The sequence below is a fragment of the Taudactylus pleione genome, unplaced genomic scaffold, assembly GCF_031769625.1.
Source record: "Taudactylus pleione unplaced genomic scaffold, aTauple2 ptg000170l, whole genome shotgun sequence".
NCBI lineage: Eukaryota > Metazoa > Chordata > Amphibia > Anura > Myobatrachidae > Taudactylus > Taudactylus pleione.
Window position 1 is genome coordinate 4,116,854 of NW_028284572.1, and position 288,358 is coordinate 4,405,211.

The window sequence follows — 288,358 nt, forward strand, 5'->3', positions numbered from 1 at the left end:
ATTTCTCGCGTTTTTCAACTATTTAATATGTCTTTCATAAATTTGTAAATACAATACCACTTATTTTCAGTGCAAACTAACATTCTAGCAAAACATGGGAATATTTATAAATCTGTACCTACAAACATAATATTAATATTATTCTTTATTATATTATGTAGGTACCAGCAGATGTCTATGCATAAAAATACAGCGAGACATCTATAGCAAAAATCGTATATTGGAAGGCTTAAAATAGCCGCAATTTTGATATATAATGGAGTACCAAGATGGCCCCCGTCTAAAATCAAATGAAGGTGTAGCAATATGGCCGCTAGCAACATGGTAACACCCTTTATGTATGGGCGGAAGTGACGCGAGAAGCTACCCACAGCCGGGCGGAAATTACAAAACGGACATCAGGTGACGATCTAACACAGAAGAGCGGTGAAGCATGAGTGCATGGGCGGAAGTGACGCGAGAGGCTACATCAAGCAGGACGGAAGTGATGACGTGAACATCATGTGACGACCCAGGTAACTCCGTATACACACCCGAAAAACTAGTTCTGGTATCGAAAATTATACACTGTGAAAGCGATGCACTTATCTAAAGGAACATTACCTTGGATATATATCAGCCACAACTTTTTAATAACTTTTCTATTAGCAAAAACCGGAAGTGGTCATAATCAATTCTAAACACCTCCCATTATCCTTACTTAAGGGGTATATATATCAGGTCCCTGACAGGAGTGTTGCATCCCTTGAAGAAGTCCACCACATGGACGAAACGCGTTTACGACTCCTCGTTCCAGCCTCAGATGAATTTACCTATTCCTGATCCAGATAAGCCCTTCGTCCCTTATCCCCACTTTTTTTTTTATTTTTATTTGCATTTTCTTTTTTAAACTAAGTTCTTTGTTGTACTACCCTATATGTTAGTGTCAGCTGTTACTTATAATAAATTACTCTTTTTAATGTTTATTTATACTTGTCATTTCTATAGTATCATATGCACTTTATAACACTTTGAAATTATATTTATATATGTATTTGCGTTTATTGCACATATTATCACAGTCTTGCATATTTGCACATTTATTTATTTATTTATTCAAATGGTTCATTCAGCACTGTATCATAGTATGTATTAGCACATTGGTCGCTTTTTACCAGCTTCACTTTCTCCATTTTAATTTTAACAAATCACCATTGTTATCATATTGCTGTAGGGCTGACACCTATATTATTAGGGAGTGTTTTTATCTGTGGTGCGTTGTATTTATCTCCCTGTGATTTTATATGAATTTTCAATATTGATTTTAGATATATATTTTTAGAAAGTAAAGTTGTCTTTTAGTTCATTTTACTTGACGCTGTAGTCTCTCATATATATATAGATATATATATATATATATTAGGGGTGTGCACCAGCTACTTTTCGTGTTTTGTGTTTTGGTTTTGGATCTGGATCTTTCTTCGTGTTTTGGATCTGGATTGGTTTTGCCAAAACCACCCTTCGGTGTTTTGGGTTCTGGGTTTTGTGTTTTGGATCTGTATTTTTTTTTTAAAAAGCATAAAAACAGCTAAAATCACAGAATGTGTTGATTTTTCTACTCCTATGCTATTATTAACCTAAAAAACCTTAATTTCCACTCATTTCCAGTTTATTCTGAACACCTCACAATAGTGTTATGTCCAAAAGGTTGCACCGAGGTAGATGGATGACTATGCTAAGCGACACGAGTGGGCGGCACAAACACATGGCCCATCTAGAAGTGACACTGCAGTGGCAGACAGGATCGCAGTTTGAAAGACTAGGCCCCAAACAGTACATACTGCAAAGAAAAAAAAGAGGTGCAAGATGGAATTGTCCTTGGGCCCTCCCACCCACCCTTATGTTGTATAAACAGGACATGCACACTTTAACAAACCAATCATTTCAGCGCCAGGGTCTGCCACACGACTGTGGCTGAAATGATTGGTTCGTTTGGGCCCCCACAAAACAAGCTGGCAATTAATCTGTCCCTGCACAAACTGGCTCTACGGAGGCAAGATGTCGTCCTCATCCTCCTCATTCACCGATTCCTCACCCTCTTCAGTGTTGTGTACATCCTCATCCTCACAGAGTATTAATTCGTCCCCGCTGGAATCCACCACCACAGGTCCCTCTGTACGTTCTGGAGGCTGGTCTCCCTGGAAAAGTTGATAATTCATTTTTATGAACATCATCTTCTCCACATTTTGTGGAAGCAACCTCCTACACCTTTTGCTGACAAGCTTCCCGGCTGCACTAAACACTCTTTCGGAATGCACACTGGAGGGGGGGCAACTCAGGTAAAATAGAGCCAGTTTGTACAGGGGCCTCCAAATTGCCTCTTTTTCCTGCCAGTACATGTACGGACTGTCTGACATGCCTACTTGGATGCTGTCACCGATGTAATCCTTTAACAGACAGACGCACGCTTGTCGCTGCTGCTTTGAGGATGCAGGTGCGGCTACAGCCCACACAATTCACAAAGACAGGGAAAAAAAGACACATTTTTTATTGTTTGTGGAACGCACTTTGAGGGTTACACCACCCTTTAACAGACAGACGCACGCTTGTCGCTGCTGCTTTAAGGATGCAGGTGCGGCTACAGCCCACACATTTCACAAAGACAGAAAAAAAAAGAATTTTTTTATTGTTTGTGGAGCACACTTTGAGGGTGTCACCACCCTTTAACAGACAGACGTACACTTGTCGCTGCTGCTTTAAGGATGCAGGTGCAGCTACAGCCCACACATTTCACAAAGACAGAAAAAAAAAGAATTTTTTTATTGTTTGTGGAGCGCACTTTGAGGGTTACACCACCCTTTAACAGACAGACGCACGCTTGTCGCTGCTGCTTTGAGGACAGTATCATATGCAGTGACAGTAGACTTGTCAGAAATTGTTGGCACGTCCTTCAGTCTGGACCAGATGTCCAAACCGGCCCTTGACTTATGACACAGGCGCACGCTTGGCGCTGCTACTGTGTTGATGCACGTGCGGCTACATCGCACACAAGTCACAAACACATAAAAAACATATTTTTTTATTTTTTGGAGCACTTTGAGGGTTACACCACCCTTTAACAGACAGACGCACACTTGTCGCTGCTGCTTTGAGGATGCAAGTGCGGCTACAGCCCACACAATTCACAAAGACAGAAAAACAAGAAGAATTTTTTTATTGCTTGTGGAGCGCACTTTGAGGGTTACACCACCCTTTAACAGACAGACGCACGCTTGTCGCTGCTGCTTTGAGGATGCAGGTGGAATCTAGACGGGATTTGGAACCGGGGACACACTACCTCCATCAATTGTCTAAATCCCACTGCACTAATGGCGGATACCGGACGCATGTCTAACACCAACATAGCAGTCAAGGCCTCAGTTATACGTTTTGCTTCAGGATGACTGCTGTCGTACTTCATCCTCATTGCTAGGGACTGTTGAAGGGTCAATTGTTTAGTAAAAGTAGTGGTGTTCCTACTTCCTCTCTGGGATGATGAACTCCCAGCAGCAGCAACAGCACTAGGAGGAAGTGGTTCTTGATCTTTCCCTATTTTATTTTTATCGGAGAAAGTTTGGTCCTCCATTTATGTTATATTGATATATACGTGCGGCTAAGGCGCACACAAACACAGAAAATATTTTTTTATTTTTGCTGGAGACTAGTGCACTTTGTGGATTACACCACCCTTTAAGAAATGAGCCAGCCGGCTCTTTACTTATGGGACACAGGCGCACGCTTGGCGCTGCTCCTTTGTTGATGCACGTGCAGCCACAGTGCACACAATTCACAAACACAGAAAATATTTTTTTATTTGGTTTGGAGTGCACTTTGGGGGTTACAGCACCCTTTAACGGTCAAGCCAGCCGGCCCTTTACTTATGACACAGGCGCACGCTTGGCACTACTTTGTTGTTTTCGTGCGGCTACTGCGCACACAATTCACAAACACAGAAAATATTTTTTTATTTGGTTTGGAGTGTACTTTGGGGGTTACAGCACCCTTTAACGGTCAAGCCAGCCGGCCCTTTACTTATGGGACACAGGCGCACACGCTTGGCACTACTTTGTTGATGCATGTGCGGCTACTGCGCACACAATTCACAAACACAGAAAATATTTTTTTATTTGGTTTGGAGTGTACTTTGGGGGTTACAGCACCCTTTAACGGTCAAGCCAGACGGCCCTTTACTTATGACACAGGCGCACGCTTGGCACTACTTTGTTGATGCACGTGCGGCTACTGCGCACACAATTCACAAACACAGAAAAAATATATATTTTTTTAGCTCTTGGGGGGAGCACCCCTGACGGACAGAGCACCCCCTGGACAACACTACAGCACCCCTTTAGGACTGGGACACTGCACAGGACTTTGGAGTGGACACTATGGACAACTGACTGCACAACACAGTCCAGCCAGCCCCTATGGACTTTGAAGTAGTGGACACAGCCCCTATGGATAACAGCAGCACAGCACAACACAGCCAGCCCCTATGGACTTTGAAGTAGTGGACAACAGCAGCACAGCACAGCACAACACTACTCTGCACTGCACTACACTACACAGCCCAGCCAGCCCTAACTCCCACCCTCCCTCTTCACTGTCCACAGCCGAGTGAGAAAATGGCGCCGATGCGGGTACCTTATATAGGATCCAAAGCCCGCGAGACCCGGAAGGCGGGATGCTGACGTTTTGCGTCGATTTCAGATCCGAGTCAGGCGGGAAAAGTAGAGCCTGACTCGGATCGGCCTCGGATCGGGGGGCTCGGGGGGGTTCGGATTTCAGAAATCCGAACCCGCTCACCCCTAATATATATATATATATATATATATATATAGACACACATATAATAACCACCGTAGTCTGGCAGTCAGTTATATGGACAACTTATTCCAGTGCCCTTCCTGAATCTGTTATGCAAGCGGCAAGCTGGACGGCACTCGGGAATCTTTCAACAAATAAATTACAATGACAGCACAGGCCTATATATTGATGTTTAGGAGAACCTACTTCTTTATCAAGACCGATAACAGGTCTTGAAATGGAGTAGGTTCTCCAAAACGTCGATATATAGAGCTGCACTGTCAGCGTAATTTATTTGTTGAAAGATTTCCGAGTGCCGTCCAGCTTGCCGCTTATATACACTATATATATATATATATATATATATATATATATGAGGGATGTGCAGGCTCGGTTCTACTCGGTTCCGTTCGGTTTTTTTTACCGAATCTTATTGGCTATCCAAAACTCGTGACAGCTGAAACCCAATAAGATTCGGGAAAAAAAACCGAACGGAACCGAGCCTGCACATCCCTAATATATATATATATATATATATATATATATATATATATATATCGATAGATATATAAATAAATGTCTACGATCTGGCACTCACTGGTATTTCTGATAACTGTGGCGGGTGCCTTCCACAATGCAGTCTGCTATAAGAAGGTGCACTGTCACATAATCCAACACTTGGCGGCACTCCGTGCAAATAAACACTAGGGCCCTGATTCAGAGCCGGACGCTCTGACCAGAGTGCTCGCTCTGAATCAGGGCCCACCTCCATTAAAATGGAGCGTCCTCCTGGACGCTCGTATAGCTGTGGGTCACCACCCACAGCATATACGAGCGTCCAACAAGATGGTCGCGATGGTCTTAACCATCGCGACCATCGGACTTGCGAGTGAAACCCTGTGGTCGGGTTTCTCAACCGCAAGCCCTGGAGTGATTTTGGCTCTATCAGAGCCAAAATCACTCCCACTGACATCACTAGTGATGTCAGTGGGGCCGGCTTCAGACGGTAGGCGTTCCCATAGGAACGCCTCCGTCTGACAGGCACGCCCCCGGCACGCCCACCAAAGGGGGTGTGCTGTCAATCAACATCGACAGCACGCCCCCTTTGGTGCGAGACCCGGAGCAATGGAAAGTCCTTCGCTCGCCGGGTCTCGCGCATGCGCACGACGGAGCTCCCTCCATTGTGCGCATGCGCAGTGGGGAACATCGACCCACTTGCGAGCGTACTGCTGCTCGCGAGTGGGTCTGAATGATCCCCTAGGTACACATAGCTATCATAGCGACATTTCAGCGCCTTTAATCAGCGCTTTTATCAAGCTTAAAATGTCTCTTAAGCTTGATAGAAGCGCCGATTAAAGGCGCTGAAATGTCGCTATGATAGCTATGTGTACCTAGTGTTTATTTGCATGGAGTGCAGCCAAGTGTTGGATTATATATATATATATATATATATACACACATATACTGATATATATATATATATATACACACACATACATATACACACACACATATACTGGCGATAAGCAGTGTCCTCTTTGCACAATGTACCCTGTATTTCTTCCTGTTGAGCTTCCTTGCTGTGGTGCCCCTGTACAGGAATAGTGTTGATTTCCATGGGAGGTACACCGAGGGCATGTGGCTGAGCGGGAACATCACACTGGAAAGGAAGCACTTCATGGTGAAGTGGTGGCCGGAGTCTGAGTGCAGGTTCAGCGTAGGTATGGACATTGGAATCTGATGGTTACTTACAGTTTTTACCATTTCATGGTGGCAGTCCGATGTTTGCCACCATCGAATGGAAATCATTCAATGGTGTTCCTATGGTTTTTATTTTTTAATTCCTGATAGCTATGCCTCACCTGGCTCCTTCCTGGCTACTGTGTCTGCACCAGAGCATTTTCATCGGTTCATTGGAGGCTGTCTCTCACTTTCTGTATATCTTAGTTCCTGACCCCTTCTCTTCTCTAGGCTGCTGTTAAGCAACTGGGCAGATTGCCATCTCTTTTAAGAGCCAGTCAAAGCACAACCCATGGCCCTGTAGCAGTCAGTCACTCACACAGCACAACAGTGTTTTCTGTGACTTGCTTCATTCCAAGCCTCAGTTTCAGATGCTGCCTTGCTGTTTGAGCACACTGGCTAGCTCCTATGCAGCAGCTTGGTGCAAGATTTATTTTCTGTCACTTCTTCACTAAAATCATCACTGCTTTGCTCCCTTTCATCACAGATGAATGGTTCAAATACCTAAACCTTCCTCGAACAATGCTGTATAGAATAGTGAAAACCCCATTAAAACCCATCCAATATATATATATATATATATATATATATATATATATATATAGGCGCTCACCTAGGACCAGCGTGACCCAGGAGGTGACGTTGTTCATTTTGAGAATCACTGCTCTAACCTATATGAATTGTAATTTTACTAGAAAGGGTGCATGACATCCAAAATATTGTAAACAGCTAAAGAGAGACACATGTGAGGGTTGTTGTTAAAATGTTTTAATGCGGAATGGGATTGAAATGCCAGCGGCTGTTAAACCCGACACCGGCTGGCCGAAGGGAGGAAATCCCGACAGCGGCACGCCAGTAACCTAACCCTCCCCTCTCCCCCCCTAACTCTAACCCTCCCTTGGGGGTGCCTAACCCTAACCTCCCCCCAGTGGTGCCTAACCCTAACCCCCCTTCCCCTAGCCTAACCCTAACTCTTCCAGGGGGGGTTCCGAACCCTAAGTCCCCCCGGGGTGCCCTAAACCTAACCCTCCCTCCCCGCGGCTAAGAGGACGGGTGCCCCAGACTTGCCTCACTCGGGCCCGCGTTGTCCTGGATTCCGGCGTCGAGATTATGATAGGCGTCAGTATCTCGACGCCTATCATGAATCCCTAGCCGGCATTCTGCCGGCGGGATTGTGACTGGCGACTGCAACTACATACCTTTAATACATACTCATACTCAGCTTAATTACAGCCTTTCAGAAACTAGATATCACAAAACACAACTTACTACATAGTGCTGCAACCATATTAAATCATATTACCCATTATAATACAACAGAGTGATTGCTATTATCTTGACACTTATAGAAATGAACAAACATATTTATCCAAACAGGTCTATGCATTAGACCCAAAAAGGACTAGAGCCCTCGAAATTTGTCTCAAAAAACAAATATGTATATGTTTTCCCTTATTCTATTATGGGGGACACCTTAAGAAAAGTATAAAAACTTTCTTAGTTTCTTTCAAGGGCAATAATGACTTAGCAGGATCTAGGGAGCAACATAAACTGACTGTATTGCAGTTAAAGTCCTTATAGCACCCGCATATCCATTAGCACCTATAGTTGTGCTATGGGAGTCCTACAGTCAAAGGGTTAAATCAAGCCTTGGGTAGAGATATAGTGGAGACGTTGCCCAAAGCAACCAATCACCTTTTAACAGTCATTTATTTAGCACAGTTTTTGAAATTACAATTAGAAGCTGATTGGTTGCTGTAGGCAACTACTCCACTTTATCCCTCCCCAAAGCTTTATACATTTCCCCCAAAATAATTTGTTTTGCCAGTTAGGTTGAGTAAGCCTCAATGGTGAACTTGTTGCGTTAAGGGGGGTATCCATTAGGTGATTTTAACAAGCGATTGCACGATAACGATGTCGTTATCGTGCAATCGCTTGTAAATCGCGCATGCATCGTGGATGTATTGGTCGGAAGCGACCAGCGATGCGCGTGCCCGCTGGTCGCTTCCGACACCCGACATCGCCCGTACATGCTGGTCAACCTGACGAACTCGTCAGGTTCAGCATGTGCGGGGATGTAGGGATGTGCCTGGACTGAACAAGTGAACGTTCAGTCTATGCACATCACTAGATATACAAACGAGAGCATGACTGGAATGTCGTAATCGTGCTCTTGTTTGTATATCTATTAGTGGATACCCGCCTTTATGGTTTTTCACATCAATCTTTCTAGCAGGTTTGAAATATTACACTTTATACACAGACTAGATATTCAGCACGGAATGGCTTAGTTATAAAACGTTTACCTTGAATATTTTGAATGGCGCTATCAGGGCCAGATTAAGGTTTGTGGGAGCACTAGTGCAACTAGCTTGTGGGGGCCCCTACAAATAAAATGATCAATAAGGTATGCTGTCAATATTGTTAAACAGTATAGGGTCTGATGCAGAGGTGCACGCAAGTGTCGATTCCGCGCGCTAGCAGCCAATGTATTCAGTATTTGCATGTGTTCGAGTTGTACTTCTTACTGCCAGGAGCTGGAGAACGAATTTGGATGCAAAGAGAGGCAGTTTCTGGCATTTCCCAGTGGTAATGGGGGGGGTGGGGGTGGCTAGCCAAACATCGGCGTGTATTGGCCAGAGACTGCGTCTTAAGATGCAATTGCACTGAATCATATTCAGTTGGAGATACTGCACCCGAGATAGGGTGGTGCAATCTCCATTGGTGTATCTGATGGTGCAAATGATACGACTGATGGTGCGTCTTAATGCGCACAGCAGATTAGGGTGCCACAGATGGGTGAGACTGTGTGAATCCCATTGGATGTGGCATTAGCTAAAAAAGAAGCAGTCATTCTGTGGCAAGAGATGCAGTCATGGCTTCAATAGCTAGCACTTTGAATCAAGCCCATAATGTGTATATACTCCCAGCACCAAATATGTGTTAAACACACTGTAGTGCCCCCAATTCACATTATGCAACACAGAATCCCCAGTTCACATTATCCCATAGTGCTCCCATTGCTGGTGATGTAGCTACTGTATATCTGGGGCCCTTTTGTGTGTAGAGGTCCCTAGGCGACCACCCCAACCACCCTGTAGTTAATCCGACATTGGGCGCTATTAAAGTTGTATACCTATACCTTCATATATAAGGTCACAAGCATCTGTAAGGAAATATATGGAACCTATGCCAGATGTACCACAGATAACTACCAATAAAGGAAAAGCCTTTTTTGAGATACTTTCAAACAAGGGGCTCCCACATGTGTGTGGCTACTCAGTTATTTCAATCTTTATCATTGTACCATGCTTTGGGATATGAAAGCGCCAGAAAGTTATTGCCAAATATTTAGTCTACCGTGGCTAGCGGAAAAGACTGAAGAGACTACAGCAAGGGGTGCTGTAATTGCATGAGAAAAAAAGAGGCATAGGAGATGTTGGCTTGGAAGTTAGGGAACTTACATAAATGTGGGCTAACTGTGGATGAAAATATCTACTTTCCAACCATTATATCTCTGCATTGGTCCAACATGTAATGCAAGTACATAAATTGCACTGAATACATTGACTGTAAATATCAGTCTTGGATATTAGCAGGCATTGTCATTAACTACAGTCTCTCAAAATGATCAGTGGAGAGATATAATGGAGAGCCAAATCCATAGTACGATACGGGTTGGGTATGGGAGACTGGCAGTCGGGATGCCGGCTGTCAAAAGACCGACAGCGGCATCCCGATGGTCAGAATCCCAACATGGGCTAGGTAAGTATCATAACCCTAACCCTTCCTTCCTGCATCCTAACCCTCCCTACCCTACACCCTAACTCTAACCCTGCTGGTTAGTGCCTAAATCTAATCCTCACCCCTTAGTGCCTAAACCTCACCCTCTCCCCTTAGTGCCTAACCCTAACCACCCCCCGGTGGTGCCTAACCCCCCCTGTCTGTAGCCTAACCCTAACCTCCCACCTCCCGCAGCCTAACCCTAACCCCCCTGTGGTGCCTAAACCTAACCCTCCTCCCCCGTGGCTAATAGCTAACCGGGCCCGCTATACTTACAATTGGGATGCCAGCTGTCGGGATTCCGGTTTTGGCACCTCAACTAATGTCGGGATTCTGTCTCCAGTGTTCTGCCCGCGGGTTCGGGATTCCGGCGCCGGGATTATGACCGCCGGCATCCCAATCATAGGTAAACTGACTACATTCTGCAAGATGCAATGGGTCAAATGTAATAGGCTGAAAGTTTAGAAAATGTGGCAATTTACTAGTAAACTCTCACAGTATTACATTGGTCGAGTTTTATCTTCAAAATGGGAAAACATTTGGATGAGAATTTAAATCATGACAGTTTTTTGAGTCTGAAAAATATCCCAGTTTGCATGTTCTCAGATTCTATTAGATTGGCCAAGTTTAAAAAGTACGAGAAAACTCACGTTTCTAAACTCTTACCGTTGCATTTGGCCCAATATTACTGTGGACCTGATTCAGAGCAGCTCGCTCTCAGCATATGCAAATCCAGCGCACGCCCAGCAAGGTAGGCGATTGCTCAGCAAGGCATTAGCATGCCCACTATGTCTTGGTGAGCGATCACTTTGCGTAGGTAGATGCCCACCAGCCATTCATAAGACGCCCACTTGCGCATGTCATCTAAAGGAAGTGCATGAAAACATTGGTACATCGAGCACCACCGGATGTGCTTGCAGCACTTGAAGTTGACTATACCTGCCCGCAAGCACTGCGATCCCTTCAGTGTATAATTCAACCAGGTGACGTGTACTATGACGCTGCCTGTTAATTATGCACGCCTCTGAAACTGTATTTAAACAGTCAGGCACGTCCGCAACTCCACTCCCCTGTTACTGCTGCCCTGCCCGTTACCACCCACAAACGGCCTCTCCTGTCACGCATTCCACTGGGCTGTATTTGCAGGGCGAGCGAGCACATTCCGATCGCTCGTACTAGTTTGTGCATGTGCACTGCGAACTATATGCATGCGCACATTTGCAAACATCACCAGCAACGAGCGATCGCTTGCTAGTGAGCAGGTCTGAATCAGGCCCAGTGTCCCTTCATTGATATTATTGCTACCGATATGGGTATATTTAAAACTGAACTCATCATATTGTTCAGGGCCTGCCGATAAAGATTTTTTTAAAGGGCTCGCTGTAGAGTAAAAATTTAAATGTAACCTACATATTTTGTATCATAAATAAACAATTTATAGTATGATATGTCCATTTAATGGTTATACTATCAGCAGACAATACACTCACTTGTTCCCTGTTTCCAGCTATCAAAAATGATCACCGTATCTAAAACCAAGAAAACCAACAAACCTTAAATCAATGCGAAGGTCAATTTTTTTACTGTCTATTTATTCCATAATATATGGAAGAATCTATAGTCCTATACTTTAATTGAAAAACAATGCATGACTGCACACATATATTCATATGTCATGAGTCACTTAGACACAGAAAAGGCAAGAATATCTGGTCTCTAGCTTGTGCTTTTATAGATGGCTTTAAAAAAAATTAATTAAACTGGTAATTTCAGAATTATAGCACATGCCATGACATTATTATAAGGTAACACATGCAATCTAAATGGTAAGTTTGGAATTATTAGTTTTTATTGGAAATCAAATTGCTAACTTGAAATGCCCTAAAGCCATTTGTTATTACCCAAACTAATTGTTACCCAGATATTTTGTACATATTAGTTTTAAATTGCAAACAGTTGCTAAGATCTTAATCTTTTCATTTAGTCCAATAGTACCCCTGCTTCCTGTAATGTGTATTTATGATGCCACAATGCCTTGCTTTGCACTTTATCTATCTGATTCAGTCAGCAATACTTTTCAGCATATTATAATATTGTTTTATGTTGTGATTAAAACATGTGTTAAAAAAACCAACATATTCATAAATCGTGTTTCACAATGAGATTTGGAAAACAAATAAACCCTCTAAAACAGTTGTGTCTTGGTTGTGTAATCTTCTGAAGTCGTTTAATGCAGAGGAACTGCAACATGTGTCACTGGAATGACAAAGATAATATGCAGATTTTAGTTAATGATCATAGAATTTTACATAGAGACACATTAAGTAAAATATATAAAATATTAAATAACAAATGTACAATACTCAATTATTCTGTGCCCAAAAGAACATCAGTAATGAATATATTTTAATTCTAGGAAGCTATGGTATACTGGTGGTTTCATGACAAGGAGGTAATTTACTAAGAAGCGGCTTCCCTGAGTGTTTAAGCCTGAAATGAAAACCTCAATGATACTAAATGCGTGGAGAAATGGCGGCTTGCAAAAGATACTGCTTAGGAAATTTGCCCGAAGAAGTGATTCACAAGTGGGAGCTCATGCCATAATTAATAACCATTACCGCACTGTGTGTTATGCCTTAAGAATTTATTTGACTATGTAGTGCTACTTAATACTCCATTGCAGCCATTTTCTCAGAGATTAGATATTGAATACCTTTTATGAAATGGAAAACTATGAAGATGTTCATAAATTTTAATTGCACATGAAGATGTTTATTTATACTCCCAACGTATCTATTTTAGTCTCTGTATCCTTCAGTTGGAGGGGTTTTCTGTGCAATTACTTGTTTTCGCATTGTCCCTGAAACAAAACTGTTAAAGCAAACTAAGCCTCACAGGTGTATTCATCTTTTCCATAAATCATAGCAATATAAATATTATAGATAATTTAACTGCAGACAAATGTATCTTGGTCACATTATAAGCAGTCTGTACACAGGAAGGACATATGACAATTAAAATAGTTACCTTTTTCAGGAGTCATACACCTCTGTCCACAGCACTTGAGATTTTCAGAACAATCTCGATCAGTAGTACAGTTAAGATTAGAATTTGTGTCATTGACAATGGGGCATCTTCCTGGTTTTTCTGAATGATTAAAAAGAAAACAAATCTGGTAGATTAGTAGTGTATCCAATAAAAATGAGCTTCTGACAGCAGTATCTAAGAGAGCAGAAGGACATTTCAGGGATGTAGCCAGGGGAATGTGAATTGGTAGAAAATATTCAACCTGGATGGTTAAATAGAGTGGGTGCCTCTGATTTTATATTTACGCACTAATGAAACCCAACAAGAATAGGGAAACAGAGGGCCAACGTCTTCCCACTATAACAGGCAGTGATTCATTGAATAGCTCTTTCATTGCATTTTACTAAGGAATTTTAGGGCCCTTTTTTGCATGATCGCATTTGCAATGTGATCTGGTCATGACATTACCGCCCATGATCGCATTGCAAAATGCAATCATAGTGTCAGGATGTATCATCCCGCACATGCTGGAACAGGGACACTGAAAGGAGCCCATCCTTGCGATGTGCCGAGAGTGCTGCCGGGGCTTCTGAAGATGTGCAGTCTCGCTGACTGCACATGCGCGGCCGCCATTGCTGCGGGAGGGTTCCTATGGCTACAATGGGATAATGCCATCTTCAGATGGCGTTAGCTGTGGTTGCCAATATCTGGAATGCATCGCATTGCAGATGTTGGTAAATCTGGCAGCATCACATCCCCCATAGAAACCTATGGGGGATGCGGCTGCCTGCGAGAATGAAGGGATAGGTATAGGAGATATCTGCTGCAGTCCCTCCTTCATACATGGGGGTGATACTAAATATTTGTGGTTTTCGGGGAATAAGCCAAAATATTTAACGATAAATGTGCCCCTTAGGAGTCTATGTATCAAGGTTTCTGCAAAAGTTTATGAATTATAGTGAAATGCACTAATAGCACAATGCAGGAGATGTCACAGAAATCTCTGACACACTGGTAATTAGCACTACAGATCGCAGTCCCTATTTTTATCAATGGGGATTATGATCTCTGCCCTCAAGTGTTTTGGTTCTGTATCAGTTTAGGTTTTGGATTTCTTTAAAAATTAATAAAAACAGCTAAAATCATGTAACTTGGACCTGTTTTTGTTTCTATAGTATTATTAACATCAATAACATTAATTTCCAGTCATTTACAGTCAATTTTGACCACCTCACTACACCTGAAATAATGAGGGAGGGACTCGAACTTGGCAAGATGACCCAAGGACTCGATTTACTCTGAACCTCGAAGTGATCCGAGCTGGGACTCAGTTTAACTCGAAACCCCAAAGTTCAGGTGTGTTCGGTTTTCAACAAGAACGAACCGCTCATCTCTACTATTTATGTGACTGATTTCTAAATTATCTGTATAACCTTACAGTAGAGTTCTTTAAGCTGTCCTCCAAACAGGTACAAAGGTTCTCATTCCTATAAGACTAATCTGGCTACATAATAATTTGTGCATTAATAGTAGCATTTTTCTTCATAGATAATAATAATTTGTAGATGGAATTAGACACTAGAGTCCTAAATGGCAAAATTAAATATTGTAAATAAAAATCCTGCCATGTTTGTGAAGCATAAGTGTATACGAAAAGTTTACAGAAAATATCTAGCAGGAATAATCATGCAAGATGTATATATGTTTTATTAATAAGTATTTTCTTCCAGTCTACTGTGGAAGCATGTACACGAGTCTAGAAGATGATACTCACCCTTTGATGCAGGGAGGCAGTCTAGTGAGGATCCTCGCTCACAGCACTTAGTATTTCTCCTACAACCAAAGTCACTCTTGCACTTTGGCTTTTGTACTTCACCATCTGTCACTGGGAGGTCATTGTATGGGCAGAATCCTGCCCGTTCTAATAGAAAGATCCATAATAAAGGAAAACTATAGTTAATTGAAACTGTTTAATATTAAAATAACTCAAGAACTACAGTACTTGCAATATTGTTGAACCCAGGACTGACAAAATTTGTAATATACCCCTCGCTCCTTGGTGTTGTTTCTGCTTTTGAGCCTTGTGAGCCAGTAGTTACCTTGCTCAAATTATATAAGTGAAATTACATGGTAGGAGCACGTAGAGCTCTGGTCTGTGGCTTTTCGGGTTCCTCTGGAATCCCCTAAACACATAGTAATATCTAGAGAGGGACCACTAATACCATGGGGTGTGGGCAATGCATTTTAAATGTGACACAGCAATCTTTAGGAGAGGGGACCAAACATATTGCTGAAAAAGTGTATTAGTTCCTGGGAATACAGAACCAGATTCATTCAGGGAATGTTAATTTCAAAATATTGCAATAATTTGTTAAGATGACCAACCATGTCACGGTCTCTCCTTCTGGTCAGTCCCTACACTGACACTCAAAAATATGAGCATTGCTCTGCCTCATTTGGCTCCAGGTAAGTCATACAGATTTTAAATAAAATTATGCTTCTTCCATGGGTTCAGGTACTGACTTAAAGAGACAGAACCACACCCAAGCATATCAGTTAATTAGCTCCTGGGGAATAAGGTGGGAAATTGGAGTGCCATAAAAAGTGTGACCACAAAAAATATATATAAACAATTGGTTTCAATCCACGGCACTCAACCATCTGTGGTGCCTTTAGTATGTGACCACACTATTTAAATTAAAAAAATCATATCAATGTTTATAGCTGCATATTACAGTTTGTCAGCTCTGTAGCTGGGGGTTTGAGTCTAATTAAAGGTATAAAATGGCCTGGTCTGTAGCAGTTGGGGAGTCAGGGGGTGCTATAGGGGAGTTATGGTGAAGTACTTTTATAAATGTTTATTATTTAACCTCATGATGGTGAGTGTGCCTAACCTGCTGAAGACGGTAGTCTGATGATTCTGTTTTAGGCAATAACAGCCATTAAACATTGGAGCAAGGGATTGTCCAAGCCTGGTTTAAAATGAGAGGCCTGTAAGGAATTCTGACATTAGCTTTAAAATTCCTCTAAAAGTACAGGCCCCCATACATCAGCAATCGATTGTGGCAATTCTGCAATTTGCAATCGATCGTGTATAAAAATCTGCAATGTATGGGTTTCACAGATCGGAGATTGCAACCAAAAAGTGATTGGAATTGTTAAATCAGATTGTCCAACATGTTGGATTTCACAGATGGATTGGGGCTGTAGATTGCTAGTGTATGGACATGATCAGCAGATTTGCAGACCATTACTAGTAAAATGATGGCCCTTTCAAGATTGGCAGATCTGTGTTTGCTGCAATCGATCTGCAAATCACTGAAAAAGATCTGTAATGTATGGGTGCAGATTGCTAGATTGGGAAATCCTAAAAGCGGGAACTAAATCTTCAAATTGTTCAATTGTGGTTTTCAGATTGCTGATGTATGGGGCCTTAACATGTTGTGCCTTTAGTTTGTGTAATATATACATGGCTTTTATGGCTATTATTTTGGTTGGGAGTGAGGGGACCATCTTAAACCCATTAGTCATTTAATTAGTACCTGCATATACACAGAGATGGCCACATCCTGTATCACAGCATTTCATGTATTTGGAGCAGTCACTGTCATTTACACATTTGTTATCACAGGGAGCTGTAGTACTCAGTAATACTCCTGGCTTTGGACATAAGCCTTGTTTGGCTACAAATGAAAAAAAATCACAGATTAAATTAGGATTCGAGATATGCAGAAGCGGCAAGCCTACCTGTCACTGGTGTATAATGGGTGCAGGGTGTGCTGCAGGGGGCCCCACACCGCACACCCTATACCCATGTCTTCAATATTACCTCTCCGGAGTCCAGCGTCAGCAGTGCTGCACAAATCACATGGAAAATGGCGTGTCGGACAATTTCTCTGTGTTTAGCACGTGTGCAGTAGGAATATTGCCAGGAAAATGGCTACCTCACCATTTCCTTTGCAATCTGCGCATGCGCAGTAGACTCTGTCAAAGTGCCAAAGTGGTCAGAGTCTACTGCACTGCCGGGTAGAGAGGAGGGGGCCCCGGACAGAGACTGTACACAGGCCCCCTCCTCTCTTAATACGCCACTTCTACCTGTTGTACATAGATTGTTAATAATGTCTACATGTGAATGAATACAGGACAAATTAATAGTCATAAATGAACAGTATTACTTTTAGCATGCTAGGTATATAAGGGGCATAACTACAGAGGGTGCAGGGAGCACTGTTGATAAGGGGCCAGGTGACCTTCCAGGGTCCACATCCCCTGCCCCCAGCTCACGCAATCAAACGCAGCTGGGAGAAACCATGACCCTCCTACCAACATTCCCTGAGGTCACGTCTGCTCCAATCAGTGTGGATGTACAGTAGATGGGCAAAGGAGCCACTTCCCTCTATCACTGGCTGTCAGTGAGGGGAGTGGCAAACAGGATATAATCTGAGGAAGTACTGAGTATCAATCCCTATTTCTTTTTCATAGAAAAAAAGCACTGTAAAAAGAACAATATTGCCCAATGCCCAGTACAATTCACTCTTCTAGGCTTTCACTGGCACGGCACATCTCATTCTTTTAGTACAAGAAGTGGTTACCCAGCAGTGGTGTAGTCACTTTCTGTTTTCACTTTACAGTACATTTTGCCTAGTAGCAAGGAAGGACAGGATAATGAAATATTGCACTGGGAGTCATGCTTCACCATTTAGCAATAGAAGATGTAAGAAAGAGGACATGGGAGCTCTTTTTATACTGCCTGTCAGTAACTTCCTGCCTTACGCTAAACTACCGGGGAGAATTCCAGACACCTTGATTTGCCTTTAAAAATAAAGGGCCTGATTTAAAGATCTACGTTCATCCGAGGATGAATGCACATCTCCGATGGTGAGGGGTCACTGCACTCATTCTGCACATGTGCAGTATCGCTCCTGCGATCTCGTTCGCAGACCCCCCAAGCTGCAGCATGATTTACATGCTGTGGTATTTGGGGGTCGGAGTGGGTGCATGCCTGGTTGCTGTTACCAGAAATGTTGCACCATTTTCTGGGAGGGACGAGGCCAGGGTCTGCGTCAGTGAACACAGATTCCTGACCTCTAACGTGACCAGGCACCGACCAGGCTGTGAGAAGCTTCAGCTCCCGAAGCCCGACGTGATCGTGATGGTTGCGATGGTGATCCCAGCCTGCGACGTCAGTGCTGGGATCGCAAATGCAGCAAGGAGGTGTCTGATACCTCATTGCTGGTGGTCGCAGATTCTTCGATAATCGACCATCTGAGTCACCCTATTGTCATGCAGAATGACTGTGGGAACTGAGACACTATTGGCAAGTTTTATGCGTACCGGATCTCAATAGTATGCTAAGACAACACTGAATTTTTGTTGCCACTCCCTGCAACCGCTTAAAACGGTCCCTGAATGTCAATCAGTTTGCAAAAGAATTCTCAATGTGAGCTGCATCACTAAGGCAGCTTGGCACATGCACAGTGACCGCAACGTATGCGCAGTTGGCCCATAATCACTCAACTGTGTAAATATCGGCTTTGCATCCACATCTGCATCAGACCCACAATACAAACATCAATAAAGGAGGATTAAAAATGTATAAAGGGAATAATTGCCTGTTACTAAATAATTAAAATTAGTGTTAAGAAAAGTTTTCTGTGCAATAAAAAAATGAAATCATAGAGGCCCCATGACAGAAATTATATTTCGACCATTAGTCCTAAATTAATTAAAAGAATTCACTAAGGAATACTAAAAATGTATAGCTATCTATTGGATACATAGAGGTATCTAGCACACAGAGATAGAGATAATGTGGAAAATAATTTATACATTACATTAGTGTTGCCAATAAAGTGAACTATACGTTTGTATGTTTTAGAGCAGTTACGTCAAGCTTTTCTTAATACAATGCAATAATTCTTCTAAATTATATGTTTTCTCATGAAAATATCAAATAAAGATACCCATAAATAGCCATCAACTGTATAAATCTGTGCACATATGTGCATTCCCTGTAAAGATAGTGATTCAGTACATAGCATGGGGTTGAACCTGAATTAATAAAAGTAAAAATATATTTTGAATTTAATATACATTTTAGTTTCTGTTGAATGATCAAACCCCCATAGAGTGCACATAGGAGAAATCTTTTTATTTTCTTTGTATACAACTAATTATTTCTCAGTGGCACCATGAGCCTAAAATAAATGTTACAATATAATGACACATTCAGTATTAGAAAAACCTATTATCAGCAAGGTATAGGGCTTTTTGCTGTATAATATTGTTTCTGTCCCTGTGTAGATTGTGCATGCTTTTGTCACAATGGTTTATTATTGTAATTTACTTGTAATATCAAAATAATTTTTATACTGATAGTCAAAGGTAGTAGAGTATGGTTCATGATGAGGCATGGTCGGAAGCTAAGTGTCATCAATATTATCACAGCTTCATGCACATACAAATAGATTTCCTACATCTAAAGCCCTGGCTATCACAGACTAATTGGAACCCATGCCTAGAGACAGCCACTGTCCTCCTCACGTTGTGGCAGTGCGGTGTCCATGTCTCTCACAAAGCCAGACAGCATGAACTGCAGTGTTTGCCTGATCTTAGAATATGCAGACATAGGTGGTATGCTAGTTCATGTAGTTCCATTAGGAGGACCTAGGGGTGACTCCAAGGTGAGCTGGCTCTCATTTTAGATATGTTTTGTATGTGCCATTATCATGTGGCCTTATATTGGCCAATTATATGCCCCAGATTTTATGTTATTATTCTTAGGGATGAGTTTGTGGCACGGTGCTCCCTGGGCTGGTATGGCTGGACTGCTTTGGGGTAGCACACTAGAACACTATAGCACTTTATTAACACTTCTACAAATACTACTTTATTTAGCATTTTAATTACAGTCTTCACCTGTGTATCACCCTTTAACACATAGTAATAATATTAATAAATAAAAAGCTAACACTTACTAACACCTTAGTCTTTCACTGGTGTGCTGCCCTGGGGTGGCTGGCCTTTGCTGGCTTTTTGGGGTTCCGCACCCAGGACTTTGACTTAGAAGTAGGAACCTCCAGTATCAGAGATGCCGTGACGTGGCCTGGAGGCTTACACATATTTTTGCAAACATATGCAACTGAGATCTCTGAATTATTTACCACCATGTAGTTTTTCAAGTCTTATTACTGATATCATTCTGAGTGCTGGGGATAACCAGTGCTATTTCTTGTATAGACTAACCCCTCCCTTTCATGCACCTGAGTGAAATTACTAAGGTGATTGAGCAGCTACCAATATGCATTATAGGTGTCATTTTGACAAGAAAATATTAGTGGCCAGGACACCCATAAGTTATTTGGGCCCCCACAAATTATAATATGGCCCAGAGGCTCCTGCACTCAGGCATCCTTTAAGCCTGTTAGATACCCCTTTGCCACTGATACCCCAAAAAATAATATAAGTGAATGACCCTATAGTTAATACACACAATTTCTGGTACATTTCCAAACAGCACAGATATAAAAGATGCTTTAACATTATGATGCACTTTACAGATACAAACATATCCTTGATGACGGACTGAGGGTCTCATTCAGACCCGCTCGCGAGTGCAGGACGCTCGCAAGCGGGTCGATGGTACCCAAATGCGCATGCGCACGACGGAGGGAGCTCCGATGTGCGCATGCACGAGACCCGGATAGCGACAGCCAAGCTGTCGCTCCGGGTCTCGCACCAAAGGGGGGCGTGCTGTCGATGGTGAGTGACAGCACGCCCCCTTTGGTGGGCGTGCCGGGGGCGTGGCTGCCAGACGGAGGCGTTCCCATGGGAACGCCTACCGTCTGGGCCCGGCCCCACTGACATCACTAGTGATGTCGGTGGGAGTGATTTTGGCTCTGATAGAGCCAAAATCACTCCAGGGCTTGCGGCAGCGAGACCCTACCGCAGGGTCTCGTCGCAAGCCCGATGGTCGCGATGGTCATGACCATCGCGACCATCATCATGGATGCTCGCATAAGCTGTGGGTGGTAACCCACAGCTATGCGAGCGTCCAAAAGGCCGCTCAAAATTTAAATAGGATGGCCCTGATTCAGAGCGAGCGCTCTGGTCAGAGCGTCCGGCTCTGAATCAGGGCCTGAGGCCCAAAACATCAGATTAAATCACTTACATTTTGCATTGAAAATGTAGAGTGCTGCCATTAATTTCCTTCACTATAATAGGATTTTACCATCCCTGGAGGGCACCAGTGCATTTAAAAAAGTGACGGATATATATATATATATATATATATATTAGGGGTGAGCGGGTTCGGATTTCTGAAATCCGAACCCCCCCGATCCGAGTCCGATCCGAATCAGGCTCGACTTTTCCCGCCTGACTCGGATCTGAAATCGAGGCAAAACGTCATCATCCCGCCTTCCGAGTCTCGCGGGTTTTGGATCCTATATAAGGTACCCACGTCGGCGCCATTTTCTCACTCGGCTGTGGACAGTGAAGAGGGAGGGTGGGAGTTAGGGCTGTGTAGTGTAGTGTAGTGCTGCTGTTGTCCACTACTTCAAAGTCCATAGGGGCTGGCTGTGTTGTGCTGTGCTGCTGTTGTTAATAGGGGCTGTGTCCACTACTTCAAAGTCCATAGGGGCTGGCTGGACTGTGTTGTGCAGTCAGTTCTCCATAGGGGCTGTGTCCACTCCAAAGTCCTGTGCAGTGTCCCAGTCCTAAAGAGGTGCTGTAGTGTTGTCCAGGGGGTGCTCTGTCCATCAGGGGTGCTCCCCCCAAGTGCTAAAAAAATAATATATTTTCTGTGTTTGTGAATTGTGTGCGCAGTAGCCGCACGTGCATCAACAAAGTAGTGCCCAGCGTGCGCCTGTGTCATAAGTAAAGGGCCGGCTGGCTTGACCGTTAAAGGGTGCTGTAACCCCCGAAAGTACACTCCAGTCCAAACCAAAAAAAAATTATTTTCTGTGTTTGTGAATTGTGTGCGCAGTAGCCGCACGTGCATCAACAAAGTAGTGCCAAGCGTGCGCCTGTGTCATAAGTAAAGGGCCGGCTGGCTTGACCGTTAAGGGTGCTGTAACCCCCGAAAGTACACTCCAGTCCAAACCAAAAAAAAAATTATTTTCTGTGTTTGTGAATTGTGTGCGCAGTAGCCGCACGTGCATCAACAAAGTAGTGCCAAGCGTGCACCTGTGTCATAAGTAAAGGGCCGGCTGGCTTGACCGTTAAAGGGTGCTGTAACCCCCGAAAGTACACTCCAGTCCAAACCAAAAAAAAAATTATTTTCTGTGTTTGTGAATTGTGTGCGCAGTAGCCGCACGTGCATCAACAAAGTAGTGCCAAGCGTGCGCCTGTGTCATAAGTAAAGGGCCGGCTGGCTTGACCGTTAAAGGGTGCTGTAACCCCCAAAGTACACTCCAGTCCAAACCGAAAAAAAATTATTTTCTGTGTTTGTGAATTGTGTGCGCAGTAGCCGCACGTGCATCAACAAAGTAGTGCCAAGCGTGCGCCTGTGTCATAAGTAAAGGGCCGGCTGGCTTGACCGTTAAAGGGTGCTGTAAGCCCCAAAGTACACTCCAGTCCAAACCGAAAAAAAATTATTTTCTGTGTTTGTGAATTGTGTGCGCAGTAGCCGCACGTGCATCAACAAAGTAGTGCCAAGTGTGCGCCTGTGTCATAAGTAAAGGGCCGGCTGGCTTGACCGTTAAAGGGTGCTGTAACCCCCGAAAGTACACTCCAGTCCAAACCAAAAAAAAAATTATTTTCTGTGTTTGTGAATTGTGTGCGCAGTAGCCGCACGTGCATCAACAAAGTAGTGCCAAGCGTGCGCCTGTGTCATAAGTAAAGGGCCGGCTGGCTTGACCGTTAAAGGGTTCTGTAACCCCCAAAGTACACTCCAAACCAAAAAAATATATATTTTCTGTGTTTGTGACTTGTGTGCACTGTGGCTGCACGTGCATCAACAAAGGAGCAGCGCCAAGCGTGCGCCTGTGTCCCATAAGTAAAGAGCCGGCTGGCTCATTTCTTAAAGGGTGGTGTAACCCACAAAGTGCACTACTCTCCAGCAAAAATAAAAAAATATTTTCTGTGTTTGTGTGCGCTTTAGCCGCACGTATACATATCAATATAACATAAATGGAGGACCAAACTTTCTCTGATAAAAATAAAATAGGGAAAGATCAAGAACCACTTCCTACTAGTGCTGTTGCTGCTGCTGGGAGTTGTTCATCATCCCAGAGAGGAAGTAGGAACATCACTACTTTTACTAAACAATTGACCCTCCAACAGTCCCTAGCGATGAGGATGAAGTACGACAGCAGTCATCCTGAAGCAAAACGTATAACTGAGGCCTTGACTGCTATGTTGGTGTTAGACGTGCGTCCGGTATCCGACATTAGTGCAGTGGGATTTAGACAATTGATGGAGGTAGTGTGTCCTCGGTTCCAAATCCCGTCTAGATTCCACCTGCATCCTCAAAGCAGCAGCGACAAGCGTGCGTCTGTCTGTTAAAGGGTGGTGACACCCTCAAAGTGTGCTACACAAACAATTAAAATATTGTTCTTTTTTTTTCTGTCTTTGTGAAATGTGTGGGCTGTAGCCGCACCTGCATCCTTAAAGCAGCAGCGACAAGCGTGCGTCTGTCTGTTAAAGGGTGGTGACACCCTCAAAGTGTGCTACACAAACAATAAAAATATTCTTCTTTTTTTTCGGTCTTTGTGAAATGTGTGGGCTGTAGCCGCACCTGCATCCTTAAAGCAGCAGCGACAAGCGTGCGTCTGTCTGTTAAAGGGTGGTGTAACTCTCAAAGTGCTCCAAAAAATAAAAAACTATTTTTTTAATGTGTTTGTGACTTGTGTGCGATGTAGCCACACTTGCATCCTCAAAGCAGCAGCGACAAGCGTGCGTCTGTCTGTTAAAGGGTGGTGACACCCTCAAAGTGTGCTCCACAAACAATAAAAATATTCTTCTTCTTTTTTCTGTCTTTGTGAATTGTGTGGGCTGTAGCCGCACCTGCATCCTTAAAGCAGCAGCGACAAGCGTGCGTCTGTCTGTTAAAGGGTGGTGTAACTCACGAAGTGCTCCAAAAAATAAAAAACTATTTTTTTAATGTGTTTGTGACTTGTGTGCGATGTAGCCGCACTTGCATCCTCAAAGCAGCAGCGACAAGCGTGCGTCTGTCTGTTAAAGGGTGGTGACACCCTCAAAGTGTGCTACACAAACAATAAAAATATTCTTCTTTTTTCTGTCTTTGTGAATTGTGTGGGCTGTAGCCGCACCTGCATCCTTAAAGCAGCAGCGACAAGCGTGCGTCTGTCTGTTAAAGGGTGGTGACACCCTCAAAGTGTGCTACACAAACAATTAAAATATTGTTCTTTTTTCTGTCTTTGTGAATTGTGTGGGCTGTAGCCGCACCTGCATCCTTAAAGCAGCTGCGACAAGCGTGCGTCTGTCTGTTAAAGGGTGGTGACACCCTCAAAGTGTGCTACACAAACAATTAAAATATTGTTCTTTTTTTTTCGGTCTTTGTGAAATGTGTGGGCTGTAGCCGCACCTGCATCCTTAAAGCAGCAGCGACAAGCGTGCGTCTGTCTGTTAAAGGGTGGTGACACCCTCAAAGTGTGCTACACAAACAATAAAAATATTCTTCTTCTTTTATCTGTCTATGTGAATTGTGTGGGCTGTAGCCGCACCTGCATCCTTAAAGCAGCAGCGACAAGCGTGCGTCTGTCTGTTAAAGGGTGGTGACACCCTCAAAGTGTTCTACACAAACAATTAAAATATTGTTCTTTTTTTTCGGTCTTTGTGAAATGTGTGGGCTGTAGCCGCACCTGCATCCTTAAAGCAGCAGCGACAAGCGTGCGTCTGTCTGTTAAAGGGTGGTGTAACTCTCAAAGTGCTCCAAAAAATAAAAAACTATTTTTTTAATGTGTTTGTGACTTGTGTGCGATGTAGCCGCACTTGCATCCTCAAAGCAGCAGCGACAAGCGTGCGTCTGTCTGTTAAAGGGTGGTGACACCCTCAAAGTGTGCTACACAAACAATAAAAATATTCTTCTTTTTTCTGTCTTTGTGAATTGTGTGGGCTGTAGCCGCACCTGCATCCTTAAAGCAGCAGCGACAAGCGTGCGTCTGTCTGTTAAAGGGTGGTGACACCCTCAAAGTGTGCTACACAAACAATTAAAATATTGTTCTTTTTTTTCGGTCTTTGTGAAATGTGTGGGCTGTAGCCGCACCTGCATCCTTAAAGCAGCAGCGACAAGCGTGCGTCTGTCTGTTAAAGGGTGGTGACACCCTCAAAGTGTGCTACACAAAGAATAAAAATATTCTTCTTCTTTTTTCTGTCTTTGTGAATTGTGTGGGCTGTAGCCGCACTTGCATCCTCAAAGCAGCAGCGACAAGCGTGCGTCTGTCTGTTAGAGGGTGGTGTAACCCTCAAAGTGTGCTCCACAAACAATAAAAATATTCTTTTTTTTTTTCTGTCTTTGTGAATTGTGTGGGCTGTAGCCGCACTTGAATCCTCAAAGCAGCAGCGACAAGCGTGCGTCTGTCTGTTAAAGGATTACATCGGTGACAGCATCCAAGTAGGCATGTCAGACAGTCCGTACCTGTACTGGCAGGAAAAAGAAGCAATTTGGAGGTCCCTGTACAAACTGGCTCTATTTTACCTGAGTTGCCCCCCCTCCAGTGTGTACTCCGAAAGAGTGTTTAGTGCAGCCGGGAACCTTGTTAGCGAAAGGCGTAGGAGGTTGCTTCCACAAAATGTGGAGAAGATGATGTTCATAAAATGAATGATCAACTCTTCCAGGGAGACCAGCCTCCAGAACGTACAGAGGGACCTGTGGTTCCAGCAGGGACGAATTAATACTCTGTGAGGATGAGGATGTACATAACACTGAAGAGGGTGAGGAATCTGTGGATGAGGAGGATGAGGACGACTTCTTGCCTCCGTAGAGCCAGTTTGTGCAGGGACAGATTAATTGCCAGCTTGTTTTGTGGGGGCCCAAACGAACCAATCATTTCAGCCACAGTTGTGTGGCAGACCCTGGCGCTGAAATGATTGGTTTGTTAAAGTGTGCATGTCCTGTTTATACAACATAAGGGTGGGTGGGAGGGCCCAAGGACAATTCCATCTTGCACCTCTTTTTTTTCTTTGCATTATGTACAGTTTGGGGCCTAGTTTTTCAATGCCATCCTGTCTGCCACTGCAGTTTCACGCCTAGATGGGTCACGTGTTTGTGCCGCCCACTCGTGTCGCTTAGCATAGTCATCCAGCTACCTCGGTGCAACCTTTTGGACATAAAAACACTATTGTGAGGTGTGAGGTATTCAGAATAGACTGGAAATGAGTGGAAATTAAGGTTATTGAGGTTAATAATAGCATAGGAGCAGAAAAACCTACAAATTCTGTGATTTTAGCTGTTTTTATGCTTTTTTTCAAAAAAATACAGATCCAAAACACAAAACCCAGAACCCAAAACACGGAAGGGTGGTTTTGGCAAAACCAATCCAGATCCAAAACACGAAGAAAGATCCAGATCCAAAACCAAAACACAAAACACGAAAAGTGGCCGGTGCACACCCCTAATATATATATATATATATATATATATATATATATATATATACACACACACACACACACACACACATATATAAAGTTTATTGTGTCTTTTTTTGTGTCTTTATTGTGTATTTTTTTTTTACTAGATGTGGAGGTTAATAATATAAACATACTCATTACATGTCTATCTTATTTATATGTAGTAGGAGTGTCAAGTATGACTAGTCTTCAAGATGATAATTTATGACCCATCTTTCATGGCTCTCTGTATAATATATGGTTGCATAATACCTGCCTGATCAGTATATTTACAGAAGCTGTTCTGACGTTAAGGTAATTCACAGTCGCCTGCAGTGTTCATGATTCACAATACACAGTGAATGAGTACTATGGGACTGCTCATTAAGTACATACTACACACTATTGCAGGGAAGCTTTGAGAACACGCTTTGAATGATCTCTTAAAGGTACTGTAGGGCAAGTTCCAAGGTTTTGACTTGGATTTCAAGAGGTGTTGCTTTGCAGTGCATGCAGGGTCCACTCGCGCACGCAGGGGGGGTTTCCGAGTACCCAGAAACCCCCCCCGACCAATCAAATTATTTTTTCAGAGGCCATAACCAGGGTGGCCACACTGAGCGGAGAATGCTCTTGGGCGGACACGGCCTCTGGAGCAATTTCTATTTGCCGGGTGCCTGCTGCTATGTATATCAGCGGCGCACCCGGCTGTCCTGGCTGCTGTGAGGGTTTTGTATAGATCCCCTTCTGTTGATACATCTACGGAAGGGGATCTATCCTTGACCCTGCTTTGAGCCTTTGAGCTCCGCCTCCCCCGGCTCCCGCATGGTGCGCTGGCTCTATGGAGAGACGACATGTCTTCTCTCCAGTGACAACTGCCACAGCGCATACAAGGGAGGGATCGAGGAGCTGGTCGGCGCAGTGCGACGAGGGAGGGCGGCACGGCACTGAGAGGCTAACTGCAGAATCATGTCAGGTCAGTTTCTTTGTTTTTAGTGTTGGCTGGGTAGGTGGTGTGTGTGTGATGTACAGTATGTGTGATATATGTATGTGTTGCTCTGCGTGTGATGTGTGTGTGAGTGTGATGTGTGTGACATTGATGTCCCAGGGAAGAAGGGGGGTGGGGGGAGGGTGTTTGTGATGTGTGTGTAAGACATAGGAGTCCCAGGGAAGGTGGGGGGGGGGGCTGTTTGGTGCCAACAAGCTATATCTACACAGACATTGCTGGTGCCAGTGTGGTCCAATTGACCAGGTGGGTGCTGTGCATCTAAAGTCCCAGGAGGGGAGGAGGAGGGGAATATAGTAGCATGAAATACTAACAGCTATGGAGTCTTTTTTTTTTCCTTTGTAAATAAACTGTATAACTATTCCATTTTCCTTTTTATTTGTTCAATGTGAATATTTAATTGGTATAAATGACAAGGGAACATGTATGTATGCTGTGTGTGTGTTTGTAAGTATGTTGTGTGTGTATGTATACTGTGTGTATGTCTCACACACACACACACACACACACACACACACAACAATCTCTCTATATAAAATAATCTCTCTCTAAAATATGGAAACCCCCCCTTAAAAATCCTGCGTTTGCCCCTGGGGTCAGATTAAGGACCACAAGGGCCTGTGGCTGAAAAAGTTCAAGGGTTTATTCAGAGAAGGGGTGGAGCTGTGACCAGTGCTGTGTGGGTGTGGCTGGAGTCACATTGATGTATACACCCCCATACACTAACAGCACCACTGTCTCCCTAAATACATAAAAATAGAACAATTGCATACTTTTGTAGTAAATGTAGAAAAGCTGTTTAAATACTTAAGATTTATAGCCGACTGTGTGGCCAGCTAGGTAGCTGGTAATCATCATGCTGTCATGACGATGGGCCTATTTTTATGTGGAGGCCAGGAGCTATAGCTCTATCTGCCCCATTGTTAATCTGGCCCTTATTGTCTGTCCCTAAGATAACCAGGCTGTCATCTTCTTGCAGTGATAACCTACAGTAACTACTTCTGAAATTTAGAACACATACTCAACTACATCAAATTCTCCAGCCCCATCAAATACTCCAGCCCCATCAAATACTCCAGCCCCAGCAGAGTGCACACACTGAACAATCTAAACTTGAATTATATTACTATTCCAGTACTATTTGATTTAAAATGTAAATTCTATAATTTTCTTTCCAAATAAACACAATAACAGGTCTGAGGTTTGTAGTAGATGATTTAATTATCTATATTTACATTATCTCTTATTTCTCAAGATGCAAACCGTAAATACTGGTATGACATCCCTAACAATTCAGTCATTATTACATCTCTTTATGGTTTCAAAGATATTGTATTTACAGATGCCACATATATCTCTGTCATGAAAATCAAATATGTAACAAATGCAATTCTACAATAATATCTACAAGACGATATAATGAGTGGGGCATATTTACTCTTGCATATACTAAAGCTTTATCAAATAGCCTTTACATTTATTCTAGTGTAAAAACCTACAAGATTTATAATGGTTTTATAATGGCTCTACATACATACATACATACATACAGATCGCATACAGACAGATATCCAGAGGCACCGTCGAAGTAGATGGCCCAATTAATATCTAGAGTTCTATATGCAGTAGAATACAAAACAAAATCCAATAAACACGTAGGCATCAATATCTAGAATTATAATATGAAATACTGGTTTGCAATATTACTTACTGTTTCCAGTTTTGCTGGGCACACAGCCGATTTCCACCCAAGTGAATAGGAAAGTGACTAGAGTAAGTATGGTATAAGCCCTCATCTTGCTTACAGAATACCAGCTCTGTGTTACAGATGGTGCTAGACAGATATAATATAGTCACGCATTTGGGAAAGCAGGTAATCAGTAATAAAGACACCTCCTATGTTTATAGCATTATATTATACACCAGCCCGAGTGAGGCATCACGCCCACTAACATCATCAGTTATTGCATGCCTTTATAATAATTACATCTAGGTGTCTTATTAAGGGAACAGGAAATATTAGATTTAGTAAGCTACTTGTAAAAACCACTTCTCATAACCATTAATGTAGCTATAATATATCTCCAAGCAAGTTCTTCTTGTAATCTAGTTAAGCAGGGAAAATAGCTAGAACCTGTCATAACATATTGTCTGCAATTATTTTGTCATCTGCTTGATTGTTCTGACCTTCCTGTTACAAAATATAAGGTAAATATTCTGTATGTTTACAGTCCATGTGCTTACTGGCAAATTGCTCAGCCTCCACAACTAATCTGAGACAGTTTAGGATTGCTGACACTTATACTTCTAGATAAGGAGCAGGGAGTTTTTAGTCATATTCTGCCATCAATATGATACAAATATAGATCAGTCTTCCCAGCCTGCATCTGCCCACCAAAACTGTATCACTGCCCTATACAGCACATTGGAATTAGGATCTTACCCTACTAGGCCCAGGCCCGGCGACAGGGGGATACAAGGGGTATCCGAGGTTCTGAGGGGCCCCAAGGGCTCAGGGCACAAAGAGCATCTGCCGCTGCGAATAGTAAATAATAAATTCCCACCCACGACGCCGCCTGCCTGGCAACAAAAAAACGTATTATCTCCGGCTCCCCCAAGGACGGTATCCCCGGCAGCCCCATCACCTGTACTGTGTATGGCCGCGGCGCAGGCACATATTGCGTTGTGACATCACTGTGCAGGGCCGTCTCTGTGTCCTTGGTCTGCTGCTACGACATTGGAAAGGTATAGACGTCCATCCACCGAGGAGCAGGGAATCCAGGACATGGAACCGACCACCACGCTGAGCACACAGACAGCCCAGCACACTAGTTCAAGCTGTGCCTGCAGCTCTGCATCTCCACTGTCTGCCCCAGTGGATGTTTGTGGGGGTAAGTGACATCCATGGCAGAGTGGTTCTATTATATTTAAGATTGATATTGACAAAGTGCCCCTTTTCTTAATTTTACATATAGCTCCAGTTTTGTATGTATATATATATATATATATATATATATATATATATATACATATATAAATATATATGTATAGATATAGTATATAGGTACATGTAGCCCGCATCGATCTCTCTCTCTCTCTCTCTCTCTCTCTCTCTCTCTCTCTATCTCTCTCTCTCTCTCTCTATATATATATATATACATATATATATATATATATATATATATATATACATACACACACAGATGTGAAGGAAGCCGGTAGCACTCTGAGGCTTATGGTGAAATTTATATTGTTCCAACTATACCAATGTTGGGGGAGGGGGCCCCAGAGATATCTGTGTAACGGGCCCCAGGATTTATGTTGCCGGCCCTGACTAGGCCACACATCATTCTGAGAGCACTGAAAACCATGTATATCATGTTATGGAAATCATCAAAATTAGATACAAACTCTGTATTCATGCATATAGCTTTTTTTTTTTTTTACTAAATCTGATTCATGTATCATGCCACTGTAGCCTTTAAGATATTCAGGGCATGATTCAGAGAAGTAGCTATGCAATATTGTCTATCTAAAATGCTAATGCCGCAGGAGGTGTCGATAGGTAACAGATACCTCCTTGCTGCATCCAAGGTCGCAGCCTGGGATCACCATCACAACTGATGGTTACGATTGTTGCTCCTTAGGCCAGGCTGCCGTTGCGGAAGATTACCGCAGCCTGGCCGGGTCCCAGCAGCTGCGAGGCCAGGAAATCTGCATCCACTGGCACCATCTGGCCTTGTCCCTCCAGGAAAATGTGGGCAACGCCCCCCAAACGCTGCAGCATGCACAGACCCCAAAACATTAGAGATGTGTGCTAACCATCACGTTAGCGTACATCTCTGAATCAGTCCTTCAGTACACTGTGGGCATGATTCATTACGGTATGCAATATAGCATATGCACGCAGTTCAGTGCGATAGTATGCTAATCCATAGCGATCGCAATGCCGCCACAGCACTACTTAAGGATGCTCACTTTACTTTACACGCACATCTGTAATGGTTAGAAAGACTGCAAAAATATCGATACAAACGAGTACCATCGGACCCATACGCATAGTTAAGGCAGGTCAGACCTTACTCAGGAATTGCTTACTTCAGCGCATGCTATGAGGCCTCAGGCTGCGTATGTTATCGCAGTGGATAATTTATGCATGCCCATGCAACGGCGTTCAAACACAATGGCACGCCTGCGTTCACCCGACCACCCCCCATCACCACCCACAAACGACACTTTCTGTCAATCACTCTGCGATGGGTCAGCGTAATCACTGCGATCGCAGTCCCGATCGCAATGACTGGTTCGTGCATGCGCAGAATGCAACAATCGGCCGATTGCGTGCGTATGAGCTACTGCGTTCCTTGCTGATTCAGGCCCTGTATTCGCTGACTACATTGCATGCTGCAGAACATCCGCATCCTTATTTGTATGCATATATGGGCCACAATACAACAAACTGGCTATATTTATTATGCAGCGGATTTTCAAAACCCTACATTTTTGAAGATTTTGCCTGCCAGATTTAAAAGGGCAATAATCATACTTGTCAACTCGGCTGGGAGTCTCCCAAAATTAGGTGGCGCTCCCAGCCGCCCGCAAGAGAGGGCAAGTCTCCTAGTCCACTGCCACCCTTGGGTGCTCTGGGGGAAGCGATGACACGATTGGCTCTGAATTGCGTCATTATGGCCCTTACTCATGCTTTATAATGCCCGTAATCTCTGCATTGTATAGCGTGGGGCAGGGCCATTATAACACAATCGCACAACCACCCAGGCCCCCGCACTGCCCACCATTGCTGCCGCCACGCCCCCTGCAACCAGAAATTTAACGAGTAGGGCAATAATACTTTATACAGAACAAACCTGATTTTGCATATAATTTACTCATAAAAGCCAGGAAACTAGGAACCGACAATCGCAATTTGTAAGATTTACTAATACATAATCCTTTTTTTTTTCTTAAAATGGGAATACCTTTTGAAGTTCATTTTGTTGTGAATTACTATTCCTGTGATATGTTCAATGCTCTGTAATCTCTACTTTGCAGATCCTGAAGATCCTCTAGTTTACAGATCCTGCACTCGGGGGTCATAGCTGATTGGCATGTCCTAAGAGTGACTCATAGGGGTAAATTTACTAAAGTGAGAGTTTTTAGAAGTGAGTTTTAAAAGTGATGTTGTCCATAGCAACCAGATTCTAGCTATTATCTTCTAGAAAGTGCTAGTTAAAATTTTAAGTAGAATCAGATTGGTTGCTATGGGCAACATCACTTTTAAAACTCACTTCTAAAAACTCTCGCTTTAGTAAATTTACGCCATAGTCTTTAGCTACATTTTGAGCTCTATTTCTTTAAAAAATTTCCATGCACCACTACTGATAATCGAGCTGCGTCCAGTCATATAGAAACAAATGTTGAGTGAAATGTTAAGAATCAGGTGTAGCTTTACATAGAAATTGGTCATTCAATTTTTTTTCCATATAAAAGTTTACTTAACTTAAAGATCATGCTCCACTGAAACATGACCCTTCAAATATATATATATTTTGTTAAATATGAAAAATAATATATAGCTATAAAATATCAGTCACACTAAGAAAAAGTGAATGTTCAATTAATGACTTCGTTTGAGAAGACGCCAGTACAGTGCCAGGAGAAACAGAGCCACATTATAAAAGAAGAATGTGACAAAGTGTCAGGAACACACACAGTGGTATCCAGGACACACAACAGAAGAAAACATTATGCTTGTTTATTTTCTCAGGGATAATGTGAAAAATACATTGTGATGTTTCATGAATTAATTAAATCAAAATGTATTCAAAGGCATGTAGTTATCAATAATCTAGGATATCACAAGCACTGAAAGAGCCTAATTTGCATTTGCAAACCCTTAACCAACACCCTCTCAGTAGGAAGCCGAAAGGTGATAGATTTATATACGAATGAACAAAACAGCTACTGCTGCTGTCAGACAGATACATTATAGAACTGAGACATTTAAAAATGACAAATATTTTTTTTAAGTTTATTTTGTTTCTTTAGAAAAAAATATTTTCATATTTGAAAAATATTCTTGTATGTTTCATTTGTTTGAAAATTCAACTTTTAAAAACTGTCAAAATCACATCTTGCCCACATATTTAGCAGCCACAAAAGAGTACCCTAAAATATATCCAGAACATGAATGTAATTGATGTGTTTATGTCATATGTAAACCATTGTCACTTCATGTTAATATTGCTTTACTGATGAGTAGCACAAGGTCAAACCTAATGCTTAATAATGTGCAATTTGTGTTCCTCATTTAAAATAGGACATAAAGATGTACCTTGAATGTACACTCAAAAACTCTCACGATTTTAACTCTCATCCAGATGTTTTCCCATTTTGAACATAAAACTCGACCAATGTAATAGTGTGAGAGTTTACTGCTAAACTCTCACATATTCTAAACTCTCACCCTATTACATTTGGCCCATAATATCCAGATTCTACTTAGAAAATGTTGGATCTATCCTAGAAATTGTCAGATATAAGCAATACACAGAAATATACATTGAAGAGAATCCATTTTGTTTCACTAAGCCATGAAAATATTTCTCTCAGTGTAACTGTTGTTTTGGCAACAAATGAATATTCATTAATTCTGTTCATAGTTTGGAGATTGAAATTACAAATAAAGTAATTTCTTGGAATGCATGATGTGCGGAAGACAGAATATATGTTATTATTATTATTAGCTTTTATTGAAGGCGCCACAAATTTCTGTAGCACCGTACAAGTATACAAAACCGGGTAACAAGGATAAGAAACATGCATACAGTAGTAACAATGTGAGCATATTACTGAAACATAATGAATACAAATTTATACAAATACAATCACATAGTTATATATGTGGGAATAATACTGACATATAACAAATGTGCAGGGGACAATGAATGCAGGTGCACACTCTTAATACTAAGGGGGTCATTCAGACCCGCTCGCGAGCGCAGGACGATCACAAGCGGGTCGATGTTCCCCCACTGCGCATGCGCACGACGGAGGGAGCTCCATCGTGCGCATGCGCGAGACCCAGCGAGCGACGGGCTCTCCATCGCTCCAGGTCTCGCACCAAAGGGGGCGTGCTGTCGATGTTGATTGACAGCACGCCCCCTGGGTGGGCGTACCGGGGCCGTGCCTGCCAGACGGAGGCGTTCCCATGGGAACGCCTACCGTCTGAAGCCAGCCCCACTGACATCACTAGTGATGTCAGTGGGAGTGATTTTGGCTCTGATAGAGCCAAAATCACTCCAGGGCTTGCGGCAGCGAGTCCCTACCGCAGCGTCTCCGTCGCAAGCCCGATGGTCGCGATGGTCAAGACCATCGCGACCATCATCATGGACGCTCGCATATGCTGTGGGTGGTCACCCACAGCTATGCGAGCGGCCAGGAGGCCGCTCCATTTTCAGGTAGGAGGGCCCTGATTCATAGCGCGCGCTCTGGTCAGAGCGTTCGGCTCTGAATCAGGCCCTAAGATCAATGATAGTCAACATAATTCTGATAAACTCTTGTCATAATGTGTTAGTATTAGGGATGTTAGGGACCCCATCTTACGGGGTTCACCTTGACGTGGTGGATGGACAAACATTTTTGGCCAAACATGTACTAACTTATACTCCATGTTAATTGTAGACTTTATCAGGATTATTTTGACTATCATTGTTCTTAGTACTAACAGTGTGCACCTGCATTCTTTGTCCCCTGCATTGTACTACAAGTCTCAACAAGGTAGCACATCTTATTATGTTTAAAATCAGGGTGTGCAGTCCAAGCCCCCTTTCCACATTACCAATGTGGGAAGCATATTGACACCTAATAAATATGAGATAGATAGATAGATAGATAGATAGATAGATTGACTGTACCTAGCTTAACTGTCATTTTTCAAACACATCCTGTAAACTTACAGGAGCTGATTGGTTGGTACTTTATCTCTCTCCACTTTATCTCTCTCTTTTTTTTAGAATTAGACAGCAGGTAGCTCTGTTACCTAATGTGTTGGTGTGTAGTCAGTCTGTATACAGTTATGTACTTCAACGCTGTTACATGGATGTTCCAGAAGTTGAAAGATGCTGAAGTACTGCTGTTGTTCTTGTGTATACCTGTCATGCCTGTATGCTATTAAACCAAACCAGTTTATTTTAGAAATCATTTTACCACAAAGAGTTTACCAGTGTATGCCTACTGGCTGCCTCTGAAAGAGAAGTAGTTTGATGCAGTAACTAACAACCTCTGCTAACAGGTTATTGGCCCAGGCACTTCCAGACCCAGTCTCAAGCATAAGGAAACCAGACAAAAATTACCTCAGAACTCGGGGGGAGATGTATGACCTGGCGATCTTGGGAAGGGGTGGTATCAGTACACTTTATATGCACTGATACCGTTTCTTTATTTCTGAATTATTTTGTATGCTGGTTGGTGAATGACAAGGGTGCTATGCGCCCCTGTCATTATCGGCACTGCTATCTACAAGGTGTGCTACCCAATGTAGCTGCAGCTGTTATTTCCCTATCACCTCAGCAGGGACAGCACTGTCCCTGGCTACGGCGGCTGCCAGGTCAGGGCTCCACACAAGTTCTCGCAATGCTTGCGAGATCTCGTGCATGCCCAGTGGAGCCAGCCGGGAAGGGAGACACAGCGCATCAGCACTAGGCTGATGTGCTGTGGGCTCTGGCAGGGTTTGCCTGAGGGAGTTTTCATTTTCCCACTCCCACAGATGAGATGTTAATACATCTCATCGGTGCTATTCCTCCTTTGCCTTGATAAAGAGGCGAAGCAGGAAGAGTTATAGCAGCACAACGCATACTGCTATAATATCCTCCCAGTTACAAGGACCCAGGTCAAAGAAATATTTCTGAGAGAAAAATTTCCACAGCAGCAGTGAGTGACCCAGTGTTATACCTCAGGGCATAGAGACATACATACAGGGAAGGAAATGGCAAGCAGCACAGATCTTAGGCTAGCGATGACCAAGCTGCCTAATGATAAGTATCAACTATGGAAATTTAAATTTGTAATGCTGTTGTGTAAAGATGATTTGTGGGAAGTTATTATTACAGACAGGCCAGAGTTTAATAATCAGAAATGGGACAAGAAGAACAGACAGGCACATGCAACCATAAGCTTGTTAGTTGAAGATAATCAGCTAATTCATAAAAGACATGAGAATACAGCTAAAGGGTATGTGGGAGGGGATGTAGTTGTAAGACCAGCGGCCGCAAGGCCACCGGTCTCAATCTCGACAGCAGAATTCCAGCAAGGGAGTTAACATAAGTGTCGAAATACCGACGCCTATATTAATCCCGATGCCGGAACGCCGAGGACACCTGCCCGAACTAAGGTAAGTTCGGGGCACCCTTAGCATTAGCCGCGGGGGGGAGGGTTAGGATTAGGGCCCTTAGTGGGGTTAGGTTTGAGGGGGGAGATTAGGGTTAGACACCCCTAGGAGGGAGGGTTAGGGTTAGGCACCACCAGGGGGAGATTATGGTTCGGCACCGGGGAGGGAGGGTTAGGGGGGAACAGGGGAGGTTAGGGTACTTACCTGCCCGTCAGGATCTTGATCCCGTCAGGCACCTGCTGGATTTGAACCGGCTACACAGCCGCCGGCATTTCCATCCCATCCCATGTGGGAGGCACTGCATAGACTACATGAATTAACCTGTTTAAGCAGCAAATTATTATAATACTCACAGACATATGCACAAACAAGTGAAGTAGAACTTCTAAAGCGGCAGTAACCAGTATGTGGTATATAGATTCATGAGCAACAAATCACATGACACGTGACAGAGATTTCTTCACCGAGCTTGACATGAATCTATCTCGCAGATGGTACCAATATCACTTCGGAAGGTATAGGACACGGTCTGCTCATATGCTCCAATGCAAATAGCAGTAATTTACCAGTACCAGTAACAGATGTACTATATGTTCCCAGGTTGGAAGGAGGACTATTGTCTGTAAGGTGTTTGACGGCTAAAGGACTTACTGTCAAATTCCAAGATAACATATGCATTAGTCAAAATGGAAGAAAAGTGTTCGCCACAGCCAAAGCAGAATACCTCTTGCATCGTCTTGACACTGCAACACAACAGGTGAGATTAAGCACACACAGACACACTGACTGTATTCATGTGTGTCACAGACGACTAGGACACAGACACCTAGACAACATTAAAGAACTGCAAAAGAGAGACCTAACAAAAATCTCACAATATCAGACTGTTCATCAACCATGAGGTGTGAATACTGTTTACAAGCAAAAGCCACAAGAATAACAATCCCAAAACAAAGTGAGAGCAGGGGATTGTGCAGGCTTGGAAATACTGTATTTATAGAAATTCTGAGCAAGGATATTAAATTGGCTCTGTAGATGAGAGAATGATTTAAAAGACCTATTCTCAAAAAGGTCCTAGCAGGTAACTGTACCATTGTTATGCCAACTAACCATTGACAAGTTTGGGATCAATTTGGAAATATCGAAAGTCTGGATGCGCAACTTCTACGACACCACAAGACTTATCCATTCTATACCATGCTGCAAGGGAGTCTACAATGCTTCTAGGCATATCATTCAGTACTGGCATATGCTTGGAGTCAACCATCTTTTTTGGATTGGATATACAGTATGCATGCATAATAGATACATGCCGTCTATTTGGATACATTTTGTTTGAGTGCCTCCAGGGTAGGTCTAATTTTTCCTTAAGCCTTTATTTTAAGAAAAAATAATTGGGACTTGGATCTGGAAACCTGTGGCATATCCCCCCACTCCATGACTAGTTAAGCTATTGGAAGTCTCCAATTAGCTTAATTAGCCCAATAAATACTCACCTTCTAGAAGCACTGTCTTTCTTCTCTGATTCTCTGGCATGCTGAAGCCTTCCTTCTGCCGTCTGCAGTGTGTGTGTCTGAGTGATTTCTGTGTGTTTGTGAGACCCCGGTCCATGGCCCAATGTCAGTTAGGTTTGACTCCCCTGTCATGTAAGTGACCCTCCCCACGTCAAGTGTTTTACCCCCTTGTCATGTGTGTGACCCTGTCCAGTGTGTGTTGAGCGTGTGTGACCTCAGTGTGCTGTGCAGTCACTTACCTCCATGTAGCAGCAGTCGCAGCCAATCCGAAGACTGTGGATAAGCCGCAGCTGGGCAAAACATGTAAGTTTTATTTGGCTACCGCGGGTATAGGGAGCTCCAATGCCTGCAGTAATCCAAAATTGGTCCTGGGGTCTGCGTAATTTTTTGCAGACAAAACCTTGTCGCCAATTAGATACGCCCCATAAAGAGAGAGGCAGACAGACACAATGAGAGAGGCAGAGAAGGAGGGTGAGAGAGTTTGTGTGGGTGTCGGCTTAGATGGAATAGAACAGTAATTACAGAAATACAAGCGAGAAACTGTGAGCTCTGAAGACAAGTGGCAATGGCGGGCACAGCTTGTAGTACAGAACAATTAATGTAATACATTTGACACTTTTGTTAAACAACTGAAACACAAAAATGACAATGAGCAGTACAATGAGATGATAAATGGATTTCTAGCCTATAGATAGGAGACACAAATTATATGTTAAGTTACAGCTCCACAGAAGAGGATTTCCAGTCCATTATACAGATCTTACACTTGGAATATGATATGTATGTAATAAACAACTAATTATACTTACCTGTCAGCAAGTGAAAACATGTATGAAAGGATGTAAAGACTATGACAGCTATTATTTTGCTGTAATAAAAACACCCTATGTTTGACATTAACTTGTAATTAAAGCAGGGATGTGCTGTTACAGTCTGCTTTGTGAGAGCTAAATAACGAGAGAATCCCTAATATTGTAATATTGTACAGAGCGTGACCTACATTAATCATTCTGACCATGGAGCAGTGCTTGTACTGTAGATCCCTGAATTTATCTTTTCTTTGTTTGAATATTAGTACTAAGGTGCACATTATGTCAATGCCACACATAATCAGCTAATGTTTTCAGTCTGCTCATGCATCCCGATGGTAACATGCAGATCGATAGATGTAATTTCAGTGGGCATTTCAGGGAGGTAACAAGGGTGTGGCTAGCCAGACATGGGTGTGTTGCGGTAAGCAATTTCGTACAAAGTCGAAGTTGAACTGACACTGGCAGCCATGTTCAGGCAGCAAAATGGAACCAGCCACAGAGTAGGTGCAATCTTTAAAGTTGTGACTGAAGGTGCTACGAAGGTGAGACTTAGTACAGATGCTGATTAATTTGATATGTGACACTTGTATATCTGTGTGCAACTGAGACTGTAAATGGAATGGGTGTAGTAGGTATTACCGCCGGCCGCATGGAAGCCCGGCAGGGGTGAAGATCCCAATTGCTAATTAAGGCAAGTACCACTAACCTAATTCCCTAACCTAACCCTCCTATAGGGGTGCCTAACCCTAACCTCCCCCCTAGTGCCTAACCCTAACACCCCTCTAAGTGCCTAAACCTAACCCCCCCTTCCACGCAGCCTAAACCTAAGTCTCCCGGGGGGGGAGTGCCTAACCCTAAGTCCCCCCGAGGGTGCCTAACCCTAACACCCCCTTCCCCTAGCCTAAACCTAACCCTCTTGGAAGTGCCTAACCCTAAGTCCCCCCATGGAGCCCTAAAACCTAACCTTTCCCCCATAGTTTGGTATGCCGGGCTTCGGGTTCCCGGCGTAGGTCTAATGACAGGCATCGGGACTTCGACGCCTGTCATTAGTACCTTGCCGGGATTTGACAGTCGGGAAGCCGGTGGTCGGCATTTAGACCGTTTGCTTCCTGACTACATCCCAATGGAACTTGGTGTGGAAGAAAGCTGCATCGTAGCACTGTTATGTTCTGGGTTGCTTGTGGACCCAGGGTGGTAGCAGGAGTGATCACAGAAGCAAAATTTGAAAATAAAACTAGGATTTTTAATAAGTGCTTGAGTAGACATATAATGTGGCAGTAAATAAAAGTAAAGGAAAATATAAATGTGCACAAGAGTTCTGTGGTTGAAGCAAAAGGGTTAATGTCCAGGTAGAAACAATTAGAGCTGTCCAGGTGTGCAGGTAGTGAAACTGAAAATAATCAAGCCAGGTTTGCAGGTAGTGAACTGAAAATAATCAAGCCAGGTTTGCAGGTAGTGAACTGAAGCGCAGGATGTCAGCAGGCTCAGGCACTCAGGTATGGGCAAGGGTGATGGAGGTAGCGGGGTAGTCCAGTGGGAACTAGGAGCTGACAGGCAGACAGCGAATTCACAGGAACAGGAAAGCACAGAGAACTCCCTCTCAGCTAGGCTGAGATACACGTTGCACTGGCAATGAAGGAAGGCACTGACCCTTCCTAAATACCCCATGCCGTGCTGTTACTGGCCGGAGGGAACATGTGACTCACCAGGATTGGCCAGCCGAATCACATGGCCAGAAGGCAAGATGGCGGCGCCCATGCCAAACGGAACGGAGACGCCGCCAGGCCTCACCAGCGCAGAGTGACAACAGGGCCGCACAACAACGCGCGCAGCCAAAGCCCCCCGCCAGACACCAGCTCCGTCACCAGACAGCCCGCGCCACAACGACCTCACAGGTAACACCCGCCTAGCGCCATGCTGAAATACCCTGGTCGTGACAGTACCCCCCCATTTGGGGTGGCCTCAGGACACTCACCAGGCTTCTCCGGATGGGCAGAATGGAATCTCCTGATGAGTGTGGGAGCGTGGACATCATGAGCATCGGTCCAGCAACGTTCCTCTGGACCGTAACCTTTCCAGTCCAACAAATACTGAAGATGACCTCTGCGCAGACGAGAGTCCAAGATCTGGGCGACTTCAAACTCAACTCCTCTCTCCGTCTGGACTCGAGGAGAAGTAGGTAGAGCATTATGGTACTTAGTCAGGACTAGGGGCTTTAATAAGGAAACATGGAAGGAATTGGGAATTTTTAGGTATGGGGGTAACTGTAAACGGTAGGCCACTGGATTAATGACTTCTGTTATGGTGAAGGGACCGATGAAGCGGGGTGCGAATTTCATAGACGGAACTCTTAGACGAAGGTTTCGAGTAGACAACCAGACCTGGTTTCCTACTTGCATGCGTGGAACTATTCTACGCTTCTTATCAGCCTGGGTCTTATAGCGAGAGGATGCCTTCAACAAATCAGACCGTACTTGAGTCCAGATGGCAGCAAAATTTCGCACCGTGTCCTCCACGGCCGGAACATCGAAAACGGGCAGGCTTCGGAATTCGGGAACACGAGGATGAAGGCCATATACAACCTGAAATGGCGTTTGGTTAGTTGACGAGTGGTAGGAAGCATTATGTGCAAACTCAGCCCACGGCAGCAAGGCAGCCCAATTGTCCTGGGAAGATGACATAAAAATTCTTAAGAAAGTCTCTAGATCTTGATTAAGTCTCTCGGTGGAGCCGTTGCTTTGCGGATGGTAGGCCGTGGAAAAGTTTAACTTCACTTGAAGAACAGAACACAAAGCCCTCCAGAATTTTGCAGTAAACTGCACACCACGGTCAGAGACAATTTCAGCAGGAAGGCCATGTAGACGAAATATGTGTTGGACAAACAACTGTGCCAGGTCAGGGGCAGAAGGTAACTTCTTCAACGGTATATAGTGGACCATCTTAGAAAATCGGTCTATTACAACCCAGATAGTGTTGAAACCTTGAGAGACTGGCAGGTCTGTGACGAAATCCATGGAGAGATGCGTCCATGGACGTGATGGAGTAGATAATGGAAGCAATTCCCCAGCTGGAGCTTGTCGTGATGATTTATGCTGGGCACAGGAGGAGCAGGAAGAGATAAACTCCATTATATCTGCCTTCATAGAAGGCCACCAATAGTGTCTTTTCAGGAACTCCAAGGTCTTCCGAGTGCCTGAGTGCCCTGCGAAGCGAGAGGAATGTGCCCAAGTGAGAAGCTGCTTCCTTAATTCCGGGGCCACAAATGATTTTCCCGTAGGAGGCTGAAGTTGTAATGCGGCGAAAACTCTTGATTCCAAGACAGGGGTATTGCTTTGATTTTCAGATTGATCATCACAGAGGAGAGATCTCGGTAGGGCATCAGCCTTCTGATTAAGTGCTCCAGACCGGAAGGTCAGGGTGAACTGAAACCTGGCAAAGAATATTGCCCAGCGGGCCAAACGAGGACTCACACATTGGAGGTTTTTGAGAAATAGGAGATTTCTATGGTCCGTAAATACAGTAAATGGAAACTTGGCGCCTTCTAGCAAATATCTCCATTCCTTCAACGCCAACTTTACAGCTAGTAGTTCTTGCTCACCTATGGCGTAGTTCCTTTCGGCAGGAGACACGGATGGACTCGGTTGTCCTCATAACGTTGAGACAAGACTGCTCCCACAGCTTCAGATGATGCGTCTACTTCCAACAAAAAAGGCCTGTCCAGATCGGGTTGTCGAAGAACTGGTGCTGAGATAAAGGTCTGTTTTACAAGATGAAAGGCAGACTCTGCCTCAGGTGACCATTGGGCAGGATTAGCACCTTTGCGGGTCAAGGCTGTAATGGGAGCCAGCAGTGTAGAAAATCCCTTAATGAAGCATCTATAATAATTTGCGAAGCCCAACAATCTCTGGATGGCCTTCAGTGTCTGAGGTCGGGTCCAATCCAGAATTGCCTGTACCTTCTTGGGGTCCATTTCTAAACTGGAGCCAGATATTACATAGCCAAGAAAAGGTACACTGGGCACTCCAAAGACGCACTTCTCCAGTTTGCAGTAAAGGTGGTTTTCTCTCAAACGGGTCAAAGCTTCTTTAACATGTTCTTGATGTTTAGCCACAGAGGGTGAAAAAATCAGTATGTCATCCAGATAGACAACAACCGAAACATATAACAGATCCCGGAAAATCTCATTAACGAAACTTTGAAAGACAGCAGGGGCATTACACAATCCAAAAGGCATTACTAAATACTCGAAATGTCCATCTCTGGTATTAAAAGCGGTCTTCCATTCATCGCCAGCTCGGATACGAATGAGGTTGTAAGCCCCTCTTAGATCTAATTTCGAAAAAATGACAGAGCCCTTGACCCTATCAAACAACTCAGTAATCAGAGGAAGAGGGCATTGATTCTTTACAGTAATGTCATTAAGGCCTCGATCATCGATACATGGTCTTAGACCACCGTCCTTCTTGCCAATGAAGAAAAACCAGGCAGGTGAAGTAGAGGGGCGACTGAACCCCTTTGCCAGGTTGTCCCGGATGTATTCGGTCATGGCTTGAGTCTCAGGCAAGGACAGCGGATAGGTACGACCACGAGGTGGTATCTTATCAGGTATCAATTCAATTGGACAGTCCCATTCCCTATGAGGGGGTAAGATATTTGCTTGTTGTTCAGAGAATGGCAGAAGAAACTAATGGAACTGTCTTTCTCACAGGTCGAATTTTTGGAAGACAGGATTTCTGACAGTCCATACCCCATGACAGAATCTGCATAGAACTCCAATCAATCCTGGGATTATGTTGACGTAACCAGGGTAGACCAAGAACAATTTCTTGTGAGGCCTCTGATATCACCAGGAATTTTAAGGACTCAGAATGAAGTGCCCCAATTCGGACCAATACTGGTTGAGTCTCTTTGGTGACTATCCCGTTAGTTAGAGGGCGTCCGTCTATAGAGGTCAGAGAGATGGCATGGTTGAGAGACAAACAAGGAATCTGAAATTTATCTATGAAACTAGACGTTATGAAATTTCCGGCTGCTCCCGAGTCGAGTAGAGCAGTAGCAAAGACAGGTTTGGGTTTAAGATCCAAGGCTAGGGTAATCGTGAAATCTTTAATTTTTGGAGACGGGTTCATAACTCCTAACTTGATGTCTCCAGGGTCAGTTAGGATTTGGCATTTCCCGTTTTACTGGGGCTGGAGATCAGCAGTTGACCGGACTCTCCGCAGTATTGACAGAGGTTCTTTTGCATTCTTCTCTGACGTTCTTCTTTAGAGAGGTGTGTATGATTCACCTGCATAGGCTCCTCTTCAGTAGGGGAAGGAATGGGACGGGTAGAAATGGAGGGGGTAAATGACCTTTGCCGGTCAGTTCTGTTTTTTTCAGCCTGACGTTCCCTGAAGCGTAGGTCAACTTTGATACACAACGAAATCATGTCGTTCAGATTAGTAGGAAGCTCTCGAGTGACTAGATCATCCTTTAGTCGGTCTGACAACCCATGCCAGAAGGTCGAGGTGAGGGCTTCCTCATTCCATTTGAGCTCTGATGCTAAAATTTGAAATTGCACGGCATATTGACTGACAGGACGGACCCCTTGTCTCAGTGTCATGATGTTTGATGATGCTGATACAGTACGCCCAGGTTCATCGAAAATCCTCCTGAAGGATGACACAAAGCCTGCGTAATTATCCAGCAGCGGATCTGAGCGCTTCCAGAGTGGGGAAGCCCATTCCAAGGCCTGGCCGGATAACAGAGAGACTATATAAGCCACTTTAGTTCTTGCAGTTAGAAAGTTGTCAGGCTGCAGGGTAAAATGTATGTCACACTGATTTAGGAATCCTCGGCAGAGTTTAGGATTGCCGTCAAATTTATTTGGTAAAGGAAGACGTAAGCGGGGAGATGATCTGCCTCCTGTATTCCCAGCCGCTGATGCGGATGTAGATGCTGGTACTTCAGGGGTAGAAAAGGAAGTTTGCAAACTATCCTGTCACTTGGACATCTCTTGCAGAAATTTAGCCATCTGATGCTGCATGTTTTCCAGATTTTCTAAACGACCAGAAATGCACCTGAACAAATCCACTCCTGACTCCTGATCCGTGGCCAGCTCCATGGGGCCAGTGCAAACTGTTATGTTCTGGGTTGCTTGTGGACCCGGGGTGGTAGCAGGAGCGATCACAGAAGCAAATTTTAAAATAAAACTAGGATTTTTAATAAGTGCTTGAGTAGACATATAATGTGGCAGTAAATAAAAGTCCAGGAAATTATAAATGTGCACAAGAGTTCTGTGGTTGAAGCAAAAGGGTTAATGTCCAGGTAGAAACAATTAGAGCTGTCCAGGTGTGCAGGTAGTGAAACTGAAAATAATCAAGCCAGGTTTGCAGGTAGTGAACTGAAAATAATCAAGCCAGGTTTGCAGGTAGTGAACTGAAGCGCAGGATGTCAGCAGACTCAGGCACTCAGGTATGGGCCAGGGTAATGGAGGTAGCGGGGTAGTCCAGTTGGAACTAGGAGCTGACAGGCAGACTGGCAGACAGCGAATTCACAGGAACAGGAAAGCACAGAGAACTCCCTCTCAGCTAGGCTGAGATACACGTTGCACTGGCAAAGAAGGAAGGCACTGACCCTTCCTAAATACCCCATGCCGTGCTGTTACTGGCCGGAGGGAACATGTGACTCACCAGGATTGGCCAGCCGCATCACATGGCCAGAAGGCAAGATGGCGGCGCCCATGCCAAACGGAACAGAGACGCCGCCAGGCCTCACCAGCGCAGAGTGACAACAGGGCCGCACAACAACGCGCGCAGCCAAAGCCCGCGCCACAACGACCTCACAGGTAACACCCGCCTAGCGCCATGCTGAAATACCCTGGCCGTGACAAGCACTTTGCATGCCGATTGAGAGCTTCAGTCATACACAGATATACAAATGTCACATATCAAATTAATCAGCACAGTCTCCTGGTGCATCCTATTTGCATAACATTGAGACTTAGAGGTTTTTACAGAAAAAAAGACGCAAAAGAGATGCCTAGCACTAGCAGAGTCTCACAGGGCCAAGCATGCCAAGAGGAGCTGTTTGGCGCGACTGCAGCAAAGACGAGTGAGCACACATCTGTGTAAGGGCGATGGAATACCGCCACTACCAGTAGGTGTCTCAGTAGGCGAAGTATCGATAATGGCATTTGCATAAAGACACAGGCGTGATTGCATCAAAAATAGTGGCCAGCATGTTCTTCGAACTCGGGCCCTAAGTATATATAAACAGTATCAATATATAACCCAAGGAAGAGGGGGATGATGCCAAACTGTTGTCTGGGTTTAATTGTGGCCACTTTACTGTATGGCCTCTTGCCTATTATAAACTGTTTATACTGATGTGTAATACAATTCAGCAAAAATTAAAAGTGAAGTCATGCAGCAAACATACAGTAATTTACGTGTGTCCAAATTTCCATGGCTGACATAGTAGGCCATGTAAAGTAGTAAGTGGTAAGACAGTCACAGTTGTACGGAAGATTTCTCACATAATTTGCTTTAAAATGTACAGCACTGTGGGGGTGATACAGAGGTGGATGCAGTTACAATAACTACTGAACCTTTATGCTAATGCCACGAGCGATGGGCATCCTATTGAGACACCCTCTGGCTGTGGCCTGTATCCGCCGATGTACATACAAAGATGCATTACCGGCGCACTTTCGGACAATTCACCTACCTATAACAGGTGCAAAATGTTCACGGGACCATGGCCGCTAATGTCAGTACAATTGTGTCTAAGGACCAGTCAATAACACCGACACGCCCGCGACTGTTACCCACCAGAAACACCCATCAAAATTGTATGAATCTCCATGCGATTTCAATCTGCGTCTCCCGGCAGTAAACATCATTACACATGAGCAGGGCGTCTCAAATGCATGTGCAGAGGTAAAAAGCCTGATGCTTTACCTGCGTCAACCTCTAAATCACCCCATGTATGTGATGTTATTGCAGAAGGATCCCGACAGTGAAAATGTTGGAGAATTTTGGTAAGTATTTTCAGGTTATCCTTTACCCTAATTCTAACCCTAAACCACCTTTCCAGCACCCTAACTCTAACCCTCCCCCCCACAGCCTAACCCTAACTCTCCCCCCACAGCCTAACCCTCCCCTCCTGCAGCCTAAACCTAACCCCCCATCCCGCAACCTAACCCTCCTACTTACCTTTACAGTACTTTGAAAAAGAACAACTGTCCATATTTTCATGGAAAACAAATTGGTCACTCCTACAACGTGTGGAAATTTCACTCCCTCAGTACTAGTGAAGTAATATACATTTATTAAATTCTTATGACCATGAGATGTAAGCTATATACTGTACAACCTGCTAATTCCCAGCTTCAAGCATGTCTTGTAGGTGAAGCAAGGTGATATTATGCAGAGCTTTGAAATATGAGTTAAGCAATTATTCATGAATTATTTGAGATGCCCTACGGAAACATTGCTCCATTTGTGTGTAAATTAGGTTTATGTTTTCTTTGTGAAGGGGCAGGAATCTGCTGATAAATAAAGGTGATATAGAATAAAAGCAATGTTTCAGGCGCTCCTTTCTCTGGGATATATATAGAATGAATACAGTCCACAATGTTATAGAAAAGAGTCTCATATAATTCTTTCTTTTCTGACAAATACATACTTTTTAAACACAGAGTATTAGCAGCTCCTGTAGTCTCAATCTACAGTAGATTGGGCCTGATTCAGAGATGTACGCTAATTAGGGATGTGCGCCGGACCATTTCTGCTGGATTTGGATTTGGCTCTGATTCGTCGTCCGGCTTTGGATTTGGATTTGCCAAACCTGCCGTGACTGACTTTGGATTTGGATTTTTTTACAAAAATTGCAAAAAAAAGCTAAAATCACATATTTGGTTTTTTTTGTTCCAAGGGTATTATTAACCTCAATAACATTAATTTCCAGTAATTTACAGTTAGTTTAGACCACCTCCCAGCTCACAATATTGTTTTCACCATTATTGGCCAAAGGTTGCAGTGAGCTGGCTGGTTACTTAGCGACAGAGCAGTGGCACAGACACCGCAGTTTAAAGCACATCTATAAAACATTGCCACACACTAGTCACAGCCACAGTATGGACAAGGAGTCATGGTGCTTTTATTTTATACACAGAGGGCTAGGGCCCACGGAGCTTGTGGGGTACAGAACCTGAAAAAAAACATTTTTTTTTCTTTTTAAACTTTCTTTTTTTTTTACTTTTTTTTTTTTTTTACACACAGCCAGTCCCGACACTTTAATCAGTATAGCGGAGCATATATCAGCATGCAGTCAGTGTGCCCCCTTACACAGTCACTTGTCACAATCAGCCAGCCAGTGACAGCGTGCCCCCTATACAGCCACTTGTCCCACTCCGCCAGCCAGTGATCAGCGTGCCCCCTATACAGCCACTTGTCCCACTCAGCCAGCCTGTGATCAGCGTGCCCCCTATACAGCCACTTGTCACACTCAGCCAACCAGTGATCAGCGTGTCCCCCCTATACAGCCACTTGTCACACTCAGCCAGCCAGTGATCAGCGTGCCCCTATACAGCCACTTGTCCCACTCAGCCAGCCAGTGATCAGTGTGCCCCCTATACAGCCACTTGTCCCACTCAGCCAGCCAGTGATCAGCGTGCCCCCTATACAGCCACTTGTTCCACTCAGCCAGCCAGTGATCAGCGTGCCCCCTATACAACCACTTGTCACACTCAGCCAACCAGTGATCAGCGGGTCCCCTATACAGCCACTTGTCACACTCAGCCAGCCAGTGATCAGCGTGCCCCCTATACAGCCACTTGTCCCACTCAGCCAGCCAGTGATCAGCGTGCCCCCTATACAGCCACTTGTCCCACTCAGCCAGCCAGTGATCAGCGTGCCCCCTATACAGCCACTTGTTCCACTCAGCCAGCCAGTGATCAGCGTGCCCCCTATACAGCCACTTGTCCCACTCAGCCAGCCAGTGATCAGCGTGCCCCCTATACAGCCACTTGTCCCACTCAGCCAGCCAGTGATCAGCGTGCCCCCTATACAGCCACTTGTCGCACTCAGCCAGCCAGTGATCAGCGTGCCCCCTATACAACCACTTGTTCCACTCAGCCAGCCAGTGATCAGCATGCCCCCTATACAACCACTTGTCACACTCAGCCAACCAGTGATCAGCGTGTCCCCTATACAGCCACTTGTCCCACTCAGCCAGCCAGTGATCAGCGTGCCCCCTATACAGCCACTTGTCCCACTCAGCCAGCCAGTGATCAGTGTGCCCCCTATACAGCCACTTGTCCCACTCAGCCAGCCAGTGATCAGCGTGCCCCCTATACAGCCACTTGTTCCACTCAGCCAGCCAGTGATCAGCGTGCCCCCTATACAGCCACTTGTCCCACTCAGCCAGCCAGTGATCAGCGTGCCCCCTATACAGCCACTTGTCCCACTCAGCCAGCCAGTGATCAGCGTGCCCCCTATACAGCCACTTGTCCCACTCAGCCAGCCAGTGATCAGCGTGCCCCCTATACAGCCACTTGTCACACTCAGCCAGCCAGTGAACAGCGTGCCCCCTATACAGCCACTTGTCACACTCAACCAGCCAGTGATCAGCGTGCCCCCTATACAGCCACTTGTCCCACTCAGCCAGCCAGTGATCAGCGTGCCCCCTATACAGCCACTTGTCCTACTCAGCCAGCCAGTGATCAGCGTGCCCCCTATACAGCCACTTGTCCCACTCAGCCAGCCAGTGATCAGCGTGCCCCCTATACAGCCACTTGTCTCACTCAACCCGCCAGCCCAGTAGCAGACAAGTGCGCAGTCCGGAGCATGCAAGAGAAATGTCCCGAGTCCCGCGACTCGGCGCCTTATTTAGAGGCAAACTCTTGCGTGGATCCGACATCAGGATGCTGACGTTCGGCTCGCAGTGGGGATCTGAGACGGCGGGAACACCCAAGCCGAGGACTCGGATCCCCATGTGTGGAATCCGAACCGCTCATCTCTAACGCTAATGCCAATGCTGTTGCAAATTTCTACACAGCAGATGTGCAAAAATATGCGAATGTTGCAGCTGCCGGGATATATATTGGGAAGTCGACTGGCAGCTTTGCAAATCCAAGCAGCTGAGTATAAAGACCCAGCATCGGTAGCAAATTAGTGTTATGAATAAGCCTGTGGGTCCACAGATGTTACACATGCATCAACATACCATGAGGGAAATAGCACTGGTAGCACTAACTATATCAGTAGGTGTAAATCTAAACAAGTTTTATTATGACATTGTTCAATTTATATTGCAACACTTTAGCACCAAGGAAAACTATATACAAGAACAATATATATTTGTCTTAAAGATATCTGGAATATATATATCCTTTGCTATGTTTTATGTATATATCAAACTCTAGTGGTAAATAGCAGCATAAATAGTATCATAACAGTCTCTTAGAAATTGATACTGTGTTGCAGATATATACCACCAATAAAGGCTTAGGGGTATATTTAGGTTGATTTTAAATTATTTTAAATACTGTAAAATAAATCAATGTAAATCAATGTTGTGTTTCTAGGGCTAAATCACATTTACTAACAGCCAATTTTTGATTCGGATTTTTAAGTGTTAGACCCCCTAAATTACACATTTGCTATGTATTAATAATCACGTTACTGCCGTGATTATTAACAGTCCAATTCACCGGTGAAATTTTCATTTTTAATAAAAATATCCCAGCTATGTACTACCGGGAACTCGCTGGGACAGAAGTTGTGGTAACTGTTGTCCCCATGAGTTATATCCCCGGCATTTAGGAGAATTCATTCACTGAAGTGAAAGACTTCCCCGGGGGAAGCTGACACTGTGCATGGACACAGCGTCAGTTTCCAGGGCTGGCCCCTGGAGCCATAGACAAACAGTAGTTACACCATCTGAAGATGGTGTAAACTACCGTGGCTAAACTCCGAAAAGCTTTGCTTTTTGGAGTTTAGTACATAGGGGTCAGATCGTAGTCCCCATTAATAATAATAATGTGGTCTGCGATCTGCAGTGCTAATTAGCAATTTGCTGGAGATTTCTGTGAAATCTCGTGCATTGTGCTATTAGTACATATGATCAATACATAAAATTATGCAGAAACTGCAATTATGTAAAAATCAGCTTGATACATATGCCCCTAAATTCCAGAAACACAACATTGATTTAGATTAATTGAAAATCCATCAAAATCGACTTTTAGTAAATATACCACCTAATATTTCAATGTTTTGATAGAACAATCTTTTAATAAAAGACTCCTAATATCCTGTATCAGAAAGTTATTATAATTAGAATGCTTATTTTTATTTGAAAACTGAAAAATACAGGGGATAAATGCCCGTTATAACTTATCAGTCCAGAATGTGAATATAAAAATGTGCTCGCTAGTATGTTATATAAAAAGTGAATAGCCCCAGGTTCATTGGTCTATGTCACCGGTGGTAATAATCAACTGAATGTATGGGGCTTCCAGGGGAGCAATGGCAGTAAGCTCCTAATTCTCCTATACATGTATACCTGGCGATTGCTGATAACTACTTTCAATATGGTATGTACAGGAACCAGAAGCCTCTGAACAGATATCGCAGACAACAGTCTCAGGGGTCTAATTACTAAGCCTTGGATGGAGGTAAAGTGGACAGAGATAAGGTACCAGCCCACCAGCTCCTAACTGTCATTATCTCCGTTCACTTTATCTTCATCCATGGCTTAGTAAATAGACTTTTTAAAGGGCGCAATAATGGTAAACTCCCTGCCCTTCTGATTAGGGAATTAACCATCAGCTGTCAGAGCAAGCGTCTTGCCGAAACCGGTCAATAGGGAACTGCCACAGGCACTGATGGCTGCCGGACCGAGTCCAGGACAGCACAGCCCCAGGTAAAGAGACAGCAATTGCCTCACAGCCCTTAAATGCAGAGCAGTACGTCCAGCAGATGGCAAATATTGCAGCTGCTGTCCCTGGCTCGCAGCTGGTAATAGTAGACTTAGAAATCCACAAAACATGTGAAACTGCACTAATTCATATATAGATACCTATATAATAAATTCTGATGTGGCAGAATAACACAGGTCCTCTGACACGTTTTGCCTCTGAAGATGCTTTTTCACAGGGGTGAAATGCATCAGAAACCTGTGTCACGCTGCCAATTTGGAATTTGAAGCAGCTTGTTGTGTCCCAAAGGATTTTCCTTTGTGCGTGTCTGGAACTCATTGTACATTGGCCCCCTCTGCACCATTCATCCATTTGGGATAAAAGTGCTGCTGCAGTGAGCGGCATTAAAGATCAGCGCCACCAGATGGCCACCTCACTGCATGCCGGACCTGGGAGCTATTTCCATCAGCCAGAGCATCTGGTAATACTATCAACATCCCCATACACTGTCCATGATTACCTATGCACTTTGGGACTTGTAATTCCACAGATATATACAGATGTGTCCACATACACCTTTGTGAAAATTGAGCCATGGCCTGCCATTCATGGCATCAGATAACCAGCCCCGCCAAGATATACATGTCGGGACATGTGTAAGGAGGCTGAAATATAGTGTAATACCACTTTTCAGACAGCAGGTGGCATTTTTAGAAAAGTATACTGCGGCTGCCTAAGTAGAAAGCTGGAGAGGAAGATCCTATACAGTAAGCTGCCTCCCATTGCAGTGACAGACAGGCTTACAAAATTCCCTGCATACTTTGGCTACATATACAGTAAAAGGTCCTACAGGATAGAAAATAGCAAATGGAAATAAAGCACCATATTTCATATGCTGAAAAAAAAACTGTTGCTATATTTCTAGCTGGATCTAGAACAGAAGCTGTCAGTTTCAGTTCATTTTCACTATGTAAGAGATAAAAGACTTCAGTATTTCCCTGTAGGTGTTATATCATAGTGGTAAGGTGACTGCACATCACACCAGGAAATTAGGGTTTGAATCTCAGTGTAAACCTATTTTTTTCTCCAAAAATAAATTTTTATGATTCAATATATATACAGTATAATTCAAAAACTGACCATCAGTAATTTACTATATGTTTATGTCCTTCTCCAGGTAAACCCTTTGCTTTTCTCAACACAGAGGGGAGGGGGGAGGAATTCATTTTGTAAAGGCTGCACATTTTCCACAGACAGACAACAAATCACATTTTCATTAGCCCTCCCCCTGTCTTTTGTTACTACTCAATAATATTGCCCTCTGTGTATTGAGACTTTTGTACATTGACACAGAAGCACGGATGGGATCAGTGAGTCCCTTCTGTGCTGCTATGTATTTCAAGGAGATCCATGCTACATGCATCTGGGTCATTGACACAGAGCATAGATGGGATCAGAGAGACCCTTCTGTGTTGCTGAGGTAAAAAAAAAACCTGTGAAAACAAATAAAAATTGTCATGCCTCCCCCTCCACAAAAGAGCCCTGGGCTTTTAGTGACCCAGTGCTGGTTTTGATTAAATACAGGGGACAAATGACATAGGGGTCCCCTGTACTTAAGCACAACAAGCACTGGGCTAGTCAGAACCGGACCTGGTTGTAATAATACGGGGGACAAATGACATAGGGGCAGTGTGCAACTAGCACTGGGCACTGGTCTGGTTCTGGAAATACAGGGGGAAAAAATTAGTAGGGTCCCCCTGTATTATTTAGAACCAGCATCAGACTTTTTCTAGTGAGGGGGCTAATGCCACAGCCAGGGGAGCCCTTTCACTGGGCCCCCCAGAGCATTAACTCTGATCGCCAATCAGCCCAGGCCGGGGATCCCTGGGGAGCTAAGGACCCCCTAATCAGGGCCAACTCTTGGGGTGTTCAACCAGTGCGGATGACCAGGGGCGCCGACCCATAGAGAGTGCACCCCTACCAATATCCCGCTTTCAGCGGACAGCACTTTCCTGCTGTTCTACCCATGGGTCGAAGTGTCCCGTGGGTGGTCTGGTCAGGAGGTTGGGCAACGCCACTGCTGCAGCTGTGTGGCAGTCCCAGATCCCAAAGTAGGTAAATGGTAGCTGCGTGCATGCAGGCAGCATCCATTCAGTGCCAGGAGAGGGCTGGGGGAAGCCCAGCTAGTGATGAAGTGCTGGGCTCACCCCCAGCCTGACATTACACAGGTGCATTTTACCTATCCAGCACAGGGCACGGCCACCCCTGGAGCCGATCCTGCCCCAATAAAGGGGTCTCCCTATCCAGGGGTAGGTCAATAGTGTAGCGCATTTCAAATAGTTATAAATATTTTCTTTTGCTATGAAACTGCAGGTCCCAGCAAACCTCCCCCGCATGCTGGTACATTACGGGCTTGCTGGTACCCATAGTTCCACAGCAAAAGCAATATTAAAAAACCAGAGAACACACACACTGTAAGACAGTAACATTTTATTAAACATACATGCACTCACACAAATACACTGGATCTGACTTCTGTTTCTGAATGTGTCAGGAGGGCTGATTGTAGTATGCTGCCTAAGAAGTACCAGGTCTTTACAGATCTAATAAAGGAGTTTTGCAACTTTTAAGTCCTCTGAGTGCTGCTGTTTTTTTGAACTGCTGGACTGTATCTACTGCAAGCCTCTATAAAATTAACATTAAATAAGTATGATTTCAGAAGTCTATTAGTGTATTATGGCCCTCATTCAGAGCCGTACGCTCTGAGCAGAGCGCACGCTCTGCATGAGGGCCGGGCTCCATTTTCATGGAGCGTCCTCCTGGACGCTCGTATAGCTGTGGGTCACCACCCACAGGCTATACGAGCGTGCATTTTGACGACCATCGCGACCATCGAAATTGCGAGCCGGAGCCTGCGGTTGAGGTTTTCAACCGCAAGCTCCGGAGTGATTTTGGCTCTATCAGAGCCAAAATCACTCCCACTGACATCACTAGTGATGTCAGTGGGCCGGCTTCTGACGGGAGGCGTTCCCGTGGGAACGCCCCAGTCAGGGAGGCACGCCCCCGGCACGCCCACCAAAGGGGGCGTGCTGTCAATCAACATTGACAGCACGCCCCCTTTGATCGGACACAACGAGCGAAGGAAAGTCCTTTGCTCGTCGTGTCTGGCGCATGCGCACGACGGAGCTCCCTCCGTCGTGCGCATGCTCAGTGCAGACCATCGACCCACTTGCGAGCGGACAGCCGCTCGCGAGTGGGTCTGAATCAGGCCCTATATGTTTAAGTACCTACAGGTACAGTAGTTTACTTTAAAAAATAGAAACATCGGTTAACATTGATGTTCCAGAACCAATGTTTAGGTCTAAACAATCTTTCTAGTCAATGTTAAAAACATTGGTACTTCAGTTCCAATGTTTTCTTTTGATATCCTATGTCTTGTGCACACACTCCAAGCAGCTATACTCCCCAATCCCCATAATTGGCTCTGTGTGCTCCCCTTCCCCACCCACAGCAATGTGATAGCAGCAGCTCTCCTCCCTCCCCCTCTCTGATCATAGCTCCAGTGGCTCTGTGTGCCTCCTCCCCTACCCAAAACACAGCAACAGCCTTTCTACACTCCACTTCCCTGAACCCCGCCACCAACCCTTGGTCGTACCTTGCTCACAAGTATATAATTTTCCTGCTTGCTGAACATCTAGTTCCAGCTAGAAATATAGCAACAGTATTTTTTCAGCATATGAAATATAGAGCCATATTTCCAAGCGCTATTTTCTGTGTCATTTATCTAAAATGTGAATTTTATGGCTCCAGTAATTTGGATCTGTGTCTGGTTTTGGAATTTTTTCCTTGGTGTTTTTGTTTTTCGGTTATGGATCTGGATTTTTTTTCTTAAAATATCATAACAACAGCTAAAATCACAAAAAATGGGCCTGTTTTTGTTCCTACAGTATTATTAACCTCAATAACATTTATTTACCGTCATTTTCAATCAATTTTGACCACCTCACAATATTATTTTTTTTATCTAGTAAAGGCCAAAAGGTTGCATCCAGCTAGCTGGCTGACTAAGCTAAGTGACACAGTGGGCGGCACTAACATGTGGCTGTTCAGCTTCCAATTTCCAACTTGGATACAGTGTATTATATAGTGTGGGTTGGATACACCAATTGTGCACTTAGTGTCGGCAGAGCGGGGTTGCTGACAGTGTCCTTAGTACATGGGATTGCAGTGCTGGCAGTGTCCTCAGTGAAGGGTACCGGCGGTGTTGGCAGTGCGGGGGTGCCAGCGGTGTCTTCAGTGCAGGTTTGCTGGCTGTGTCAGCAGTGCAGGGGTTGCTGATGGTGTTCTCAGTAGATGGAATGGCAGTTCTGCGGTGCTGACATTGTCCTCAGTGAAGGGTACCGGCGATGTCGGCAGCACCAGTGGCGTCTTCAGTGCAGGTTTGCTGGCTGTGTCGGCAGTGTGGGGGTTGCTGATGGTGTCCTCAGTACATGGAATGGCAGTTCTGCGGTGCTGAAGGTATCCTCAGTGAAGGGTACCGGCAGTGCGGGGGTGCCAGTGGTGTCTTTAGTGCAGATTTGCTGGCTGTGTCGGAAGTGCAGGGGTTGCTAACTGTGTCCTCATCATTTTATCGCCATCATCGGTGTCCCAATCATTTTAAAATACTACACTATGGGCCTCATTTATTAACGCGTTTTATCACCAAAACGAGTGATACATTTCACTGTGTATGAAAAATGGTGCTCCAGCCAATCAGCTCCCAACTGTCAACTGTCAAAAAAGTGACAGTTGAGAGCTGATTGGCTTGAGCAACATTTTTCATACACAGTGACATTTATCACTCGTTTTGGTGATAAAACTCGTTAATAAATGGGAGCCTTTATTGTTTCATTTTGTTCTCATCATTTTGACGTAAATAAAGGACACAAAGGGCCTGGATGGAATTACAGAACCGCACATAATCGCACACAAGCGACTGTGCAATTCTGTCCATTTAAAATGCAAATGCAGAAGGAGGAGTCGCACACCTCCTGGCTGCATTTGCGTGATCTCAGCTCTGCGGCCAAGCCTGGTGTCACCATCAGAACAATTGCGACTGATGGTTGCCGATGTTCCTTAGGCCAGGCTATGGGAGCTAAAGCTTCCCACAGCCTGGACGGATCCTGGCAGCTTGCGAGGCCAGAAAGTCTGCATGCACCCATATAGACTCTGGCCTCATCCCTCCTGGAAAACGGGGGCAATACGCCCCTGTTTCCGGGAACGCTGCCAGGGAACACCCCTGCTCCACCTCCAAAACACCGCAACCTATCAATCAGGCTGTGGCCGGGAGAAACTGCAAACGGACTCGCAGTCAGAGGGCTGCACATGCTCAGTACACCTCCTGTGCATGCGCAGTCCTCCCACCATCGAGATGTGCGCTAACCATCGGGTTAGTGTACATCTCTGGATCAGGCCCAAAGAGCGCCATTCCGAGGGAGTGATATATGTGGGACTATACATACTGTAAGCCAACATAAAATAAGTATGATTTCAGAAGTTTATTCGTGTATTTAAGTACCTACAGCTACAGTAGTTTACTTTAGAAAATAGAAACATTGGGTAACATCAGTTAACATCGATGTTTCAGATTCAACGTTTAGATCTAAACAATGTTTTGTAATTAATGTTAAAAACATTGGTACAGTACTTTCAATGTTGTCTTTTTATGTCCTATTCTTAGTGCACACACTCCAAGCAGTTCTCCCCCTCCCCCCATCCCTGATAACAGCATCACTGGCTCTGTGTGCCCCCTGTCCCACCCACAGCAGTGTAACAGCAGCAGTTCACCTCCTCCTCCTCCTTTCCCCTCTATGAACACAGCAGTGGTGGCTCTGTGTGCCCCCTCACCCAGGGCAAAATTAAGGTATGTGGGGGCCCCTGGGCAACAAACATGTGGGGGGCCCTATCAATAAAATTTATAAATATATATGAGTTATAAGCGGGAGGGAGAACCAAACCCACCTGAATTTCGGAGATCTGGGGCGATCCGAGCCAAGCTCGGGACATAATGCCTGCCTGCCCCAGATCCCTAACCCAAGGCAAAACCTCGCGATCCCACTCTCAGGTCGCGAGGTTGTGGGGTCACGAGGTTTGGTATTGAGCGGGCTTAATGCTGATTGGCTGAGAGAGCCATCTGTCACGGCTCTCAGCCAATCAGCGTTAAGCCCATTTAATATGCACACAGGAAGCAAAAGAAGATGGCGCCCACCATCCCCCGCTGCCCTACACCGCCGGCACCCCACTGGCAGCATCCCCCGCTGCTGACACCACTGCTGCCAACACTCCTGCACTGCTGCCCCACGTATTGAGTACACCGTCAGCGACCCCCACAATGTCGACACTGCCAGCACTCCCACACTGAGGACACCACCAGCACCCGTGCACTGCCAACACTGTCAGCACACATGCACTGAGGACACTGCTGGAAACCTGCATTGAGAACACCCCTGCACTGCCGACACAGTCAGCAAACCTGCACTGAGGACACAGCTGGCACCCCAGCTCTGCTCACATTGCCGGCACCCTGCATTGAGAACACCCCTACACTGCCAACACAGTCAGCAAACCTGCACTGAGGACACTGCTGGCACCCCCGCACTGCCGACATCGCCAGTACCCTTCACTGAGGACACTGTCAGCATTACAGCACTGCCATTCCATGTACTGAGGACACGGCCAGCAACCCCTGCAATGCTGATGCAGCCAGCAAACTTGCACTAAAGACACCACTGGCACTGCCGACATCACCAGTACCCTTCACTGAGGACATTGCCAGCACCAATTCACTGCCATTCCATGTACTGAGGACACTGTCAGCAACCCTGCTATGCCAACACTGCTGTCACAGTAAGTGCACTATTGGTGTATCCAACCCACACTGTATAACACACTGTATCCATGTTGGAAATTGGAAGATTAACTGCCACATGTTAGTGTCGCCCACTGTGTCACTTAGCTTAGTCAGCCAGCTAGCTGGATGCAACCTTTTGGCCTTAACTAGATGAAAAAAATAATATTGTGAGGTGGTCAAAATTGATTGGAAATATCTCTCTCTCTCTCTCTCATAATAACAAAGTGGAAAACAAAACATTGTGCTTCCAGCTACATTACATTACTGGTCAATGAATGTACAATATAACCATGGAAAATGAGTACTGTTTTGGGAGGAAGGGGGGGGACCAAATGTACAAAAGTGTCTCTAGACACAAAGGGCAACATTAATGAGTAGCAATAAAACACAGGGGGAGGGCTAATGAAAACTTGATTTGTTGTCTCTGTAATATGTGCAGCCTTTACAAATTAATTCCTCCTCCCTCCCCCTCTGTGTTGAGGCAAACAATGGGCAGGGTTAATCTGAAAAAAGACATGAACAAACTGTAAATTACTGTTGGCCAGTTCTAGAACCAGTACTGTATATGAAATATGGAGCCATATTTACAAGTATTATTTTCTATGTTTATCTATAATGTGATTTTATGGCTCAGTATATGAAATATGGAGCCATAATTTCAAGGGGAAATTTCTACACTAAGAAATCACTACACACATGCCGTGTTCACACCCTCTAAATTAAATATGATATTATTCTAAAAAGTTTTAATGTTATTACAATAAATATTATTATTATTATTATTATTATTATTATTATTATTATATTATTGAATTATATAAATTTATTTTTGGAGCAAAAAAAAAATGTTTACACTGGGATTCAAACCCTAACTGCCAAGTGTGATGTGCAGTGACCTTACCACTACGCCACAATACCGGTGGATGGGAAGTAAAGAATCTGTCTTTTCAAGAACTGATGACAGTTTCCTAGTGAGTTTTTTTTGGTGCTAGTATAGTGTTTCAGCGGCTAGTACAGTGATTTAGCCGCAAATGCATATTGCACCTTAACATAAACACTCGTCAACACTCCTCGTTTGCCCTCTATTAAAATTAAAAGGAGACCACTACTCTATCTTTGCTACATAGGTGGAACACTATTAAGTGCTACATTACATGATACACTGGCCACCCACTGGTGAAAGTATGAATTGCACATTTGCTGCACTGCAGACAGCACGGCACAACAACATATAAGAATTGATGTCATGCCAAATTGAGAGACATGGCACAATTTTCAGAAAGGTGTATGTAGACACATCTGTAACAAGCCATTGGAGGTTCCTATTTCTCCACCATATTTATTTAAATCAGCAGGACTATATATACAAAACAGCTTACTATTATGTCAGTATTGCAATATTGCCAGCGTAAATTACTCTTTTTAAGGACACATATCTTACTTAGTCGTTTACTTTACTAAGTGACCGTCATATAATGCAGGGAACATCCCAGTGACTGCCATAAAATGCAGAGAAAATCATAGTGACCATCATATAATACGGAAAGCATCTGTGACAACTATACAACACAGACAGTAATTTTGGTTTCCTTACAAGATCATTCCATCATAAATAATTAACCCTTCCTCAAATAGTATTAACTACTTCAGTATCTTCGTAATGTCATTCAATGTAATTAAATTAACCCCTTTACAATAATTACTTACATAATCCCTATTAGATCCTACATCGTCAAATGATTTAATTTAATTTAACCCCCTAATTACCTCCTTAGTGTCATTAAAAAACTTTGGTGCTTATGTTATAGCCTGCTCAATGCAGGCTCTGGCGAGATTCTGGTATGTCTTCCTGTATTTTTAAAGTGGTAGCCATTTAAAAGGCTAAACCAACCTGGTTTTGTATTTTAAATAATTGCCGCTTTAAAAATATGGGCAGACTCAATGGAATCATGCAGGTTATACATAAGTCCAGTTTTCTTAATTAACCCTTTACCTCCCTATTCCTTTGAAGATCTCTTATATTATTCTCCTATTAAAGCCATAAAGTCTTCAGGAAGCATCATCAAGTAACAGCCTGACAGGCAGGTCCAGCTTAGGCTGTTGCTGTTAGTAAGAGGGGCCATACAGAGACAGATAGAGGAGACAGGAACCGTGCAGCCTATTACTACAGAGCATGGCTGCTGGGAGTGGATAACTATATTATGCTGCATTCCTGCCCTACTCACCATGCTCGCCATTACAGCAGCTGCAACTCTGTCTCCCCCATGTATGCCCCCTTCCCTCTGTCACCACGGTCACATGCCCTTCCTGCTCCCTACAACTTGCACCCCTGCTGACAGGACTGGTCATAAGGTTGTGGAAGACTACAAAATATGTCTCGGGGTTAGCTTCCAGTGGATTCCCCTCAAACACCAAGGCAAATCTTCAAACGGGCTCTTAAGATCCACTACTTCATCATGGCCTTCCAGTTCTTATACTAACCCATTGCTCCATGCTCCTTCCTCACTGTCTATTCCATCTGTGTCACCCGTCTGTCTGCCCCTCCCCTTTAGAACGTAAGCTCTTACGAGCAGAGCCCTCTTCCCTCATGTTCTTCTCCTTCCCTTACTTATACTGTAATCTACTCCTAACTCCCAACATGTACACCATACACGTGATTGCTTATGCTCTGCTGCTTGTTGAGTGTTATGATTGCTAATTCAGCAATGTTTATAAACTATGTCCTTGTCCTGCATTGTTTCGCACTGTAACTCACTGTTTTCTTGTTTCATTTGTTCATGAATTTTGTAAGGCACTGCGGAATAACAATAAATATAGAATGGAGAAGACCAGTGGTCAAGAATATCTATGGTGCAAACATGATGGTAATGCAACAAGTTGGAAATCAAGGTGTAAATTTACTAAGAATCGTGTCTGGTATGAGATTGCCCAAGTTTAAACATGCACAGCATCACTGTAACATGGGAGACTTTTGCCAGCTGAAACACTCAAATTTTCCAAGAATTGTGTTTTGTCCCCCGTGTTGCCCATAGCTAAACACTCCCAAACATGCAACCTGCAAATATCAGTGAGATACATGCAGGCTGCATGTGTGTATTGTGTACAAAAAAAAAAAAAAAAAAAGTGTAAAAAACTGAGAAAGAAATGGCGTGGGATCCCCCCTCAAAAGTATAACCAGCTCCAGGCTCTGTGAGTCAGTCCTGGCTTTAAAAATACAGGCAAAAAATGATGTGGGGTTCCCCGTTATTTTTAAAACCAGCACCGGGCTCCACTAGCCGCGGTGTAATGCCGCAGCCAGGGGACCCTTTCACCAGGTTCCCCTGGCCAAAGCATTAAAACCCCAAACTAGTCAACCCAGGCCTTGAATCCCAGGGGAGGTGGGGATCCCCCCCAATAAAGGGGTCTCTTCCCTGCACCCCTGGGTGGTGGGTGCTGGGTGTCAGACCCAGAGACAATTGGCCTTCAGGATTGTCTTCTGGGGCTAGGGTGAATAGATGGCAGGAAACAAGGTGGCTGTATATAGGACTTCCTCATAAGCTATTCCCAGATGTTTACGAGACCTAGTCAAGGGCGCAATCTAATCCACTCATTGGTGTTCACCAGTGACCCCTCCAAGCGGGATATGGGTTTTTGCGGCACAGAGAGAAGAGGTTGTGGCCCCTAGAGTAGGTATCTGAGAATAGCAAGAAAACCAGAGCAGTGCAACTAGACTGGTAAGTCTGACTTATAAAGTGGTAACACTGGAAATAGAAATCAGTCCCTAATTAGCAGTGATTCTGCTCAGAGGTGTTTGAGCATGACGGGGACAACCTCAGATGCAGGAATGCGGGGTCAGCCGGCAGCGAGTCCTAGACACAGAACAGAGGAAATATGACTGATCAGTATTCAGACGCTGATTGGAGGGGTTATTCCAGGAGGATACTCAGAGGCTGAACAGAGGTGTTATTGCTGGAAAGGATTCAGACGCTGGATAGAGATGTTAACACTGGTGAATGCCCAGACGCTGATTAGAGGTGTTGTTCTCAGGAATGCAACTCAGAAGTAGACACTCAGAAAAGTGTGGAGCCTAGGGACGCAGTCTCAGTGAGTAATCACAAGAGAAGCGAAGTTGCACAGACAACTTCCTGTTCCAAGAGTTGGATTAAAATACCCTTAGTAGCTGATCATTGGTCGAATGAGGCAGTTGAAAGACCACAGACTACCATTGGAGAATACCCGTCAGATGATATGAACCAACATGGCGGCTTCCATGTCCATGTCCATGCTAATGGTATCTAGGATGCGCACGTGAGGATTCTAGCAGACCCCGGGGAGAATACTCAGTGACAATGGGATCCTAGGCCTGGCATCGCCACGCCTCAGAGCATGGAGACGATGGCATAGGGGTAAGTAACAGCTGATCCAGGCCGCATCCTGACACTGGGGTAATAGTAATAATAATCATAGTGTAATATTGTTTTTTACAGTGGGACTACAGGTCCCAGCATAACTGCCCTTGGCACTTGTAGAACTACAAGTGCAAGCAGGCGGCCGGCACTGTTACCCAACTGTAAAAAAAAATATTAAAATAAAGATAGTGCAAACACCATAGAAAGTAAAAGTTTATTACATACTTACACTCACACTGTGCTCACTTTGTCCTCAGTGTCCAGTCCTCTTCTCCAGTAGCATCCTGATGTTTGGATAAATAAATACTCACCTACTCCTTGGAGCAGGTTGGTCCTCTTCTCCAGTAGAGTCCCTGGCCATTAAAAAAAATGCAATGTCCTGAGCCAGACTGGACAGAAGAGCAGTATGTGTATACAAGTGACAGGACCCATAGGGGTCAGAGGACGTTCATGCATGATACACGGGCTAGGATATATTACAAGGGACTCATGTGATGTATTCTTCAGCTGAAAGTACTAAAACCCCCATTTTTCTTCCAGATACTGGACACGTCAGGCATTAGATCACATATATGATACCCATGACACATAAAGTAAGTGTGTGTGTGTTTTCCCCACTATGAAGTTATTATTTGGAGGGGGATGTAAGATTGGGGGTCTAAGTGTTATTGTAAGAAAATCATTTTTTATGATAATTTACTATTCTTTTTACCAATATAAAAAGTCACTATCTTGCTGATACTATTGGCAAATATGAAGCAGATTGCTAGTATTTAAGGTTTACATAAAATGTATATTTTTATGTGACGTTCATCATATTTCATTTATTTTAGACATAAAGGGGGACTTCATTAACTGCATGTATTAATCGTAAGTTTTATTATTTGTCTTGCTTTGTGACCAGTGGCAGCGCTCACCTTTGTATATTTGTGATAGGAGATAGTTCCTCCCTCTGGGCGTGATGCGGAGTTGGACAGAATTTGGGCGCATGTGCCTCTAACTTGCAAATGCCTGTATGCAGAGTGGTGGTATACTTTACATCCCGCCTTCTACCTCTATAACCCCTTTTACACTGACATTAAAATCCTGTTTTTTTGCACGTGAACGCACATCAACCTGGGATTTTTGCACTGACTCGATGATCCAACACAGCTAGTTTGCAGGGTTGGGCATGGGTCGATCCTGTGTCACCCTGGAGTGTAAATGAAGTGACCTGGGTCACGATGACCTGGGTCATGCGGCATGCAAGCTGATTGGCCGGCTTCAGTGGCGCTTGGAGATTACATCATTCTCCAAGCCTCCACTGCATCGACGGAAGACCTAGGTCACTGCAGACTAGGGGTGTGCACTGGCCACTTTTCGTATTTTGTGTTTTGGTTTTGGATCTGGATCTTTCTTCGTGTTTTGGATCTGGATTGGTTTTGCCAAAACCACCCTTCCGTGTTTTGGGTTCTGGGTTTTGTGTTTTGGATCTGTATTTTTTTGAAAAAAAGCATAAAAACAGCATAAATCACAGAATTTGTGGGTTTTTCTGCTCCTATGCAATTATTAACCTCAATAACCTTCATTTCCACTCATTTCCAGTCTATTCTGAACACCTCACACCTCACAATATTGTTTTTATGGCCAAAAGATTGCACCAAGTTAGCTGGATGACTATGCTAGGAGTGACACTGCAGTGGCAGACAGGATGGCAGTTTGAAAAACTAGGCCCCAAACAGTACATACTGCAAAGAAAAAAAAGAGTTGCAAGATGGAATTGTCCTTGGGCCCTCCCACCCACCCTTATGTTGTATAAATAGGACATGCACACTTTAACAAACCAATCATTTCAGCGCCAGGGTCTGCCACATGACTGTGGCTGAAATTATTGGTTCGTTTGGGCCCCCACAAAACAAGCTGGCAATTAATGTGTCCCTGCACAAACTGGCTCTACGGAGGCAAGATGTCGTCCTCATCCTCCTCATCCACCGATTCCTTGGATAAAACAGAAAAAGGGATTTAGGTGTACCTGGACTGCTTACAGTCTTAGCCAAAGTTTCTGAACTTGACAGTAACTTTTTATGAACGCGCTGCAGGTGCCGTATAAGGGAGGATGTTCCTAGGTGGTTAACGTCCCTACCCCTACTTATTTCACCTTTACATATGGTACATATGGCAAGACAGCTGTTGTCCGGATTTGGATAGAAATATTGCCAGGCCAAAGAGGTGGAATGTTTGGTCTTCTGCCCAGGCATGACCGTGATGGGCTTTTTCATCCCACGGACAACAACTGTCTCCCCCGGAGCCTGATTTAAACAAACCACATCACCATCAGAATCCTCCTTGCCAACTTCCTCCTCAGTGCCAGCTACACCAGTATCCTCATCCTGTTGTACTTCAACAGTGACATCTTCAATTTGCATATCAGCAAGTGGACTGTGGGTGCTCCTTTCAGCACTTGCAGGGGGCGTGCAAATGGTGGAAAGAGCCACCTCTTCCCATCCAGTGCTGGGAAGGTCAGGCATCGCAACCGCCACCACACTTGGACTCTCCTTGGGGATTTGTGATATCTTCTTAGAACGCACAGTTCTTCGCTGTGCTTTTGCCAGCTTAACTCATTTGATTTTTTTAGCGGGAGGAGGGCTTCCATTGTCATGTGAAGCTGAACCACTAGTCATGAACATAGGGAAAGACCTTAGCCGTGTCGTAAATGGCATATTGGCAAGTTTACGTTTCTCTTCAGATGATTTAAATGTTTTTTTCAAGGTCATTTTCCTGAACTTTGTCATTTGGGATTGTATGTGCCCTCTACTATGACATTGGGCATCGGCCTTGGCAGACGACGTTGATGGCATGTTATCGTCTATGTCAGGACTAGTGGCAGCAGCTTCAGCACTAGGAGGAAGTGGTTCTTGATCTTTCCCTATTTTATTTTTATCGGAGAAAGTTTGGTCCTCCATTTATGTTATATTGATATATACGTGCGGCTAAGGCGCACACAAACACAGAAAATATTTTTTTATTTTTGCTGGAGAGTAGTGCACTTTGTGGGTTACACCACCCTTTAAGAAATGAGCCAGCCGGCTCTTTACTTATGGGACACAGGCACATGCTTGGCGCTGCTCCTTTGTTGATGCACGCGCAGCCACAGTGCACACAATTCACAAACACAGAAAATATTTTTTTATTTGGTTTGGAGTGTGCTTTGGGGGTTACAGCACCTTTTAACGGTCAAGCCAGCCGGTCCTTTACTTATGACACAGGCGCACGCTTGGCACTACTTTGTTGATGCACGTGCGGCTACTGCGCACACAATTCACAAAAACAGAAAATATTTTTTTATTAGGTTTGGAGTGTACTTTGGGGGTTACAGCACCCTTTAACGGTCAAGGCAGCCGGCCCTTTACTTATGACACAGGCGCACGTTTGGCACTACTTTGTTGATGCACGTACGGCTACTGCGCACACAATTCACAAACACAGAAAATATTTTTTTATTTGGTTTGGAGTGTACTTTGGGGGTTACAGCACCCTTTAACGGTCAAGCCAGCCGGCCCTTTACTTATGACACAAGCGCACGCTTGGCACTACTTTGTTGATGTACGTGCGGCTACTGCGCACACAATTCACGAACACAGAAAATATTTTTTTATTTGGTTTGGAGTGTACTTTGGGGGTTACAGCACCCTTTAACGGTCAAGCCAGCCGGCCCTTTACTTATGACACAGGCACACGCTTGGCACTACTTTGTTGATGCACGTGCGGCTACTGCGCACACAATTCACAAACACAGAAAAAATATATATGTTTTTAGCACTTGGGGGGAGCACCCCTGAAGGACAGAGCACCCCCTGGACAACACTACAGCACCCCTTTAGGACTGGTACACTGCACAGGACTTTGGAGTGGACACAGCCCCTATGGACTTTGAAGTAGTGGACACAGCCCCTATGGACAACAGCAGCACAACACAGCCAGCAGCTATGGACTTTGAAGTAGTGGACACAGCCCCTATGGACAACAGCAGCACAGCGCAGCACAGCACTACTCTGCACTACACTACACTACACTACACAGCCCAGCCAGCCCTAACTCCCACCCTCCCTCTTCACTGTCCACAGCCGAGTGAGAAAATGGCGCCGACGCGGGTACCTTATATAGGATCCAAAACCCGCGAGACCCGGAAGGCGGGATGATGACGTTTTGCCTCGATTTCAGATCCGAGTCAGGCGGGAAAAGTCGAGCCTGACTCGGATCGGGGGGGCTCGGGGGGGTTCGGATTTCAGAAATCCGAACCCGCTCACCCCTACTGCAGACCCGGGTCGGCACTGTTCACCAAGGTTGGCGCCGCAGTGGGAAAGGAGTCTGTCCCGGATTTGATCCGGGTTGGAACCAGGTCATATCCGGGACTTTGGTGTAAAAATGTGTATAAGTTTGGTTTGCTACTAATCATCAAGGTGCATCAGCCTACATTTCTTGCAAAAGATAGGCATATTTACGCTTGCAACCATCTCTGTGGCCCACAGTTATCTCAACCCACCCTCACTGAACTTTGCCTATGTGAGAATGCCCCGGTATGAGCCCAGATATGCCTCCTCAGCAATATGTGATGCACTTGAAACACACATGGTTCTGCATAATTTGTATTCCTATACACTTGCACACAGGGGCATCTTAAGAGAGGAGAGGGCCACTTGTGCATTCCCCAACTGGGGCCCCCTCCTCTCTCCCCAGCGGTCGGCAGCTGACTGATGCGGCTGGCCGGACACCATAGCATCAGCAAACTCTGGGCACTAGAGTGTGCCCGGAGTCTGCAAGATAACTATAAATATAGAAGTGCGTTGTAATGAGTTGTTACCCCAAGCAGCTGCTAGGTAGAGATAGTCTCTATACAGAATAATAGAAATGAAAAAATGCAGTGCTTGAGAATCGTATATGAATAACAATTTATTTAGCTTTACACAAATGTCAGAACTTCATAGAATAAAATTAAAAGGACAAATGATCCAGTTTAAACCAACATATATAAAATATTAAAGAGGCATGAATATAGATGGACCCTGATACACCAATATTTTTGAAGATAAAGTCCAAGCACTGGTAGTCAGTGGGCAATTGGTAAGTGTCCCGCATGGGGATGACAGTGGAATTACCGGGTGAAGTAAAGTCTCAAGATTGTCCTGGATTAGCGATGGTCCCACACTGAGGTATACTCCAACGCAGAGACGGAAGCAATCCTTTGCTGTGCAAAACGCCAAAAAAATGGCCACGGCACCCTTTTTCCGGCGTTTTGAGCAGCGCTGAGACACACGACGCAATATCTCAGAGAGGTAAGTTTTAGATAATATGTGTGCGGTGTGGGCCCTCCGGGGGCCCGTGTGCACCAATTATAGATATGCCCCTGCTTTCACAGTGCAAAACCACATAAAATAAGCTCTGACAACAGGCTAATGTTCAGCTCAGCATCAGGCCCTTTATAAGCAATGATACAGGTGTATCAGATGGTAAAACAGGTGTATCAGATGGTTTTACCTTATAGCCTCATATTCCACCAGTTAGTGCCTGTGGACATATTCTGTTTCCTAGAGTAGTGACTGTATTGTATATAAGTAATTAGACTGGTTCCTGCCCTGTATATGTCACTAGAATGCTATCGCTATTGCATGTTGGTTACTGGAGTTTTACCTGTACTGTATAGATGTAGCTAGACGGCTCTGTGTATTATATACTGTAGATGTTATTAGAATTGTCCCTGCTTTGTCAGAATGGGCTGGTAGGTCTATTTGATGATACAGTATATCTCTGTGACATAATAATAGTAAACCATGTCATGTTCATTTCTCTGTTGATGTGTACTGGTAGAAAAATCAGGGCCATGGTCTTCATTTGCCCCCCAGGCTAAAAGTTGCCAGCCCGCCCCTGCCCTAGTACTTAAGTAGCCTGTCCGGTTCTGACCCATTCCTGTATGACCATGTTCCAGTTCTCCCCAAGACGACTGCCCTCCACCTGACCTCAGTTCCGTCACACAACAGCCCGTACATTGGAACAGAGGGCTGCAAGCTGCATATGAAATGCAGCAAAGTCCAAATCCCCTTATGGGGTCTCTGGTGAAAGCCACCAGGGAGCCCCATACATTAGACTATGCACCTCAGTTCTGGGTCTCCAGCAACTTCATACAGTCAGCTTCCACGCAATCCATCCAAAAGTTGTGACAGTGTACTCTGGGCCTGATTCAGAGGCGCTTGCAAAAAGCGAGCACTCACTCTGAATCAGGGCAGACGCTTTTTTTTTGTGTCCCGACCTCCTGGCCGCTCGCTAAGCTGTGTGAGACCACCCACAGCTTTTGCGAGCGGCCAGGTGATGGTTGCGACCATGGGGCTTGTGATGAGACCCTTGTGGTAGGGTCTCGTTCCCGCAAGCCCCAGTGAGCCTCCTGCTCTAATAGAGCAGAAAGCTCACTACTGACATCACGAATAATGTCAGTAGGGCCGCCCTCAAACGGCAGGCGTTCCTTTGGGAACGCCTCCGATTGGCCAGCCACCCCCCCTCCCCGCCTACAAAACGGGACGAGCTGTCGATCAACATCGACAGTCGCCCTGATTTGTTGCAAGTGATTTCTCTTTCGCTCCAGGGCTCGCGCGTGCGCACTGCCCGGCCATCGACCCGCTTGCGAGCGGGTCTGAATCAGGCCCTCTGGCCCTAAATGGATGCCACTGGAAATCCTTTGTCAAAAGAACTCCTGCAGCACCTGCATACCAGAGTGGAGAAACAAGCGTATGACCAGAACCAAACCATGTAGTATCTTCAGATACTTGTGCAACGGGTTAGTTATTTAGCCTCTACTGGTGCTGGAGCTCTGGATTCCATTTGAGCCTCTGTGACCCATTTGAGTAAACCCCAAATTTTGTCCAGGGAACCTTGCTGCCATTAGGGATGTCTACAAGGAAATCATTCCTCCACATAGGGACATTCAAAGTGCTACCATTCCTCAAGATGACCTTCTGCCAGTTTCTTATCAGTCCTCCTGTGATGTATTAAGCTAAAAAGCTGCAGAGACCCTGCCCCTCCATCAGGAATGGGATTTTCCTATCGATCTGTTACCTGGGAAAATACCTAGAGGAAGAGTCTTTCCCCTGTCACTTCCCGAAAATCTGTCAGTGTCTGAGTGTATACGGGAGAACCTTGAAAGAGAATTCATCAAGGAGTCAAAGTCACAAGCGGGACCTGGCCACTTTTTCATTAAATAGAAGGATGGGGTCTGAGACCCTGCATTGGCTACTGGGACCTAAATGCCATCACCATTAAAGATTAATATCCCTTTCCCCTGATCTCTGAACTATTTGTCCATGTTAAAGTGGCTAAGGTTTTTAGCAAATTAGACTTACGTGGGGCCTACAACTTAACCAGAATCAAGTCAGAAGATGAACGGAACACAGCTTTTAACACTCAGATGGACACTACGAGTGTTTTCTCATGCCATTCGGGTTAAATAATGTACCTGTCGCTTTTCAAAAATACATGAATAGAAACTTCCAAGATCGCCTATATAAATATGTTGTGGTTTATTTGGACAGCATTTATTTTCTAAGATATAGCGTCCCACCACAAACGTGTGCAAAATTCTTACCCAACTTCGAGCAAACCAGCTATTTTTTAAATTGGAGAAGTGTATTTTTAAGCAGTGGGAGATCATATTCTTGATCTCCCTTAGTAGATCCCACTTAATAAATTGTTATAAGTGTGGAAAAAACCTTAGGGACTGGCTTGTTAGAAATTAGGTCACTGATAAAGCCATGCAGACACCACATTTTCTATCCAGGACCACTGGTTGTTATAGATGTACTGGCTGTGTGACCTGTCGTCATTTGGAAGTAGGTGTTTATATTACGCATCCTCATTCTGGATTCAAAATCCCGATTAGACATATAATGAACTTGCTAGTACAAGTAAGCACATATGTCCATGTGGACTTGCATACACTGGTGGCCTAAATTGCAGACACATTTTGAAATTTGAATGTTTTTCAACTTTGAATGCTTATAAAAACTTTTTCACTTCACGCAGTGCAATGATTCATATATCAAAAGGAAAGGAAATTTAATGCTGAATTCAACACAATAAACAGTGGTCAAATATTTGCATTACAAGTTATGCTACTTTCAGTCAGACAAAGAAGCACAGATGCGTGAGATTCAAGAAGCGGATTGTAGTAACAGCTACTACCAGCCAATCTGAATTGTCATTTAGAGGACCAATCAGCTGTCATTTATGAGCAGGTGCAAGGTTATGTTCAAAGGTGGGAAAGGTCAGTTTGGCTGTTTCATTTTGCAGAATAAAGTTGGTTACTGAAGTGCAATTACAGTTGGATGTTTGTGTGTATTGTTTAGTGCTACTGACAGTGTAAAAAATAAATACAACAATGTCATCCAGGCAAAGTGGTGACTGGTCACCCAGGAAGAGATCTAGGATTGTGGTGTTACGTGAAAATGGTCTTTCGTGTGCAGTAATTGCGAGAGAAGTTGGTAGGAATGTGACAACATCAGGAGTACAAAAGTTTTGTTTACGCCATCAGGAAAAACAATCTATACAAAACAAAGAAGGAAAAGGATGGATAACATGTACACCAGCTGTTGATGATAGGAGAATAAAACGATTTTGCGTCAGGGACAGGTAGATGTTCCGTAGATGTCATCTGCGGCCATTAACAGTGAACTGAGTGCAACTGACGTTTTTTGTCAGTGCAAGAACGGTACTTAATGGTATTTAAATGTTTAGTCCTTATTCTGTGTATGTTTCTAATAAATTGTTTATAAACCAGACCGCAATTTTTGATCATTAACACCCTCAAGTATAGCGCAATAATTTGTATATTTGGTTCCCCCCCCCTTTTTTTTGGAGGTTGCAGATACCTCTTTTATTGCTGCAATCTGTGGGTGATTTTGATCGAATTATATGTGATACATTGGAATTTTTTAGCGCCATCAGATTTATAGGTATTCTTGTTTGTAATAATTATTTCTGTGTTTGAATCTGGGCTGCTCTAATTTTACTTTAGTACACATATATATTTTTTATATATATCTATTTCTCTGACTATTAGAGCTAATTATGGCTGAATTATTATGTTATTCAGAGAGACTTATTAGAAGAGAAAAACTTATCTCTAATTTCAGTCTAATTAATGAATCTGTGTGTGATAGGATTGAGGATAATGACATGAATCCGACCACTTTATTTTATAAATTAGAAGACGCTTTGAGAACTGAGACCAGACATTGGTGGGATATGATTACGCTACAAAAGTATGTGGATAGCCAAAAAATGCCACATGGCCTCAGAATTTCTAAGACTCTGTCATTTGACAATGATGAATTAAGAACGTCATGGGAGAGTATTTTGGACAAATGTTCTTTTTCTCTAATGGAGCTTTTGATCCAATATAGAAAAAAGAAAGTTGAAGAAACTGTGATACAAATAGATGAGATAAAGAAGGAACTTATGGATTATATAGAACATCCCACCTACAAAGAGAAAGATCAGGCTCTTAATCAAAAAATGGAAAGGTTTGAGAAGGAACTTATAGAAGGGAAAGATAGGAAATTTTTAAGGGATACCATAGATTATAAGGAGAGTCAAATTAGAACATACAACAAAAAGAAAAAATTAGGTTCAGAATTGGGTTCCCAACAATTGCATGGTTCCCAGCAACCCATCAATTCCTCGTGGAGAAAACCATTTAGATCCATTTCCAGAGGATCGCATCATTCAGATAAATCCCACTCCATCATTAAAGTAAAAGAGAATAGGTTTCCTCCAACTAAACATTTTAACCAACTTCCTGTTAATTCAGAGTCTACAAACTTCCTAGATGTTCCCACTCAACCTACAGTGAGACCCAAACAATATTCTCATAGCCCCAGAACAAGTCAACACTCTTTTTTTAGAGAGAGGGAGATTACAACAGAACATACATTGGCCATTGATAAGAAGATCCCAACACCCCTCACAAAGAACCCCAAAAAGAGGAAGGGATTTAAGTTTAGAGGAACAAGAGGAGGATGAGGAACTTGGAAAAAGAAAAAGCGGAGCCCAAAGATACTAAATAATCGTACTAAAAGGGGATATACAATTTATCATCCAAGCGATTGACCGAACATCAACTATCACTTTTAGAGAGAGGTCTGAAATTTTGTCCCAATAAAAGTCCAGACTTTTTTGATTTATTTGTTGAGCTAAATAGGTATACCAGAACTTTATGTCGGAAGAGGTACTTTCCCTCTAAAACATTGAAAAAGAAGGACCTATCAGCGGTTCCGATTATTTTAGATGAAACAGATACATCCAGCCTTCAGATTTTGAATGAACTATTGGAGGAAAATATTGTGGAGGAGGAGAATACCATTCCGATTTATAGTTCTGATAAGATGTATGACACCAAAACTAAAAGATTTCCTAAGGCTTCACAGTTTTATCCAGTTCAGTTTAAAAGTACTCAAATTGATACTTTTTATAAGATGACTATGTCAGACTTTAATAGATTATGCCAAAAAGAAAAGCGAAATATAAAGACAATCTCATGGTACATGAGAGGAAAGCACTTAAAGAGTTGGCTGGTGACCCCTCGTTGACAATTAAATCTGCCGATAAAGGCGGAGGGATCATTATCCAAGACCCATGTTATTATATCAAGGAGGCCAATCGTCAACTTATGGATAGGGACACATATGTGGTCATTAAGAACAATCCAACTGAAGCATTTCAATTGGAACTTAGGCTTTTATTAGATGAACCCATGGAAAATGGCATTATTACTAAGGATGAATTCAATTATTTGTTTCCTAAATATCCCATTATTCCTACCTATTATCACCTCCCGAAAATTCACAAATCACTTATCACTCCTCCTGGTCGCCCTATAATTTCTGGTGTAGGGTCCCTCACTAGTAACTTATCACATTTTGTGGATTATTATTTACAACCGTACGCTTCCTCCTTGAGGTCACACATTAGAGACACCTCTCATTTTTTGGAATGTATTAAGAGCATTAAGTGGAGAGATACATATTATTTTCTAACATGTGATGTTAAGGCACTTTATTCTAATATTCCACACAATGAGGGTGTGAAAGTGGTTGAGAATGTGTTAAAATTAGATCCTAATGTCTCGGGGAGGCAGCATACTTTTCTTATAGATTCTATTTTATTTATTCTTTCTCACAATTATTTTATGTTTAATAACACGTTTTTTCTTCAGATTCTTGGGACGGCCATGGGGACAAGATTCGCGCCGAGCTTCGCTAACCTCTCTATGGAGGCCTTTGAACACCAACATGTGTGGGGCGGGGAGCTCGGTGCGAAGATCGTCTACTATGGCCGTTTCATAGATGATCTATTTTTTATTTGGGATGGTGACGAGCACTCTATAACACATTTTGTTACACTTCTTAATCAAAATAATTTTAATTTGGAATTTACTAACTGTGTGGGTAAAACAGACATTACCTTTTTGGACATACATCTGACTATTGAGGACGATATGATTGTAACTAAGACCTTTAGAAAAGAAGTGGATACCTTCAATTATTTACACTATGACAGTTGCCATTACAAACCCTGGGTGAATAATATACAAAGAGGGCAATTAAGACGCATTAGGAGGAATTGTTCGAAGGACTCTGATTTTGAGAACCAATCAAAAGAGCTTCTTGAGGCATTTAGAGATACAAATTATCCGGATTCCTTATTATCTAAAGCTCTGAGTCAAGTTAATAGTTTAAAACAAAAAGATCTGATTCTACCTAAAAACACAGGAGTCAACTTAATGAAAACAATGGAGGACAATGAGTCCCTTAACGGTGTGAGCTCAGTTCCAAAATTTATATCTAAATTTAATCAAGCAGCTCCTAAGATTAGGGCGATCATTAATAAGAACTTTCCAGTTCTCTTAACTGATCGCCTGTTAAAAGAGTGTATTCCAGTTAAACCAACCGTGATATTTAAGAAAACTGAGAGTCTTAAAAATATTTTAGCTCCGAGTCACTTTTCAGAGGAAAAGGGTAATGAGACCTCTAGAGATAACTGTGGGTTAGTTAAAACAATTCAAGGTTGCTACAAATGTGGTGCAGCCAGATGTTTAACTTGTGCATTTATAAATAATAAAACTAAAACAGTTCAATCGACAGTTACAGGAGAGGAGTTTTTGATTAAATCATTCAGCAATTGCAATACTGTTTATGTCATTTACTTATTAGAATGTGGGTGCCATAGACAGTATGTTGGCAGAACCACCAGGAAGGTTAAGAATAGATTTTTGGAACATAGGAATATTATTAAGGGGTTTAATCAACATAGTTTATCTCGACATTATGCAGAAAAACATAACAGAAACCCAGCTTGCCTTAAATTAACAACCATTGAACATATTAAACCCACTGCTAGAGGTGGTAATAGATATAGCAAACTGTGTCTTCGAGAGAACTTTTGGATACACAAATTGAGGACCCTCTGTTTGAGGGGCTCAATGAGTGTATTGAAATTGAGGTTGACTAGTATGGCCAAAATTATTTGTGTTAGGTTTATTATTAATACAAGCTTACAGTTATTTGGGCATTCTTTATTCTCAACTTCTATTATTTGCTGTTTTAATCTGCAATTAGAAGTATTGGGAAGCTTGTCCATTCATAATAGTAGTAATATATTAGTATATCAGTTTATTTGGATGGGTGTTTCGATGTGTGATGTGTACATTTCAAGTCATTTAATTAAATTTAGTATAATTTAGTTAATTTTGCAACAGATGCCTTTTTAATACCTTAGGGTTTGGTCTCATGCTTATTTAGTGAGTTAATTATAGTGGACTGTAGCATTATGAAAGGATTAGAGCCATTGGGATATGTTTAGATAGTTATGAGTTCTTATATATTGTTTGTTATTATTTGGTCATAAGCCTGATTTTATATTATTATTATTTTTTTCTTTTTCTTTAAGATTATTTGTATATATTGATTATTAAATTATCTATATACAGTTTATTTATTTTTATATACAATTATTTTATGATTTGATTTGCTTTAATAGATAAAGCTGTTTGTATGTTTTAAATATATATTAATTCTTCTTTATTGGTCTTAATACTTTTTAATATTTTTGATAATTAAAGTTATTTGGAAAATTACCATTATATTAATTTATATAGTTTTGTAGATATATATATATATATATATATATAAAAAAAAAAATTTCTCTTTGGTTATGCTATCTGAGTTTTTTTTATATATAAACATGTATTCGGAAATCCTATTGAGGTCTGGTTTATATAACAAAATAAATGTTTTGTATCCTAATATGAGTTAGGGTTAATTGTTGAAATCCTATATATGTGGTCTAAACTTTTTAAACATGTGAAGTAAGGGTTAACTATTTTTTTGTGACCAAAGCACGCTCTCAGTAATTGATTGATTGACTGATTGAAGACACTATTTAAATCTAACTGTGGAAGAATTCCCATGATCCTCTGATGAACCTTCATGAATGAAAGGAAACGCGTTAGACCTGGGCTCTACCTATCTACCTGCTCTGCATGACTGTTGACAATCATCAGCCACATATCTGCCGCATATTCCAGCACTGACGGCTATTACCACCGGTAATTACTAGCCGCATATTCCGGCACTGACGGGACTTATGGAGACGTGATTGGACACGCCAGCCCTTGTTCCCTCACGGCACACTGACTGTCAGGTCAGACATACTACAGGCACTGACACATCTAAATGCCTATTCAAAGGGGTTCCGCTGAGGCAAAGTAAAGTATCCCCGCTGTAGGGAATATTATTCTCCGTCACACTATCAGGCTGGAACAAACGGCATGTCCGGTTAGGACGCAGTAAGTTTATTATTCACTGTGGATTGCTAGACTTTATCTGCTTTTCAGTGATCTGGCACTGTTGGACTGAGGGTTGAGATTTGCCCCCCGATTAGTAACCACCTTATCTAATCAATGCAGCTTATTCTGGTGGTTATTAATTGACTGTATTGTGATGATCACTGTGCTTGTGCACAGCCAGTGATAAACGCTACAATTAATTATCGGGGATGCAAGATTGATTAATTATCCCCGTCTTTTGTAACATTTCAACAACATAATAAGCTTTTTTTTAATTCTTCAGCTGCTGATGTGATTGTAAAAATGTATCAACTTAGCTGTTATTTGGTAGAGTGGACACGATTCACAAGCTCTGTGCAACAATTGATATAAACAGAACAGGTGTGTTTTTCTAATACTCATTGAAGCTAAATATCTTTGCTGAGTATATTGTATTATTTTATGCATTTAAATTTTAATTATATTCTTTATGTGTATTTAAATGTTTAGTACTTATTCTGTGTATGTTTCTAATAAATTGTTTATAAACCAGACCGCAATTTTTGATTATTAACACCCTCAAGTATAGCGCAATAATTTGTATATTTGGTTTCTCCCCCCTTTTTTTTGGAGGTTGCAGATACCTCTTTTATTGCTGCAATCTGTGGGTGATATTGATCGAATTATATGTGATACATTGGAATTTTTTAGCGCCATCAGATTTATAGGTATTCTTGTTTGTATTCATGTTATTGTCCCATATATTGCTAATACCGGGATATTGCTGCATGTATTTAAACACTGTGTTCTTGGTGCTGTTTTGTACTGTAATATTTTGTCACGTTCATGTGACTATTTGTTGTTCTCGTGTTTCCATGGTGATGGGGTTTCACTCAGTGGTGCTTGTGGAGAGCTTCCCTTGACGTGTGTGCGTGAGTGCATGTGGGTGCGCGTGACATCATCAAGAGTGGCCCTGCATGATGACATCGCGCCTGGGACCCGGCGACGCTCTGCAGTCTGTCTTGGTGGTTGTTCTATACACTGGGTGCCTATATAAAGGTAAGAAACTATGGGGTCTATTTACTAAGCAGTGTTAGGAGACAGAGTGAAAAGTGATAAGAAAATGATAAGGTGCTAGCCAATCAGCTCCCAACTGTCATCTCACAGGCTGTGTTTGAAAAATGACAGTTGGGAGCCGATTGGCTGGCACCCTATGTATTTTATTTAAGCCTTGATGAAAGATGCAGTAAAGCATCTGAAACACTGCAACACATGTTGAAGTCGCTGTCTTTCTTTGTAGAGTGCTGACCATACCATCGGTGTGTGTGTGTGTGTGTGTGTGTGTGTATATATATATATATATAGATAGATAGAGATAGATAGAGATAGATAGAGAGAGAGATGGATGGATGGACTGACACTCCAAATAACTAAATATGGCTTCAGCCGGTGCCTTCACAGTAAGACAATGACAGCAGACAAAAGGTGCGGCACTCGTGGCTTTAAAGATGACAAACAGCGGTGTTCGTATATCAACGTTTCAGTTTCATTCAGGAAACTTTTTTCAAGACAATACAAAATACAAAAAAACATACCTTTTATACACCACGAGTGAAGCCTTTCCCCCGGAGCTGGGACTGCACACCCGCCCGGCGGCGCTGAGGGATGACGTCATCACGCTACCTGCGTGGACAAGGACGTTCAATCCAGTGAGTACCATCACCATAGCAACCAACAACAACTCCTAAAGTTAAAACAATAATGCTATAACAAATGCATACTGAAGTGTTAAGCTGTATACATTACATCACAACCCTATTAGGGAATGAAAGTGTGGGCAAAAGTTTTACTGCCTGCACTAATGCAACATAATCGATCTCTTTACAGATATATTTTTGTATATACACCCAAAGCTTAGAACCATATGTCAGAATATTAATGAACCCGAGAAAAGAACCTCCTATAGATCTTACTTACATTTTTTTTTTTTTTATTAACCCTCGCAAAGAGAGTGGGATATGATCAATCATGCATTAGCCAGCATACGCTACCGCATGATTGATCATATCCCGCTCTCTTTGCGAGGAGGTGACAGAGGATTAAAACTGTTACAATGTGAGGCTCGCTGGATTTCTAGATTAAATGTGATTCATCCAAAAGGTCTTAATGAAAGCATTTCATATAGCAGCTTCATTTAAAAAAAAAATAAAAAAATGTAAGTAAGATCTATAGGAGGTTCTTTTCTCGGGTTCATTAATATTCTGACATATGGTTCTAAGCTTTGGGTGTATATACAAAAATATATCTGTAAAGAGATCGATTATGTTGCATTAGTGCAGGCAGTAAAACTTTTGCCCACACTTTCATTCCCTAATAGGGTTGTGATGTAATGTATACAGCTTAACACTTCAGTATGCATTTGTTATAGCATTATTGTTTTAACTTTAGGAGTTGTTGTTGGTTGCTATGGTGATGGTACTCACTGGATTGAACGTCCTTGTCCACGCGGGTAGCGTGAGGACGTCATCCCTCAGCACCGCCGGGCGGGTGTGCAGTCCCAGCTCCGGGGGAAAGGCTTCACTCGTGGTGTATAAAAGGTATGTTTTTTTGTATTGTCTTGAAAAAAGTTTCCTGAATGAAACTGAAACGATGATATACGAACACCGCTGTTTGTCGTCTTTAAAGCCACGAGTGCCGCACCTTTTGTCTGCTATATTATATATATATATATATATATATATATATATATATATATATATATATATATATAGTACAAAAGAAGCTGGCACTCCCGTGCTAAATACAAATAATTGCGCCCGGTGCCCTTCGTATGAATCACCGTGAACCGGTGAACACAAATAATAACTGGCAAATGGCGGCACTCGCGGCGACTAACAAACTGCACAAATTCATTGACATTATCAACGGGATTTTGTGCAGTTTGCTAGTCGCCGCCATTTGCCAGTTGTTATAGTTTGTGTGTATATATATATATATATATATATATACACATACACATACCTATACATACATATACATACACACACATATATATATATAGAATATATTAGGATGATCTTTAAATTATATATATATATTCTAGAGGTAAGCAAGTGGAAAGGAGAGCGCACTCGTGATTATGTGAAAAATAGCAATTTTACTTATAACATTTGTCACGTACACCTCCGGATCCTGGTGTAATCGACAGGCCACGCTGCAGACAGCAATTCAGCAGACAACCAGCGGCTCTGGGAATACCGGATGTTGTCACTGGTCTACGTCAGTAAGCCATGCCCAACAGGTTTAGTCACTTGAAGACTTCGTCTAACCTCAAAACTGTGAAACTATACCCATCTCCTCCACTTAATTGAAAGATTGGATTATTCCATTTCACAATATTAAAGTAAAACATAGTAGATATATCTAAAATAATATATATGCATCAATTTAAATTACATCATATCCATAACAAATATAAAATCTATAAGACCATTGGTATTATGTTTACCAAAATCTACAAAACAGCCATAAAAAAACATCAGAAAGACACAAAATAGGCAATTAATCAAGTAGATGCTGTTACTCCTATAAAGTGCCATGTGCAAAAAAAAAAAATATATATATATATATATACACACTACAAAGTGCCATGTGCAAAAAATAAATTTTTTTATATATACATACATACATACACACACGTACAGTAACTGGTTATTTCACGCAGTTTTCAAACATTTAATATCTCAATATAAGATATAAAATATATATAAATCCTATTTCTTAAACCCAAAATTCAGATACAGATAGTATTTTTAAAAATTATATATAGGAATCTTTAAAGACAATGCTTATCAGATTCTGTGATAAAACAATTCAGAGTTAATCAGGCAAGAGAAGGCAGATACCCAATGCATTTCATCCTTCTGGAACTTAAAAGTCCACACTTAATGTATCTTTCATATATCTGTACTTATACACTTTTTTCTCACTTAAAGGTCTGTTTTTATGCAACACACCAGGCGCTTGAATTAACTATACGTACACATGTTCTACTGAGGGCATTTAACCCAATGTCCCATACCAGCTGTTTTAGCTGACACCCGTTATTTTAAGGGAGTGTGGTTGCCATATATATCTATTTGTAAAATATGTTTTACTGTATTTTATATATATTATGACGCATGTATATAATATGATGTGTGCATCTTGCTCCAGCGACACCTACTGTAATATATGTGCAGGATTGTTTGAGCAAGGGGGACCCCTAACTGGTATCTTGCCTAGGGCCCCATGAGGTCTAAATCTGGGTCTGAAATCAGCCCATGTGGCTCCAGTACCATTAAGAACACAGTAATATTAGAATTATGTAAAGCTCTAATTCTCTCAAACCATGGCATCATTTTTTCTCTCTCCATTCAGCATCTGTGTTAGACAGAAACTCAGCTAAACTGTCACCGCTGACTTCTCCTGGTTGTTAGTGAGGAAAGAAGTAGTACTGAAGCGCTGGCAGGGGTGAGAGTTCTCAGTGGGAGCCTCTGGAAATGGATGGAGGATGTTAGCTAAAATAGATTTAAGTGGAATTGACCTTTTAACAAAATCTGTATGGGCAGGTGGTGGTATTAGTTTTTCTTGAGAAAACAAGTGTATTACAGTACTTTCAATGACCGCTGTATACTCCAGATTGGCTCAGCACTTCTGCCAGCTCCCCAGTAGCATCAGTCCTAGCATTCCCCAGCTTAGGTTTAATTAACCATTTGTAAGGTCTCCTTACTGCAATTTATTATATCGGTATGCAATCTAATTAAACAGGGAACTTTCTTTTCTGGAATATTTCTGAAAATCTTTTTATAAAAGGAATTAAAAAAAATGTATTTATCAGAAAATAAGTAAAATTTATCTAAACTAACACAAGAGTTTATACTTCAGTACACTTGTGCATCTATCCATTTCCTCCCATTATTTTACAGACAGCTGCTTAGCAGACAGATTTATACATTGGAAAAAAGGGGCTAGGTGCGCACTATAAGCACCAAGAAATCTAATCATCAAAATATTTATAATGAACTCCAACAATTAACATGGTTTTTTAAGTAAGGTTTCTTAGTATTGTACATGTTTGGCCAAAGATGTTTGCCCACCTACCACGTCACGGTGAACCTTATAAAGGTGGGTTCCTAACAACCCTAATACTGACACATTAAATACAGTTATCTAGGATTTACCTATAATAGAGTCCATTTAAATGTGTGTACTGCAATGTGCGTTAGTATTAGAGATGTTAGGGACCCAAGTTTATAAGTTTCACCGTGACGTGGTAGGTGAGCAAACATCTTTGGCCAAACATGCACTAAGAAATCTTACTTAAAAACCTATTAATTATTGGAGTTTATTATAAATATTTTGATCATTAGAATTCTTAGTGCTTATAGTGTGCACCTGCTTCACCCCCCCTTTTTTTCTGATGTAGAACTACAGGTCTCAGCATGGAAGCACCTCTGTTTAAGAGTAGGATGTGCAGTCCAGTCCCCCTTTTTTCCCTAGATTTACACATTGCTAAATGCCTTTATGGCAGTGCTAAAGGCTGAGTCTGAGTGATCAGTGACACATTCCTAGGTAACAAAAATGCACAACAGATTGTTGGGGTCACACACTGGGGTACAGCCAGTGATGGCACAGACACCAGTGTAATACCTGTTACATACGTAATCATTACACTCGTAACAAAGCTGCAGTGTAAAAGTCAGAATAAGACAAAGGAATGCATCTTGCAAATAACTTTCCATAAACTCAAGTAACAGTGTTTTAAACATTGCAATGGATGATTTGGATGGCAACTGCTCATTTCGTGTATCCAACAATATTACATATTTGTGTTTTTTTTATTTGATGCCAATACAGAGCATTAGATGTTTATGCCTCTTGGTAATCATATTAAAATTCAAATCATTCCATATTTTCAACATTGTAAACCATTCATCTATTATTAATAATAAAAAATTAAAAATGTATTCACTAATTCCGGTGACAGCACACCACAAATGGCCGCATTTTATAGAGCTCCTCTCAGCTGCTTCTAAAAATCATTGTTTCCTTCAACACTATACCCAGCATCTTCTGAAGGTTACCGCTTATAGGGTCTGAAGGGAGCTTCTGTAACTCGGGGAATGGCTCCTGAACATCTTCATGACTGCGAGGTGCGAAGGATCACCCATTTGGAGTGATTAGGGATCATGAATCTCACAGATTCTTTTCTACTTTCTCCAGAACAGCTTGTTGTGGTTTGAACCTCTCTGGATCTCATTTGTGGGGCTTTGTCAGCCTCTCTGATCCATGGCTCCTTCAAGGTAGATAGACACAGAGTTGGGGTGCCAACAAACATCTTACAGCACTTAATTTTTTAAATCAACAACCATTACATGTACAATGAGTTCCCCCAATAAAGTCTTTTTTTTTCTCCCTAACATTAGTCTGTTTTTCTAACTTTGGGGATCACCGACAACTTCTCATAATAACTGTCCACTATTGGAAATGACTTAAAAAAATGGTTTTAGACGCATTTTCTACCTTCCCTATACTATTTCTCAGTACTGGGAAGAATAACTATAACCTGTCCAAACTCTATCCTTTGTATTTCTTTTAGTCAACTATGTTCCAAAGCATTGTTAACACAACCGTGCCTGGTCTTACACACAAGAGTGTGGCTTCAAATGTACGCTTCCTTCAAGAATGGTGAAATGCGTTGAAGTATCAAGTGGTTTTTCCTCCTTTAAAGCCTTCTGACATAAGTTGCCGAAATTCAACCTGCTCGAGCTACTGAAATCTTCAACTCCCATTAACCACACACGGAGATGCCCCCCGCTGCCGCCTGCTTCTATCTGCCACAAATCCGAACATGGACCTTCAGCACAGGTGAGCTAGGTACCGGCCGCCGCTGCACAATTCACCAGCATGGATCTTTGTTACCAACACTGTATCCAGTGGGACTGTACATTGGAAGCCACACTCTTGTGTGAGAGACCAGGCACCCCCTGTTCCATTGCTAATGCTGGCTATACTCACAGATATTATTGATTTCAGACCACCTACAGTGGAGCTGCTTTATAGCATCGGAGAATGTGAGTAAACTACTGTTATGGAGGATTTTCCTATCGCCCACCACATTTATTTATGGATATTCAGGACAGCTCATTAAGTTTTTTTTTGCTAACGGAGGCTTATGTCTTATAAAGGTGGACTGTTTAAATTATTGTGTGGCTATTTTAGACAGCAGCACTGTTTTTCCCAGGGGTTCTTTGTCCCCTTACTTCCTACACAGAATATATTCATCCATCTTTTCTGTGTTTTGGGACTAATCTGTTTATATGCAATTAACTCCCCTTTGTGTCCATTATATATTTTTTTTATATTCTGTATTATATGTATGTTTGCCCATATAGGTTGATACTATGTGTATATTTTAGATTGTGATGCTTTTATCATATTGTCTGCTAGCTATCATTCATTAAATACTAAATGCTAGCTTCTATTTACGAATATGATTTATTAAATATCTAAAACATTATACTTTTTGTGTTGTTGTTTATGCTCTAAGCGCCTTACAAAGTTTTCTTTTCCACTTATCTGGTTGTACCTATTCTCTTCCCTGTAGTATCATACACGGTACACTCACATACAGGAGTTCCCAATTGGAAGATTGCTCCCCCTCACCACCTCTCCTTCCTGTATCACCAGTGGTGGAGGTCATGTACTGAGTGTCTGATGCTAAAGCATTCGCTACTCTGTTGGTGATGTAAACACTGAAGATCCTGATACCCTATATAGAAGACAGCTCTAACAGCTTGTTAGACCCTGTCCGGGTCCCTCTGGATGACCATGCCACCTGTCCGGATAATCCAACTGAGCAAATCTGAGATTAGTGTTCCAACACCTATTCATATCAAATCTGATTCTTTTGCCTCTATGCCCATGCATCTTCCTGATGCTGCCGTCTCCAATTTTGTCCTGGCACCTTACCACTGTTTTGCATTTATCAGTCTTGAAGGGAGCCCTGATTCTCATCCCTTTGAAAATCAACAACTACTTGTAAAGCAGATACAAGCCCTAATTATTCGTCTCTGCTTTCTAATCTTTTACCCGATTGGTTGCTGCATTTGTTTATCAGACAGAAAGGTCTATTTGTTGCAGAGCACAAATTATTTCGCTTTAGAAAATATGCAAATGTCACAGACACCTGGATATGTATTGAGACGCCCACCGGGGCCATCACAAACCCAAGCATCTGCGTACACATAAGTAGTCAAAGTTGCAGATCATTCGATAATCTGCCATCTGAGTAGCCCTATGGTTGCGCAGCATGGCCGCCAGAACTGAGACATCAGGACAACTTTGTCTGCGTAACGAATCGCAGTTGCAGGCTGAGACATGTCCCAAAAAAACTCCAGCGTTTTTCCCATCACTCGCTGTAACAGCCACTAAACGGTCCCGGAATGTCAATCACTTTGCAAAGAAATCCTCACACGAGCAGCACCGTTAAGGTACCTTGGTGTGTGCGCGGTGTGATCATGACGTATGAGCAGTTGGCCAATAATCTCTCAACTGCGTATATATCGGTCTTGCTTACATATCTGAATCAGGCCCTCTATTCCTTGTATTTTAGAATAAAAAAATAATTAAAAAAAAATAATTATTCACTTATATGCAGTGTTACATGTTCTTAAACCAGCTCATAGCTGGCAATGTCCAAGTTGACACCCAGATAAAAAGATGTAGTGTGGGTGTGTGCTAATTGTAGTCCTGCCCAATCACATTCTGCCAAACTCTAATTCCTTTTCAACATTTTTACAATGAGCTTTAGGGGCCTATTAACTAAGCTGTGTTAGGAGATAAAGTGAACGGTGATAAGGTACCAGCCAATCAGCTCCTAATTGCCATGTCACAGACTGCATTTGAGAAATGTCAATTAGAAGCTGATTGGCTGGTACCTTATCACCGTTCACTTTATCTCCTAACACAGCTTAGTAAATAGAGAAACACTAATTGAGTCACAATTCAAAAAATTATTTGGTTTTCAGGTACCCAGGCATTTTGGAAATTTTTAAAACACTTATTTCTACAGTACTGCAGATGGATTAGGATAAAATGAAACATCTTATAGTAGCTCTCCAATAGATATCCATAAATTAACACTAATATTTTATACACAGCGTTGACATGTCTGATTTCTATTTCGCACCTTCTGCATATTTGTTGCCTCTAATGGAAGTGTGAAAACAGAATAAGGATTGAATACAACAACAGGGTTTTTAAGAGGGATATAACAAATTGTCTACTAAATATTAAATCTAGACAGAGATGTATACTCATAAACCTAGTGTCTATACGCCATGCAGCACGAGACGCTCAGCGCGACGGAGCATACAAGCGGCGTGGCATACCAACTTTTTCTTTAAAATTTGCAGACGCAGTGAAACACCAATCACAGTGTACTAGAGACGCTGAGCTGCGACTTTAACTGTACAGGAATTAGTTTTAACCATGTACAAAGAAGCAAAACGGAAGTTGGTGGGAGAAAGAGTCGTGGCTGCTGCATCGTAGCACTTTGTATACAGATCCATACTCATTCATACACAGATATACAAATGACACACATCAAATTGATCAGTGTGATCTAATAAAGTTGTTTTATCGCTTCCAGTTGTTTTATTTATGCAAATAAGATGCACATTTTGAGCTAAATAGACGCTCAGTGCGGCCGTACTTGGCGCACCGAGAGGGGTTGTTTGGTGTGACTGAAGCCACAGTACACTTCTGTATATGTACACTTATTTAATAAAAAAAAAAGTAAAATTTGTTCCCTTTATGTTTCCAGAGCATAACTGCAACATCAAAATGCAGTAATATTGAAAAAATCGTAAAACAAAAACACTGGCTTCCATTTCTTCATATAAAAAAAAGACAGGGAGTTTGTCCTGCATCAGTTTGTATTTGTCAGCAACAGAAACCGTTTAGGTAAAAATAAATCTCTAACATCTCCTGTGGATATTCCATAAAATTGTTCCTCATGTTTTAGAAAAAGCTGTTAAGAGAGAACCTGATAGTACAATACAAAATGCCAGCACCAAGAGCAGGTAGTTCCTCAGGCCCTGTAGAAGGAGAACACAAAACACAAATTATACACTGGAGACCAGTAAACTACAGTAAATTCAGATTCCTGAACAGCTAATACTGAAAATATGGTCAGACACAGCCATCTGGTGGTTAGGCTGAGAAACCAGTTCACAAGCCAATCGTCTGGCATTGTGTTTGATTTCTGACCACAGACTATAAATCAGGCCAATTTGCTAATATCATGAATTATATCACTGCAATTTCCCCATACATTTGAATAGGAAAGTGCAGAAAGACCAATGAAATGCAGTACCAACAGAAGTGAATGGGAAAGCTCATCCAATCACAAGCAGTGCTTACATGTTAGCAGATTGTGTGTAGCCGAGTAGTTACTGACCTCAAGACCTATTGAAAATAAAGCAGTATAATACTATTGTGGAATTATGCATGCTGGCATTTGTAGTTCCACAAGTCCTAGCAAGCTATGGCAGACTGTTTTCTGAAACTTGTAGTTCCATAATAGTATTTCATAAAAAAATAATTTCCATTCAATTGACAATTAGTTCTAGAGACATTTGTGCCCACTGAAATGCACTTATCATTTTCAGATAACCTTGAGTGCTTGAACCCATAAAGATTATTGTGGTGATTTTACAAATCGCTCTTTGCTAGGCTCCCCCTGCTCCCCTGCTCTGCACTTCACAATAAAGAAAATAAGGTTTTGTTGTTTTTTTTTTTAAGATATATTTTATACATTTGAAAAATTGGAGATTTACATGTAACTAGAATGGCAAATGTGGACCTAAACTAAAACAGCTCCTGCAAAGAACTCAGATAGATTAAACTTACCCTTATTTCTTTAAAAACTAGAACTCCCCACATAGCAGCGACCAATCCGGGACCCTGTGATAACAATACTGAATGAATACACAGCTACACAGACATGTATAACAGTTTAACGGAAATACAGACAAGACATTATTAAAAATTAATAATATTTAAAAACAGAATAAAGTCCTGTGTAATTCTGAAAATGAATGCTACATTGTACTGTTTGGTTAAAATCCCTCTGTTTAGATTTTAATGTAATGTAAAAGTATTGGGAAACAAATGCAAAAATTATTATATTTCAGATAAATATCTTATAATGCAATCAAGTCTTACTGCCTGCACTAGTACTAAAAATACAGCAGAGACACTTGGTGCCTACAATAGCAGAAAACGTGTACTTAAGCTGTCCATGCACATTAGATCCAAACCTTCTAAAGAGGACAGGTGGACAAGTCGCCCATAGCAACCAATTAGATGATACCGGTCATTATATAGACTGTACTAGATAAATGATATCTATAAACTCACTGGTTGCTATGGCCAAATTTTCCAGTTGTTCTCTTTAGAAGATTTGATATATCTCTCCCTGCATGTTATCTGGCTGTGCCTTATTCACAGTTGTACGCTTTTAGCATTGCTGCTGCATCTTTATGTAAATAGATACCTCCTGCCGGCTTCTGTGATCCACTGCGGAGTCCCAGGACACATCGGTCATCTGAGAAACCTTTATGTTACTCAGGATGGTCGGTGTTTTTACACAGCTGAAACCATTGATGCTGTGTACATAGACGCAGCCACTGGCTCCAGCATGCCCAGAAAACAGGGCCGACAAATGCAACATTTTCTGGGACGCTGTCTGACACCGCCCCCGCTCCACCCCCAAAACGCCCGCAGACTGACAATTAGGCTGCAACATCAGAAAGTGATCTCGTAGAAGGATATCTGCACATGCGCAATCTTCAAACATTGGAGTTGTACACAAACTATTCGGTTTGCCTACAACACTGAATTGGCCAATATGTGTCTAGTTCAGTGATAATCAGTTATAAACCTGCACAGATCTGACCATTCTACAGCCAAGATCACACACACATTCTGACTGTGATCATCAATCAGCAGCTTAAATAACTGCTGCAGGCGAGCAGTAAGATGAGAGAGTGTGCTACACCTTTACACATACAGGGGGAAGGTGAGAGAGTGTGCTACACCTTTACACATACAGGGGGAAGGTGAGAGAGTGTGCTATACCTTTACACATACAGGGGAAGGTGAGAGAGTGTGCTACCCCTTTACACATACAGGGGGAAGGTGAGAGAGTGTGCTACACCTTTACACATACAGGGGAAGGTGAGAGAATGTGCTACACCTTTACACATACAGGGGAAGGTGAGAGAGTGTGCTACCCCTTTACACATACAGGGGGAAGGTGAGAGAGTGCGCTATACCTTTACACATACAGGGGAAGGTGAGAGAGTGTGCTACCCCTTTACACATACAGGGGGAAGGTGAGAGAGTGTGCTATACATTTACACATACAGGGGGAAGGTGAGAGAGTGTGCTATACCTTTACACATACAGGGGAAGGTGAGAGAGTGTGCTACACCTTTACACATACAGGGGGAAGGTGAGAGAGTGTGCTACACCTTTACACATACAGGGGAAGGTGAGAGAGTGTGCTACACCTTTACACATACAGGGGAAGGTGAGAGAGTGTGCTACCCCTTTACACATACAGGGGGAAGGTGAGAGAGTGTGCTACACCTTTACACATACAGGGGGAAGGTGAGAGAGTGTGCTACACCTTTACACATACAGGGGAAGGTGAGAGAGTGTGCTATACCTTTACACATACAGGGGGAAGGTGAGAGAGTGTGCTACACCTTTACACATACAGGGGGAAGGTGAGAGAGTGTGCTACACCTTTACACATACAGGGGAAGGTGAGAGAGTGTGCTACACCTTTACACATACAGGGGAAGATGAGAGAGTGTGCTACACCTTTACACATACAGGGGGAAGGTGAGAGAGTGTGCTACACCTTTACACATACAGGGGGAAGGTGAGAGAGTGTGCTACACCTTTACACATACAGGGGGAAGGTGAGAGAGTGTGCTATACCTTTACACATACAGGGGGAAGGTGAGAGAGTGTGCTACACCTTTACACATACAGGGGGAAGGTGAGAGAGTGTGCTACACCTTTACACATACAGGGGAAGGTGAGAGAGTGTGCTATACCTTTACACATACAGGGGGAAGGTGAGAGAGTGTGCTACACCTTTACACATACAGGGGGAAGGTGAGAGAGTGTGCTACACCTTTACACATACAGGGGAAGGTGAGAGAGTGTGCTATACCTTTACACATACAGGGGGAAGGTGAGAGAGTGTGCTACACCTTTACACATACAGGGGGAAGGTGAGAGAGTGTCTACACCTTTACACATAAAGGGGAAGGTGAGAGAGTGCGCTACACCTTTACACATACAGGGCAAGATAAGAGTGTGCTACACCTTTACACATATAGGGGAACCCACCTAATTGTGGCTTTTTTATTTTAATATATCTTACATAATGAACAGTTTTTTGGGGTTTTTTTTGGGGGGGGGGGGGGGGGAATTAGCTTATAAATCAGTGTTTCCTTAAAGCACGCAAATGATTCAGGTATTAAGGATATCCATGCTTGAGCATGTTAAATTGAAATGAATGATGTACTAATTAGCTCGCCTATCCCTAAAATCTTGACAGTTAGGGTGCCTTGAGAACAGAGTTCGGGAAACACTGCTATATGCTTTAATTTACCAGATGTACACAGTATGCTATAAATCCATGAACAAACTTATACTTTCATGCCATTCTTACTCTAAAGCTGAGCAAGTGACTTATCCATAGAGCTACATTGTGACTCAACTATGATATTGGCTAAATGCGCTTAAAAGGTCAGTTCATGCTGTGGAATTAGAATTGACATTCAGTAGATACATAATTGTCTAACATGGTTTATCCCACATCTTTGTATTTAACATCCCAATATCTACTGACCGCTGTGATAATTGGGAAGCTGACCACAGCACTGAGGTAGTTATTCGCCAGGAACCAGCAGCAATTGGCGATTGCCCAGAGAAATCCAGAGATAAATCCTTTGAAATACAGAGGAAATTACACATTATCACAAAGTATACAAATGCTGAAACAAGAAGCATGCCAGAAATATAGTGACATGTGCTGCATATGTACATTGCGTGCATACAATGAGCAGGGAACATGTATAAATGGTAGAACATGTAGTTCAAACATCTCACAAAAATAAACATTTAAAAGGTTTTAAGATTTTAAGGATATCCATGCTTGAGAACAGATGACTTAATTAGTACCTCAGTCATTTTGATTTATCCATCTGGGCTCATGCATGGGATATACTTAAAGCCTGGTCTGTTAGGGTATCTTGAGGACCAAGTTTCAGAAGCACTGACCTAGAAAACACCCCTCTGTAAAATCATGATTGGCAGCTACTATTCTAGTAATGCAAACTGATTTAGTTCCACTATTGTCAATACTTTGTGCTTGACTCCTTTAAAAATGTAATCATTAAATGAAAAAGATTAGTTGGTATAATCACTTACACATGGGCACTCCCCAAAGCAAATACCAACAAAGTGACTAGGTAAAATAAGAGTTATGGTAGACTTACCATTGATAATTCTTTCTTTGAGGTCCATAGGTTCCACAGGGATTCCATGTGGATAATGTGGTTGGAGTGATCCAGGCACCAAACAGTTAAAGGTTTCAGCTCCCAGGATGCCTCTGGTCCTCCACATATACCCTGCTGCAGGCCACAGGCATTCAGTTTTGTAAACAAGTCCAAGGCAGGAGTAGGATAGAGGAGAAGGAAGAACAATCGTACACAAGAAGCACTCTCATACAAGATGAGGGAATCTGTGACCAAAAGAAAAATTTCCCAATTCAGCCAGGTGTGTCGGGGTAGGTGCCCTGTGGACCTATGGACCCTATGGACCTCGAAGAAAAAGAATTATCAACGGTAATTCTACCGTAACTCTTATTTTCTTCTTCAGGTTCCATAGGGATCCACAGGGATACCATGGGGATGTAATAAAGCAGTTCCCCTAAGGGTGGGGATGCTCCCGCGCAGAAAGGAGAACTCGTCGCCCAAAGGAAGCATCCTGAGAGGCAAAAGTATCAAAGGCACAGAACCTGAGAAAAGTGTGAACTGAAGACCAGGTGGCTGCCTTGCATAATTGCTCAACAGACCGAGCAGAATGTGCTGTCACAGTGTTTGGAAAAGGGAGATCAGCCTGTGTGTATACATGAGAGATAGTCATACGTAACTATCTAGCCAGAGTCTGTTTGTTAGCTGGTCATCCTCGTTTGTGAAAACCATATAACAGAAAAAGAGTATCTGATTATCTAAAAGAGTTTGTACGCTCTACATAGATACGGAGAGCACAAACTACATCCAGGGAGACTTCACCTACAGGAAGATCTGAAGACTGAAAAGCTGGAACCACAATCTCTTCATGCACATGAAAACGGGACACTACCTTAGGAAGGTTACCCTAGCTTGTGTGGAGAACAGCTCTATCCTGGCGAAAAATCAAAAATGGGGAGCGCTGCCAAAACAGAGACTCTGCGTGTCGAAGAGATAGCGAGGAGAAAAAGTGTCTTTGCTGTCAACCATTTCAAATCTACAGAGTCCAGAGGTTCAAATGGGGGAGCCTGTAGCCCCTAAGACAAATCCCACGGCGCTACCGGTGGAACAAAAGGAGGCTTAACTCGGAGAACCCCCTGTAAACAATTATAACATCTGGTAAAAAAGCAATCTTTCTCTGGAACCAGACTGACAGTGCAGAAACACTCTCAAAAGGTATGTAGTCAGGAAGCCGGTGGTCGAAATGCCGACCGCCGGCTTCCCAACTGTGAAATCCCGGCATGGGACTAATGATAGGCGTCTAAATACCAATGCCTATAATCAGCCCCACACCACAATCCCGACGTCCGGCATACCGAAAGTAGGTAAGCCGGGCATCGGGACCTGTTAGCCGCAAGGGGGGAAATGTTTAGGGACCCCCGAGGGGATTTAGGGTTAGGCACTTAGGCACTCCCCCTGGGGGGGGGGGATTAGGATTAGGCTAGAGAAAGGGGTGGTTAGGGTGAGGCACCCCCTGGGAGGGTTGGGTTTAGGGAGAAGGAAGGGGGGGTTAGGGTTATGCACCCCTAAGGGAGGGTTGGGATACTTACCAGGCGCCATCGGGATCTTCATCTGCCGGACTTCTGGCGTCTGCATTTCATCTGCCGGGCTTAGGTCCGGCGGTATGTCATACCGATTCCCTCTCAAAGTAGCCAGGCGGAGTCCAAAGGTCCAATCCAGCCTGGAGAAAAGCCAGTATCTGGGTAACTCTAAACACCTTAGGGTCATATTTTCTGTGGGAACACCACTGACCAAAAGAATGCCAAACTCTGCGGGCAGAGAAAGGCTTTCGTGCCCTAAGCATCGTTTTAATCACAGAGCTGGAGAAACCCTCAGCTCTTAAGATGGAAAACTCAAGAACCACGCCGTCAAAGACAGGCGAGGCAAGTCTGGATGCAGGCAGGGACCCTGCGCTAACAGATCCGACCATAGAGGAAGAGGATACAGACTGTCTATGGATAAATTCCGTATATCGGTGAACCAATGACGTCTGGGCCAAGCAGGAGCCACTAGTATTACTGTTCCGCCTTCTTGCTTGAATTTCCTGAGAACCCTTGGGAGGAGGAAAATCGGAGGAAAGAGATATGCCAGCTTGAAGTCCCATCTTACTGCTAGTGCGCCCACGGAGGGTGTTGAGGGATCTCTGGTCCTGGACCCGTACCAGGAGACCTTGTGGTTGTGACTTGATACCATGAGGTCTATGTCTGGTAAGCCCCATTTGTTCAACATGAGTTGAAAGACCCCCGGGTAGAGAGACCAATTGAGGACTCCCGGGATGAATATTGCAGAGATAGCCGGACGTTCTGCCCTAGTCAGAATGTTTGTAATTTCCCTCATGGCTGCATGACTTCGCGTGCTTCCCTGATGATTGAGATAGGCTACTGTGGTCGCGTTTCGGACTGGATCCTTCTAAATTGGTTAATTATCTTCCATATTGGTCTATTTAGAGTTACTACATATTATTTTAATGAGATTTAGGGTTTTTATAAGTTATTTGAGGGGAATGAGAATATACCTCTCAGTTAAGAGCTGCTTCTTATGAGCTATTTGAGTTCATGTACATCATAACGATTATCTATGGTGTTTATATACTATTCATACGTGCATTGCGCCTGAATTAGTTATTACTATTTTTCATTGGATCTGGGCCGGCCTTCCCTGGAGCAGGTCCTGTGCCACGATGAGTGCTTTTTATACTGCTCGAAGCTCCAGAATGTTTATGGGCTGATGACTTTCCGGATTTGTCCATCTTCCCTGAAAGGTGTGATGACCTGTCTCTGTCCCCCATCCACGAAGACTGGCATCCGTGGTGAGAAGCACCCAATTTGGAATCCAGTATGGGCGATCTTTGTCCAGCTGATCCTATTGTAGCCACCACAAGAGAGACGAACCTCTGGAGTGAGAAGAATCCTCTGGGACCTTGTTAGATGATACTGTCCGTTCCACCTGGAGTGAATACATTTTTGCAGAGGCCTGGAATGGAACAAAGGATATCCCACAACGTCGAAAGTGGATACCATCGACCCCAGGACCTGCATCACTGATAGAATGGATACCCTTCGCTTGTGTATTCGCAATGATAGGGCCACAATCTTGTCCTCTGGCAGAAATCCCCTTTGTGCCCGAGAATCCAGAAGTACCCCCAGATGTACCATCTGCTGTGTTGGAGAAAGAGGATTTCTTTCAATTGATGATCCAGCCGTGCTTCTGTAGGCAGGCAATGGTCAGTTGGAGATGGTGTTCTAAAACAGCTGGAGACTGTGCAATTATCAGAAGGTGATACAGATATAGTAGTACTCCGATTCCCTGACACCTGAGGTAGGCCGTCATAACCGCCATTATTTTGCTAAAGACCAGAGGGGCCGTTGATAGACCAAAGGGTAATTCCTGAAATTGGTAATGTTGTTGCAGGACAGCAAACCATAGAAATTGTTGGTGGGATGGCGTAATAGGCACATGCAGATACGCACCCAGAATGTCCAGGGAAACCATAAAATCCCCAGGCTCCATTGCCAAAATAATTGACCGACGAGTTTCCATACGGAACTTGAGTACAAGGATAAACCTGTTGAGGGCTTCTAGATTTAGAATAGGGCGGTAAGACCCATTCTGTTTCTGTACCAAAAATAGATTGGAATAATAACTCCTTCCTTGCTGAAACACAGGAACCGGGATTATTACCCCTGCCTGCAGCAGGAAGTAAATGGCCTCCTGAAGAGCCAAGGTCTTTGATCGCATCTGATGGGGGATTTGTACAAAAAAACAAAAAAACTTCTGGGGAGGATGCCTCCGGAAAGTTACAGCATACCCCTGAGAGACCACTTCTTGGACCCAGGCATCTATTGTTGTTTGATGCCAATAATCCGCAAATTGAAGAAGTCGGCCTCCCACCCTGGGATCGCCCAGGAGGAGGCCCGCCCCATCAGGCCGAAGGTATGTCGTCCGGTTTAGAAGTTGGACGTCTGGCCTGCCCAGACCTCTTAGTTTGTTGCCTGGTTGTCCTGTGAAAACTAGACTGCCTGGAAGAAGACTGTTCCTTTGCTCGTCCCTGGGCAAGAAAGGATCAAGAGGAGAACTGCCTAATGTAGCTGTAGATAGCAGACAAGTAGATTTTGAAGCTGTCAGAGTAGCTATTATCTGATCTAACTATGCCCCAAAAAGTATATTGCCATAGAAAGGTAAGGATTCCAGGGCCATCTTTGACCCTGTATCAGCTTACCAGGACCTTAACCAAAGTACACTACGAGCCAACACTGAGGCTGCTAGTGCTTTAGAACACAGGCTCTCAAACTCAGGGCCTGATTCAGAGTCGGACGCTCTGACCAGAGCGCTCGCTCTGAATCGGGGCCCTCCTACATGAAAATGGAGCGGCAATGCATGCATCTAGCATACAGATCACCTCACCACCGGAGAGGCAAAATTAGGCAGGAAGGGCTCATCTTACATAGGCAGAGTGCAGTAAGGACGTCTTTATACAAATGTGAACACATGCTGACCAGCTAAAAGCCCCATGACGACAGGGAGAAAGCTGTACCATATGACGTTGGTCAGGGCAGGTGCAAGTAACAGATGAGGATGGGTGTTCACCAGAACTGATTAAGGTTGGCTGTTGGTGAATGTTCCCTGACACTAGTTGATGCTTTCTGCATTGTCGTTAGCATTTTGTCCCATACACAAGACATGGAGTTGTATCTACTATATTAGGGAGGTTGTTGTAGTTTAATTGACACCTAATAATGGGTAAAGTAAATGGGTTACAACATGGGTGTAAATGGCATGTAAGTTTCTGTAAGGTGTGCCTTATGTAAAGCAGATGCATATGCTATTATTGCTAGCGGGAATGCATCCTGAGATCTGCAGATGAGCGGAATACGCTATTTTTGCATGTGCTTTTCTTTTTTTTTTTTTAAGAGTAACGTTATTACGATAATTTTGCTACCAACTCCTATGTCATAGGAGCAAGACAACATGAAACACTACAGAAATGGTCTAAAAAGACAGTGAGAGAGGCTTATGGACACCAGTGACTTTCTTTTTGATTTTAGGAAGGATAATAAAAGGAATGATGTTTTCTGTAGGCACCCATTGAGAAATGACTCCAGTTTTACAATGTTCTCATGGACTTGCCCCTTATAGTGTAATCTAGATTTTGCTGCATTTTGTTCTAATTATAGACCTTAGACCAATTCATTCATGTATGCTTTTTCTATGAATGGATTGCAATTTGTTACTAGAATTTCTCCTGCTTGTAATATGACAAGCTCAGTGTGACGTTTATAGGTTTGATTCCTTTAACATGTCAATAAGAAAAAACAAAAACTATGCATTCATGTATATACATATACAAAATCCGTTTACAATACCAACGTTGTGTACATAGGGCCATTATATTTAGTCCCATTCTATTACATCATCTGAGCTGGAAGCCATGGCAACACTTACCAGGCAGTATGGCTTCTGGATAAACTTTGGGGCGATTTTTCATTACTGCACAGTAAATGAGAAAGTATATGGTGCTAGTGATAAAAATACCACTGTAGTGTGCAAACACGTAATCCAGATCTGAAAAAGATAGTCACTATTCAATACCACAGCAAAACACCCGTTGACATAATAATGCTGTCTGCAAACAAATTTTATACAGTAATAACTTGTATGACAAAAATAGCAAGCGTGAAAGTGTCATCTAGTAAAAGAAAGCCTTATTTACGAAACTCACTTTTGCACTTGGGTATGCCTTTATATCATGTGTTAAATTTGTACTTTTGAATGTACTTTTAGAATGGTAGATTGTTTGTCTGAGCTACAATACTTCCAAGAAAACCAAGGGGAAGTCTATAGAACTCTTACACAAGGCTGCTAAACACTGTTACTGACCGGGAGGGACCTGACTCAAGCACACCAATCAATCCGACACTATCAACAGTTAGATGATGGTAAGATGCCCCGGATAATTACCTGTTGGATGGGGAGACTCTGGGTCCTATAAAGGTCCAGAGTGTTGGGGAGTTTAGATGTCACCAGGTTACAAACTGCAAATAAAATTGGAGGTATATTTTGTGGGTTTAGTTAATTGTGCAAAAGTTTTGACCTATAAAATAGGCATATTTATAATGGGTGCAGGGTGTGTAATGCACATGGGCCCCTGGGTCCAAGGGGGCCCACATTGCACACCCTGCATCCAGATTATACTTATCTTGTACCATCAAGCTGGTTCCTCCTCCTCCGCTGCACCATGTTCCCAGTGACTTCTTCAGAAAGATGGCGACACACAGTGAAAGTAAAGATTTTGTCACTGTGTCAGAGCCTTTGCTCTCTTGTTAACATGTGGCATCTTACCGAATATTACTGGGAAGATAGCGCCGCGAAAGAGAAGGGACCCACTTGCCACCCAATGCACAAGGTTAGATGTGTGATCGAGGAGGCGCTTTAAATATGTTTAAAGGAGTAAAACAATAAATATTTACTCGACTACGGTACCAAAGGAAATTCCTATTTGCTTCAGTTGTTTGTATGAACCCCTAAAGTTATTTTTATCACCAGTGATGTAGAGCTAAATACCCAAAACTCCTCAGTAAGCACAAATTAAAACTTGGTTATGAGTTGCTGCATTCAGCAAGCACCACCCGTCCAGCCCACCCACTACTACCGTATTCAGAAGAACAGAAACTAGCCTCATGTTTATGTATAACTGTGTATAACAGCAAGTTACACAATGCTACAATAATGAAGATGCGCTTCTGGCTGTGTTTCCACAGACCGTTCATATGCCATTTTGTCTTTGTAAATATAATTTCTGACCCAAATACAGCAATTGGGATTTATACTTCTCTTACCAAACTGACTGGCTCCGGCATATATGCTTTCATTGTTCTTGCTGTGGTCTTTGATGTAGAGAACTGGAATAAAGCAGGAACCATAAAGAACTCCTGCTACAATAGCCATCGCTGAGCCTCTATTACAAATACACAATGCAAAGGAAAAACATAATGAAAATATTTTTATACTTATGCATTCCTGTTATAAGCAATAATGTAGTTTTCATTATTCATATATATTACAGCTTCTAATGATAAACTGGAACTTTAACTTTTCTTCCTGTATCAGGGTGGTGCACAGCAGCAGTAACTGCACGGCTGCCATGATCGGCCTAGGGCAGGCCATTAGGGACATTGGTATCCAACTAACTACATGTTTCTCCCATAAAACGGACAGTACCTTCACACAACTACTAGGCCATCATCAGAAATTGTGGGGCCAGTACAGATGGAGCAGACAGGGCCACCCTCAACCTCCTCCCTGCCTCCGACCCGTTGGATGCAGAGGTCCAACGAGCCCTGGCACCCAGAGCAATCACATGCTATGATGCCACTTCACAAAATTATATTTATATACACACACATACATTTACCATACACCTACACAGACTTTTAGAAACAAATCCTCTTATACCATATTCATGCACTTAACTTGAGAGCTATTTGTGAGAACCTTGTCATTCGGTTACATCCTCCTTTAATTTTAAATCACAGGTTTCTCAGCAGTCATACCTGGGACTTGAACCCAGGACTCTCACATTGCAACCAGACACTTTACACATGGAGGACAGATCTGTATATGGGGAATGCTCCTAGGTAATCACAAATGAGTAGTATGCACATCTGCCTGCAAGCGATACAGTCACAAGACAGGTCTATAAATGGCATCATTTCATCGGCTTTTGCAAAATGAACTTTGGCCTCCTACATGACAATTTAGCTATTATTTGCAGTTTGCTTACATTATCCGCCTTTGTAAAGGTGATAATTTGTCTACCCACGAAGCGTCTGTAACAGTGTGTTCCTGGGCGTTAATCTGTTAGAAAAACACAAAAGCAGGTTGTTCAGGTCTAGTGTGTAAGTTACAGGAAACCAATTGCCAACATGATCATATGACTTCTTGGCAAAAAAAAAAATCATCTTAATCATGATCTTCAGAATACTTACTGTACTTTTACAAAAATAATCTTTTATGTATCCTAGTTTATTGCAGTCTAGTTCCATCAGGGGCGGATTGGGATCGAAAACCAGCCTGGGAGATTTTTTAAAGCAGCCCTGATGGGGGCGGGCTCTATTGAGAGGGCGGGGTCCTACTGAGGGAATGAGATACAACCTCCATATAGAGCCTGATTCTAAGTTGTACGCAGTCGCGGCTACTACTAACCCCTGCCAAGGTGCACACCCCTGTGCAGTGCCCCCAGTACTAGTCCTCCCCTGTGCATTGCCCCCAGTAGTAGCCCCCCACCAGTGCCCCCAGTAGTAGCCTCCCCCCAGCAATGCCCCCAGTAGTAATAGAGCCCCAAATAATAGCCTCCCCCCAGCAGTGCCCCCAGTAGTAACCTCCCCCCAGCAGTAGTCGTGCCCTCAGTAGTAGCCTCCCCCCAGCAATGTCCCCATAGTATTCGTGCCCCCAGTAGTAGCCTTCCCCCAGCAATGTCCCCATAGTATTCGTGCCCCCAGTAGTAGCCTTCCCCCAGCAGTGCCCCCAGTAGTGATCTCCCCCCAAGCATTGCCCCCAGTAGTAGCCTCACCCCAGCAGTGATCTCCTCCCCAGCAGTGCCCCCAGTAGTAGCCTGCCCCCAGTAGTGATCTCCCCCCAGCAGTGATCTCCCCCCCTCAGCAGTGCCCCAAGTAGTGATCTCCCCCCCAGCAGTGCCCCCAGTAGTGATCTCCCCCCCAGCAGTGATCTCCCCCCCTCAGCAGTGCCCCCAGTAGTGCCCCCAGTAGTGATCTCCCCCCCCAGCAGTGCCCCCAGTAGTGATCCCCCCCCAGCAGTGCCCCCAGTAGTGATCTCCCCCCCCAGCAGTGCCCCCAGTAGTGATCTCCCCCCCCCAGCAATGCCCCCAGTAGTGATCTCCCCCCCCCAGTAGTGCCCCCCCCAGTAGTGATCCCCCCCCCCAGCAGTGCCCCCAGTAGTGATCTCCCCCCCCAGCAGTGCCCCCAGTAGTGATCCCCACCCTTAGCAGTGCCCCCAGTAGTGATCACCCCCCTTAGCAGTGTCCCCAGTAGTAGTCGTGCGGTTCCCCCAGTGGTAGCCTCCCCCCAGCAGTGATCGCCTCCCCTGCAGAAGTCCCAGCCAATCATGTAAAAAAAATTTTTAAAAATCCACTTACCTTAATCCCCGCTCCGGCGTCCGCTCCTCTGTCCCCCGGGCGTGCTCTGCATGATGGGAGTGACGTCATGACGTCTCTCCATTCACCCACTGTGGGAGCCGGAAAATGGAGCCCAGCTCCAGCAGTGGGCGCAGCAGCCGATGAGAGTCTGTCTAACTCTCATCGGCTGCTAAAACAAACACACAGCTGCCGGCGCCGGTGTCTGTGTGTTTGTTCCTAGTAGATAGTGCAGACGGCACTTATGTGCCGACCACACTACCGCCCTGCAGTGTCCGTCCCCCCCGACGGCCGTGGTCCAGGAGGCGCCGAGGCGGGCCGCAGGCAGCCTGTAGGTGGAGCCGTCAGTTATGACTGACAGCTCCGCAATGGCTTATGGGGGATCTCCCCTGTCGGCCATTTTTATTATGGTCAAAACACTGCCTGATCGGAGCTGAGCTCCGATCGCGGCAGAGTGCTGGGTAAGCTGGGGAGCGGTTGCCGGCAATGTCCAGAAGCTGCAGCTGGGCCGGCAGTGGGGTCAGTGAGGGAAGGGTGGCCGTCGGCCCCTAAAGGGCATAAAAAGGGGCCGGCCCAGTGGGAACCGGCCCGGGGTCCCAATCCGCCCCTGAGTTCCATAAAAGGAAGACATAGGCAGAGTACTGATTTTTTTTTTGTACATTGAACTTAGCAACCTACCATTCTACAGAATGCTGCAGGTAGTTTCCTTAAACATTTTAACGCATATTCATGATTAAGTCTTGATAAACATTTGAAAAAAAAAAAAAAATCACTTTATGATAGTTACTAATCAATAGTGTATACAACCCGAGACTGTCCAGCCTCTGCAGAACTCTCATTTTCCTATGTCGGGCACTAGCTGATTGGGAATGTAAACAAAAAACAGAAATGTTACTTTATAATACGTACACTATTCCTTAGAAGTGGGGTTGTTTCTGATTCTGATGTGACTCTTTTAACTTCGCTTTTTACAAACAGAAAAATAATGGCACTAAAAAAGAAAAATACAAATACTGCATATGAATCAGCCTGGAAAATTATTGTATTACATTTGCAGAAGCAACCTCGAAATTTGAAAATGTTAGTAATTTACAAAGAAAAGCTATTGGCAAATGAAGCAGTGTTTATTTCAGCCAAGCGGTGCAATCCAGAGCTTGTCTCATTGAAAAAATGTGAATAACTGCTCTATAGTAGCCCTGCATAGCAGGTTTGGCTGTGCATTGCCTCCGTGTGTGTCTTATGGCCTACTTCCCCACAGGGACAGAGCAACCCATTTCCACCTGTATGCACAAATAGGCATATTTTATGGTCAACCGCATTCTCTTACTCAGAAAATTCATATACATATATGCGATGTGTGCGTTCACTGAAATTTTTAACTAAATTGGAAGTAAACCCCTAAAATATTCTACTATAGTCACTAGAATGTCAGCACAATTCTGTCCTTTCAGAAATCACTAAAGGCTCCAAACTTCTCTGTATCCTTTCCTGATTCCTGGTACTTTAGAAGATAAATATAACTGCTACATTTGACATTTCCTTACATTGCTTATTCACTTACATTTCATACTTTTTTCTATCTTTTATCTTGAATGTTTACATTTGAGGTTTAGTTCCACTTTAAAGTTGAAAACTTCTGATACTGTCGTTAAAGCACCACCAGAGTCTGGCTTTACTCCAGTAAGTAAATTCACTTCACACTAACCATTAACCCTTTAGTAGTTATACCCAATGTTATTTATTGATACCACAGTTACGTACACTGTATGAAAGTGTCACTGAGTTGATGACACACAGAAATGTGATCAAGAAGAAGGAGGGATGAGAACTGATACCTCAGAGCTGAAAGACCTGCTCCTGCATAATTTAAATATGGCCTATCCACAACTTCTGGGTCAATGCCAAACATCCCAAACCTGAAATACATAAAGACAATGATTCCATGATTCAGTTTTACATAAAAGTTTGTATACACATCAACTATGTCACATATGCACAAGCAGGGCCGCCATCGGGGCGGGACTGTCGGGACTCCAGTCCCTGGCCCGGAGAGAGACCGGGACCGGGTAGTAGCAGAGAAGAATGCTTCAGGAGGCAGCCAAATGAAAGAGCACCGGAGGCATTGGATTAATGGAGCCGGCCGCAAGCCAATCACAGCTCGTGGGATGGCAACCAATCACTCCTGATTGGCTGCCATTCTGTGAGCTGTGATTGGCTCGTGGCCTGCTCCAAGTCCATACTTCTAATGCCACCAGTGCTCTTTCTTTTGGCTGCCGCCTGATGCATTGCATTGAGCTCCGCTGTTACCCAGCCTCTCTCTCTGGGTCCCCTCTCTATCAGGAAACCACATATCACAGACACCTAATGCCCTGGTCAGGACAGAACCATGGGCACCAGAGCAGTGAGGCAGCAACTGTATGTACTCCAAAATGTGCAGCTAGAAAGCATATACATATAGTAATATACATGTGTGAGTGAAAAAAAAAAAATGTGCACACAAAATGCTGCTTCATATTATCTGGATTTCTCTTTATTCCATGAAATAATTACTAAGGTAATCACTTCTATACCTGACCCTGCCCTGTGCCACCCCTTTAGTCCAGCCAGCACTGCCCGCCCTCAGTCCACCCAGCCTTCTCTGCACCCCCGCCCTAGTCAAGGCAGCCAGTATAATGATGAGGATACCTGGAGCTCGCCCAGCCAGTTAGTAGGTTGGTAGAAGCCCAAAGGAGAAGACCTAGTCCAAGTCCAACCGTCTTTACTATTGGAACAACTGTAATATTACCTGTAAAAAACAAAATTGAAACATATGTGTTAGAGCTGCCACAGTTTTTGCAAGATGCCTTGTTATATAGACAAAAGGGTGAAAAAAATAGATTTAATTTTAAAAATCAGTTGTTAGTGCCAGATGTAAAAACAATCTTCCATCATTAAAATGGACTTGAGCATTTCCAGAGGAGAGATATGACAACCCAGTCTAAGCACAGGACAAAGCATTTGTACATAAAATGTAATTATTCCTGTATATGTGCCAGAATCCCAATGCATTCACATTTGCATATTAGTTCAGCCGTAGCGCTGAGTAATTCATTAAGGTTAATGTGACTATGAAGCAGAGTTGGATGCTATTTTAGTCCCTCACCAGTGAGGTGAATGTAAAGTGGGGTTATTGTGCATCTGCAGATTTTGACAGGGATCAAGTCTATTACATGCAGTCAAATAGGGCAGAGAGACAGAGCGGATCCTAAATTAGGATAGTGTCAAAGCAGTGAATGAATGCAGTGATTTTCCAGGTAAAATCTGCAGCTTTCATAGGAGCTGAAGTACTGGTCTGTGCCAGGGAAGGAGAACTCACCACCACCTCCCCATGGTACAACGGCAGAATTTCATCTCCTACTAAGGCTGCCTGCAAATGGAAAAGCCAAAAGGTCAACTGCTGCCAAGTAAAACCTCCTTTTGGCTTAACACAGCTTCAAACACTTACGAATACGAGTAACATTGTGATAGGTTTCATTTTCACATCTATTTTTGTGCTTTGCACTAACCTTAAACACTGGTAAAGCGAACAAAGTTAACACAAGTGGTTATGATACATTATCTTAAAAAAAAGTTTGATATTGTTCCCTATCTTTCATTTAATCTGTTTTGCTTTATATCATTTCATTAGAAGTACTAGATTATACACCAGAAGAGGGGAGTTTTCCAATTGCAGGAAGGAGTGCACTGGGCTTACTTACTGCACCTGATCTGACAAGACTGCAGCTACTCTGCCCATATATCCCTAGTAAAGTAATTTCCCTATTACACAAGACCGTCTTTGCAAGTGCCCAAATCAATATATATATATACCACATCACTGTATACTATAGTCGTATTAGGGGGGAGGATACTCGATGCCCTGGCCAGAGCACTGCGCAGTCCTGTCCATTATCTAAGGGCCGTATGAGTGGGGCGGCCAGACAATGAGTGGGGGTGGGCTGGATGAGAAATGAGGGCTGTCCAGATGATTAGTGGGGTTTGTGTGGACGAGAGAGGGTAGGCCTTGAGTAGAGGGGGTAGCGAGACCCCGTCTTAAGTGCCCCCGGTCCTATTGTACACATAATACTTTAAAGAACAGAACAGAAAATGATGACTAAATAATTTTGTATTAGATTGTATTATATACATTTAGAGCACCCATGTGCTTCTTGCAGATAGATATTTGGTATAAAGGTATTTCTGTACTAATACTAAATACCATTTAAAATAAAATTATGCAGATATCACCCAGCTATATATATATATATATATATATATATATATATATATATATATATATATACACACATACATACATACATACATACACACACACACACACATACACACATACTTGGGAAGGGATAGGATTACTCTGTTTCATAACTACCCAACAGTATAATTTGTCTCCTGGCTTCACAGATAAAACGTAAATTAAGTATACAAAAATTATAGGCACATATGTAAGAAACACACAATGAAATCTCAAGTACTCCACATAAGAAAATAAGAGGTTACTAGATCAAATCTAAAAATATTTGCAGGATTTTAAATTCTTTTGGAAACTACTACAAATTCTCACTAGCAAGGAACCTATATTTTTTAAAACAGATTCTATAATGATCTTTTATGAAGGCATGGCGTGAATATATCTTTACAGAAATGATTTTATTTTCCTCAATGTACAGTGCTGCAAATATGTCAGCATTTTATAAATAAAATGTAATAGTCATAGTCATAATATTTCACCAATAAGTGTAACAAACACGTCCTTATTATGCTTCAGAGAAGTCACTGCGAGCATGCGGTTTGTGAAACTAATTGCAGGCAAAGATAGGAATCCAGATGCCACCAAAAAGGTCAATTATCACTTTTGGATCAAAACTTAATTAAATGACACTATATACAATATTGTCAGTTGGAGCCTAATTTCTGTCTTAAGTAAGTTATGAGAGTGAAGTGGCATCACATATGGTCATTTGCATGTTTTTCAGGGGTATTCTTACATTTGAAGAATTCTGCCTATAAATGTGTTTTCCTGCATGAAATGTAGAAAGAACATAAGCTGTTTTGTGTGACTACATAGACTCTGAATAGACTCTGCAGGAATCAGGTAAATGTCACAAAGATAGTGCAGCATCCACTCCTTGAAACTAGGGATGTGCAGGCTCGGTTCTACTCGGTTCCGTTCGTTTTTTTTTACCAAATCTTATTGGCTATCCAAAACTCATGACAGCTGATACCCAATAAGATTCGGTAAAAAAAAACGAACGGAACCGAGTAGAACCGAGCCTGCACATCCCTACAAGTTGAAACACACAACATGTGTTGTCATTTTGTTATGTGGTTGCAATGAGGCGTAATACTGCACTAGTCCACCTTCAGCAAGGCATTACACATTGAAACTCTCTCAAACATATTTATAGCAATACACAGTTGGGAGTGTTTTACCTGTAGCCCAGACACAACCTCCGACCATTGCAAGAGGCCAGAATTTTGGACAGCGGAGAATGAGATTGACCACTAAAGAAACTATCCATATTGAAGCGCAGAGAATCCATTGGAAGAACATGCCTGAAAAAACAACAAAGCCCATAAAATAATGAAAGATAATAAGAAAAATGAATTCAAATGTAACAAGGTCATTACAGTAAGGATCTTTTCACTGCTGGGCTATAGTATAAAGCGTAAGCACTTGTTATTGATAAAACTTGCACTGTTTAAGATAAGATCACCGTGCAAAGCAAAGTCCTTTTCTCATGCACAAACATAACGTATATTCAGTGTTCTCCCCAGAAAATTTTTCCAGCCGGGTGGCATCAAGAAGTAGCCGGGAGGGGGCCTTCCCAATAATAAAATGTTTTAAATCCTGACCTTATAATGATTTAAACTTGGGGCACTCTCCCCAGCCCCTTTACGCTGCAAAGCAAAATGATTGGCACTCGCGCCCTACGGCATAAACAACCGAATCGTCCCTGGCCAATTTAGACTAATTGAATTCCCCCTCAAATAGTTTTATTAGTTAGTAGAGCATCTAAACTATTTGAATGTCCTTTACATATCCTGTCCTAGCTAATTCAGTAGGTGGAATAGGTCCAATCTGCAGCAGCTGACCAGTCCCTGTGGGTCTGTGTATTGACAGGCATAGAATGTGTCATCCATGTGCTAATGCTTGTTTAGCTCTCCACTTAGGAGCATATCGTTGCTGCACCTCTTGGAAATGCACTAATGCATTGACTCCATTACTGGCTGCTCCTCCCTTTATATGCAGATTACAGTATATATTTAGGGAGGAGAGAGTTTGTCAGATATTCTATTACTGGAGAAAGAACTGGCTCAGTAACCGTCGTCCAGAACCCTCACGAACGTGTCCTTATTGCCGGAGGACACAGATGCCAGACAGACTGACATGTGAGGTCGGTGCAGCTCGGCGTCACATCCGGCATCTGTGTCCGTGGCAACAAGAACACGTTAAGGGTGACCGAGCAACAGGGGATGCGGCACATTGGGGCAGGAGGGAAGCCGGGGAGTAAGTTGTACAGTGACACGGCGCATTTGGGTGGGGGAAGTGCCGGGCGGTAGGCTGTTTCTGCCGGGCGATGCGCCCGCAAAATACAGTCTGGGGAGAACACTGATATTCCAGCACAATAAAGAGAATTCAGTTACTGTGTGTTTTATGATTTTTAATATAATTCTATAAAGTAAAATATATATAATTAAAAAAGTAGGGAACCATTTAATTAAAATGCATCAAGGTCTCATAACTATTGGTATTAACTTTATAACAGTATCTACTTATGCTGGTGTTTTATGGTTAGCACAGTGCATGAAAATGGATCTTGAAATGAGACTAACTAGTTCCAAAGACCCCTACACAATCACAATCTTACTTACATTTGCTAATGGTGAGGTTTTATAAATACCAGCGGGCAGAAGGCCTAAATGAACTAGCTGTTGTAGACTACAATGCTTGGCTGCACACATATCTGCCAGTTAAGGTGCCCCAACATCCACCCCTTTTACAATGACATTAAAATCCCAGCTTTTTACACATGAACGCGCATCAACCCAGGATTTTTGTCAGTGTAAACGGATCAACCCTGGTCCTGTGACCCATGGATCCCACATGACTAGATTGCAGGGTTGGGCACGGGTCGTTCCCGTGACACCCTGCGGTGTAAATGCCGCGACCCGGGTCACGATGATCCAGGTCGTGCCGCATGCTAGCGGATTGTTCGGCTTTAGTTGCGCTTGGAGATTAGATCATCTCCAAGTGTCCACTGCAATGCCGGAAGAGCTGGATAACTGCAGACCCGGGTTCGGTGTGAATGGTGCCGACCCTGGCATAACCCGGGTTGGTGCCTCAGTGGGAAAGGGGTCTGTCACTGTTCCAAATCCCGAGTCAAACCCGGGAATTTGGTGTAAAAGGGGTAGAATGAGGCTGGATCCGGTTGGATTCATCCATTAGCATCCCAGTGCACACAGTATTGGACGTTAGGCAAACCAGCCATGTGAATGGCCACGATGTGCGGTTCTGGGACGTCACACCACTGAATCACCCCCCTCAGAATGTAAGGTGTAAACAAACCCATCATAACACTGTAAAACTTGTTTCTTCTAATGTCTACAGTAACTTAGAGAAGATCCTGTAACTGACATTCAATAACAAACGTATAGCATGGTCACATGGGTTGCCTACCATCTCCAGTGTCAAACTTCTTCACTGGGACAAAGTTGGAGCCAAACAAGATGACGGATACAACAGAAGACGTGAAGCCCAGCGCTAGATTGGAACCGTTACTGGTGACACTGTGGTTACTATCAATCATCCAGTCTTCCATAGCTTGGATGCCTTAAGTTCCTTTTCCCTGATCTAAGGAATCTAAATGAAAAACATACAGGTATATATTTTATGACACAGAAATAATAAAAAAAAGAAAATAGACAACACAAATTATGAGACTTGTTAGTGTCGTGATGTACGCTTTTAAACCAATTCCAAGATTTTTAACATTGTTATGCTGAGCAAATGAAGACATATGAAGTCAACAGCTTAAAAATGCAATACTCATAATAATAGTAAGAATTAAAATAAATTCATACATCTATATCATGGCTTATACCTTTCTTTAAAATAAAAAAAAATGTTGAGATCATACATCACACAAAAATATATTTTATTTGCTACTTTGGAGCAAGTTTTTCCATCAGTTACATCCAGAAGCTGTAACAACAAGATATAACAATAAAGGGATGATGCAGAGTTGAATGCAAGTCGGTTTTGTGGATGAAATCTTGCATGTTTTACCACTGAGCATGCTCTGGACCCAAGCGTGCGCAATAACAGGTGTTGCCGAGTTGGACGCAACTCAGTCGCATGTCTACTTGCAGCTGAAGTGTAACTGGGTGGTATGGGGCTTTTGCATGTAAGCTAAGCTTAGTGACGGTCTGTCAACAGTCCATGCAGAGCTGTGCATACGGGATGCGGTCAATTGACCAACGGCCGGGATGCCGATTACCGGGATCCCGGCGTCTAAATCCCGATCAGCTGGAGATGCGGACGCCGAAACAGCGAAAGCCGGCATCCCAAAAGTGAGTACGGCGGGGCCGGGCCGGGCAGCTGTCAGCCGAGGGGGGTGGGTTAGTTTTAGGTGCCCCGGGTAGATTTAGGCTTAGGCTGCGGGAGGGGGGAGATTAGCTACAGACAGAGATTCTCAACCGTGGGGCTTCTCAGGTGGCAGTAACAGTCCCAGAAATGGAGGCTTACTTCTATATGCTATGTGAAAAGTTTTACGGAATTTATAGTTTTAATCACCCCGCTGCAATCCTAACATCAAGCAACAGGACAAGATATAGAAGAAAGCAATGGAAAACAAGAGAAATAAATAGTTCTGGAATGTGGATGGATGAAGAGAATAGGGCAGGAGTGTGCATCGTGGGGAAGAGATGGGGTATTACTTTCATGGCTCTGGTAGTGCATGGCTGAGAGAAAGAGGGCTGAGAATTGTAATTAGATCAAGGATATGTCTTTAATTTCCCTCTTGGATAAAGTAAAATGCTTGCAAGTAAGTAGGCTATATAAAACTTTGTTATGTGATTTAGATTGCATGTGTAATTACCAGCTTGAAGTACTGTAGTTTTAGGGAAAAAGTCAGTGTTTTGTGTAGAAGGCGGCCTAGGTATCTGAGAAGAGCCTGGAGGGGACAGAACAATGAAATGGGCCTACAGTAGTACTGAGGGCCCTGCTCCTGCACCAGCTATTGTGGTACTAGCCAGATAATATAACATACCGTAATCTGCTGTAGTTAATGTGCACAAGCTTAATTATCCCACACAGTGACAGATGGAGCCCCAGAGGAATTTACAAGAAACACTGTGATGCTGCATAATATGCACATTAGCCGATATGCTGAAACATTTTATGAACCATAAAAACAGCAGAACATGACTGATTTCAGGGATCTTACATGCTTTTCCTAAGCAAAGGTCTGTGAGAGCGATGTGGAAAATGTAACCTCTGTCAATCCTCTGCTATCCATCAGGATTTGTTTAAAAACACATTAATCATTATACAGTAAATGGATGTGATATATGCTGATATAGAATAGTTCAAATGCAATGTTAAATTCAATATGCAACTTCAAAATTGTAAATTCCAACAAGCAGAACCCTCTATCTCTCTCATATCTGCACCTTCTCCATCAATTTTGCAAGTTCTTGTTTTGTTTCTCTGTATGATTTGTTTTATTATAAAAAATGTATTAGTATACTTCTTTGTCATATCAATGCCTGGATAAGATGGTACATAATGGGGGAGCTACGGAATACTAAAGCAAGATACAGACTATTACAAAATCATTAAACCCACGCATTGTTCATCCTACACATGATAGGTGAGGCAGCCATCTTGGCAGCAATACATAAGTTACAGTGTGCGAGATAAGCAAAACATGGAAATAAAACAGGGTAAAATGAAAAGTGACTTACAGGATACTCAATGAATAAATTGAGTCTGGCCGTGTGAAGGTTTGGCCGAGAGCTCCTGGTGCTCTGCTCGGCAGGCTTGCTTAAATGTATAGATCTAGTCAATCCCTGATTACACGTGTTGCTCATCCTGCCCCTGAAAGTATCAGACAAGGCAACCATGTTAGGGGCTCTACGTATGTTACAGTGGGAAGGATGAGCAATTTGTAGAAGGGTTATATATAGGGGGTGATTCAATTGGCCGCGAGGTAAAAAAAACCTTGTGCACCTCACGCCCAATTTTGGATTACTGCGGGTATGCGCGCTCACGATACCCGAGGTATCCAATTTTAAAAAATTATACTCACCTGTCTGGGGATCTCAGGTGGTCTCCGCGGCTCCCGATGGCTTCCTCTCCATCTTGTCACTGGGGAGGGAGCTACTGGGAGAAGCAAAGGCTGCTGGAAGATGTAGTACTCCCAGCACGGGCCACAGGGGAGACACACAACACTCAAACACTCACCCTGCTGCAGAAGTCCCGGCTACCGAGGCTGGAGGAAGAAGACACCGCTTCAGAAGGTGAGTAGTTAAGGACTAATTAAGCTTATTGGAAACTTCCAATTGATTAATTAGTCCTCATAGGGGGTGCTGCGGAGGTCCCAGAGCAAGTTCCGCTGATTGTTCCTAAAAAACGATTTTAGGAAAAATCTGGACTTGCTTTAGAGGTGCGAGAAAAAAGACAGTGATTTCTATAGAAATCACTGCGTCCCATCATCAGTCCCCTAATTGTATAGCAAAACCCCGCAGCTGTGGGGAAAGCCAGAGCTGCGGGGGTAAATAACCTGTCCATAATTGGATTCCCCCCATTTCGGGGAATCACAGAACAGATAGATAGAGAGGGGAAAAACATGAGAACACAGGGAAGCGCCTAGAGAGGGACAGGTGGAGGGATGGTAGAAAACGAGGGAAGGGACCATGATGGGGTAATATGAAGACATATAGAATGCAGTCAGCGTATTGCAGGTAGAAGCTCATTGGTACAACAGATTAATAACATAGTTGATTGTATAATTTCTTATACAGAATGTCCATACAGCAAAGTGTTGTGTCTTATAAATGTGATAATAATGCCGATGAACAAGAAAACAGATGTGAGGTAAATAGACCCCCTAATGATGAAACCAAAGTATATGATATATTGTACATATATAATTTTACTTGCTACAGACATTTAATAAACTTTCTTAACTGCAGTAGTCCACACTTCGACTAAAGGAAAGTAAATAAATAAATAAATAAATACTTACTTTTTCCTTCAATATTTTCTTGACATACTATATGAAAAAAAAAAAATACATAACAAAATCATATTATTATAAATCAGTAACACTTCTTACCAGGAAATAACTTTTAAAAGAATGCTTGAAGGTTAACTAAATATGGTGTGTAATGTAAAGAAATTCTGGCAATAGGAAACAATGTAACAGGCACATACAATGCATTTCCATGCTACATAACAATATTGTACTTTTATTCTGAGTAGTCAACTGAAGGGACTATCGTACTTCGTGGGTCCTAAAAGAAACATATAAAGAGACATATGTAGTATGATTTAGCTATAAGAACCCAGTACTTACCAGCAGCAGGGCTCTGTTCCTGCTTTGTTTCCAGTTACCGACATGAGCAAGTCAGGTGACTTTCTTCCTGGTCACATGACAGCTAGCCCGGCTCAGCCAGTGCTGCTACTGCTCACCTCGACATAGACAACAGTGACAGGCGTGAGTGTATGTGGCCGGGCTGTAGGCGTGCCAGAGCTGTCTGTCACTCAGACAAATAATGTGTGCACCGTCTCAGTAGCCTACGTAAGTCGGTGTATATACTTTATGCAGTCTTTCTGCATCTGTAGCCAACAGTAGGTTGTTACTCAGTGCACAATCGTTGCTGCACAGTTTAAATCGCATTTTGTTCATGTTAAATAACCAGGAAGGAAAAAAACAAAATAAAAAAATCATCATTACTATTCTATCTAGATTCTAGAATAATGTGTCTGTGTAGAGAAAAGAAAACTCAGTGAGATCAGTAATTTCACTGCATTTTCTCTTCTATAAATAGGGAGAAGGGAAAATATGCCTTTTCTCCAGCTAAAACACATGTCCTATGTATTGGAGGCACTGTGGTGTGGCATGTTATGTATTGGAGGCACTGTGGTGTGGTTTACCATGTATTGGAGGCACTGTGTTGTGGCATACTATGTATTGGAGGCACTGTGGTGTGGCATACTATGTATTGGAGGCACTGGTGTGTGGCATATTAAGTATTGGAGGCACTATGGTGTGGCATACTATTTATTGGATGCACTGCGATGGTGCATACTATGTATTGGAAGGACTGTGGTGTGTCATACTGTATACAGGGCAATATGGAGTGTGGACAGGCCCATGTACTGTAGGGGGCATGGTCTAATCATGGAGGCTTGGGCATACCTCCTACAAAAAATTCAAGGAAAAAAACAGTATGCCACGTGTGGCATATGGGGGCGTCATGCACCCCTCAGCAAGGTGATGGTGGCAGGGGATGCTTAGTGCGATAGCTCCTCCCCACACATCATGAGGGCAGAGGAGACTGGTGCTGCTCAGCCTCCCTGGACCCCCTGCAGCCCAGCTCACAGCAGTGTGTGCAGGGCTGGGGAGAGAGGCTGCTGCTGCTGACAATTAAGGGGGTGGGGGTGGACCCAGGCCCCTACAACAAGCCTGAGCCTGGGTAACTGAATTGCCCTAACCCCACACATCTACCCTCGGCGCACTGACTGTGTATTGGGGGCACTGTAGTATGTCATACAATTAATTGGGGGCCTGCAGTGTGGCATGTTATGAATTGCTCACAGGAGATGGGCATGTATTGGGGGCCCTGCAGTGTGGCATGTTATGAATTGGGCACAGGAGATGGGCATGTATTGGGGTATGTTGGCACGTAGGGAAGCCTGATGGGCATTGAAGGGGCATAAGTGGTCTATAGAAGTTTTCATATATTTTAGTTGAGAGCAATAGTCTGACTCCTAGGGGCATATTCAATTGGGCATGTAATTTTTACAGCAAAAAAATACGCGGGTATGGTAACCAATTATGAATTACTGCTAATATGTGCACTACCAATACCACCCGTATTCAATTTTTTTAAATTTTGCAGCCAAAACCCGAGGGGGAAAAACAAAAATTTGAAATTTATCTCCATCAGGAGAGATCATGCTGACAGTAACCTGGTTGATGCCTCCACCAACCTGAAACAGTTCTCCAGCAGTCACTGGGCCTGATTCAGAGCCGGACGCTCTGACCAGAGCGCTCGCTCTGAATCAGGGCCCTCCTACCTAAACTTGGAACGGCCTCCTGGCCGCTCGCATAGCTGTGGGTGACCACCCACAGCATATGCGAGCGGGGAAAAAGATGGTCGCGATGGTCAAGACCATCGGGCTTGCGACGAGACCCTGCGGTAGCCGAGACCCGGCAGTAGACCCTGCGGTGACCGCAAGCCCTGGAGTGATTTTGGCTCTGTCAGAGCCAAAATCACTCCCACTGACATCACTAGTGAATGACATCACTAGTAATGAATGTGTATAGGCTTTATAGTAGTCTATATACTTTATATTTATGTGGTTTATATATATTATATAAACTATTAATAAAGTTCCTGGTTCAGTGGTCTGCCTGTTTGTTTGAGCAAATCTCTTAAACCACTTGACGGATTTTGATGGACTTTTCACTATTCTATACAGAATTGGTTGAGGAAGGTTTAGGTGCATGAACAATTTATCGTTGACGAAAGGGAGCCGTGCAATGATGATTTTAGTGAAGCAAAGTCACAGAAAAAAATCTTGCACCAGGGTGCTGAATCAGCAAGAGATAGTGAGAGCCAAAGCAATGTGCCCAGCCTAAAGAGATAGGGATGGACATCGGAAGTCCGGTATCAAATAGTTGACGGGCTTCCATCATCAAATCATACGATGCGATGGCAACTAGCCATCGCAAGAATTCGATACTATAACCACCGTAGTAACTGTTTGAAAAGGGGACAAGGCCTTGGGAAAGGAGGCGGAGCCTCGTAGCACCCCCGCTCATGTTACACTCTGAGATGCTTGGCTGCCCCCAGGCTCCCCCTATACAGAGAATAGATGCCGTGCCTATGTGCACAGCATTTATTCTCCTGCTGCTCACCGTTGCTCTGCTGTGCTCCCTCTCCACAGCCAGCCATCGAATGGGCATCGGAAAGTTGCATCCAATGGCTGGCAACCATCAAATTTCCGGTATTCGATGGAAAAAGTACTTCCATCGAACGGATGGTTACTAACCATCGGCTTCCGATGTCCATGCCTATACAGAGGGGAGGGAGTCAGGTATTGAGCAGGCAGAGAGAGTGAGAAACAGCCTCCAATGAAAACAAATCTCTAATCCACGACCCTCCATATCCCAGTGGCTAGTTCCTAGCCAGCTGCAGGGCAGCAGTGCGGGGGTTGTGGTGAGTTGCAGGGAGTAGGAGTGAGAAGCAAGGGCCTGTGGTGAATTGCAAGGGGCTGTGGTGAAATACTGTAGAGGATGCTGTGGTGTAATGCAGGGGGCAGTAGTGAGAATCAGGAAGCTGTTGTGAGGTGCAGGGGGATGTGGTGAGATGCAGGGGGCTGTGGTGACATGGTGTACGTTGTTATGAGATGCAGTAGACTAGAGAAATGAAACTGCTCCCGTGCGATGCCGGTGTGGGTTGCTAGTGTATATATAACCACATAAATATAAATGTATTTAGAGTAGGGGTGTGCACCGGCCACTTTTCGTGTTTTGGTTTTGGATCTGGATCTTTCTTCGTGTTTTGGATCTGGATTGGTTTTGCCAAAACCACCCTTCCGTGTTTTGGGTTCCGGGTTTTGTGTTTTGGATCTGTATTTTTTTTTTTTTAAAAGCATAAAAACAGCTAAAATCACAGAATGTGTTGATTTTTCTGATCCTATGCTATTATTAACCTCAATAACCGTAATTTCCACTCATTTCAAGTCTATTCTGAACACCTCACAATAGTGATTTTATGTCCAAAAGGCTGCACCGAGGTAGCCGGATGACTATGCTAAGCGACACGAGTGGGCGGCACAAACACATGCCCATCTAGGAGTGACACTGCAGTGGCAGACAGGATAGCAGTTGGAAAAACTAGGCCGCAAACAGTACATAATGCAAAGAAAAAAAAGAGGTGCAAGATGGAATTGTCCTTGGGCTCTCTCACCCACCCTTATGTTGTATAAACAGGACATGCACACTTTAACAAACCAATCATTTCAGTGCCAGGGTCTGCCACATGACTGTGGCTGAAATGATTGGTTCGTTTGGGCCCCCTCAAAACAAGCTGGCAATTAATCTGTCTCTGCACAAACTGGCTCTACGGAGGCAAGATGTCGTCCTCATCCTCATTCACCGATTCCTCACCCTCTTCAGTGTTGTGTACATCCTCATCCTCACAGAGTATTAATTCGTCCCCCTGGAATCCACCACCACTGGCCCTTCTGTACGTTCTGGAGGCTGGTCTCCCTGGAAGAGTTGATAATTAATTTTTTTGAACATCATCTTCTCCACATTTTGTGGAAGGAACCTCCTACGCCTTTCGCTGACAAGGTTCCCGGCTGCACTAACCACTCTTTCGGAGTACACACTGGAGGGGGGGGCAACTCAGGTAAAATAGAGCCAGTTTGTACAGGGGCCTCCAAATTGCCTCTTTTTCCTGCCAGTACATGTACGGACTGTCTGACATGCCTACTTGTATGCTGTCACCGATGTAATCCTTTAACAGACAGACGCACGCTTGTCGCTGCTGCTTTGAGGATGCAGGTGCGGGTACAGCCCACACAATTCACAAAGACAGAAAAAAAAAGAAGAAATTTTTATTTTTTGTGGCGCACACTTTGAGGGTTAGACCACCCTTTAACAGACAGACGCACGCTTGTCGCTGCTGCTTTGAGGATGCAGGTGCGGCTACTGCGCATACATTTCACACACAAACACAGAAAAAAATTAATTATTTTATTTTGGTTGGAGCGTACTTTGAGGGTTACACCACCCTTTAACAGACAGACGCACGCTTGTCGCTGCTGCTTTGAGGATGCAGGTGCGGCTACAGCCCACACATTTCACAAAGACAGCAAAAAAAATAATTTTATTTTTTGTGGAGCGCACTTTGAGGGTTACACCACCCTTTAACAGACAGATGCACGCTTGTCGCTGCTGCTTTGAGGATGCAGGTGCGGCTACTGCGCATACATTTCACACACAAACACAGAAAAGAAGAAGATTCTTTTATTTTGGTTGGAGCGCACTTTGAGGGTTACACCACCCTTTAACAGACAGATGCACGCTTGTCGCTGCTGCTTTGAGGACAGTATCATATACAGTGACAGTAGACTTGTCAGAAATTGTTGGCACGTCCTTCAGTCCGGACCAGATGTCCAAACCGGCCCTTGTCTTATGACACAGGCGCACGCTTGGCGCTGCTACTGTGTTGATGCACATGCGGATACATCGCACACAAGTCACAAACACAGAAAAAAAAAGTTTTTTATTTTTTGGAGCACTTTCAGGGTTACACCACCCTTTAACAGACAGACACACGCTTGTCGCTGCTGCTTTGAGGATGCAGGTGGAATCTAGACGGGATTTGGAACCGGGGACACACTACCTCCATCAATTGTCTAAATCCCACTGCACTAATGGCGGATACCTGACGCACATCTAACACCAACATAGCAGTCAAGGCCTCAGTTATACGTTTTGCTTCAGGATGACTGCTGTCGTACTTCATCCTCCTCGCTAAGGACTGTTGGAGGGTCAATTGTTTAGTAAAAGTAGTGGTGTTCCTACTTCCTCTATGGGATGATGAACAACTCCCAGCAGCAGCAACAGCACTAGGAGGAAGTGGTTCTTGATCTTTCCCTATTTTATTTTTATCGGAGAAAGTTTGGTCCTCCTTTTATGTTATATTGATATATACGTGCGGCTAAGGCGCACACAAACACAGAAAATAATTTTTTATTTTTGTTGGAGACTAGTGCACTTTGTGCGTTACACCACCCTTTAAGAAATGAGCCAGCCGGCCCTTTACGTATGGGACACAGGCGCACGCTTGGCGCTGCTCCTTTGTTGATGCACGTGCAGCCACAAGTGCACACAATTCACAAACACAGAAAATATTTTTTTATCTTTTCTGGAGTGCACTTTGGGGGTTACAGCACCCTTTAGCGGTCAAGCCAGTTGGCCCTTTACTTATGACACAGGCGCATGCTTGGCACTACTTTGTTGATGCACGTGCGGCTACTGCGCACACAATTCACAGACACAGAAAAAATATTATTTTTTTTGCACCCCTGATGGACAGAGCACCCCCTGGACAACACTACAGCACCACTTTAGGACTGGGACACTGCACAGGACTTTGGAGTGGACACAGCCCCTATGGACAACTGACTGCACAACACAGTACAGCCAGCCCCTATGGACTTTGGAGGAGTGGACACAGCCCCTATGGACAACAGCAGCACAGCACAACACAGCCAGCCCCTATGGACTTTGGAGGAGTGGACACAGCCCCTATGGACAACAGCGCAGCACAACACTACACTACACAGCCCAGCCAGCCCTAACTCCCACCCTCCCTCTTCACTGTCCACAGCCGAGTGAGAAAATGGCGCTGACGCGGGTACCTTATATAGATTCCAAAACCCGCGAGACCAGGAAGGCGGGATGATGACATTTTGCCTCGATTTCAGATCCGAGTCAGGTGGGAAAAGTCGAGCCTGACTCGGATCGGGGGGCTCACCCCTAATTTAGAGTAATAAAAATCCTATGTATGTACACATTCAGTTTTAATCAATTCACGTTTGGGAGGCTGGAGCTGGACATACTTGACGCTGGCCACACTGCAGGGAAGGAGACTGGGGCAGAGTTTTCAAGATCCTACAGAGACTAATGGGAAAATTTCCTTCTGTCCCTGCACTTTTTTATGATAGTTATGGATTTGCTTCATACAGTATAACGCCATTCTGAGATGCCGTTATATATAGTAAAATTTTATGGAGTATCTTAAAGTTTTTACTCTTGCTAATAGCAAAAAAAAATTAAACAACTGTAGAGATAGATCTATCTATCTACCTACTTCACACGACAGCACACCGCCCACCTCACCTTGCTCTGCCCTGGTGACCGCGGCCGCGGACTCCCCTTCGCTGGACCCTTCCCCAACCCTGGCTTGCCCTTGGTGGCACTGGCATTTTGAAATCAGCATCGGCCGTGAGCAAATGACAGCCACGTGGCTGCCCCTGATTGGCTGCCGGTCCGCGAACCATGATTGGCTCGTGGCCGGAGCCAAATTTAAACATGCAGCCACTTGGTGACCAGCGCTGGGACAGTGACAGTCCCAGCGCTAGACAAGTGCCAATATGTCACCGGTCGCCCCTGATTGGCTGTCAGTCCACGGGCCATAATTGGCTTGCGGCCGGAGCCAAACCAAATTTAAACAAGCAGCCGCTTGTTGACCAGCATGGGGACAGTGACAGTCCCAGCGCCAGACGGGTGCCGGTATACCATACCGTTTCATACCGGCACACTTTGAGCACTGGTGCTGGGTGTGCGGTGTGGATGCACACCCTGCATCCATTATAGATACGCCCCTGTGCTGTTGTGCTCCCCCAAAGGCTATCTGCAGGTAGTCCAGACCTATATGTTTTGGTAATCCAAAAGTAGGGAGATGAGGCACTTACCAGACTTCAGCCAAAAAGTGTGCTTTTATTAGTTGAAATTTATGCCAGTTTACAGACCTTTCTCAAGACTTAGAGCATCGTACCATAACAGCAACTGTATAGCGTATCAGGTCAGATGTTATAGCACACTCACCTCACAGAAGGACCCAGATGAGTGTGCTGTAATATCTGACCTGAGTCACGGTGCCTTAGAGTACAGCATTTTTTTCATGGTGCCCCTAAGCCAAAAGTTTTGTATTAATCATTTAAGCAAATATTATAAAATCCTGTAAATTATGCTTACCTGGCATCCTTAGGGTTAATTATGTGGTGGTCAGCGTTGCGCTTCTGTTTGTCCACAAAGATTGGTAGCCATCAATACTGGTTTTGCCTAAGATATTGACCATAAATCATTTTAATTGATCCTGAACCACCAAACTGTGGCACCCCTGCAAGTGCCTTGAGGCACCCCAGGGTGCCACGGCACCTAGGTTGGGAATCACTATGCTATACAGAAACAACGAACAGCCAAGTACTTGGTCTATTTAGTAGCAATGTGACTGCACAGCCATACCCACAGTTATGCATACATAGCATTGTTTGGAGTAGAGTATACAGGTCACCAGCCGGTGACTGTATCTGGAGTCCGGGCCCCATTACTATCGGTGGGGAATGGGGAAGGTTGGCTTAATAGCAGGAGGTGTGGCCATGACCCCTTAGGAAGAAAAAACACCATATTTGCAGTGCCGTGATGCCCTCAGCCTGGTGCAAATCCGGGGGGGGGGGCGATCAGTGTAATCGCTCCCCCCCACAGGCAGGGGAGAGGAGACTGCTGCTGCTTCTCAGTGGCAGCAGTCTCCCTGCTCCCACTGCAGCCCAGCTAACAGCAACGTGTGCTGAGCTGCTGACAGGTAACAGGTAGGGATAGGTGGCGTGGGACTCGGACCCCCTTTAATCTAACATTCTAGTTACCATGACAACCGCTATAAATATGGTTGGATTTCTGGGGAAATATAGCACCACCGCTTTAAACAAAAATTGACTTAGGCTGAAGTGATGTCCTGCCCACACAATATATCACGAAGTGTGGGCGGAAGTGACGATAACCCGAGGACTGGAACCCAATAGTGTGTCCGAAATGAACGTGGCCAGAAGTGACGTCCGCCTATACTAAACGCCACAAGGTATGGGCGTAAGTAACCACAATATAGGGAGAAAGAGTATATTTCCCCTTCACTAGCCGTACCTGGAAGTGACGTGAGTGAGCGCGTAAGTGGAGGTTTCTGCCCACACTTTCCACGAAAATAAGAAAGTTGCCCCCTTGCTGGCTCACTTCGCTTGCCACGCTGCGGGCAAGAATATATTCCCCCTCTATGCCCACTTGGATGGTAGGGAATGACGTTGGACACTGGCAGATGACGTCATCATACAGAAACGGAAGGGGATCTATCTCTTTCCAATATAGGGACCGGAGGTTAGTGGTACACACCCCTGCTAGATGGTGGTGGGAACTTCAACAGAAGTCCCACCATGATGGACATTCATGGGAACCAATAAAATTAAGAAGGGGCTGACACAGGGGATGTCACCCGAAAATAAACACTAAAAATATAAGTTTTTAAATAAACTCACAACCCCGATAAAGCTGTTATGAATAAGGATTGGTTTTAACTCAATTTATTTTTGTTTAAATATGCATTAGGATGTTTTGTGATTAAAATTAAGCATAATACCAACTGGTGGAACCTGGTTTAAATACCAGGAAGCAGCACACACTCCTCACCTTGAAAAAGACAACAAGGTGGTTGAAACATGTTGGCAAAGGAGCTGTTATTTTACCCTACCAAGGACCAGGACAGAAGCCAATATTCCACTGTGGACTGCCCGGGCGTTATCATCTTTAACCACCGCTGTTATTGAGGCATTGTGTCTCAAATCCATCTGGTAGGAGTCCAATTTGTATGCACTTTACATGCACTTTATGTATGCACTTTACATGCACTTTATGTATGCACTTTACATGCACTATATGTATGCACTTTACATGCACTTTATGTATGCACTTTACATGCACTATATGTATGCACTTTGGCCCTCATTCAGAGCCGTTCGCTATTTGCGGTCGTTCGTTTAAAAACAAGGGGTGGCTATTCAAATGATCCGTACGCACATTGCTGTCTGTTCACACCTCTAAGTCTGAACGAGCGTGCAAAACATACGCTCGTTTATTTCTTAAAAACGCCCCCTGGCCGCTCGCATCCTACGTCATGTCCGCTATTTATTAGATTAATCGAGTACATCGACCAGCGTATGAACTGCTCGCTATTCTTGTGGTTGGTGTTTGCTACCACAAATTTGCGTGCAGTTCTGGCTATAAAATAACCCAGTGACGTGGTCAATGACGCTGCTGTTTTAAATATACACACCCATAAAACGCCCGCTTTGACCTTTAAGCACGCCTGCGTTCTGATCTCCACTCCCCATTTTCAAGCACCTTCCCCTGTTACCACCCACATACGCCTCATTCTGTCACTCAAAATAGCAGGCACTCGCTATATAGCGTACAAAGGATTTTCGGCCGCACTGACTGGTTCGCGCATGCGTACTAAAAAGCGTACGCATGCGCAGATGTGCAAACATCGCTCGGAACGAGCGTACTGCCGCTAACGAGCGGCTCTGAATGAGGGCCTTTGTTAGTCATCTCTTATAATTGTCCAGAATAAAATGGTTTTAAACTATTATATTACCTTTCTATTCTTTGCATTCTAGGAGTAATACTACCTAAGGGTGAGGAATATTGAAGTTTTTATCTGGAACTATTATGGCATGGATAAACTATATTGCTGGGTGTCATTAATGGAATAACATAAACATTTTTATTGGAGGTACCATTTATCAAGAAAACGTAAAAAGATATGTGTAATTTCTTTTATTTCTTGTGAGCACCTACCGTATATGAACTACACTCACTAACTTTGTAACACTGTATTTATCTAAGAGTTACTGGTGAAAACCCAAGACTGGAATTGGTGCTGGTGGCTCAGATGTGCTCAGACTGGTCCCTATTAATTTTGTTACGGGCCCCTCCAACAAGCCTGGGTAATTTGTACCCGCTTCTCCTCCCTTTCGGTACCCCTGCTGGCAAAGTGGAATGGCAGTGATTGCGGGTCTCTCTGGAGTTAAGTGGAAGATTTCTGTTCTCCACTGTGGCACTCTAACACAGTGACAAGTTGGCACTGCCCATATTCAGTATTAGGATCAGTGGCCATCTTGGTTAGGGATTTGAAGCCTCCCTGTAAGAACCTAAGTATGGAGTAATGGAGTATGCACAGTAGTGTTCTCCAACTCCAACAGATTTAACTCACTTACTGACTTAGTGGTCAGTGGTGCAGTCTGGTGCTAAAAGAAGGGTCACCATACAACTTGTTTAGGTTTAAACAAATAAATTATGCTTTTACTGTTTGTCAGCACAAAGAAAACAAAAAAATAACAAATAACCTAATCTTCATGCAGGGACTATCTCACTGCTTCAACCCTAACTAACAATGGCAGTTGTTCCAGCTGTGCCATCTATTTTATGCTCTCTATAAAACACTGATCCTAATACTGGCACCACGAGCACACACCTAGGACTTGGGGGGGAGAGTTGCAGCAGCAGGGCCCAGTGGCAAACACAGGATTTCTAGAGGGGGGTTTCCAAATGCTTGATTTTAGAGCGAGTGTGGCCAGTCCATGAAGAGGGCATAATTAGCACTTATCCAGCTTTAATATGCATCATACAATGTGTATTTAGTGTCATAATTCCAGCATATACAGGATCACAGTAAGTCATTTGATGCGGCAGTAGGGTCATCCTGCCTGAGCTGAATGTTTTTATTTTAGATGTGGGCACCATTCCAGAGCATTGGAGCAAGTCCAGGAGCCTGGTAGAGCAGCAGAAGAACCTGGCACTTCCCTGGACATATATGTACATATATGCTATAGAAGCAGTGCATCCCTAATAGTGCATGCTTTCCAGATCTCCTAGTTGGTGTACAGGTTATTTATTACTGGCTGATACATGTTAAAAGATCCACAGGTGGTGCTAATTATTTCATTTTTGATACTGGGAAGAACATGTAGCACTAGTAAAATTCTATTATATTACTATTTCTACTGTGGTCATGGTATGTGCTGAGGAGGGGGTTTCCAGGCAGATGGAAACCCCCCCTGCATTTGCCTATGGGACCCATTACTTTAATGCAGCACAGCCATAGCAGGTCCTGCCATGCACTCTTGTCCCTCTCCAGCCGGTCATGACGTCACGTGAAGCGTCAGCTCCGGCATTAACATGCACAGGGGAGATTAAGGCTGATCTCTAGAATGTTCCTAGGACAGACATTTACAGCAAAATCTCCAATCATTGCAGGGAGATTAAAAACACTGTATGAGTGGTATTATGTCATTCATTCTCAATGTTTTAGGAGTCACCCCTAACCATTGGCAACCTAAGCAGACACCTAGGTTTGCCTACTGGTAATGCTGGTCTAGCATAAAAGGTTAGTAAGGTGTGCTCAAATCTACACGCATCATCTCAGAACACAGTAATGTCTACGGGGCTATTGATTAATGTTAAAATATTGCAGCAGCCTCAGTGACTCAGTCACTGCAGTGCAGACACTGCGTGCGGGACGGTGTGCAGCTGTGTTACTTATGATGTCACTCCACTGCAGCACTGCCAGGGCCAAAAGTTAGCACTGACTGCAGTACAGAGGACATAGTGGGCGTGGCGGTACAGCGTCATCGTCCTACAGTAGGTCCCGGTGGGGGCTGCATTGCGCCCCTCAGCTGGTAATGACCTTTGATCCAGCCCTGATCTTCCATATCTGCTATGGTCTCCCGTACATATATTCATGGGATCCTTAATATTTGTGGGTACCCACCCTAAAACACCTGTCTTCCCACATATATTTTTTCATAAATAGGCCCCCATTTGTATTATTGCTTTGCCCATTAGTTAAAACTACCATGGGCATGTTCTGCAGCTAATGGAAGCATTGCATAATTGTAGCAACATCATGTGTGACCCACTAGAGGGCCCCCATGTCGTTCCATATAGTATTATTGCAACAAAAAAATGTCAGCTCCAACACATTGCACTTTAGTCTGACTCTGACCATTAACCATATAACCATAAGAGGAACTGTAAATGAACACATCAACTCTGACTGGGGTCATCTTGTGATTAAAATACTGAGCCTGCAAAAACAAAAATGAGCAGACTGTTGGTTCTTGATTTTTTAAGTTCCTTATGACTTTCAGCAAGTCTTGTGATCTGAAAGTAATAGGCTAACAAAATATAAATGTGGGGACTGTATATAAATCACATGTTGCATATATTACAATAAGAATATAAAAATGTAGCTTTGGTGCTCTTTATAGTAAGAACTTTGAACATTTTTGGCAGTTTATTCCGACACGTCACAATGTAAAGGTGCTGATCCTGAGTTGGACGCAAAGGAAATAAGCATGTAACTTTGAACCTGGACAAATTATGTGGCAATGGAAGGCATACTTACCTACTCTCCTTGAAGGTCCGGTAGACTCACGATTTTTTGGGTAGTTTCCCGAAACAGGTGGATGTCTCGCATCCTGCACACTTCCTGGTGAAGTGGGCAGGATCGGGAGATAATTTTGGGAATCGCAGGTCCGTAGGTACTTTCTCCTGGAGAGGAGGGTAAATACTACCAACTTTCGCATTTAGGGCCTGATTCAGACCTGCTTGCGAGCGCATGGCGCTCGCAAGCGGGTCGATTTTGGCCCAGTGCGCACGCGTGGCATGCGCACTGTGCTTGCGCGAGCCCCGGAGCGAGCACAAAAAGGACTCGCTCCGTGGCTCACTACAAAAGGGGCGGCTGTCGATGTTGATCCACAGCTCGCCCCATTTTGTAGGCATGGCGGGGGGTGGCTTCACAAACGGAGGCGTTCCCATTCGAACGCCTGCCATTTGTGGGTGGACCCACTGACATCACCACTATTAGAGCCAGAAGCTCTCTGGGGCTTGCGGCCACGAGACCCTACCACAAGGGTCTCGTCGCAAGCCCGATGGTCTTGACCATCGCGACCATCATCCTGGCTGTTCGCAATAGCTGTGGGTGGTCAAAGCTATGCGAGCGGCCAGGAGGCCGCTCCAAAAAAACCAAAAACGCCCTGATTCAGAGCGAGTGCTCTTTCAGAGCGTCCGTCTCTGAATCAGGCCCTTAGCCCACACATGCTGGACAGCTTTACTTTTACACTGCAATTTAGATCAGAGTTTGGAATAATAATAATTTGGGGGCTTATTATACAAATATTACTTTTTTTTTTTAACATTTGTTTTATATACCTGAAAGTTATTTGTACTGTAGGTTAATTTAGATGACTTGTACTTTACATGTAAAAAGGTGACTCCGTAGTTCTGTGCTGTAGGGTCTTTTGGCTTGATTTATCTGTGATCAGAACCAAATGATACATACAAATGGTGTGATCCTCCCTGAGATGCATGGGATGTGGTGGATCTCATGTACTAAACACTCAATAGTTGGTCCTTATTTACACTGTATAAACAAATTAATTGGGCTTCATTTTTCTTTAGTAATAGAATGTATGTATGACAGTTTATTTACATGACTGCATGGTCCTTGATTATTTATGCACCCATCTGTCATGTCATGAAGGTGGTGGGGACCAGCACTAATTGTGGAGGGGTCTGTGAAAAACTATTGACCCTACATTACAAGAGATGTATTTTGAGGGTCTTAGGGAGTATATTTAAACAAGGCACATTCTGTGACATCACAACAGTCACATCAAACATTTTAATTGCAGTAGGTGGCAATTATGGTTTAAATATAATGGGGATTGAGTGGAACGCAAGTCCCTTTTGCAGACTGATCTTGTGATTTTTCTGGCTATGCATGCATTCAAGCCTAGCATATGCAACTATGAGTAACTACGGGTTTTTCCAAGTCGTACGCATGCCAGCTGCATCTTCACTTGTGGCTGAACTAGGCAACAACTGGGTGTTTAACGTAGGCTAAGTGTTCTTAGGTTGTGTTGGTGGTGTGTAGTTAGAATTGTGGACTGTACAGTATGGATGGATGTTGGTGGTGCTACTCTGCATATAAGAAATATATATAAGCTTCCCAACATATGCTGAATGATTACATATGAAAAGGTGGCACCTTTTGGCAATATAATGTAACAAATTTTTAAGCCAAAAAAAGGGAACGAATATATTTATATAATAGTATTCATTCTCAAATGTTTGGCTTACAATTAGTTGTGTATCGTACATGTATGTAGATATCACAGTAAAGTCTTCATGTTCCACTCACATGTTCATCTCATAAGTCCACACAGAAAATAATTTACACTGCATTTGTACATTAGCATTGTGAGGCAAATATGAATATTTGTCTATGAATAGACCTGGCACTATAACCACCAATTCATGCTGCAGAGAGGCGGAAAAATTTACTCATCTCTGGTTACATCTAAGAAATGTATTTTACTCAAAAAGTAAGTTGGTTAAAAATATACAAGTTATTGTTGTCAAAACCTTTCACTATTTTCATGATAAAAACAATATTTATTTATTTACTTAAGCTGGCCACACATCTAAAGATTATCTGTCCAACCAGCCAACTAGTTGATTGGTTGGAATGAAAATCTGGTAAGGTATGAAAGCAAATGACCATCAGCAATTTGCTCCCAAACACTGGAAAATGGACCAATAACTGTTGTTTGAACAAATAGTTTAGATCAAACATTTAAAAAACTTGTCTGATGACCATTTTCATCTGTTTTCTGGCATTTAGGAGCAAATTGCTGATCATCAGTTACTCCCATATGTTACCAGATTTTCATTCCAACCAATCAACTAGTTGGCTGGTTGGATGCAAGTTGGTCTAGTGTGTGGCCAGCTTAACTTCACAAATTGTGGACCAGATGCCAAAGACTAGTGTCAGGAAATTGCAAGTGGGTCCTATTCTCAAGCAAAGAACTTCTTAAACAATTTGTTTGAATAAGTATGGAAAGCCCGACTGGAGAGCACAGCTTATTAGTAGCTGCCTCTGCGTACAGTATCTCAGCTCGGCTTGGGAAGGGAATAGGGACACTGAAGAGTTTATCTTTAGGACTTTGGGTGAGAGACACCCAAAAAGCTGGACAAATCTGCTGCTGCCCCACACTGTCAGTGGGCAAATTGCCTAATGCAAATTGCTCTACTGTACCCTTCCCCAGGTAGGTACCCACATCACTCCCATGGCCCCCTAAAAGCGGACATTAACGGAAGAGGATTCCTTTCCAATCTTATCAGAGTAAAGTAGGGGCCCGTGAGATTACAGCAGCATCGCCGGGCACCTGAATGAGTTTTGCTATGGGCTTAGCGTAGCTGTGTTCTGCCCCGGTTACAGCAAGGTATTGATGAGATTTCTGCTAAAGTTGCTTAAAAAATAAACTGTTGGTATTGTGAAACATCATAAGCTTGATACAGAGTGAGATGGAAATCAGCATTTGTGCCTCCACTCTGCAAGCATGGATAAATTACATATATTCACTTGTATGCAGAGTTGTATGCATTTTACCCACTCCATATCTGTAAGATTGGTTTGTTACTAGTCAGCACCATCAGTGTGCTCTTGTAAAAGATACACCTGGAAACAGATGCATTTACGCTTAAGGCCAACTCTACATAGCTGACAGTTCTATCCACACACCCTCACTGAACTTTTCCTAGGTGAGAGCACCCCACCTGAGAGGTGAGAGCAGCCGCTACATGTAAAGCAGATGCTGAATGGCTAGCGGCCCGTGGCAACTAACAGATGATTAGGTTCATCTGTCATTTTGCGTGGAGCAAGTATTATGTCACAACATATACTTGCACCTGTTCAAATGGTTCGTGTAAGTAATTTTCTTATTTTGCCAAGTATGTGGATGCTGCGGAGAGCGGCGCAAGGATGGAGGTGAGTATGGGATCTTTTTTCCAGGTACACCCGTTGAAGTTTTACTGGATGCGGTGTGTGTGTACTGTGGTTTTTTAACTATTTATTTTACAGGTGGGGTATGGGTGCAGGACCCCTGCTGGCACTTGTAGTTTCATTAGTGCCAAAAGGGCAGGCATGCTGGTACCTGTATTTCCACTGTAAAATAGAATAGTTTTTAAATATTTTACAAATCATTACCCCCGTACCCACAGCTCAGGGGTATGGGGAATAGCCCCGGGCATCAGACCAAGCCTTGGGGTTTTGGGACCCCTTTTTTGGGGGATCCCCACCTCCCCTAAGATCCCCGACTTGGCCTGACTGGCTTGGGGTGAGAATGCTTTGGCCATGGAGGCCCGGTAATAGGGTCTCCTGGCTGTAGCATTACACCCGGGTCGTTTTGGGTCCGGTGGTGGTTTTAAATATAGGGGGTCCCTTTGAAGTTTTTTAAAACCAGCACTGGCCCTGCAGCCAGGTGCTGGTTCCTAAATTACGGGGGAACCCTACTCGTTTTTCCATCATTTTTGGAACGAGGACTGGCTGACCAGTCCGGGGCTTGTTATGCTTTTGGGGAGGGGGACCCTATGTAATTTTTTTTAAGATTTAACCCTTCTTTAACAGGTATAACACACAAGCAGCCTTCACATATCTCACTGATATGTGCAGGCTGCTTGCTCAGGAGAGTTTTGCAGAGAGAAAACATTGCAATCTCGTGTGAGTAATGTCATCTAAACTCGCAACTCGGGGGAGATATCATGATTTGCTTCACCATCAGAAAACTCACTTTCAGCTAAACTCACTTCTTAGTAAATTTGCGAGTTTAAAAACTGGAAAATCACCCGAGATTTGGCTGTGCAAATCGAGATTAAAAAAAACTCAACCAAACTCGAAACTTAGGGCCTGATTCAGAGCCGTTCGCTATTTGCGGTCGTTCGTTCAAAAACAAGGGGTGGCTATTCAAATGATCCGTTCGCAAATTGCAGTCTGTTCACACCTCTAAGTCTGAACGAGCGAGCAAAACATACGCTCGTTTATTTGATAAAAACGCCCCCTGGCCGCTCGCACCATACGTCATGTCCGCTATTTATTAGATTAATCGAGTACATCGTACAGCGTATGAACTGCTCGCTATTCTTGTGGTTGGTTTTTTCAACCGCTATTTTGCGAGCAGTTCTGAGTTAAAAAAAACCAAGTGACGTGGTCAATGACGCTGCTGGATTAATTATGCACTCCCTTAAAACGCCCGTTTTGACCTTTAAGCACGCCTGCGTTCGAATTCCACTCCCCGTTTTCAAGCACCTTCCCCTGTTACCACCCACATACGCCTTATTCTGTCACTCAAAATAGCAGGCACTCGCTATATAGCGTACAAACGATTTTCGGCCGCACTGACTGGTTCGCGCATGCGTACTAAAAACCGTACGCATGCGCAGATCTGCGAACATCGCTCGGAACGAGCGTACGGCCGCTAGCGAGCGGCTCTGAATGAGGGCCTTAGTAAATTTACCCCCTAGACTCTTCAGGGAGTCAGGGAGATTTCTACTATTTCAGGGAGTCTCCCTGACAATCAGGAAGAGTTGGCAAGTATGTCTCTGAATCTGACCCACAATGAGATGGTGTGATGCATCTATTATATCCTTTTCATTTTAATACACAGACATGTTTCTAATTCTCCTGGCATTCCTGAGCTATTATATAATAGAGAGGCACAGCAATGAAACTGTCAGTTCTCAGAGCAAAGTTCACGTTGCAATTTTATATTAAAATACTTTGGATGTGAGGGAATTAAGCCTCACTGAAGGGTTCTCTGTCCCTATAAACAGGCATTTCCTGGTATGATAGGAGAAGGCTATGGGTTTATTTTCTCACATGAACAATTCTTAGACAGGCAGCCCCTGACATTTGGACTGGAGATCTCCGCCTCGCTGTGTTTACACAGTTGTCTCCATTCATTCAGTGAAAGGAATCACTTCCCTAGTGGTAGCTGATAAAAGGCTCTCTGCGGTGCAGTGTCAGAGTCACTGGGAGACCCAGCACATTCCTATTCTCAGGCTCAGCAGACACTTCTTCCACTTTTTAAACAAACTATTTATTTGCTTCCAAGAAGCATGCAAGAGCCTCACCGGAGAACCCAGCTTTGTAGCAGCTGTCACTATGTAGAGTGCCTGGAGAGATGACCTCAGCTCGGGCAGGGACACTCAGGAGCTCATATATACGACTTTTTTGCACCAGGATCTATAGGGCTTTGGGTGGGAGACGCCCCAAAAGCAGAAGTCGTCTGCTGCTACTCTGCACTGCATGTCTTCTCTATGGGATCTTTATAGTTAGCCAGGTGGTTCACTTTTTGCCCCAGCACAAGCCCACTCAGAGAGTGGATGGGGAGACTGCTACAAGGCAACCCAGGAGCTTTTTGGAACAGAACACTTTTTATGTAGAAAATTCCCAGCCAGATGGGGGCGCCCTGAACAGCTCCTCAACCCTCCAGCCTAATGTTGTATACATCACACTGAGATCTAAGAGAAGAAAACCAGCCAATATCAGGGGGACAGTGAGACCAAAGAAGAGGAGGAAATCTGCTGCCCTGGGGCAGCATGGGCACGCACCTAGCATCCTACAAAGCATTGGCAGACCAGTGGACCAACGTTGGGAAGGTAATCCAAAAAGGGGAGCCCCCACCTACAAATCCAAGGCACCAGAAATAAATGATTTGAGTGATGCAAGAGGGGAAACTAATAAGCATCACAGTAACATAAGGATTTACAGTGACAGTGCACCCCCTTGGTTTAATGCAGAAGATATCAGTACAATGCGATTCCTGGCAGACTCCAGGATCCATCAGATTAGACAGATGCCTGCAAGCCACGCGCATCTCATCCACTTTATAAATCCGTCCAAGATAAAGCCTATGTTATCCGCACCCAGCTCAATCTGCCAGGGAACCTGTGGTGTCATTAAGAGACCCTTGGACATGAGTGAGGTCTTTGCTTTCCACTTGGATCGGATACTGGGGCTTAACCGGACGCTGCCATCAGTGGGCAGAAAGTTTGAGTTCGTCCAAGGTAAGAGGATCTATTGTTCTATTGTAGTGGATCTGGTTTCCTGCAGTACATGTACAGTATTACAGCCAGCTGTCCAGACTACATTCCAGCCTCAACTCAGTTGTATTAGTATATTATATTATACTGTATATTGGGTAGTGCTGAGATAATGGCAGATGCATATACAGTAGTATAATACTCTCCTCACAGGAAGTAAAAATTCTGCTGCAGAAAAAGACATGTTTAATAAGTTTAGCTACTGTATAAATATGTACATATCTTGACATACAAAGCATTTGAAGGGTAATTTTATGGCAAGCTGGATGTGTAGTCACTCTAATTAATTGGTATCACTGCCCCAAAGGGTTTACAGTCTTGCATAGGTCTTCTAATAGTTTTTGGGATGGAGTAAAATCGGTATAAATTTACTGCTGTTCGCATCGGACTGTCCCTATGTTTTCCTTCTGGGAATGAGATTTTGGTGCTAACCTGGCTGAAATGATGGTCTGTCCTAATCTGTGGCTTGGAGATTTGTCCTGCATACTGTGGACAGCAGTGTTTGTCAGGAGCAGAAGCATTTCTAGGTGCTGTGGAATAAGAAATCCCAGTGTACTTTGATGGCCAAGATTTTCAAAATAGCTGGGACCACAGTTTGTATCACAGATTGTATTACTATAGTAATATATACTGTATATATGAGTAACTTTATTGCAGTTGCATTTTAGTGTACAGGTGTACTATGTAACTCAATCCTGGTACACGCTATTCGATTTCTCGGATGATATGCCAGATTCCGACTGAATCGGAACGTCATATCATCAAAATGATCTAGTGTGTACCCACTACAGAGGCGTAACTAGGGTATTTGGCGCCCAGGGCAAAATTAAAAATGGTGCCCCCTCACTGTGCGCGTGCCAAAAATGGGTGTGGGCACATGCCGCAAGGAGAATGGCCACTGGAAAATGGGGGCGCGTCCACATGACACGCCACTCTGGGAACATTCCTTTCCATTCCAGTTTGAATCCCAGGTATGACTGTATTTTAGATTATGGAGAATGTGAATAGTTAGAATTCACAGGTTTTCACTGCAGTAGCAGATGGCTCCATTGGTAAGGTGACTGACTGCAAAGCATGAAGGTGCTAAGGGGCCTATTCATCAACACTAAAATAACGTTTTTAAGGACACAAACTTAACGCATCTGTAGGCAGTGCTGCGCATGCGCTGGTTTTACAGATGTAACAGCGCATGCGCAGCACTGTTTCCAGATGCGATAAGGTAGTGTAGGCAGGGAAAAGTATCTATTTCCCGAAAAGCTGTCATCGAAAAAATAACAGCTTTTCGGAATAGATACTTATGGAGAGGTGGAATGATGAATTCCACCTATAATTAGCTAGAACTCCATGAGAGTTCTAAAGCTAATTATCTCCAGAGAATTTTTAGGTTTAATGAATAGGCCCCTAAGTTCAAATCCTAGGTATGATTGTATTTCAAATTAAAGAGAATGTGAAGTAGCTTGATAGAGTTAGAATTCAGAGGCTTTAACTCTAGTAGCAGGTGGCTCCATCATGATGCATGCTAGAAACCTTTGCTTTCGTAAGGTGGGTATACATTATACACACCAATCGGCGGCCCGATGTGTCGTGCCTGACACCACAACTGGGCGGGCATTTACATGTGCCAGCCCAGTTGTGATGTCAGTCACCTGTGGCTTCTGCAGCAAGTGTACGGGCAGTCATCTGATCGTCCATACACACAGCACGATGTGCAGATATATCTGCCATTGGCTGTGCGGCACAGCCGATGAGATAAGTCTGTGAATGACGTCCTTCACAGACATATCGTCTGTACACAATGGCCGATGCACACACAATATATCGGCCGTTCATTTGTACACCAGATATGTCGGACAGTGTGTACCCAGCATTTGTGGGAGATTAATCAAATAGATAAAGTACCAACCAATCAGCTCCTAACTGTCATTTTACAGGCTGTGCTAAAAATTGACAGAAGCTGATTGGTTGGTAGTTTACATCTCTCCACTTTATCTCTCTCCAATATCTGATAAATGTCCCCCTAAGTTCCATTATGATAACTATCTAATTACTATTTATTAATATAATTAGAATGATCACAGTGGAACTGAAGTTTAAATTGGGCACCTCTGTGCATGCCCTAGCCCCCAAACTTGCTCAGAATAGCATCTAGTGCACAGTGTGCCCCAAAAATGCTTGAAGGCCAGTGTTTGTGAGTTATAACCCTGATTATAAGTTATCTTTAAAAAAAAAAATACACTGAAAATGTGTTGTTGTCTCTTCTCAGATCACTTCCCAGCCTACCATAGTAATGACATGATAACATAACAAATGTATATAAAAAAACAGGTAACTATCATCAAGAGTGCATGTGATGCTGAAATCACAATAATATCTATATCTAATAGACCAATTTAATGCTATCATTTTTATTTAAATAAGAATAACTACTGCACCAGTTTTCTTATTAAATTCATTACATAAGAGAGAATCCCATGTAAGGCCCGTATTCAGTTAGAGGCGAAAAAAGCCGCAATCAGTAAAAAGTTTTTGTTGATGCACAGTTTTCACCTGTTTCCGAAGTACCGCCCTATTCAATTCCAGGACGTCTTCGCCTAGGTGAAAACTCCATAGGCAAAAACAGGCAAAAAAGTTTCTCAACCCAAAGGCAAGAAAAAAAAGTGCAAAATCCATATTTTGGGGTAAAAATAGGGGCACTTGGTTCAGATCCATTTGGACCCCCCCGATGACTAATTAGGCAAAAAAATAAAAAATTATCTTAACTCACCCCAAAAAATACATGTCATTTTTGGGGTGAAAATGCAAAAAGTGTTTGAAAGTTGGGTTAAAATAAAGGGATAGGTATTTTGAGGTGCTCTATGGATGGGACAGGTGTTTTTATGATTGCAGGAGGCTGCAACCGGTGTATTTTTTTATTCTGCACTTTACAAATCCCAAAATATACTAGTATACATTTACATGTACCCCCAATTTCACTACAGCAGTTATTTTTGATAAAAAACATTGCTTAATATAATTTTTCCACACTTATGCAAATGTACATAAAACAGCCCTTTGACTCAAAATAAGATCCCTAATTACTTTTATTATGGCTAATAATACACTTCTATACTGATTCCCTGGTGAGTTTGGCTTTATTGGGGGTACAGACTGATTTCCCCCCAAAAAAACTGACCTTTCTGCCAGTTCCGCTATTCGCTGCATTCGCCCATATGCGTTTTCTCCTGTTTTACAATTGCATAGGGTGAAAAGCGGGTGCGCGCATTAAGTAAGCAGGCAAAGACTTTGCCTCAAAACACGTGAATGAGACTAAAACATCTCGGCTTTTCGCAGCTAATTGAATACGCCCCTAAATTTATTACACATTCCTAATCATAATATCTTATAGATTATATCATGTGGGGGTGCCGCCTACTGACAACTAATAGAAAGAAAAGAAAACACAGGAGTTGTATTGTTTTTGGTGCACTAATTTTCATTTTTTAAAATATAACCTTTATTTATTTCAAATACAATGTAAACTTATACAGCAAAATATTTAAACCCTCCATAAAGAGACGCATACTAGTGGCTGCAATATAAAAAACCACTGGAGACGCCACTAGGTATTATATTTGCCTTCAATGTGTATTCAGGTATAGTCAGTAGTTGTATTGATGTATATTTCTCATAGCATTACATTATAATTAGAAACTTCAAAAAATAAACAATAGAAACAATAAAGTGATATATTATGTCCACCACTTGTGTGTGCTTCACAGTTATTATTAATATACACCAGATCAAATATCTATATGCATTATGTATTTGAGGTAACACAACTTCATGCACAGATCTGTGTAATTATTATGGATAACTGGGATTTATTTCTCACAAGAGGGAAAAACAGTCTTGGTTTATTAGCCTCTTACTTAGTCCACTAGCATATGGAAATAAAATTGTTATATCGAGGTCCAAGACACAACCCTCTTATTTCAATTAATGTTATATGATTATTTCAGGGTAACCAGTCCTGGTTTAATAGCCTCTATTTAGACCACTGATGTATGGACAAGAAATTATAATATAGAGGTCCAAGATGATCACCCCCACTCAAATGATGTTACAAAATATGATCAATATCATGTTGATCCAATAATCACTATACATTATATATGTGAACAGCCACTGGAATTACATGGTGGACATCTATCCAATTGAATTTATCTTACTATGAAATATAATTAGATGTTAGTGACCTCAGAATATTCCATATATATCATTGACATTTTTTATTTCATTCACCCCTCTATACCAGAAATACAATGTATATTACACTACCGATTGTACCCATTCACTGCCAGTTACACCTGTCCATTTTAACAGTTTGTTAAGCAATCATATTCCTTTTACCTGTTCCTTCCCTAAAAGAAGGAGGTATACATATTTATTCTCAATTATTTGTTGATCAGGAATTGTTTATTCAGTTCCTACATAATATGCTACTTTCAATCTTATATAGCACCTATTATATTGTAAGATAAATAAATGAACCGTTTATGTCCGCCCAATCCTTTAATATACAGAACTTATTTGGTAAACAACTGATGCTGTCATATAATATCTGCTTAATAAGTAGCAGCAACTACACGCATGTTATTGGTACTGACTGTCTCTATTTCTCTACCATACATTAGTTTATAACTGCTGTGTATAAGGGCTGTCAGTATCTGCTCAAAGCCGCAGTCTACTTGACACACAGTATGTCATTTTAGTAGAATAACACGTACAATATTTGCCACTTTCACAAGGTGTTTCATTTGTATCAATGTTATGTATCACTTTGATACTGCCGGGCTCACAGGCTGTCACTGCCTGTTCAGATCACTGTCTGTTCAGATTCACAAAAAAAGACAGTTACACAGTGACAAATTAAGATGCAGTAATGCTTAGCCTGTAGCTGTTTTTGAGAGAGTTAAGTACTGTTAGAGTATAACAGCTTGTTAAACCCTAAACGTACTTATCTCTTCTCACTGTAAACTGCACAACTGCCCTGCTTCAAAGTGTGTTTATTGAAGGAATATAACCAGCTGGGTGGAGTAAATGACTTTCATTTAATGGAATTAGAATTGCACCTAAATGTAATGTTAATAAGACCTATCATGTTTCTAAGGATTGTTCCTTCCTCATTTTAAGTCAATCAACAATGTTTACTCTTTGGGTGGAATTCAATTGTTTTAGTGCGCCCGATCTCCCGCACTATTCAATTGATGCCGATTATTACGCTGATCGCGCCCATAGATGTTGGGTTTAGGAGTGTAAACCGGCTACCCCCTACCAAAGTGCTTGGCACAGTCGCGAAATGTGAGTTTGGCCGCCCAAACAGGTCACTTTTCGCCCATTTCAGCTTGAGCTGAAATGGTGCTTCGGCAGCTGATCGCGCCCGACAGGAGCAACAATTGAATAGCTCCGTAGTATCAATGATACACAAGCTGAGACGGGAGATGCAGCTGACAGCTGATGGTGGGTGTTTCTTATCATTAGGCCTAGACCTCTTAGCATATTGCTACGAGTCACAGGTCTATGAAGAGGGGGCAGGGCCACAATGACAAGATTTTCCTAGAAATGTGTCATTTTGGCCCTACCCCCTCCTTATAAATACAAGGTCATATGATCATATTCTCACCTATCCTGGTCATTTGGATTCACCAACAATCTGAATTATGGGAAATAACTTTCTTGGGAATTGGGACATACATGAGGCTTATACATATATTCTGCCTTCAATGGGTTGAAAAAACTTTAAAGAGCGAATCTCCTTATTTAACAAGACAGGTTGAGTGCAAGCAGGGCCGTTGAGAGCCCTGCGGGGCCCCGGTAAAGAGGGGGTGTGGCCTAATCATGGGAGGCGTGGCCACGCCCCCTCGAATAAAAAAGTATACATTCGCAGCGGCGCGTAGCGGCACTGCGCGCCGGGGAGGGGGGCGCTGCGAGCCCCTCAGCCCGGTGCAAAGCCAGGGGGGCGCGATCAGTGTGATCGCTCCCCCCCTCAGGCATAGGAGATTGCTCACGGCTGCTAAGCAGCAGCCACAGCAATCTCTCACTGCATCTCAGCACACGCTGTGTGCTGAGAGATAGTGAGGAGGGAGGGGGGGCGGCGCTGGACCCGGGCCCCCACTGGGCCCCTGCCGGGCCCCTCTGGTAGCCCGGGCCCGGGTAAATTGTACCCGCTCTCCCCCCTCTCGGCGCCCCTGTGTGCAAGACTAGTGAAGGAAGATCATGCAGTCATGTATAACAGCTATAGGAACCATGGCCCTGATTCAGAGCCGGACGCTCTGACCAGAGCGCTCGCTCTGAATCAGGGCCCACCTCCATTAATATGGAGCATCCTCCTGGACGCTCGTATAGCTGTGGGTCACCACCCACAGCATATACGAGCGTGCAGGATGATGGTCGCGATGGTCTTGACCATCGCGACCATCGAAACTGCGAGCAAAAGCCTGCGGTTGAGTTTTTCAACCGCAAGGCCAGGAGTGATTTTGGCTCTATCAGAGCCAAAATCACTCCCACTGACATCACTAGTGATGTCAGTGGGGCCGGCTTCAGACGGCACGCCCCCGGCACTCCCACCAAAGGGGGCGTGCTGTCAGTCACCATCGACAGCACGCCCCCTTTGATGAGACACTCCGAGCGAAGGAAAGTCCTTCGCTCGTCGGGTCTCGCGCATGCGCACGGCCGAGCTCCCTCCGTCGTGCGCATGCGCAGTGGGGACCATCGACCCATTTGCGAGCGGACAGCCGCTCACGAGAGGGTCTGAATGAGGGCCCATATTCCTTTATGCCATCATCTGCTATCTACTATTACATGTATGCAAATATGCAAGGACTGAGACACCCACTTTCTGCGTTCGTACATACAGAAATACCGATTGGTGTATCCATAGATGCACCATCGGTCACGCAGTTTCTCCATCTCAGTATGGCCTCCTAGGTGAGCGGTTGAGAATCTGTGTACAAAAGTACTATCACCGACATGTCCCCTGACATTCCCATAAGATGCCTATAAGATGGACCATCTCCTGGCATGCACTAAGACACCTTCCTATCACTGCCCACGAATGCCCACTACATTTTTAGTACACTTCTCCCTGCGTGCCTCTGAAATTGCAACTGCGACTCTGTACAGGCACAATCTGAAGGCATTTGCCGTATGACTTAAGGTGCATATCCACTACACGATATAAATGGACGATTAAACGATAACGACATTGTTCAATCGTTCATTAATCATGCAGTAAATATGCTGGCAACGACCAGTAATGTGCACTCCTGCTGGTCAGGTTGTGCATGTTTGGGGAGGAAAGAGGGTGTCTGCACTGAATGACATATCGTTCAGTGTGGGCACATTGGGCCTCATTCAGACCCACTCGCGAGCGGCTGTCCGCTCGCAAGTGGGTCGATGGTGTGCACTGCGCATGCGCACGACGGAGGGAGCTCCGTCGTGTGCATGCGCGAGACGTGACGAGCGAAGGACTTTCCTTCGCTCGTTGTGTCTGATCAAAGGGGGCATGCTGTCGATGTTGATTGACAGCACGCCCCCTTTGGTGGGCGTGCCGGGGGCGTGCCTGCCAGACGGAGGCGTTCCCAAGGGAACGCCTACCGTCAGAAGCCGGCCCCACTGACATCACTAGTGATGTCAGTGGGAGTGATTTTGGCTCTGATAGAGCCAAAATCACTCCTGGCCCTGCGGTTGAAAAACTCAACCGCAGGCTTCTGCTCGCAGTGGCGATGGTCGCGAGCTGTGGTGACCCACAGCTATACGAGCGTCCAGGAGGACGCTCCATATTTATGGAGGTGGGCCCTGATTCAGAGCGAGCGCTCTGGTCAGAGCGTCCGGCTCTGAATCAGGGCCATTATCCACTGCACAGTATAATGAACAATTGAACAATAATGATGTCGTTATCATTCAATCGTTCTTTCACCATGTAGTGGATATGCACCTTAAGACACATGTGCAGTAGCAAAAAATCGTTCCACTATGTCCAACATCGGCAGTGAGTACTCCACTGAATCAGACCCGGAAGCTGAGTGGTGAACTGGAGTGCACAGTACCTCCCAGTTGTCTAATAGAAGTTTATGCTGGAGGAGCTTAGTATGAAGTGGACACGGACTTGGTTAAAGTGGGCATTATTGTTTGTAAAGGGGGTGCCCTTGAGGGATTCAGCAGTAGAGTTTGAGTGAATCAAGTATGTGGCTTACTTTGTCCCAATTTCAGCATTAAAAATGATGGGATGTATGCATATGCCAGGAGCGCATCTATAATGGATTCAGGGTCTGCGGGGCACTTGCTTCCTGGGTCCAGGGGGGCCCGCACTACACACCCTGCACCCATAGTATTACTTACCTCTCCGGAGTCCCACGTCGGAGCGAAGATCCGGCGCTGTAAAAATGACTGGAAAATGGCCCCCGCGGCCATTTTCCCATTGTTTGCACATGCGCAGAACAGGGAAAATGGCCACCGCGGCCATTTTCCTGCTGACCTGCGCATAAGCTATAGACTCTTGGTGCACTCTAGTGTCCAGAGTCTATAACTCTGGCGCTGCCGGCCGCCGGACAGAGAGGAGGGGGCCCATGTCGGAAACTGCACACGGTCTCCCTCCTCTCTAGAAACGCCCCTGGCATATGCACAGTGATGATGGGCATTACTTCCTATTTAACATAAAGAAATTTACATGTGCACACCAGCTTACCATACAATACTTCCAGCTGATAAGGTAATCAGCTGGAAGTATTCTGCTTATGTTTTTACCATGAGCCAGTTACTGAAATTAGGGCCTAATTCTGACCCGGTCGCAAGCACTGAGCGCTCGCAACCAGGTCAATGGTGACCCAGAGCGCATGCACACGACGGAGCCGGCTCCATCGTGTGCATGTGCGAGACCCGGATAGCGACGGGTAATCCGTCGCTCCGGGTCTCGTACCAAAGGGGGCATGCTGTCGATGTTGAGTGACAGCATGCCCCCTTTGGTGGGCGGGGGACGTGGGGGTGGCTGCCCAGACGGAGGCGTTCCTATGTGAACGCCTTTCCGTTTGGGGGCGACCCCACTGACATCACGAGTGATGGCAGTGGAAGAGATTTCGGCTCTGTTAGAGCCGAAATCTCTCTGGGGCTTGCGGCAATGAGACCCTACCACAAGGGTCTCGTCGCAAGCCTGATGGTCGCGATGGTCTTGACCATCGCGACCATCTTCCTGGCCGCTCGCTATAGCTGTGGGTGGTCAGAGCGTCCAGCTCTGAATCAGGGCCTTAGTGCACAGTGCTGGACTCTTACACAATCTTGGTACCTCAGGAGATGACCAGCATCACCCATCGCACCATAGACCTAAGACTCCTACTGTTCTTTGCTTGTGCTGCCTCAACACCAGTATGTGAGGAAGCAGTGTCTACTAGGCTTTCTCTGCTAGATTCATCTATGTCTCAATTAAATTACTGTGTATCAGTGTTTCTCAGCCTGAAGTACTACTAGTACTCCCAGGGGTAGTCTCTTAGAAGTTCAGGAGTACTCAAAAAAATGTCTGTTAAGGCAGGGTGATGCGGGACATCCAGCTGATAATCAGGGGTCAATTCATTATGCTAATTATCTGTGTGATTTGAAAATCAGCTAACCCTGCGATGTCCTTCACTACTGTGGGATCCCGCAGCAGTGAAAATTACAGATCTGTCCACACACATCTAGCCTCCGTGCGCTACAAGTAACGTCACACATAATGCATGAGCGTCTTTTTGTGCAACTTTTCCATTAAAATGCGACATATTCGCGAAGCAATGCCAATAGCACACACAAGCAGCTTATGTTGATTAAAATGATATGCGGCATGTCTATATTCTGTGAGCGACTGCAATTATATCTGCATGCAAAATGCTACGTTACAGTGTCAGCAGCTGTGACACTGCAATGTAGAATTTCGCATGCAGATATAATTGCAGTCGCTCACAGAATATAGGCATGCCGCATATCATTTTAATCAGCATAAGCTGCGTGTGTATCCTATTTGTGTCGCTTGGGAATAAGATGCATTTTAAGGAAAATAGTTGCACGAAAAGACGCTCTGCACTACCAAGTTGCACTACAGCATGGTGTGAAAATATATTATTTTCGGAGTTTAATAAAGTTAGGTCCCCATACTAGTGATAAAGATGATAGTGACTAGAGATAGCTTTGATATTTCCTGTGTTACCTTTATAATGAACAGCCCTCACACTTAATTTACATAAAAGTAGGTGAAGATGTTAATTTTCACCTGCTTTTGTAAAATTGAAGTGATGATGAATGGACTGTATAAATACATAAGGAAAGCAATATGCTAGGGATCTCTAGCTTCATGCATTACAGTAGGACCCTCATAACAAATATGCAGAGCTATTTCCCCCGGATATACTATGCCAGCTCTCGAAGTACTCACTCTGCGTCACATGCAAAGCGTATGCAGGTAGAACTGCGGCTCTCCAGCACTTTATAGACTGCATCAAGTATAATACATTTGGGGATTGTCATTCCTAGAAATTATTATGGCATTTAATATGAAAAAATAAAATTGCTGACATGGTTGACACATTGTTTATGTCACTGTTTTAGTCATCGCATCACATTAATATAGAAACAAACAAAGTAAATTGCATATATATGACCATGTTTATGCACCTTTTATAAAATAATCATATAACTTTAATCATATAATTTTAATACAAAAGAGCAAATAGATATGTATTCCAATTATATACCAACAAATTAGTCTTATAGCAACAGTATAAAAATATACCTTTGTAGACTTAAAAAATGTATTTTTAAAACTGTATTGTGTTGTGATAATATATTTTTCTTTAATCACAATCCCAGGATTAATATCGCGATCCTCAGATTGTATCCTGGTAATCCCAAAAACCCAGGGGCAGGATGCATCAAGCATCGCATTTTGGATGACATACATCCCACCAGGACCGGGCAACAGAAATCTTGGGGTCCGGTACACTGATGTCTCTGGGGGCCCCACCTTCTCACCACCACCCCTGATCCCACACATCCCTCCCCTGTGTGATATGTGAAGCATGATAATGTTAACTGAAAGATATGCTAGCCTTTAAATAAAGTAAAAATACACTATGACTTACCACACTGTCTCTCTGTCACTGATGATGCAGGCTGTAGTTCTTGTCATCCATCTCTTGTAAGGTCTTCTTGATGTCAGTGCTGTGGATGCCTCAGGGGTAGGAGGGATGGTGTCTGCAGCCAGCCATTCACAGTCAACAGCCCATTATCACCTTCCTCAAAATCTGCCTTTCATCGCCATCCTCAGCCCCGAAGTCCTCCATAACCTTTCTCCATCTCCAGACCTCATCCTCAGTCCCCAGCCCCTATCACCTTCTGCTCCCAGCCCCCCATCACCTTCCTCTGCCCCAGCCCCCTTCATCTTCCTCTGCCCCTTCACCTTCCTCCATCCCCAGGCACCATCACTTTCCTCTGTTTCCAACTCCTGTCACATTCTGCCCCCAGCACCTTCTTCTGCCCCCAGCCTCCTTCATCTTCCTCTGTCCCTTCACCTTCCTCCGTCCCCAGGCACCATCACCTTTGTCTGTGGTCAGGCCCGTCACCTTCTGCCCCCAGCTTGCATCACCTGCCTCTGCCCCCAACCCCGTTCATCTACCTCTGCCCCTTAACCATCCTCCATCCACAGGCAAATCACCTTCATCTGCTTCCAACCCCTGTCACCTTCTGCCCCCAGCCCCATCACCTTCCTCTACCCACAGCCTTTTTCATCTTCCTCTGCCCCTTCACCTTCCTCTGCCCCAGCCTCCTTCATCTTCCTCTGCCCCTTCACCTTCCTCTGCATCCAGCCCCTGTCATCTTCTGCCCCAGCCTCCTTCACCATCCTCCATCACCAGACATCGTCAGCTTTCTCTGTGTCCAAGCCATCACCTTCCGCCTCCAGCCACTGTCACCTTCCTCTGCCCCCTGCACCTTCCTCCATCTCCAGCCCTAACAGCAGCCTCAACTACTTACCAACTGATGGTCAGCCGGGGATCCATTCAATTCCGCCTGGACAGGGAAGACATGCGGTGACGTGACTAATGATGTCACGCCGCCGTGTTGCAGATGTAAAGGTCATGCCCAGCCACCTGAAAGAGCCCAGCGCTGCCCGGGCCAGGCTACGAGGGAGTTGGGGCTGGGTGACGGTAGCTATGGTTCCCGTCTGTACCTCGGGGCCCCTCTGTACCTCGGGGCCCGGTACGGGTGTCCCCTTAGTCCCCCCTGTTGCCGGGCTTGCATCCCACCACTGATCACATGCATAGCAGCATTTAGTAATGCCGTATTCATGTGGATTTAGGTAAAGGTCAGCACTTCCGATAAGAGCTGTCCTTTGCAGTGTGGGAACTTCTGGGTTTATCTGATTGGATCCCTCTTGGACTTGGAGAAGTCTCCAATAAGAAGCTCATAGCAGACTTGCCGACAATCTGGCTTCCTCCTCTGGAAGGCGGCAGCTAGGTTGGCAGGGGGTCATGATGCTATTTTGAGGACAGAGGAGTGATAGCATGATCATGTCATCGCGGCCCCGCCCCAGCTACTCAATGCTGAGATTATCAGCATTGTACAGCCGGGGGCAGGGCCACGATGATGCGATGCAGGCATTGACTCCCCCCGAACCGGCCAGTTACACAAGAGGGAAGCAGATGCCGGCAGGGAGGGCGCAGTAACTGGCAGGGGGTGCGGGGCGGGTGACACCAGCTGGGTTACTTGCCCACTCTTCCGGGAGGCCTGGAGCACCACCCAATTTTTGGGAGAGTAGGCAATTATGGCTCATAGGCTTCTATTAGATAACACCATCTATAGATGGCATTGCCTGTCGGGTCCAAGCTCTGGAAAGTTTTGCTTTCTAGAGGTTGGTACATATGGTGATTGTAGTCAAATCTTTAAAAACGGCATTTTCGAAATTGTGACCGCATTTTTCAGTATAGTTCATCCCGCCCCTGGACTGGTAATCCTGAGTTCAGGACTGGGATTCCTAGTTGTGATGCAAGAAGTGTAAATGCTAGATTTGCTGCATGCAGGGAAAATACTACCTGCTTTATTTTAGCACACAAAATACTGGAACATTTGTTTACACTGAGATTTAGAGTTGAGCTGGGATGTCCTCTGGTTGTGTTTCCCCCCTGCAGGGCACTTGCTGGATTTATTCTTCACTATTAACAGTGTGTTTGCCAAAATAGTGTATACTTGTCTCATGTAAAAGATAACAGCTAAAATTCAGTTTGTAAAGATTGTACAGCAATGTCAAATTCATCTGACAATTCTCTGACAGCTTCTTATCTGAAAGTTGTACATTAATATAAATGATGTTTAGTGGAATTCATAGAATGCAATGTACAGTATTAATGGATGTTGGTGCTTTGGAATGGTGGTTATTTCAAGCAATAGGAATGTCTCATTAAAGGTTGATAATTGTAATCCTATCCTCCTCCCTTTTCTTTTTTAAAATGCATATTGTTAGTTGCTGACTGCCAATTTTAAGACTCTCTTTTCTGTTCTAGTTTATAATAATATTATGAATGAATATTTTTCAATGTTATTATTCAATAATTAAAATGAATGTATTATTTTTTTAGAACACATACAGGGGTATTCAATATGGGAGCGAAAAGTCTGTACTGGACTTTTCGCTCCACATCGGAGATTTTCCTGGGATAAAGTATCGGGCGCGCGCCCGCTTTATCCCTGTATTCAATATAAAAGCTACGAAAACGGGAACCTGCAAAGTGGGATCTGCGAAAAAAAATGAAATTTACCCGGAATAAATTGTAGGACCCCCCTAAAACTGTAAAACATGGGGGATCACTTTGGGTACCCCCGTTTTAGCCTGCAAATGAAAGTCGGGGATTTAAATAGCCGCAGCCGACATTGAAGAAGTGTTGCAGAAGAGCACTTAGGTTATTTTTTTTTTTTTTTAAGTGGTCCCATTAAATTTGGGGTACATGAAAATGGGTACTAGCATATTTTTAAGTCCCTAAACTCTTTATTTAAATATTCTGCAAATATGCCCCTGCAGCTAATAACCTATTCTAGAATATACCTGCCGAATATTTGCAGAATAGCCCTGAACCTATTTCCCTATTTTTAAACACTTTTTCCCCAGTTTTTTTTTTTACCCCAAATTTTGAATAATTTTTTTGGGGTGTCCCTATTTTTTTAAAAACTTTTTTTGACACAGTTTATTTTAAAATGACATTCCCAGGGATGCAGGCTATTTTTTTTAAGCCTGCACCCCTAAACCCCAATTCTGCACCTATTCAGTGGTGAAAAGTTATCCCAGTTTTTTTTCAAAGACTTTTCGAACCTGCGGTAAAACCAAAACCAGCGAAAATGACGTCATCGGTGCAAAATTATTGCAAAAAATGACTTTTCGCTCCATATTGAATACCCCTGCTAGAATTTTTTAAAAATATAATAGGTTCCTGTGCTTTGTGAACATATACTGTGTATTTGTGCAACACTTCTACTGAGGCTCTAATATAATGCTATTATTTCAGTTAATTTCAATTACCTTGTGACCATTGTTAATTTAATTCTACCGTAATGAGAAAGATCGCCATGGCATGACCCAGTCAACAAAAGCTAAACTGGTATCTTACATATAGATATTTCCATTTTCTTTGCTTAGTTCTTCTTCAAATGTGTAAGTAGCAAATGCAAAAACATATACATGAATAGGAAAATCACTGAGGTCAGGGGCGTTTCTAGAGAGGAGGGGGCCCGTGTGCAGTGTCCGACACGGGCCCCCTCCTCTCTGTCCGGTGACCGGCAGCGCACTGAGCTGTGCGCGGCCAGCGCTGGAGTTATAGACTCTGGGCACTAGAGTGCGCCCAGAGTCTATAGAATATGCACAGGTCACTGGGAAAATGGCCACGGCGGCCATTTTCCCTGTACTGCGCATGCACAAACGATGGGAAAATGGCCATGGCGGCCATTTTCCAGTCGTTTTTACAGCGCCCGACCCCTGCGCCGACGTGGGACTCCTGAGAGGTAAGTAATACTATGGGTGCAGGGTGGGCGGTGTGGGGCCCCCCTGGACCCAGGGGCCCGTGTGCCCTGCACACCCTGCACCCATTATAGATATGCCCCTGACTGAGGGGCATCAACAGCTCTGGCACAGGTTTAATGTACAGATGGATCTTCTGTCAACACATATCCCATGCAGTACAATTTCTCCTTGCTTATGTCCACATTAAACACAAATTGACCTGCAGTACCATAGCTATAAATATGGTCAGTTGTCATGTTATTTTTAATATACAAGGTCGCAGTGAGAACCACAGTTTACAATGAAATACAGATGCTGTTAATAATAAAATATTAGGCACTGCAATGTAATTTTAAATGAATCAACATGATCTATGATCTGAGCAGAGTCAGGAGTCAGTGATTTGCAGTAAAACGAGGCTGAATTAAAGGGGTGATTCAGCAGAAGACACAGTGACAGGGATCAGGCAGATTCCTAATTATCGGGAATCTGCGCATGCACCTGACCTTCGCATGTGCCGTACGGGTCTACGATCAGTAGCGGCTGTAGGCCCGGGCAAGCCGGGCCGTCGCCCGGAGCGCCATTGTATCCGGCGGGTGCTGGAAACGCCCACCCTCCCTCCGGAGGCAATAGTGACTATGTAGCTTCAGGGGGAGGGAGCAGAGGAGGGAAGGGGCGGCAACACAGGACGGTGCTGGGCGCAGCAAAGCATAACGCCGGCCTTGTCTGCGATCCTACATGCAGTCAGACAGCAGTCTGTCAGTGATTGACAATCTGCTGTTGCTTCTGGGCAGGGAGGGTGCAGCAACGGCCTCCGTTTCCAAAAACGGGTGTGTATTGCTACCGTTGTGGGGCATTGGAGAGGCCAGGACGGAGATATCCGCCTGACAGACGGAAAGTTCCTGGCATCTTTTATGTATCTGCAACGGCCAGCTTCTGTAAACCCATGGGTCACTTAGCCAGCCGATGGACAAGCAGATGATCTGATTCTGCGTCCTTTGACGAAGCACAGATCACTAATACCCCTTTTCCACCTAAATTCCGGGTCTGACCCGGAGTTGGAACAAAGTTCCTATCCGTATCAGACCCGGAATTTTGCTGGCGCCGACTCGGGATATTCCCGAGTCAGCGCCGCTCACACCACAATCGGGTCTGCATAGACCCGGATTTTGTGGAGTGAAAGTGGTCGGTTGGAGATGACGTCATCTCCAAGCGCCACTGAAGCCGGACTAATCGGCCGGCTAGCAGCGCACTCCAGGTCATCGTGACCCGGAGTGCGCTGTTCTCACAGCAGGGTTTCACAGGCTACGCCCGTGTTAAACCCTGCTAGTTACCTGGGTTAGATTGCCAGGTCACTCGACCCAGCGATCCAACTCTCTCCCCTTTTACACCAGGGAGCTGCCCGGGTTAACCCTTCAAAAACCCGGGTTGTAGCTCCGGTGTAAAAGGGGTATGATGCATGCAGTAGGCGTGATGCCTCCTGCTGCATTACCGTATTACAGCTATCACAGCTGCTAACATGCTGACAACTGCAGAACCATAACGAGACTTTTTGGTGCCCTGTTCCAGAAAGGGGAGGTTAGCTGTCAGCCGTACAGTTCTCTGCTGTTCATCCATGTGTTTTCCCCATGGCTGATTAATACTTCTGCTTAGACCACACATGCTTCAAATGAATTCAATTAAATTAGGGTGTGGACATAATTTGATTCACAAAGCATAGTACCCATGAGCTGCATGTCTCTCATCTGACATGCAGAGGACAATTCTCTCACTGCGCAATATGGTGGTTTAAAAATGTATTTTAGTAAGCTTCACTGTTATGTTTTAGCAAACACACTTGGGGTCTGATTTAGAGCCGTACGCAATGCCAATGTTCACGTAGTTGAGTGATTTTGTGCAACTGCGCATGCACTGTGTATGCATTGCACAGAGTGTATGCACAAAGGCGCTGCTGCAATCTCGACGCACTGTATCAGAAATGTTGTGGAAAAGTGATGGGCGTTCCAGGGCAGAGACTGGGAGGAGGCTAGAAAAGCATGAAAAATGGCTCCATCTAGAGGGCGTGTTACGCCAGTGTTGCAGGCGTGTCAGTGAAAGTGATTATGTACACAGATGCACAGCCGTAGGCATAGGAGAAAATGCACCTGCCATAGGGCTGGTGCAAGTGTCGATGGTGCGACCAATGGTGGCGTCTAAGGGCCTGAATCAGAGATGTATGCAATGCTGATATTTATGCAGTTGAGCGATTATCGGCCGACTGCGCATGCGTCATGGTCACACTGAGCATGTTCCTAGGTACCTTAGCGATGCTGCTCGTAGTTAGAATTTCTTTATAAAGTCATTGTCAGGGACTGATGGGGGCAGTTACGGGGAGTGGCAGCAAAAACGCAGGCATGTCATGACTGTTTTCCGGGCGTGTCTCAGCCTACAACCGCCATCCCATATGCAGAAAACATGACACCAGTGTCTCGGTACCTGTGGACATTCTGCGTGACCATAGGATTACTCAGATGGATGATTATCAAATGATCTGCGACCACCGCTGCGTGGTTATATGCACTTGCTTGGATCTGCGAATCCACCGGTGGCCATTTCTATACATTTCCAGGCAGCTACAGCATTAGCATATCTTCGCACTGCGGCTGCTTACGGGATCGCAGCTGTGAATGCATTAGAGTACATATCTGACTCAGGCACTAAGTATGCACCAATAGGTCTACTGTGTGCACGGTTGTTGAAATTGGTCATCTCAGTCCTTGCACAGTCAGCCACACTTCTGTACACAAGGGAAGGAGTTTGTAGCAGCATCTGCATAATGCTACAGGCGGGGACTACCAATAGGCGCTGCTATGTGCGCTCCTGCATCCTTCTCTGAATCAGGCCCTTGGTGTCATTTGTTATGCTTCCAGCAGCACTAACAAGATAACCCAGTGCTAGAAGACAATTTGATGCTTGCTACATCTGTAGGTACAACTCTGTGCGTTTGCCTAACTTAAAGTCCAGCAAAAAACTGTGTTCTGAACTCTGAGTGAGGGTAAAAATTATAGCCTGGCAGTGGCATTTTGAGATGAGGGGGAGCGAAGATGAAAAAATAAGCTTCCAAAATCAAAAATTCAGCATCTAAGTACATTATTTGCATCCAAATAACAACGATTATTACCCTTGTCATTGCATTAATACCCTCGAACTATAAAGGGCATTAATACCCTATAAAGCAACACGACCAGATCTATGTGATCGCCATACAGTCACCGCCATACAGTACACACAGCATTGCAGTGGCCATCATACAATACAGAGAGAATTTTGTGACTGCCATACAATACTATACACATTTTTGTGATTGCCACACAATACAGAGATCATTTTTGTGACTGCCATACAATACAAAGAGCAGTTTTGAGATCAATATTCAATATGGAGAGCATTTTGAGGCCACCACACAAATCATCCCCTCTTCTCACCAGCACCCCATCTCACAAGCAAACCCCCCTCCTCTCACCAGCAAACCTCCTCCTCTCACCAGCACCCCTTCTCACCAGCAATCCCCTTCCATCAGCAAACCCTCCTCCTTTCACCAGAAACACCCCAATCTCACCAGCAACCCCCCTCATCTCACCAGCAACACCCCTTCTTATCAGCAGCTTTCCTCTAACCAGCAAATCTCCTTCCTCTCACAGCAAACCCCCTCCTTTCACCAGCAACTTACCATCTCTCACCAGCAAACCCCCTACTCTCACCAGCACCCCCTTCTCACCAGCAGCTCCCCTCCAACCAGCAAATCCACCTCCTCTCACCAGCAGCTCTCCTCTAACCAGCAAATCCACCTCCTCTCACCAGCAACTCTCCTCCAACCAGGAAATCCACTTATTCTCGCCACCAAACCCCCTTTTTTCACCAGCACCGCCCTTTCACCATCAAAACCACTTCTCTCACCAGCACTCCCACATCTCTTTTTCTGTCTTGCTGCATCATTGTGATGGGTGGTGAGCGGGGAGGCGCCTCCAGGGCAGGGGGCACCTTTCCAGGCAGACTCCAGGATTCCAGACTGCCAGGATCTAGAATGAACAGCTGGGCTGCATATCTAGTGTCGAGGCAGTGCTCACACTAACTACCTACTTGCCAACCAGACAGCCCCCTCTCTGAGTGAGAATTTCAGCTGCTTTGCCCTGCGACATTAGTATATTAATGAAAGTAGAATTAAATCCAGGCCAAAAAAAATAGATACAAAAAAACTTTCTATAAACCAAAAAATAGTTATACAGATACGGTTGCAAAAGGTGACAGCTGATCCATATAGCAAAAAGGCAAATAACCGTGCCTTACTGGGCTGCAAGTGTCCAGTCCACTTCAGATTAACAACATGGATTTAGGTATTGTATGTATGAACTTGAAATTGTGAAGGCTGGTATTATTTTTTGTCGTACTGGCCAGGGACATGGATTTATAGCAATAAAAACATAGAAGAAATAGCATAATATTTTCTGTCTGCAACACATACTTAGCATATCCTCAGCCTCCCTCTTAATTTAACAGTGTTTATCTCTATATATTTCGGTAACAAACATGAACCATTTGGCCAACAAATCCACTTGTTGACATGCTGCTTGTCCAATCAAACTGAAAATGTACTTACAGTAGACTGCATGCCTTTGAAAGTATACAGTACTTTAGCTACGCTGCATATGTTTCAGGAAATTAATGTTATGCCGTCACTTTGTCAAGTATTGTTATTTGAAGTTTAGCATTTAGCAGTTGTTGAGTTATATATTTTATGGCTAAGACTAGAAGACGGTCACGCTATACTGTACATGTCTTGATAAACCATACATCAACAAAAGGCATAATTTATCTAGATAAAGAAACAAACAAGAGCAGATCGGACTTGATATTTCCATAACTGCCTAAGATCAAATTACACTGAAATAGTACCAGTTTTCACTTGTCATATTGGACAGCATAATAATACATCATAAGTAATTACATGCCATTTAACATTGAAATCTTAAGAATGTAAGGGGTAGATGTAATAAGCCTTGAAGAGAGATAAAGTGGAAAGAGATCTAGTACCAACCAATCAGCCCCTAATTGTAATTTTTCAAACTCTGGGCCTGATTCAGTGGCGCTCGCCATTTGCAAGTGCCCGAGTGGGCTTCCTTCCGTTTTATGAAACTGTTAATCTGTGGCTTAGATTATCACATTTCAGGTAGTTTCAGATTATAAAGAGATAACATTCCCTCTGGTCCAAACTTGCTTAATGAATTGTAGTTTATTTGATGCTTCAGGTAATCTCATTAGAATGATTGGAAGTCATACAGGGACTGATTCAGACATGTACGCTAATGTCACTGTAGCTGTGAATTGCATGCAGCGTACACACCTCACTACGAGTGACAACGATAATGAAATGTGACGCATGTGCAGTGCGACTATGTATGTATGTATATGTGTGTGTGTATGTATGTATATACTGTATATATGTGTGTGTGTGTGTATGTATGTATGTATGTATATACTGTATATATGTGTGTGGGTGTATATATGTATATGTGTATGTATATGTGTATGTGTATATATGTGTATGTATATGTGTGTGTGTATGTATGTGTGTATATACTGTATATATGTGTGTGTGTGTGTGTGTATATGTGTGTGTATATATATATATATATGTATATGTGTGTGTATATGTATGTGTATGTATGTGTATGTATATGTGTGTGTGCATCAGGGGGGATCTGCCGGGCCTGGAGAGAGCAGGGGCAGAAGATATGAAATCGGTCTTCGGCAGCCTGGGAGAAACAGCGCAGCATTGCCGACGGTATTTGAAGCATGGCAGCATTACAGCTTGCGGACCGGTGGCCAATCAGGAGTTGCCGCGATGGCTGCTTCTGATTGGCTGCTGGTACTCTAGCTGTGATTGGCTTGTGGCCAACGTCATATTTGAAATGCTGCTGGCAGTGCTGCGCTGTTTCTACAAGGCTGCCGTTGTGTATCTGGGCCGGTGACTCCCTGGGCCGGGCCCGCTGACGCTGAGAAATAAGGTAGGACTCGGAGTCCGTCCCTGCAGTATGCCCCTCCACCTACTGCAGCTGGCCTTCCCTACCCTAACCCCCTACTCCAGCCAGCCTACCTGCCCTGTGCTCCCCTTGTCCAGACAGCCTTCTCTGCCTTGTGCCCCCAGTCCAGCCAGCCTTTCCTGCAGTGTGCTCCCTCTAATCAAGCCAGCCTTCCCTGCCCTGTGCTCCCCCTACTCGAGCCAGCCTTTCCTGCCCTGTGCTCCTCCTAATCAAGCCAGCCTTCCCTGGCCTGAGCTCCCCCTAATCAAACCAGCCTGTCCTGCCCTGTGCTCCCCCTAATCGAGCCAGCCTTCCCTGCCCTGTGCTCCCCCTAATCAAGCCAGCCTTTCCTGCCCTGTGCTCCCCCTAATCAAGACAGCCTTTCCTGCCCTGTGCTCCCCCTAATCAAGCCAGCCTTCCCTGCCCTGTGCTCCCCCTAATCGAGCCAGCCTTTCCTGCCCTGTGCTCCCCCTAATCGAGCCAGCCTTCCCTTCCCTGTGCTCCCCCTAATGAAGCCAGCCTTTCCTGCCCTGTGCTCCCCCTAATCAAGCCAGCCTTTCCTGCCCTGTGCTCCCCCTAATCAAGCCAGCCTTCCCTGCCCTGTGCTCCCCCTAATCAAGCCAGCCTTTCCTGCCCTGTGCTCCACCTAATCAAGCCAGCCTTCCCTTCCCTGTGCTCCCCCTAATCAAGCCAGCCTTTCCTGCCCTGTGCTTCCCCTAATCAAGCCAGCCTTTCCTGCCCTGTGCTCCCCCTAATCAAGCCAGCCTTTCCTGCCCTGTGCTCCCTCTGATCAAGCCAGCCTTCCCTGCCCTGTGCTCCCCCTAATCAAGCCAGCCTTCCCTGCCCTGTGCTCCCTCTAATCAAGCCAGCCTTTCCTGCCCTGTGCTCCCCCTAATCAAGCCAGCCTTCCCTGCCCTGTGCTCCCCCTAATCAAGCCAACCTTCCCTTCCCTGTGCTCCCCCAATCAAGCCAGCCTTTCCTGCCCTGTGCTCCCTGTAATCAAGCCAGCCTTCCCTGCCCTGTGCTCCCCTTGTCAAGATAGCCTTCCCTGCCCTGTGCTCACCTTAATCAAGCCAGCCTTCCCTTCCCTGCGCCCTCTAATCCAGCCAGTCTTTTCTGCCTTGTCCCCCTTTCCCAGTCCAGCCTTCCCTGCCCTGTGCCTCCCCTCTAGTACACCTAGCTTTCCCTGCCCTGCCCTCCTCTAGTCCAGCCAGCTTTCCTTGCCCTGTGCCCCCCAATTAAGGTCCAGCCTTCCCTGCCCTGTGCACCCCCAGTTCAGCCTTTTCTGTGCCCTCCCAATCCAGGCTTCCCAGCCGTGTGTCCCCATGCCCATCCTTCCTTCCCGACCCCAAACTTTGAGAATGTTTAAACTGGTTTAATCACCGATTGACGTCCCACCCCCCAGTGTAATTCCATCCACATTATACACAGCTCCGCCCTCCTCTGCGCCATTCCCCAGGGGGGCCCTGCCTATTTTGTCAGTATCGGGCCCCACGATTTCTGATGGCAGCCTTGTGTGTGTGTGGAAACCCCCCTGTAAAAACCCTGCATTTGCCCCTGCATCTCTGAATCAGGCCCTGGAAATTGTATATTGCTTCACATTTCCTAATATTTAACAGCAAATACATAAATCAGTAAACATCAGGAAGCTATCTGAGATGGAGATGAGTTTAATATGACTGTTTTGTATGGGATGTTTGTTATGTGATTGAAGCACCATCATTTGAATTCAGCTAATCATCATTCCTTGTATACTGTAGTTACTGACCCCCTAGCCATTGGTGCTATTATAGGACACAGAGCGCATTGACTTTGTAGCATAGGTTGATTCTGTACCATTGTGTGTAGGATTTTTCTCCATGGTGACAGTTCTGTTATTATTTCCATTGGCCTTTTTCTTTCTAGACCATCAGTGCTAGAAAAAAGTAACACGTAACCTAATTAGCATCCGCTATGTTTAGCTTTATCATATTGTTGCTGGCAGCATATATACTTATGCTCTTGTTTACATAGTGTCCATTATTCTGTAATTTTTTAAGTAAAAAAAACAATAAAACTGAAGACCATGTTCTTCATTCTATTATTAATAATCAAAATGCAGAACACAGAATAGGACAACAACAAGGGCAAAACAACCCATGCAGCTAGAATAATAGGGCATTTAAAAGTACAGCTGTATGATACATATAAATAATTGTATGCAGTTGTAACAGCACATGATAATATCTGTTAAATAGTGCTCTGCTCTGAAGCCTCTAAAGGTGTTAGGTTGCCAGATGAATTTATTATAACGTTATCCACAGTACATATAATTATAGAATTGTGAACAGAAGTGTAACATCAGCGTTTGCACATATTATTACTGCCACTGTAGTTATGACCCAGGATTTACAGTGAACCTGGACTCCATGCAGTGACAGGCCCTCTGTATTGGTGACATGGTTGTTAGTTTCTCCTTCCGGAAACTGTTTTCTAGACAAAATGAAAGTTTTGGAGAGATGGGTGGAACTGGATATGAGATAAATATATTGCACATGCACTTCTCCCTACATAATAAATAATGACACAACTTTTAAATATCACATTGATTAAAGGCCCATTAAACCTCACAATTTTAATTTTCATATAGAATACTTTTCATTCTTCACCATAAATTTCCATTACAACATTGATAGAGTTACCAGTCCCAATATTAGGGTGTAAAAAGATGCTTAAATGCTGAGAAAGCGTGGCGTGTAATTATTTGTGGGAATGGTATCGGATTCTGTAGATAAAGTATCTTTTTGGCAAATCAGGGTGTGATCTTTTGTGTCCTCAGTAAGGAAGATTATGAGTATAGCTGTTTACACACTTTTTTTATTGCAGGCTGATCGGGTTTAACTGTCCCGATCAGCCGTGAAGTCTGTCCCCAGTGTGACCCCCTGTCAGCCGCGTACACACAGTGCAGACATAGCACAGTGTGTACGGGCTTCTGTGGGATCGGGAGGTCGAACCGATAAATATTAAACAGTACATAAGATGCGACCTCCCGATCCCGACCATTGCAGGAGCGTTAAAAGTCATTTATCGGCTAACGCTCATGCATCGGGACAGCGTACACACCTATACAATCCAACGGCCGTTCTCTCGATATTGGATGAACGGCCCGATGATTGTATAGGTGTGTACCAAGCTTAATGCATAAACTGGTCATGCATCAGGATGTGAAATTAATAATTATTTGCTAAAGTTGATGTGCTGACCTTGTTCACACACACAGGCATTCTGGAGCTTGATTACCAAGAGATCTCTTGTGCAATAGGAAAACAGAATTCTTCCACTCCTACAACATTACTGACTTCTCTAACTCTTCTTTAATGCTTTCCGGTCACCTCCTATTCTCCTTCATCCTTACCTCAGCTTCTGTACCCTCCCCTACTCTCAAAACCTCCTTTAGCAAGTGCAATCTTAATAACCTCAATTCCACCATCTTCCTATCACTGTAATTCATTCTCATTTATCAATGACTTGCACAACCCAAACCAGGCTCTTTCTTTGTACATCCAATTACTTTCCCCCACCCTCAACTCATCCATTCATACTATTTCAGTCAACTTCAGAAGACCAAACCCCATCCCTGGCACTCCAAGCTGACCAGATTCCTTCAAAAATGCTCCAGTGCTGCCTAATGCCTGTGGAGGAAGTTGCGCTCCACTTTCCAATTTTCTTTACTTCAAATGTATTCTCTTCCTATAGTTTCATTCTCATATTAGCCAAACAGTTATATTTCAAGGATCTTATCTCCTCCCAATCCCCCAACCCTCAGTGGGTCTTTGCCACCTTCAACTTCCTTCTCTGCTCTACTCGCCCTTTTTTACCCCTTCCATCCTTGTCTCTGACTCCATTTCCAAAATAGAATCTATCAGACAGGAAATCTCCTTTAATCCCTCCACATCCTCTCCATCCAGGTCACCCTTCTTGTGCTTCTTCCTCCCCACCACCAGGGCAAAATTCAAAGCTCTTCTCTCTGTTCCTTCCCTCTTGCTACCCCTCCTCTGCTTCCTTTCCCACAACGTCTGCCTACAGATAACTCCATCTTTCCTTGATTAATAAAATTTTTCTCTCCTCTTTCAAACGAACCATTGTGTCTTTAATCCTCAAAAAATACTAATTTGGCCCCACCTCTCTCTTTTCCTCCTATCTCTCCAACCGATCCTTCTCCATTACAATTGCTCCCCCCATTTCCTTTGCAGCTCCATATAGAGGTCCCTCAAAGCTCAAACCTAGGCCCTCTACTCCTTTTACTCTATACTTCCTCACTTGGTCAACTATATAGGCTCTTTTGGTCTACAGTGCCACCTTTCCACTAATGGTAGCCTGAATGTACTTGTTCTCCCTTGACCTCTCTTCTTCCCTACTCTCACACATTTCAAGCTGTCTTTCCTCTATCTCATCTAGGGTGTCTCCATGCTTTCTCAAGCTTAATATATCTAAGGATCAGCTTATTTTCTTTCATCCTTCTTGTGTCTTCATACTTCCTCACCGTCAACAATACACCCTCTCCTCAGTTTGCCAAGTCCACTGCTTGATGCTGCTCTCTCATTCACTCGGCTTCATCTCTTTAATGTCTCTAGAATTCACAACTTCACACTAACACACTTGTCCACTCGCTCATCATATCTTGCCTTGGCTATTGCAATATTCTTCTTTCTGATATTTCCCTCAACCCCCTCTTTTCTCTTAAATCTCTCTTTAATGCTGCTGCCTGTTCTTTCTTTCACATTGCTCTGAGCAGAGCCCTCTTTCCTTTTTTTTTCATTCCCCAATAGCTACAGTGTCAGATTTTGCCTAGGATTTGTGTTGCAGGGCTGCAGCCCCCCAGTAAATTCCTCCACGCCGAGTGAGTCTTCTCGCAGTGGCAATGGCTTCCTATTAGACGTGCTATCTGCTAAATAGATGCCACACAGACAGTCACAGGGGCATTGGCGTAACTACAGAGGGTGCAGGGAGTGCAGTTGCTATGGGGCCTGCGACCTGGTGGGTGCCGAGTGCAAGCAATCTTATTTTTTTTTATTTAAAGTTTATTTAATCTGGTGTGGGCCCCCTGTACTCTCTGTAGTTATGCGGCAGCCACTGGAGGTTTAAACCGCACTGGAGGTGGGCCTGGCCAGGAGAAGGAGTCCAGCAGTGAGAGGTGAGCCGCCCGCTAGAAGACTCACGAGATAATGACAATAAAGTCATCATCTCACGAGTGACGGTCCAGGAAGGAGAGGAGATGGTGTGCATAGGCAGGTAAGAGCACGGCAACTGCTCTCTCCACACCACCTGGGCCCGGGCCCTCCGGCTATTACCGCTGCTGACCCGCAGGCCGCAGCCGCAGTAGTCTTTTATTGAGTCAAGGTGGACGCGGCTGGGTCCGGAAACTGCTCCCCACAACACCCGGCTATTACCGCTGCTGCCCCCGGGCCTGGACACTGCCATCTGCAGCAAGAAATTAGTCTTCACTGCAGATGATGGTGTCCAGGCCCGCAGTCAGCAGCGGTAATAGCTTTTACCATATGTAAAGTAGCACACAGTGTACAGGCATACCAGCGACATTGGTTGCCTTTATAGGCTTTGTGCAGGAGAAGGTTTGTACATTGCATAAAAATAATAGTCAACGGTAAACTCGCCTCTAGTGCGGCACTAGGCATTACCACTGTGGTGGATACCTGACTTGGGGGGGCCCATTCGAAATTTTGCTATGGGGCCCACAGAGTTCTAGTTATGCCCCTGCACAGGGGGAAGTGATTTCTCCACCTGGGGCTGCCAATTTGCAGAGAGAGCGCTCCCCATGGGAAGCCACTACCTTCCTTTCTGTCAGCCCTACCCGGCTTCTAGGGCTGCAGCTAATGCCATCCTTAGCAGACTGCGTTAGTGTGCATCTGCCGGTCCTGGGCCTTGCCAGATGCATTGTACATGCGGTGCTGCGGAAATTCACCGTGCCTTTTAAATAAATGCTAATAATAATAAATACTAATAAGATCAGCTCCTAAAATTTCCCTAAATAAACTAACTTAAAACATAATTTAACCTTTTTTTTATTGATAAGTAAAATCAGAATACAGCAATACATTCTGCCTTCTGTGATTAGGATCTCAGACTATATAGAAAGTATAAAACTGGGAGAATTCATGTAATAAGTCAAAAGGTGACATTTGCATGTCCCCGCCCACTCTTTGTGGACACACAGAATAGGCACTGTTTGCTCAGGGATTATATAGGAATGGAGAATTATTGGAAGTACGTGGGTGCCTCTTGCTCCACAGACAGTTTTATCTTGTGACTATACATTATGCACTCTATAGTAAATCAATTAGTTCAATTGAGATACAGCCCAAAACATAAGCAGCAGTGAGCAGCTTAATACATTTGATCAAATATAATGAGTCAAATAAAGATTGTCCTGCTGCCCATTTCCTCATGTATAGGTTCTTCCCCATCAGCACTGTGATAAATTGTTATCTTACTGCAGCAGGTGGCCTAATTACAATTGAATTGTCCAGATTTGGCTTGAAAAATGTAATTATTAAAAATGTGCTATTTGTGTAACTGAGAATAAAATGCAGTCATATCTATTGTTGTGTACATGAGACAACCGTAAATTTCTTAACAAACGATCAGAATTTAAGTTGCATTGATAAATAAATGTGATCTTTCCCTATGTACTTACATTGTTTATGGATCTGATTATACAGCTGTGTTGTTGTTTGCTTGGATATTAACTTTGATATGTGTCTGGCCAGTATAGGACAAGGAGCAATTAAGTTCATGTTGTATGATAGGCATCTACAACAGTGCTTCAGCTTTCCACAATCTGAGCAGTTTCCTCAGGAAGGTGACTCAGGTTTAAAATGTGTCTGTTACATTTTGATACAATTGTTTTCAAACTCCTTTGTGACACTAATCCTGCTAACAGATTTACTGTCAAATATGGAAAAGTAATTATTTCCATTTTAGTTTTGGATAGTAACAAGCTACTTATTAAGCAAAAAAAAAAGTTAAATAAACATACTGCAGACACAAAGTTCATTATAGATTCTGGCAAATGCAACACAAACGCTTTCAAAAGCAGCTGTGAAACTGTGTACTGGCGATCTAACTGTTTGCACTGCATTTCCTAACAAACTGGTGGCATTCTGAGGAGCCCAAAACGCTTGGCATATGTAAATTACAAGGCAGCTTCGGTATATACTATTGCTATTTTTACTCACTCAAACATGGCACCATATGTAATTAAAATATGTGGTCATCTGATGTGGTAGCAGAAATGCAACTTTGATACAGTAGTGTAAAGAAACTAAATAGATTTAAAATAAACTTAAGCATCTCTTTTGTTTATTTTGAGTTATATCTCTTACGATATATGTAGTTCAAAATAAACATGTAAATTTGTCTGCATGAGGATATGTTTACAACTCATCAATATATGCTTTAAGCTTGATGATGATGAATAGCGTTGTGCTGTTGAAAAAAGACTTTAAATTAAATTGCAACTTAAAAAAAGACGTGATTCTCTCCCCAAAAAAGTGATCAAATGCTCTCAGACTGTGCTGGTTGTAGCAATTGCGGGTGAACAGTTAGCAGTGGATCCCCACTCCTAAAAATAAAAAAATCCCTGTGATATATGCAGTAAGTATCTTCCCAACACCATTGGTGAAGTGACCAGTCAAATGTAAGAAATCCGCAATTCTGTATGCTGCCACCGAGCTCGAGGCAGGGCCGGCTCGAGGCATATTCAACCAGTGCAGTCGAACAGGGTCGCCACCCCATAGAGGGCGCACCCCTCCCAATCACTCCTGATTTCAGTGGGACAGTCCTGTTTTTCGGGCACTGACCTGTTGTTCCACCCATGGGACGAAGTGTCCCGCGGGTTGTCAGGAGGTTGGGCACCTCCACAGCTGTGCAGCAGTGCCTGCCCCGGAGAAAAGGAATGGTTGCTGCATGACGTAGTGTTGGGCTCGCCCCCAGCCTGACGTTAATGGGAGGCATGCCATATGGGCATGCCCCCATATAACATCATTTAGGGGACGTGGTATATTGTAATTAAGCCACACCCCCATTTTTGGTTGTGCGCGGCAAAGAGGCGACTAACTACTGGCCTGCACAGGGTGCCTCTCTCCCTGGAGCCGGCCCTGCATAACTGCTTGGGTATGCTGGCATCAGCATGCCCTATTTTCCAGGCCCCGCTAGGATCTATTGTGCCATATAATAAAAGAACAGTTAATAGGTAAAAATACACAAGTACTGTCAAAAAAACACATTATTATTATTCAAATACTTTTTTTAAATAATGTATTTAAATAAGGACTCTCCAAACTTTCTTTTGCCAATTTATTAATCACGTAAATCCATGGTGGGAATCCATAATGAATAAAAATAAAATAAAATTGATGCAGCATACTGTTCCTGTAGAGTCCCTTTGTGACTGACAAGCCAGGAGGCCAGACACTTCACAAACTTGGCTCTGACCCGGGATTTTGAACATGGGTCCAACCCAGCCGCGACCCGGGTCAGACCCCTTTCACACTGCACCTTCGACCAGGGTTATTATCGGGTTGGCCGTGTTCACACTGAACCTGTATGTCATTAAAAAAATTTACTTTTTCAGGCTCACAAAGATAAGATCACAAAAGGGAACAAAAGGGAGGGGTGTTGACTGCTCACAGCATAGCAGGAAACATGGCTGATGGATTATCACTGTGTAGCCCTGAGTTCATGAGTGTTTGTGCTTTACTGCTGTTTGATTCAGCCAGTGAGAGCATGATGCAGCTTCTAACAGCATAGTGTACAGTTCACTTCTTCATCACTCCAATTAGCCTTCACTGTTATGACAGTTGTGGTATTAAGTACCCCTCCAGACTGCAAGAATACTGCCTCTGGTGTTGTCTGCAGTGTGCTGCCTGTGTTTTGGGCTGCTGACATCATCAAGTGAGACCCAGGAACATCCAATAATACCCCTTTTACACCAGAGCAAAAGCCTGGGTCTACCCGGGTCGCAGCTCAGTGTAAAAGGGTCTCTGAAAAATAACCTGGGTCAAGTGACCCTGCAATCCAACCCAGGTAGCTACCAGGGTTGGACCCAGGATGGACCCAGGTAATGGTGCAGAGTAAACGGTGCAACCCAGGTTATCTGACCTTGATCATGCCTAAAATGAGAGGATTGGTGGTTGTGGAGCATTCACCTCCCACTTTTTATGACCTCACAGGTTTAGCAGGGCAGACCTGAGTTCAGTGTGAACAGGGCTGACCTGGGAGTAACCCAGATCAAAGGTGCAGTGTAAATGGGTCTGACCTGGGTCTGACCAGGGTTGGAACCATGTCCAAAAACCCAGGTCGGACCTGGGTTTTTGGTGGAAAAGAGGTATTAGTAGTGTTTGCTGATTCCAGGGTTGGATAACCCAGGTAGGACCTGTTCACACTGAACTTCAACTCGGCTTGTTCCCGTGTTCAATCCTGCTCGATTGCATGGTTGAAATGCCAGGTTGGTTGACCCGGCAATATCCCGGGTTATCTTTGCGATGTGAAAGGGGTATTACTAATACAGAACAGATGTGCTGTGATTGGTATGAGCTTGAGAAAGTTGCTATGATTGGTTACTAGCCGTTACACCCCACGTGGGGTAAAAGTACAATGAATTACATTGATATAATATAGGTCATAAATACATCCACTGAGTGGAGAAAGTACTCTAAATGGCTGAACTAATATTCATGACAAAACAATCTATCAATTAGTTCATCTTGAGAATTCACAGTTTAATAAGAATAATTCCTATCAATTACCAAGAACATAATAACATCACTGAGCCATGAAAGAAATGTTGGGTCATTTTACAAAATGATTCTCATCACCCAATAAATGCAACAGATGCGCTGATATGAAAATAAAGCCTCTCATATTTGCCCTATGTATTATTTATCAAGTTTTTTTACTCAATAACAATACAATTCACAGTTGTTAGCTCGAACTTCTTAGAGCTATTTATCAAATTCTGCTTGTTGCTGTGAAGCCTTTTGCCATTAGCCTAATACAGCAGCAAAAGACTCCACTTCCTATTTGCCCTGCATATAACTACTACACATGCATACCCATCGGTCCACACATGCCCTCAGTACAACTGCTACAGAGGGATACGTATATCCTTATCCAGTTAAACTGTAGCCTACACAGGGCCGTCTCCATCTGAACAGCAGTGTAGGCCCTGGGCAAAGCAATACCCACCCATTCACAGGAATAAAAATGTAAACAGTCAATAAAAATAAACCGTTACATTTATTGGTGTTTTTTAACAAAATCAATATATATACATAATATATATATATATATATATATATATACATATTATATATATATATATATATATATGGATGAAGCGGCACTCAGCAGTCTTGTCACAAAGAATTAAACAGCAGCACTGATGTGAATCAACGTTTCGGAATTGAATCCGTCATCAGGATATACGCTTCATCCACATATATATATTCCTTCTAGAGCTTGAGCACCGCAGCTGCTGTGTGTTATGCAAATTAGGAGTACCTGTAAAACACGAAAAGTGGCCGGTGCACACCCCTAATATATATATATATATATATATATATATATATATATATATATATATATATATTAATACAGTGCTAAAGAAATTTATGGTGCTGGGATACTTTACATACAGTTTTTTCCATTGTGGCTATCTGATCCTCTAAGCACTTTCTGTTTCCTGGCCTGCTTAGATCTTCACATTTTACAAAACCTTTTCAAGCGTCTAATGCTATATGCAAATCAAGCAATCCAGACTGGAAATTCCTATACTGTCAGCAAAGGATTTCCTTCATAGAGGGGAATTCAATTGTTTGTGCTGGTGACTGTCAGTGGTGGGCGCTCGACATACTTAATATCCCTCCCGATTTGGACGGGAGCCTCCTGAAAATCAAGTGCAGCTCCCGGCCCCCCAGAAAGGCAGGCAAGTCTCCCGGCCCAAGCGACCCACCCACATAAACCCCAGCAGTGGGGGGGCGGTGACACGATTCACGCTGAATCGTGTCATCATAGCCCCGCCCCCTGCATCACAATGCCATTAATATCGGCATTGTGAAGAGGGGGCGGGACCATGATGACGCGATCGCGCTGTCATGCCCCCAATGGTGTGTCATCCCCTGAGCCATGTCCACTTTTCTCCTGTGACACGCCCCCTTTTTGCCGTGAGACTCCACTTGGTGGTTGCCCGACAGCTCCCTCCCGTAAGAAGGGAGCTAAATGTCGGCAACCCTGGCGCTCGATGGAGCAATTCAGTTGTTGCTCCGTTCAGGCGCGATAGCTGATGGTGCCAGTATTTCTGCTCACCACCTCAGGAAGGTGTGCAATAAGTCTGTGGATTTGGTGCTCTAACTGCTGATTTGGTGCCCTAACCAGGACTCTAGATGGGTTTAGTCTTTTTAAGTGGCTAAACCCAGTCTAATCGGAGCGCCACAAGCACAGTAATTAATGGGTGCCCAAAAACAAATTGCATGCTACATTGGACAGGGCTAAAAAAATTTAATTAATTACCCCCCATACAATAGATTATGAATTGAAAAATACATTTGACAAAAGTAGAAAGACAAAATTGTATTTACATGCTATTATCTTCTAAAGGTAGAATATATCAGTATATCTAAACATTATATATATATATATATATATATATATATATATATATATATATATATATATATTATATATATATATATATAATATATATATATAAAAAAACAAGATATTCATAATAGCCAAATAGTAAGTTTGCAAAATAGTATCCTGTCATACTTCCCAAAATGTACACATGTCAAAACTGACCTCACCAAAACTACACCCCTGATCTGGCCAAATACCACCTAGTACATCCTACAGAAACACCCACTTTTGCTTTTCACGGGCCAAGGAATTGGGATTTACCCATTAAAATTGGGATAATTAAATTCAGTAACTTCAGCCTCCCCCCGTGAAATCCACCACCTGCAGGGACTGTTCAACAGCAGTGGCTTCCCATTGGAATCACTCCCTGCTAATCACAGCCGGACAGGCAGTCCCAGGGGGAAGGTTTTCTCTTCCTCGGACTGCCAGTCTGAACTGCAATTAGCAGGGAGAGCTAATGGAAATGGAAAGCCACTCCCCTGCTATAACGACAGCCCTATCTGGCTTCTAGGAGCTGCAGCCAATGTCTGAGCTAATTGTCAATTTGTGCGCATGTGCGGGATTGCAATCCAGAGTTCATTGTGTATGACTGTTAGTAAATTTAGACTATAAACTCCTGTGACTGATGTGAATAATCTGAGTGCCCCTGGCTCAATGAGGGAGGGACGCATCCCCCACTGATCGCATGAATAGCAATGTTTAGTAATGCTGTATGCATATACATCTAAGCAAAGGACAGCTCTCCCTATAAGAGCTGTCCTTTGCATTGTGGGGACTGCTGGGTTGACCCGGGACACCTTCTGCATTCGGCATCCTTGGAGCGTTGACTGCATTTTTCAGTGTAGTGCATATCACCCTGACTCTCCCCTCTGTGTCACTGCTGCCTGTCTGTCCCTCCCCTTTAGACTATAAGATCTTACGAGCAGGGCCCTCTTCCCTGATGTGCTTTTCCTTCCCTCACTAATACCATCGTCTCCACCCCACTCATAGGCAAACGCAGGGGGGGGGGGTTCCGTCTGCCTGGCAACCCCCCTCCCCAGCCCCACACCATGACCACAATAGAAATAGTAATGTAATAGAATCTTACTAGCGCTGCATGTTCTTCTCAGTATCACAAATGAAATAATTAGCACCACCTGTAGATCTTTTAACATGTTATAGTCAGTAATATTATAGAGCCCGATATGTACATATATGTCCAGGGCAGTGCTAGGTTCTCCTGCTGCTCCCAGACTCCCGGACTTGCTCCCATGCTCTGGAATGGTGCTCACATCTAAAATAAAAAATTCAGCTCAGGCAGGATGACCCTACTGCCGCATCTAATGGCTTACTGTGATCACTGGTCCTGTATATGTTAGAATTATGACACACAATACACTTTGTATAACGCATACTAAAGCTGGTTAAGAGCTAATTCTACCCTCTTCATGGACAGGCCACACTCGCTCTAAAATCAAGCATTTGGAAACCCCCCTCTGGAAATCCTGCGTTTGCCACTGCCACTGCGTACAACGGCACCAAACCCTTGGGTTTTGCCTCCTTGTTGCTTATTTGGCTATGATGGGGGAAATGTATAAAGCATTGGAAAGAGATAAAGTGAAGAGAGATAAAGTACCAACCAACCAGATTCTGTCATTTTACAGGGTGTGCTAGAAAAATGACAGTTAAAAGCTGACTGGTTGGTATGTTCTGTACTGTAAACTAGAGATGAGCGGGTTCGGATCTCAGAGATCTGAACCCACCCGAATTTAGAAATCCGGGACGAGAACCGAACATGCGTTCAGTTCCCCCGCCGGCCCCAGATCTCAATCCGAAGCAAAACTTCAAGGATGAAATCTCGCGGGTCGCAACTTTCATCTCTGCTATATAAGGAGTCCCCGCGGCGCCGCCATTTCACTCCGGCTGTGGAGAGTGAACAGGGAGGGTGGGTAGTGTAGGGCTGGTGCTGTCTGCTGTGTCCGTCTGGGCTGGTGCTGTCTGCTGTGTCCATCTGGGCTGGTAGCGTGTGCTGTGTCCATCTGGGCTGGTGGTGTGTGCTGTGTCCATCTGGGCTGGTGGTGTGTGCTGTGTCCATCTGGGCTGGTAGCGTGCTGCCTGTGTCGTCAATCGCTGCTGCCTTGGTCATATATATATATAAAGTGTTTTTTTTTCTGTGTGTGTTAACCGCACTTATTACCATCAGACAGCAACCTAGTGTTGCCTGTGTCGTCAATCGCTGCTGCCTCGGTCAGGGGTGCTCCGGGCCCCGAGTTTTCTCTGCATTATGTGCTGTTTGGGGCATTGCTGCCTGACATTTTGAATTTGATTGTTTATGAATGTCCAGAAATTGTAATGGTGACACTCAGCATCTCCTGTATGCCCCTTTCATTTTTTAAAAATGGCCACATGTTAGTGCCGCCCACTGCTGTCGCTTAGTTTAGTCAGCCAGCTAGCTGGATGCAACATTTTGGCCTTAGGCCTAACCTAGATGAAAAAATCTATATTGTGAGCTGTGAGGGGGTCAGAATTGACTGCAAATGACTGGGAATAAATGTTATTAAGGTTAATAATACTGTAGGAACAAAAACAGGCCCAAATTATGTGGTTTTACCTGTTTTTATCATTTAAAAAAGATTCAGATCCAAAACCAAAACCAAAACACGCAAGGGTGGTTTTGGAAAACCAGATTCAGATCCAAACCTCGAAGGAGATACAGATCCAAAACTGAAAACAAAAACAAAACACGGGGGTCGGCGCACATCCCTACTGTAAACCACTTTTTTCTTGTTTTGTTAATACTGTTTCTGTTTATGTACTTTGTAAGGCGCTGTGGACTCCTTGTGGCACCATATAAATATTCTCTGTGAAGTGTTGTATGGTGCTGCTACAGAAACAAATGATAATAAATACTGAAGTTTACATTGTTCTACCTCCTTATTTCATTCTAACACATTTGTCTTTGGATTTAAAATTCTCCTCCTCAATAAAAGTCAATTCATAAATCTCAGAGCATAAAAATAGATGATCAGAATTGCAGGAAAAGGCAGAAAAAGAGGAATTTTAGTTAACTTTGAGTATTGAAAATAGTAACAAAATAATAGTATTGTGTTATTTATATGTTATTTATATGTTTTGTTCCTGCAGTTGTTTTTGTAGACAAAATATGCTTTCCCATACTTGCCTACCCTCCCAAAATGGCTGGGAGGCTTCCGAAAATCAGGTGATGCTCATGGCCGCCCAGAAGAGTGGGCAAGTCTCCTGGAGCCGTCCACCACCCCGAAGTAGACGTCCACTTACCAAGTAAAAGTGGGAAGTCCAGGCGTCCGATGATGCGATTCACGCAGAATCACGTCATTGTGGCCCCGCCCCCCCCCGATTCACAATACCGCTAATTGTGGCAGTGTGTAACGGGTGAGGCCACGATGACGCAATTCCGTCATCACGCCTACCTGCCCGCCCACTTTCCCGTGACATGTTTCTGTTGAGCCGACCTGACTTCCCTCTCCCGGAGTGGGCAGCCTGGAAGTCAAAAATGATGTGCTTGCCAACTCTCCCATAATATCTGGGAGACTCACAAATATTTGGGGAGTCCCTCAGACCCCAAAGAAAGCAGATTGCCCACTCAAAACCAGCCAACTTGCTAGTGGAATGGGTGGAACAGGGGTTATAATGATGTGTTTCTCAGAGAATAGGCCATAATGATGCACTCACCCCTCCCCTCACTGAATACCTGCATCTACTCTCTGGGAACTGTCCTGGAGGGGGAGGAAAAAAAATAATCACGTATGAATATAGGGCCTGATTCAGCTGTGGACGCAGCAGCTATCGCAGCTGCTTACATGGTAGCAGCTGCGATAGCACTAATTTGGTAATGCAGCAGGAGGTGTCATGCCTCATGCATGCATTACTTATCCAATTTACGTTCTAGAACGCAACATGATCATCTGCGATGCCATCAGCCGGCTAAATGACCCATGGGATCATGCAAGTTGGCTGCTGCAGATGCCGAAAATAGGCCAGGAAATCTCCATCAGCCGCCAGAGATCCTGGCCTCGTCACTCCCTCACAACCCCAACGACACACCTCCATTTTAGGAAATGGAGGCCGTTGCCGCCTCCGCTCAGACTGTCAGTGATTGACAGTTTGCTGCTGAACTGCGAGCGATATCGCAGACCTGTGTCTGTGACATGTGCAGTACGGGATCGGCGCATGTGCAGATTCCCGACCATTGAGAGTCTGCGTGAAATAATCAACTGCATCCACAGCTGAATCAGGCCTAGAATCAGGGCCATAACGAGGGTTGTGCAACCAATGCCACCAGCGCTTTAACAGGGTGACAGTGCGCCAGTTGTTGGCCCTGCCCCCTAAGCATGTGGCGTCATGATGCATGGTGCCTGCAGATCTCCCTGCTCCCCTGTCACCGTTCGGTGATATCATGATGTCACATGCACCATAGGCGGGTGGTGCCAGTCCTAGGCATCTTTGCATCCTGCTACAGCCATGAATATTTTGTTGACAAATGGCACCTCATCGCTTCAGATCATATACAAAGGCAAGTGACACAATTATATGAAAATCATATTTATATCCCATCAAATCAGTGGCAGAACTTGTGAGTGGTGAGCCCAGGTGCAGAAATTTACTTTGGGCCCACTCCTCCGCCCTACTCCAAGTTTAAAGTGCAGTGGGTGACATGGAGAGGCAAGAGGTAGACAAAGAGAGGCAAAAAGGTGCAAAGAGAGGGTGACAAGGAGAAGCAGTGGGTGACAGGGAGAGGGAAGAGGCAGTGGGTGACCGGGAGAGGGAAGAGTCACTGGGTGACCGGGAGAGGGAAGAGTCAGTGGGTGACCGGGAGAGGGAAGAGGCAGTGGGTGACCGGGAGAAGGAAGAGGCAGTGGGTGAACGGGAGAGGGAAGAGGCAGTGGGTGAACGGGAGAGGGAAGAGGCAGTGGGTGACAGGGAGAGGGTGATAGGTAGAGATGACAGGCAGTGGGTGACAGGGAGAAGCAGTGGGTGACCGGGTGAGGTGACAGGGAGAGGGAACAGGCAGTGGGTGACAGGGGAGAGGGTGAGAGCATACTTGCCGACTATCTGGCTGCTCCTTCCGGGAGGGAGCAGCCAGATCGGCAGAACAGGGGGCATGGCCAAAATGACGCGAATCGCGTCAGCGGCCCAACGCTGAAGGGGGTTGATCAGGTACTGACGGGGGGGGGGGAGACAGGATCGGCGGCATGCGGGAGGCTTGCCTGCCTTTCCGGGGGGGCGGGAGCTGCACCCGTTTATCGGGAGGCTCCCGCCCGAATCGGGAGGGTAGGCAACCCTGGGTGAGAGGTGACAGGGAGAAGCCGTGGCTGACAGACAGGGGCAGAGAGTGACAGTGATAGTTGACAGGCAATGGGTGAAAGCATAGGCAAACACGGGGGGGGGGTCCATCTGCCTGGAAACCCCCCTCCCCAGCCAACACCATGACCACAATAGAAATAGTAATATAATAGAATGTTACTAGTGCTGCATGTTGTTCTCAGTAGCAACTGAAATAATTAGCACCACCTGTGGATATTTTAAGATGTGTCAGCCACTAATAAATACCTGTGCACCAACTAGAAGATGTGGAAAACATGCACTGTTAGGGGTGCACTGCTATAGACCATCTATAGGGCTAATTATTAATACTGTATAATAATACACTATCCAATACATAAGGAGACCGATATGTACATATATGTCCAGGGCAGTGCTAAGTTCTTCTGCCGCTCCCCAGACTCCCAAACTTGCTCCAATGCTCTGGAATTGTGCCCACATCAGCTCAGGCAGGATGGCCCTACTGCCGCATTTAATGGCTTACTGTGATTGCTGGTCCTGTATATGCTGGGATTATGACACACAATACACTTTGTATGTAACAAAGCTGGATAAGTGCTTATTATGCCGTCTTCGTGGACATGACACACTCACTCTAAAATTAAGCATTTGGAAAACCCCCTCTAGAAATCCTGCGTCTGCCACTGGAAAGGGAGAGGGCATAGGCAGTGGGTGACAGGGAGAGAGTGATAGAGATAGGTGACAGGGAAAAGCAGTGGGTGAGAGGGAGAGGGTGACAGGGAGAGGGATGGGCAGTGGGTGACATGAAGAGGTGACAGGCAGTGGGTAACAGGGAGATGCAGTGAGTGCCCGACACATTATACCACACTGTAGTGCCCCCCTTTTTATGTCACTCTGTAGTGCCCACACATTATGCCATCTGTAATTCCCACACATTATGTTACACTGTAGTCCCCACACATTATGCCACCTGTAGTGCCCACACATTATGCTACACTGTAGTGCCCACACATTATGCCACCTGTAGTGCCCACACAGTGTACTCACCAGCAGCATCCTCAGGCATCTGGCAGAGCAGCAGTCACAGCCTCACAATGTGTCACACACATGTGGCAGTAATGCTGCTAAACTTCGGGTCAGAGGAGCATGTGATGGGCTCCTAATAACAGAGCTCAGCACATGCTCCTCTGACCCCACTGCAGAGGCTTCTGGGGTATATTACCCAGTAGTGCACTGCAGTGCTGAGCCTGAATGCACTGTGCCCTGGCTCTCTCTGCGTGTAGCTGCTGGCCGGCTCAGTCACAGCCTTGATGACTGTCCAGCAAGCAGCTGCACTGCCGCTACCATACAACTACCAACGGCACCCGGCAGTGTGGACCCCTATATTGCGGTGGGCCCCGGTTCAGTGCACCGGCTGTACCCATGGTAGTTCCACCCCTGCATCAAATATTTCATGTTACTTCATAGTTACTTCATAGTTGTTCATTATTTATTATTGCAATGACACCGATTATCCAGTATAGCACACAAGCATACACGCTAGGTATTGCTCAACAAAGTTATGCAATTGCATATTTTCCTAAGTGATAAGTTCAGTTACATTCTTACACTGGATGAGGGTGATGAGGGCATTGAAAGGGGAGTCTGCCAGATGTTGAAGTAGAGATTAAACGCTTGAAGTCATGAGATGAAAAGTGAACATTATTTTAAATAATTTGAAAATATTTTAAATTCTTCTTTTGTGTATCTGCAAGAATAAATACATGTGTTGGTGTGAAGTATGTAGCGATATGCCTGGGGAGCACGGTATTGGAATATTCCAACTTCTACTAATGAAGTACAAGATAAAAAAAAAGTTAAAACTGAATAAAATGCTGTACTATGGAAATTGAAAAACTAATATTATCCTACAATGCAATAATAATAATAATATAATACTTTTTTTCAGTAAAATTAAATTTTTTAGATTTGATCCTTTTTTAAAGAGGACCTGTCTGTCAACTGTGTGACAGTTCCAATTTTGTTAAGTTCGTTTGAGTACAGCTTGGAATCAGTAAAGCTTGGATAATATAGGAGTGTGCAGACCAACCATTACAATTGTGCATAGTTATGCAAATCAGACCTCCTAATGTATATGCATTGGACAAACCTAAATGTCCTCCGATGACATAAAAAATACTACGTAGTAGCAAATGGATACCAAGCGCTTGCATCAGGCCTGATTCAGAGGTGGACGCAGTGTCAATGTTTGCGCAGTTGAGCGATTATTTGCTACTACATATGCGCAATAACCCCTATGGGTAACCCCTGAGTGTGTGGAAAGACTGCTGCTGTGTACAGAATTGCTCCCATTTCAGTTGGCAGCATGAAGCCATGAGCTTTCCTGGGAGGTGACTTGGAGGTGGCCTAAAGTGAACTAAAAAAAAGCTGTCTCATGGGCATGTTAGGCAGTGTCACGAGCCTGTCAGTGTACACAGTTCTCATATGCAGATCCACAACAACAGAGGCCATGTTTAGAGATTTTTCAGAAGGAGACACTGCTAGCCATAGGCTGTTATAAGGTTATCCCTTTGACTGGTCGAAGGTAAAAAGGTCAACATTGGTCATTAGGTCGACCACCAATATGTAGACATGTATTTAGGTCATACTTTCCGACAATCAGCTCCCTCCATCCGGGAGGGAGCTGATTGTCGGCTAACAGCGGGGGGAGTGTCCTGACAGTTATCACACATGGGGGCGGGGCCGGGGCGGGACCGCGTTATCGCGTCCCTGCCCCCTCTTCACAATGCCGTTATTTTTGGCATAGTGAAGCAGGGGGCAGGGCCACGATGACGCAATTCAGCGAGAAACGCGTCACCGCCCCCCGCTGCGACATTTCTAGTTTATTCTGGGGTGAGGTCGGAAGGGTTGGTGGATGCCGGGAGGCTTACCTGCCTTTCTGGGGGTGCTGGGAGAGGCACCCGATATTCGGGAGGCTCCCGGCCAAATCGGGAGGGTAAGCAAGCCTGATTTAGGTTGACATGGTTAAATGGTCGACCCATTCAAAAGGTCGACATTTTACATGTTGACACCAGAATGCCAACATATATATTTTTTGATGATTGTTAGAGTTAGGTTTAGGGTTGGAATTAGGGTTAGGTTTAGGCTTGGGGTTAGGCTAAAATAAAGAAAATTAAAAAACCATGTCGACAGTTTTTTGTCGATGTGATAAATGCCGACCTTTTGAATGTGTTGGCCATTTAACCATGGCGACATAAATGTCACTTCAATGTCAACAAATTAGTGGTCGACCTAATTGCCATGTTGACCTTTTCACTGTCGACAATCGGAAGCGGTTGACCAGTTATACCACAACCATCATAAATGTCGATGGTGAAAGCTATAGTTTGCCGATGGTAGAGTGTTTACAAAAGCCGACGGAGCTGCCCTGTCCATGAGCATTAAAAGTGGGCACCTTGGAGCTAGTACGCAAGGGTAAGACTGAAACACTCATGTGCATATTATCGCAGCTGTGTATCTAGGAGGGGAGCGGGTGGAATGTGGATGCAGGTGCACATATATTAGCATCCATTTCTAAATCAGGCCCATAGCCACAATGCCAGCAGTGGGTACTTGGCCTAAAGTTGTAAAATGCTCTCATAAATTACATCTTTGGTCACTCAGCTCCTCCCATGGCATGTTTTATATATTTTATTATTGTAGGTGACCTATTTATTATCTTTTGCATCGTGGCTCTGATAATTAGCTCAGATAAGAGCCTGTGCCAGCAAAGACTAAAAAGTGAACTGATAGCTTACGCTATCACCTTACTTCCGTGTTTGTGCCCTGGTGAGCTTTAGGGCATCAGGCTGTACTTGTACAAGTGCTAGTTGTAATTATTATTGTCAATGTAGCCTGTACGTTAGAATAGTAACACATCTAAAGATGGTGTCAGCTATCGGGCTAAGCGTTTAGAAGCAGTGTAAATTTGTCAATTTAAAAACCTATTGTATGAGGATTGCTTTTACAATCGAAAATAGAGGGACCAACATTTTCTGCAAAAACTATTTAATATATAAAATAAAATGGTCAGAATTAGCCTGGATGTAGTTATGTTAGTGTGACACTCTAGTGTGGTGGGTGCTGTCTTGGACGTACCTGTGGTCTTCTGGGCTTTCTACACTCAGCAGAGACGGATGGCCCCCAATCCCAACATAATGAATGACACAAAGACGAAAACAATGTTTAACTTTATTTAGCTGGATCTCTTCAGTGACAGATTCCGAACCTCTTAAGCAAAGGGTTAAACAATGTTATATTTCACATAGTAACACAAGTTTAACGTCTGATGGAAACACTAAAGCTGGCCACACACTAGACCAACTTACAACCAACCATCCAACTAGTTGATTGGTTGGAATGAAAATCTGGTAAGGAATGGGAGTAACTGATGATCAGCAATTTGCTCCTAAATTCCGGAAAATGGACAAAAACTTGTTTGAACAACTTGTTTAGATCAAACATTGAACAAACTTGTCTGACGTCCATTTTCATCTGTTTTCTGGCATTTAGGAGCAAATTGCTGATCATCAGTTACTCCCATTCCTTACCAGATTTTCATTCCAACCAATCAACTAGTTGGATGGTTGGATGAAAGTTGGTCTAGTGTGCGGCCAGCTTTATGGTGATGCATTAAGACATTAACTGGAGACTAGCTGTCATAACGCCCACATAGACTATTTACCTGGGCACTTATCACAGTACTGTTTAAGCTTACCTTAAAGATTACCTGATTTAGTTACGAGACGTTAAAGGACAATAATATTAAGGATATTAGTGTAAGAAAGTTAAGCTGGCCACACACTAGACCAACTTTCATCCAACCATCCAACTAGTTGATTGGTTGGAATGAACATCTGGTAAGAAATGGGAGTAAATGATGATCAGCAATTTGCTCCTAATTGCTAGAAAACAGATGAAAATGGTTGTTCAGACAAATTTGTTAAATGTTTGATCTAAACAATTTGTTCAAACAAAAGTTTTTGTCCATTTTCCCGCTTTTGGGAGCAAATTGCTGATTGTCATTTGCTTTCATCCATTACCAGATTTTCATTCCAACCAATCAACTAGTTGGATGGTTGGATGTAAGTTGGTCTAGTGTGTGGCCAGCTTAAGTCTCCGGAGTTCGGATTCAGTTGGATAGACCTAACTGTGGACTGTCTGTGTCCTTTCTCCTCTGGTGATAACACTCCATAGAAGGTTGTTTGTCGGTGACTGGAGTGTAGTCATTATGCTACTGGCTAATACCTGTAAATCTTGGTATTAAGGGGACATAGGGAAGGGAACAATTGCACAGGAGTATCAATAATCTGTATCAATATCAGAATATAGGGATCAGAGTATTAGAGTATTCTGGGGGTGCTCCCTGAGAAGGAAGCTTCCTTGAGAAAGCCCGCTCCCGGCGAAATGTGCGTCGGCACACCAGCTGGGGGATCTCAGTGCTCACTGGGTACCCCTCCACCCCACACCCCTTTGGAGAGTTATCTTTTCAGGTACTGCCTTTATCTTCTTTCCTGCTCTCTCATTAGTTGCCCGTTGTGTGGGTCCCTGCGCTGCCTTGAGCAACAGGGATACTACATTTATTGTGGCACTAACAGCAGAAGCAGACTGCACTGTTTCTATGAGTGCCATGCGACAGTGATACTCATTCCTCGTAAGCTGATTCTCATGACATGGAACAGCAGAATCTGACCAGTAAGAGCACCTACACTGCTTTTCATATCTATCTAGATATTATTGTTACATACTCTCCTTTATTTGAACAGAGGGATGCCTCTTTATCTTATTCCAGATATATCTGGTTAATATTGGGGTGTGGTGTGCAGCTTTTTAACAATGTTATGTATGTCATATTGTCTAGTTATATATGTTATGTTCTGTCTTATTTTCGCCTATTGATGAGGATTTATCCTCTCTTTGAATTATATTATATATAATATACCAACATGTGTATCCTGAAGAAGGGATTTTAAAGTCCCGAAACGTAGATTAAAAGCACAAAGTTTTTCACTATTTCTATAAAAGTCTCCTGAGTGCCGCCAGTTCTTTATTTTTATATATATATATATATATATATATATATATATATATATTAGGGGTGTGCACCGGCCACTTTTCATGTTTTGTGTTTTGGTTTTGGATCTGGTTCTTTCTTCGTGTTTTGGATCTGGATTGGTTTTGCCAAAACCACCCTTCCGTGTTTTGGGTTCTGGGTTTTGTGTTTTGGATCTGTATTTTTTTGAAAAAAAGCATAAAAACAGCTAAAATCACAGAATTTGTGGGTTTTTCTGCTCCTATGCTATTATTAACCTCAATAACCTTAATTTCCACTCATTTCCAGTCTATTCTGAACACCTCACAATAGTGTTTTTATGTCCAAAAGGTTGCACCGAGGTAGCTGGAAGACTATGCTAAGCGACACGAGTGGGCGGCACAAACACGTGGCCCATCTAGGAGTGGCACTGCAGTGGCAGACAGGATGGCAGTTTGACAAACTAGGCCCCAAACAGTACATAATGCAAAGAAAAAAAAGAGGTGCAAGATGGAATTGTCCTTGAGCCCTCCCACCCACCCTTATGTTGTATAAACAGGACATGCACACTTTAACAAACCAATCATTTCAGCGCCAGGGTCTGCCACACGACTGTGGCTGAAATGATTGGTTCGTTTGGGCCCCCACAAAACAAGCTGGCAATTAATCTGTCCCTGCACAAACTGGCTCTACGGAGGCAAGATGTCGTCCTCATCCTCCTCATCCACCGATTCCTCACCATTTTCAGTGTTGTGTACATCCTCATCCTCACAGACTATTAACTCGTCCCCGCAGGAATCCACCACCACAGGTCCCTCTGTACGTTCTGGAGGCTGGTCTCCCTGGAAGAGTTGATAATTCATTTTTATGAACATCATCTTCTCCACATTTTGTGGAAGCAACCTCCTACGCCTTTTGCTGACAAGGTTCCCGGCTGCACTAAACACTCTTTCAGAGTACACACTGGAGGGGGGGCAACTCAGGTAAAATAGAGCCAGTTTGTACAGGGGCCTCCAAATTGCTTCTTTTTCCTGCCAGTACATGTACGGACTGTCTGACATGCCTACTTGGATACTGTCACCGATGTAATCCTTTAACAGACAGATGCACACTTGTCGCTGCTGTTTTGAGGATGCAGGTGCGGCTACAGCCCACACAATTCACAAAGACAGAAAAAAATGAATTTTTTATTTTTTGTGGAGGGCACTTTGAGGGTTACACCACCCTTTAACAGACAGACGCACGCTTGTCGCTGCTGCTTTGAGGATGCAGGTGCAGCTACTTCGCATACATTTCACACACACACAGAAAAAAATAAGATTATTTTATTTTGGTTGGAGCGCACTTTGGGGGTTACACCACCCTTTAACAGACAGACGCACGCTTGTCGCTGCTGCTTTGAGGATGCAGGTGCGGCTACAGCCCACACATTTCACAAAGATAGAAAAAAAAGAAGAATGTTTTATTTTTTGTGGAGCGCACTTTGGGGTTACACCACCCTTTGACAGACAGACGCATGCTTGTCGCTGCTGCTTTGAGGATGCAGGTGCGGCTACAGCGCACACAATTCACAAAAACAGAAAAAAAAGAAGAAGTTTTTTATTGTTTGTGGAGCGCACTTTGAGGGTTACACCACCCTTTAACAGACAGACGCACGCTTGTCGCTGCTGCTTTGAGGATGCAGGTGCGGCTACAACCCACACAATTCACAAAGACAGCAAAAAAAAAAAGAATTTTTTCATTGTTTGTGGAGCGCACTTTGAGGGTTACACCACCCTTTAACAGACAGACCCACGCTTGTCGCTGCTGCTTTGAGGATGCAGGTGCAGCAACAGCCCACACAATTCACAAAGACAGAAAAAAAAGAACAATTTTTGTATTGATTGTGGAGCGCACTTTGAGGGTTACACCACCCTTTAACAGACAGACGAACACTTGGCGCTGCTGCTTTGAGGATGCAGGTGCGGCTACTGCGCATACATTTCACACACAAACACAGAAAAAAAGAAGATTATTTTAGTTTGTTGGAGCGCACTTTGGGGGTAACACCACCCTTTAACAGACAGACGCATGCTTGTCGCTGTTGCTTTGAGGACAGTATCATATGCAGTGACAGTAGACTTGTCAGAAATTGTTGGCACGTCCTTCAGTCCGGACCAGATGTCCAAACAGGCCCTTGACTTATGACACAGGCGCACGCTTGGCGCTGCTACTGTGTTGATGCACGTGCGGCTACATCGCACACAAGTCACAAACACATTAAAAAAATTGTTTTTTATTTTTTGGATCACTTTGAGGGTTACACCACCCTTTAACAGACAGACGCACGCTTGTCGCTGCTGCTTTGAGGATGCAGGTGCAGCTACAGCCCACACAATTCACAAAGACAGAAAAAAAGAAGAATTTTTTTATTGTTTGTGGAGCGCACTTTGAGGGTTACACCACCCTTTAACAGACAGACGAACGCTTGGCGCTGCTGCTTTGAGGATGCAGGTGCGGCTACTGCGCATACATTTCACACACAAACACAGAAAAAAAGATTATTTTAGTTTGTTGGAGCGCACTTTGGGGGTAACACCACCCTTTAACAGACAGACGCACGCTTGTCGCTGTTGCTTTGAGGACAGTATCATATGCAGTGACAGTAGACTTGTCAGAAACTGTTGGCACGTCCTTCAGTCCGGACCAGATGTCCAATCCGGCCCTTGACTTATGACACAGACGCATGCTTGGCCCTGCTATTGTGTTGATGCACGTGCGGCTACATCGCATACAAGTCACAAACACATTAAAAAAATTGTTTTTTATTTTTTGGAGCACTTTGAGGGTTACACCACCCTTTAACAGACAGACGCACGCTTGTCGCTGCTGCTTTGAGGATGCAGGTGCAGCTACAGCCCACACAATTCACAAAGACAGAAAAAAAGAAGAATTTTTTTATTGTTTGTGGAGCGCACTTTGAGGGTTACACCACCCTTTAACAGACAGACGCACGCTTGGCGCTGCTGCTTTGAGGATGCAGGTGGAATCTAGACGGGATTTGGAACCGGGGACACACTACCTCTATCAATTGTCTAAATCCCACTGCACTAATGGCGGATACCGGACGCACGTCTAACACCGACATAGCAGTCAAGGCCTCAGTTATACGTTTTGCTTCAGTATGACTGCTGTCGTACTTCATCCTCCTCGCTAGGGACTGTTGGAGGGTCAATTGTTTAGTAAAAGTAGTGGTGTTCCTACTTCCTCTCTGGGATGATGAACAACTCCCAGCAGCAGCAACAGCACTAGGAGGAAGTGGTTCTTGATCTTTCCCTATTTTATTTTTATCGGAGAAAGTTTGGTCCTCCATTTATGTTATATTGATATATACGTGCGGCTAAAGCGCACACAAACACAGAAAATATTTTTAAATTTTTGCTGGAGAGTAGTGCACTTTATGGGTTACACCACCCTTTAAGAAATTAGCCAGCCGGCCCTTTACTTATGGGACACAGGCGCACGCTTGGCGCTGCTCCTTTGTTGATGCACGTGCAGTCACAGTGCACACAATTCACAAACACAGAAAATATTTTTTTATTTTGTTTGGAGTGCCCTTTGGGGGTTACAGCACCCTTTAACGGACAAGCCAGCCGGCCCTTTACTTATGACACAGGCGCACGCTTGCCACTACTTTGTTGATGCACGTGCTGCTACTGCGCACACAATTCACAAACACAAAAAAATATATTTTTTTATTTTGTTTGGAGTGCCCTTTGGGGGTTACAGCACCCTTTAACGGACAAGCCAGCCGGCCCTTTACTTATGGGACACAGGCGCACGCTTGGCGCTGCTCCTTTGTTGATGCACGTGCAGCCACAGTGCACACAATTCACAAACACAGAAAATATTTTTTTATTTTGTTTGGAGTGCACTTTGGGGGTTACAGCACCCTTTAACGGTCAAGCCAGCCGGCCCTTTACTTATGACACAGGCGCACGCTTGGCACTACTTTGTTGATGCACGTGCGGCTACTGTGCACACAATTCACAAACACAGAAAAAATATTTCTTTGTTTGCACTTGGGGGGAGCACCTCTGATGGACAGAGCACCCCCTGGACAACACTACAGCACCTTTTTAGGACTGGGACACTGCACAAGACTTTGGAGTGGATACAGCCCCTATGGACAACTGACTGCACAACACAATCCAGTCAGCCCCTATGGACTTTGGAGGAGTGGACACAGCCCCTATGGACAACAGCAGCACAGTACAACACAGCCAGCCCCTATGGACTTTGGAGGAGTGGACACAGCCCCTATGGACAACAGCAGCACAGCACAACACAGCCAGCCCCTATGGACTTTGGAGGAGAGGACACAGCCCCTATGGACAACAACAGCACAGCACAACACTACACTACACTACACAGCCCAGCCAGCCCTAACTCCCACCCTCCCTCTTCACTATCCACAGCCGAGTGAGAAAATGGCGCCGACGCGGGTACCTTATATAGAATCCAAAACCCGCGAGACCCGGAAGGCGGGATGATGACGTTTTGCCTCGATTTCAGATCCGAGTCAGGCAGAAAAAGTCGAGCCTGACTCGGATCGGCCTCGGATTGGGGGGGCTCGGGGGGGGGTCGGATTTCAGAAATCCGAACCCGCTCACCCCTAATATATATATAGTCTGCATTCTTATTTTCTTGGCATTCTAGTTAATAGTTGAAGGGGATTTTTTAAAATGCAAAAAGCATGCCTTAATCACAGTTAGTAAACTTCTCTTGTTTGGGATTGTGGTGCTCCAAGGTCAACGGAGACACTATTGTGTGTGATGTATTTAGGAGCACTGGCTCAGCAGATCAAAGTGTCCCTGGAAACTATTTCAAAGTGTTGCCAACTACAGTATATAATCTGTTGGATGAAAGGACTGAATAGAATGCTGGGACTTCCTGTAAGCTAGTTTGATTTTTGTCAGGTTACTACAGTATGTAGAGGCTGGTAAGGTAAATACTTTTTTTATATTTTTTTCTGCTTAGTTGTCCCTCCCTATTTATAAGTGGCAATGTCCTTTATAGAGCATGTTAAGCAAGTATTTTACATGAACACACTGTATATTAAGGGCTGTTTATTACTAAAATGAGCAATAGCTGTTTAAATATAATACAATATGTCCACCATGCTCTTTTTCCTAAGTGCTTCTCTCATGGAACCAACAAACCGGATTGCAAGATTGATGTGCTAAAAATCACTACACAAAGTTGTAGATTTATACACAGACGCAGGTCCTGTGATAGCATGGCAGCTGATATGACTGACGTTCATTGGCTTAACCCACATGGGCAACAAAAGCATTCACCTCAAGGTGTTTGGTGTGTGATTGCGCAAAGATGGGTATGTGTGTGTGTGTGTGTGTGTGTGTGTGTGTGTGTGTGTGTGTGTGTGTGTGATGGGGGTGGGGAGTAATTCTGGCATCTTTAGTCCTGCGCTGCCCACGGGTTGTAGAATGATAAAGGCAGTGTAAAGCTATTATCACACTGCTACCCGTTGAGATAATGTCTCATTAATGATAGGAATGTAATAATTAACTTTTTTGCTGAGCTGCACCTGAATGGGAGGTTTAATACATTGAATGAATTTTACTTTTATGTTCATCTTAACATTTACATTTTTGAAATAAGAATTAAATGTGTACATTTGACATATTAATCTGGAATTGACAATGGCACACCGGCAAAAGGACTTAATGGGACTGATGAAGAGATGATCGCAAGTTTGCCATAATTGTTTGTTCACAGAACTAAATGTAAATATTGGCCCTTATGCAGAGTTATACCTATCTTTGCATCTGGGCCACTCCTATACATATATTTGGTTTTATAGTCGTCATAGTTATCAGTGCATGCGTGCAGCATCCCTACCTCTGGTGCAAACGATTCGTCTTAAAGCAGGTTTAATTATGAGTAGGCACAACTGTGTGTAGACTGCAATTCCATCAACTCTCTTTATGTCTGAACTTACCCTAAGTCAGAATGCCCTGCTACAGCCAGTAATGCCCCTTGATTCGCAAATGGAGAGGAGCTTGTTTGGTTTGCATGTGACTCTGCATATCTCGCAGTTGTATCTGCCTGGTTCTGGGGCATGTGCAGAACAAAAACATGCAAAATATGCTTCCTCAGCAGACTCTGCATCAGCATGAAAATATGTCATTTCTGGATGCTAAATTAATGACAGATACTATGAAACTGAAAACATACATATTTATAGAATGCAAACATTTATTCTTAAACTATAAATAATAATAATAATAATAATAATAATAATAATAAATGTATTATTATTATTATTATTATTATTATTATTATTATTATTAGATGCATGGTCTCTCTTGAGCACGGCCCTCCCTGCCATTTGTTTCCATATTGTTATTTATTTTTGTCTGTCTCGAACATCCCTGTTTTATGTTTGGCCTGTTTTCTTCATTGTCCAGGCCTGTGGAGCATTATGAAACCTTATATCTGAACAATAATAATCATAGTCATAATAATATTAATTACTATTTTGAGAATTATTTGGTTATAATTTTCGCTATTCTAAACGGAGAAACTACTCATCAATTTAACAGTATGTTATACCAATCATGCATACACATACTGCTTATTGGAGACTCCCGTATTTCAGGGAGATCTCCTAGACAGCAGGCAGAATAGGTCAGCCTCCGAGATTCTTCCACTCTTATTCTTGTGAAGTTGCAGATGGCTGGGTCAGGACAATGCAATGCAAATTGTGTCATCATGGCTCGGCCACTCTGTATGATGACGCGTTTCGCTGTCATCTTGCTTTGATAATATGAATCGTGTCATGATGTCCTCCACACTTGACTGGTGGGAATGTCCAAAGGGTAGCCAAGCATGATATACTGTTTGTCAGAACTAGTTAACTGAGATGCAGCATGTTCTTTTTTTTCAGATGTACTTCCGTGTCCTGTTATTTTGTGGGACTCCTCTTTACTTCCAACAGATAACAACACAAAATCTTCCCTTAAGCTGAAGTGGGGAAGTTACCAAAAGATTCTTACACACAAGTGTTGGTTGAATGGAAAAGTTCCCAAAACAGATCTTGGCTGTCCAGACATCCATCACCACGAGTGGTCCAAGCTGGCACTATTTGATTTTCTTCTACAAGTAAGATCACCGATTCTCAGTATTAAGTATATGGAGTCTGTTTTTTAATGCAGTTGTAAGGGGGAAGAAAGCAAAATGGAATTACTGGTAAAAAGGATGTTTCACAATAATTAACCTTGTATAATGCAGTAAAGTCTTATAGATAAAACACCCAACCTCCAGTGTGGTTAGCTGCATTTATCGTATCCTGGATACAGCTATAACATTTTAGAGATCATGGCTCTCTTTGGTGAACACACTTAGGGGTATATTTACTAAAGTATGGGTTTTTAGAAGTGGAGATGTTGCCCATAGCAACCAATCAGATTCTAGCTATTATCTTCTAGAAGGTGCTAGATAAATGTTAAGTAGAATCTGATTGGGCAACATCTCCACTTCTAAAAACCCGCAATTTAATAAGTATACCCCTTATTGTACTCACTGAAGAGCAGAATGCAATAGACCACCTGGATCCATGCAGGCCTGATTGTGAGTTGCATGCAAGTCCATCTACAGATGGATCTCATTATTTGCAGCACACTGTATCTCCACTTGTAGCTCAATGTGTGGAACGGGGTGTCAACTGTGTATTAGGATAAGTGTTCTGTGGCTGTGTTGTGCGTGTCTATGTGCAATAGTGGTCTATGGGCCTGATTCAGATTTGGGAATAGAGTAATAAAGAGCAAGTAACTGCATCTTGGTCAAAACCATGCTGCTCTGCAGGTGAGGCAGATGTAAAATGTGCAGGGAGAATTAGATTTGGGACTTGGGCATACTTGCCGACAATCAGCTCCAGCCTTCAGGGAGGGAGCTGATTGTCGGCTAATAGCAGGGGGCGGGGCCGGCCATTGGGTGGCACACTGGGAGCGGGGTCGGGGGCGGGGCCGCACGATCGCGTCATCGTGACTCCGCCCCCTCTTCACAATGCTGTTATTTTCAGCATTGTGAAGCAGGGGGCGGGGCCACGATGACGCGATTCTGCGCGAATCGCATCACCGGGCCCCCCGCTGCGGGGGTTTCCGTTTTTTTCAGGGGGGAGGCCGGGAGGGTCGCAAGCTTCCGGAAGGTTTGCCTGCCTTTCCGGGGGGCCGGGAGCGGCACCCGAAAATCGGGAGGCTCCCTGCCAAATCGGGAGGGTAGGCAAGCCTGTACTTGGGTTGTGTCCAAATTGAAATCTTGTATGGGCTACATGCTAAATTATGTATTTGCACCCCTTACATTGCAACATGGTTTGTCCCAGTACACAGTTACTTGCTATTTCTTATGCTGGGCATACACTATACAATTATCTGTCAGATAGCTGTCCAATCTGGCTGGTTGGATTTAAAATCTGGTAATGTATGGGAGCAAATGACAGTCGACCATTTGCTCACAAACACTTAAATCAGACAACAATTGTCATCCAGACAAATTGGTTAAATCAAATGAATTTGACCAATCATTTTTGCCCGTTTTGCAGTGTTTAAAACCATATGGTCGATTGTCATTGGCTCCCATACATTACCAGATTTTCATTCCAACCAGCCAGGGTGGACAGATATCTGACAGATAATTGTATAGTGTATGCCCAGCATAAGAAATAGCAAGTTACTGTGTACTGGATAATTGTAGTGTATGCCCAGCATTAGGATAATCAGTGGGATCCAATGCTGTCCTTGCGGACAAATGCTGTCCTTGCGGATCCAATGCTGTCCTTGCGGACAAAATTCTCAGTAGATTTACTGTATCTTTTAATATGAACTTACAGTCTCACATCACTCAGCTTAGAGGAGCCATAGATAATTAACCCATCATTATACCATAACTGATTCCGGAATTGGAAGTTACTGGAAATGTAAAAAGGCCTCATACTGTTATAATAACTGTGACACTGTTTTATTACTTATACAGTAAATAGCCAATGCAGAACAGAATCGTTGGATCTGTATCATCTGAGAAGGAATCTAATTGTTTGCACTTTACAATGTCATTTGTATAATAACAAAGAATCTTAGCACTTAGCACATACACGGTCGTATTCAATTAGGGGCAAAAAGTCGTTTTGGCGCTAAAGTATCGTGAATGATGTCATTTCGCCATATTCAATTCCTGAGACTTTTCGCCGATGCGGAAACTCAATGCAATGGAACCAGCAAAAAAGTTTTGCCTATGAACAGGTGTCGAAAAAAAGTGCAGAATTGGGGTTATGGGGTGCAAACTTCGGAAAACCTTGGGACAGTCGCCCAAAGGTAAACTGCGTCAAAAAAAGTTTAAAAAATACTTTAGATCACCAAAAAAAAGTATTTTCATTTTGGGGGTGAAAAAGTCCAAAGTTGGGGGACAAATTTAACAACTAGCTAAGTAGACTCCAGGGGGGTCCCCAAGTATGCCCAGGTGTTTTTAAGTTTGCAGGTGGTCACGGCAGGTGGATTTTTTATGTTTTTTTTAAACTTCACTTTAACAACTTTAAAATATGCTAGCACCCATTTTCATGTACCCGAATTTGCTGGGACTACTTATTTTCTGCAAAAAACCTGCTAAATGCTATTCTTCACCACTTCTGCTAAGACTCTAATTAGCAGCTATTGAGATCATTTAAGGAGCCCAAATACCTTCAGCAGGCCTATTCAGGGGTATCTATAGTGCTCCCCAATGTCGGTGCATCTTTTGGGGGGTGTCAGGCTGATTTCCCCAAGTCTGACAGCACTTTTCGCCTGTTTGCGTTTCCCCAGGTCCTATTTCCTCACCGATTTCTAACTGAATATGGGGATAAGCGCGGACGAGCGCGATACTTTTTCCCATGGAAAACCAGCGATGTCGGCAAAAAGTCCGGCATGCGAAAAGTACGGGACTTTTCGCACCTAATTGAATATGCCCCTAAAACTACAAATTATTTATATCCTATTAACATCAATAGTGTCATCATTATGGCTAAATCAGGAGTTAGCAAAATAAAATATTAATGTGAGCCTTACCTAACACAGTTATATGTTCTTTTAGCGTTTGAAAATACTATATACTGATATCTGCTTTAGAGATCTAGTTATTGGCGCTTAGCTGGAATGTTTCTACAGAGAATCTGGAGGGTCTCAGAATACCAGCCAGATATTGCACAGACCCACAGATGCAATTATATTTAGGATCCCTTTGAAGTCACAAAAGGATACTAGCTGGGATCCCTGAAAGTGTATTATGTTATATCCTGTAAAGAACAGACAAAGACATTTATTTTCATGATCCGTGTTGGAGAATATCTGTGTACACATCTATAATCGGTAAACTTAGACCCATGGCATGTCTCATGCTTGGATACCTGCCTCACCTGGCAGAGGGAGAGAGATTAACCCTGTCACACTCACATGTCATGAATGCCCAGGTGAGAATGGTAGTAACAGTAAGAATGAAAATGAGGAATTATGTTGTTTCATTGGTAGCATATGACGTTATGTTCTTGTGAAATGTGATGCATTTTCAGATAAAGAATTTAGGAGATAAATATAGTATGGCTGGTTACTGTAATGGCCCCTTTTGTGTCCATAGCATACATAACTCTCCTTTTGTGACTATACTATGCCTACAATGTAATATAACGTCCTGTGAGGATTATATTGACCCCAAACATAGTACAAGTCCTTTAGAAATAGTTTGGTGTATGCCATACTTCAGAGTACATGTCAGCATATTAATAGGCGTCTGCTTTTCATGTTATAGATCCTATCAACAACTAAGTTAAGTGAGTGGGAAATATTGTGAGAGAGTTATCCTGCTAATGCCAGATCAAAGCATCACAGAAAAACAACATATCTTTACGATTATCTTATAAACTAACTCGGCCATATGTGTATACACCAGGGCTTAAAGTGGTCCTGGAGAGGTGGTTGAACTCATCTCCCCTGCCGTCTACTCCCCCAGGCCAAAACAAGTATGAAAACTATTCTTTACACACAGTATTGTGTATAGGAAATGGTAAAGTGAATGGTGGGGGGACTGGGGGCCGCCTAGGCCCAGAAGCTATTGGGGCTATGACAATGTGAAATACATTTTAGATGCTTTTTTTTTAGCACTCCTGCTATCAGCTGAGGCTATAATGTTAGATCACTTAAAAAGAAAAAAAAAAGTTCTATATCATCAGTGTTATTTTCTGCCGTGCCTCCGAGTTTTTTTTATGGGGTCCCCACAAACTAGTCTTTGTCACTTGGAGGCCAAATGTTATTTTGCAACCCCTATGTATTGCCTTTGCTTGATTCTTTCTTTACCTATATGCTGGTTACTCTGAAATGAGGGACCTCTGAAGAAATTGAGACTACATAAGCAGACAGTGAGTGGCTCTCTGTCTGTGGGACTTCTGTGCAGAGACGTGGTGGAGGTGGAACTAGTTTCACCTACCATAAGAGGTGATGGAACTCAGTTCCACCGCGATCCTGCCCACTTTAACCCCTGGTATATGCGTTGGTAATTAACAGTGTTTATGTATTATTCCATGGGGACTGGGGGCAGGAAGCTGAGCTGTGTGCAATGCTGGAATCACCAGGGTGAGCGAATGGGATAACATGTAATTTGCCTGAAATTAAGATTACAATCGTAGGAGGGGGATCATCGGGACTGTGTAGGTCACTCACTGTGCTTCCACCCGCCACGCCGCTACAGTCTCTCTCTTCATCAGACTCCGGGAGAGATGTGGCTCATCACTGTCAGTTGGAATTATCAGGGGCATTGAGCAAGAAACGAGTCGTCAGAGAGGCATTTGAGGGAAACTCTGGGCCTGATTTAGAGCCGGACGCTCTGACCAGAGCGCTCGCTCTGAATCAGGGCCCTCCTACCTAAAAATGGAGCGGCCTCCTGACCGCTCGCATAGCTGTGGGTGACTACCCACAGCTTATGCGAGCGGCCAAAAAGATGGTCGCGATGGTCAAGATCATCGCGACCATCGGGCTTGCGACGAGACCCTGCGGTAGGGTCTCGCTGCCGCAAGCCCAGGAGTGCTTTTGGCTCTATCAGCCCCCTTTGGTGCGAGACTGTAGTGCTGTAGCTGCTGCTGACAGCGATTCATTTATAATTTTTAAATATAATATGCCCATTTCTATTAGTGTATTTTATAACATTCTGGAAGGGGGTCGGCAAGCAGGGCCGGACTGGCTATCTGGCAAATGCCAGAAGGTTCGATGGCCTGATGGGCCGGTCCGGATTGAAACCCTGGGCGAGCAGTTCCGCCTCCCAGTGCACTCCTCGCCCGGGATACTGAGAGATGGGTGTGTGACACGGCCACACCCCTTCCCAGTGAAACCACACCCCCTATGGTGCGCGCACTTTGATTAATGCCAAGGCTGTTCTACAGCCCCAGTCCGTCCCTGTTTGCAAGTGCTGAAAGGGGATTGGTGAGAGCTGAGAGGGGATCAGTACATGATTGGAGGGGGTCTGTGCATGCTTGGAGGGGTTCTGTGTTTGCTGAGAGGGGGTCTGTGCATGCTGGGAGGAAGTCACTGCATGCTGTAAGGGTGGGTGAGTGCTGGGAGAGAGTTGGTTAGTGTATAAGGGAGTCAGGGCCTGATTCAGAGCCGGACGCTCTGACAGAGTACTCGCTCTGAATCAGGGCCGTCCTTCTTGTTTTCCAGAGCGGCCTCCTGGCCGCTCGCATAGCTGTGGGTTACAACATCGACAGCACGCCCCCTTTGGTACAAGACCCGGAGCGACGGATTGCCCGTCGCTATCCGGGTCTCGCGCATGCGCACGATGGAACCGGCTCCGTCGTGCGCATGCGCACTGGGCCACCATCGACCCGCTCGCGAGCACATAGCGCTCCCGAGCGGGTCTGAATCAGGCCCTCAGTGTGTGTTGGGAGTTGGTCAGTAAATGCTGGAAGGGGGATAGTGAGGTAGTTAATCCTTTTGGGTGTAATAAGCTATATGTTCAACTAACGGGGTTATTCAGTTTCAAGTAGGTCTGGCTTAATGCTTGTATTAAAAATATGCTGCAGATAGGAAACCCCTGGGCAGTACTTTGCATGCCCACTCCGGGGAGCGCAGTGGAGAGATGTCTCTCTAGAAGCTTTGGGGGGAGGGTCCCTTCAAAATTTTGCTATGGGACCCACAAAGTTCTAGTTACGCCCCTGCCTACATACATGCGCATATGGGCAAAGATAATCTAATAAGCGGCAGCCAACAAGTGTACCCCCTCCCTGTGACCTGGTCGAGTCCCTGGCCATAGTATGAATGACGTTGTGACGTCATTACGCATGATGCTGCGCCCCTCCATTCTGTCCCTGTCTGGTCTGCCGGCTTTGAATGGATCCCCCTGGAATCTGTGACCGTGGATCCCTTTGGTGCAGGCAGCTCGGGTGCACATCCTTCGACTGACTGGCCCCCGGCTGTGTAGCCCCTGCCGCATCACTCTGCAGGAGCCCCGGAGACTCTGTGGGTGGGGATGTGGCCGGCTCCACTTTACTATGCAGCGGTGCAGACCGCTCTTTGTCCCTGGCAGGCCTCTCTCTTGGACCGCCTGGTTCACCCGCCGCGGATCTTTAAATCACAGAGCCGGGGTGCCCTCCTTGTCTGGCCTCCTGCAGTGGATTCACAGAGCCAGCCTGCCTCTCCTTGCTTCCTGGGAGGCTCAAGTCCTCCAGCCACTGTAGCCTGCTGCAGCTGTGTCATATTGTGTGAGTTTAATAGACTGGTCTCTGACTTTTCCCTACTTAATTATTTAGAAAGTAATATTATTATCTGGATTGTTGTGAATGTTAGTTTAATTTCATTGTAGTGTAAAATGCCAGTGACCTCAGGTTGTATAGATTATAACCTGTAAGATCTTTGTGTCCGCTTGTACCAGACACAGGCAGTGATTTCCTATATAATTTTAAATCACCAAAAATGTAGAATGTAGGTGTACAGTTATGACTTGGACAAGGTTGGGTCTGGTTAAATTTTGATCAACATGTTATAACACCACCACAGCCCAAACTTTGACAATTTGTCTTTAAATTTGTTTACTTACGAATTGATGCCCCACCCCCACTATAGCGCCACCCACATCTGCAGCTCTGCCCACCCCCAACGAGTTCCTGAACCTATTTTTCTAGAAAATAGCACTATATATATATATATATATATATATATATATGTAGTATGTAGAAAGCGGATGGCACTCGTGGAGACTCAAAGCAAAAACGACGATGAAGCAACTGTGCCTTCAGCACAGTTGCTTCATCGTCATTTTTGCATTGAGGCTCCACGAGTGCCGTCCGCTTTCTACATACTATACTTCCCTCTTCTGGAAGGGCACCGGAGCATTATCGACATTGACTGAGTGCATGCTGGTATATATATATATATATATATATATATATATATATGGTGAGCACATATTCCGCAACGCTTTACAGAGAGAATATTAGGCCATTAACATCAGTCACTGCCCTAGTGGAGCTTACAATCTATATTCCCCATCACATGCGCACAAACACGGTGGGGGGAACCAATTAACCTACCAGTATATTTTTGGAGTGTGGGAGGAAACCGGAGTACCTGGAGGAAACCCACGCAAGCACAGGGAGAATATACAAACTCCACACAGTTAGGGCCATGGTGGGAATTGAACTCATGACCTCATTGCAGTAACGCTAACCATTACACCGTCTGTGCTGTCCTATGTGTTGCATTTGTTAAGTCATGTATATTGCAAAGATAGTGGTGGACTGTGGGCCTGATTCAGAGATGTATGTTCATCTGATGATGCATGTACATCTCTGATATTTCTTGTCTGCGTCTGTGCAGGACCTGGTCTGCGCATGTTCAAAACGGGTCCTGCAATTAAGCTCACGGACCCCTTCCCCAGGCTACAGCATGACTGACATGCTGCTGCCTTTTGGGGGCGGGACAGAGGCGTGGCTGGTCACCATTCCCGGAAAGGGGGGCCTGGTGTCCCCATTTCCTGGGAGGGATGAGACCTGGATCTGCGTCGGCGGACGCAGATTCCTGGCCTTATATGTGTCCAGGCGCCAACCAGGCTGCTGGAAGTATCCACTCCTGCAGCCTGACCAAAGGAGCAAACATCGCGACCTTTGGTCGCGATGGAGATCCCAGCCTGGGATGTCAATCGCAGTACTGGGATCACAAATACCCAGTACTGGGATGCATTTGCATCTGAGATGGACGGATTTGCACAGCCGTTTGTGTGCAGCTCTATAAATTCGTCCATCCCTGAAGCAGACCCTGTGTGCGCAGGATCGAGGGTGGTGGTGGTTGAGGTGGCGGGAAGGGGCCCCAAACCAGTGTACCGGGCCCCAAGATTTCTATTGCCGGCCCTAGTCAGGAGGCTGCAGCAGCTGAACACAGAGCCGGAGCTCAGTCTCAGACAGGCAGGAAGTGTGTTTACTTTCACTTTCTGCCTGAGCCGAGGCTGAGCACTGAGCAGCTGCAGAGGAATCCATATAACATGTGCGGAGCTGCAGGACCCTGCCCATACTTGCCCGTGACGGATGCTGTGCTGGGTGAGTGGTGCTGTAATCTGTTCTGTGAGGGGTACTGTGATGAGTGCTATGAGGGGTACTGTGCTGGGTGACAGGTGATGTGCTGCAATCTGAACTGTGAGGGGTACTGTGCTGGGTGATGGGTGCTGTGCCGGGTGAGGGGTGCTGTAATCTGTACTGTGAGGGGTACTGTGATGGGTGCTATGAGGGGTACTGTGATGGGGGATGGGTGCTATGCTGGGTGAGGGGTGCTGTAATCTGTACTGTGCTGGGTGACAGGTGATGTGCTGCAATCTGAACTGTGAGGGGTACTGTGCTGGGTGATGGGTGCTGAGATGGGTGAGGGGTGCTGTGCTGTAATCTGTGCTGTGAGGGGTGCTGTGCTGGGTGAGGGGTGCTCTGCTGTAATCTGTGCTGTTAGAGGTACTGTGTTGGGTGGAGGGTGCTGTGCAGTGAGGGAAGAGGAGTGCTGTGAGGGGAGAATGTGCCCTATAGAATGCCTTCCCTTTTTTCTTTAGTTATAGCAGTATGCTGTAAGGGGAGAGGGGTGCTGTGAGGGGAGAACCTGGAATTATCTGCTGGGGGCACCAGCCAAAATCTTGCCTAGGGCACCTAATTGGTTAGGGCCGGCTCTGTCTACATGTCCACAACACACTCTTAGGGGTAAATTTACTAAAGGTAGAGTTTTTAGAAGTGAGTTTTAAAAGTGATGTTGCCCATAGCAACCAATCAGATTTTAACGATTATCTTCTAGGAGGTGCTAGCTAAATGTTAAGTAGAACCTGATTGGTTGCTATGGGCAACATCACTTCTAAAACTCACTTCTAAAAACTCTCACTTTAGTAAATTTATCCCTTACTGTACTGTGACCACCTCTGTACACACACTGCTCTTGTACGCATACCCACTGTCTGTTTCTGCACGCCCATTCCTGGTTAGGTCTCCGCCTACTAGACATACACAGTTGTTCACTGTTCACTACCTGAGGAAGCAGCAGTTTCTAAGTGAAACCTTTTATTTTTGAATTTTATGCTTTATTTTTATGGTTCTTCAGTTTATTACCATAATTATCTTGTGGTACTGGTTTTAGAAATGATTTTTTAATAATTTTATCAATTTATTGTTTTTACTAGCGATAATGTGTTTGTTATTAAATTTGTTTATCAGTGACAATATTCTAATGTGTAAAATGACAATGAATTTAATTAAAATATTTTAATTATTTATTTACACATCTTAGGTCAATCCCATTTTGCTGCTGCAGCTCACATTGCCTTCAGCGAGTAAGAGGTGTTGGCCATACTTGTTATGAGGATGTGATGTCTTCCTAAACAGTCCCAGAACACTGAATAGCTCTTCTTTATAGGGAGTAAAGCTGCATACACACACAACGATTGAGTTAATGAACGATTTTAGTAAACGATTTTCTACCTTGAAAAAATTAACTAAAATCGTTTACTAAAGTTGTTCATTTACTATGTTCATTTAAATGTAATGAACGATTTTTATGAACTACAAACGATTTTTGCATATTCCCTTAATGAAAATCGTTGAGTTGACAAGTCTGACTGAACTACAAACTACAAACGACAAACTACAAACGTGAACGCGCATGAACGATAATCGTTCATCGTTTGACTCAGAAAGTGAACGATTTTTTCAAATGATTATCGTTAAACGATATCGTTTAACGATAATCATTAAAAAAATCGTTGTGTGTGTGTATGCACCTTAAGAGATTGTTTAGAGCCATACTTGCCTACAGGAGACTCCCTGAAATAGCAGTAATCTCCCTGACTCCCTGAAGAGTCCAGCAATCTCCCTGATTGCACCTTACCCAAATTATAAAGCTGTTATATACAAAATAATCAGAGATTTATACATTGAAATGGGATCATTAGTATCAGTTCCCTGCATTGGTTATAAGGCACAATGATCCCTATGGCTACATGCATTTTCTCTTTAGGCTGCAGAGAGAGGATTCTTTTTTTTTTTTGCGTCACCCTTATATTACTTTTTGGAATATTTTATAATAATAATAATAATAATAATAATAATAATAATAATAACAGTTAATAATAATATTTTATACCTAGTCGCACTGCAGTTGTATAGCAAAAAACAAAATGTGTACTGTGAAAAAATTCACATAAGCGTTAAGGAAAAATGAAACTTGTGGCAAAAAAACACAGATCGTGTTTACTACTCACTCAGAATAAAGGGCCTGATTCGGAGTTTGCAATAAAGCAAGAAAGAGTAAGTAACTGGGCACCTTGGTGAAATCATGCTGCACTGCAGTTGGGCAGATTTAAAATGTGCAGAGAGATTTAGATTTGGGAGGGAGGTGTCCAAACTGACATCTAAATTGCAGTGTAATAATAAAGCTGTGCAGTATTTGTGGGCTACATGCAAAAGCAGCCAGTATTTGCCCTGTAATCAAAACAATGTATGTATTTGCACCCCTACATTACTACATGGTATGTCCAAGTGCAAAGTTACTTGCTCTTGCTTTATTAACTACTCAGATTCAGGCCCAAAGCCCACAATGATATTTTTTCTATCCTACAGTATACAAATCTCATTATGATTGCAATGTGTGCTTTGTATTCACATAGGTAGCCCTGAGACCTCAGTATGTGTAATGAGTAACATTGGTCAATAGTTATAGCATTCCTCACCTTTCAGTCACATTCCTCAGGTCTAGGAATTGTTTGTGATGTTCTGAAAAATCAATTAAATCTCGACCTTTTTTTCAGTAGTGATACAAACTTTATTTATGAGCTAATAAGTTACAGACACAAAGAGGCTAAACAGAAGTGATTTATTAACTAATGAGTTACTAATGCTGCATTATAGCCTGGTAAATGTTACTAAAATGTTATTAGGGCTCTAAATTAGTTACAAAATCCGAATCTGTGGGCCTATGAGTTGCAATCTATGAGTTGCATGCACTGCCATTTGTGGACGCAGTGGAGCGATGATTTTCTACTACATACGCGTCTAAAACTGGGTACACACCAAACGATGGGCTGACATATCGGGTGGCCGGTACACACTAGACGATCCGGTGCCCGACCACCCGATATGTCAAAACCTACCACATCCCGCTGCATGGGGTCATCAGCTGCATTATCAGGTTGGCCTGCATGTAGGGTCGACCTACGATGCAGCTGGCGACACCATGGGAGAGCGCACCACCCGACATAGCGGGTACACACTAGACGATTTTGAGTATTTGTCAAAAAAATCGTCTAGTGTGTTCCCAGCTTTAGTTATTTGCACACAGAGGGCCTTATTTATCAACGAGTTTTATCACTCGAAATGAGTGATAAAACTCGCTGTGTATGATAAATGGTGCTCCAGCCAATCAGCTCCCAACTGTCATTTTTCAAACAGATGGCAGTTGGGAGCTGATTGGCTGGAGCAGTATTATCACACCAAGCAAGTTTTATCACTCTGATGCCACATGTTAGGACACAGCACTCGGATCATAGATACATGCATGAGACATCTATTTCCTACAGATGCCTCCTGCTGCATTTGCAGTCACTGCAACTGGCTCACTGAGGTGGGGATTTTACTAGGGGGGAAGTGGCAATACTGCAGCCCCTAGGTAAAATCTGCTCCGTCTCCCCTGTGTCTATCCAGTCCCTCAGTCAGCACCCCCCCTCAGCTCTCCCACCTGTGTTTATCCATTGCCTTTGTCAGCACCCCCTCAGCTCCTCTCCCCTGTGTCTATTCAGTGCCTCAGTCAGCCACCCCTCCTCAGCTCCTCTCCCCTGTGTCTATTCAGTGCCTCAGTCAGCCACCCCTCCTCAGCTCCTCTCCCATGTCTACCCATTACTTCAGTCACCAACCCCCTCAGCTCCCACTCCCCTGTGTCTATCCATTGCCCCAGTCAGCTCCCCCTCCCCTGTGTCTATCCACTACCCCAGTTAGCTCACCCTTCCGTATGTCTATTCATTGCCTCAGTCAGCACCTCCCCCCGCCTGGTCTCATCAGCAGCCACACTAACCTGGATCTTCAGCTGCTCTTCACCGTAGCGGTGGCGCCTACTCTGTTCGTCAGCTTCAGAGCGTAGCTCGCCCCGTCCTTGTTACTCCTGTGCTTCTCTCCTGAGAGCCCGGGAGAACTCCTGGACATTCTAGGAGAGCAGGCAAATAAAGTCACTACTTATAGTGGTGCATCTAGGATTATTATGTTTGCTATGGAAAGTAGAATCTAATAAAGTGATTATGCAAATGTAGCAGGATTTTGTGATCATGTTGTGGGCTTATGTCATGGTATAGGAAGACAAGGAACAAGGGGACAAGGAAGATGATTAGTGCGCTATGCCAATATTTAATGGACTGCACATTATTACACTCACCAGTATGTTGTCCTGGGAAAAGGTAAGTTGACAGCTGGAGGCTATATTGGGAAATATATTTTTGACTGCAATTATGGTAGACATTTTTTTCCAATTTAAAATAAGTGTCTGGTGATTTTCAATGGGGAAGTTCACATTGGTAAAAATGTCAGATATTTGTGCTTTCTAGGTAATTACTCCTGAATTGGATACTGTAGCTTTATTAAAATGCAAAAGGACATTTTGGTACATTCAACAAATTTTGCCTCTCCAGCTGTTGTTGACTTATTACTCCCAGCATAATACTCCATCCAGCTGGCAGATCACATTGGGTTTAAGAACAGCTGGAGAGCTTGAGATTCTATGCTTCTAGCATTGTTATATATAAAAAAAGAGACACATTGCAGTACTTGTGATTAAAGATACTTGCATGCTTTGGGATACAAACTATGATAGAACACATCTATAATAGACACCTGGACATGCCGCAAAGCTCTGATAGACAGAATAGATTCTACTGTGAGTTTCATAGCAAAACATAAGCTTGGAAGCTAATGCAGGAGCTTATTTTACAAATCTCATCAGACCCGGTATCCCTGGGGGGGACGAGCAGTTTAGGAACAGTTTCTCTAAATGAACTAATTTGGGGAATATGCTTTTTTTCTGTTATTTTGCTATCTCCGTGACCTTCTAATGTCTCCGACAGGCACACAGTTACATGAAACAAGCACTGGTGGGGATATAATAAATATATTTTTATGTAGAGTGAAGCTGGTTGCTTTTTGTTATAGAGCAATTTAGCTTCAGACAGCGGATGAGAGAATGTTTGTGGTTGTGTCACACTGCCTCATCATCTAGGAAAAGACCTTGTTCTGTCTGGCTTTAGAACCTATATTTAGCAGTGGCATCATACTTTTATGTTCTCCAAACTAAACATAGCGTTGCCAGGGTGGTGGCCGAGATCAAGCAGGGAACTTGATTCAGTCAATTTCCCAGCTGTTTATGTGGGGAATGATCTAACTACATCTTATTCACCATCATTATCTTTTCATCTTTATTATTCTGGATATCTGATAAGCATGTATTCTGGGAAGAAATTTTAAAACAAAAGTGAAAAAGGTTAAGGTCCTGATTCAGAAATAAACACAGCTCTGTGTGTAATCAAAATGAAGATAATTATTCAGGTCTATGCATCACACTTCCGACCACTAGCGTAGCCGTCATCATTAGCATCAGCAGTGCTGTAACAGGGCAGCAGTGTGCTCTGCAATGGCCCAGTCTCCTGACGATGAGCCAACAGCGCCTGGAGCATCCTGAGGAAGTGCAACACGCCTGGAGCATCCTGAGGATGGTCCGAGTGTCTGCACAGACGTCATGGTGCATGCTTGGAGCATTCAAAGGATAGTGGCTGCAGGGTGCTGTTCTAGACACCATGCTAGCCAAAGCAAGGGGCGTGATGCAACGACAGTGCCGCCCACACAGCCCTCTGCTCTGTGTGGCGGCACCGCTTGCACAACCCTAGTTACGGCCCTGAGTATCAGGACTTACACCTACCCTATGCTGGATGCAGGAGATCCATCTAAAATAGGCGTCCCATCATCATACGCACGACTCAGACGCAACCACAACTCTGGCTACATGCCCATGACACTTCCACAAGATGTTTTTAAAAATGAAAATATTGTTATATGACTGCATCATACAATGACACGAGGACCATAGAAACCTTTGGATAATATAAAATGGGATACAGTCAATATCCCGGTGGCCACGATGCCGGCGCTGATATTACCGGCGCCGGAATCCTGACGCCTCTCACAATACCGATTCCGGCATCCCGACCGCCATAATACCGAAGGTAAGTAGCGGGGAGGGGGGGAGGGTTAGGTTTATGGGTTTGGCACTAGGGGGAGGGTTAGGGTTAGGCACTAAGGGGGGAGGGTTAGGTTTAGGGTACAGGGAGGGTAGGTTAGGTTCAGGCACTAGTGGGGAGGTTAGGGTTGCCGGTGTCAGGATTCTGACAGCTGGGATCTCGACTGTCGGCATACCATAGCCAACCCTATGAAACATATTATTTTATTTTGTCCAGGAATGATGATGTTCGTCCATGCAAGATGACGTTTTACCTCTTTCTGAGTTCCGAACTCAACGTGCAAACTCGAACCTATCCGAGCCTGCACATCCCTAATATATATATATATATATATATATATATATATATATATATATATATATATATATATATAGTGCCCATATTTAATAACTAAGGGGCTAATATGTTAATTTTGAAAGAAAATATTCCTGCTATGTAATCAACTCGCAGGAACAGCGGTAGTGACAACGGCTGTCCATGCAAGTTACTACCCCGGCATAGTGGAGGAGTCTTTCACATTTGTGAAAGACTCCTCCAGGGAAACTGATACTGCACATGTGCACAGGGTCAGATTCAGGAATCTGCTTACAGCAGTTTACGTCAACTGAGTATGGTGCAAACCTACATGGCCAAACTGCAAAAAGCTTTGCTTTTCGGAGTTTGGTACATAAGAATCAGACCATATATCCCAATGATAATAATGTGGACCGCGATCTGCAGTGCTAATGAGCTTTCTGCAGGAAATTTCTCTGAAATCTCCTGAATTAGGCTGTTACACTGTACTCTCTCCAGCTCCCTTCTGTCTCTCCAGCCCTAATCCCCCTTCTGTCTCTCCATCAATATACAAATTGTGTCTTTATGTGTGCATTTTGAGTTGCATGATACTTCTAATTGTGTCTGATTCAGCAAGGAACGCAGTTGCTAACATGCACGCAATCGGCCGATTGTTGCATACTGCTTATGCATTGCACGTGCTCAAACTAGCCATTGCATTTGGGACTGTGGGCCTGATTCAGAGCTGAACGCTCTGACCAGAGTGCTCGCTCTGAATCAGGGCCCTCCTACCTTTTTTTGGAGCGTGCTCATGGACGCTCGCATAGCTACAGCGAGCGTCCATGATGATGGTCGCGATGGTCTTGACCATCGCGATCATCGGGCTTGCTGCGGTAGGGTCTTGCTGCCGCAAGCCCTGGAGTGATTTTGGCTCTATCAGAGCCAAAATCACTCCCACTGACATCACTAGTGATGTCAGTGGGGCCGGCTTGAGACGGTAGGCGTTCCCATGGGAACGCCTCCGTCTGGCAGCCATGCCCCCGGCACGCCCACCAAAGGGGGCGTGCTGTCAATCAACATCGACAGCACGTCCCCTTTGGTGCGAGACCCGGAGCAATGGTGAGCCCGTCTCTCGCCGGGTCTCGCGCATGCGCACGACGGAGCTCCCTCCGTCGTACGCATGCGCAGTGGGGAACATCGACCCACTTGCGAGCGTCCTGCCGCTCGCGAACGGGTCTGAATGACCCCCTGTGATCGCAGTGACTACACAGACCCATTGCAGAGTGATTGACAAGAAGTGCCATATGTGGGTGGTAATGGGGGGGGGGTAATCGGCCGAACGCAGGAGTGCCAGTGCGTTTGAACGCCATTGCAGGGGCGTGCATAAATTATCCACTGCGATGCCCTATGCAGCCTGAGGCCTGATATCGTGCGTGGAATTTCTGAGTAAGGTCAGAGCTTGTGCAAGTGTGCGTGAGTCTATGATGGTACTCGATTGTACCGATGGTTTTGCAGTCTTGGTAAACATTACGTATGTGTGTAAGGTAAAGTGGGTGTCCTTATGTTGTGCTGCGGTGGCATTGCGATTGCAATGAATTAGCATACTATTGCAGTTGAACTGCGTGCGTAATCACTATTGCATTCACATTTGCATTCCTTAGTGAATCAGGCCCTCTATTCTAATGGTAGTGCCACACTGAAATTTTTTCTGCAGCAAATAAAATAATTTTTTCAGTAAATATCCATCAAATGTTTTTGGAGGATGTCACACCAGAGACTGTTCTTTGCTAACAGTGATTTAGGGCCTGATTCAGAGGTGGTAATAAAGCAAGAGAGAGCAAGTAACTATGCACCTTGGTAAAACCATGTCGCACTGCAGATGGGGCAAAGTTAAAATTTGCAGGAAGATTTAGATAAGAGAGAGGGTTGGGTACAGGATCCCGGCGGTTGGGATACTTGTGGGCAGAATACCGACAGCAGCATCCCGACAGTCAGAATCATGACGCATGCAGGTAAGTGTCATAACCCCTAACCCTAACCCACCTTTCCCACAGCTTAACCCTCCCCTCCCACAGCCTAACACTAACCCCCCCCTCTGCAGCCTAACCCTAAACCTCCCCCTAGTGCCTAACCCTAACCCCTACCCTAAGCCTAACACTTACCGTTGGGATGTCAGTGGTCAGGAAGCGGGATTCCGACCTGTGGCATCACTATGGAGGTTCAGGGGGTGCTGGCCTCACATGGGTGTCACCATCGGATGGGGGTGACACCAAAATGCCGGCCCTTTCTCAGTGACAGAAGCCGGGTGCTGTAGTATGGCATTCTTCTGTCACAGAGATCTGACAGTGGTGGCACTAGTGAGAGAGACCTGCCCAAAATCACATCTAAATTGCTGACTAGCATATGTGGCAACATGCAACAGCCAGGGCTGTCAATAGCCGGGCTCGGGTGAAGGGGGCATGGCCTAACCGTGGCAGGCATTGCCACGTTCCTTTAAGCATAAAAAAACATTGTTGCAGCGCCGCTGTGAGGCCCTCAGCCCAGCGCATATCCAGGGGGGGGGCGCAAGCGGGATGATCGCTCCCCCCCCACAGGCAGAGGAGACTGCTGCTGTAGCAAGCAGTCTCCCTTTGCAGTGTGTGCTGGGCTGCTCAGCTGACAGGGAGGAGGGGGGCAGCGTCGGTAAATAGTACCCGCTCCCCCCCCTCTCTGTGCCCCTGGCAACAGCAGACAGTATTTACCAGACATTCAATAACAAAGTATGATTTGCACCTCTTACATTGCAACATGGCTTGTCCGGGTGCACAGTTACTTTTTTCCCAACTCGGAATCAGGTCCAGTGAAGAAAACACTATTGGGAAATGCAGAACTATTAAAACTTTCAGCACTGGAAAATGTCTAGAGAAAAATTTCTCATAAATCCTTCATGAATACAACTCTGAATTTTTGATGTGGTAAATCTGCAGCTGAAGACTTGCCATTGTGACACTAGCATTATGAAAACTGTATACCATTTATTGGCATTTGTTTATGGATAATGAGAGCTTTGTTTATTCATCAATTTCATAGAAATATTTCTCTGTGGTTTCTATACAGGTCTACATCCATCTCGATAAACACTGCTGTGGCTTCAGACCTCGCAAAGAAGACAGGTGTGTGCAGGAAGGGTTACACCTGAAGTGTGACGCCCCTCACAGTATAGACCTGACAAATATCGTACAAAGGAAGATTAACCCTCGCCACTTGGTTTTTATTAATAACAAAGGATATTTTGATAGAAGCGAAGATAATTTGGATTTTAAATTGCTGGAAGGAATAAAAGAGTAAGTATTGCAGGTGGAGGGGATAGGCGGATGTGAGGATGGGTTGGTGGGAAGGCGGACATGAGGGTGGGTGTAATTTAGTATGAAATAAGTTTTCATTCAGTTCATTTATCTGTGGAGAGTAGACTACAGTACAGTAAATAGCTAGATCTATATTGTAATTGTACTCTGTAGTGCAGTACGTTAGTGCATTTGCTGAATACCCCAATGTCATATTTCCCTATGGAGAAACATTACAGTATTTCAAATTTCTGTGCCTGTGAGTTGGATTGCTGCCTTCCTCTCTCTGCCCCTTCTCATCATCTCTCTTTCCCACTTCTTTACCCTGTCTATCCGTGGTCCCTGAAACGTACCAGTGGATCAGCAGGTGTAACTGATGATGCCCCCTGTGGTCTGTGTGGTGTAAGTCTGACCCAGGTAGGGCCGGCCCGAGCCTTATATTTTTGGTAAGCGAAGATAGATTTTGGTGCCCCTTGGTGGACTTTGCGTGTACCGAAGTCACAAGCCCGAAAAAGGAAAGGGGCGTGGTACCGTTGGTACTGCTTACCCATGTGACATACACTTAATGTTGTGAACTCGTGACACAGTGTGCACCGTCTGCTAAGGGCGCTTGGCCTCGTGACAGGGGTATGGCCTTGCCTTACACCACCGTTTCGTCACTGTGGGGGCGTGCTCAGCACTCCTGGAGATTATGGGCTCCCCACAGAAATTCTCCCCGCACTGTTTAGATGCCTGTGTGCATGCATTTCTATGTATTTTTATGATAGAAATACATGGAAATATGTCCACTTCAAATTTAAATAACTAACAAAAAACAGCAAGATATCAACAAACTTAATCCACGTTGAAAACACATACTGTGTATATATATATATATATATATATATATCATTAGATATGTATATATATTTCTATAAACTCCCAATAGCTTTTTGTCCCACTAAATATGCTAATGCCTGGTCTTTAAAAAGATATAGCAATGTGCGTGTGTGTGTATATATATATATATATATATATATATATATATATATATATATATAAATACGCATACACACACGTTAGTATATCTTTTTAAAGGCCAGACATTAACATATTTATTGGAAAAAAAAAGGTATTGGGACTTTCATATATACATATATATATATATTATATATATATATACTTATAATTTTATAATTAAGTAATTAAACCAAACACTTTATGTAGTGCACCCCCTTCTCCTTCCCCCCTCCCCCAACGTCTTCCAGGATCTAAGGCAGTGAAAGGCAGCCTGACTGCTCACCTTGACTTCTACTGTAAATTATGTGGTCGTCCTAGGATGAGCGTCAGTGTGCAGCTCCTCATCACGGCAGCAGGAGAGCGGATGGGCGGCGCCAGAGTGACGACACCAAGCCACGTTGTGCAGCCAGAGGAGTTGGAGCTGCTGACTAAGCTGCTGAGTCAAAAGGAAGCCATTAGTCCTCCCGGTCAGTAAATCTGTACCTGACCGGGCGGACATTAAGTATGTGTGTTCGTGCATCTGCGGTCTGGCTAATGGGTGGTCCGGTGCACATCCGGACCACCCCTTTTAGCTTTCCTACAGACAGTGGAGAGATGAACCCAGGGTTCATCATCTCTCTCACCACTTCGGTGTCTGTGGCCGCGCCGGGAACAGAACTGCAGCTTGAAGGCGCCCTCTGCCCGCTGGCGCCCTACATGCTTGCGTAGTTGGCGTAATGGGTGGGCCGGCCCTGGACCCAGGGCCCTGAGCCTGTCCTTCTCTGTCATTGGTAGCAGGTCCTGTCAGATCATCACAGTGTATACGGTCATCGGGGATCACTCAGGAGCAGTTTCTCTCATGATGTCACTGGTGGCAATAACAGGTGTGGGCATGGGGCTAGCAGTTGGCAGGGGTGCCACCAGCTTTCTGCTATTCAGCCCATCATCTTGGGTGTGTTCGGGGGACTGTTTCTGAACCATCTGTGTGTGTATTATGGGAGAGAGGGCATGGGGTCTTCCCGCAGCTCTCTATTGGACTTGCATTAAACACACATCATTAGCTCACTATGGAGAAGATGTATCAAACCTTCAAGAGAGATGAAGTGGAGATATTGCCATACCAAGCAATCAGCCTCTGTCATTTATAGACTGTGCTACATAAATGATATCTGGCAGCTGATTGGTTGCTATGGTACCTTTTCCACTTTATCTCTTTCAAAGTTTTGATACATTTTCCCCTATATTAATTAAAGATATTGGATCTTTTATCTGTAAACTACTATTCAAAAGACTCTGAAAGCTAGAAAATAAGCTAATGAAGAGTGTGATGCTCTTGTGAAAGCCAGTGATAACTGTGTTTCTGCACGTCAGATATTGTGATCCATATTACATAAAAATCCTTATCCAGAAAACCCCAAATCTCAAGAATTCTGAATACATAATCCCACTACATGTACTACACTTTCAAAACACTCTCAAAACACAGTTTCCAAGGCTGTTTAAAAAAATGAAATACAGACATTCATCACTTAACGACCTACCTGTTTACGGACCGTTCGCACTTACGACCACACCCGCGCGTTGCCGTCGGCTTGAAACTTACGAGCCGCACGGACTTTTTAGCGACCGTTCGGAGTTACGACCCGCCCTGATTCATTATCGACAGGCAGCGTGCGTGGCGTCTCAGCGTCAGAGAGATTTCAGAGAAGGAGAAGTCAGAGAAAAGGAGCTCAAAGAAAAGGAAGGCTATTGATCTTGACATGAAAATGAAGATCATAAGTGATTATGAAGCTGGAAAAAAGTTAAAGAGATAGCAGGTGACTTGGAGCTGACACATTCAACCATTTCAACAATTTTGAAGGATAAAGATAAAGTGAAAGAGGCAGTGAAAGCATCAACAGGCTTTAAAGCCATAATAACTAGGCAGCGGAAAGGCCTCATTCATGAAATGCAAAAATTACTGGCGATATGGTTTGATGACCATATGCAAAAAAAAAATGCCACTGAGCCTTTCAATTATTCAAGCCAAGGCACGCAGTATCTTTAAAACTTTGAAGACACGTGAGGAGGATGAATCAGTGGAAACATTTACGGCAAGCCATGGATGGTTTCAACGCTTTAGTGGGAGATTCAACCTGCATAATCGCAGTATCAGCGGTGAGGCAGCAAGTACTGACGTAGAAGCAGCTGAAAACTTTGTTGACCAATTTGATGAAATCATCAAGAAAGGCGGCTACCGACCGGCACAAATGTTCAATGTGGGTGAAATAGGACTTTTCGGAATAAAATGCCCGAAAGGTCGTACATACACAAAGAAGCTAAAACAATGCCTGGTTTCAAGGCTTTTAAGGACAGGGTCACGTTGTTGCTGGGTTTAAGTTAAAGCCTTTGCTCATCTATTGCTCTCAGAACCCACGTGCATTCAAGCAGGTCAGTAAGCACATGCTGCCCGTATACTAACGTGCAAATAACAAGGCATGGATATCACAAGCTTTATTTGAGGATTGGTTTAACTGCTTCATACCCCCGGTCAAGTGTTATTGTCTGGACAAGGGTGTTCCCTTTAAAATTATCCTCCTGCTTGATAATTGCCCAGGACACCCCCAGCATCTTGATGATGTAAACCCAGATGTAAAGGTAGTGTATCTGCCTAAAAACACCACTGCTATCTTACAGCCAATGGATCAGGGGGCTATAGCTAAATTCAAAGTATACTATTTGCGCACAACTTTTTCCAAAATTGTCTCGGCAACAGAAAATGATTAAGTAACCCTTCGTGATTTTTGGATATCATACATTTTACAGTGCATAAAGAACATAGAATCCGCTTGGGAGGAAGTGACAGAGAATTGTATGCAAGGCATATGGAAAAAATGCCTAAAAAGTCTTGTGAATAATGTTGAAGTGGTTGACATAGATGAACATGTCGATGACATAAATCAAACAACTGTGCAACTTGCTAACGTGCTTAATTTAGATCTTGAAGTGGAAGATATTGAAGAATTAGTGGAATATGTCGAGGGAGAGCTATCTAACGAAGATCTAATAGAGTTGGAAGCGCAGCAGCACCTGGAAGAGTTGGAAGAGGGAGAAGAGGAAAGAACGGAAGAAGTACAAAAGAAGTTCACAGTAAAGGGGTTAGCTGGTGTGTTCTCGAAAGTGAATGCGGCTATGTTACAACTAGAGGGTATGTATCCAAATATTGAAAGGTTCACGAAAGTGGAACGGCAAATGAATGAACTTTTACAATGCTAACGTGAAATTTATGACAAAAAAAGAAAATTACAAAGCAGACCACACTAACAGGATTCTTCTCAAAAGCTACACCCAGTACCCCTGCCCCTACAAGTCCTTCCATTTCCTTGCCATCATCTCCCTTACCAGAGCCCTTTACAGATCCTGATGACACCAATGATCACGCATTGCATGATGAAGGATTTGTTGGCTAGAATGTCTGTTTTTCATATCTATATTTTTTTTTATGCCGATTGTCTTGTTTATGCTCTGTAAAGGTACAGTATGCAACAGTTATACTAAGTCTAACTAGTAGTACGTAGTAAAGTTATGCAAAATTAAACAAACAAGTTCTGCAAAGTACTGTACAGTGCTGTAAAGAGTTATGTAAAATTACTGTACTGTATGCAAAGTAAACAGTTATTCAAAATAAAAGTTTTGCAAAAAAAAAAAGCTAAATAAAACAAGTTATGCAAAGTAAAGCAGTTTCCTTATCTTTATTGATAATACAATACAGTACAGGTAAATGATTGCTGTGCATACTGTATACAGGTACAGTACAGTACTGTATACAGTATTGTACTGTACTGTACATGTATACAAAACTGTACTATAGTTATGCATATATAGTATAGTACTGTATATCCTTTTGATGCTTTCACTTACTCTTTCACTCTATTTTTACCATTTACAATTGTTGAATGTGCCAGCTTCTTTCCAGCTTCATTTTATAATTGCTCGTTTAGCGAACGGAACTCGGTCGTTAAGTGAGGAATGTCTGTATAAGAAAAATGCACCTAAATTTAGAAATGAACATAATACATGCCTCCCAACATTTACACAGACCAAATCGGGACAAAAAATATCCCACACCCCCGATTTAACCAAACCCTGCCCTGATCTGTCTTAGTGCCTGATTCAGAGCCGGACGCTCTGACCAGAGCGCTCGCTCTGAATCAGGGCCCTCCTACCTAAACTTGGAGCGGCCTCCTGGCCGCTCGCATAGCTGTGGGTGACCACCCACAGCATATGCGAGTGGCCAAAAAGGTGGTCGCGATGGTCAAGACCATCACGACCATCGGGCTTGCGACGAGACCCTGCGGTAGGGTCTCGGTGACCGCAAGCCCTGGAGTGATTTTGGCTCTATCAGAACCAAAATTACTCCCACTGACATCACTAGTGATGTCAGTGGGGCCGGACCCAGACGGTAGGCGTTCCCATGGGAATGCCTCCATCTGGCAGCCACGCCCCCGGCATGCCCACCAAAGGGGGCGTGCTGTCAATCAACATCGACAGCACACCCCCTTTGGTGTGAGACCCGGAGCGACGGCTTGCCCATCGCTAGCCGGGTCTCGCGCATGCGCACGATGGAACAGCCTCCGTCGTGCGCATGCGCACTAAGGCACCATCGATCCGCTTGCGAGCGCTCAGCTCTCGCGAGCGGGTCTGAATCAGGCCCTTAATCCCTTCCCAATGTGATTGGAAATGTCCACTGTTAGTTGAAACTCTGACCGATTATCGACATGCAAATGTGGACAATTGGGAGGTACTGTATGTTACAGTATATATCTATATTTCATAATCAAAAACACAAATACAAACATAAAAAGTGCATGAAACGTTAGCATAGAATTACAATTTCCATATAAAATATAATAAACAGTATAATGCAATGCAGTATGACAAACACAATCATTCATTTCTCATACACTCTGGGCATGGGGTGCAGCCGCTATGGGCCTCAGAGCTGAGGGGGCATCTTCCTAGTCAAAGTTACACGTGTTACATTTTTCACCATTGGGTGGTATTTAGGGATCCTTACAAACTTGGCTATGGTTATTGTTAAATACCTAGTAACGAACCTGACTTTGGGCATATGCTAAACAAACTTGTAGGCCTTTAAATCCAAGTAATTTGCGTATGTACTATAATCATTACAAATGGTCATCACCCTTTTCCATCCTGACCCTCTTATTCCATTTCAATACAATTTAGGGGATTTTATGGTTTTGTTTGTTCTATTTATTATTTATTTTTTGTTTGATTTTATATTTGGGCTTAGTATAGCAAACCAATGAATGACAGCCAAATCAATGTCTAGTCTGAGCTACATCATTTTTCGAATTTAAAACCAGGGGCTTTGCATGTACACTATTGTGCTCACATGTGGAAGCTTATGTGGATTGTTAGCAATAATAGGCCCCCATTTACTAACGAGTTGTATCACCTAAATGAGTGATACATTTGACTGTGTATGATAAATGGTGCTCCAGCCGATCAGCTACCAACTGTCATTTTTCTAACAGTTGACAGTTGGGAGCTGATTGGCTGGAGCACCATTTATCAAACACCGTGACATTTATCCCTCATTTTGGTGATAAAACTCGTTAGTAAATGAGGCCCTTAGACTGTTATTTCCAGGAATTGCTAAAAAAAATAAACAAACAAGGATCCAATCCAATAATTATTTAATGTAACAAGTCCAAGTGAACCTACAGTGTACATGCTATGTGCAGCTTTTTAAACCAATAGGCACAAAGAGTTTTGTCTAATTATTCTGACCAATCAGGTGAAACTTCATCTTCACTTGTACTTACAAAAACTCTTGTTTTTTTCAGATTTCCTGAATCTGCTGTGTCAGTGCTAAAAAGTCATAGACTACGGGAAAAACTCCTCCAGTCTTTCTTTCTGGACAAGATCTTCTGGGAGAGTCAAGGGGGACGCCAAGGGATGGAAAAGCTCATTGATGTAATAGAGAGAAGGGCTAAAATTCTACTCACTTACATCAATGCTCATGGACTTAAAGTCCTGCCAATGATTGATTAAACGACCAAATGACCTCATGAAACAAGGCAGTGAAAACGTTATGTTACATTTACTTGAACAGCACAAAATGCATTGATATAATAGTTTTTTTATATATATATTTTTAAAAAGTGTTTCACTAGGCTCAAGTACTATATGGTGTGCAGATGTGGAATCTTTTAGGTAGCAAACTGAAAGTTCTGAAACCAACAAAGGGAAAAATTAGTGATTGGCAATTTATGTCATATACACGGGCATGATTATTAAATATGTCATATACACGGGCATGATTATTAAATATGTCATATACACGGGCATGATTATTAAATACGTCATTCCTTTGTCACCACAAAGTGCACTGCTAAATAGTTTAGGGAGAAGAGGAATGCCAGGGACATGTGTGGGAAGACAGAGGTCATTTTCCATGTGACTTGGTATATTTTAAACGTGGTAGCTCATATCATGAACAAAACGCTTATTCGACAAATTATTTGTTTCATACATAGAAAATATATCCCTTGCCTGTGTTACCATATGTACACTGTGCACATAGTGCTGAATTATCTTCAACAATGTAAAACTTCCTTTATGCATAGCTTTGGAGGAGGTTTTAGAGACTTTGTAAAACTAAAACAGCAAACTATGGGCTTGATTCATTACAGATCGCAACTGCGATTACACACGCAATCGGCTGATTACCATTTGTGGGAGGTGATGGGGGGGTGATAGGCAAAATGCTTACGTGCCAGTGCATTTGAACGCCGTTACAGGGGCGTGCATAAATTAGCCTCTGCAATGCCATACGCAGCTTGGGCTTTCACTGCGTGCGCTGAGGTTAGCAATTCCTGAGTAAGGTCAGACTGTTCAGGTGTGCGTGAGGCTCCGATTATACTCAATGTTACCAATGGTTTCGCAGATTTGGAAAGTATTATGGATGTGTGTAAGGTAAATCTGTTTCCTATGTACATTGTACAATAGAGCTTTATGAAATCTTTTTTCCTATGTACATTGTACAATAGAGCTTTATGAAATCTGTTTCCTATGTACATTGTACAACAGAGCTTTATGAAAAATGGCCCTGATTCAGAGCTGCTCGCTATTTGCGGTCGTTCGTTCTAAAACAAGGGGTGGCTATTCAAATGAACCGTTCGCTAATTGCGGTCTGTTCACGCCTCTAAGTCTGAACGAGCGAGCAAAACTTGCGGTTGTAATTTTGAAAAATACGCCCCCTTGCCGCTCACACCATACGTCATGTCCACTATTTATTAGATTAATCGAGTACATCGAAAAGCGTATGAACTGCTCGCTATTCTTGTGGCTGGTTTTTTCAACCGCTATTTTGCGAGCAGTTCGGAGTAAAAAAAACCCAAGTGACGTGGTCAATGACGCTGCTGTATTAATTATGCACTCCCTTAAAACGCCCGTTTTGACCTTTAAGCACGCCTGCGATCTAATTCCACACCCTCGTTTTCAAGCACCTTCCCCTGTTACCATCCACATACGCCTCCTTCTGTCACTCAAAAAAGCAGGCATTCGGTATATAGCGAACAAACGATTTTCGGCCGCACTGACTGGTTCGCGCATGCGTATTAAAATCCGTACGCATGCGCAGATGTGCGAACATCGATCAGAACGAGCGAGCGGCCGCTTACGAGCGGCTCTGAATGAGGGCCTATGTTTCCTATGTACACTGTAAAATAGAGCTTTATGAAATATGTTTCCTAGAGCTATATTGGGAGATATGGATGGATTTGCACTCTGCTTATTTTTATTGGCTGATGCTGAGTTGGACTTTGTGTTGCGTAAAATATGCAAATTAGTTCCGCGCACCATCCGCGCACATATGCATCTATGCCTTTGTGCCTGCTCTATTAGAGCTTTTTATTTTATTCACTCTAAATTCTGATACGTATTTCACTGTCAAACCAAATGTTATAAAACATGGGCATAAGTACATACTAATTATGCCTGACATAAACCTGGTATATATGCCATGGGTACAGCCTCATACATTTTGCAATTTGTGCACACACAGGCAATTACATTTTTTAGTGAACACATTATATACGATCTTGTACCAAATATGTTCAGACTCAGCATTAGTCCCTTTGTCTGCAGGATCACAGGAGAAAGAAGCACGATTTTAAGCAGTATTGCTCTTGGCAGTAGTTGTGGTGGTCATGGAGTGCACCCCTATTTGCTGTACATTGAGGTTATATTTAATTAACAGCAACATCACTAAAGATATTTAAAAAAATTAATTATCTAAATATTCCTCAGTTTATTCAATGCACTAACATTAACTATTGAAACATAATAATGAAAGCTTCATTCACAATATTCTAAAACACATAACAATGAAAACAATTACTAAACAGTATTATTAAAAAAAATATATAACAGGCTGTAAAATCATATAACTAATCACGTTTTCTATATAAACTATTAAAACAAAACTATATAGCATACCTTTATTCTAAAAGTAAATTATTTGTTGGGACCTATTGTTCCTGTTTATGTTTTTATGTTTGTTTTGAAATATGACCAAAATAATATATACTTCCTTTGTACAAGATAAAGGCTTATACCTATGCTTATTTAACTTTTTATTAACTTGTAATTATTATTTTTTATTGACAACTTTATAAAAATTTACTGACAACCAATATTTCTTACATTCAAATTATTTATGCAGGTCAAACATGAAAGTAGTAGCATCTGCATGAAAACCTGTGTAGGAAGTGAAATAAGGAGCTAATTACTGTATTTGGAACTAAAACCAATGCAGAGTTACCTACCTTTGCAGATCTCTTCCCGGGAGAGAGAGCATGAGCGGTGGAGCATGAGGAGACAACTCACCGGTAGTTCCGCCCCTGATAGCTGCTATAAATCTCGTGGCTTAATCTACAAAATCTCGTGGCTGCCTCCAACTCGCATGCTATTAAATTTACCACCATGTGTCATTAGTTTTTTTCTCTCCCTAACTAATATAGGACATTAGCAAGCCAATTTTCTCTTAAATCATGAGGAAACGTTAATGTTCCCGGCAAGGTTTTTGTTTTTGCTGTATTGCAGGGTAAGGTACAGATGTGTGCTCACTTATCTTTGCATGATATACAGTATCTGCTAACCGACAGTTGCATTTAAGTTTTTTATTGTTCTTTGATTTTTATTTTTAACTAAAGATTATAACGCATCTGATATGTTTACAATCAATCTACAAGAAAAAAATTGCACGTAATATTTAACTTTTTATTATGCAAAATTGTAGCACTTCAATTTATGTTGAACTTATTTCAAATCCCAAGAAATCACCTATGATCTGTTAACATAAAAGAATTATGTGTTGAGCCTTACCTGTAACAGAATTTGTGTTGATGAATTACACTGTACAACACATACCCCAAAACCATGTGTTACAAATGGTAACATTGTAAAATCATTGTTTTTTTTTTTTTTTACCATGTTGGTAAGTGTCTAATTGTAAAATAATGGGAAGGTGAATAAATAAAATATATAAAAACAATCAGTCTTTTTAATTTTGATTAACATTTTTACTACATGAAATTCAAACAATACGTACATATCCCTGTGCATCTTAGATTTCATAAAAGTGAATTAGAACAACATATCAGAATAAAAGAAATAAATAAAACATTTATGTTTTAATTAGCATCCCCAGTGGCATATAGACTATGATTGTACAGGTGGCAGCTGCAAGGGGTCACTTACTGCCTGGGAGTCATATTAGACAACACTACTAGATCCATAAAAACTAGATGACTTTTGGTTAAAAATACAAACATATTTAAAAAGAAAGAAAAATTGGATACAGTATGAAACTGTTAAGGATGAAATCGGTATGAAATACCGACAGTCTGGATCCTGGCGGTCAGAATCCCAATGCTGGGATCCCAACAGGGTTAACATACCGACACTTGTTGTTCGGTATGCTAAACCTCCCCCTCTCCCTACTCTAACCCTCTCTCCCTGGTGCCTGATCATAACCTCCCCCTCTAGTGCCTAAACCTAGCCTCCCCCTTCCTGCACCCTAAACCTAACCTTCCCCCCTTAGTGCCTAACCCTTCCCCTAGTGCCTAACCCCTAAGCCTAAATCTAACCCTCCCCTTAACCCCTGTACTCACCTTCTGCATCCCGGTGGTTGGGATGCCAGCACCTGGATTTTGATAAGCGTCGGTATTCTGACGCCTGTAAAGTAAGCCAAGATGCCGAATACGTACCGATGACGAGATTTTGATTTGCATGCAATCTTGAAGGTTTTCGTACAAATCTAATGTTTTGTGATCTGTGCATGTACAGGACCCGGTCTGCACATGTACAGAACAGGTCCTGCATGATCAGTCGCAGCCCCCCCTTAGCCGCAGCATGATTGACTTTCTGGACCTGGCTGACCAGTTGCAATGGCCAGTCTAAGTAAGCTTTGTCTTAAGCAGACTGACCGAGTGCTGCAGCCATCGAGACCGGTTGTGATAGTGATCTGATGCAGCGCCTTTAATTGTACGGTATTGCTCATCCGCTTCCCTGTAGCTGTGAAATACCATTCACATCAGAACCAGGCCTATCGTGGTATAGGAAGGAACAAACTTTCAAGGTGGACCAGGGGCATCTAAGTATGCCACTGCCACCATCCAAATCACTATTTCTTTTAAGTGATAGTCTACACTTCTGTAACTCAAAAACTTTAAAGTACACTTCTAAAAATTACAATTGGGTGGAAGTGGTCTGTGTCTTTATTTTGCATCATACCATGATTAAGGGATGCAGTCAGGTTACCGGCAGGTGCCATCCCACCCGCCGATATCCCGACACTGCAAGCCTGTGTATACAAGCACCGTGACTCCGGTGGCCTTAGCTCTCCGTGTATAAAATACAAGCACCATGACTTTGTGGGCCTTAGCCCTCTGTGTATAAAATACAAGCACCATGACTTTGTGGGCCTTAGCCCTCTGTGTATAAAATACAAGCACCGTGACTTTGTGGGTCTTAGCCCTCTGAGTATAAAATACACGCACCATGACTTGTAGGCCTTAGCCCTCTGTGTATACAAGCACTGTGACTCTGTAGTGTCTGCGCCATTGCTCTGTCGCTTAGTAACCAGTCAGCTCACTGCAACCTTTGGCCAATAATGGTGAAAACAATATTATAAGCTGTGAGGTGGTCTAAATTGACTGGAAATTACTGGAAATTAATGTTATTGAGGTTAATAATATACTAGGAACAAATAAAAGCCCAAATTATGTGATTTTAGCTTTTTTTTTGTACCCAAAAAATCCAATTCCAAAGCCAGTCACGGCAGGTTTAGCAAATCCAAAGCAGGATGATGAATCAGCCAAATCCAAATCCAGCAAAAATGGTCCAGCGCACATCCCTACTAAAAGATAAGCTTTGAGGTCATATATGAAGTTGGGGTCCTATGACAGATTGGAATCTTGTTTTATTTTTGTAACGTTCACAAGGCACACAAAGGACTACTGACGACCATACAATTGCCACTGGCAGTGACAGAGATAAATTGTCTAAGCAGTATATACTGTATAGGCAGTGGCAGATCTATAATGGGTGCAGTGTGTGCGGGGAACACGGGCCCCCGGGTCCAGGGGGGCCCCGCACCGCACACACTGCACCCATATTTTTCTTAAACTTACCTGTCCGAGGTCCCGCGTCGGGTGTCACTGCTGCTCAAAACACCGGAAAAATGGCCGCTGCGGCCATTTTCCGGTGTTCTGCGCATGCGCAGTAGACTCCGGGCACTAGAGTGTGCCCGTAGTCTACTGCGCATGCATAGAACACGGGAAAATGGCCACCGCGGCCATTTTTCCGGCGTTCTGCGCATGCCCAGTAGACTCAGGGCACATTCTAGTGCCCAGAGTGTACTAATGCTCCGGTGGCTGGCCAGCCACGTCAGTCAGCTGCCAGCCACCAGAGAGAGAGGAGGGGACCCCGCATGAGGAGTGCACACGGGCCCCCTCCTCTCTTAAAATGCCCCTGTCTATAGGGATTACATTTATTAAGACAAGGGGTCTATTTACTAAGCAGTGTTAGGAGACAGAGTGAAAAGTGATAAGGTGCCAGCCAATCAGCTCCCAACTGCCATTTTTCAAACAGCTTATGAGATGACAGTTAGGAGCTGATTGGCTGGTACCTTATCACTTTTCACTCGTCTCCTAACACTGCTTAGTAAATAGCCGCCACAAAAGCTGATGAGGTTGCAAAGAGAGCGGTAGCCTCATCTAGCTCAGTTGCCAAGAATCCAGGCAACCAATGTAATGTTTCTTTTTAGACTCTCAGCATACAGAAACTGATTAGTATGCAAGTTTGTGCTATCACAGGGGGCTCATTCCGGCCCAGGTAATACAAATCGCCTTCATTCAAGTAGTATGTGTAAATCTGAAATGTGTGTTTGTTTGGATGAATTTGTTTTAATTGGGTTATAGAAACATAAGTTGAGTGAAGTGATGACTGAGACAGGGTAAGTATGGTAAGAAGCATTGCCACTAGTATTACAAAAGTATCAGAACCACCCCTAGGCCAACACTTAACCTGTTACCATTGGATATACTTTATTTTTGTTGGACAGACAACCTTAACCTGTGAAAATGAAATGACTGTCAGGTACCCCATGGGTGTGAGAAAGCAAACAAGACGATAACATGAGTTTAAAGCTTCTGGCTCTGATCATGTTGGGCACTAACTGTCATGTCAGTGCTCCTGGAAAAGAATGTAATGGTTAAGAAAATTCTTGAGTTCTGATTGCTTAACAGATCATCAGAAAGATCGTACCAGGTGTTGATGACCACTACTACTACATTGAGAGTTACTGAAAGAGACACCTGGATCCATTGCACTGATTACAAGAGCATATCCGAACAAAAGGAGAATAAAGAACAAGAAAAGGGAGAAGTGCTTTCACAATTTGAGATTATTTTCCCAGCAACTAAAACTTGCATGAGGGCAAAGCAACTGAACCAAAGGTGAAGAATAACCATTACACCATGAAAGTTTCCCTGTCTCTTCTGTGTACTTTCTTTTGTTTTGTTTTTGTTCTTTTTAGCTGGAACCATTTTTGATCTGACACCAAAGTGGAACGTCCTGGAGGTGGGTCTGATAAAGATGTAATGGGAAAATACATGGAGAGGTACCCAAGATCAGGCCATGACTTAACTCAACTTATAACTAAGGAAAAGGTTCATAAATCAGGAAAATATTAGTAAACAGTGTACAACATGTTTGGTTTTGGGAGAATGGGACATAAGTTACAACAGAGGATACCAGAGGAACAGGTATAATCTAAGTACTGATGCAGAAGGGAACATGCTGTCAGCAGATGAGGGTGCTAGCAAAGTATAGAATAATAGTTCATTTGTTTTATTTTTATTTTCTCAAGTTCAGTTATATTTCAACTAGGGGTGAGCGGGTTCGGATTTCTGAAATCCGAACCCCCCAGAGCCCCCCTATCCAAGGCCGATCCGAGTCAGGCTCGACTTTTCCCGCCTGACTCGGACCTGAAATCGAGGCAAAACGTCATCATCCCGCCTTCCGGGTCTTGCGGGTTTTGGATCCTCTATACAGGGCCGGTTCTAGACATTGTGGAGCTCAGGGCGAAAGTTCACAGTTGCGCCCCCCCCTCCAAAAAACCCCCCCAAACAACTTTTTGTAGATGACCTTCAGCTGCGCGCGCTGAATGCACACGCGCTTCCGGAAAGGGGGCGTGTCCTTGCGGAACACCCCCAATTCATCACACTGTGGGGCGTGCCCAGCTTCCCCCAAGCTCTCCCCTCGTGGCAAATAATTGCCATGTGCAGTAATACGCCTTACACAGTAATGCCCTTTATAAATACATTATGCCACATGCAGTAATGCCCTTTATAAACACATTATGCCACACGCAGTAATGCCCTGTATAACACATTATGCCACACGCAGTAATGCCCTGTATAACACATTATGCCACATACAGTAATGCCCTGTATAACACATTATGTCACATGCAGTAATGGCCTTTATAACACATTATGCCACATGCAGTAATGCCCTGTATAACACATTATGCCACATGCAGTAATGCCCTGTATAACACATTATGCCACATGCAGTAATGCCCTGTATAACACATTATGCCACATGCAGTAATGCCCTGTATAACATATTATGCCATACGCAGTAATGCCCTGTATAATACATTGTGCCACATACAGTAATTCACTTTATAATACAGTATCCCCAAATCAAATTATGCCACACATTAGTCCCTTATTCATGTTATGACACACAGTGGTGCCCCTTTTACACAATGCCCAAATTAGTGCCCCTTATACACAAGGCCCACAGTACTTAGTAGTGCCCCTAATACAATGCCCACAGTAGTCGTGCCCCCTATAGTAGTGCCCACATTAGTAGTGCCCCAGTAATAATGCCCCCTATAGTAGTAGTTATGACGTCCCTCCCATAGTGCTCTATGCGGGAGCCGGAGCTCTGGAGTGATCTTCGGCTGCCGTTGCAGGGAGGGAGCCGGGTGCCAGCTGCTAACAAATATCAGCTGGCGCCCGGCAACGGGGGGGGGACCGCTGCTGTTTTTTGTTTTTTTTATTATGGGATTTTATTTTTTTTGGCCTTCTGGGGACTCAGTGGCGCCCTCTAGGGGCAAGCGCCTTGGGCGACGGCCCTGTTAGCCCACCCCTAGAACCGCCACTGCCTATATAAGGTACCCGCGTCGGCGCCATTTTCTCACTCGGCTGTGGACAGTGAAGAGGGAGGATGGGAGTTAGGGCTGGCTGGGCTGTGTAGTGTAGTGCAGTGCAGTGTAGTGTTGTGCTGTGCTGCTGTTGTCCATAGGGGCTGTGTCCACTACTTCAAAGTCCATAGGGGCTGGCTGGACTGTGTTGTGCAGTCAGTTGTCCATAAGGGCTGTGTCCACTCCAAAGTCCCGTGCAGTGTCCCAGTCCTAAAGGGGTGCTGTAGTGGTGTCCAGAGGGTGCTCTGTCCATCAGGGGTGCTCCCCCCAAGTGCAAAAAAATAATAATATTTTTTCTGTGTTTGTGAATTGTGTGCACTGTGGCTGCACGTGCATCAACAAAGGAGCAGCGCCAAGCGTGCGCCTGTGTCCCACAAGTAAAAGGCCGGCTGGCTTGTCCGTTAAAGGGTGCTGTAAGCCCCAAAGGGCACTCCAAACAAAATAAAAAAAAATATTTTTTTGTGTTTGTGAATTGTGTGCGCAGTAGCCGCACGTGCATCAACCAAGTAGTGCCAAGCGTGCGCCTGTGTCCCATAAATAAAGGGCCGGCTGGATTGACCGCTAAAGGGTGCTGTAACCCCCAAAGGGCACTCCAAACAAAATAAAAAAAATATTTTTTTTGTGTATGTGAATTGTGTGCGCAGTAGCCGCACATGCATCAACAAAGTAGTGCCAAGCGTGCGCCTGTGTCCCATAAATAAATGGCCGGCAGGATTGACCGCTAAAGGGTGCTGTAACCCCCAAAGGGCACTCCAAACAAAATAAAAAAATATTTTTTTTTGTGTTTGTGAATTGTGTGTGCAGTAGCCACACGTGCATCAACAAAGTAGTGCTAAGCGTGCACCTGTGTCCCATAAATAAAGGGCCGGCTGGATTGACTGCTAATGGTTGCTGTAACCCCCAAAGGGCACTCCAAACAAAATAAAAAGAAATTTTTTTTGTGTTTGTGAATTGTGTGCGCAGTAGCCGCACGTGCATCAACAAAGTAGTGCCAAGCGTGCGCCTGTGTCCCATAAATAAAGGGCCGGCTGGATTGACCGCTAAAGGGTGCTGTAACCCCCAAAGGGCACTCCAAACAAAATAATTTTTTTTTTTCTGTGTTTGTGAATTGTGTGCACTGCGGCTGCACGTGCATCAACAAAGGAGCAGCGCCAAGCATGCACCTGTGTCCCATAAGTAAAGGGCCAGCTGGCTCATTTCTTAAAGGGTGGTGTAACCCAGAAAGTGCACTACTCTCCAGCAAAAATAAAAAATATTTTCTGTGTTTGTGTGCGCCTTAGCCGCACGTATATATCAATATAACATAAATGGAGGACCAAACTTTCTCCGATTAAAATAAAATAGGGAAAGATCAAGAACCACTTCCTCCTAGTGCTGTTGCTGCTGCTGGGAGTTGTTCATCATCCCAGAGAGGAAGTAGGAACACCACTACTTTTACTAAACAATTGACCCTCCAACAGTCCCTAGCGAGGAGGATGAAGTACGACAGCAGTCATCCTGAAGCAAAACGTATAACTGAGGCCTTGACTGCTATGTTGGTGTTAGACGTGCGTCCGGTATCCGCCATTAGTGCAGTGGGATTTAGACAATTGATGGAGGTAGTGTGTCCCCGGTTCCAAATCCCGTCTAGATTCCATCTGCATCCTCAAAGCAGCAGCAACAAGCGTGCATCTGTCTGTTAAAGAGTGGTGTAACCCTCAAAGTGCGCTCCACAAACAATAAAAAAATTCTTTTTTTTTCTGTCTTTGTGAATTGTGTGGGCTGTAGCCGCACCTGCATCCTCAAAGCAGCAGCGACAAGCGTGCGTCTGTCTGTTAAAGGGTGGTGTAACCCTCAAAGTGCGCTCCACAAACAATAAAAACTATTTTTTTTTCTGTCTTTGTGAAATGTGTGGGCTGTAGCCGCACCTGTATCCTTAAAGCAGCAGCGACAAGCGTGCGTCTGTCTGTTAAAGGGTGGTGTAACCCTCAAAGTGCGCTCCACAAACAATAAAAAAATTCTTTTTTTTCTGTCTTTGTGAAATGTGTGGGCTGCAGCCGCAACTGCATCCTTAAAGCAGCAGCGACAAGCGTGCATCTGTCTGTTAAAGGGTGGTGTAACCCACAAAGTGCGCTCCGCAAGCAATAAAAAAAGTCTTCTTTTTTTTCTGTCTTTGTGAAATGTGTGGGCTGTAGCCGCACCTGCATCCTTAAAGCAGCAGCGACAAGCATGCGTCTGTCTGTTAAAGGGTGGTGTAACCCTCAAAGTGCGCTCCACAAACAATAAAAAAATTCTTTTTTTTTTTCTTTGTAAAATGTGTGGGCTGTAGCCGCACCTGCATCCTTAAAGCAGCAGCGACAAGCGTGCGTCTGTCTGTTAAAGGGTGGTGTTACCCTCAAAGTGCGCTCCACAAACAATAAAAAAAATTCTTTTTTTTCTGTCTTTGTGAAATGTGTGGGCTGTAGCCGCACCTGCATCCTTAAAGCAGCAGCGACAAGCGTGCGTGTGTCTGTTAAAGGATTACATCGGTGACAGCATCCAAGTAGGCATGTCAGACAGTCCGTACATGTACTGGCAGGAAAAAGAGGCAATTTGGAGGCCCCTGTACAAACTGGCTCTATTTTACCTGAGTTGCCCCCCCTCCAGTGTGCACTCCGAAAGAGTGTTTAGTGCAGCCAGGAACCTTGTCAGCAAAAGGCGTAGGAGGTTGCTTCCACAAAATGTGGAGAAGATGATGTTCATAAAAATGAATTATCAACTCTTCCAGGGATACCAGCCTCCAGAACGTACAGAGGGACCTGTGGTGGTGGATTCCAGCGGGGACGAGTTAATACTCTGTGAGGATGAGGATGTACACAACACTGAAGAGGGTGAGGAATCGGTGGATGAGGAGGATGAGGACGACATCTTGCCTCCGTAGAGCCAGTTTGTGCAGGGACAGATTAATTGCCAGCTTGTTTTGTGGGGGCCCAAACGAACCAATCATTTCAGCCACAGTCTTGTGGCAGACCCTGGCGCTGAAATGATTGGTTTGTTAAAGTGTGCATGTCCTGTTTATACAACATAAGGGTGGGTGGGAGGGCCCAAGGACAATTCCATCTTGCACCTCTTTTTTTTCTTTGCATTATGTTCTGTTTGGGGCCTAGTTTTTCAAACTGCCATCCTGTCTGCTACTGCAGTGTCACTCCTAGATGGGCCACGTGTTTGTGCCGCCCACCCGTATCTCTTAGCATAGTCATCCAGCTACCTCGGTGCAATAGACTGGAAATGAGTGGAAATTAAGGTTATTGAGGTTAGTAATAGCATAGGAGCAGAAAAACACAAATTCTGTGATTTTAGCTGTTTTTAAAAAATTTAAAAAAAAATACAGATCCAAAACACAAAACCCAGAACCCAAAACACGGAAGGGTGGTTTTGGCAAAACCAATCCAGATCCAAAACACGAAGAAAGATCCAGATCCAAAACCAATACACAAAACACGAAAAGTGGCCGGTGCACACCCCTAATTTCAATATATACATCTGTTAGGATCCGCGAGTAGCGGATCATCTTGGTGGCAGGTCCCAGCCATAGTTGCCACTGGGACACTGCATCATGTCCTGTCCTTGTTGTGACTGTTGCAGGCAGCTGGAAATCCTGTTTTGTCTGTGTACAGCTCATAGCCTGTCATTCCTGCCTGTCTATGGTAGGTCTCAGGTGCTCACTAATTAATCATCTGTCTCTGTGCAGAGCTCAGGTGCACACTAGCTTGTGATTAGGAAAAGGTCTCTGCAGGAAATGGCTCTGATTGAACCCTGCATCTCTTAAGTTACAGCCAGCCCGGCACTCAGGGCCTGATTCAGAGCCGGACGCTATTTGCGCTCACTCGTTCAGAAAAAGGGGCCGGCTCTTTGCGGTCTGTTGACGCCTCTATGTCTGAGCGAGTGAACGAAACACGCGCTCGCTATTTTGTAAAGACGCCCCCTGGCCGCTCGCATCATAGGTCATCTCCGCTATTTATTAGATTAATCGAGTACATCGAAAGGCGTCTGAACTGCTCGCAGTGCTTGTGGTTGGAATTTCCTACAGCAATCATGCGAACAGTTCAGGCTAAGAAACAACCAAGTGATGTGGTCGATGATGCTGCTTTGTTAATTATGCACACCCTTAAAACGCCCGTTTTGACCGTTTGGCACGCCTGCGTTCGGATCTCCACTCCCCGTTTTCAAGCACCTTCCCCTGTTACCACCCACAAACTCCTCATCCTGTCACTCAAATTAGCAGGCATTCGCAATTTTGCGAACACACATTTTCCTACCACACTGACTGGTTGGCACATGCGCATTATGACCCATACGCATGCGCAGATGTGCGAACATCGCTCGGAGCGAATGAACAGCCGCTTACGAGCGGCTCTGAATCAGGCCCTCAGTGCCTGCTATACTGTCTGACACCCATGTATGTTGCTCTGTTCTGTTACCTGAGTTCTTGCTGGTCTACCAAGTTCTACTGTTATGGTATCCTGATCCTGTCAGTATTCAGCCCTGCTGTATTATTACATAGTCCTGTCTAGTCGTGTAAGTCTGCATTCAGCTAATTTTACCTGCAGTGTTCGCCACCTCGCTGCCTCCAGTTTGTGTTCCTGCTGCGTCTGAGTACACCTGTCTGCTGTTTGGTTCCTGCACCTCGGCCTGCAAGGCCGCATCTAGCCATCTCAGTTTATTCCCAGCTATTCTGCCAGCAGTGTACTCCACCTCGCTGCCTCCAGTTTGTGTCCCTGCCGTGTCTGAGTATTCCTGTCTGCCGTCTGGTTTCTACATTATGGTCTGCTAGGCCTCGAACTGTGTTAGTACTATCACTGCTCAGTAGCCGCACCTCAGCTGTCTCAGTCACATCAAGATGACTAGGTTGTATCCTGGTCAAGTGCATCCCGGCCATCATAGCACATCTCGGCTCCCAGGCCGCATCCTTGCCAAGTACATCTCAGCTCTCAAAGCTGCAGCTTGGCCACTGGGCTGCACCTTTCAAAGTACATCTCAGCTCTCAAAGCTGCACCTTGGCCACTGGGCTGCACCTTGCCAAGTACATCTCAGCTCTCAAAACTGCACCTTGGCCCTCAAGGCCACATCCAGTACCCAGTCCTTCTTTGTTGCGTCTGTCTGGTCTATGTTTCTAGCTTTGTCTGTCCAGTCCTAGTCCATGTATTCTTGTCTATTTAGTCCTTGCCAGTCTTGTCTTGTCTAGTCTTGAAATCCTGCACTATACTACAGTCCTGGTCATTCCTGCTCTTAGTCCCTAGACATACCCAGACCATTTACATTTGTTGCTGCTAGTGCACCCTGTCGATACCTGTTAGTGTCACTTTCTGCAGCCACACTCCAGCTAGTCCCCATAGTGGAAGGACCGCCCCATCATTACCTTGTCTAGTCCTCGGTCAGCAGTCCTGCAGTCTCATCTCCATGTGAGAACCGTAACAACAACATTTTAAAATCATATTTAAATGACACTACTCCATTAAAGTATACCATTGGCAAAATATACTTTATCATACTGGATAAGCACATGAGCCTTCATACTGAGCCTGAAAGTACAGCCATCACACATACATAAGAAACAGGGTTCTGTTGCATAAAATTAACCTACAGTCAGGAAAGGTATTTAGAAAAACACATCTACATTTTTATTGAACATTTAGAATAGACGTAACTATTTATCCAAAAGAGCAGAGCGGAGGCCTCTTCTGATCATGGACCAGTCTGCACAGTTGGTGGCCCAGAAGGTTAAAGCGGTATTGCTCCCAATGTTTCTATGGCCTGGTGATGCAGTGTTCCACCCTTCCTTGTGTACAGGCTACAGTTATTATATAGTTATGAGTTCTACTGTCCATTTATGGTAAATAAGTGATGGGAACTAAATAAACATTAAAAGTGAGTGTGAAACAAATATAGATGTAAAGAATGCAATTTCAGAGAGAATTACTGTTCTAAACAGGAAATCCATTGCTTCCCAGATCCTTCAATTCCCAGGGGGCACATTGTGAGGCTTTATCCAAGCTAAGGGAGATTGAAGGCAGCTGTTGATAGAGAACATGACCAGTATTTTTTCTGAGACCTGTTACTGATCACTAACCATTATTACTGTTTTATAAATGGACTTTTGCAACCTAAACAAGTTAACGCAAGATATTTTCTGCCCATGTCAGCAATAGTTTAGTACTGCAGCTGACATACCAGAATGTTTCTCCCACTCTAATTGGATACAGACTGTAAACCTAAAGAACATATTGTTCTCTCTACATTTTACTCATGTCTCTAAAGGAACATTACTCATAAATGTGGGTAAATTCAATTAAATACATTCTAGGAAAAAAATTAATTTAATGAAAATCATTTAAATGAGCTGAAATATTATGTATTTACTGTATTTATGCACAATCAAATAGACATTTATTGGCATAGCTGCCATTTCATGGGAGACTTTGGTGCCATCATACAGGACCCCAGTTCTTGAGCTTGTCTCAAGTCTTTTCATTTTACCAAACTAAGGAGGTGGCACAGTTGCTACTACACAGATTTTCATGTCCGGGTGACCAACATTGTATAGGTGTTAATTGAATCTGCCCATTGAATACTGTTGTCCTGCACAAATACTCACTACTGTATACTGTTTTCTGTATAACTAGTTGTGGGCAAATCTAACAAAAGACAAAGAGAAATATATATTTTATAGAACTGATTCTTATTCTTTGTGTGCGGACAATTGCACAGCGCTCTAAATGCTGAGATATATGACAACATTTTATTCATAATTCCTTGAAACTCTAAAAACTTTGGTAGAGGTTACTTACAAAGCACAGTAATTGTTTGGGTTTGCATTGAGCCCCTAGATGGCCTAGCTACCCGCACATTAAGTTGCAAACTTCTATTGGAACAAGGCTGTATGCAATATACAGAGCGCTTAGGTGTGTGGACAGTATGGAGAGAAGCGGTAAAATTTAAAGAGACACAAAAATAAATGTTTCATCAAATTTGAACCTCCTAACACATACCTCCCAAAAGTCAGACATGTGACATCAGGACAGAACAAGCCACCCGTATATCCACCATGCCCGATATCCACTCAAACCATGCCCTAGTCCCCCAGAAATGACCACTGTTGGCCAAAACTACACCTCTTTTAAGATCCACAAATGGCTACTTTTGTGCCAAAATCGAGGCAGTCCGAAGGTGCGCTGCTAATACTTTAGTACCACTTGTTTCCATAAACTGTTACAATTCATGTAAACAGTCCACTATAATAAGCTTTAGCTTAATTAATTTCAACATTTCAGTTTATATGATAAAATACTGGTTGTTCCAGTTTTATAAAAAAATAATGAAAGTGAGGGAAGCCTGTAACAACTGTGTGTATGTTACACTTAAGGGGCCTATCCATTACCCGACTTTGTGAACAATCCGACCAAAACCAGGAGGTTTTGGTCGCATTGTTCACAAAGTCGGGTAATTAATATGGAGTGCATTTCATATGCATGAAGTTAAATAAACACCTGAGCCAGTATGTCTGACTACGGGCTATAGAGGGTTAAGTTTTGTTACTAGGCAGTTATAGAGGATAGGGTGAGTAGGGTCAGCCTATAGGAAGGATGCTGGGGGGTGGGGTTTCAGGGACATTTCAGGGAGATTGTTCTAGCAGCCATTTTAGGTCATCTTCCTTTGGTTTGTTCCCCGCCCACCCTCCCTATTTTTTTCGATTTCTGAGTGGTGTCAGCTTTGGCGTTTGGTGGGAAAGAACGGTTGCAGTCGCCATCTGTCTATGGAGCTTCAGGTGCTCTCCCTCCCCAATACATGGCTTAGGCTGATTCTTCCCTACTGGGGTCAGCGGTACCATCGCTCCAAGTGAGCTCATGTTGTGTCATTGGGGCGGGAGGTGGATACCTTGGGCGTGATATTGGACTGGCTGGCCACCCCACATTTTGGTACGGGTCAAGTATGGAGTGACAGTTGGTGGATCTTGCTTTGCCACCATTTCTTTATCTGTCCTTTCCTCTTCTTAGTCATTTAGCATTTTTAGCATTTTTTAGTATCTGCTAGTTTTAAATAGCCATTTATAGTTTTAAATAGGAAAATAAATAAAAGCTGACCTTCCTTTCCCCTTAAGCAAGTCTCAGTGTCGTTATTTCAATATAGTTATGGTTACTGGTTTGCACTACACAGGGAGTGGGAGGACATATATCTGGTGATGGGGAGTTTATGGATAGCCGGCAAGGACCAGCGATGCGCGTGCACGCTGGGGGCCTCATTCAGAGGCAGTCGCCCGCCCGCCTCTGTTTCAGTCGTTAGGCTGTGGGTTTACACCCACAGCTCTAACGCCCGCTAGGGTGATGGTCGCGATGGTCAGAGACGATCGCGACCATCGGGGCTTACGACGAGACCCTAGGGTAGGGTCTCACTTGTCGTAAGCCCCGGAGAGCTTCTGGCTCTGTCAGAGCCGGAAGCTCTCCACTGACATCACTAGTGATGTCAGTGGGGCTGCCACCCCCCCGGCCCGCCTTCCAAATGGGGCGAGCTGTCAATCAACATCGACAGCTCGCCCCCTTTGGTAAGAGACCCGCTACGACCGGCGCTGTCGGTTGTAGCGGGTCTCACGCATGCGCACGAAGGAGCCGGCTCCCTCGTGCGCATGCGCACTTGACAAGCATCGAGGCGGCCGTGCGGTCGTAGACCGTACGGCCGCCTCTGAATGAAGGCCTGGGTCCTTGCTGACACCGGCTATCTACTGAACATGCCCGTCAACCTGACAACGCTCGTCAGGTTCGGCATGTTCAAAGGTAGGAGGTCGGTCTCCTGCACTGAATGACGCTCAGTGAACGCCGTTCAGTGCGGGCACCGCACCTCGGCGACCTGAAGGTCTGAACGCTAGACGTTCAGTCTTTCAGGTCGCCTAGTGGATAGGCCCCTATACACGGTGTGATATAGTAGCCGATCTGACAGATTGGAACGATATCGCTGCTATATCGTACCGTGTGTGGCCATGATATCGGCCAGTGCGCGCTCCTGTGGGATCGTACATCGCTCCTCCAGATCTTACAGGCTGCACAAGAGATCTGGTGATGCGATGTAAAATCCCATGCAACGCTATGTGGGGGGGGAGGGGGGTACCAGCATATCAGGCGGTCGGGCAGCAGATCGCTCCGTGTGTGGGGACCACCCAATTTGTAGGCCATCGGATTGGCCACCGCATCGCATGGTGCATATCGCACCGTGTGTGTGGGGCCTGTAGGGATATTTTGGGCTGCTTACTTCTTTCTTGCCATCCAGCGATGAAGCTTGGCATGGCCTGGGGCTGCCAGTGTGTGGCCCATAATTTCCTGAAGTAGTATTGGTTCTACAGAGCTCCTGTAACATACAGAAGTTGGAGCCTTTGTATCAGTAAGTTATGTGAGGGAGGAGAGTGTCAGTATTCGGAATGGCTTTGAAGAGACCTGGCAGAACTGCCTGGACTCTGCTGGTGCTGTGGTTGTTCAGGGTGAGAGAAGCTGCTGAGGGAGCCTGAGAGGCTGAATAATGGAGCAGCTCAGCAGCAGATAACTACAAGACATTCTGCCGAATGCACTGATATCATGTACTGCAAATTCAGCCTGATGGAGGACAGTATATCCGGCAGGTTTTACCCTCCTCTCAATATACTCCCCTGTAAACATTTGTCTCCGAAGAAGGCCACACAGAGGCTAATATAGTGCATCTATGAACTGCCGATATAAATAAATATATCCATTATTTATCTGATTATTTTTAGGTATCACAAGCACCACAGAGGATTCAATCTGTCCAGTCCTTTTCCTCCTATTTTTAAATATACAAGCAAGCATTTTAGTAATTAATTCATGAGACAAAGAAAGTGGGGCCCTCATTTTGTGACTCCGAAAAAACCAGCATGTATGTGAAGTCTAAACATATTTAGGGATTACTGTATCTTTAAATATTTGGACGCTGCCTGCCTATTGTGTGAGTCCCATTTCTGTCGCTGACTAGAGAACAAGTGTATGTGAATGTGAAGGTTTACATAAATGGCTCTATCAGCACTGACTAAGCAGATAAGCAACAGGTTTGCTGGATTCATGGAGATACAAAAGGTCAAAGTACAAAAGAGTTTAAACATCCTGTTAAAATCACAGTCTTTCATTTCAGTTAATTTTTGCACCCATAGCCTGAACTTGAACTTGAACATCCAGCACAAAGTTTGCAATAATTAATAAAGATCAGTTTGTTATTCCGTGTTCTCTTTTATTGCAAACTTTTTACTAGAAGTCTCCACCATGGTTTAGATGTTGCCAATGTACAATGCTTGTACTATGACCATAAAACAAAATATATAGGATATAAGGGTTGTAGTGTAATAGAAATGTCTACCAACTAATCATGGAGACGTAACATGTAACAATAAATTGTGAGTGCTGCATACATCTTAGCATACTGTCGAATATACAGTATACAAGCACACAATGTGGGAGCAATTACGGATTATTTGCATTCTATCTACATCAGCCTCCATATGTACTTTCTAGATAAAAACTTTGGGCCTGATTCAGAGCTGCTCGCTGTTGGCGAGCGCTCGCTCTGAATCAGGGCTGGGATGTTATTTTTATTTTTTCTTCAGGCTGCTCGCCCCGTCTTGTAGCGAGACCCATAGCGACGGAGCTGCAGTTGCTAGACGGGTCTCCCATATGCGCATGCGCAGTGGGGGACCATCGACCCGCTTGCGAGCGGGTCTGAATCAGGCCCTTTGTCTTTTGATGTAAGTAGTGAAGTTTTGCTAGATTTAAAAAATTTAAATCTGGGACAAATTAGCTGGGATTACGCCGATGCAGTCAAGCTTCACCACACCCTATTACTATAAACCCCATAATATGAGAATTATTTTGCTATGAAGGCAAAATACAGGCTGTTCATAACCTGTCCCTGGGTGCTTGCAGGTTGTGACATGGCCTGGCATGCCCATTAGAGTCTTGACTGGTAGCAGCTGTAGCAGGGGCATATGTTCATACCAGGAGTCCAGAGGCAATATAGTTGTTGGTGCCCCTTCCAGCTCGTATTCCCTACCAATTCCCCAGTCCCAGCAGCATTCACACTCTCTCTCTCCCCTGTATTCACTGCCAACACCCCAGCAGAACCCACACACTCTCCCTCCCTCCATTCGCTGCCAACACATCAGCAGCACCTAAACACCCCACCCCCACATTCACTGCTAAAACTGTAGCAGCACCCAGATGCACACTCTTCCCCCTGCATTCATTGCCAACATTACAGCACCTCTCAGACACACTCTCCCCACTCACCAGCATTCACTACAAACACAATAGCAGCACCCAGACAAACAAACTTCTCTCCTCAATTCAAAACAAACTTCTTAGCAGACACAGACTCTCTCCCTCTGCATTCACTAACACCCTAGCAGCACCCAGTCACACGTTCACCCATTGCCAACACTACAGCTGCACCGAGACACACTCTCCCCACCACCCTGTATTAACTGACAATACCCCAGCAGCACCCAGACCCCCCTGCTTTCACTAACACCCTATCAGCACCCAGACACACACCCTCCCCTCCTGCACTTACTAACACCCTGAGAGCACCCAGACACACACTCTCCCCCCTGCAGTCATTGCCAACACTACAGAAGCACTCAGACACACCCTCCCCACTCTCCTGCATTCAATACTAACACCATAGCAGCACCCAGACACACTCTCTCCCCCTGCATTCACTACTAACACCATAGCAGCACCCAGACACACTCTCTCCCCCTGCATTCACTACTAACACCATAGCAGCACCCAGACACACTCTCTCCCCCTGCATTCACTACTAACACCATAGCAGCACCCAGACACACTCTCTCCCCCTGCATTCACTACTAACACCATAGCAGCACTCAGACACACTCTCTCCCCCTGCATTCACTACTAACACCTTAGCAGCACCCAGACACACACTCTCCATCTGCATTCACTACTAACACCTTAGCAGCAGCACCCAGATACACACTCTTCCCCCAATTACCTACCAGCTCCCCGTCACACATACACTACCTGTTGCTGATCAGAGTCTTCCGTTCTTGCTATTTGCTGCACCCACAGAAGCAGCTCAGGAAGCCGGTCCTGCATGTCTGACGGGAAAGAACCATGCACTGCAACCTATGCCATGCCCCTTTTATGTACATTGGGGCTGATTCAGAGTTGTACGCAAACCCAATGATTTACATACAGCTCCGATGTTTGAAGCTCTGGATCTGGTCCTGCACATGTGCAGACCTTCTGCTCGCTTGCTCACAGTGCCCGGACACCGCAGCCTGATTGAGAGGCAGCATCCCAAGAAATGGGGGCGTATTGGCCACGTTTTCTAGACATGCTGAAGCTAGTGGATGTGTCTTTGTACAAGTATTACTGGCTTCAACTCAGATGTTCACACAGTGTTATCTAATGCTGCATCCTCGGACACAGCAGTGGATCACAGAAGCCGGCAGGAGATATCTATTAACACAAGATGCCTCCTGCAGCATTGGCATATTTTAGCACAGCAGCTGCGTCCAAAGATGCAGCTGTTGTGCTAATAGAGTACGACTCTGAATCAAACCCATTGGTGCAGTTTCTTTGCTGGAGATCCATCCCTAGAGAATGGACACCAGGATGGGGGACCTAGAAGAACCACGGGACATGCCTTCTGGCCTCCCTGCTTATTCCTGCTTTGGGCCACATAAAGCAGAACCTGGAGCAATGGAGGGGGTCAGTGTGCCCCCATCAGGGCTGGCGCCCAGAGGCGACCACCCTCCATTGTCTGCTGTGTTTACACCACTGGGCAGTAGTGTCCGTCTCTGGGTCTGGGTCTACTAAGACACCAATAACAAACAAATGTACAAAGTTCCCTAAATGTAATCTCTCGGGTATCAATAACCTTTTCCCATCATCCATCAGCTGTCACCTCCACCCAGTCACTGGCTCTAGAATGTCTACACAATGGTAAACCAATAAAGTGATTAAAGACATTGCACAGCTAGGGGGGCAGGGCTGACACTCCAATATGTCTCTGCACACACAGACTATTGTACTCTCTCACTCTTCTAAAGCTGCATACACACATTCAGATAAAGTGAACGATTTAAACAATAACAATAAGGATCTTATCGTTATCATTCAAATTGTTCACTTTAATGCCCCCTGCAACAACCAAACGATGGTCGATGCACGGGCATGAGTGGTCGTTAGCGACCATTAACCATCGCCCAGAAAAACCATCATACATGGTCGATATCGACCTGTCAGGATCTGCAGCTAAGAAGATCTTAGTGTTTGCAGCTCCTGCCTGAGGCATTGCATTAATTGGTGCATGCTAATTCATTCTCCTGTTTGTGCTCAGCACAGCTGCATTGTTAAGGGAGGCTTGCTGCTTGGGGCCTGTTCCTGTTAAACCCAGCCAGCCCTGCATTCCCTGCTGGTGATAAAAGTTATTTCGTACTTCCGGTTCCTGTCTTCTGTATGTTAGTCGAGTTCCTGAGTCAGTCTAGCTGTGTTTCGTGTGAGCCGTTTATTCCATCCAGGTGGCTCCACTTGCATCTCATCCACACGTGCTGCTTGTACAATCTGGGCAGCACGGAGTGCTCCCTACACCAGAAGCGTCTGTCCCCATCCGGTGGCTTGTATCAACACGGCAGCACCAGTCGCAGTTTAGCGTTCCAGGTGTGTAATCTAGCACACTGTTGCCAGTGTCATCCTGGCGGCACTGGTAGCAACTCTGCGTTCCAGGTGCGCAACATAGCAGACCGTCGCCAGTGTCATCTTGGCGGCACTGGTAGCAACTCTGCATTCCAGGTGCACTAATAAGCACACCATCGCCAGTGTCATCCCAGTAGCTCTGGTAGCAGCCCCACATTCTTGTTGCATACCTCACCTGAGTCTCATCAGCCCAAAGGCTGCAACAGTCCTGGGGCCCCAGGTCACTATCAGCCCTCAAGACTGCTCCCACAGCCCAAAGGCTGCTTCACATCACCAGTCCCTTGGCCACAACTATAAAGGCCACAACTAGCCCTCAAGGCTGCTCCAACAGCCCAAAGGCTGCTTCACATCACCAGTCCCTTGGCCACGACTATAAAGGCCACAACCAGCCCTCAAGGCTGCTCCCACAGTCAGCATCACACCTCTTGCCCTTGGCACAACTAGTCAAAACAAACCAGCCCCAAGGCAGCATCAACAGCCCAACGGCTGCAATCAAATCCTTAACCCTTGGCCACGACTGTACCGTCGATGCCCTCCAGGAATCATAACATTATCACTGGCCCAAAACTAAAGGTTAGTCATGGAACCCGGACAGAATTTGGCACAAATTCTGGCAGCCCAGATTCAAGTGCTGACTCAGAGGGTTCAGGAACTTTCCCTTAAGTTTGAAGAGACACGGGCAACACCCATTCACTCCATGGGTCACGAGCCCAAACTCAATCTGCCCGACCATTTTTCTGGTAATCATAAGGACTTTGTTAACTTCAGGGAGAGTTGCAAACTTTATTTTAAACTTAGGCCTCTATCCTCGGGATCTGTGGTCCAACGAGATCTGCAGGGGGACCAGCAGACTTGGGCATTCGGTCTTCCTCCCAGCTCTGTGGTTCTTCAGATAATTTTTTTGCTGCTCTCAGACTGCTGTACGATGATCCAGACAAAGCAGTTCTGGCAGAGGCTAGTCTCCGGTCTCTGAGGCAGGAGAGCCAAGCAGTGGAAGGTTACTGTACCGAATTCCGGAAGTGGGCTATGGATTCTGGACAGAATGACCCTGCGCTGCAGAGCCAGTTCAGATCAGGGTTATCAGATCAGATCAAGGACATTCTAGTGCAGCATCCATCCTCAAGTTCTTTGGACGATCTCATGGGTCTATCTATACGCATAGATCGATGTCTTCGTGAGCACAGGCTGGAAAAGAGATTGCCGTCTCAAGCTACCAATGCAATTGGGAGCTTTCCGTCTTCCTAATGAAGAGAGATAGAGAAGGCACGCACTAGGACTGTGCATGTACTGCGGAAGTAAAGGACATATGGTACAATTCTGTCCTATTAAGTTGGGAAAAGACAAGGACTAGATAGTGGAGAGATACTGTACATCTAGGCCTTGCATCCATCTCTCCCAGGAATTCTGTTCTATTTCCTATCTTGCTCCAATCCTCAGTGGGCCAGGTTTCAGTCTCTGCCTTTATCGATAGTGGGGCCGCTGAGAATTTCATGGACCAAGCATTCTTTGAGAGCTTGGAACTTCTCCCTGAACCCCTGAAGAATCCAGTCATGATTGTTGGTCTTGACGGCAGGAGTCTCTCTTTACTGCCTATCTCCTTCCGGATGCCACCCTTACAGTTGACCGATGGAGTACTGCATCAGGAGACTCTGGCCCTCATTCAGAGGTGCTCGCAAGAAGTGAGCGCTCATTCTGAATGAGGGCGGCCGCTTCATTTTTGAAGTGCGGCCTCCTGGTCGTTAGGTAAGCTGTGGGTTTACACAGCTTAATGACCGACCAGGTTGATGGTCGCGATGGTGAACAACATCGCGACCATCGGGGGTTGCGACGAGACCATAAGGTTGGGTCTCGGCAGCCGCAAGCCCCAGGAAGCTTCCTGCTCTGAAAGAGCAGGAAACTCCCCACTGACATCACTGATGATGTCGGTGCGGCCGCCCACAAAATGGTAGGTGTTCCTTAAGGAATGCCTCCGTTTTGGAAACCACCCCCCCGGCCCGCCTACAAAATGGGGTGAGCTGTCGATCAACATCGACAGCCGCCCCTTTTATAGAGAGCTCCGGAGCGAGAGAGTTTCTCTCTCGCTCCGGGGCTTGCACACGCACATGCGCAGGGCTAACTATCGACCCGGTTGCGAGCACATAAGTGCTTGCGACCGGGTCTGAATGAGACCTGTCCTTTCTTTTCTTCCAGTGTCCGTTGGCTCCCATTGTTCTGGGCCTGCCATGGTTACGTAAACACAACCCAGTCATCCACTGGAAGTCTGGAGAAGTTCTACAATGGGGGTCCTCCTGTTTCTTGCATTGTCTCACTCATCCGGTCCGTCTGGCCGCCCTCATTCCCACTGAGGCTCCCACGATTCCTTCTCCCTACCGTGACCTGGCAGAGGTTTTCTCCAAGAAAAAAGCAGATGTTCTACCACCTCATCGGGCTTTCAATTGTGCCATTGAACTTGTACCTAATGCCAGACTTTCTAAGGGTAGGCTTTATGCCTTGTCCATTCCTGAAGATAAGGCTATGCAAGAATATATTGAGGACGCCCTGAAGAAAGGATTTATATGACCATCAGGGTCTCCTGTGGGGCTGGTTTCTTTTTTGTTCAAAAAAAGGATGGATCCCTCCAGCCTTGCATAGACTCTCGTTGTCTTAACAAGATCACTGTGAAGAATGCCTACCCTCTGCCCTTGATCTCAGTCCTGTTTGATTAGTTACGAGGGGCATCTATCTTTTCCAAGATTGATCTACGCGGAGCTTAAAATCTCATCTGCATCCGTGAAGGTGATGAGTGGAAGATGGCGTTCAATTCGCACTCGGGGCATTTAGAATATTAAGTTATGCCATTTGGTCTGTCCAATGCCCCAGTCGTCTTCCAGGAATTCATAAATGAGATCTTGAGAGATTTTCTGGGAGTCTTCGCTGTAGTTTACTAGGATGATATACTCATTTTCTCCAACTCCGTGGAACAACATCGTCAGCACGTGAGGTTGATACTACAAAGACTCCTGGAGAATAACCTTGGAAAAGTGTGAGTTTGAGGTGGAAGAGATGTCCTTTCTGGGTTATGTGATCTCATCTTGGGGATTTTCCATGGATCCGAATAAACTGAAGGCGGTCTTGGATTGGGAACAGCCCACATCTCTGAAGGCCGTTCAGCGATTTCTGGGCTTTGCTAATTATTATCGCCGATTTATCAAGTCTTTCTCCACTATTGTCTCTCCCATAGTGGACCTTACCAAGATAGGAGCGGATGTCTGTAACTGGTCTCCCAGAACTGTCGGGCATTCAGTCAGCTCAAGACGACTTTTGTGGGCGCACCAGTCCTCCATCACCCTAATCCTGACCTACCTTTCATAGTTGAAGTGGACGCTTCTGAGGTCAGTGTAGGAGCCATCCTTTCTCAACGGGATGTGAGGGACAATAAATTGAATCCTTGTGCTTTCTTTTCACGGAAGTTCCAGGCAGCTGAAAGGAATTATGATGTGGGCAATTGGGAACTTCTGGCTATAAAGTGGGCCTTCGAGGATTGGCACCACTGGTAAGAGGGGGCTAACCATGTGCTATCGTTGCTCACAGATCATAAGAATCTGGCATATATCGAGTCTGCCAAAAGGTTGAATGCCAGACAAGCGTGATGGGCTCTGTTCTTTACCCGATTCAACTTTACCATCTCCTTTTGGCCTGGGTCTAAGAACGTGAAGGCAGATGCCCTCTCACGTAGTTTTTTTTATGAACATTGTCCAGCTGATTGAGAGGAGACCATCATTCCCTCTGCTCGGATTCACTTTGCCATGACAAGAACTTTGGCAGATTCTCTCAAACAATATCAATCGGAGGCTCCTCCAGAAATGCCCCATGGCTTAGTTGTCATTCCAGAGAGATCCTGCAAAGCAGTCCTTAAAGATTTCCACTCCTCCAAGGCTGGAGGTCATCCAGGTGTCGCCAGGACTTTAGAACTTCTGTCATGCTCGGTTTGGTGGCAGTCCATGCCTCAAGATGTTCGAGAGTTTGTGGCAGCTTGCGATGCCTGTGCAAAGAATAAGACTCTCCGTACTTCTCTTATGGGTCTGTTGTGTCCTTTATCTACTCCTCTCAAGCCATGGACACACATCACAAAGGACTTTGTGGTGGATCTCATGCCTTCTGCTCGTTGTACAGTCATCCGGACCATTGTTGACAGGTTCTCTAAAATGGTGTATTTCGTCCTTCTCTGCAAATGACCATCAGCCAAAGAACTGGCAGGTCTTTTGTGCAACATGTCTTTAGAACACACAGGCTTCCTTTGGACATCGTTTCTGGTCATGGTACCCAGTATGTAGCCAGATTCTGGAGGTGCTTCTGTGTGGATCTTGGCATCAAGGTCAGTGTGTCATCAGGATATAATCCGCAGTCCAATGGGCAGACAGAGTAGGCCTCTCAGTCCCTGGAGCAGTACCTTCATTGTTTTATTGCTAAATGTCAGAATAACTGGTTGTCTCTCTTGCCATTTGCGGAATTCGCTTATAACAATTCTTGCCATTCAACATCTTCAATGTCTCCATTCTTCTGCAATTTCGGAATTCATCTCAGGAGCAATTCTTTTGAGTCTGCACCGAGTTCAGGTCCTTCATCCTCATCTGTTTCCAGATTACACTCCATTGGGAGGAAAGTTCATCAGTCTCTTCTGCAAGCCTCTAGTCATTCCAAGGACTGGGCAGACAAACACCATAGGCCGTGCAGTCTGAAGGTGGGGGATTTGGTTTGGTTGTCTGCCAAAAACATTAATCTGCACCAAAGATCACAAAAACTGGGACCCAAGTTCATTGGGTCATTCAGGATTATTGTGCAAATTAACCCTGTGGCTTCCCATTTAAAGTTACCCCAGTCACTCAAAATCAATAACACTTTCCACTGTTCACTTCTGAAGCCAGTTTTCCTCTCCACTAGATACTCTCTCAAACATTCAATCAGACCACCACCAGTGCTTGTTCAGGGATGGCAAGAGTCTGTTCACTGGAAGGGATAGGGACCAGAGGAGCGCTCCTGGATACCGGAAAAGTCATTACATGTTCGGATCCTGAAGAAAAGATTCTTCTTGGACTTTCCGAACAAACCAGGCTCTATGGGTTCCTTAACCACTCGTCAAGGGGGGCGGGTACTGCCAAGATCTGCAGTTAAGAAGATCTTAGTGTTTGCAGCTCCCTGCCTGAGGCATTACATTAATTACTGTCTGTCTGTGTGCAATGTCAGGTGCACGTTAATTAATTCTCCTGTTTGTGCTCAGCACAGCTGCATCGTTAAGGTAGGCTTGCTGCTTGGGGCCTGTTCCTGTTAAAACCCAGCCAGCCCTGCATTCCCTGCTGGTGATAGAAGTTATTTTGTACTTCTGGTTCCTGTCTCCTGTATGTCAGTCAAGTTCCTGAGTCAGTCTAGCTGTGTTTCGTGTGCCGTTTATTCCATCCAGGCAGCTCCACCTGCATCTTGTCCACACGTGCTGCTTGTACCATCTGGGCAGTACGGAGTGCTCCCTACCACAGAAGCGTCTGTCACCATCCAGTGGCTTGTATCAACACGGCAGCACCAGTCACAGTTTAGCGTTCCAGGTGGGCAATCTAGCACACCATCGCCAGTGTTATCCCAGCGGTGCTGGTAGCTACTCTGCATTCCAGGAGCACAACCTAGCACACCGTCGCCAGTGTCATCCTGGCGACACTGGTAGCAATTCAGCGTTCCAGGTGCACAACCTAGCACACCGTCGCCAGTGTCATCCCGGCGGCGCTGGTAGCAGCTCTGCGTTCCAGGTGCGCAACTTAGCACACCATCGCCAGTGTCATCCCGGTGGCACTGGTAGCAGCTCTGCGTTCCAGGTGCGCAACTTAGCACACCTTTGCCAGTGTCATCCTGGCGGCACTGGTAGCAACTCTGCGGTCCAGGTGCGCAATCTAGCACACCGTTGCCAGTGTCATCCCAGCAGCACTGGAAGCAGCTCTGCGTTTCAGGTGCACAACTTAGCACACCGTCGCCAGTGTCATCCTGGCGGCACTGGTAGCAGCCCCACATTCTTGTTGCATACCTCACCTGAGTCTCATCAGCCCAAAGGCTGCAACGGTCCTGGGGCCCCAGGTCACTATCAGCCCTCAAGGCTGCTCAAACAGCCCAAAGGCTGCTTCACATCACCAGTCCCTTGGCCTCGACAATAAAGGCCACAACCAGCCCTCAAGGCTGCTCCCACAGCCTGTATCAAACCTCTTGCTCTCGGCACAACTAGTCAAAACAAACCAGCCCCAAGGCAGCATCAACAGCCCAACGGCTGCAACCAAATCCTTAACGCTTGGCCACGACTATACCGTCGATTCCCCCCAGGAATCATAACACGACCATGTTAGCCAGTTTCCTATAGGGACCCGTGATCGTTAATCGCGGGTCGTGATAGGTTAATGCATGTGTTCGATGTTCGATAACGATCATCCAACACATGCAGAACGATCAGATAAGAATCGTTATCATTATCTGATCGTCGTCCAGTCATCGCGTGTGTACGCAGTTTAACTCGTCTACTAGTCACTGGGAACAATCATAGCGCAACCCATGAGTAATGCCACCAGCAGTGGCCCTACAACTTGTATTATTTTCTAATAACAGAAGGCGATTACATAAATCAAATTGTTGCAGAGTATGGAAGAACCTACCTTTCAGAGGGGACTTTTCTGCCTTAGTTCTCATGTTGGAGTGCAGCAGAAGCAACGGTCATATTTTAATCCACAGGCAGCCTCCCTTCTCGTGCCCCGGGCAGACTAAGCCAGTGACAGCAGTCGTCCCTCCAGCCTCCCTTCCCTGAAGTTGGGACATTTAGGCCCAAACACAGTTGTCTGGATGCTGAAACGAATGCCCAAAAATCAGTACGATTCCAGGAAAATTCGGACATATAGTATCCCTTGTAAGGTTGGAAGTGGACAGTAGTTTCTAGCACACTGACCATTTCTAAAATAATTTAATTTCATTTTAAACGTTAATCCTTTCATGAACCCTATCCTCTGTGACATCCTAAAAAATGGATGTAGTCACGTGACCGGCGACCGCAAGGTGAAATGCTGGCTAGGGATTTATGATAGGCGTCGAAATACCGACGCCTATCATAATCCCGATGCTGGAACGCCGAGGGCGCCATCCCAAACGAAGGTAAGTCCGGGGCGCTCTTAGCACTAGCCACGGGGCGGAGGGTTAGGATTAGGGAGTCTAGCGGTGTTAGGGTTAGATATTAGGGGAGGGAATTAGGATTAGGCAACCATAGGGGGTAGGGTTAGGGTCAGGCACCCTCAGGGAGAGGTTAGGGTTAGACCCCCCCTGGGAGGGTTATGTTTAGGGAGCGGTAAGGGGGGGTTAGGGTTAGGCACCCCCGGGGGTAGGATAGGGTTAGGCACTAAGGGGGGAGATTAGGGTTAGGCACCACTATGAGAGGGTTAGGGTTGGGGGGAACAGGGGAGGTCAGAGTACGTTCCTGCCCATGTCGGGATCTTGATCCTGTCGGGCATCCGCTGTCAGGATTTGATCCGCTGGCATTTCAATGTCATTCCCCTAAAAAGTAGGGGTGAGCGGGTTCGGATTTCTGAAATCCGAACCCCCCCGAGCCCCCCCGATCCGAGTCCGATCCGAGTCAGGCTCGACTTTTCCCGCCTGACTCGGATCTGACATCGAGGCAAAACGTCATCATCCCGCCTTCCGAGTCTCGCGGGTTTTGGATCCTATATAAGGTACCCGCGTCGGCGCCATTTTCTCACTCGGCTGTGGACAGTGAAGAGGGAGGGTGGGAGTTAGTGCTGTGTAGTGTAGTGTAGTGTAGTGCTGCTGTTGTCCACTACTTCAAAGTCCATAGGGGCTGGCTGTGTTGTGCTGTGCTGCTGTTGTTAATAGGGGCTGTGTCCACTACTTCAAAGTCCATAGGGGCTGGCTGGACTGTGTTGTGCAGTCAGTTCTCCATAGGGGCTGTGTCCACTCCAAAGTCCTGTGCAGTGTCCCAGTCCTAAAGGGGTGCTGTAGTGTTGTCCAGGGGGAGCTCTGTCCATCAGGGGTGCTCCCCCCAAGTGCTAAAAAAATAATATATTTTCTGTGTTTGTGAATTGTGTGCGCAGTAGCCGCACGTGCATCAACAAAGTAGTGCCAAGCGTGCGCCTGTGTCATAAGTAAAGGGCCGGCTGGCTTGACCGTTAAGGGTGCTGTAACCCCCGAAAGTACACTCCAGTCCAAACCAAAAAAAAAATTATTTTCTGTGTTTGTGAATTGTGTGCGCAGTAGCCGCACGTGCATCAACAAAGTAGTGCCAAGCGTGCGCCTGTGTCATAAGTAAAGGGCCGGCTGGCTTGACCGTTAAGGGTGCTGTAACCCCCGAAAGTACACTCCAGTCCAAACCTAAAAAAAAATTATTTTCTGTGTTTGTGAATTGTGTGCGCAGTAGCCGCACGTGCATCAACAAAGTAGTGCCAAGCGTGCGCCTGTGTCATAAGTAAAGGGCCAGCTGGCTTGACCGTTAAAGGGTGCTGTAACCCCCGAAAGTACACTCCAGTCCAAACCAAAAAAAAATTATTTTCTGTGTTTGTGAATTGTGTGCGCAGTAGCCGCACGTGCATCAACAAAGTAGTGCCAAGCGTGCGCCTGTGTCATAAGTAAAGGGCCGGCTGGCTTGACCGTTAAGGGTGCTGTAACCCCTGAAAGTACACTCCAGTCCAAACCTAAAAAAAAATTATTTTCTGTGTTTGTGAATTGTGTGCGCAGTAGCCGCACGTGCATCAACAAAGTAGTGCCAAGCGTGCGCCTGTGTCATAAGTAAAGGGCCGGCTGGCTTGACCGTTAAGGGTGCTGTAACCCCCGAAAGTACACTCCAGTCCAAACCAAAAAAAAAATTATTTTCTGTGTTTGTGAATTGTGTGCGCAGTAGCCGCACGTGCATCAACAAAGTAGTGCCAAGCGTGCGCCTGTGTCATAAGTAAAGGGCCGGCTGGCTTGACCGTTAAGGGTGCTGTAACCCCCGAAAGTACACTCCAGTCCAAACCAAAAAAAAAATTATTTTCTGTGTTTGTGAATTGTGTGCGCAGTAGCCGCACGTGCATCAACAAAGTAGTGCCAAACGTGCGCCTGTGTCATAAGTAAAGGGCCGGCTGGCTTGACCGTTAAGGGTGCTGTAACCCCCGAAAGTACACTCCAGTCCAAACCAAAAAAAAAATTATTTTCTGTGTTTGTGAATTGTGTGCGCAGTAGCCGCACGTGCATCAACAAAGTAGTGCCAAACGTGCGCCTGTGTCATAAGTAAAGGGCCGGCTGGCTTGACCGTTAAGGGTGCTGTAACCCCCGAAAGTACACTCCAGTCCAAACCAAAAAAAAAATTATTTTCTGTGTTTGTGAATTGTGTGCGCAGTAGCCGCACGTGCATCAACAAAGTAGTGCCAAGCGTGCGCCTGTGTCATAAGTAAAGGGCCGGCTGGCTTGACCGTTAAGGGTGCTGTAACCCCCGAAAGTACACTCCAGTCCAAACCAAAAAAAAAATTATTTTCTGTGTTTGTGAATTGTGTGCGCAGTAGCCGCACGTGCATCAACAAAGTAGTGCCAAGCGTGCGCCTGTGTCATAAGTAAAGGGCCGGCTGGCTTGACCGTTAAGGGTGCTGTAACCCCCGAAAGTACACTCCAGTCCAAACCTAAAAAAAAATTATTTTCTGTGTTTGTGAATTGTGTGCGCAGTAGCCGCACGTGCATCAACAAAGTAGTGCCAAGCGTGCGCCTGTGTCATAAGTAAAGGGCCGGCTGGCTTGACCGTTAAAGGGTGCTGTAACCTCCGAAAGTACACTCCAGTCCAAACCAAAAAAAAATTATTTTCTGTGTTTGTGAATTGTGTGCGCAGTAGCCGCACGTGCATCAACAAAGTAGTGCCAAGCGTGCGCCTGTGTCATAAGTAAAGGGCCGGCTGGCTTGACCGTTAAGGGTGCTGTAACCCCCGAAAGTACACTCCAGTCCAAACCTAAAAAAAAATTATTTTCTGTGTTTGTGAATTGTGTGCGCAGTAGCCGCACGTGCATCAACAAAGTAGTGCCAAGCGTGCGCCTGTGTCATAAGTAAAGGGCCGGCTGGCTTGACCGTTAAAGGGTGCTGTAACCCCCGAAAGTACACTCCAGTCCAAACCAAAAAAAAATTATTTTCTGTGTTTGTGAATTGTGTGCGCAGTAGCCGCACGTGCATCAACAAAGTAGTGCCAAGCGTGCGCCTGTGTCATAAGTAAAGGGCCGGCTGGCTTGACCGTTAAAGGGTGCTGTAACCCCCGAAAGTACACTCCAGTCCAAACCCAAAAAAAATTATTTTCTGTGTTTGTGAATTGTGTGCGCAGTAGCCGCACGTGCATCAACAAAGTAGTGCCAAGCGTGCGCCTGTGTCATAAGTAAAGGGCCGGCTGGCTTGACCGTTAAAGGGTGCTATAACCCCCAAAGTACACTCCAGTCCAAACCAAAAAAAAATTATTTTCTGTGTTTGTGAATTGTGTGCACAGTAGCCGCACGTGCATCAACAAAGTAGTGCCAAGAGTGCGCCTGTGTCATAAGTAAAGGGCCGGCTGGCTTGACCGTTAAAGGGTGCTGTAACCCACAAAGTACACTCCAGTCCAAACCAAAAAAAAAATTATTTTCTGTGTTTAGCCGCACGTATATATCAAATCGATATAACATAAATGGAGGACCAAACTTTCTCCGATAAAAATAAAATAGAGAAAGATCAAGAACCACTTCCTCCTAGTGCTGAAGCTGCTGCCACTAGTCATGACATAGACGATAACATGCTATCAACGTCGTCTGCCAAGGCCGATGCCCAATGTCATAGTAGAGGGCACATACAATCCCAAATGGCAAAGTTCAGGAAAATGACCTTGAAAAAGACATTTAAATCAGCTGAAGAGAAACGTAAACTTGCCAATATGCCATTTACGACACGGAGTGGCAAGGAACGGCTAAGGTCGATCCCTAGTATGTTCATGACTAGTGGTTCAGCTTCACATGACGATGGAAGCACTCCTCCCACTAAAAAAATCAAAAGAGTTAAGCTGGCAAAAGCACAGCGAAGAACTGTGCTTTCTAAGAAGATATCACAAATCCCCAAGGAGAGTCCAAGTGTGGTGGTGGTTGCGATGCCTGACCTTCCCAGCACTGGACGGGAAGAGGTGGCTCTTTCCACCATTTGCACGCCCCCTGCAAGTGCTGAAAGGAGCACCCACAGTCCACTTGCTGATATGCAAATTGAAGATGTCACTGTTGAAGTACAACAGGATGAGGATACTGGTGTAGCTGGCGCTGAGGAGGAAGTTGGCGAGGAGGATTCTGATGGTGATGTGGTTTGTTTAAATCAGGCTCCGGGGGAGACAGTTGTTGTCCGTGGGATGAAAAAGCCCATCACGGTCATGCCTGGGCAGAAGACCAAACATTCCACCTCTTTGGTCTGGCAATATTTCTATCCAAATCCGGACAACAACTGTCTTGCCATATGTACCATATGTAAAGGTGAAATAAGTAGGGGTAGGGACGTCAACCACCTAGGAACATCCTCCCTTATACGGCACCTGCAGCGCGTTCATAAAAAGTTACTGTCAAGTTCAGAAACTTTGGCTCAGACCGTAAGCAGTCCAGGGACACCTAAATCCCGTTGTCCTGTTGTATCCAAGCGCCTGCAAACCACACCGTCAACTCCCTCCTCGTCAATTTCCTCCTTAGTCAGGATCGGAAGTAGTCCTGCAGGCCATATCACTGGCATGACTGACTCTCCTATCCGGGATTCCTCCGGAGGATCCTGCATTGCTACGCCTACTGCTGCCGCTGCTGCTGTTGCTGCTGCTGCTGGGAGTCGTTCATCATCCCAGAGAGGAAGTAGGAACACCACTACTTTTACTAAACAATTGACCCTCCAACAGTCCTTAGCGAGGAGGATGAAGTACGACAGCAGTCATCCTGAAGCAAAACGTATAACTGAGGCCTTGACTGCTATGTTGGTGTTAGACGTGCGTCCGGTATCCGCCATTAGTGCAGTGGGATTTAGACAATTGATGGAGGTAGTGTGTCCCCGGTTCCAAATCCCGTCTAGATTCCACTTCACTAGGCAGGCGATACCGAGACTGTACAGAAACGTCAGAAAAAGTGTCCTCAGTGTCCTGAAAAATGCCGTTGTACACAATGTCCACTTAACCACGGACATGTGGACAAGTGGAACAGGGCAGACTAAGGACTATATGACTGTGACAGCCCACTGGGTAGATGTATCACCTTACGCAGCAACAGCAGCAGCGTCACCAGTAGCAGCATCTCAGAAACGCCAGCTCGTTACAAGGCAGGCTACGCTGTGTATCACCGGTTTCAGTAAGAGGCACACCGCCGACAACCTCTTAGAGAAACTGAGGGAAATCATCGCCCAGTGGCTTACCCCACTTAGACTCTCCTGGGGATTTGTGATATCTGACAACGCCACCAATATTGTGCGGGCATTACATCTGGGCAAATTCCAGCACGTCCCATGTTTTGCTCACACAATAAACTTGGTGGTGCAGAATTTTCTGAAAAGCGACAGGGGCGTGCAGGAGACGCTTTGGGTGGCCCGAAAAATTTCTGGCCACTTTCGCCATTCAGCGACTGCGTGCCAAAAGACTGGAGCGCCAGCAAACACTCTTGAACCTGCCCCGCCATCACCTGAAGCAAGAGGTTGTGACGCGGTGGAACTCAACCCTCTATATGCTTCAGAGGATGGAGGAGCAGCAAAAGGCCATACAAGCCTATACATCCACCTATGACATAGGCAAAGGAGGGGGTATGCACCTGACTCAAGCGCAGTGGAGAATGATTTCCGTGTTGTGCAAGGTTCTTCAGCCCTTCGAACTTGCCACACGTGAAGTCAGTTCAGACACTGCCAGCTTGAGTCAGGTCATTCCCCTCATCAGGCTTTTGCAGAAGCAGCTGGAGAAAGTGAAGGAGGAGCTAAGACGGAGCGATTCCGCTCGGCATGTGGGACTTGTGGATGAAGCCCTTCATTCGCTTTGCCAGGATTCCAGGGTGGTCAATCTGTTGAAATCAGACCACTACATTTTGGCCACCGTGCTCGATCCTAGGTTTAAAGCCTATGTGGTGTCTCTCTTTCCGGCCGACACAAGCCTGCAGAGGTGCAAAGACCTGCTGGTGAACACACTGTCAGCTGAAGCGGAACGTGACACGTCAACGGCTCCTTCTTCATTTTCTCCCGCAACTGGGGCTGCCAGGAAAAAACTTAGGTATCCTAAGCAACCCGCTGGCGGTGATGCAGGGCAGGCAGGACCAAGTTTGGACATCTGGTCCGGACTGAAGGACCTGGCAACAATTTCTGACATGTCTACTGTCACTGCATATGATACTGTCACCATTGACAGAATGGTGGAGGATTACATCGGTGACAGCATCCAAGTAGGCATGTCAGACAGTCCATACCTGTACTGGCAGGAAAAAGAGGCAATTTGGAGGCCCCTGTACAAACTGGCTCTATTTTACCTGAGTTGCCCCCCCTCCAGTGTGTACTCCGAAAGAGTGTTTAGTGCAGCCGGGAACCTTGTCAGCGAAAGGCGTAGGAGGTTGCTTCCACAGAATGTGGAGAAGATGATGTTCATCAAAATGAATTATCAGCTCTTCCAGGGAGACCAGCCTCCAGAACGTACAGAGGGACCTGTGGTGGTGGATTCAAGTGGGGACGAGTTAATACTTTGTGAGGATGAGGATGTACACACTGAAGAGGGTGAGGAATCGGTGGATGAGGAGGATGAGGATGACATCTTGCCTCCGTAGAGCCAGTTTGTGCAGGGACACATTAATTGCCAGCTTGTTTTGTGGGGGCCCAAACGAACCAATCATTTCAGCCACAGTTGTGTGGCAGACCCTGGCGCTGAAATGATTGATTTGTTAAAGTGTGCATGTCCTGTTTATACAACATAAGGGTGGGTGGGAGGGCCCAAGGACAATTCCATCTTGCACCTCTTTTTTCTTTGCATTATGTACAGTTTGGGGCCTAGTTTTTCTAACTGCCATCCTGTCTGCCACTGCAGTGTCACTCCTAGATGGGTCACGTGTTTGTGCCGCCCACTCGTGTCGCTTAGCATAGTCATCCAGCTACCTCGGTGCAACCTTTTGGACATAAAAACACTATTGTGAGGTGTGAGGTGTTCAGAATAGACTGGAAATGAGTGGAAATTAAGGTTATTGAGGTTAATAATAGCATAGGAGCAGAAAAACCTACAAATTCTGTGATTTTAGCTGTTTTTATGCTTTTTTTCAAAAAAATACAGATCCAAAACACAAAACCCAGAACCTAAAACACGGAAGGGTGGTTTTGGCAAAACCAATCCAGATCCAAAACACGAAGAAAGATCCAGATCCAAAACCAAAACACAAAACACGAAAAGTGGCCGGTGCACACCCCTACTAAAAAGTAGTGTGGTGGTTTGCTATTTTTTTTTTCAGTTATAATAGTGGGTTTTTCAAGTGTATTGCAGCTCTCTTCTGGAAAATAGCAGAGTTATGACATTAATTCAACTAAACATGGTTTTCTTAATTAAAATAAATTAATTCTTTGGTTGTTGAAGTATATTACATTGAGATACAGTACACAAAATGTAAATATTTTGATTATTTCCTGATTCGGTTATAATCATGAAATGGATAGTAGTAGAGTACTGTATTATTTTTCTAATATAACAGCAGTGACAGCACTTACTGTAGGTTGGTGACACCCAGAGCGACCAGTAAACCCCCTGTATGCGTTCAAAAGGGGGCGTGGCCTCGCTGGGAGTCACTCAGTTCCATGAAAAAATGTTGCAGAATATAAATGAATATATATTGGATATATGGGCAACTTCAACTATTATTAGGTATTTTACACAGCAATGAGGTCGTTGGTTCGATACCCACCACGGCCCTAACTGTGTGGAGTTTGTATATTCTCCCTGTGCTTGCGTGGGTTTCCTTCGGGTACTCCGGTTTCCTCCCACACTCCAAAAATATACTAGTAGGTTAATTGGCTCCTAACAAAATTACCCCTAGTGTGTATGTGTGTGTGTGTGATAGGGAATATAGGCCCTGATTCAGAGCTGAATGCTCTGAGCAGAACGCTCGCTCTGAATCAGGGCCATCCTATTTAAATGTGGTGCGGCCATGATGATGGTCGCTATGGTCAAGACCATCGCGGCCATCGGGCTTACGACGAGACCCTTGCGGTAGGGTCTCGCTGCTGCAAGCCCAGGAGTGATTTTGGCTCTATCAGAGCCAAAGTCACTCCCACTGGCATCATTACTGATGATGGGAACGCCTCCATCTGGCCGCCATGCCCCCGGCACGCCCACCAATGGGGGCGTGCTGTCAGTCACCATCGACAGCACGCCCCCTTTGGTGCGAGACCCCGAGCGACGTATATCTCGACGCTCGCCGAGTCTCGCGCATGCGCACGACGGAGCTCCCTACGTCGTGCGCATGCGCATTCTCACAACATCGACCCGCTTGCGAGCAAACTTTGCTCGCGAGCGGGTCTGAATGACCCCCATAGAGTGTAAGCTCCACTGGGCAGGGACTGATGTGAATGGCCAAATATTCTCTGTAAAGCTCTGCGGAAAATGTGTGCGCTATATAAATAACTGGTTATAAATAATAAATAAATAAATAATTATTAATAAATGGTAATTATAATTAGCAATACTGGAAGAGAGATAATAAATGCATATGATGCAAAAGAACAAAACAATATTTAATAAATTACAGCTAATATGATATAATAGAAATATTACTAGCTACAATGTTTGTTACAATAAGTACTTTGCTTCTTCACATACACAGGTGCAGGATCTATGAAGAGAGGCCAGCAAGTCCAGAGTCAGAAAGCATGTCTCAGACATGACATATGCTCTTGGAAGACTACAGTAATTGGCCACCTGGAGGGAATGACAAGGATTTTTTTTTCTTTTCTTTTTTTGCTGTTGGTCTAATGTTTTAATATTTTATGTTATGGTTAATATATTTACTGATTATGTTGTTAATAAATGTATATTAGCTATTAAAGTTTTATTCAAAATGAAAATATAGTTACAGAAATTGAGATGGGGTCTAATGACATTGGAGCCCAGCCCCACTCCCCGAAGTAGCCAGCTGCTTCTTTTCTCTGGGCTTCGTCTGGAGAGGAGATGAAAAAAAGTAGGCACGTATGCTCTATACTGTTTTAGGTTGGACATATCTATATTACATTTTTTTTCAATAAGCTAGAAGTACCTCTACACTATTTCAAGTTTGACATATCCTACAATATGCAAAACTCGAATTATACATTTGGGGGTAAATGTACTAAAGTGAGAGTTTTTAGAAGTGTAAATGTTGCCCATAGCAACCAATCAGATTTTTGCTATTATCTTCTAGAAGGTGCTAGTTAAATGTTAAGTAGAATCTTATTGGTTGCTATGGGCAACATCTCCTTTTCTAAAACTTCTCACTTTAGTAAATATACCCCTAGGACTCTTCTATATATCTGACTTGTAGCCATAGGCAAAACTAGACAATTAGTAATGAATGGTCCCAGTTCCAACCCATTGCCAGTTACCTTGGAAGTTTGCTGGTTATGTACTAAGCGCTCACCTTATGATTGATGGATGGGACTAGTGATGCAACTAAGTACCCCTAGATCATGTAAAATAATTGTGCATGCCCAGTAAATTAAGTGTATAACATTGTTTATTATCTTAGAAGACACAGGGCCTGATTCAGAGCCGAACGCTCGCTCTGAATCAGGGCCCTCCTCCATGAAAATGGAGCGTCCTCCTGGATGCTCGCATAGCTGTGGGTGACCATCGGGCTCGCGACGGAGACCCTGCGGTAGGGTCTCGCTGCCGTAAGCCCTGGAGTGATTTTGGCTCTATCAGAGCCAAAATCACTCCCACTGACATCACTAGTGATGTCAGTGGGGCCGGCTTCAGACGGTAGGCGTTCCCATGGGAACGCCTCCGTCTGGCAGCCACGCCCCCGGCACGCCCACCAAAGGGGGCGTGCTGTCAATCAACATCAACAGCACGCCCCCTTTGGTGCGAGACCCGGAGCGACGGAGAGCCCGTCGCTATCCAGGTCTCGCGCATGCGCACGACGGAGCTCCCTGCGCTCGCGAGCGGGTCTGAATGACCCCCACAGTGCACTAGTATAAAACAACTTGAATATTTAAAATCCCAAGGAATGGGAGTGATTGCTAGAGAAACTAGCTGGCTCCTTTAGGGTGCCTCTATCCATAGTGTTAATTTGGACACTTGGAAGTTTGCCAGTGTATTGTAATAATTATTTAGGCAGCAAAGATTTCTAACCTTATCCCTATTAGTGTTCATGCCACACCGGGGGCAGGGCAGGTCATGGAGGTGCGGACACGGCTTACCAACTGGAGGGTGCGAACAGAAATGTGTGAGAAACTCATGGTTAGGACGCGCTAACCACAGTTAGGGCGCCCTAACCAGAACTTTAGATGGGTTTAGCCATTTTACACAGCTAAACCCAGTCTAATAGGGCCTGAAGAGGGCAATAATGAATGAGTGCCAAGAACAATTGAATTGCAAAACTGGGCGCTCATTCATTATCACCTCCCATGCAACAGTTACAGGGAGGGCGAGGGCATTGACACTCTGGGGGAGTTACAGGGATGGTTAAGGTAGGGACACTGTGGGGGAGTTACAGAGAGGCTGAAGGTAGGGACACTGAGGGAGAATTCCAGGCAGGGCGATGGCAGTTACTGAGGGGGAGTTACATGGAGGGCAAGGGCAGAGACACTGAGGGGGAGTTACAGGGTGGTTGAGTGCAGGAACACTGAGGGGAATCCTACATGTTATATGAGTACATAAAGAGCATTGGTGCCCCCACAATTAAAGCAGGGAGAGCGTGATATAGGATAAAAACATGTGTGTTCACCTGGGAAGGGGCATGACCACACAATAGTATTCCTTATACACATTATGACACACAGCAGTAGTGCCTCTTATACATTATTCCACACAGGAATGCCTCTTATATCACATTATGCCACACAGTAATGCCCTTTACACATTATGGGGTCTATTTACTAAGCAGTGTTAGGAGAAGTGAAAAGTGAAGAGTGAAAAGTGATAAGGTACCAGCCAATCAGCTCCCAACTGTCATTTTTCAAACACAGCCTCTCAGATGGCAGTTAGGAGCTGATTGGCTGGCACCTTATCACTTTTCACTCCTCAGTTTTCACTTCTCCTAACACTGCTTAGTAAATAGACCCCTATGTCATGCAGTAATGCCCTTTACACACTATGCCATGCAGTAATGCCCTTTACACATTATGCCATGGAGTAATGCCCCTCATAACATTATGCCATGCAGTAATGACCTCACGATGTGTGCTCCTACAACTGCTGGATCCCATTGCTGTAATGCAGGGGAGGCGGAGCTGGGGAGCAAAAGGTCCTCCCAGTCAAACGCGGGCAATGCAATCCATTTAACACGTTCTTGACTTTGCGGCCATTAATTACATTAAATTGTCAAATTGGTAGCAGAACGGCGAACAAGGCTAATGGGTGGTACAGTGCAACCCGGACCACCCCTTAGTTTCGCCTATGCTTGTAGCCTACTGTTTATGTGTCAGGATGCCAATAATATTCACACCAAAGTCATCTTCTTTCTTTGCAATCTCTAGCACTAATCTGACATAACACAGCTCTCTAGTAAATTGGTCAGCTTGTCCAGCATCAATCGCCCTACTCACAGGAAACAAAGCAGGCCATACACCAGACCAACTTTCCTCTAACCATCCAACTGACCTAACTAAAACGGTGCTCCACACACCTAACCAATTTTTTTATCAGACCATCCACCCAGCCAACTTCTCTCCAACTTGTGATGTCACAGAAGTAGGCGGACAGTGTCTGCCTACTTTGCATGCTTAAAATACATTTTAAATAAAGAAATATTTGTTTGTTAAAAAACATTGAATGACAGTATGTGTCTAGTCATTTATTACTTTAAACTGAAGGTTCTGTTATTCCCTTAACTGGCTAATATTTATTCCCCAATACGCCCCCAAAATTGTAAATTTTGTTTATTATATGTAAATTGTTGCTGTTTGGGCCCAATTCAGTAAAATATTTACTAACAAATCTGTAGTTTGATCATTTAAAGAAATCGACAATATTTTGGGAACATTTTTGAAAAAAATAGTTTTATACAGTAAAACAAAATTATGGTGATATAGAAATATATATACTAATATACATACATACATCATAATTTTGTAACCGTATAAAACAAAGGTTGACAATGGAGAGGTGTGGGGAAATATATGGCCATGCAGGGTATCATACACTATATGCCATATATATATATATGTATATATATATATATATATATACATATATGTATGTATATATAATATATATATATATATATAGTATATGGGCTCACAGGGTGTAATGCGCTAAATGGTCGCACAGGGTAGCAGAGAGAGGGTGTCATGAGTGTGACCTGAGGCTGTGTCAGGTATTACGGTATATGGGCAAACAGGTGAGAGGGGTCAGGTAATTATATGGGTGCTCAGGGTGATAGGGAAGAGGGGTATGGTTTTATATTGGTGCACAACGTGTCAGGAAGAAGGTGTCAGGCATTACACAGGTGCACAGGCAGTACGGTGGGGACACATAGTGTAATCAGCTCATTCCCCATCTCTGACCTCAGCCTTCCCCTCACTCTCTCCCTGGTGTATGGTTTAAACTATAAAAAAAACATAATTTTAGAAATATTAATATTTATATACATCTAAAAATATTAAATATTTAAATATAAATACTTCAGACCTGGGTTTGAACCCTGGTCTGGACCCTTGTTCACCGGCATTCTGAGCACCGGTATCCAGACAGCTGGCATTTCAGCTACCTCCCCTCTAATCACCTGCCTGCCACACCAGCTATCTTACTGCCATACAAAAAAATGGAAAAGGATCTAATCATCCATTGTCTGCAACAGGTGCCAGTAGGAGGGGAAGTGGGTGAGGCTGGGGGGGATTAGTCCGGAGGTCTTGTGCTGCTTGTACTGCAGGGAGGTGTGGGAGTGGAGTCGGGGGACGCAATGACGCTTGTACCGAGGGGGAGTCAGGGGTGCAGTGCTGCTTGTACTGGGGTGGGGGAGCCGGGAATCAGTGCCGCTGTGGGGGAGAATCCGTAGGTGCAGTGCTGCTTGTATTAGGGTGGGGTTGAATCAGGGGGTACTTGCCGCTTTACTGGGGAAAGAGTCCATAGGTGCAGTGCCGCTGGGAGGGCAGGGGAGTCAGGGGTGCAGTGCCACTTGTACAGGGGTGGAGGGAGTTGAAGGTCAGTACCGCTTGTACTGGGGGAGGGGTCCATATGTGCAGTGCCGCTTGTACTGGAAGGAGTCAGGGGTGCAGTGCCACTTGTACTGGGGTGCGGGGAGTCATGGTGAGGGTGCCACTTGTACTGGGGGGACCCAATGCTGGCACTGATGACAAGGAGACCCGCTGCTTCAGTCAGTGCTAAAGCAATTACAAAAGTAGACGGACACTGTTGGTCAGTGTCCACCTACATATTATTCAGTTGGGTAGGAAACTTTCAGACTTTCCCCCAACACCAGAATGATTAGTTGCGAAGAATCAAACATGTTTGATTTTCCCAACTAGATGGAACAACCGTTTTTTGGTGGTTTTCAGCGTGTGGGAGCAAACAAATGATTATCATTTGTTCCCACACACTAGAGGATTATCATTCCAACCAGACAACTAGTTTGCTGCTTGGAACAATATCGTTCTAGTATATTGCCAGCATAACAGGTGTCAAAATCATATCTTCTTCCCTCCGAATCTGACGCTTCCTTTAAATTAGGGTGATAAAATCAGATGTTCTGTTTGGCCTGCTAACAAAGATTTATTACAGATACACCCTCAAGCCTGTTAGCACTGAGAGACTCACTATGTTGCAAACCCCACCCCACCGCCTTTTCCCCAGTGGAACCATGTTGTAGAATGTCTAAAACCAGCCAGTTACTTTTTCTTTTACCTTGCAATTGGTTTGTTGGTGACCAGTGTGCACTGTCTACACAACTTGGTTTTCTGTCCCATCTCAGACCATTGATAACACAAAATCCAAAAATGGGCTAGAGGCATCTCTTTGAAGAAAAAATTCTTCAACTAGCGTCTGTGGTCTGTAAACTGGAGCCAAACAAAAAATTTAGCTTAAGTGGCATTAGACTAAACTAATTAATCAGGACAGATTTCTTTTTAACATCTCTGTTAATGTTGCTGCCCTAACAGGCAAAGTGGCTTACAAACGTTTTTGGAATAGTCAGCTAATCCCAGAGAAGTATGGAGTTGGGTTTTCCTTTCAGGACCGAGCCATTGTATTACTGCCTCTAACTTATCTATCTAAATATAACCTTGTCTAACTAAATAGCTCAAATGCTTGGTCTCTGGGAGTACCTTGTACTGGAAGATTCCAAAGAGGGCAGAAGCAGTCTTCTACTTCACTTCCTGAGTGAGGGGAATTTGACAATAATCTTTTGTAAAATGTACGGTGGTTAAATAGATATTACTAGCTGGGTCATCCACCCGGCCATCCACCCAACGCATGGGATATGTGAAACACTATTTAGGAATTTGAAGGCATAATTTCATAAATTTTCTCTTTAATATTTGCCCTTCTAGCCTCTGGCAACTGATACAGCTTCTGGTTTATGATCACACCAGGAGTAATTATCACTTGAGGTCAATACTGTGTGTCATATTATGAATTGGGGCATTACTATGTGTCATATTATGAATTGAGGGCATTATGGTGTGTCATATTATGAATTGGGGGCATTACTATGTGTCATATTATGAATTGGGGGCATTACTTTGAGTTTTGTGTAATTTTATGTCATTTGTCATGACCTCCCTAAGTCAGTATATTGTAAATAAAAAATAATATCAATAGTAGTAACACTTTAGGTATGTTTTCTGTGAATAATCATTACATATATATATATATATATATATTTTTTTTTTATATACATATACTATATATATATATATATACACAGCAGGTAAAATAAGTATTGAACACATCAACACTTTTCGCAGTAAATATATTTGTAATGGGGCTATTGTAATGAAATTTTCACCAAATGTCAGCAACAACCAATGTAATCCACACATGCATGGAAATCAAACCATAGATGTCCATAAGTTAAGTTATGTGTAATAATGACACAGGGAAAAAGTATTGAACATGATTACTGAAATTAATTTAATACTTCGTACAAAAGCCTTTGTTGGTAATGACATCTTCAAGATGCCTCCTGTTGGAGAAACTAGTCGCATGCATGGCTCAGGTGTGATTTTGGCCCATTCTTCCACACAAACAGTCTTAGGTTCCATGGGCCTCTTCTATGAACTCTGATCTTTATTTCTTTCCATAGATTTTCAATTGGATTCAAGTCAGGGGATTGGCTGGGCCATTCTAGCAGCTTTATTTTCTTTCTCTGAAACCAATTGAGAGTGTCCTTGGCTGTGTGTTTGGGATCATTGTCTTGCTGAAATGTCCACCCTCGTTTCATCTTCAGCATCCTGGTAGATGGCAGCCGATTTTTATCAAGAATGTCTCTGTCCATTTTTCCATTCATCCTTTCTTCAATAACATGAAGTATGCCAGTACCGTATGCTGAAAAACAGCCCCACACCATGATGTTCCCTCCTCCAAACTTTACTGTTTTATATGGTGTTTTTGGGGTGATGTGCAGTGCCATTTGATTTGATTTCTTTGCGTGTGTGTATTGCATGGGTTGTTGCTAACATTTGATGAACATTTCATTACAATAGCCCCATTACAAATATATTTACTGAGATAAATGTTGATGTGTTATTGCACCGATATTCTGCATAGAACCTCATGCTTGCAATCGTGTGTGGATTCAAATGTATGTGACTGTCTCATCCTGCTTATTGCACCGATATTCTGCATAGAACCTCATGCTTGCAATCGTGTGTGGATTCAAATGTATGTGACTGTCTCATCCTGCTTATTGCACCGATATTCTGCATAGAACCTCATGCTTGCAATCGTGTGTGGATTCAAATGTATGTGACTGTCTCATCCTGCTTATTGCACCGATATTCTGCATAGAACCTCATGCTTGCAATCGTGTGTGGATTCAAATGTATGTGACTGTCTCATCCTGCTTATTGCACCGATATTCTGCATAGAACCTCATGCTTGCAATCGTGTGTGGATTCAAATGTATGTGACTGTCTCATCCTGCTTATTGCACCGATATTCTGCATAGAACCTCATGCTTGCAATCGTGTGTGGATTCAAATGTATGTGACTGTCTCATCCTGCTTATTGCACCGATATTCTGCATAGAACCTCATGCTTGCAATCGTGTGTGGATTCAAATGTATGTGACTGTCTCATCCTGCTTATTGCACCGATATTCTGCATAGAACCTCATGCTTGCAATCGTGTGTGGATTCAAATGTATGTGACTGTCTCATCCTGCTTATTGCACCGATATTCTGCATAGAACCTCATGCTTGCAATCGTGTGTGGATTCAAATGTATGTGACTGTCTCATCCTGCTTATTGCACCGATATTCTGCATAGAACCTCATGCTTGCAATCGTGTGTGGATTCAAATGTATGTGACTGTCTCATCCTGCTTATTGCACCGATATTCTGCATAGAACCTCATGCTTGCAATCGTGTGTGGATTCAAATGTATGTGACTGTCTCATCCTGCTTATTGCACCGATATTCTGCATAGAACCTCATGCTTGCAATCGTGTGTGGATTCAAATGTATGTGACTGTCTCATCCTGCTTATTGCACCGATATTCTGCATAAAACCTCATGCTTGCAATCGTGTGTGGATTCAAATGTATGTGACTGTCTCATCTTGCTTATTGCACCGATATTCTGCATAGAACCTCATGCTTGCAATCGTGTGTGGATTCAAATGTATGTGACTGTCTCATCCTGCTATTTGCACCGATATTCTGCATAGAACCTCATGCTTGCAACTGTGTGTGGATTCAAATGAATGTGACTGTATCTCTTGCATAGATTTTTTTTTTTTTCTTCCTGTATAGTCTGTATTGGTCAGTGAAGCATAGTTTATGGTATATATCTGGCCTGGTTTTTGCTCCAACTCAGAGCAAGTTATCTCCTTTGATCAGCAGACCAATTGAGTCAGTTGTAGCCTGTCTTAATCAAGGGATACCACTCCTTATATTCAGTCTAAGGGCAGCCGGGGCTGTTTGCTGCTGGGGTTAAATGCACAAAGTGTGATTACATAACAGTTAATCAAACATTTGAACAAACATTGACCAACATCTAAGGTAATTTCAGATTAAGAAACTGATTGCTTTCAAATTTGTCTAAAAATAACAAACCTAAAACTCACCATGTACTACACATTTCTTTTTTTCAACTCCCTCCTTTGTATTTTCTCTAAGGATATAACATCCCTAACTCTCCCTGCATCTCACCTCTCTGGGCACACTGCCGCCCTATTGAGTCACTCACCTCCTCTAAAAACTAATGAGATTTCTTTTCATCAAAATTGACTATTGCAGCCTCATTGTGTCACTCTAAAAATTTTTTACACACCTACAATTATATCTACTTTTCCATTCTTCTGCTTTTATTATCTGGTGACATATCACCAAATCCAGGCCCCACACACATACAGCGGATTTACTATGGAATAAATATCCTGCAAACCTCACATGTCTCCCATCACCCTCCAAATCAATAAATGTGCCTTATAGAATTCACACTTGATCACAACTTATTATTACATCTGAACATCTCTTTACAATAACTACTTTTACCAATTTCTACATTTACCTGAGACTGCTGGTTCACACGTTAACCAAACTCTCTAAATAGCCCTTCATGAAGTGGCTTCAGCTACCCGTCAGACTGATATAACAGCCATGGCTTTCCACAGACCCCTACAAAAACTGCCTCTTAAAGTAGAATGTCAGTGGCGTAAATCTTAATTCAAATGACTTCCACACATACTGTAAAATAGGAATCCACCCATCTGTCATCCTAACCCTCTGTCCCACGCTCACTGTCTACCCCATCTGTGTCACCCCTGTCTGTTTGCCCATCCCCTCTAGAATGTAAGCTCTCACGAGCAGGGCCCTCTTTCCTCTTGTGCTTATCCTTTCTTTACTTATATTATCTGCTCTATACTCAAAAGCACCTAACCCGTGACTTTTGCCATCCTTCTTCTGTTGCAGCAGTGTTTATATACTATGTACTTGTCTTGTAGTGTCTTAAACTGTATGACACTGTTTTCTTGTTCTGCTCAACTGTTTGTGCACTATGTTTATGTACTATGTAAGGCGCTGTGGAACCCTTGTGGCGCCATATAAATAAAGGAGGATGATAATAATAATAATAATAATGTGTTCAATACTTATTTTACCTGCTGTGTATATGTTTTGAATTACTGTATAAAAGTGCTAAGATTTCCAGTTTTTGTAATATTTTCTGTATGTTGCTATGAATTTTTTACTAGTAGCTGAAGGGAGGCCACTCTTAACACTTGATCTGGAAGTACATAGGTTTGCAACATTTGTCTGCAAATGGAGAAATGGAAATAAAGGTAAGGCACAGATATGAGGGAGAGGTGAATGTTCTGAAAACATTGAAAGGTTTTTGGAGGTGATGGGAATGAGGGAAAAAATAGAAAGTTGTATGCTCTTGTAGCAATTAAGTAGCTGCCTGCCTGTCTCTGTATATGTGTGTGCATGTGCTATTCATGGCTGTCATATTTACATTTTGACTTGCTCTCACATTTCCGTAATTTGTGTTTCCAGTGTGTGTTTATTTTGTAGCTCAATATAGGAATTCAGCCAGAATTTGAAAGAACAATCTTCCATGGGCACCATTTTTGTTTTTTTAATTTGTCCTGCGCTCCAATATTACTAGTTACTACATACGCAACTGGATCCAGACCAGATTTTGGCATAGATACCTGCTCCACAGTTAAGGGGCCTATCCACTAGGCGGCCTGAAAGACTAAACATCTACGATGCAGACCTTCAAGTCGCCCAGGTGCGGTGCCCGCACAGAACGGCATTCACTGAACGCCATTCAGTGCATGAGCCCGACCTCCTATTCTCTGAACATGCAGAACCTCATGAGCATCGTCAGGTTGATGGGCATGTTCAGTAGATAGTCGGGGTCGGCAAGGACCCAGCGTGCACGCACATCGCTGGTCCTTGCCGGCTATCCATTACACGATTTTGTGAACAATGCGACCAAAACCTCCTAGTTTTGGTCGGATTGTTCACAAAGTCAGGTAATGGATAGGCCCCTTTATACGTAGAATAACATTTCATAACTTTTAACTAGAGACGAGTAAGATCTCCCTGAGATCATGGTGAGTCAAGCGGATATGCATTAATGTGAATCCAATCTTCATGTACATTATTGGCTACATCCTTCTAACCTCAAAACTTCTACTCTACTTTCATTTTCCTGATTGGAGACTGATATATATTAGGTCATGCCCTGGTCTACTGAAACCACACCCAGATTTGCCCATTTCTTATGATACCATCTCGCCTTTGACCTCTCCCCATCTCCCCTTTGAAAATCAGGGCTGCTCTGTATATTTCTGTACTGTTTGTTCATTTAAATTAAAAACTAAAATATTTTTTACAAATATTTTTACAACAGTGAGAGGATAAAGCTATGCAATGGTTAAGCAAAGCTAGAATATCTTTAATATACAGTCAGGGACTTGCACAGCATACCCACATACAGACACACAGCTATTATAGTATTGCACAGCTGTTATTCACTGTCTATTCAGAATGCTGCACATTTTGCCAGTAATTGTTATAGTTAATTCCCACATGTTTTGTTGAGTTCAATATCCAGAAATCATCGGTAGAGAGAGGACTGCATTCTATGGTTTAACCACCCAAAAACATAATAAAATCATTATTCTAATTTTTTTCTATTTCTTTGGCATTAAAACATTAATTTCAAGCATTAATCATTTTTTTATGTGTTAAACTCATCTCATTAGTTGGAAAGAATAGTTTTCACAGGGCCTATATTTCATAAACTCACCTCTTCAGACAAGGTTATCAAATTCCAGAACCACCCACATAACCTCCATAAGCTATCCTACCCAATTACATCCCCTCTATACAGTCCACACATAACTTAACATATTTTCTCTTTCTTCACTTTAACATCCTCCTGATCCTAGGCCAACATTCCTGTGTGACTGGATCATATAGCCCCACCAACAACCTGTGCAATCTGGCTGGGCCAATATGCAATAGATAGCACCTATCCTTGTGTATCAATGCCTATTTCCGTATAGATTGTAAGCTTATAGGTAGAACCCTCTTTCCGTTGTGTCTTCTGTTATTACCCAGTCTTGTTTTATTACTGGTTTGTTTCCAATTGTAAAGCACAACAGAATATGCTGGTGTTATATAAGTAACTGTAAATAGAAGTAATAATAATAATAATAATAAAAATAATAGCGCAATGTTAAGATTTTCCTAAATAACTAAAAGTGTCATCCTTCTACACAGGGCCGGTTCTAGGGGTGTTCGACCAGTGCGGTCGAACAGGAGCGCCACCCATAGATGGTTCACCCCTCCCCAACAACCCGATTTTCAATGTCCCACTGTTCCACCCGTGGGCTGAAGAGGCCCGCGGTAGTCAAATCGGGAGGATGGGGACCCCCACTGCCACAGCTGTGCAGTGGTGCTGGACCTCAGAGTCTGTTTTTATGTTGCGCGCATGCGCGTGGCATCCATTCAGTGATGGGAGAGGGCTGGGGGAAGCCCAGCTAGTGAGGTTCCCCCCAGCCTGACTTTATTTGAAGGCGTGCCATGCGGGTATGCCTCCAAATAACGTCACGTAGGGGGAGTGACCTATGACAGTTAGGCCACACCCTCATTTTCGGTTGCGCGCGATGTTGGGGCGCAGTGTAGAGAGCCGGCACAGGGTGCTCCGATCCCTGGAGCCGGCCCTGCTTCCAGACTGTGCCCATCACAGCTCAGTCTGTAAAAACTGGGCTATAACTGCATTGGATCTTCACCAATTACTACAGTCACACTTTCCGAACTTTAAAGCCCAATCACACTTGCACAGTCACACTCGATTTCTAATCAATATGACATAGTAACTCTTAAATGTGGGCTCTTTTAGTTCTCTTGTTGGTGAACTCGGGTCACATATAAGGCAGTGTAATAGTATCTCATAGTTATTAAGGTAAAGCTGTTGAATTTGACAATGTTTAGTCAAAATGTACAGTATGGAAAGACTCAAATAGGCAGCTGGGTCACCTTTCTGACACCTGGTGAAGGGGTTCAGAGATCCTCTCATGCCACAAAGCCATGCCCACTCATGTGTGCCCCCGTTCTCGACACTCAATGGGCTTAGAGACAGTGAAGAGGCTGGGGACTGCCCAGTAGCTGCTGCTCCACGGAGTAAGCCCTGCTTACTCAGTGCAGCAGCAGCTACTGGGCTGCCCCCAGCCTCTCCCCTGCCTCTCACTGCAATGTGGCTGCCCAGTGACACAATCCGAGGGTGTGACACCTAAATAGCAGAACAACTCTGCTATTTTGGTGCCACCCCCTCGGATGGTGTCACCCCCCGCACCCCCCAAGTGACGCCATTGCAAATAGGCACATTCATTTGAGAGTCACAGTAGCCTAATAATTAAAAATAGCACTGTTTCTAAGTAACTTTGGTAAACCCCAACTTATATGTCTCGTAGTTGATAAGATATCAGATGAACCACTTGCAATGGATTCAGGCCACCACTCTCTCTATATAAAGTTGGCCAAATGTTCACCAGAGCTGCAGGGCTGGTCTCTCACACTTCTGCACTCATCTTACCTCTCATATCTTATTTCCATTCATACTGGACTCGGGATGCTTACATAGATACATAGAATTTGACGGCAGATAAGAACCACCTGGCCCATCTAGTCTGCCCTATTTTTAAACATATTGTTACCACAACCCTTATTGATCCTTACTTCTTCTGAAGGATATCCTTATGTCTATCCCATGCATGTTGAAAGTGGTCTACTGCATTAGCCTCTACCACCTCTGATGGGTGGCTATTCCACTTGTTCACTACCCTTTCTGTGAAGTAATTTTTCCTCAAATTTCCCCTGGACCTACCACACTCCAGTTTTAGAACATGTCCTCTTGTTCTAATACTTCTCTTTCTTTGAAGAATGTCTCTTTCCTTTACCTTGTTAAAACCCTTTATATATTTGAACATTTCTATCATGTCCCCCTTTCCCTTGTCTGCTCCAAAGTATATTAAGATATTTTAGTCTTTCCTGGTACATGTTGTGGTGTAGACCTTGCACCATTTTAGTTGCCTTTCTTTGTACAGTCTCTAATGTATTAATATCCTTTTGGAGATATGGCCTCCAGAACTGAACACAGTATTCGAGATGAGGACGTACCAATGACCTATACAGTGGTATTATCACTTCTTTCTTTCTGCTACTGATTCTTCTCCCTGTGCAACCAAGCATCTGACTTGCCTTCCTCATTGCTTTGTTACAATGTTTGCTTGCCTTTAAGTCACCTGAAATAGTGACTCCTAGATCCCTTTCCTCTTCAGTAGTTTCCAGTATAGTGCCATTAATACTATATTTAGCTTTTTGATTTTTGAAGTGCATGATCTTGCATTTTTTGGCATTAATCTGTAGTTGCCACATTCTTGACCATTTCTCTGGTCTAACTAGATCATCAGTCATCATTTGTTTTACCCCTTCTGGTGTGTCTACCCTGTTGTATACCTTTGTGTCATCTGCCAAAAGGCATAGTTTCCCTTCAATATCATTTGCAATGTCACAAATAAAGATATTAAAAAGCACTGGTCCAAGTACAGATCCCTGAGGTACTCCACTGGTAACATTTCCCACTTGACACTGTACTCCATTTACTACAACTCTCTGTTTCCTATCCTGCAGCCATGATCTTATCCATTCAACTATCTTTGTATCCAATCCCATGCTTTCCCGTTTATTTAATAGTCTGCGATGTGGAACAGTGTCAAAAGCCTAACTAAAGTCTAGATAAGCTATATCTATGGCCCCCCCTTTATCCATTTCCTTAGTCACCCAGTCAAAAAAGTCAATAAGATTTGTTTGACATGATCTCCCCCCAGTAAATCCATGCTGTTTGGGGTCCTGCAAATTGCTGGATTTGAGATAATCTACAACTCTTTCTTTTAAGAGTGTTTCCATCAATTTCCCTACTACTGATTTAAGGCTCACTGGTCGGTAGTTGCTTGCCTCTTCCTTGCTTCCACTTTTGTGCAGTTGGACAACGCGTGCTCTTTTCCAGTCCTCTGGAATTGCTCCAGTAGCTAGTGACTGGTTGAGTAATTCTGTTAATGGTGTTACCGGCACCCCTTTAAGCTCTTTTAATATCCTTGAATGTATCCAATCTGGCCCCATTGATTTATCCACTTTCAATTTTGAGAGTTCTGTTAGGATCTTCTCCTCTATAAATGTGCTTGTTCCTACCTCATTTTTTAGATTACACCTACAACTTAACTGTGGCCACTTGCCCTCTCTTTCAGTAGTGAATACTGAACAAAAATAATTATTAAGATGATCAGCCATTACATTGTCTCCCTCAACAAGACTACCTCTTTTTGTCTTTAGTCTTTTTATGCTTCTGCAGACCCTTCAACATGACCCCTCCCATCAGATACAAAATGCTCTGCTCCTGGACTTTGCACTTAATTTATGATTGCAGCCACCTGTGTTGAAACACCCTTCACATCAATTAACTAGTTATTATTATTATTTATTATTATTTTATTACCAATTATTTATATAGCGCACACATATTCCGCAGCGCTTTACAGAGAATATTTGGCCATTCACATCAGTCCCTGCCCCAGTGGAGCTTACACTCTATATTCCCTACCACATGTACACACACATACAGACTAGGGTTAATTTTATGTTTTGGAGCCAATTAACTTACCAGTATATTTTTGGGAGTGTGGGGGGAAACCGGAGTACCCGGAGGAAACCCACGCAAGCACAGGGAGAATATACAAACTCCACACAGTTAGGGCCGTGGTGGGAATCGAACCCACGACCTCAGTGCTGTGAGGCAGTAACACTAACCATTACACCGTCTGTGCTGCCCATAACTAGTTCAACACAGGTGACTGCAATCATACATTAGGTGGGAAGTCCAGCAGCAGAGCATTTTGTAACTGGTGGAAGGGGTCATGTTGGGGGGTCTGCTTCTGTCTAAAGACCATTTTTATGGTTGCAAAAACTTGATGCAATACTCTTTCTTCTCAGCACTCCGAGCTGCAGCAGTGATTGCCACTGACACTGTGATCCTGCCTCTGTTTTTGCTCTCTGTAGTCTTGCTACTGGCAGATATCTCTCTTATCTCTGAAATCCTATGCCTCACTGCTCTGGGAATCCTACACTGCATACCAGCAGGAGTTCAACTTCTTAGTACTCTCCAAAGTCATCATGAAGCATTGAGGAGGAGAAGGAGGATGAGGAGGAGACACAGCTGTAATGGTACGTGGGTATTCAAGCAAAACATAGACATGTACATACTTTTTGACTCTATTGAAATAGAGGGTGATCTCCCAGACTCAGAAAATAGTTTAAAAATCTAAGAAGTTGGGCCTGACAGAGAGAAGCAGTATAAATAACACTGAGTGACAATGCTATTCTATACAACATTCTCCACTTGTCATGTATGCTGAAGAATTGTGGCCATTTTCTTTTAGAATACACCTCTATCCTGCAATGTACATCAACACTTGCACTGATACCCTGCAGCCAGTAGTATACTGCAGACCTGTCCAAGTAAAGTTCTGGCCAGACACCCTGCAGCCTGTAGGCATCAGGCAGTTCCTCCCCAGAGCTGGCAGTGACGTCCCCTGGGCTTGACATTATGACTTCACTTGTTCAGGGGGTGGGGCAAGTACAGGCCATATTGCCCCCTATTATGATGCTGACTGCAGATATATTTTGTATATTCTCCAAGACCTGACATTTGTTTTACTGACATGGTTGCCTGCCAGGAGACTCCTGAGAATGTAGGCTCAACTTTGGGATCTCTACTCTACCTCCCAAAATGCAAGCTTATGTGTGCACTTGTGCACAGGTGATCATGTGTCGTCACTCATGATGATGACATTTTGCACTTGTGTAAACTTGGGCTAGCACAGATGCACTAATAAGCATGTGCATATATTAGGAAACTGTAAGAAGAATGTTCATCTTAATTATTCAAGTGTTAGCGCAAGACTTGTATTACATGTAATTCATTTTCATAGTTCTGTTATATATTTTATTTATTTATTTAAATAATTTATTAGAAGTCTAGCTATAGTTGCTAAAGTTTGTTAGAGTGCTTTTGGATAGCTAAATAATTTAGGAATTATTATTAAGCCCTATTATTGTTATCAAATCAAAATAAAGAAAATTGTCCCTTTAGGCTTTCTACAATAAACAGTTTCTGGGGTTTCATACAGAAACCCCCTCTGGTCTTATGCTACCCATAGTATATAGGTTCCACCTGATGGTGTTGTACATGCCTCTGGCCAGCACAAGAAACACCCATAGGTGAAGCTAGACATATCAGTGGGTGGAGCCGGAGGAGAACACACCAATGGTATTGCCTTGTTGGTACGTGCACAATCTTAATCAATCTCATAGAAAAAACTTTAAAAATAGATAAGTATGGTCAAGATCAAGCTGGTTCAGTGTACTCAGGGGTTAAAGTGGGCAGGAACGGAGTGGAACTGAGTTCCATCACCTCTAATGGTAGGTGTAACTAGTTCCACCTCCACCACATCCCTGCACAGAAGTCCCACAGACAGAAACCCACTCTATGTCTGCCTATGGAGTCTCAATTTCTTCAGAGGCCCCTCATTTAGGGAAACCAGCATATAGGTAAGGAAAAAATCAAGCAAAGGCAATACATAGGGGTTGCAAAAAAAAATTAGGCATCCAAGTGACATAGACTAGTTTGTGGGGACCCCATAAAAAAACCTCAGAGGCACGGCAGAAAAATAACACTATGAATATAGAAAATTGAAAAATAGTATACTAGTATCAATAGTAGATTTAGCAAGACTTGATCACAGGTACAAATTACAATAATTGCATAAGGAAAAGAGGAAGCTGATGGGTTTAAATAGCTCAGTGCTTCCTCTGTTTGCCCACTGCTTATGAACTGGTAAAGTTACTGAGAAAGTAGTAGTAAATATAAAAGGTGAAGTGCAGTTTTGATTGCCAGGAGCTGACTGTTTTATGATTTCTATGAAAGGCATAACCCTTCCCAGATATATGAGGAAAGGGTTGAGCCATCAATCCAAGGAGAACCTAACTCCAGACTGCAATTTTGAACTTAAAAAAAAATATGTGATCTTCAGAAACGAATGTGTTATGTAGGATCTATTTTATTTCTCCACATAAACATTAGGAACACTTATTTCTAACTCACTGTATTAACTCTTCTGTACACACTATAGATAAGTAGCAGAAATATATTTTTAATTTTACCGTTCATTGAACCAATCGCTCTCACATTTAGTTTATTAAACAGTATCATTAGCATTACTTCGTAATACAACTACTATAAAAGTAATAATTTCAATGGGCCTTGTAGCATAATTAAATCGTAGTGGGCATGGCCGGCGGTTCAAATCCCGACAGCGGCAGCCTGGCAAGGGTGAAAATCCCGAACGTCTCTAAGGTAAGTATCGCTAACCTATTTCTACCCCCTAACTGTAACCCTCCCTTAGGGGTGCCTAACCCTAACCTCCCCCCCAAGTGCCAAACCCTAATCCCCCCTCTAAGTGCCTAAACCTACCCCCCATTCCCCGCTGCCTAAACCTAAGTCCTCCGAGGGGGTGCCTAACCCTAACCTCTACCCAGGGGTGCCTAACCCTAACCCCCCCTTCCCCTAGCCTAAACCTAACCCTCCTGGGGGATGCCTAACCCTAAGTCCTCCCGGGAGCCCTAAACCTAATCCTCCCCCCCCCTGCGGCTGCCCGCGCCCAAAGCCCGGCTTGCCTTCATTCTGTATGCCTGGCTTCGGTCTTCCGCCATCTGGTTAATGACAGGCGTCGAGTTTTCGACGCCTGTCATTAGTACCACGCCGGGATTAGAGAATCTGGAAGCCGGCGGTCGGCATTTAGACCGTTGGCTTCCAAACTACATCCCTAATTAAATGTCCCCCTGATTTAGAGAAATCAGGAAAAATATATAATAAACATTAATACATTGTGTCTAATGTCCTCAGCTGGGCTAAACATCTAACAATACTGTAGCAGCTGTATCTGTGGCAAACATCCATAGTAATTCCTGTCTGCACGGAAGCTAACCGTGAAAATCTACTTTACCAACAGTCAAGGCCATGCAGCTGGATGTGACTGGTATCTTACTCTGAGTCCAAAAACATATGGTGAATGCTATTAAATATTCTTGTATTTGTAGGAAATATTAATTTTAGCTCTAATTATTAATTAAAAGCAATGCAATGATATGTCAGTGGTTGCTCTCACCTGTGTATATATATTATATATCTCTACTAATGACTGTACAACAATAAAATACTACAACCATAATTTGGCCAAAACATGCAAGCTCACCTGCAGGTCAATCATCTTTATTTTACATTATTCTTACATTCATATTTATGCATAAGTGATGCAGAATGCAGAATAAACAATGATAACAAGAGAGTGCTAAAAGTGTAGTATTTTAAGTTCCCTTTTAGGAAGACAAATAACAATGTGCATACTGGTAATAAATGAATAGATTGTTTAGCTGGTGTAAAATCATCTCCTGTCTGACAAATCCTTTTGAGGAAGACGTGCTTTTTATGGTATCCAAATGACTGTACTTGCATTAGATTTCTAATGACTCTAGGGGGTAAATTTACTAAGATGGGAGTTGTATTAAGAAGTGATGTTGCCCATAGCAACCAATAAGATGCTACTTCTCATTTATCTAGCACCTTCTAGAAGATAATACCTGGAATCTGATTGGTTGTTATGGGCAACATCACTTGTTAATAGAACTCCCATCTTAGTAAATTTACCCCTAGGACTAGAATGGGAACATATAGGATGGTTCACAGGATGGTTGTGAAGATTTAGTTGGATATTGCCTGGATTTATACATCTGTCAGACGCACCCATGGCCACTTTTCCGTTTGGTCACGAATATGTGCTTACTACATTATGGTAATGCCAGAATCCACCTGTGTTTAGTAAATATCTGTGTGAATGCATGTGAAAGCGTATCCACTCACTGTTATGTCCGCTGCTGCAGCTGTAATCATTGGTGCAGTATCTGAATTTACTCTAGTGAAATGGCGGGTGCAAAAACTCCAAATGAAACAGAGGTCCCATCTCTATCTGCACACTGGAAATGAGCATGGAAGATGGCCAACTCGCCCACAACACCCTTGTGCTCTATTGTTCTCTTTGTTTTCATTTGCCTATTCTGGTTGAAAACATTCAAGAGTAGCAACAAAATGATTTACTTCTTTAAACATTTTTTAAATCTACTTTATGTGAGGTATGAATTTAATCTCATCCTGCGGTTTATCTGCTATGGAGCACCAGCCCTCGATGTATAACTGAGTGCTGGTATTGGCATCCTGGGGTGGACACCATGCTTATTTTGCCAAGACTGGTAGCTCTAGAGCTGGTTTCTCTTTATTATGGGGAATGGAGGCACTTTTATGTTCATGTCATTGGTAATTGATACTTCTAAGTCTGCTTATAAACATAGATGCACATAGATTTACTTTGCATGTGCACTATGTTATAGCGAACCTTGGGCTAGATTTACTAAGCACAGTTTCTCAGTGGGATTGACCTTTGAATTTAAAGAGGTACTACTATCAAATAATGCAAATGCAAAACGCACTGCACTTTGCAAACCATTTTAGAGCTGCCACTTAGTAAATCTAGCCATTTGTGCTTATAAGTTGTGCATATGTCCAACTGTACATGAGTCGCTAACTCTGCTCCAAACAGTAAAGTTTAACTTCCTTCTTTGATTATTTTGAACTTTATTATTATTATTATTATTATTATTATTATTATTATTATTACCAGTTATTTATATAGTGCACATTTATTCCGCAGAGCATATTTGGCCACTCACATCAGTCCCTGCCCCAGTGGAGCTTACAATCTATCAGTGCCGTATCTGGACCGCAGTGCGCCCTGTGCAGCACTACCGCCCCTCTTGCTTCCTCCCCGCCCCCCTCCTCCCCCTGAGCGCTTACCTTTCCATAAAGGGAGTGGAGGGCAGGCGGGACCTTCCGCTGGCTTTCTTGGTGCGCCGTGCACCACTGCAGGAGGTCTACTCCTGCAGACCTCCGGAGCTGGAAACTGTGTGGCCGGTGACCCTGGAAGGATTCCGCCCTGTGCGGAGGCACCAGCCGCACCACCCTCCCATGTCAGACAGTGGCTTTGGGATCAAATAGTATTACAAAACTCGTGGAATGTCAGACAATGCATTTTTTCAAATGAAGTGATCATAGTAATACAGGTATGTTTTAGTGTGTAAACAGAAAAAACTGTGTTATGTTTGCATCTTCATATGGATTTAATCACAGCTGTGTTTATGAAAATAATATCTGCTAATGCAGCTGGGTAAACAATGTGAATCTTTTATTTCAGTTTTGTCACTTAAAACAAATAATTATAAACCATTCTCCCACTAAATACACATAGGGGTATATTTTCTAAAGGTCAATTTTGTTTTTTGATGTATTTGTTGGTGATTTTCTAGGTAATTCTATGTGTGATTTGCAAATTGGGAATTTACTAAAGGCAAAATCGACTATAAAATCGACTATAAAACTGAATCCTGACCAAAGTTGACCCCACATAGACTACTACAGGATTCTCTAATTTACTAACAGTCGGACTAAGGGCCTGATTCAGACCCGGTCGCAAGCGCTGAGCGCTCGCATCTGGGTCGATGGTGGCCAGAGCGCACGACGGAGCCGGCTCCATCGTGCGCATGTGCGAGACCCGGATAGCAACGGGCAATTCGTCACTCCGGGTCTCGCACCAAAGGAGGCGTGCTGTCGATGTTGAGTGATAGCACGCCCCCTTTGGTGGCCGGGTCGGGGGGGGTGGCTGCCCAGATGGAGGCGTTCCCATTGGAATGCCTACCGTTTGTGGGCAGCCCCACTGACATCATAAGCTACATGACAAAGCTTGTGTAAATGGTGTCCGGAAAGACAGTATAGTTGCATAGGCGTTATTCTGCTCCTCATTGTGCACGCTGTCCACAACGATTAGCAGGCCGGTTGTGCACAACGGGAAAGGAGTGTGTGAAGTGTGAATGTAGCTCTATTGGAATTGTTCACCGGTCCACATTCTCTAGTGATAAGCTGCTTAGCATTTTCCCAGATGGGTGCTAAGCAGACACTGGGAATGGTCAACGATACACTGCTTGTGGAAGGGCCGACAGGTTTGGCAAGGCATATAATGTATACACAGTATGGTGCGTATGCAACTGCATACTGTAATGTATAGGTTAAGATGACCAAGAGATGTGTGAAACATTTTCCTAAAATTTGCAGTTTTGATTTGGAGGTGTTGAATAATGTTAGAGATAGCATCTGTGTGGTGAAATCTCTAAAGAAACGAGTAAAATATAATGACTGTTTGAAGTTATGGCAGCACGAGGGGAACACGTGGTTGCATGACGTGCATGTGGCGCAAAATAGCATCGCGCACACGACACAAAAGAGCATGCACGCGATGCAAAACAGCGGCATGTATGCGCTGCTTGGAAGCACGCAAGCACCACAAGGTAGCGCTTCCAAAGGTAAAGGGGATCACGCATGCACTCCGTCACCGCCTTATGTGGTTGAAGGTGATGGTACAGCCAATACCAAAATGATAAAAATCATAACATGTAACCTAATACCCTGTTTAATTCACATCTAGGAAAAATGTAACTGAAAAAAAAAGTGTTTTAAGTCGCCTCTAGGAATTTTAAGTGTGTGCAAGCTTTAGTCATTGTGCAGTGTGGAAAAGATCAGGTGTCCTTGTTTACAGTAAATATTGAGATTGAGAACTGAGGTCAGGATAGCTACTGTATATGTTAATTTTTCTTTGAACTACTTGGAAGTCTAGACAACAGGTCCATTATCTGCAGTGAAACTTATGCATTAAGGTACATGTACACTACATGTTGTAAAAGTACTGGATAATTCATAATTAATCACAGCAAACCAAAATATGAAAGTTCTATATGTATACTTTGTACATGCTGCATATGAGAATTTTCTGTGTAGAGTTTTGTATGTGCTCATTTGTATGTACTTCTGAAAAATCCTTGCAATACAGCAATTAAGGAATTCACTTCTGAGTAGGGTAACATGTGCTGTGTTATACTGTATTATCTGTGTATTAGATCACATGTAAACCACATATAATATTGCAGTTATAACTGAGTATGATTTGAAGGTTTGCTGAATTTGTGTTGTGCTCTAATTCGTTTATGTCATGTTTAAATGATATTAAATTGTTGCTTCATCTCTCACAGACAGGACACAAGGTCGCAAAGGACAAATTACAGCCATGCCAGACTAAGGTTAAATACTTGGGACACTGTCTAACCCAGTGGCTACGACATTTGACAACTGACAGAATACAGGCCGCACAGACTGTGACACTGCCGCAAAACCAGCAGCAAATCTGTATCTTCTTGGGCATGTGTGGATACTGCACGATGTGGATCCCAGGTTTTTCTATTTTGGCATTACCTTTGCAGGAATTGGTGTCATCCTCAAAATCCGACCATGTCACACACACTGAGGAAACAGAGCAGGCTTTCCTTAACCTTAAGGATAGTCTGATGAAAGCACCTGCATTGGGTATACCAGATTATGAAAAACCTTTTGATTTATATTGTATGGAGGCTGATGGCTGTGCAGCAGGTGCCCTCACACAAAAACATGGTGATGCTAGTAGACCTGTAGCATACTACAGTGCACAATTGGGCACTGTGGCAAGATCACTCCCAATGTGTTTAAGAAGTGTAGCAGCAACCTCTCTTCTGGTCAGTAAGAGCGAGGATGTAGTATTAGATCATGATATGATTATTTATACACCACATGCTGTATCAGCTTTGCTGAATTCTGCCTAAACCAGACATGTTTCTTCAGCCAGGTTCACGAAATGGGAACTAGCTCTAATGGCACCTGCAAATATCACCATTAAATGGTGCAGTACGTTAAACCCAGCAATGTATTTACCATATGTGCCTCAGGATGCACAAAGGGTGGATAGAGGTGAGTTGCTGGTGGGAGGTGAGTTTTGCAGGTATACTGATGCACATGATTGTATGGAATATTTGAATCAGACATTTACTACAAGACCTGACATACGTGATACACCATTAGAAAATGTATATGTGACATTTTACACGGATGGGAGTTGTCATAGACAAACTGACACAGGAGAATTATGCACAGGTTATGCTGTTGTAGATGATGAGGATGTTGTAGAAGCTGAACCACTTGGTCCGCCTCATTCAGCACAGGTGGCTTAACTGGTGGCATTAAGGAGAGCGTGTGAGCTGGCAGAAGATAAGTCAGCTAATATCTACCCTGACTCTAGGTATGCCTTCGGGTAGTACATGATTTTGGGGCTCTTTGGCGTCTTCAAAATTTTATGACAGCAGCAGGCACACCAGTTGCACACTCACACCACATAAAAGGACTCTTGACAGCGATCCAGCTACCAAAGACTGTAGCTATCATCAAATGTAAAGCCCATACATGCGAAGAAGACCCGGTGTCACTGGGCAATAACAGAGCAGTCAAAGCTGCCAAATGGGCAGCAGGATTAAAAGTATACTTGCAAATTGGTAATATGATGGTTTTCCAAATGAATGACACCCAGAAATTAATTGAGATGCAAAATTTGTGTTCCCTACAGGAAAAGGCAGTCTGGAGGTCAAAGGGATGTGGTCAGAAGTCCTCTGGATTCTGGAGAGATGGATAAGGTAGGCCGGTTGCTCCCAAGGCATATTACCCAACCCTGGCTGAGGCAGCGCATGGTTTGACTCACCTAGGAAAATGAGGTATGTGCAAGTTAGTCAGAGCATACTGGTGTGCCCCTGGATTTTCTTCTCAAGCTGAAAAGAGGGATATGTCCTGTTTGACTTGCTTGAGGAAAAATGTTGGGAAGACAATCCCTACAGAGCCATCCCATATCCCTCCGACAGACGGACCTTTCCAGGTAATACAAATTGATTTCATTCAATTACCACCCTGCAGGAATCTCCAGTATGTATTAGTTTGAACTGATGTGTTTTCTAATTGGGTAGAGGCATATCCAGCTGCCACTAATACTGCTGTTTTTACTGCTAAAAAGATTGTTCAGGAATTTGGATGCAAATATGGTATCCCTAGAATCATAGAAAGTGAAAGGGGTACTCATTTCACTGGAGATGTTTTCCAGAGCATGTGTAAGTTAATGGGTATTAATAGTTGACTTCACTCCCTTACTGAACGCAAGTCAGCGCGAAGGTGGAGAGAGTGAACGGTACCATTAAGAACAAACTAAGTAAGGTCATGGCTGAAACTGGATTAGGATGGCCAGGAGCCTTACCGCTAGTCCTCCATAGCATCAGGACTACTCCTAGACCTCCTCTTGATCTATCCCCCTAGATACTGTTTGGGAGACAACCTCATTTGATTATAAATCCACAGGATGATCTGAAGAGTAATAATGAGGTTACTTTGAAATATCTTATAACAATGAGTAAACAGTTGAAACAGCAGCAATAGAAATTGAAAATGTTGTTATCTGAAATGCCTGAAACAAACTGTCATGATGTTGAACCAGGAGAATATGTTATGATCTGAAATTTCTTACGTTTGGGTTGTTTGATAGATCGGTGGGAAGGTCTGTATCAAGTGTTACTGACAAGTATGACATCGTTGAAAGTAACATAGAGAGATACCTAGGTCCATTCCACTCACTGCAGAAAGATCAATCACCCGGAGGAGATACAAGGCGGAGTCGAGACAGATAACATGGACCCGTCGATTGCGAGCCTGTTCCGGGAGAGTTAGAGACTGCAGTGGAACACCTGAGCTAGGGAAATTTGCAGAGCTCTATTCCAGCAATGGCTGGTGTTGTGTTTGTGTTTCCTCCCAGGGTTCTCATCATCCTTGTTTGTTTTGGCATTTTCTGTTTCTGTGACGGAGGACAGATAACGGAGAGGGAGGTTGATGGTGATATCGATGGAGTGGGGTCAGGAGAAGGAGCGATAAAACAATCAGGGCGGTATATGGCAAATCTCAGTACAGTCGTTGTTAAGAAATCTGTTATCCTAGAAACTCTGAGTCAGTGTGAAGGTCTATTGTCTGAGGAATACTGTATGTGTGCGACCTGTGGATCCCTAATTGATGAAAAGTGCATCCAATGATGCCGGTCCAAGAGTAATCTGTATTTGGGCGAGCATCCTTTAGAGGATTACCATTCCTTAGTGGGTAAGGTCTTGAGCCAGACTGAATGTTGGGTTTGCACTCATGTGCCTCAGGGACAACATAATGTAGGTTTAGTACCATTCCCGTTAAATGTCTCTGAGGGAAAACCCTGGACGGCAAATTCAGTATGTCCAAACCTCCAAATTTTAAGCTCCATCCGTATCAAGTAGATAGATCCCTATTATGTTTAAACATCACCAATTTCAATAAACCAGGAAGTTGGGAGGTGACCGGGAACAATCAGACAATGACCTTGTCATACAGAGCTGATAATGAACCACTAGATGGTAAACTTGTACGCAACATTACTACCAGTGGGAGATATTTACGGTATAGGTATACACGTAGTCCCATCAAGGAAATGGTTGGCAGAGTACCAGTAGGGTACTGTGCAGATATTATACAACTGGTGACATGTATCAGTCAAATGGGAGAACCTGGGATAGGATCCTTTGTCAGATTATGAATCATAAATGGCCATCCCTACCCTGAGGTAATGGCTGCAAGAGGAGGGAGTTGAGTTAAGTCAGGTACCTGTAAGAGAGATGGAGCCTGGACTCTCTAGAGTCTGGTGGCAGACAGCATGGAGCTGTTGTGAATGAGAAGAAGAGGATGAGCCGAAAGTGAGAGGAGGAGAGCTGAAGTTGAGTCCCTTTAGAGCCAATAAAGGAGCAGAGAGCTGAAGTTAAGGCCCATACAACACGTGGGTAATAGTATTTTAGCTGAAATGTGATACATGTATGTTAATTGTATGATATTGTCAGTGATACTGATCAAAATTAAACTAAATGAGTAAAGTATTCAGATTTTGGTGTAATATGTTGTTTTTCAAACTGTTACAATTTCCAAATAACCATAACTACTGTATATATGTGGTTAATAGTAGCATAACATATTGCTTTTAATCTATAAGGGAAATTGTATTGACTGTAATGTAATATTTAGGGATAACTCTCATTGCTGCTGTATACTGCATGCTAAAACTTGTGTTTCACTGTTAATCAGATCTCTGTTATTTAATTTGTGTAATATAAAACATGGGAAACTGAGGGTACTTAGTTTTCCACAGAATAAGAGCCCCTTATTGGAAGGTATAAAAGAGTGGAAAAGAGTGGAAGCTTGGGTGAAGGCACTCGCTACCGGAGGACCACTTCTAAGATAGAACAAAGTACACTGGGTTATATGTATATATATATATATATATATATATATATATATATTTATTCATAGAAAAAAAAACTTACAGTTTCAGCTTCTTAGACATGATCTGAAATTTCACAAAACTTACTGAATTTCTGCCTCTCAAACTGAAATTAGCAATGAAATTCCGATCATTAAGGCTGATATGGTATGCCATCACATCCTGTGGTTAACTGCAGCTTCAGCACTCTCACAGAGTGAGATTGCTGTCACTCATAAAATGGTGGAGCTGCTAATTCACAGAATTGTGTGCCCATTGGAATACACACATGCAGTCTAAGCAACTGAAGTGCACTGGGTCTGGCAGTGTAATTTTGTGTTCATTTGAGTCCCCTATGGCTGCCTGCACCATCCACAAAGTTTCTAATCACTTACTTGAAATATGGCTGGCATCCTCCTCCCAGCGGCTCTTGCTATTCTGGACTATGGCTGCCACCATCTTGAACAGTATCATATGATCTGCTCTGCCAGCCAGATAGCAACTCCAGTCACATGTTCCACTCAACCTATCAGTGCCCAGGGCATTATATTTAAACCAGGAAGTACTGGAAGTATATTGCCAATACTACTTCTCACCTACTGGACCTATTACACTGGCTCCTGGTTCTGCATAGATTTGCATTGCTGCCAAGCATTCAGTTCCAGTTTATTACTGCAGCCTGATTCAGTTGTGCTTCCAGCACCCAGTTCCAGTATATTTTTGCATTGTCTCAGTATATGCTTGCAGCCTGCCCCAATTGTGCTTCCCAACTTTCCGTTCCAGCTCCTCTGTAAATCCTATTAACCCACACTTGCCTATCTTCCAGCTGTTGGCAAGTCCTGCTAACCTGCAACAACAACATGCTATCCTGCAAGACTGCATCTGGTCTTACTGTCCTTCAGACTTCCAGCAGCATCAGTTCCTCACTACCAGTACCAGTGGCTTGCATGAAGAATAGCATTATTAGACCATTCAGCTTCACTTACACTCAAGCACATATAGCTAGACTAAGGGGGTCCCAACCCAAGTCACAATCCTCCTAGTGCCATGACAGCTATTCTAGGTTACTTTCTTGTTCTCCATCCTTAGAATCCTTATCTTAATTCTCTATGGCAATATAGCTTATTATGGTTCATAAGTCTACTTAACACTCTGCTTTGCTGGCCTCAGTGACTGCAGGTAATATTATCTATGCTTGACAGGGTTCTCACAGAACCTCTCTCTCTCTCTCATTCTGTTTACCTTATGGGAATTGATGGGAGTAGAGATTCCAAAGGATTTGTTTTCTTCAAGACATGGCCAGTTACCATGAAACTAAGTGCTCTGCATCAAAAATAAATTGTCTTTTATGTGATTCCTAAAGTCATTAACTACATTATTCTTGGTTTACCCTGGCTTGAGTCACATATGCAGACTATGGATTGGCAGACAGGACAATCTTGGCTTGGATTCTCAATATTCAATGCTAGTGCCTAAAAAGATATTTCCTTGCAGATCTGCTATTGTCTTCAGTCTCAAGTTTCTGTACCCCTGCAATAGACTCCTCCCTCTCCTTTAAACCACACATTCAGCACATCTCGCAGTCCTGCCGTTTCTACCTAAAAAATATCTCCAGGATTAGACCCTTCCTCACCCTGGATGCCACTAAAACCCTCATCCACTCACTGGTCATCTCCAGATTGGACTACTGTAACCTTCTCCTAGCTGGCCTCCCAGTCTCTCACCTCTCTCCACTACAATCGGTTCTCAATGCTGCTCCTCGGCTCATCCTCCTCTCCAGATGTTCTACATCTGCTTCCCCTCTCCTACAAGCCCTACACTGGCTCCCCTTCAGGTGCCAATTCAAGGTTCTTACACTCGCCTACAAAGCCCTCACCAAATCCTCTCCCGCATACATTTCTGACCTTCTCTCCCTTCACACCCCTGCCCATCCACTTCGCTCAACAAATGCATGCCGCCTCTCTTGCCAAATGATTACTTCCACCCACTCCCGCATCCAAGATTTTGCCCGTGCTGCTCCCTACCTTTGGAATGCTCTTCCTCTCCCCAGCAGATTCTCCACCTCTCTACAAATCTTCAAGGCCTTCCAGCACTCATCCTAACCCACCTCATGCTCTTTACTCCCTATCTTCCCCTTCTGTGTCATGCTTGTCTGTCTGCCCCTCCCCTTTAGAATATAAGCTCTCATGAGCAGGGATGTGCTTCTCTTTACATTTTCTTCTACTCTTTACTCCCCATAAGGGCACCTAACACGTGACTGCCAACTACCGGCAGCTTATTGTGAGTGCTTTAATCGCTATTGCAGCAATGTATATAAATCATGTCCTTGTCCTGCACTGTAATGTACTGTAAGTTACTTGTTTCCTGTTCACCTATTAGTTCTATGTACTATGTAAGGCACTGCGGAACACTTGTGGCGCCATATAAATAAAGGATAATAATAATAATAATAATAATATGCAGCATTTTTTAATGTGCTTTTTAAGCAACATGTGGAGAAACTCCCTCCTCATAAGGAATGGGATTACATTATTGATCTGGTACCTGGGAAAGTACCACGTCATTGCTGTGTGTATCCATTATCCATCCCTAAAATACAGGCTGTCTGAATTAATGAAAAACCAAAACAGCAAGTCCTACTCTCTGTCAAGAGCTGGTTTCTGATTTGTGGAGAAAAAGGATATGGAATCTTGTCCCTGAACAGGCTATTGCACTATTTATAGACATGCAGATGTCATAAAGACCATGAAGCTAATGTCCAGGATTTTTTTAGTGGAATACCATACTGTATCTAGAGATGTTAAAATTATTTTTCCGCCTGCAGCACCTACGCTCAACGCAAAATCTTCCTACACTGAACTTTTGGTCCATTATGGCTGCTTCCAATTACAGATAGACCATGGGCACGCTTGCTCATGGACTTTATTACCATCAGTCCTCCATCCTTTCTTGGTGGTGAACCATTGATGTTTCCTTCATCTTCAACCTTCCCCTATTGTGGTGCAGGAACAAAAAGAGTCAACCTATCCTAAACTCCAGGTACATTCTTTACTTCTTTATTGATTGGAAGCTTTTTAATCTTGAAGAATGTTCTTGGATAAAATCTTCAGATGTTCATGCCCTACATCATCTTGAATACCCTAAGACACCTTTCTTGCAGTGATCAGTACCCAATCCTAAGAGAAGGATACTAAACAGCATTTTGCTTTGACATTCCTAGTTGAGTGGAGTTTTCAGGCTCACCACGTCCTTGGTCCCATCTCAGCTCCTTCCAGCCGGAAGTTTCTTTATTGACACAGCACTTCCATTAGGAAGCTGCTCTGCACTTTGGGGGATTTAAAGAGACAGATGCATTGATGACTTCATGGTGGTGGGAGATTCAAACATTAGGTTACCTATCTAAAACACTTTCTCTGTTCTGTAGTGATTCCAGTGTACCAGACTCGGCTTGTTTATCTCTTGTGAACCAAAGCCTTTGCCCTGACTTCTGCCTGAACCATGAACCAATGCCTGTACCACTGACCTTGGCTATGCCTGACAATTATTGAATTTGGTTATGCACCTCGCTAGAGTATCACACTACTGTAGCACACAGCTAGTGACAAATTGAGGACCATGACTTGCAGACTCCTTACAGAGAAGCCATACAACTGTATTAATTCTTGATGAAGACTGTGGGGTCCGGTAGACTGCGTACTGCGACACTGCCAGCATTATCTTAAAAATACAACAGAATCCTTCTAGCCAGTCTGCAATGTGACAGACAATTTAAAATGTATCCTACCATTCCATTGTGTGATTGGCTAATTGTGTGATTGGCTAATTAAAAGCTGGATTTGTCAATACACAGATGTATACTATTTATTTCACCAAACTTCTAATCATAGAATAAAGTATGAAAAATTAGTAAAACATATCATATTTGGCTTCTACAGATTTCTACATTCAAAACCATGACGCTCTTTTTTGTTCAAGCCATAAAATCCACCTCACCAGTTATGATCCACTGCCGGGATTTCTGACTGTCCTATAGTTTCCAGTCTTGGCTGTTGCTAGGCAGCAGGGAAGCTGTATGTAGAAGTTTCAGCTGCAACCAGCCTGTAATCAAGTTCTCACTCTGTGGGAAGTTCAAGCTGCAAATTAATCTCAAAATAAGGAAGCTGGTTTTGCATTGGTTCTTCCTCCTGTTAAATTGCAGTCAGGCCCAGCATTTTCCTGCCGGTGATAGTCTTTGTAGAGCCTTTTAATTTGGTCCCTGTTCATGTTTTACTTATCTAGAGTTCTGTAGAAGTTCACAGTTAAGTGTATCACCACTGTGCATTTACCCTGCTGATAAAACCCACATGTGCCTTGCTGGAATCACTGTTTTAACCAGTGCCTTTCTATATTGGGATTGCTGTGTTATGCTGCTGCTGCAATAATAATGACTATGTTTTCATTACCACTGCATTGTAGACTGGTACATATCTGAGTGTTCTATTACTTGCATTCGCCTGTGGTTTAATACTGTGCTGCATTTCAAGGATTGCATTACTCCAGTTATTACCTAGTGAGCTCCTGTTTGTTGCATAAAACCCTACTGTTCGTTGGTATAAGACCTGGCAGCCACCTAAGTACTGGTGTGTGAGTCTAAAACTAACGGAACAGTGAGTGGCTGTTATAGGCAGAAGACCCTCCATAGAGGGACACTAGGGGTCTTATGCAATAGTGCAGGAGTTTCATAACACCATCTTTTGTTTCTGGTCCCATATAAGGTAGAAACTTGGGTTCCATATGAGTTGAACTATGGGAAATGTGTATTCTGTAGTCTTGTGGTTTGAAGGCAATTTGCAGCAATTACAAACCTGCTGGAAAACTTGCAATTAGATACATTCCTCTATAGTGTAACTTTGTAACAAAAAGGTAGAAATCACTAATTTAGTGTCTGGATTCTGTAGTCTTTCCTAAAGCCATTATTGTGTTGTGCATTCTAACAGGTCCTGCAATTAAAGACATTATATAATCTGATTGAGTTTGATGCTCCCCTGACAGATTATTTTGTTTAATATGTCCCATATACTAATCCTCAACTGATTAGGATAAACAAAGATGTAATAGCTTTAGCTGCCAGATGACAGTTGCTTCCACCATGTCCCAGTTAGCTTAAAAAAATAAAATAATAATAATAATATTATATTCTACCAATGCTAAATAATTATTTTTTATTTTCATGGGCACACACACACTTCCATCTCCACTATTGCTGCAGATGCAGATAAAATAAGTATGATAAAGGGCAGCCTGAAGCCCCTACAATTCTGGCACTTTAGGCGACAAATCAGGGGTGCTGGAACATCATACTAATGGCCTGAATCAGCAAAGGACGGAGTTGCTATTACAACTGCTACTATGGTAGCAGCTGCGATAGCACTAATATGGTAATGCAGCAGGAGGCGTCATGCATCCTCTATGCATTACTGATCCAAGCTGCTACCTAGGATGCAACATTGGATCATCAGCAATCCTGTTCCCGCTAGCCGGCTGAGTGACCATGGGATCACACAAGCTGGCCACCACTGATGCAACGAAGAACTCACCCCCAACAGTGGTGACATGCCTCAGTTATGGGAAACGGAGGCCGTTGCTGCCCTTCCCACCCAGAAATGGCAGCAGACTGTCAATCACTGACAGTATGCTAAAAGACTGCATACGGGATCGCAAGCCCCTTCTGCATATGCGCAGATTCACGAACATCTGCAATCTGTACGATTTTGCCCACTGCGTCCTCTGCTGAATCAGTCCCTAAGTCAGCAGTTAGAACACTAGGAGTTGCAAGAAGAGTTTTGATAATAATTAGATGAATGTGTGTAACCATTGTTGTCCAGCACTGCATTACACACTGTAAAGTCATCTTTTAATTCTCAGAAAATATTCAGTGAACATGTTAATTTATTATGAATAACCCCAAAAGTCTTGCTTCATTTTCTTGTATATTGCTGTCCCAAATGATAAAGGTCAAACCACTGTCTGAGGTCAAAGGGGTATTCACTGGCATAATAAAGTACAGTAAGCTGATATTTATCACACAATTGAGCTACTGGGATTTTGTTACATCTATAAGATATTTGTAAGCTTAGTTCATACTTTTTAGAATTGCATACAGATTTGGCAAGGAAACTATAATTCCAGAACTGTTCCCACAATTGGAAGTACTCAACCTAAGACAAAGGTCACATTCTCATTGTGCATATTCTTTATCTTAAAAAGGACTTTTCACTAGCTTGCATTATGTAAATGTATATAATATATATAATATGTATGTGTGTGTTTATATTTCAATTAGACTACCGTATATACTCGAGTATAAGCCGAGTTTTTCAGCACAAAAAATGTGCTGAAAAAGTACCCCCTCGGCTTATACTCGAGTCAAGTGTAGCGCTGACCGGACGGAGTTCGGTCAGCGCTACACACTGCGAAACACACAGCCGCCGGAGCTGGCAGCTGCGTGTTTGGTGTAATCAGCAGCCGCTGAGAGTCTGTCAGACTCTCAGCGGCTGCTGCTGCTCCCACTGCGGGAGCCATCTTCTGGCTCCCGCAGTGGGTGATGGGAGACACGTCATCATGACGACGTCTCTCCCATGCAAAGCGGCCGGAGGAGCGGACAGCGGCAGGACCAGGAGCGGGAGTTTCAGGTAAGTGATTTTTTGTTTTTATTCTTGTCACGTCTCTCTCTACTGGGGGGGGGGGGACTACAGGGGGCACTACCAGGGGCGATTACTACAGGGGGCACTACCAGGGGGCGATTACTACAGGGGGCATTATCAGGGGGCGATTACTACAGGGGGCACTAAAAGGGGGGATTACCACTGGGGGAACTACCAGGGGGGGATTACTACAGGGGGCACTACCAGGGGGGGATTACTACAGGGGGGGATTACCACTGGGGGAACTACCAGGGGAGGATTACTACAGGGGGCACTACCAGTGGGGGATTACTACAGGGGGCACTAAAAGGGGGGATTGCCACTGGGGGTACTACCAGGGGGGGATTACTGCTGGAGGAACTGAAAGGGGGGATTACCACTGGGGACACTACCAGGAGGAATTACTACTGGGGCTACTACCAGCTGCTGCCATTTCCCACACTAGGCTTATACTCGAGTCAATAAGTTTTCCCAGTTTTTTGTGGTAAAAGTAGGTACCTCGGCTTATATTCGGGTCGGCTTATACTCGAGTATATACGGTATTTAAAAGGCAATTTTCAATATGCATTGACTTTGCAAAGATGTTTATGTCAATTGCAGCGTTAAATTGAAACTGTATACATAGCTGAGTGCTCGGCGCAACACACAACACATTCATGCCTCCAATTTTACTGGCAGGTAGGCATCTTGACGGGCCAGGGCTGCAGCCATGCCTGCCCCAGAAAATCATGCATTGGGCGATAGCACCGACTGCATTACCCTCACTATGGCACTGAAAACATCAACATGATGGGAGGCTACTGTTGGATGCTGTACAGAGAAGACCAGCAAGCAGAGTATAGAAGAGAAAGTACCAAGTAAAACTTTGAAGAGAGAAGAAAAAGGCAGTAAAAGGACTTGCAAATGTAATTAACATTGCAAAATGGTTCTTTGTTACTTTTTTTGTACATCAGAGTATTTTCTAAGTTTTGATAATAAAATTAACTTTTCACCAGAATACATGGCTATTTTCCCACATCTTCACATCTATTTTGTGAAAAATTCTTACGTCTTACAGAAAAATCTAAGTTATTTTTGACATACAGTGCATCTGGAAAGTATTCACAGCACGTCACTTTTCCACATTTTGTTATAATACAGCCTTATTCCAAAATAGAATAAATTCATTTTTCTCCTCAAAATTCTACAAACAATACCCCATAATGACGACGTGTAAACAGTTTTTTGAGATTTTTGCAAATTTAATAGAAAAAAGCAACTTAGAATTGACATGTACATAAGTATTCACAACCTTTGCTCAATACTTTGTTGATGCACCTTTGGCAGCAAGTACAGACTCAAGTCTTTTTGAATATGATGCCACAAACTTGGCACACCTATCTATGGGCAGTTTCACCCATTCCTCTTTACAGCACCTCTCAAACTCCACAGCGTCGGTGCACAGCCATTTTCAGCTCTCTCCAAAGATGTTCAATCGGATTCAAGTCTGGGCTCTGGTTGGGCCACTCAAGGACATTTACAGAGTTGTCCTGAAGCCACTCCTTTGATATCTTGGCTGTGTGCTTGGGATCATTGTCCTGCTGAAAGATGAACCGTCGCCACAGTCTGAGGTCAAGAGCGCTCTGGAGCAGGTTTTCATAAAGGATGTCTCTGTACATTGCTGCATTCATCTTTCTCTCTACCCTTACTAGTCTCCCAGTTCCTGCCACTGAAAAACATCCCCAAGGCATGATGCTGCCACCACCATGCTTCACCTAAGGAATGGTATTGGCCTGGTGATGAGCGGTGCCTGGTTTCCTCCAAACATAACGCCTGGCATTCACGCCAAAGAGTTAAATTTTTGTCGCATCAGACCAGAGAATTTTGTTTCTCATGGTCTGAGAGACCTTCAGGTGCATTTTGGCAAACTCCAGATGGGCTGCCATGTGCTTTTTACTAAGAAGTGGCTTCCGTCTGGCCACTCTACCATACAGGCCTGATTGGTGGATTGCTGCAGAGATGGAAGGTTCTCCTCTCTCCACAGAGGAATGCTGTAGCTATGACAGAGTGACCATCGGGTTCTTGGTCACCTCCCTGACTAGGGCCCTTCTCCCCCAATCGCTCAGTTTAGACGGCCGGCCAACTCTAGGAAGAGCCCTGGTGGTTCTGAACTCCTTCCATTTACGGCTGATGGAGGCCACTGTGCTCATTGGGACCTTCAAAGCAGCAGATATTTTTCTGTACCCTTCCCCAGATTTGTGCCTCGAGACAATCCTGTCTCGGAGGTCTACAGACAATTCCTTGGACTTCATGCTTGGTTTGTGCTCTGACATACAATGTCAAGTGTGGGACCTTATATAGACAGGTGTGTGCCTTTCAAAATCATGTCCAATCAACTGAAAATACCACAGGTTGACTCCAATTAAGCTGTAGGAACATCTCAAGGATGATCAGTGGAAACAAGATGCACCTGAGCTCAATTTTGAGCTTCATGGCAAATGCTGTGAATACTTATGTACATGTGATTACTTCGTTGTGTTTTTTTCATTCAATTTGGAAAAATCTCTAAAAAACTTTTTACACGTTGTCATTATGGGGTATTGTGTGTAGAATTTTGAGGAGAAAAATGAATTTATTACATTTTGGAATAAGGCTGTAACATAACAAAATGTGGAAAAGGTGACGCGCTGTGAATACTTTCCGGATGCACTGTAAGCACACCAAATACCGTTCGGCCAGAAAATTGCAGACAATTTTCAAATTCTAATCAAATTTTGCAGGCCTGTGTTATTCCAGAAGTCTCTGGACATTCGAGGAGGATTGGAAGCTATGTGACAGGACCTTAAATAATATAGACAAATAACTGTAATAAATATACTAAATTGTTGTCTGATAAATTTCACCCTAGGTTTGTCTCAGCTTTTGAACTGCACAATGTTTTAACCACTTGTCTGGCGTGGTCACATTGTTTGCAACCACGCCAGGCTGTGCGTTACCTGACATACAAACAATGCGACCAGTCAGAAACTCCAACTGGGCGGCTTCCGTAAGATACTTTTCCAGCAGCAGCCAATGTAGAGGAACCTCCTAGCACCTCTGCATCCCTGCACCCTCCCCCAGTATCTAACATGTTGCCGATCTGTGATGATCTGGCAAAACGGCAGTTACCCCATGCAGCTGCAGAGAGGAGCAGGCACTGGGGAAATGTAAAGTTGCGATGTCTTGATGGCTGACATTCCCATATATATCACTAGTCAACAGTTTAAAAAAATTATATTACTGTTATGTATTTAAAAAAAGAGAAACGCTTATGGCTGTCTAATGGTAGTGCCAGGCTTAATGTTATGACAAAACTTATTTGTTATAACATCAGGCCTGGCACTTTGTCATAGCATTAGATGGCAATAATGCTGACACTTGAGGGCCAACTCTAATAGCATAGTGGGAGCTGTCGTGCTCTTACCAATCAGAATATTTCCATTCATTTCATTGACAGTGTCCACAAGTTACCTGTCACTAGCATCACTAGTGTTGTGGATGCAGAATGCACTGAAGAAGAACCTTCTCAAAGGATTCAAATGAGTTGTAAATTAGAAAATGAGGGGTTTTGGGTGTTTTTTTTTCTTTAAGAATTTTTTACAATGGTGCGTGCTGCCTGTCTTCTAGGGCATGGTGACATTTGTGGTTCTCTAAGTGCCAGCTTCCCCTGTGCTCAGTGGTCTAGAGCTGGTTGGCTCTATGTTGGGTGACCCCAAGTCACATGTGTCATCTGCTATAGATCTACTAGTCCTGGCTGGTAATGCCTAGTTCTGCTCATGGAAAAATTGTGGGTTCCATGTTCTTTGTCCCCCCAATGGATGCCTATCTAATCATAAAAATGTACGCTTAATTGTATTGGCCCTTAAAATGTCTTGTGACTTCACAATAAAATTGCCTAAGCATTTGCATAGTCATGTAACCCAGGTGCTCCTCCTGGTGAAGAACACGTTTTATAAATGAGGTGTAGAAGCAGAAGCCAGTTTAGCTATGCCTTCCTTTTTAATTTGCTGCTGAGGGTATGCATTCGGGAAGCCGGCGGATATAATCCCGACTGCTTTATCCCAGCGAGGGTTAAATGACAGGGGTCTAAATCTAGACGCCTGTCATTTTACCAACGTTGGGAGACCGGCACCCGGCATCCCGATCAAAGTGATGCCGGGCGCCGCTGCGGACAGCATCGGGGGGGTGGGTTAGGTTTAGGGCTCCCGGGGGGGACTTAGGGTTAGGCACCCCCCCTCGGGAGGATAGGGTTAGACTAGGGGAAGGGAGGGTTAGGGTTAGGCACCCCCGGGGGGGACTTAGGGTTAGGCACCCCCCCGGGGGACTTAGGTTTAGGCGGCGGAGAAGGAGGGGTTAGGTTTAGGCACTTAGAGGGGGGATTAGGGTTAGGCACTGGGGGGAAGGTTAGGGTTAGGCACCCCTAAGGGAGGGTTAGGGTCAGGGGAAAGGTTAGGTTTGTTAATACTCACCTTGGGATGATCAGGATTTTCAGCCATGTTGGCCAGCCGCTGTCGGGATTTGATCTTGCGTCCAGCGGTAATTCATACTGATTCCATGGTGAGGTATGGTCAATATCTGCTTGAAGTCACATGAGATTTTTTCAGACCATAAGAGACACACATGGTTGATGTCTCTTATATTTGCAATGCTAATAGTGGCCCTGATTCAGAGCCGGTCGCTCTGACAGAGCGCTCGTTCTGAATCATGGCCGGTCTTTTATTTTTTTTGAACGGCCTCCTGGCTGCTCGCATAGCTGTGGGTGAAGACCATTGGGCTTGCGATGAGACCCTTGTGGTAGGGTCTCGTTGCCGCAAGCCCCAGAGAGATTTCGGCTCTAATAGAGCCGAAATCTCTTCCACTGACATCACTCATGATGTCAGTGGGGCCGCCCCCAAACGGAGGCGTTCACATGGGAACGCCTCCGTCTGTGCAGCCACCCCCCCGGCCCACCCACCAAAAGGGGCGTGCTGTCACTCAACATCAACAGCATGCCCCCTTTGGCATGAGACCCGGAGCGATGGATTGCCCATCGCTATCCGGGTCTCGCGCATGTGCGGCTCCGTTGTTGTCATGTGCTCTGGGCCACCATCGACCCAGTTGCGAGCGCTCAGAGCTTGCAACCGGGTCTGAACCAGGCCCAGTATTCCTTGTTATATTGGAATGCCTGGACCGCATTCCACATTTAGATCAATGAGGACTAAAAAATGTGGAGTTGAGTTCAAGTGTAAAAGAATGAAGTGCTTTCCACAAGGACTATGTTTATTTACATGGGGGCCTATTTATCACGGATGTGAGTGGGGCTTCACAAACTGTAATTGTTAATTGCAGCGATAAGAATTATTTTTTTCCCAAATGATCAAAAAAACACTGCTGGGACATCAGCTCTGATAGCTATTGCTGTAATTTTACTGCCAGTTCTGACACTTCCATAAGTTCGCACATTCACAGTATCATTTTCTGATCCCTCTCTGGTGATGATCTCCCTATTAAATTGCCCAGACTGCATTCCTCATTGGCAATAATGGGGATAGCAGTCTGCAGTGTTAGGTTGCCTAATGCAGGAGATATTTCCTGTTAAATATTTGCTGCAAGTAACCTGAAACACCAGTTTTCAGGAGATACCCCCTGATTGTATTATCACAGCAGATATCTGTAATATCTGCTACGGTCCCTCCAGTTCAGCCAGCAGCCGCAACGCCCAAAGGTTTCTATGGGGGATGCAATACTGTCAGATTAGGGGTGCTAATCTAGACTGAGGGCATCTCCTTTCCCTCAGGTGTGCAATAAAGCACATTAAATACAGTATATGGGAAAGATTTCTGGACTGCACACCCTGAATATATATATAATGGGAGGTGCTACCTGATGAGACAAATTGCAGGCACAAAAACAGACAAATCTCAGGTGCACAACTCCAAATTATTAATAATATATAAATGCAATACAATTTTGCAATCAATAGAGGTTTTTAGCATAATCTTGGCTAAGGTTATGGGCCTACCCACCATATCCAGGTAACCATCTGTAGGGTAGGTCCCTAACATACTATGATTCAAATCCATAGCACAGGACACCCCCAAACTAGCCCAGCTAAGCCACCCCAGGGCACCGCCATAGTAAGAAAAGTGCAGTGTGAAAGAGATAGTTAGGAGCAGCTACTGCTGCATATAAAGAATGAAAATAAAAAGTGAGGTACATATACAATAAAGAAACAGTGAAGGGTTAAAATGTGTTATAAAAGAAAAATGTGTTATAATGCGGTGCCCTGAAACAGATCAACAAAGGCAATCCAGGGGGACCCACGCCCCAAAAATGAACCAAAGTTGCACTACAGTATATAAAACTTGTAGGACTTACCTAGAATTGTGCCTATTATTTGTGTGCATATTCATTACAAGACTCCATGCTTTTAAACCAATAAGGTAGGGGTGCTAATCCAGACTGAGGGCGTCTCCTTTCCCTCAGGTGTGCAATAAAGCACATTAAATACAGTATATGGGAAAGATTTCTGGACTGCACACCCTGAATATATATATAATGGGAGGTGCTACCTGATGAGACAAATTGCAGGCACAAAAACAGACAAATCTCAGGTGCACAACTCCAAATTATTAATAATATATAAATGCAATACAATTTTGCAATCAATAGCGGTTTTTAGCATAATCTTGGCCAAGGTTATGGGCCTACCCACCATATCCAGGTAACCTCTGTAGGGTAGGTCCCTAACATACTACGATTCAAATCCAGAGCACAGGACACCCCCAAACTAGCCCAGCTAAGCCACCCCAGGGCACTGCCATAGTAAGAAAAGTGCAGTGTGAAAGAGATAGTTAGGAGCAGCTACTGCTGCATATAAAGAATGAAAATAAAAAGTGAGGTACATATACAATAAACAAACAGTGAAGGGTTAAAATGTGTTATAAAACAAAAATGTGTTATAATGTGGTGCCCTGAAACAGATCAGCAAAGGCAATCCAGGGGGACCCACGCCCCAAAAATGAACCAAAGTTGCACTACAGTATATAAAACTTGTAGGACTTACCTAGAATTGTGCCTATTACTTGTGTGCATATTCATTACAAGACTCCATGCTTTTAAACCAATAAGGTAGGGGTGCTAATCCAGACTGAGGGCGTCTCCTTTCCCTCAGGTGTGCAATAAAGCACATTAAATACAGTATATGGGAAAGATTTCTGGACTGCACACCCTGAATATATATATAATGGGAGGTGCTACCTGATGAGACAAATTGCAGGCACAAAAACAGACAAATCTCTGGTGCACAACTCCAAATTATTAATAATATATAAATGCAATACAATTTTGCAATCAATAGAGGTTTTTAGCATAATCTTGGCCAAGGTTATGGGCCTACCCACCATATCCAGGTAACCTCTGTAGGGTAGGTCCCTAACATACTACGATTCAAATCCAGAGCACAGGACACCCCCAAACTAGCCCAGCTAAGCCACCCCAGGGCACCGCCATAGTAAGAAAAGTGCAGTGTGAAAGAG

General features: G+C 44.1%; 3 protein-coding genes across 6 annotated transcripts; 1 reads left to right on the top strand and 2 right to left on the bottom strand.

Moving 5' to 3' along the window:
* Nucleotides 1–11,876: 11,876 nt before the first annotated feature.
* Nucleotides 11,877–30,794, bottom strand: LOC148521307 (whey acidic protein-like). Of its 2 annotated transcripts, none has more exons than XM_088475348.1 (6): nt 30,598–30,794; nt 29,664–29,786; nt 16,917–17,057; nt 15,149–15,295; nt 13,375–13,494; nt 11,877–12,603 (listed from the first exon to the last, which is right to left on the bottom strand). In XM_088475348.1, the coding sequence occupies exons 2-6, from the start codon at nt 29,746–29,748 to the stop codon at nt 12,575–12,577; spliced, it is 522 nt and encodes a 173-aa protein (XP_088331474.1). In that variant the 5' UTR covers nt 29,749–29,786; nt 30,598–30,794; the 3' UTR covers nt 11,877–12,574. The 2 variants fall into 2 exon arrangements, with proteins under 2 accessions (XP_088331474.1, XP_088331473.1); XM_088475347.1 differs by lacking the exon at nt 30,598–30,794 and adding an exon at nt 30,396–30,587.
* A 56,566-nt stretch (nt 30,795–87,360) lies between these two features.
* Nucleotides 87,361–113,241, bottom strand: TMEM144 (transmembrane protein 144). 3 transcript variants are annotated; one of them, XM_088475350.1, is made up of 14 exons: nt 113,099–113,239; nt 112,769–112,795; nt 111,486–111,618; nt 109,198–109,380; nt 106,950–107,072; nt 104,166–104,265; nt 103,316–103,396; nt 102,390–102,471; nt 100,113–100,186; nt 99,169–99,287; nt 97,775–97,894; nt 91,669–91,766; nt 88,647–88,700; nt 87,361–87,832 (listed from the first exon to the last, which is right to left on the bottom strand). In XM_088475350.1, exons 4-14 carry the CDS (start codon nt 109,337–109,339, stop codon nt 87,749–87,751), a joined length of 1,077 nt encoding a protein of 358 aa, XP_088331476.1. In that variant the 5' UTR covers nt 109,340–109,380; nt 111,486–111,618; nt 112,769–112,795; nt 113,099–113,239; the 3' UTR covers nt 87,361–87,748. The 3 variants fall into 3 exon arrangements, with proteins under 3 accessions (XP_088331476.1, XP_088331475.1, XP_088331477.1); XM_088475349.1 differs by lacking the exon at nt 111,486–111,618 and having other exon boundaries at nt 113,099–113,238; XM_088475351.1 differs by lacking the exons at nt 87,361–87,832; nt 88,647–88,700; nt 111,486–111,618 and adding an exon at nt 98,291–98,364 and having other exon boundaries at nt 91,680–91,766; nt 113,099–113,241.
* A 17,958-nt stretch (nt 113,242–131,199) lies between these two features.
* Nucleotides 131,200–211,392, top strand: GASK1B (golgi associated kinase 1B). Its single transcript, XM_088475352.1, has 4 exons — nt 131,200–132,283; nt 183,436–183,650; nt 201,660–201,886; nt 208,717–211,392. Exons 1-4 carry the CDS (start codon nt 131,398–131,400, stop codon nt 208,922–208,924), a joined length of 1,536 nt encoding a protein of 511 aa, XP_088331478.1. The 5' UTR covers nt 131,200–131,397; the 3' UTR covers nt 208,925–211,392.
* Nucleotides 211,393–288,358: the final 76,966 nt, after the last annotated feature.

Excerpts from the sequence above, each read along its gene's own strand:
- LOC148521307 (XM_088475348.1), bottom strand. The coding sequence starts at position 29,748 with ATGAGGGCTTATACCATACTTACTCTAGTCACTTTCCTATTCACTTGG. Across the intron at positions 15,296-16,916 it reads CCATCTCTGTGTATATGCAG|AACGGGCAGGATTCTGCCCA; the intron begins GTACTAATTAAA and ends TCTTTCTATTAG. Across the intron at positions 13,495-15,148 it reads CTGCCTCCCTGCATCAAAGG|AAAAACCAGGAAGATGCCCC; the intron begins GTGAGTATCATC and ends TTAATCATTCAG.
- TMEM144 (XM_088475350.1), bottom strand. The coding sequence starts at position 109,339 with ATGGAAGACTGGATGATTGATAGTAACCACAGTGTCACCAGTAACGGT. Across the intron at positions 103,397-104,165 it reads ACTGGCTGGGCGAGCTCCAG|GTTTGGGATGTTTGGCATTG; the intron begins GTATCCTCATCA and ends TATGTATTTCAG. Across the intron at positions 91,767-97,774 it reads TCCAGAAGCCATACTGCCTG|GATTTATCTCTGGATTTCTC; the intron begins GTAAGTGTTGCC and ends TGTATTTCAAAG.
- GASK1B (XM_088475352.1), top strand. The coding sequence starts at position 131,398 with ATGACCTCAGCTCGGGCAGGGACACTCAGGAGCTCATATATACGACTT. Across the intron at positions 132,284-183,435 it reads AAAGTTTGAGTTCGTCCAAG|ATGTACTTCCGTGTCCTGTT; the intron begins GTAAGAGGATCT and ends CTTTTTTTTCAG. Across the intron at positions 201,887-208,716 it reads TTGCTGGAAGGAATAAAAGA|ATTTCCTGAATCTGCTGTGT; the intron begins GTAAGTATTGCA and ends TGTTTTTTTCAG.